Here is a 288,358-nt window from a genome sequence, read left to right on the forward strand (position 1 = left end):
TATAATTATGTTTTTTTTCTCCTCTCTCCCTTGCAGTCTAATTAATTACGAGCAGAGCTGGATGGAGCAGCACAGACATTGTGTTTCTATTTATGGCTGAAGGGAAAAAAAAGCTAGATAACCATAATGGATCCAGATAGAAATGATATGCCATGAGCATGCCTTCAAATTTCTAATATCTCTTAGTCAGGATTTCGTGTTTCCCCAGGGTGTCTCCTTGTGCCACACTGGCCATCAAGACTGAGTGATTTTTACATGTGCTAAAGGCAAAAAATATACATATATTACTGCACCAAGTCATTCTGATGCATTAACACAGCAGTAGTAGCTATAATTACAAATGTAAAATATAATCATAATTAGGTGCCTCTGATATTACTGAGTTTATGCAGAATGCTCGCTTAACATAAATATTGAAAGCATGATGCTGTGCAGCAGTAATTATTTAAAGAGTCCCGTGTGAATGAAGAGAGAACAATCCATGCTAACTAAGCAGTGCTCTCCATACACTGTAAGCTTTCCCAAATCCTACATTTTACAGTTAAGTGTTGAGTCCCAACAATGTTTTCACCCTATTGACACACAGCTAAATATGTCAGAGACCTGTTATTTATTTATTGTTTTGTTTCTACCTTTTACACTCCTGTACACTAAATACACCCATGTACTTATGTTTAGAAAGTAAAATAAGCAATATATTTTTATGTTTTAAAAACCCACCTAACCTGTAGACAATGTGGAAAGGTATCTTGACTTTATATTTGCAGGATCTACATGACTATTCCAACCCTATTAAGCTATATCTCCCTGTGATTGATAGATCTGCTGATTAATATTGATAGGTTTGGGCAGCATTAGCAAGGGTGTGGTGGATAAGAAGGCAGAGAATTTCAGGAAACAACATTGACTATAGAATGCTACGAATGCAGGTTTCCCCACCTCTTACCACTAATCTTTATATATGTACATATACATAAGACTGTCGAAAGCTAATGATTATAGATCAACAATATTAAGGTTGCTAAGTGTTGTCTATTCTTTAGCTATACATATTTGTTATTAACTAGGTGTAAAAATGACCTGTGATTTGTAATGAAAGACATTTTTTTCATACTGCAAATTTTCATGAATGAATAAGCCAGCATGTTTTTAACTGTCGCCAGTTGCTATGGTGCTGATTATTACTTGGCTGGACTACTCAACACTAATCTTTCTTGAACAGAGTAACAGCAACAGTCTAGAAAAGAAAGTGTTGTTTGAATTTTCCATTGATGGGTCTAATATTAACACCAGTATGAGGTGAGTATCTGACATCAGGAAATCTCAGACAAAAAACACATGGTTTCCCACATGCAAAGGGTTTTATTTATAATGCCCTATGAAAGTCGTGACCATTGCAACAACTAAATTCAGTGGTGCTACTTAATATAATGAGGGATAATCAGAGCAGTTTCATCCCATAACACTTACATTTAACTACCCCAAGATCAGTACTCTAGAGCTTGTCCATCCATTAATGATATTGCCATTATACTCTGTTGTCCTCTACACCAGTGATACATAACAAGATGTGTAACAAACAATAAATTATTGTCTTCACTCTTAGAATATGACAATGAGGAGTTCTGTCAATATCATCAGTAAAGCAAAAAAAGGACAAAAAATGTCAGTGTTGAAGGAACTCAGATGCAGGATGGAATTGCCCAGGAATGAATACCTAGGCAGGAACAACTTGGGTCAAACCAGAATCAGAAGCACCAAGGAAAGAGATAATCCACAAACGTAATGAAATTCAAGAATTGGGTCAGCCAGTTATCATTCCAGGTCCAATGCTAACAAGTCAAAGAATAATCCAGAACACTGATGACATTTGACATCATCCTGCCCCCATGTGTTATTTGGGGCATCTTTAAAGCTGGTCAGTTTATTAAACTCCGTTTTCTATAGTCGTTTTCTTCTCCCAAAAGGAGCTCATTAAAAAAATAAGGTCTCAAGAGGGTAACATGTAAAAATGATACCCCACTATACAGTAAGAACAAAATGTAAAAAAGGGTTTTTTTTATGAGGAAGTCTTAAAATGAGTGCTATATCTTCACAAAAATCCTTGCATGTAAAGTTAAAATACTGTGGTGTCTAGTTTTTAAAAATGTATGATTTGATGGGGAAAATCAAATTGGTTGGGTTCAATGATGTCCCAAATAGGACATAGGCACATACTCACCATATGTCAAAATTCCATTTAGAAAAATGCGCACCACTCAAATGTGACCTTTTAGCCCCCAAATAACTCAACAAACCCATGCATGGGTGATATCACTGTAACCAGGAGGTGTTGCTGAACACATATTGTTTGGCAGTGATACCTACCAGCAGCTGTTAATGCATATCTAAAGTAGAATGTGTGCGAAAATAACACACACAAAAATACTACTACAAACTTTGACAAAAGCTGGTAAAATGTGTGCATGGAAGGAGTTAAAATACCAGCATTTGAAATATCCTGGGGTGTCTAGTTTTCAAAAATATATGATTTGATGGGGGGTTTAATAAACTGACCAGCTTTAAAGATGCCCCAAATAACACATGGGGGCAGGATGATGTCCCAAATGTGGCCCTTCAGCCCCCAAACAACCTGACAAACCTATGTATGGGTGGTATACCTATTGGGTTGTTTGACAGTGACATATACCAGAAGCAGATGGAGATGTTGCTGAATACATATTGGGTTGTTGTTTGACCGTGATCTGAATTAACCCCTTAAGGACAATGGGCGGTCCCTAAACCCATTGAAAACAATGCATTTTGAGCCCGTACATGTACGGGCTTTGTCATTAAGGGGTTAAAATGTGTATGGAAACAAAAACGTTTCCAAAAACTTGGACAAAGACTGGAAGTAGAATAGGTGCATGAGAAAAGTTAATACTAGCGTTTGAAATACCCTGGGGTGTATAGTTTTCAAACATTTATGGTTTGATGAGAGTAAATGTCCAGATTTGAAAAAAAAATGTTTTGAAATAGCAATATGCTACTTGTACTTATCACTCTATTACCTGCAAAAATGTTATAAGAACATTTGGGTATTTATAAACTCAGGACAAATATTAGAATCTATTTAGCAGGTTTTTGTCATTGTCCTGTGTAGATGAGATTTCAAATAACAGTCAGAAAAAGTATTTATTTTCAAATGTTAAAAAATCTTTTTAATTATCAATGTAATTACATGAAATTGTCATATTTTACGTGCTTACAAATGGTTACCACGATCCCTTAGGCAAATGATAAATTGTAAGCACACTTCTAAACAGGTTAGCTGGCTCTGGCCTACGAAATATATGAATGATAACAGAGCAAAATGAACAAATGGCAATGGGTAGAGATAACACAAACTTTTGCTTATTAAAATATGCTTAACAATTAAACTTAAATTCCATTTTTGCACTCACTGCTTATTATTTTTTTTTTTTATGCACATTTACCGTATTCAAAAATAATCTGATATATTTATATCAAACTAAAAATAAAAACCTATATACGAAATAATATTAATAATACAAAATGTTATGTTATGTAAAGACTGGATTTGACATAAACGTATTCCTCTGTCATATTATAGCATTTTTCCCAATCAGTCAGTGGGAAATCAAAGCATCCTTCATATTTTCTCAAACCAGTATTTATATTTTGTTTCTTATCATATATTTTTTTACAATTTAGTGGTTAGCAGAATTACTGCTTTGTAATTTAAGTTACAAAGTTATGGAAAATCTATTATTTTTTTATTTGAAATTTCTAGAATTTCTAGAATAACACAAACCACTTAAACACATCAGTTTTGTGGTTTTCAGCTGACTGAGGATACCGATTGCAGTCCAACCACAGCACTATAACTACTAGCTGGCTATCCTTATTCTAGACGTATCCTCCCTTTGCAAGGTAGATTGGTCTTTAGTAATGGTCATTCTGCTTGCAGACTGTTTTTTACTTGTAGTACAATTTGGGACAAAGGCTCTTTTAACATTTTTGCGATGTTGCTGTTTAGCTGTAATTTTCTCATTTCTCATTTGGTGCACCCACACACATTATATATCGTTTTTTTCAGGGCAAGCAGGACTTTCTTTAGATGCCATTATTTTTTCATATCATCTAATTTAAAAATTATAAAATAATTTGAAAAATATTTTACTCATCTGCAAAGGCTAATGAAAAAAAACTGCTAAATAGATTCTAATATTTGCCTTGAGTTTAGAAATGCCCAAGCTGTAGGGCAATAAGTATTTAGCATATTGCCATTTCAAAAACATTTTTCCCAAATCTAGTCATCCTGGGTTCATGTCCAATTTGGGACATCTTTGAAGTCGTCAAAATAATTTACCCATATATTTTTGGAAGCTAGACACCCCAGGGTATTTCAAATGCTTGTATTTAAACTAATTCTACCACCAGCCTTTGTCACAGTTTGTGGTAGTAATGTTTTGTGTGTGGGGGGTGTTCCACACAAATTGTACCTTAGGCGTGAATTAACAGCTCCTTGTATATGTCATTGGCAAACAACACACCAATATGTGTTCAGCAACATCTCCCATGTACAGTGATACCATCCATGCATAGGTTTGTCTTCTTGTTTAGGGGCTAAAGGGCCACATTTTGGATATACGTATTTAAACGTTTCAATTTGGAATTTTGACATCTGGTCATTCTGCATCCATTTCCCTATTTGGATCATCTTTGAAGTCAGCCAGATCAATTTACCCCATCAAATAATATATTTTTGGAAACTAGACACCCCAGGGTATTGCAAAGGCTGGTATTTTCTATACACTAATTCTACCACCAGCCTTTGTCAATGTTTGTGGTGGGAATTTTGTTGTGTTTTCTTTTCACACACATTGCATTTTAGGTTTGAATTTGCAACTCTTGGTACATGTCGCTGCCAAACAACAGCCTAATGTGTGTTCAGCAACATCTCCTGAGCACAGTGATACTACCCTTGCATTCATTTCTCTGGTTTATTTGGGGGCTAAAAGGCCACATTTGGGACATGAGTCTGTCACGCCCCATCCAGGCTGCGGAGCTGCATATCTCTGGTTTCCCCTGTCTCGCTACAGTTCCTCTGTCTTGCTACAATCTATTCCTGGATTTCCTTATGCTCTGTCCTGAACTTCTGATTCTTTGATTCCAGTCCTGCTCTTTGCTTCAGCTTCTGTTTCCTTTATAAGTTGTGTCCCACCCGTTATGTTTGTCTCAGTCTGCAGTCTATAGGTATGTCTTTCTCTGATATGTGTTTAGATTCAATGTTTAGTTTGTTTATTAGTAATTCAGTAGGCAGGGTTTAGACGCTTTGAATGTTGGTCTGCCGGCCGCCCAACCCACGGGAAATTTCCTGGTATCCCGGTGGGCCAGTCCAGCCCAGGTCACAGATGCTGTTATTATTAGGAGCAGGCTCAGGCTGCCTATCTAACACAATGGCCAAATTGGGTTGCTGGCCATCAGCACTCCATACTCTCCCGGTCTGCTGCTGCAACATAAGTAAAAAAATGTAGTGTGTGTCGGCACATATCCAGCCAATGGCCAGACATTGTTAACCAACTGCTTAGGGTCCCCAATCGTCTAAGGGGCCCTTGGAGCATTAATGGAAGATTACTCTTAGAGTCCTATCACTGTAATGTAATTTTCCTTGATACCAATTAACGGCCATAACTACTGCATTTGTTAATGTATGTAATATGTAAAACTTGTATTAAAGCTGGCACCTCACTGAATCATTATTGCTTAGGGCCCCCACATATCTACAGCTGATCTAGCTCATGCAGTAAGGGTGGACGAGCCAACCCTGGGCAGCACAGATCCCTGTCTAGCTTTTTTCAAATACTGGAAGCAAATACATAAGTGCCCAACTACCAAAGGGGGGATTATTTTTTTATCCAGGTCTAGTCTGGTTTGCACTCATTTCATTTTTACATGTACAGGCAAAACCCTGGATTGCCCAACTATGCTATGTAAAATCAAGCAAGTCAATGTATTATGGGTTGAGGTGCAGGGTGACAATATCTTAGAACCCCTCTTAATTATTGAGGTTCATATTCATGTATTCATTTAAATTAAGCCATATTATTAAATAAATGAAACACATTATTACATGCTTAAGTATTAAAGAACTGAAACACAGAACAGATGTTACTTCTGTCATCTGCTTGTAAGCTGCAATCCTGATTCAGTTTTGCTGTAGAAATAATTTGCACTTCCATGCCAATGACTTGAAAAGGTCACCAACGAAATGTGTCATCTCAGAACGGAAGACCGCAGACAGCATATTGATCCCAGTAGTCAGTCTGAAAATAAAGAACGAATACCAGGTATTCACTGGGCCTCAGATAACCTCTTCACTGCCAAAAAGTATGCAAACATTATCCAGATAGTAGTATTATTTGTATTAAACCATGAGGCACCCTTCATGCCACTGGCACACTAGGCTGGTACACAGATAAATTGGTGCATGGAAAGGAATGGATCTGAAAATCGACCCTAGCCAAACATCACATGCATGTTGTAGCCTAATGGATACATGCTGATGCAGGCTATAATCCTTTATTACCCTCCTAGTGGCATATAGGGGGCCACTCTGCCTCCAGAAATGCCTTATAACCCCTAAATGCCACTCTGCCTCCAGAAATGCCTTATAAAGTGGCATATAGGGGGTTAAAAGGCATATCATGGGACAGTGTGGCATATAGGGGAGTATAAGGCATTTCTGGAGGGAGAGTGGCATATAGGGGGTAAAAATCATGGGGCACTCTGCCTTCAGAAAAGCCTTATGCCCCCATATAACACCTCCCCCCCCCGACTTACCACTGCTTCTGACTCCCTGGCGTCTAGTGGGGGCAGCGGGAGGAGGCCGGCGTTCATGAAATGATAGGGGCCGGCGTGCACGCACCGCGCCGCCCAATGACCGGGCCTCAGCTCTTCGTTGCACCCCTTTTAAGACGTGGGACGAAGTGCTGAGGAACGGCGATTGGGCGGAGCGGTGCGTGCATGCCGGCCCCTTTAATTTCATTAGGTGCTGGCGGCCGGAGGAGGCGGCCCGGCTGCCGCACTACGGCCGCTTTCAATCCCGCTCGCAGCCGCTCGGCGGCTGTTTTGAATGTTGGTCTACCAGCCGCCCGGCCCACGGACCGGCCAGCCCACCGGGAAATTTCCCGGTATCCCGGTGGGCCAGTACAGCCCTGTGCAAGAGGGTAAATGTAGAATTGGTGGAGTGTTATATAGCACTATACAAAGTAGCATTTAAATGTATATATGTTTCTAATAATTCCAAGGGAAATAAACTTAAAATGTGTTTGGCTTCCCAAAGTTGGTAAATTCTAAAGTACAGAGGCGTATTCCTTAAATTCTATGGGGAAGTTTAAAAATAAGCCAATTTAAAATAATTAGCTTTTATTAAGATTAGTGGCACTTTAAATTCTTAACAAGTGTGATGATGACTCACTTCCCATGGCTTGTTTTTTGGCATTAGGCCTTAGATCAAGACAAAACCAGTTAGTCTATCTTTGCTCAGATCAAGATTGTTTTGGGTTGCTTAGAAACGATGCAGCTGCTGTGCATGGTGCTTGCAATTCAGATGTTTTTCGTGGTAAGTTACGTCCGTTACACGTGTCAGATAAACGCTGTGACTAAAAGATTATCTCACTTTGACAAGGTGCTTTTTCTGACGTGCAAAATGTACGCTAATTTCATACAAACTAAAGGAAGTATTGCTTTTATAAGAGGATATTACAGAAAAATTCCATGTCACTTCACAGCCAGCTAATAACTGCTTGTGTAATTAAATGAGTCATTCCAAAAAAAAGGATTTCACTTCCACAACCTGTTTTTATATGGGTGTTTTCAAATGTGTATAATATATTGAAACCGTAACATCGTATTGTCTGCAGGACCCTCCATTTACTATCACTTGAATGTGAAACAAAATGGAGGTTACGGATAAAGTCTAATGCTGCTGTAGGTTTTGAAGAGTGGTCTTATCACCATAGCAACCAACAGTATAGCCTAATCAAACTTTGGACTAAATAAATTTTATATATATATATATATATATATATACAGATCAGCCATAACATTACGACCACCTGCTTGATATTGTGGAGGTCCCTATTTTGCAGCCAAAACAACTCTGATCCGTCGAGGCATGGACTCCACTAGACCTCTGAAGGTGTGCTGTGGTATCTGACACGAAGATGTTAGTAGCAGATCCTTTAAGTCCTGTAAGTTGTGAGATGGGGCCTCCATGGATGCATCCTGGTGCCATGTGACCTCTAGGTAAACAACGCACACGCACCCGGTACAAGAAAGCGTGACCAGGCCACCTTCTTCCATTGCTCCATGGTCCAGTTCTTATGCTCACATGGCCATTGTAGGAACTTTCGACAGGGGTCAGCGGGGGCTTCTAGAAAAAAAATGTGACCCAATGGATGTGGATTGAGCTGTAAAATGCCACAGCTTTAATGGCAGAAAGCATGGGAATAACACCGTTTAAAAAAAAATTGTATTAAATAATTATAATAGGTTATAAGAAGTGAAAATAAAAATAAACAGAGGTCTTATTCACAAAAAAGGCCAGGTTTTATTGAATGCTTATATAACCAATATATAAATACATTGCAAAGTCGCAATAATAACTGCAAATGAACATACTGATATTTGTTTGGTTTTTTGTATTTAAACTTAATTCTAGATTAGGAGATCTTCATAAATACTGTAGGAAGATGTATTCTCTCTCTTACCTCTAATAATTTTGTGTTCTATTGCAGATGTTCACGGTCCCTCACGGGAAATGGGAATCCAATTCCTGTTGTAAGCCTTGAATACTTGTGATGTGAAATTTTTGTTTCTTTTTGGAACAATCCTATAATCTTTATTCTGCTCATATGGGATAGAGAAAGGGAAAGAAAATAGAGCAGTACTTTTTTCATACACGGATAATTATTTTAGTTGATACATTTTTACAGTGGATAGAAACATGCATTAAAGCTCACGGTAACTGTCCGTCTTCTCCCTCTTAAGCCTGATTCGTTTGACTTCTCCAAGCAGGCTTTCTGTATTGGTTTCTTTGGTGTTTAAATACCGTACTCTCCTTTTTATTTAAAGGGGAACGTATTTTTTTTTATTACTAGTTTTAGCTCTGTTACTTTAGCCCAATCTACTGGACAAGCTCCCTGACTTCTTATCATACCGTGTGATAAACAATAAAATGGTTCAACCCAAATCATCTAGCTGGATACTCTAACTTATAAAAGACTTCTTATAAAAGACTAGGGAGAGACAGACTTCATTAGCATTGCCAAAAAATCTCAGCTCAGTGTGGTGCTTTAACAGGAAGAGTTGCCCAAAATATCATGACTAACAGCAATGGCAGCCTCCAAGTCTCCAGATAAAGGAGACTTATCCTTTTTTTTCTTACAGCTTGCGGCATATTTGGATTGTCATGAAGCTACCTAGAAATGCATACTCTGTATATTTTTGTTACTTTTTGAAAATGTACAGACAGTTATGCAGGGGTGTCCTCTGTATTCTGTTGTATTCGTATTAGTTGTTTGTTGCCTTTCCTAGCCATAGTTAAGACACTAAGCATGGTGGTACTAGCCTTAGCTGAAATCAGAAGCGCTGCCATTTTTGGGCCAATAAGTGGCTTGCACAAGTATGTTTGCGGCATTATTATTTACACAATTTCCTTGCACACTGCATCATATGTGACACAATCAGGTGCCATGTTCTCGTCTACAAAGATATACAGGTATAGTGTAGTACAGGGGTGTCCAACCTGCGGCCCTCCAGCTGCTGGATGACTATATCTCCCAACTCCTCCACCAGCCCCTTAGCTGAAAGAGCATTATGGGAGATGTAGTCCTCCAGCATCTGATATTAGAGTCAAATATTACATATGGATAACATAGTACAACAAAAGGATTAATAACATAAGAACAGAAAAAAATGTTTTGTAGGGCATTTCCTTTTTTATTTAATTCTCAAAGTTTATTGAGGATACACAAGATGAGAATGAAGACATAGGTTGTACATTTTGCATTTTGGACCTACAGCAGGCATAAGATACATTTTATAAATAAAAACTATAAAGGCCAGCAGGTTGCCAGTGGAAACATTAAAAACAATATGCATAGTTGTCTTAAACAACTGTATTCTCAGAGTTACTTTGTGTATACCCTATTCAGAGAATATAATAAAAGAACAAGAACTGTGGCTCGCAGCCAACCAACCATAGCATAATAAATCAACATAAAGGAATTAAAAGATACTGCTATAAGTGGTCACATTTCAATACCGTATGTAGAACTAAAAATCTGAATGTGTGCAATGCTAGTCATTCAAGACCATAGGAAATGTAGGGGGGTTGGAGGGTTCGCTCCTGTGGTTCTGGTTGAAAGGTTGGGTGTCTTGCTCTATACCTGGTGAGGAATCTGAGGCCTTTAGTTGGGGCATCTATGAATCCAGGGCATTCATAGAGCCCATGTTCAGCCCCCTTTCCCACAAATGACCAAGTTAGGTCTTTCAGAAATCTTTATGAACTTTATGAACCCAAGTCACAAGGGATGGGGTAGTCGGGACCTTCCATGTCAGTGGAATGGTGGCGTTTGCGACATTTAGAAAATGCATGGTGACTAATTGTCTATAGAAGGTGAGGTGACGTATGATGCAGGGGTAAATCCAGTCTGGGACCATCCAGATCCCTAATGATGGCTACAATGCAGCACACAAATGGGCCGGGAGTTCCCCTTTTAATTTAAATACATAATTACCAGTGTTTTAAAGAGGGGCACTTTAAAGGATAAACATTTTCTGCGTTCTTCCGCTAATTTATGCTGCTAGAAGCTGTTTATTGTTCACAAAATGATTATGAGCACATCTGTCAATAAGGAGACTGCATGTTTATGAGTGAATTTTTGCTCATTAATTTGCATCTCTCAAAAGGGTAAATTGCTAGGAATAATATGGACGTTGGTTTGCGCTTTTAAGTTGTGTTATTATTTTAAGGCTGGGTATTTCAGAAGTCACATTGAAGCACTAAAGGTAGAACATGGCCTGTTACCAAAACCCCTCACTGTCATTGGAAGACAGAATACTCAAACTGCCAAAAAAAGGTTAATTTAACCTTTTATAGCTCCAGGAGGGGCAATATACACTGCAATGTCTTTTTGCTGTGTTTAGCACGTCAGTTTTAGGAAACCCTCCAAATGTAATTTTAATTTACTGGTATTTGCATGTAACAACTGTAAAACTCTGCATATATTAGAGACATATTAAATAAAGATGCTTAAAAGAGAAATGGAAAGTATTCACGATAGTACCTAGCTCAGGAATGTGCATTTTTAGGTAGGATGGACAGAAGGATGGATGTGTGAATTCTTATTAGTATACTGAAATGATCTCTTAAATTGTTTTTGCCCCCAAGGGTCCCATGTGTTTTTAATTCAACTCAGAGTGTGGACCACTGAGGAATGCAAAACCTGGCTTAGAATACACAATTTTGCACTAAAGTGTGGAAGGGCTGGTTATCTGCATGCCATGAAATCTGTAATGTTATGCATAGTTATTATCCCAAATTAACTGCTGTCTAGTCAGCGATATACTTGCTTTTCGCTATATTTATGAACATCAGACACTTTAACCTTGCTTACAGATAATACCCCTAATTCTATTGCACAGCAGAATGGATTTTTTGCAAGAGGAGGTTATTTTTATACTGCAAATAACAGTACGCCAAGGTGAGAAATCATGAGCTGTCAACTAACAAGAGCAGGTCATTGTTACGGCAACTGGATGGTACAGAGCTATGGCCTATGTTGGCGCTAAGACAATGGATCCAGAGATTTTTCAGTTTAGCTTGATGTAAACATACAAACCGGCAAAGCCTTAGCTGTCAAGTCAAGGAGATAATATGACTTCAAATCTCTCAGGGATCAAGAATGGTGTAATGAGAATGTCAATGAAGTTCGTCAAACCAAGATAAATCCATACATCACCTCCTGGGGCAAGATCCTATCTCGGTCTATTTCAGCAGTGTCATATACTGAACGGCTCTATGGGGGCAGGGGCTTGAACAATGCTATAAACAGAATCTTACATAATCCCTGATGCTTTAAGTATATATTATTCATACATGCCAGAAAGAGCAAGAAAACTGAAATACTATGGGGGATTTAAAAATCCTTGAGCTTGATAAAAAGCTACATCTGATCCAAAGATCATGCATAAACTGATATTTAAAGAGGGTATGTCGTGAACTATAAACATGATTTGGCGTTTTCTGAATTTTAATAAGATATAAGCCAGTATACAAATTGCATAGTAGCGGATACCATGTAAACAGATTAAGCAGCTTAAGGCCCCCAGTGGTCTTAGAGGCCCTTTAGAGGATAAAGGGGAGAGACTTTCTTCTAAATAAATTGGTAATCATAAATACTGTGTTTCGTATTTTATGTATAATTACTCTTGATTATTTGCGTTAATATTAAAGATGGGATCCAATAAATCTTTTTGCTTGAAATATTTCTTAGGACAGTGCGTGAAGCAGGGATGGGTAAGAAAAGTTGACCAGGCCCTTGAAGGCCGGCAATCGCTAAATGACAAATACGTGGCCTTTTATACTCTTGCAGCCACATGTAAAGCCAATGGACTGGATCTGCCGCTCAAGTGGCAATAAAAGTTAGCGTGTAGCAGCAATCCTGGCCTTTTGTGCGTAATGCCAACACGGCACGGTATCCGGGGGACCTGGTATTACCTGTTGGAGCATCAGAAATGGTCAAAGGTCAAAAAATTATTCTCTCTCTACAACTGGACATGAGTAGACTGGAAACGCTTTGTGATCCTGAAACTTTGTGAGTTTATTTATATATATATATATATATATATATATAAATACATGGCCATTAATAATGTGTATTTTATATGAAAACTTCATGTAAGAAAATGTATATAATGTATATATATATTTTTAATATTATTTTTGTAAACAGGTTAAGGAAATTAATAATTCTACTTTACTCCAAAACAACAAACGGTACACATCTATAAGCAAATATTTCTATATGTATTTCTGTATGCATCCAGTGGGGGTTGAATGCACAAGAAAGCAGAAAAACACAGTGGAAGAAGAAAAAAAAAAAAAGACAAGAAAGAAAGAAAGCCTGCCCCTTTAAGAAAGCCCAGGGAGAAATGTAAAAGCTATTTGTTTGGTGTAAGCCTTGGCTGGAACCCTGCCATCAATCTCTTGCAGAATCACAGACACAGAAGGAGCCAAGCAAAGCATGATCACAAACTTGCTGCTCTCCAAAGCCCTACAGAGCACAGGAAAGCAGCTCCAGCCAGACATTTTAGACACGGCGCCGGGGAACGAGTGAGGACGGATCTCGGGATTTTTGCTGTTTGGAAGGGAGAGGGGAACCCTCTGAATGCGATCGGGGATCCGCTGGATATACTGGGGCTGCTGACACTTTCATCGCCAGGCTTCTTTTTTTCCTCCTAGCGTCCTCGGAGTGGCTGCAGGGCGTGCTGGAGACCGGGGGTGAAAAGAGCCATTATGGATCCAGAGGTAAGGAAGCGGCAGCCCTGCCATGGAGGGATTACGTTTCACTGTTGGGCGATCGCTTAGCGGTTACACATATATTTTATAATCGTGCAGCAGGATTACAACTCGGGCCCCTGCAATACCGAATGGGACAGTCTCCTTCAACTATAAAAGCCTGGCCGCTCGGAGCGGTAACCCGTCTAGATGTCAGAGGCTTTGCGCGCGCCGAAAGGGTTAAACAGCGCTTGCTGCTCTATTGATCCTAAAATAGCTAGACACTTTCCTGGGCTTTAATGACACGATTAACCACTCCTTTGCCACAGTGGCCTGTAACATTTCTTATTATTGTTCTTGTTATATTATTTGTATTCTCCTACCCATCGGATGAAGGCAGGACACATACATTATAATGATAACATTGCAGTGTTATTCCGAGACATTGTTTTTTTGTGTGTGGAATGAGTAAACAAACCCGATGATTCTTCACAGTAAAGTGAAATTCAGGGGGAGGGGAGACGATCATTGACAAGTAATTACCTCCCCTGGCCGCTTTTCATTGCCCGTCCACATTTGAATAGCTTTAAAGCTGCGTGGAGTTTGGGATGTCGCCTGATGTGGGGTTTTTTTTTTTCCCTCCCCTCCCTCTGCAGGCAGTATTTGCCGGGAAAGTCTTGGCCTTGCATTTATTTCGAACTTCTCCCCCTGGAGTGGCCTACAGGCAGAAGAAAGAAATAGCAGATTGCCTTTATTATTTTTTTTCTTTCTTCTGCTTCCTCCTCCTCCTCTCATATGACAGACATGGCCACTGCTCTGTTAGCACAAAGGGGTTAATGCTCTAAAGGGAGAGTTATGGTTTAACTCTCTCAAGTCACTATTCATTATGAGAAGCCAACACCGGCAACTTCTCCCTTGTAAACGGCTGAGCTGGCCCTGAATAATGCATAATTGAGTGGGCAAGGAGACTGAAGAAATCTCACTGATTTACCTATACATTCTACAGGGCTGCCAACCGCTTCCTGAATCAAAAGCTTCGCTATGGTTGGCCCTTTATCATCTATAGTGAAGTCAAGGATCTGACACCACAACCCTTCCTTTAGTGAATAATCCCCCGAAGTGCTAAAATTGCTTACAAAAAATAATTTTGGCAGCGCGGTGATGAGTTTGTGCTGCGGTTAAGGCCTAGTGTAGTACTGGGTCTGACTTTAATAATATCCCATGTTATTCTTTTCATTGTGTGACCTCATCTGCACAGTTAGCTTGCTGACCTCATACTTCCACCAGGTTGGGTTGCATCAAAAGATGATGATATCATGTAAATAGTCTTGGGTTTTCATAGCAGCGATTTGTATAAATGGGTTTCTTTTCCTGACAATGTCAATAGAAATGGCTTTATATAGAATGTTTAGTCAGCTGTATCTGAGTCTACAAAAACCAGTGAATAATGCATATTATCGGAAGTGTGTTGCTGTTTTAATAGTGAAAAACTATTTCTCTGAAAAAGTATATCCATAAAGCTGTATGTTTATATTGAAATTAATTTCCGTTCCATTTAAATGATCCTGATTATGTTGCTCTTCCTGTGGATTTTTTATTTTTATTTTTATTATAGATGTGACAAGCCGAGGTGTGTTGTACACCATTACGGGTGTAGTGTTTTTTGCACCAGACGTTAAAAAATAAACTTGAAATCTGTGCCAAACTAAATAAAGAAAACGTAATGCCGATTTGCAGTATAGAACATGAACCTCCCCGGTTAACAATGGCTTTTTCAATCACTCCATTTCTGCTAAACTGGTGGATCACTTATGTTCTGGATTACAACAAAGTTTTAAATGGAAAACACAATGTTATCCCTATGGAGCCTGTTTAACTGTTTCAGCACCAACTAGGCCCGAAGGAGGCAGACCTTTAATACTTTTGTTATGCATGCCATAGGTTAATATAAAAGGGTCAGCTTTCCTCACATGTTGAGTAATCTGTAGGCCCCATTCTGTTAACAGCCTCCTTCTTATTACAATTAACCCATGGTGCTTCTTTCTGCCCCAAGCAGTATGTTCAGTTATGTGGTTCGTTTGCTGGAACATTGGTCCTTTGTTAATTAAGAGGTTACATTTTTTTGGATTAGGCAAGAGGCCCTTCTCTGCATATTGTGTTTAAAGCTTGCCTAGCTGGGAATTCATCCAGAGAAGAGAGCTGATTCTTAACTATTAGACATCATCAAAAGAAACCAGAGATGGTTTCAAAATAACCTTTCTGTTAAGGATGGGAAGCGAGCGAGTTTACTGTGGAAGATTGAACATGACCTTCTACAAAGCATTCATACTTCTTATCACCCTTACACCATGCAGTGCTGAATGCATTATCAAATGGATCGTTGCTTCTAGACTATGTGGGTAATCAAGCATTTTCCTGTCCATAAAGTTTAACTCATTACGTAACTCTATACACAGTTTGCTAGTATCAGGTCTTAGAAGTGCCACCAGCTCTTGAAATTATAACCGAAAACCTGGAGCGTTGGCCCCAGGGTCCCGCATTGTACAATGACATGCTTCCCTCCAGCAGCTGCGGAGTTAAGTATTCCTTGGGCTGGTTTTGGAATGTAGATCTGGTTGCACATGTTGTGTGACGCTCAGGACTTTGCACATCAATCTTCTTGTATTGGCACTTGTGCACTTTGAGATTGTCCTCCATCCTGTGAAATATATCCCAATTCATCTCATTATGTCTGCACAGAATGTTAATTTGACTGCAGAGGAGAACCTTTGGGCCCGAGTGTGACTGTTTAGTAGATGTTATATTATTTCATTAATGGAACACATTACAATTAGACTATTAAGCGCTTTAAATGGAATGCTTAATGAGTGTTCTTCGGGGCCACCCTTCAAAAGCAAAAGACAAGACAAACAATTTTCTTTATTTATTTAAACCCCAAAACGCTCATGCACATATGCCAGCAGATGTAATACACCTTTTCCCACAATGCATTATGCCTTACCCATGGGCTTGACAGAGCTGTAGGCAAACCAGGTTTTCGGAGTAGCACTTATAATATTGCTTTGTCAGCAACAAGTTCATTGGAGAAAACCTAAAGCTCTGGTGTGGCTATGGAAAGATGTTCCCTGATTAAACATTTGTCAGTTGAACAGTTAAGTTACTCCATTTGTTGCTTCCTCATACTTCACATTGTCCTCTCACACCCCAGGGTTCAGCTTATGTGTTTTTTAGATTTGCATAACTGTGTTTACAGATCGTGGAGGAAGGTACAAGAATGAGTGATGTGACTATCCTTTGATGACCTGCGTTTATTTTGCATGCAAAGGAATGAGATTTTCAAGATTGCTTTGTGGATCTTTAAACTCATTAGGACTGGGTCGTGACTTCTACACAGACTTGTCCAGCCCTGCTTTAGGTGAAGTGGTATGGGGAGAATGGCCTGTGGATATTCTGTGCTCCCAACCATTTAGCAGAATCAGCTCACAATTCTCTATCGTTGTAGGTCACAGTTTTGCCAGGTAAAAGGTGGCTTTGTATGTATCTATTAACACATGAACTGTGCTGTATCTAGCCAAGTCTCACAACTGATCACTTCTGTTCTTTAAATGTGTGTGTGTGTGTGTGTAGATGAATAGATCTATACCAGCTTAACAAACAAACACTGTATGAGTTCTAACATGTGGGACACAGGTTGACCAGCATATACACAGTAACCTGGAAAAAGGTGGCAGGCGAATGCACGTCTCTAGATCTCAGATACTGATTGGCTTGTCATGATGAGTAATAGGATCTGGAGTTGGAGAGGGGAATTCTGTTCTGCTTGTGTCACATTGCCATAAGGTAACAGTAGTTTGTATTACCAATTGGAAAAATAGAATATTTTCTTGATCGTTGGATAGATATTTACTGGTGTTCCATCGAGGCCCCACATACAGAACATTTTGAAGGCTGTTGATTTCTAACAGAGGATACTATATGGTTTCCAAGATGGACTGTTCAGCTTGGTATATAAGAACTTCTTATAAGACCAATAAGAGTAACGTAGGAGATAGTTACACAAGCCACTGTTACAGAAATGTACTAATTAGTTAATTGGTGTATTCTTCTATTTCTTCATTATTTAACATGAGCAATCCTCACTACAGGAGCAGCAAGAGAAGATCTCTTTGTCAGCCCCATTTCTGATTGACTTTGTGCCCGCAGACCATCAGCTTTCAGCTACAGAAAATGTGTTGCATGTCAGTAGATCTACCTCCTTTTTTTAAATTTGCACGGTAATATTAATTAAAATTTTTAGACAGTTTGTCCATCTTGCACAGCTCTAGTGCATGCGTAATGAGAGTCTCATTTTGTCTTCTTTGTGGATCTGTTTAGCGTGTGATACATCTCTACGCTTCGTGCTCATGGTCCGTTTTATTTCCCATGAGTCTGAGTTTCCTCGAGTTGTGTGCATAGTAAAATAAATAGGGATATAAATTATGGTTTTAATAACAACTTGAGTGAACATTCATTTTCAATAGGTGCCTAAGATTATTATTATCATTGTTTTATGTAGCGCTGTACAATGTATGCATATTGTAGACTTTTTCCAAGCTGAGAATTGTACTGTACGCTATGTTTAAAACACAAAACAGACTGAGGCTTTACATGGTCAGTGAAAGTTTACCCGGGAGGATGAATGCTTGTGTAGTGTGTTTTAGCAATAATGTTCTTAATAGCCTCAACCTTTGCCCTACTTAGAGTTTTTTTCCCTCAGTGTTGCGCAATGTGCCTAACACCTCCATCTCCTGCAAAGTTTCGCTTTTATTATCCGTCTCAAGAGGAGGATATTAGGACAAGGGAGTGTCTCTTCACAGAATTGGAGAAGATCTGCTAAGCAGTGCTACAAAAACCATGGGAATAGGTGTAGTGACGTAATGCGTTTTTATATCACTATGGCTATTTTTGTCTAGGGGTATGCCAGAGCAAATAACTGGGGGTTTCCGGTCGAAGGTTGTTCTATGTGGCGTAATTTCAGCACCAGGTAAAATGCTTAGTTCTGTACAGAATATTATATTCCAATCGCATCTTTCACTTGGTTTTACACAATCCACTGCCCTTACCCGATTGTAGTAACAAAATGTATGTTCGTGTATAGCATGGCTATAATGGCCATGGAAATAAACAGCACATAATAAGAATTATTAAAGCAGGTTATATCTTCCAAAGTGCAATTTAGAATTTCTTATTGGGGATAAAACAAAGCCTCTCCGTTCGATATATGCACATCAGGATACAAAATGAGTACGATTTACCGGTTTTTAATCCCTTTTGTCAGTGTGTGAAATCCCAGTGTTCCCACTACAGTTCAACGAACCCAATAACAAAATATGCTTTTTAGGAACAGCTGGACATGTAAAAATGACCATCCCAGTGATTTGTTTTTTCTTGGATTTTATGTACTCGGGAGAGGATACATACATGCTTCAGTAAATCTAACTTGGGAAATCCTGCATTAAGAAATTATACATGTATATTCCTGTATTGTCTTGTCTGTGATGCAAATGACTATGCCCAGGATGTCTAGCCCTATGTTTCACAATCCTTATATACTGGCGTTAAATAAATAAATAAAAAAAATCTTGGCATAGATTCATTAAGTGTCAACATTTCTAGAGTTCTGATAACGTGTTAGCTTTATCTGAAATTAATCACTGAAGCTTTGCTCCTATATCTGCTTATGCTAATAAAATACATATCAAGTTAATTTGTGTTGAAAAGACCCACATAAACATGAAATAAGCGGCCATCTTGATTGAGCAGGCCTTGTGTGAGGACCGTGTTTACAATATTAGCTACCCTTTGCTTTATGTAAATTTCCTCTGAAATTTCATCAATTATAGGGTGTTAAAGAGATTTTGTAATGAGATGTTATGCTAGATAATAAGTGTATTATTTGCAGTCTTCATTAAACTTATGACATCATACATGTGCTCGCATTAGTCAGAATATTTTAATTTGATTTTTTTTTAAAAAAAAACATAGCTGGGAAATAGTCTAGCACATTGTAATGCTAAATATATTTATTCCTGCAGAATATTTTTTTATTTTGAGGACTGGTTCTCTTTAGCTTATTCTAAAGCTAAAGAGAACCAGCCTGGTGAGAAATTCAATTTAAAGGATCTGTATCCTGTTATTCGGAGAATCCTATGCCACGGCCATCTTGATGACTAAGACAGACTTTTTTTGTTCTGCTAGATATCTCCTTTTTGTTATTCTTGTTTGGGTGCTACGTTTAATCATTAACATCTATGACAATAGCCCACAGACTGTTCACAAGTCAGGGTCCTTGTTGATTATCATGGCCATGGGATCAGATGGTGACAGTGTCAAATTTCATGCCCTTTGAGCTCTTATCTACTAACCTGGTGTCTAAGCATTTGATTGAATGAATTTTGTATGCGAGATGTTTCTTACCATGCCTTTTAACTATTTAATTCCATGGTTTGCTGCCCTGTTCTTTTTCTAACTTGCTTTATCTTGGGAATTCTGCAAACAGTAAACATTATTATCTTTCGTTTACACAACACCAAAACTTTACAAGAAAATTTACTAAAATTCAGATACATTAAACCGATACATGAGGTAAAGAGGGTCCTGCTTGCAAGCTAACACGCTATATTACTAGAAATCATCTGAGTCTGAAAGTACCGGTATGTTTCAACACCTAGATTTTATTTCCTCTATACGTCCAACTGTTTTCTGTATATATCTACGCAGCACTGTGAAATATTTATATAATCTTTAGTTTTTTTTTTTCTTTTCATTAAAGTGATGTTTGAAGGATTATTGACATTTCACGGTTTTTTTTTTTCTTTCTCCTTTAAACCAGTGAACTATTGAAGGCTGGCTTGCTTTTTGGTTTAGAAGATTACTCCCACCGTTATTTTTTGGGCATCACAGTGTTCTACAAATTGTCTCAATAATGTGTTCATAAAACAAATTATTAATATCCTATACATCAATAAGTTGCAAAGCCATATTAAACATCTTGGGGGGGGGAATAAATCCTATGCCTCTAACCAAATGCCCTAAAACATATGGCCCTTTTTTAGCCAAATGTGTGACCTTTGCCTGCTTCAGCTGGATCTCCATGTCTGAGATTTTAGATAGTGGTCAATGAGGCTGGAGGTGACTCGTACACACCATATATCTCTGTGGAGAGATAGGAGATTAGATTCAGGAGTTTTGTAATTTATTATTCTATATGCCTTTTTTACAGTTTGAGATAAGGGAATCTTACCGTTAATAAACCCATAGAATAATGTGTACAGGTTAAAAGTGTGTGTATTTAACCAAAGAGTATAGAGAAAAATCATTTTCGCAGGTTCTTTCTGATTATTCCCTCTATTATTTTAAATAAAAATTAATTGATAGAAGACAGGAAATTAAATGGTTCTGGCTGCTGACAATCACTGCTTCCATGAGGTAAATTTTTAATCTAGATATCTCCCAAACAAGTGCACTGATTGAAAACAACAAACATCGTAGGCGGTTTTAATGAATACATTTTAGTTAAAAACTACAGTGAATGTCAGCTTTTAAGATTTATTTTGTTTTATTAAAACTTGGCTATTTTTGCATTTTTTGACAGTGGGGCTGATAATTGGCAAGTACAGCACAGAATATTTCAACTAGGCTTCGAGCGTAATTTGTGAATGGGTACTCAACTGTTCAATAAACAAAATACTGTCATTTTTTATTAAACCTAGTAACGGCTCCAGAGTCTAATGAAGACATTTCCCAATCTTCAGAAACAATAATTAGTTGCGTTGCAATTGCTAGCTCTTGCTGATTACAATAAGGCGATTGTAATATATAGTAGGCAAAAAATAGAGTACTGCAAAATCTCATATAATACACACGATTACTGTAGAACTGGGTTTTCAGGTTTATTTTCTATTTGTGTATAATATTCCCCACTTGTAAAATAAATATTTTACGTTATGTGTCGGTGCTTCCAGTGTGGATACCTTCTTTTTAAATCTACAATATTATTTAATATAGCAGAACAAGGGGTTTGCATACTTAGAAATGGGCTCTAGCAACGCTTATGTGTGCTTTGCCATCACTCTTTGATATTAGCCATACCATAGCTGCCCACACAGCTTTAATATATAGGTATCTGCATTGACGTAATCCTTCTGGATCAAATGTTTGACATTAAGAAAGAGAAAAAATAGGTTCAGATGCTGTCTCTTGACAAGGGGAACCTGCTAGTACTTTTGAAAGGCGGATGTTGCCGCTGTCACTTCTTGTCGCTGATCTGTGGATTACTGAACCAGAAATTGACGCTGGACGTAGAGGGGACTATAAAAATGATCTGACTAAAAGCATTGGAGGGTTCCCCAGCGACTCGATCAAGGATATGGAATTCTGGAGGCGGTTTCTCTTTAACCCATTTCTACCACTAGAAAGGCCCTGGGTACATTGTTTTGTCCATACAGTTAACATAACATAAATGAACTTCTAAAATTATTCAATTATAGAATTTAACATTCCGTTCTTCAAACAATTTTTGAAGGTGTCCATTTCCCCTTTAATACAAGAAACACGTTTTCCTGCACAGCGCAGATGGATGTGCGATCTGATGATATTAAGACACCTTGGAAAATGACCACTTATTTTATTTAAATAAAAGATACGCTGCTGAATGCTTGTTTTTTTAGATGCCCAACAATTTTACGTTGTATTTTTATTGTCCATTTCTTTTATCGATCCCCACTAATGCTTTAAAGCTGTGTTTTCAGGATACATATGAGATGTCACGTTGAGTTCCATCAGTACCCTGGATTGGGCCAGCAACACATATTGTAACTGTCACAGAAAAAGCTGGAAATGTGTTGGCTGCTCACTGTTAACCCCTTAATGTTGGCATTCAGGGCACTCTTTGCTAAGATGTATCTTTTTTTTTTTTTTTTTTTTTTTTTTTTTCTGGCTTCATGGCTGCATCAGAAAATAATTCTGTTTTACGTGCAAAGAGAATCTTCTAATCCCTCCTGTTCTGTTCATTTTGAAATATTAATGTTCTTGTAAAGTATGCACAAGATTCCCAAACTCCCCCCTTTTCTTTTACTCTAAGCTGCATTTGTTTGAAGAGGACTATTCAAGTGAAGGGTTTTTCTATAACATGTCCAATGCCGCATGAAAGAGCTGCTTTGAGAAATGTGCGCGCGTTAAGATCAGGTGGGTACAAGCGTTTTCCCAGCTTTTATCTGTAGCATCCTGCTATGTGCAGATGGGGAGAATCAGCGTGTTCCGACTCATGCAGCCACATATAATGCTACCTACTTGGCGAATTATCTCAGTGTGCGCGTTGGCTCTACTGCTGCTCTATCAGAAGCTCAACCTGTTTTATATGACACAGCTTGAACCAGGGAATGGAATTGCAAAGTGAACGGTACGATCCACGACAGCTGTTCAAACTGGATGAGTCAAAGCACAGCCCACGGCTTGGCTCAAGCATTTAAAGATGATTGCCAGGATCATCCAACGCATACTTAAAGGAATTGTTCACATCACTTAATATTTATAGTTATTCATTCATCTTATGTAGCATTGTGCTGTGAAGGAGGATTTTAAGTTTTGCTGTGCATGGCAACTGTTTGAATACCCTCTGGTTTGGAGAAACATGTTTGAAGAGTTAAGCTGTAGGTTTTTGTTAACCCGTTGATTTATCATGTATTACATTTGGAGTTTTAGACACAGAAAAAACAGTGCGTACAACGTCAACAAATGCAAGTATAAGGTAAGTATATGGTATTTTGTGGGTCACATGCATAGCCGATGTATAAACTAAAAGTCACACTCTGAACAGCATACCTGGGAGCTTCCCAGGGTAGACTAGACTACCTGGAGCTCTCCCTTTTCTGGGTAGGGGCTTCCTCAAAAGGTGTGGCAGTCCCCATGCAGCTTTTAGTTGGCGTGGAGTGGGCACTATCAGAGACTCAGAGAGAAAAAAAGAAAGTGATGTAGGTACCTGGGAAAGTAGGGCTTCACTCGGATAATTCCCTGGTACGGATAACAGACACAAAAAATGTCTCGATCCCTCCGCTACTTATGTCGAGGGTGTCCGACGTGTATATCTTAAGATGGTTTTCTGCAGAGCTTGGCTAGTAGTTTTGTCAGTATGGCCATTGTCCTAGAGTACAGCTCAAAGTGAAGTATTAATTTCTAAAGTTGTAGGTGGGAAGGTATGGAAGAGGGTCCTGCTCTTGCAAGCTTACAATGTTGTCGGTGGTTGAGGAGGAAGTGAAACAGCAGGAGATGAAGACTTGGATGAGAATGAGTTGGTCAAGTCAGGATGATCTGCCGAGGCTGTGGGTTGTTCATATGGCTTAGACAGCTGGCTGAGAGTGTTGTGAGGAAAGGTTGAATACTTCTCGAAAGACAGCTTTTGACATTTGCGTATGAGGAAGAAAATCTGACCGCACTCATGGTGACTAGCCAAGGTCCCAGTCAGGCATAATAGTCTGTAAACTGGGGCTTCCACTTTTAGTGGGAGCTAATGCCTTCACAAAACAGAGCAAGGCTAGGTTTTCATGATTTTTCAGTTTTTTTCACAATACACCAAAATCAATATATTATAAGCTATGGTATTTTATGCAGTGCAATCTATGGTTAATCACATCCTCCTTAAAAGCAGGGCCGGCATTGTGCCGCCTGGGGCGAAGTTTGAAATGCCTCCGCAGCTCCCCCCTGCCGACGCTCATTATCTACCCTATCCCCCCCCCTTTGTACTTCATTTACCTTCCAGCAGTCCTGGGGCGAGTCTCCCTGCTCTGCCGCGGTGCGCCCTGCTTCACTTCTGAGCACCGGAAATTACGTCATATTCCGGCACTCAGCATTACAAGCCGGCACTGAGACCGAGCTAGAGGGCTCACAGAGGAGAGAGAGGGGCGCCGAGCGGGTACTGAAAACTTGATAAGCGAAAACCACGAAAAGGCGATTGGGGCGGCAAAGTGCTGCCTCTTCAAAAGCGCCGCCTGGGGCAGTTGCCCCACTCTGCTCCAAGGCAGGGCCGGCCCTGCTCCAAAGTAAGCATTACAACATTGAAACAAGATCTTTTTATGAAATGTTCGCTGTATTGCAGCTCCCTGTGCATTTCGGCCTGTGGCCTTCCTGCCAAATACTGAGAGGTGTGCCTTACGTTCATAATAAATGTTTTCTGGTATTTAAAGTGTTGCTGACATTGATGGATTCTTAATGCTAACCTTGTTGATTGGGCTTTAAAAAATACAGGTACATCAAGTCCAACATTTCCAAGAAACTGCACTGTATCTCTATACAGGAGAATACAAACAAAACCGCAAAAATGACATTTCTGCCTCAAGGGTGCGAGTGCTCATACTGCCTGAACTTGAAAGAGTCTTTTTAACGGTGCATTACTAATATGCATACCTGGGAACTTCCCATATACGCTGGCACAGACGTCTTTTTAAAACCATGTGGCCAAGAAGAATGCAGTTTCCTATATGTATGTTATGTGTGTTTATGTGTGGTTATTTTTTTCTTCTGCTAGACACAGTATTCTTTTTTTGTTTATGACTGCAAACTCTCTGTAGTGCCATTTAATTATTTGAGACGACTCTCCTCCACCCAAGACCGATTGACTAAACCTTAATCAAAGTTCTGTTGTAGAGTCTCCCTCTGAGTATGTTTCTTTTCTAGGTGTCATAATTAACACTTCTAATAGGCGTGGAGTGTTAAATACACCCGATCAGCAATACAAACAGGGATTTAGAAGATTATGATTCTTTTGTAATATATACAATATCTGTGTTTTCTAGAAACCCAGTAATAATCCCCAACCAAAGGTGCTGTTGTGTATACATTGTATGCATGCTGCCCTATATGTATTATCATTTCCTGATGGCGAGAAATTCTCTCCTGTAACCTTAGTGGCAAGGTAGCTTATAAACAGATTAATTTGCATTATTTGTGTGTTGCGATGAACCAGTTTATAAATCAGCCTAAGGCAAGGGTTGGTATGTCTGCAAACTCGGCAGCTCTCCATATGTCACAGACGACTTAATTTAAGGTACCATGCCTTTTTGGAACAGACAATTGTTTTCCTTTTTAAAACATATTCTTCTGGTTTCTTCTGGTACTATTCATCTGAGTAACTGTGTGGTAAATGCATGGGGTGAACGAATGAATTCATTGCTCCACCGTCATATGGATTTTTTTTTTTCATGTACAGATTATTTTTTTTCTTTTATCTGGTGAGCAGAATGCATCTGGTGTACGTGGCTCATCGATGCACTACATCTCAAGAATCATACATTATAGTGACGGGAAGAGCCAATCATGACATAAGGTCAAAGTATTCCATAGTTAAATAATTAAGTATAATGGGAGAGATTTGCAGAGACATTTGGGATAAATGCTTAAAGGGACAGTGTTATTTAGAAAACACTGTAAAAACACTTTGTGAGGTTTTCTAATATTATTATTATTTATTATTAATTTATTTTTTTGTCATAGGGGAAAGTCATATACCAGTTGTGTCACAATACGTTTTTCATTTCATATAAAAATGAGCTCTGTTACTTTCTGTTTAACCCTGGGCTGGAGTTATTATCTTTCTATTACCTTACAAATCTGATTGCTGGAGTTTAAGAAACACTTCCCCCTTGGCAGGCCAGGGCAGTTTTTGGTGTTTTGCTATTTTAGTTGTAGGAGACAACCTTGGAAGCAGCTTCAGCTTGCCCTGGAATAAAGAAGTTTACCTAGACAGAGTTAAGCTACTCATAGCTACCTAGATTAAGGCAAGCTGTGCATCTCCACATGATTTAAAGGTAGAGATAAAAAGAAAAATATATCCCTACGAATATAGCTAAAACTGTAGATTTATTTATATAGACCTATGTGTGTGTTCTTTAATTTTTGTCACGTTAGCAGGGATCAGACCTTTTCACTTCCCGTTGCCCAGCTAATCTCACAGTAGATCGTCTGGTAGCGTGATGGCACTTCCAACAGTCCAATTCACCACGGCAGCAAGCAGTCTGCTCCATGGACCCATCACTGCCTAAAGGTAGATGGGTAACTTCGCCACAGAAATAATGTTACAATGATCATATGTAGATCCCACAGAGTGCCACCGCATGCATAGTTGGCATTCTAAGCCCAGTTTACCAATAATATCCCCCATTTAAGTAAAATGCATATTAGAGTCCATTTTGTGCATGACCAGGTATCCTACTGAAGCACACCCACCACTTTGGTAGCATGTTGTAAAGGGAGGGGAAAATTGAGACAAAAAGCAAATCTGCTAATAACATAATACACACACCAATTTGCATGCAGTAAAATGCATTGAACCTCCAAAATGCATTAGAAAATCGACACAAACAGTTAAAAGAACAAAAATTTTTTTTAGTTTCAGTGGCAATAAATGACTACGTTATTTTGTATCATATGCTCCTGACAAAAATTATGAATGCGACAAAGTATGACTTGATTATAGAATGGATTCTAGGAAGGGCTTGGACATCCAGTTACAAAAGTGTTAAATTCAGCAGAGGTGCTAGGACCGCACCTTTTATTGTAACTAAGATAATAGCTCTAAAATGCTGTCGAGTAGACTTCTGAAAGTGTTTCAAGTTCCTACTTAACCTGAAAATAGCATTACAATGCGGTATTCCCTGAGGGGTTCTTCAAAATAATGCTAGGCCAGTTATAAGGGAGATCTCTGATAGCCTGGTGGTAACACGCGGGGAACTGTATATTGGTAGAATCAGGCTATTCAGGTATTTTAGGACTCTTACACTAAATCTTTTCAATAGACAGCATATTTATTGACATTTTTTATGCATGTGACTTGAAGGTACAGTATTGAGTTTGGAAATGAACGTTTTAGGCTGGTTACAATTATATGTTAGGATTGTATGTCCATAAATTTGTTCCCGCGTTTAAATTAATATTTAAAAAAAACCCTGCAGTTGTGTGGAAATAGACTTTTGCACCAGTGTTATTAATGTGACATGCCATGGCTACCACAGTGCTCAGAACTAATGTTTAACTCTTTGGACATCGGTCTAGCGTGCATGCATGTGCGTGTTGGGAGTAGACAATCTGCTTGTCTGTCTGTTTTGGCATCATGAATACATGTTGCAATAAACTTAAGTCCCGTAAATCACTCTTCCGACATTCCTTAGAACATGTAGGATATACCTATGTTGGCACACGGTGTTCAAAAGCCGCCTGGCGCCCATGGATCTGCCAGGTGTTGAGAAAAACAATCAGCGATCATAAAAGATTAGTGTGAGTATATTCCTAGTCGTTTATTAACCCCTTTGTGTGTCTAGAGCAGTATCATGTACACTGCTCTTTAGATTATATTGCTTACAACCACATATTCAATTACAAGGGAATAATCTTTCCATTATTTTCAATTTGTTTGTCATATGACGTTTTACTCAACAACATTGTGTTTTCTCAGCCTGTGTTGCCAATTCTCTCTCTCTTCTTCTTTTTTTTTTTTTTTTTTTTTTTTTTTTTACTTAATATTTTTTAGCTAGGCGTTCAGGTTCATGTTTGACATGTCACTTGGTAGAACAGGAGTAGACTCATCTCAGAAACGTTCACTTAGTATCCCTGGGGTTGAGAAGAGCTTCAGCAGTGTGGATAAAGCAGGTGTCTTAAAAAGCCCATGGCAGAATGGGAAGCTAAGGCTACTGGAGCATTTCTGCATGAATTTGCCGGAACACTAAGTGTTCCCTAACTTCCCTCCTTTTCTTTTAACAAAACTATGTAGGAATTGCATAATTATAAATAAAACGCACGCCTAAGCCAAATACTGTACTTAAACAAAGAAGAGTTCTTCTTCCACAAATTTCCTAAAACAAGCTTGGAAGCTAAGTGCCCAATCTCCTGTGTGCGTGAGGAGTTGAGTTTATTGAACTTGGCCAGGGGGAAATAAGTTCAAGCAGACTGTGCTTTCCATTCCTTTCTGTTTGCTTAGGGTTTATCATAAGTATAGACGTTTCAGAGGAATTCACATTGCACAATGTATTGTTCATGCTTATGCCTGGTCAACACTAAGCATATATTGTATATGTGGTGAACACATCATCATATTTCCTCGTCTGTATTACAATAAGATAAACACTTCATCTAATTAATATTGAAATAAATAATTAAACATAACTGACGTTAAAGTGCTCCATTTGCCTTGCAAAAAGGCCAAGAAAACTTCAAACTCGTATCCAGAAATACCCATTGGAAAGTCTTTTTATCAGCTGTAACAATGAAATCATAGCGTGCAATTCGTTTCAAAATGTCTTTTTAAGATGCCTGTAGTCTGTCTTCTTTATATGGGAGACGTTAGTGGCATTTTGCATTCATGTTTGCTGGTTCATAACAAGGTCAGCAAATTTTTGTGGAGTGGGGAGAGTATGGGTTATATTATGCGTATATACACAAAGATTTCACTATATGAATACAAAATGTTTACTTAAGAGCATTCTGTTACTTTTATATGCCTTTTAGTGCGAGATTGTTACCCGTTTGTGATAGAATTTACAATTCTTATCTCATTAGTTTGCTTCATAAATACCTTTGGAACATAGTTACAGTTTTTACTGTAACAGAAGATTACATGGCAGAAAAACGGCTATATGTTTGCATATTTAAAGTTTCATACACTGTGCACGAATAGGCAAAGTAAATTATACTTTGTCAATATTTACTTGATTAACTCACGTGCTGAGTCAAGTGCAAAGCGATCAGCTGCCATTTTCCCATCTCCAAGAGCCTTTGAAAACTAGCTTTTCAAAAAGGAGATGAAACCTAGAGAAATTATGCAAAAACTTTTTTACCCTTTTAGGCAGCTGAAAATAGTAGTTGGGCTAAACTCAATACTCTTGAAGTATCTAAGTATTGTCTATGTGCATCATACTTCACAAATGTTCTTATGCGAAGCACTGCGATATGATGTCATAGTCTGATGCTCTAAACAAAAGGAGCGGTTTTTAACGCTGGTAAGGATATATACGACAACAGATTTCCTCTCTGACAACTTATGCAAGAGTATTTTCAATAAATGTTTCATGCCACAGCAGTTCCCAAGACACTCTTAGATTTTCACTGACTGATGTTGGATCATTGCCAGTCCAGACATGTTACTCCAAGCTGTTGTAAGTCCTTGAGATGGGGGTCTTCCATGGATGTTTTGCCACAAAACCTTTCTGAGTTTCGATGGTATAAAATTTTGACACATTAAATGTGAAGGCTTGCTTTTTGTATGATCTCATGACGCATAAACTGCTTTAGAATGGACTAGCGGGGAATTACCTGAAGTGACCCTGCTAAGTAGGTTTTTAACGGCTCATAATATTACTGAAGAAGGCCCGTCCGGAGGGTTATGTGCTTAATCCCCAAATACAGCAAGTGATGAAATAATGCGGCTTATCTGTGGAATTATAAACAGCCGAGTGTTTGTGCACTGTCTTACTGCCCATTGTCTAAAGACAATTAGTATCTCCCCTAGTTATTCACCCTTTTTTACTCATAAAAGCCAGTCTATTTCCTTGCTGAGTCCGCTGCTTTTAAGTTAGTTTAGAAGTGTGTATAAATATATATAATTTTTTGTTTTTTTTATCAAGAGCAAGTCAAGTTTTTGTGTACCATATATTATATTTTATATATATATATATATCTCAAGAATGCAGGCACTCTTTATAATAACTGCTAAGGAAGTTGGTGAAAATCTCCCAAATTCTGGTTGTGGGGTTCACTTTAAATGGATTCTCCTCCTTGTCAGACAGTTAGATTTCCAGGAGCTGTTCTGTGATCTCTGTGATTGAGGTTACACTGTGAAAGCTTGGTATTGTCCCTGCAGGAGAGCTATTTCTAAACATTACTGTGCAGTGAGCCATGAGAAATCTCTGTTACTGAGAGATTTAGGCCAGTTCTTGCATGCCATCAAGAGTAACAGAGCCCTTCCTTAACATCTGCACTGCAGCATAATCCGGCTAAACCCCTTCTTCTATGAAAATCCTTTATTTGCTGGCCTAGGCTGCTAATATGCAAATATGTACCATCAGCGTTTCAGAGCGATTTTAACTGTTTTATTGGTGATAGATAAGGACCTGCGTCACTACAGCTAATCATCCCGCACATGTGATCACTAGGTTTGGGTCGTTGGTGTTTATTGACGGTTTTTATTTATTTTTTTGTTTTAACCCATAATCTACAATAGAGCAAGATAACAGTGAGCACTCCAGTCATTACCAAGCCTATGGCTGCGAGTGTACCATACTTGTTGTAATACATCAGCAACTAAAGCTATGTGAAATCATTGTATGTTTATGAAATAACATTAAATGTCTACTCCCAGGGAAACCATGTGAGAATGGGAGTCTGGTAATTAGGAAATCTAACTGTGGATATAGTGATGCCATACAGAGGCCTATCTGTTTCCAGTATTTATTTTTTAGTCAAGTCAATATTATGGTGAAACTTGAGAGATATTCCCTCACTAGTGCGTATGACCTTCTTGTGTGCTTCATATCATTGTACTGGGCTTGAGCTTTATGCCATGACCTGGTGGCCAGCCATTCTTCTTCAGGATTTTCTGGTAGAGAGCAGAATTTATGGTTTCATCAATTATGGCAAGTTTCCCAGGTGCTGAAGCAGCAAAGCAGCCCAAGAACATTACACTACCATCACCACATTTGGCTGTTGGTATGATATTCTTATTGTGTAAGGCTGTATGCCAGATGGAATGGGACCCATGTCTTCCAAAAAGTTCCATTACCCCAGAAGTATGTTGAAGGTCATCAATCTGTTATTTTTACGGTAAATGTGAGATTTGCCTTTGTGTTCTTTTGGTCAGCAGTGGTTCCCACCTTGCAACTGTCCGATGAATGCCATGTTTGCATGGTCTTTTTCTTATTGTGGAATCGTAAACACTGACCTTATCAGAGGCAAGTGAGGTCTGCAGTTCTATACATGTTAGCCTGGATTCTTTTAGATGAGTCATTAAATCGCTCTTGGAGGAATTTTGGTGGGTCAGCCACTCCTGGGAATGTTCGCTACTGTTCCGAGATTTCTGTTTAATTGGTGTTTAGATTCAACAGGGCTGGCAGTAATCGTGTCGGGGCGGTTCTAGTGAAATCTCACCCATCTATCAATTAAATTTGGTTAATTGGTTGATTAAGGAACCAAGGAGGGAAATTACTTTGAGGTAGGTTGAGGATAGCTTTTTTCCTTCTGTACATGAGATCATAATTTAAAAACTGCATTTCATGTTTACTCAGATTTTCTTTGTCTAACATTAAAATGAGTTTGATGATCTGAAACACTTAAGTGCGACGAATATGTAAAAATAGAAGAAATCAGGAAGGGGCACATTTTTTTTTCACACTACTGTATCATAGTTATGGATTCAGGGAGATCAGCTGATCCTTAATTTCAGTTTTCGAAATAAAGCCCAGTAGTTAATGAGATTTATGGGATTTAGTAGAAAATCTATTTTGTTAGTTAATCCCTGTTGTGTTATACATTATGGGACATCCCTGTGTAATATTTATGGATTATCGAATGTTACTAGTATGTACAACCAACACCCGTTGTGGAATAACAAAATTGTGATGTTTATATGCAACAGTTTTTACTTTTCAGCCTGCGGTTTTTACAGGTGCCCTCAATAATAAGTGTTCTGTCTAGACAGGGCATTGTAAAGCGCTCTAAAATGTTTGTGTTACTGTTAAAGTTGAAAGATTTGGCTGTGAGGCAACTAAATAAGCAAGCAGGTGAAGTGCTAATTTAGTTGAATTAAATGTGCTATATATTGTTTTACACGTAAAACACCCCATCTACAGACCCTTTCAACTATTTTCACCGGTAGGTGTGAAAATAACAAGGACGCTCAAGACAAATGTTATGAACAGGAATATTAATAAAAACAAGAAGATTGGTGTAGCCGCATTGTATATCTGGGCATCTTGTATACATTTTGTGTTAGTTGACAAGTGGGCATATATAGGTCTATACATATGTATGGAATTTGGCTAGCATGGCTTATTAATCAGTAATGAGTTCTCTATGATTTATAGCCAGTAATTCTCCTTCTTTTGCTATCCCAGTGTATGTTCTGGCCAGGAAGAGCTGCTGGGTATTGTTCTTTGTTTTATAGATGTGACACGCTTGGAAGTTGGTCAAAATGCCAATAGGCACTACCCACGTGAGAAAAGGAATCTCTGACCGAAAGAGCCGTTTCTAAAAATGACCAATAATAACAAACATACCACAGTCATAATTTTTTTCTGGCCACGGTGGAAAGGAATGAACGTGTCTAAAAGTTTTTACTCCGACATGGGCATTGAATAACGTTTCCCTTGTCTGAAAGGCACAATTTAATTGGACTTTTCCTTCCTCTATTATTAAAAAGAACATTATGAAGCAATGTTGGGGTTGTTCTGTATAAACAGAGATCCCGATGCAACATGTCAAAAGTTGTCTAATCGCCATAGCAACCAGTGGAATGTTTCTTCTTGCTGCATTACTCCAAATGGTCGGAGACGTTTATGTAAGCTTGTTTCAGCTTTTGTGTGTCCAAAATGTTCTTGTTATGTCCTAAATACAGCGCCACATCATGCGATGGTGCTATATAAAGAATAATCATAGACTGATATGTGTGAAGCAGTAAAAATCCAGCAATAACTCATGAACCTGAAGCAGTGCGATTGTACAGCTTAGTGCTCTTGACAGGAGACCCCAGGGAGGTGGCAAAGTGTCAACGTGAACATTGTGTATCTGAGCAGTGCTCCACAGTGTCTTTTTCATTTATTGTTATGTTGCTGAAATACATATGTTTATAATGTAATAAAAAGCAGTGCATTAAATATGCTGGAATATACATTTGGTGGGCCCACCAGCTTTGGTACCATACTGTGATCGTATTATTGCAAAAAGACAATGCTTATCCCTTTAAGTTTTCCAGGGTGGCCTATAACGGATTTGCTGATCCAACAGTGGCTTATAACACCGACTTCTAGGCAAGTCGTTTATGAGTACTGCTCGCTCGATGCAAAGATCACCTCTGGAGTCCGGTGATTGCAGAATGCGGGCATGCTTTTTATTTTCAAACAATGAGATATGCGATTGTGGGTCAATCAGTCACATTTACCATTGGGTGTGTAAGTGCGGCTGGCAGGTGTAAGTAATATACAGTAAGAAAGAATGTTTTATGAGGAAGCAGCGTGTCTTCCCTCTTCCTGTGTGCGAAGAAGTAAGCTCTTGTTTGGATTCAGACACTGTCATAATGTACCAGACGCTGTCTGACTTTGGGATTTTTTTACAGCTTTTAACAGCTAATTGCTGCCTCCACACCTACCATGTCTCTGTGGATACAATCTGAACTGGCATTTACACAATGGTCCAACCTTAAACATGTAATCTGTCGTATTTATTCTTTTAAGAGAAAAACATTTAATATTTTAAAGTAAAGCATGCCTAATTATTATTACTACTGTTTTTACATTCCTCAACAGCTTTTCTTATGAATATGTGTAATGCAGATTATAATAGTTTTTCAGTTTTTCAACCTGTTTGGCCGAGGTCAATCGTGTCTATTTAAAAGACATGATTTGTTATTGGAACATTTTACACGTTTACCAACAGTGCTATACGTGGTTTGTAGGAAGTTTGTTTTTCTAATGCATATATAGGAACTTTGTAAATGTGGTGACCCTGAAGCTCTTTTTTATAGCCCATTGCAAACATTCTACTGAATTGACTTGCTAATGGTGGCACACAAATGGTGTTAATAATTATAATTACAAATAGTCATGACTGTTCTCATGATTTACGGTCTAAAAGAAGCACAACACTGGGATACGGCATCATATGTTACGTCTTTGCTCCATGTGAGAGACGACACGCATGGAGGAGTGAGGGGTGAGCAAAAGTACTGCTGGGTCTGGAGCAGGAGCCCTCTCTAAGGGCATCCCTGAAAATTGTTACTGGTCGAGGGGTAAAGGTATTCTGAAAGGGGTCACTTGTATTGAAGCAGGGATTTCAACTGTGCAATATGCGTGGGAGGAGCATCTTTTATGCTTTTATGCTTAGATGTTATTAAATCACAATTGGCGCATTAGCATTAATAGTGTAATTTAAAGAGATCGCGATCACCCTTGTTGTACGCATCTCATAGGTGTGTATTTACCCCTTTTACGTGCAAAAAAGAAAAAATCACTTGCAATAATGAAACATTGTACTTTTGAGAAGGAATCTGATACTTTGGTTAGAGTTTGGTTTGAAGTCTAGGATTTCACTTTCCAACCTTTTTATTGATGTAACTAGTAGCTGTGTGCTGGAGTGGCTGTCTGGTAGTTTGCTACTGCCATAATGTTTATGGTGTGAGTGTTTGTGTGTGTGTGTATGCAGTATCTTATACCTTGGGGTGGATTGTGCTGTGTTATCTCAATTTGTAAAGTATTATCTCAATTTGTTGTTAGGTCTCCTATTTGTAAAAGCTCCATGCATCTACCATGTTTGTAGCTGGGCTCTGTTCTAGGTAATAACAGTGGGCTAGTTCAGTATTTCCTCATAGTCTAATACCTCTCAAGTGTCCCTATTTAGGAAGGACTGTACCTCTTTTGGACTCAAATCACTTCCTCCCTCCTGATATTTATTTTTTTATGTTTACATGATATGCGTGTATCCACAGCTCTGAAGTCAATAATAATGTGTATACAAAAGGCAGAAAAGGCGTTATCAATTAAGTTGTGTAAATACATTATTCTTCTTATACACAGATTTACACAAATAATTGCCAATAGGTCAAAAAATCACACAAGTCTTGGTGATGCCTTGCCCTCTTCCCTCACCTCTTAAAACTACCGTGTTCTTTTGATATTTCATCAGTTTTTAGGCATGTCATGTCTTTTTTTGTTCTGTATGCATGTTCTTGTAACTCCCTTTATGTGTATTTTTGTTGGAAGGCACAGAGATTGTTTTGGCCGCCATAAAATTCTGAACCAGCCAAGGAAAAGTGGCCCGTCAGGGAGCCTCATTACCCAATTGGGCAAACAGCCCCTATTATGCGGCAGATGGGCCACCGCGCCCTTGGAACTGTCACCCTTGGCCTAACTGGCCTGGTAATATAACCCATTGCAGCTCCATTGAAAGTTTCCAAGAGTTACTAAGGTCACAGTGTAACTCGAAAAAGCCTGAGCAAAAACATGTTCTCAGTTTAAATTTGGGAAATTAGTTGGAAAGCTGGTACTTAGTGGTGATTGAGGAGACAAGGTTATTAAAAGTCTTAAGTAGTTTTTCAGCTCCTGAAGGCGTTTTGGAAAGCTGCCACTGTTACCATAGGAACAAAGGAATAATTAGTTAATGCCAGGGCTGGCGGAAAAACACTCATATACTCATACTTCTGGCTACAGTACAACAGCAGATAATTTACGTAATGTGTACTGCTCATGTCTGAGACGTTCCGAGTCGCTTGCATATAATTATGATTTTTGGGTAACCCTTTGCTTCACAGTAAAAAGGGTCACAACAACAGATGAGTCACTCGACAGTATTGTGTATTGGGGATTCCAGCGTAATTTGCCTAACAAGTAATTATTACTGGTTTTGTTCTTGCACTGTACGTTTTTTGCAATGTATTTAAAGCTGCTTGTTGTATGACAACATACAATATCTTGTGCTTGACTGGGGAAACACATTTCAGTCTGTTAATTGAAATCCTAGCAGTCACTGGCTGTGCCCTGCCAAGTATGTAAAGATTGTAGTCTTTATAATAAAGTAAGTAGTAGCGTGTAGTAGCATGTTGCCGTGTTCTGGTAATAACTGGACTGAGACATCATTTAGAGTGTATGATCGGTTATGCACAGGCTCGTTCACCTTCTGCCTAAGAATTAAAGGACCCTCCCTGATAACGTGGTTACCTGCTACCTGCTTCAGGGAAATCAAGTGGAGGAGGAGGAGGAAAATGACATAAAAGTCCTATAAAAAGGAACACAAGTATGAGTTTGTAAAATGCACTGGGGTCTATGCAGAATGGACTTCGCTGTGTATTAAAAAACATGTATTGTCTGGGGGGGGAGATCACGCCTTCTTCTTGAATGTGATCAATACAATATACAATGGACAAAGCAATTTTGGTGTGATACATTATTTTATTGGTCATTAAGTTATATAATACTTAATTATTTTGTCAGTTTTGAAATGCATTGTAGCGTTTTGTGGCATTGCCCCGAGGGAATGATAGGCAGATCCATATTATTTGTTGGACGGTCCGTCTTTGACTCGTTTGAAGACGGCTTCTGGTCTGAAACATCCATTGTTACTGGAATGCTTGGATCGATGTAGCAACTGGAAATATAAAAGGGAAAAGTAAGGTTTACCCTATCCTGTCGGTGAACTATTTTGATGTCCGGGGCATCTATCAACCGGTATTCCTGGGTTCTGCAATGCTAGATATGGTGTCTATGTATCAATTTTTTGAGGATTTAATTTTGTGCTTTACGCTGTGGTGATGGTGTCAAACTTTGCCTCAATATAATATAGTTTCTGAAGTTTTGGTAAAAGTACTGTACGGTAGAAATGTGTTACAAAGAAGCAGAAAGTTATTTTAGGAAACTAGAAGTGACACGTGGCCTTTTGATAATGCCAAATGCTGCTTGGTAAATCTAGGTCCTTATATCCATTAGGAATGGTTCTAGATGTTCCGTTGCAGAATAGCACTTTGCCTGTTCCCCGAAGCCCCCACCCCAGCTTCATCAAAGTGCTGTATAAATAATCCTATTACTTCTAATCTGCTTTCACTGTATTCATCAGGTTTGAATGCACATATGACTGCAGTTATCATGCAAGTGTCTCGTGCAAAGCTATAAATATATACTCTCTCCAGTATAGCATTTCTTTCCTTCGGGGAGGACTGGTAATTGGACAGCCATATGGAAAAGCTGCCTCTGTTGGAAAAAGCACTTCTCCAAGGGAACGTACAGTGTAACAGCACAGAGGCAAGGGTAGAATCCATCAATAGCTGCATACTACCCATGGGGGAAACACACTTTACTTCTATTCTTAACCTCACTCAGCCTTGCATTGTAATGCTGCATTAATAGAAAACCGCTTGGCCATTGAAAGTTTATATTTTCTTATAGACTGTGGTTTATAAACAGGCTACAGGGGTATATATATGAAATATATATGAAATTAAAAGACTATTGTATGCTCTCTTATTTTAGAATTTAGGAAGGTGCATGTCCATAGAGATCAATATAATATGTGTCAGAAAAACAATTGCATTAGCTGTACCTGCCTTGATCCCTATTTGCCCATCCTATGGGTGTTGGGTTAAACCTGAGTTATCTGGTGCTTTACAAGGTGCATCATCTTAATTATATCCATAAACATGTAGACTGTAAATGATAATAGTGTATACCTTAGATGATCTTTCTTCAGACTGCAAAGTGCGACTGCAGTGTGTGCTTTTTTTGTAAAATGCTCAAGCTAAAAGGTCCAAACTTGTAGTACCCGACGTCCTTCAGAAACATGCAGATAAAAATCTCTATCCAACAAAAATATCACCCCCCTCAGATTAATGTGGAGGAAATGTTACACTTGTTAGTTGAGTAACTCTTCCAGACCCCGGGATGTGACTGTTGGTTTGTGGTATATTGCAATATATCACACTTAAACCGCTGGGTCACTGGTTTCTGCTGCACCTCATCATGATAATGGGAGCCATAGTCAAAGTCTAATCTAACAATATTCATGTTGGGCATTCATGGTAGTGGGGATCACATTTGCAAAAAAGTTTTATCAGGTCGTAAAAGTTATTTTTCCATTGTGAAAGTCATCACACAGCAGAACCGAATCCAGTGGCCAAGTGGTGTGCTCAACACATTACAGGCATTTGAGTTTCTGTCCAGCTACGTTTATGACCATTCATGTAGTTATTTTTTGATTGATGCCCTGAACTGTGGATTTGCTTATCTCTGGCAAAGGGAATTCCCAGCTTCATATTCATGTATTGTTAGCAGTTTACGATAAGAGATGGAGCAGTGTATGGCGCAGTGTTTTGTTTTAGCGCCCGGATGAGCTTTTGACCTTGTCATTGTTTTTTAGCCATCATCTCACATGATCTTTTAATAACTATGTTGTTTTGTTATTTTTAACTGGGTATTTATGAATTTTCAACCATATTTCATGCGATAAGTCCTCCTCTTGATTCAGCCTTTGGATACTTGTTTATATCTATGATAGACAGACAGACAGATACTGGTAAAACACATTCCCAGCATGTTCAGATGCTCCTAGTGTATTTTCTCCCTGCGATGCTTGGTATGCCGCTGATATGCTTATTTTGCAAGACATGTGCTGGTTAATGGTAGGAGGGCAAGGTGAAATGAGGCACAAATTATGTGATATGAGAAATAAAACTGCTTAAGTGTCAATCTTCGCCTAATTTTGTGATTAGTTGATTAGAGTGTTCACAGCACAGCATTGCAATGGTTAATTGGGGTTCTTTATGGATTTGGAGTGTATAAGTGTGGCACTGCTGAGTTTCCGGAATACAGACACTGTTAGAAATGACATCACTGCAATTTAAAACCACTGCAGATTCCTAAGGAAGAACAGATGCAGACTTGGTCCCCCGGGTATAATTTCAAACATTTCCATGGTAATGTTTGGATGGAGTATTTCAATACGTAAGCAGTCTGGAAACTTTTTTCCTCTGCAGGCTTGTTCTGATGCCAGCTACAGTATTGATGACTGGTTTTATTATTTGCTTCCATCCAAGGATCCAGAATACCCAGAGGCAGTGGCGTATTCTGGCCTAAACCTACAGGTCCGCAGGGGCGGCAGCCTTTGTGACATCTTACCGGTGGCAGATTCGTCCTGTTTAATGGGCTGAATGGGGATATCGCACATCTCCTTGTAGACAGCCTATTAGCACTATAGGGAGCTGTGGGTATCCGGCACAGCCGCCGTAGTAGCGTGATAAGATGTGGTATCCTGTGCTTGGAGGACGTTTGGCGCCTATAGCTGTGGGAGATTTAGCTCTGGGTCGGTCCTGGGGTCCATGGCCTATGGCATGTGGGCCACAACGAGCACGCAAAGCCTTCAGTTGTGGTACGCGGCCAGGTTGCCGGTGACCGACCAGCTATTTTTTCAGATTGCGTTCAGGAGCGCAGCGCCGTCATGACTGGTGACCGGCACGCAGATGTCGCTGGTTGGAGGAGGGCTGACATCACTGCGATCAGCATGCCGATTTTTTTGGGGTGGGTGGAGCGATCTGTCATAGGTGGGTGCAAGATGTTTGTGTATACAAGTATATAAGAACTGAGAGTTATGGAAAATGCCTTTTAACTTGTATTATCCCATGAAATCATTTTATAGTGGACAGAGGGATCATCATCTATGCTTCTCATTACTGGCTGTGGCGTCAATCATAGCTGTGTTGTTAGGCTCTGTTTATTTTTGTTATGCACGGATATCATTTCAGTGCAAATGCTAATGTTATTTAATAAAATCCTTTTCGCGAATAGACCCCCTTTTCATGTTTTTTTCTGCTTGGGCAGTAAGATGGGCCAAATGGTTATTATCTGCTGACACATCTTATGTTTTTTTATGCTTAAAAAACATAATTTATATGGGTAAATTGCTGCACACTGTTGTGTGTGTGGTAATTTTGTACTGAAAAAATGTCCTTTCCATGTTTTAAAATGCAGTGTTGGCACGTTGAGGTCTGCAACTTGGTTTCATGCAGGAAATTGGGCCAGAAAACGTTCGCCATCACTGGCCTAGGGCATACACCGCAGCTCTGTGGCCCTGATAGCCTATGTGACTGAATGTTTTTTTCTAAACTGGCCACTTAAAAGGTATCTAGAAACATATATATATATATATATATATATATATTACTGGGCCACATGTAGTTTCATGCTGCATGCTTTATTTAAGAGGAAGTTGTTTGTGTGGTAAAAATCGTTTATTTTATAACAATACAATAAAATGCACATTAACCGTTGCATGTTTGACATTCATGGCCAGCATTAAAGTGCCAATAAAGTAAATTTGAAAAAGAGAAAAAAAAAACGGTCATCAAAGGTTCCTTATATGAAAAGTAAGGTTTACGCAAGTAAAATGCCGCTTGACATGCCCACCGGCTGCTTCCCTCACTGTCGGCGTGTTATAAACCCTGCCATGGGAGTTTAGTAAGATCTCTTGGGGAACACAATGTCTTAGGATTTCGGTCTTAACTCTGCAAAGGAGTGGCTGTTGAAACGGAGCTATACTGTAATTAACCCACATTATGACTTTGTAATTATGCTGTGATATTGCATAACTCGCTATAATAAAAGTTAGAACTACATCAGTGTCACAATGACAAGTCTTGTTATTGAGCTTGTTTTATGGAAACCATCCTAACCTTTCCTCGTTTGGGATTTTCACATAATTGAATAGTGTTCCCTGTGCATGTTTGTTTATTTATTTGCATAGCTTTGGCCTCTGTAGCTTGCATTTATAAAATAGTGAACGTGATTAATGCTGAAGTTGCCATTTTACTATGTATAGACTATACATTTATATACACATCTGAGAGCACTTGCGGAATTTGTGTTCACGTTGCAAAGATAAAACTGTTCCGTCCGTTGCACTTAGTCATGTTATGTTTAAAAGCGTGAAGAATGTCACCTCAAAGTGCGTTGGTGGCTTCTGGGGGTTTGGTGCAGCCGCTAGTGAATTGTTCAGTGTTGGGAATGTGGGAGGCAGCCTGTTTTTTTGTACATAAATTCCATTTGTCTGCTGGGAAACACAATAACAAGGCTGCTCTTGAGTTATTAATATGAACTTCTACTTAACTTTATTGTTTGTTTTTTTAACTTCACTGGTGATCACTTTCAGAATGTGGTGTGCATGCGTAGGAGTGGGTGCTTGGCTAACACAGGATGTGAGGCTGGTTGAGAGCTCTTCAGCACTGACAGGTCTGTGTTACATAATAATGCTCTTTAATGTACTCGTTGTACATACATAGCATACACTTTCACATATTGACAAAATAGTAGAACTTCCCCTTTAATCCCGGGTAGCCTGCAGTTTAGTAATCTTTATTATTTAGTACGTAATAAACGTTCCGTGTTAGTGGCATATTTAGTCCTACATTGCCAAGGTGAGAAGCTGCACCATCTTGGGGGTGGCAGAATTCTGTGTTTTACTCCCATGTGCCATTACGCAATGCATATGATGTCACATGTCTCGGCGGAGCTGCTTAGCACTTTCCCTTTTGGCCTGATGATACGTTAGTCTGGTTAGCAAGCTGGTTTGGGCCAACGGTCTTCGATCATGAGCCCTGCCATCAGGGGAGAAAGATTTGACCCCAGATTTGCCCACGCACGTGCAGCACATTACACCCAATAGGCTTGATGTCAGCAGGTGGGCAGCAGTCACTGATAAACTAGACGAGTGATGTTTATGAATGAAACTGCTTATTTAGGTGAATGAAACTTGCTGGTTTAGCTGCTGCCTAAAAAAAAAATATGTATGTGCCCTTTAGTAACATTGGGTCTGGTCAAGGAGTGATGTGCAGATCGGCACCTTAGGTAGTAGCTTTTTTTCCCTGTGTTTTTGCCCATTACTGCACATTTCAAATGTGCTGAAAAGCAGTACGGGTGTCATTTGAAATAACCTTTTCCATAATTATTTGTGCTGACTAGGCTGACCTTGCAGACTCAGAATATGTAACAGCATTTTTTTATGGCTTGTTATATTATACTTTTAGTCACTCTTTAGAAGTGGAAATGAAATATTCTAGCAATAGTCTTTTGTCTAGCTCTATTTCGGTTGTTATTTTGGTTAACGGGTTAGTACTAAAACTACAAATATTTGTGAGTTTGCGAATGCAGCTAAATAAGCTTCTTTCGTTCTGCGGGGTTAAGGAACGTTATAAGATTGCGTACTGGATGGGAAGCACCTAGATAACATAAAGCTTTTCTCTGGCTGTGATTACAGCAATCTTCTGCAACAATGTGTAGGATATTCTAACAATATAGTATCAAATGTACAGCCAAATCCCACGAACAATGGCTCGTAAAGTTTTATAGGCGGTGGATAGGTTTTGCATACAAAAGTTCTGTTGCCAACTAGAAGCGTAGTATTTAAAGAGATCGCTAATTCTTCTTCTCCTGACAAATAAATATTATTAAACTAAGCATCCCACCAAAGTAAAAACCAAATACAATCTTTGTAATATCAATGGGAAAAACCTGTTTCAGGTACGGTGCGGGTACGTGACTTTGGTGATGAAGGTTGGGTAATCTTTTATGATGTTGCCCCTTTTCAGTAGCTCCTGGAGGATGCAGTTTTATTTTGTTCTTGATCTCTGTACTTACTAAATAACATTTGATAACTTACATAATTAGAAGTCTTTTCTCCCCCATATCTGTCTATATCTGAATGTTTTGTGCTATAATTACACAAAAATGTCATCTCCATGAAGACCTTGGCCCTTAAAACACACAGATTTTTGATAATTGGTTCAGGCAGGCTTTGCAAGGGTGGTCGAAGAGAAGGGGAAAGCGTTTAAGAACAGGAAATTGACCAGATCATGCTGACCCTGCCACAGGCTGCGACCGATCTCGGCTTCGATGAGGTGAACTAATTACTTCTAATACTATAAACCTTTTCGAAGAAATGAATTGAAGGAAATAAGAGGGCATTGGCAGTGCACAGCTTTAAAGTGAAGCAACAATAATGCAAATATAAGGAAGAAAGGATTTTAAGAGGGCACCTTTGTGCTATTATAGGTCAAGATTGAGCACAACAATGGTGGCTTTATACTTAATTTAGAGCAGAATAAGCTTGTGAGAGAATTGTGAGAAAGAGAGATGTTTTTTTATCCTTTGGGAGACTAAACTATAAAATGTCTCTGATCTACGTACGCGGCGACCAAACAGATATTCCCAGGTTTGAAATAAAGCCCGTCTGATTAAATGCTTCATTAGGATAATACAGAAAGCGGCATTTCACCGGTGGAAAATGAAGGGTAAAACCACCAAATTTCTCCCTCCAACTCTTTCCAAAATTATTCTCAGAGCTAATCATATAATTACTGTTGACCACAGGAAATGTATTTTGGCTGTTGGGTGGCTTTTCTGCAATGAATGAATAAATCAGAATCTGTACAGTGTTCTAGGGGATACTTGTGGGAAGTGTGTGTGTGTGTGTGTATATATATATATATATATATATATATATATATATATATATATGTATATATATAATATATGTATATATATATAATATGTATATGTATATATATATATAATATGTATATCTATAATATGTATATGTATATAAAATCTTTACCCAAAGTTAGCCTTCTGAGTTACATTAATATTTCAGAGGAAAATTCTAACCCTTTGTTGTTACCAGCAGTCGCCTCCCATTGCAAATTGAACCTTAAAGGACTATTGTTACCCTTTTGTGGGGTAGTCTTTTTTTTTTTTTTTAATTTAATTGCCATACTCATTTTTTTTTTTCTTTTACTACTGAGACTGTCTTAATTTCTCGGCACTGTATCCATTCAATCATTTTCCCCTTTCTACAAAATCTCTCTACTAATTCGATGTATGTATATATATATATATATATATATATATATATCTGTTTTTTGTGGAAAATGTCTTTATTTAATATTGGTTGGATGTGACTCATGCCTGAATCAGACCAGTAACATGCAAAGTCTACTGTTACACGTCTTGTGCATGTTTGTTTAAAGTCATATAACATGTCAATCATACAAAACTAGCCTGAAGTAGAAGCAGATCTGCAAACATTTTTCTAACTGTGTCATTTTCATTCGGAGGAAATATTTTCTGAGTGAGAGAATGTCTGATCATTGTTTTGTGAGACAAAAGCAGCTGAGCCACACGGAAAAAATGATGGTTTTGAAGGTACTCTCACTTTTAGTCAAGTCAAGTAAAAAAAATAAAATAATCTTCCTCTTCTCTGAGATTTTATCCGGAGTTGGTTAACGGATCCTGTCAGAGTGGTAACATTTGTGGATTCTCATTTATGGAGGGTATCTGCAGTCTATATAGTGAGCGTCTAGGTATCCAGTATCTTAAGCATGTGTTACAGGATTTATCTGATCCACAAGGAAACAAGCTGTGGTTATTGTAAGTGTGCGTATGGTTTTGTGTACACAGCTGCAACTGCTATTTCAATGTAGGAGAAATTGTAAAACAATGGGGAGGATGTTTGGATGCAGCCGGTAGATGAAGATGTGAGAAAATAGTGGTCGGCCAACGTTGATTAATGTTGGTCCCAGTCACACACTTGAATCTTGATGTGGAATAATAAGCCTATTATATTTATAAATCACATTCTCACACCGCTTCCTCATAGATGGGTGGCATGTTTTATCTTATTTTCCAAAACGCCTGGTTATGGCAGAATAATTTTGGGGTCCTGGTTTGCCGTCCCGGGTTTCGTTTCTTGTCCGCTTCTCTTTAGGTAGCCTGGATAGTCGGTCCTGAGGTCGTACGAGCAGCAGGCTTGCAATGTGTGAATTCATTTTATTTGAGCACATGTAAAAAGTACTGACAAGCCACCAGTCTGCTGAGGACCTTGAGCATCCACCATCCTCTATTTATACACTAGAGATATGTTTTATTGTGACCCAGCTTACCGTACCATCATGTTAAACCAACTTAGAAAGAGCAACCTTTGTTCCTGCACCCGAGTGACCCGCAGCTTTCTGGTAACTGTATAGGTAATCGTTGACTGCTGAAGCCTTAACTTGTGCTTTTACTAGATTGCAAAGCCTTTAAATAATTTACAACTGGCAGAGATGCCGTTTAAACCATTAACTGTGTCATCCCCTCAACCGCACTCTGCCTTATCAAGGCGGTTTTAGAAATCACAAGATGCCGAGGTCAGGATAGCGTGTGTTTGGTTCACTTGGTGTGTGTGTAAGGAATGCAGGGGATCTGAACCTTCTTAGTACAAGATTTCTTTTTGCCTGCTTCTTAATGGGGCAGTGATGACATCTGGGTATGATGTCATACCAAGCTCCATTAATGACAACTAGAGCGGAGAGAATACTGTAAATGGGCTTTAAAAAAATACAAATCCTGTGCTGAGACACCAGATGTGAAAATTTATGGAGGTGTCAAAGTTGGTTCTGTAATTAAAGACTAGACTGCATTAAGACTGCTATGGCGTCCTTACGATATCAAGTTGTTCTGAGCACTTAAAAGTTAACCGTTGTCTGTAAAGACTTACGAGTTTTTGCTGTGGCATGCAAGTTACTGATATTCACGTGGAAAAAAGGAGAAGTGCCAGATGTTTGTAAAACCCCCCAGAAACCAGTTGTGCTACTGATCTCCCGCAGTTCATATGTACTCGTTTTTATTTAACCCCTTCAAGTCCCTGTTCAAATTCTGTTAAATTAACTCATCTGGACCCAGGCGTTCAGATAGGGTCTCTTATGTTACAGGAGGCTTTAGATCTTGTTTTACTAGTCCTACAAAACAGATGATGTGAAAGCGTGGAATGCACTCTGGGCTTCAGATGTAACTTTTTTTTCTACTTTCTTTTGCCCTCTGGTTATTTTGCAGTAGAGTAACTTAGCGTGAAATTTCTCAGATGTTGAAATAGTTATAATTAAATCCTAATAGGACAGGAGAAAAAACAAACGTCAAAGGTATAACTGAAAAACTGCCAATACAATAGGTGTCGCCTTGCGTGTGTCAGCAGCAGATAACCGAGCGGTTAAGGGGAAGTTCTCTCGCTGAACCACAGATCAGGGGCAAGTGACACTGTTTCACGGGGCAGCATCTGTGAGCGCTGGGTACATTTGTAAACCACTCGCACGCAGTGGCTCCACTATCCATCTCTGCCATGCTGCCGTGAACCAGAGAATTTGATCCCTTTGAACTATCACAAAAGTGGGGCATTGAGCTTACAGCACAGGGGAGGACTGGACTAAAGGTTGTGCAGCTAAGGTGGAGCTTCGAGAACTTCCTCATTTCAGTTCAAGGGAAAGCCTTAAACTCTAAAAGAGAGAGAGAGAGACGGAAGGGGGTGTGGAGGGGGGAGTCCAGCAAAAAGTTACATTATGGTGCTTCCACTCATGAAAACGTTCAGGGGGTAGGTACCTGTCATTTTGTGTTCATCCTGTACCTCAACCTGTGTACAATGCCATGTACTTCTGTACAGAGCTCTACATTACGCTGCACACAGCCGTGCGATTATATGCAGCTGAACAGAGATTTTGATCACGTGGATTTGCTCATTGAGCAATTGGGCCTGGGGTATTTATCAGTCGTGCTGCTTAGACCAGGCAAAAGGCTGCTGTTGACTGGCTCTGTGTTGTGGGAGTTGTTATGAAACAAATACTAACTGTCCAGATCTGGGGGCTTGTCTGTCTGTCTGTCTGCAAACATGATGTCATGGACCATGTGACACAGTGATTGCAATGCATATTCTGATGGCGTGTGTGTGTGTGTGTGTTTTACACCTCCAATACAATAGTGGCAGTTTCTGCAAACAATACTGTTACAATTTCTGGGTGTTGTTTGGTAAGTAAGAGCAGATCGAATGGCCCATCAGATCAGAATGCTTGTGTGTGTTCTTGGAAGTAAACGTTTAATGGGATTACTGGGTGAATGAACTTGGCTGTCTGTAAAAACGCTGCGAGTGCCTAATTGTTTACCACTCTGACACTCAAAGAGTTAAAGTCTTCCGACTGACTGTGGGTGTCAAAACATTACTCCTGAAGTTTCCATTTTTTTAGTATTTTGGTGGTGCAGCTGCATTGTACAGAAACTTTGCTGTCATCACTTTACTAAAACATTTGGTCCACAAGAGACTTCTGATCATAACATAATATAATGTTAAAACTGGGAAGGCTGCGTGTTCAGAGTTGATGTGGATAAAGTAGTCATGAAATGTCCCTTTGTTAAGTTACATTGTTGGCCAGTCTCCACTGCCTGGGTTTATTTTAGTACGTCTCGGTAATGATATCTTTACTATGAACATCTTGCTCTCCTGAAACATTCTGGCTCTGGAAGTCTCCATTGACCAAGGCAGGGCAGACCTCAAAGTTCAGACTAGGTTTGACCTCCTAACAGATGCAATGTGTATCACGTGTATTTCGGTTCATTATGATCTTCACAGTAATTCTTATTGGTGGCTTTTTTTTAACCCCTTAAGGACAATGGATTGTCCTTAAACCCATTAAAACAATGCATTGTTAGCCTATACATGGGGATATTTGAGTCTTTGGAGTGATTAAGTAAAAATTGACACACAACTTATGGAATTCAGCCACAGATGCTCACTCCTTTACTTTTGTGTCTTGAACCGTAAAAAAAAAATCATACAACTAACCTAGCAAAAAAAATGAATTGTGCACAAAGTTATATATGGACTCACACACGCCGAGAGGATCGAGTGCGAGTGCATACATCATTTGAACAGAATTCACCAATGTTTAATATTTAATTTGCTTTCTATGTGGTTGCACCCTGTTAGAACTGATGTTTTTGGAATGTAATAAAAAAAAAAAAAAAATCATACCTTGAGATGGGAGAACTTACGTTGTTAAGAGTTCAGGGTTTAGAATGTGTTTTTGTTTACATAAATCCGGTTTGTCTCTTTACAGGTACTCCGTGATGTGACCAGAGGCTAAATCCTCTAAAGAGCGTATGTGACCTCGCCTTACTACACAGAGTGACAGTACAAGGACACATCTGGCTGCTCTGAAGATGTCTGGTTCTACCCAGCCAGCTACTCCAAGCAGGAGGGGGGCAGATTCCAGATACCCCTCACATGCCATATCTTATTCAATGCAGATACCCCGCACACATACGGTAAGAACGGCTCAACGTCATAAAGATCATTTATTTCAAATGTGTGAAAACAATGTGTTACTTTTTTTTGACAAGAAATATTCTCCCGAGTTGGATCTTCGAAATGCATGGTAGTATCAGGAAAAATGTTCAACTCTCTTTAGTAAAAAGACCACGCTGTGTGGGTATGAACAGACATGGGTTCAAACACACTCAACGCGTTTTTACCTGCTGGTGGGGTTTTGGATTGAGCACTGGAACTACTTATCCATGCTAAAGCATTTCAAGTAGAAACAGTGTGACATGCTGGCTTGATTCACTTTTAGACATGAAGCTTTGTCAACATAAATGCTAACCTGTATTTATTAGCAACCACATTTCAATTAACACACCTAAAGGTGAATTGCCCTTTAAGACTTCTTAGGGTAAGCCCAGCCTAATTGCCTTAGGCGGGCTGGTGCAGGGGACAATTCCTGCAGGGGGTAAGGCTGTGATTTGTGTAATGGAGAAAGTGTAAGTGTGTTTGTGTTACCGTGAATGTGTGTGTTTTAGCATGATTTTGTTGTGTTGCCATCAGTGTGAGTGTGTTAGTGTGAGAATAAGTGTGTAAATATGTATGCTAGTGCAAATGTTACCGGGTGGTTGAAGCGGTAGGAGCTTATCTGCACCCCGGGCCAGAAGGTTCCAGCCCTGACTGCTTGTCTGTAGCAATGACCTTTTTATTCTGCGTATAGTTTCAAAAATTTCTGTTGCCATGTTTTACCTAATAAGACTATAAAGGCATTGCAGAGGGGAACCGTGTGAACCTTACGTTAGTAGATACCTGTTCTGTCTGCCTGTGGTATACAGAAACTAACACATAATGTACACATAGATAAGGAATCTCGTTTTGAGTGCCCTTGCTTGACAGAAACATGGAATTTGATAGAAAGCAGTACAGTCTCACTCATTTTATTGTGCAATACAATCCCTCTCTCTCTCTGTATTTATTTTACATTTGTATATTTGTCTTTTACTCTCTTTTTTGCAATTGTTTTGGAATGCCCTTATCCTGCCCATCTGTTAAGAGTTCAAGCATCTGGGTCTGTTTTTGATATTTCGGAGGCCTCTGTAAGAGTGATCTCTGTAGTAAAGGTGGATCCAGTGTCAGACAGAAGCGCGTTGGTGCCCTCCCTTTCCCGGATGGATTTCAGTACAGTGACGCTGTTGGCATATTAAATCATGGGTATGCTTTTCTGGGCAACGACAGCTGTAATTTGAGCCCTATTAGGGCCCTCTCGGTTATTCAGCCCAGCTGCAAATGTAGGAGCCACTGTGTGAGAAAGCTGCTTTTAAATGTTTCTAAATGCAATGGACAGTTTTTCCTGGATTCTTGGATATTGTCTTGCTTGCAGAGTCGGGCTGGGACACAATACACCTGCTTTTTATCTGCCCCAATTAGCTCTGAGATAAGAGGTCTCTTTGGATTATCTTCAGTTTCTTTTGTCTGTTAAAAAAGGGCTGTTTGATGTTGCGTGTACAAGATAAAAAAAATGTGTTTCCTGGGCCAGGAGATGATGATTAAACTTCAAAGCATGTTCTGTTATTTCTAGATATTCACTGAACTTTCTTTAAAGGGACCGTAATACTTATGACAGGATCACATTCCCTTGACTTGTCTGGCGTCAGTGTATTATAATAGTCGGAGAACCCATTGTGTGTGTGTGTCTCTCATACTCTCACTCTCTCTTTCTCTCTCATATATATGCTATGTGTTTATGATGAATGAAAATGATTTTATTTTTATTATTTATTGTTTTATATAGCGCCATTAAATTCTGTAGTGCTGTACAAATGAGCAAGGCATCTCTACAGTTACTCACTGGTGTCACTAGAAATCAATGCCCAGGTAAACCTGCTGATCAAGCACTCCTAGAAGGACAGAGGTGCCTAAGTCTCGCTGTTCAAGCAAGATTAGTTTTGCTCTGCTTTTGAAATGCGCTTAGCTCCAGCTTCATATAGGCCAAGAAGTACACAAATAGCCTTTTTTACCTTCAAAATTAGGGATGCTAAATCTAGATAAAGGCAGGGTCAGCCTATGCTGACACAAACCCTATGTTTGGCTTGGGAGATGAGTAATATGGAGATGTCATAAACAATCCTTTCCTTTTTTTACAATGTGTCCTCCTTCCTGGTGAACATATAAGGGGGTTAAAAGGCATTTCTTAGAACACTCTGCCTCCAGAAATGCCTTATGCCCCCCATTTAACACTCCCCCGGCCCCCCCCCAAACTTACCGGTGCTTCTGACTTCCCTGTCATGTAGCCAGGGCAGCGTGTAGATCCCACGCACTTACGCTGCAGCCGGAAGGAGGCGTGGCTAACAGCGGGGGTTGTCTGCATCCATCGCGCAGACCTTCCCCGACTGTCAGTGATCAGAGTTCCCGGCACCGGTGCGGGGAACTCTGATCTCTGACAGCCGGGGAAGGTCTGTGTGATGGACGCAGACAACCCCTGCTGCTAGCCACACCTCCTTCCTGCTGCAGCGGAAGTTGTCTACGCGAATCGCGTAGACAGCTACACGCTGCCCCAGCTACACACCGGGTAAGTACCGATAAGTGGGGCGCGGGGGGGGCAGGAGGATCCAGGTCCCCTGCAGCTGCGGGGGATCTGGATCTTAGTCGTCTCATAGTCAGACCTATTTGAGGTCTGATTATAAGACGACCCAGATTATAAGACGAAGGGGAAAAAAAATAACTGCATGTCCCGGGCGTCGGGCGCTAGACCCCGAATATAGGCCGCACCCCCACTTTAAAGACTTAAAGTGGGGGAAAAAAGTGCGGCCTATATTCGAGCCAATACGGTAATATAATATATATATAAATCTATAGATATAGATATATAGATAGATATATAGAGAGAGATATATATCTCTCTGTGGCTCGTGATCTGGCTTATCTGCATTGAACTTTAGATGAGTTTATTAAGGACACTTTGCACTCCCGAAATCATTCTAATTTGTCTGAGGCAATTTAGTCCATATTTTTGGTACTAGTTTGATGACCACAACCACAAACCAAAATACAGTGTTTATTTCTAACGTTGGACATTCCACAAGGATATATTTGTCCTAGAGGTCTCTGTGATTACCCTAATATAACATTTTTTTAAACATCATGCAAATATTTGTGTGTAAATCCTTAAGCATTTACTGCATCAAGAAGTGATCGGTTCTCAAGATAGACTACTCGAGGGGAAGTGCTGCTTGTCTCTGTCTCACTTTGTGAATATTTTGGGTTTCCTGTTGTTGGCAACCCGCAAGAGACGGTTTAGTTGAAGCCACAGACATAAAAGAGGTGATATAAATGATGGATCTGTTTTTTGTGTTTTTAAAAGTTTGTGCTCCTAAAGGGACATTTTACATACTCATACCACCCCACCAATGAAAAATGCATATTCATGTGCTTTGTAATTACTTCTAACCCTGTATGTAATAAATACTTGCCTTTTAGAAGGAGCTGAAGCACGCTGCCCACTTCATGGTCTGGTTTTGTACTACTTTTGGACAGCTTAAAAAAGTTATTTATAGTGGACCCTGGGCTATCATGCCCCTCTACAACTATTACAATGACACTGGAACATCTAACTCTATTAGCGTTTCATTGTTAGCCTTATGTCTACACCTTGCATAGAAAACAATCAGCATGGCACAAGTTACATGGCAAGCTGTTCTGCTCATTTAAAAGGCCGGCAACCTTCATAAATACTAAGTCTAAAAAAAAAATAAAAAAAAATGACTATTCCGATTGGAACTTGCGTGTGTACGCCAAAACACCAACCGGTTTCAGCAAAAGAGCCATTATCAAGACGAACAAACAAATAAACTGAACATTTTTATATACACACACACACACACCCTTCCTGAATTAAAAACCAGATGAGGTGTACCTAATACTAATTGATGGCAGGAACATGCATAAAAGCATAATAAACGTATTCAATTCAGTTTCAAGACAATATAAAAATAAATACACATCTTTTGTGCCTTTGTGAAAATGCTTATGTTACTAGAATACATAGAAAAATATATTGGTATCCAAAAATCAGACTATAGACTATAATTCTAGGCACCCATAATTAATAATTAAACACCTTAAATGCATTTTAATGGGATCTGTGACTTTAAACCATCTGTGGCTGTATAGAGATACTGCGTAAATTATTGCCAGTAATCAGACTGAATACCCACTAATATCAACTTTTTTTTACGTTTGTTACTGACACTTAACACCTTATCATAGGGCCAACAGATTATATTTTCTGTCCATGTGTATAATACATGAGTTTTTATCTGTCCTTTTACGTGGACAGAATGTGATATTATTATTATATTCATTTTACAATAATCAATAAACTTGGCTGCATAACTGATTAGGATCCAGAAGGCCGTGTGTGACTGTAAACTAAGACACGGAGTGAAGTTACCCGTAATCTGCGACGTATAAAACTGGATGAGTGTTCGTTATATGGAATAAAAAAATAAATAAAAAAAAATTCATATTTTTGTGTATGTCGGAAACTTAGCATTTTGTGCTAAATAGATTGTTACTGGAAGCGGAACGACAAGAAGAGTTGCATAACATCTTGGTTGTTCCTTAGTTCCTGTTTCCCCAGTGTGATTTATGTGCTGTACATTTTAATGCTTGGTACAGTTGTGCGTTGCCTTTCCTAGCAAGACTTCCGACACTAAGGGTTGGTTCTAACCTGAGAAGCTGTCGGAACTGCCGTATGTGGAACAATAGCGAAACTCTTCTGTATTTGCGACAGAGCTCTGCTTTCCCTGCGCTTCTCCAGTTGTATTATTATTCATGTAATTATGTTGCATGCTGGGTTGCATCTCCAGAAAGCGTCCAGGTTGTGAGAACTACTCGAAAAGCAGAGTAACGTGGATAGATGAGTACCCGGAATAATTGAAATAAGTTATAAATGTACTATTTGTGACAAACTTTACACATATAATCCCTAAAGCTATAGGATGGTAGCAAAAGGATATAAAGCAATATGGTGGGAGTTCCCCTTTGAAAACAATTGCCACTTTTCAATACAGCAGGCCTTCAAAAAGTCAAGTCAATGGTCTGAGATGAAATGGTTCACGTGGGGTTGGAATAAGCTTTGGCGTTTATGCGTATTTGGTCAGACACCCAGAGTCTGTGTGCGAGTTGAACCCTGTCCCCCTGACTTCAATATGCATTGTAAATGGCCAACCCCAACTGAGCTTCCACTCCAGGAAGGCCTGAGTTGGCCCTGTACAATGCATGGTTAAACTAGCGGATGACATACAGATTATGTGAAGATGTAGATATGCTCCTGGGTTAGTGAATAGATGTTTTTGCCTCTAATGCACTACTACATATACAGAGTATTGTTGATTGAAAAATCCTGTGCAAATGATGTGTTTGGGTTTTTTCTTTTTGCACTGTATTTGGGATCTTTCTGGTTAGTAAGAATGTAAGAGTCTTCCCTGTCGTCTGCCTCCATGGATGTAGGGATTATGGAGAGCTAGATGCTAGATTTAAAGAAGGCAGTGGAATTATGGCAACAGTGGCGGGAAGCAGGATAGAACGGCCAGTGATATTTTTGGCATACACTTTGGGTGCTTTGCCAGAAGGCAGTGTAGCGCCTAATTCCCTGCACCTGTGTGATCCTCGAGCTCATAAACCCTGAATTGGGTGTAGCGTGTTCAAATCATGGCTTCGGCTTCCTCAGCTTGTGTTTAAATAAAAACAGTGTTTTTTACTCTACAGGACCAGAGCAATTTTCATGCTCTTCTCACTTAGATTACTGATGCTGATTTTATATTGTCTTGTTTTTCAGGACAAGCAGGATTTTAATTTGTAAAATAGCCATACGTATCATCTGCAGGATAGGTTCCACTGGTAACATCAAAAACACATAATGTTCATAATATACTTTTTTTAATACTCTTTGGTTAGTGCATTAAAGCATTTGTAAATGTCCAGCGCTAGTGGCATACTAGACATTAGAGAGCCTTGTGTGATAGGCCCTGCAGCGACAGGTTTAACCCATGGCCCACGGGTATCACGGGTATATCACAGGTCCATAGCAGCAGTTTGTGACATACCTCATAAGTCATTGATTCTTGAGTTAATATCCTGTAGTGCAAAAATGCCTGCCAGTGCGACCATAAAGATATCATGGAGTCCAAGAATGACTCCTAAACTTTGGATTCAGTAGAAGAAATGTTAATGCCCCGCCATGCATGCACCCACACACGTCATAGCAGGCACACCCTTCACTTAGTCTGTTTAGCCTTTTCACATGTTATCTCCCTTTGTGTACATTATCTTGCTATTTATGATAACTGTCTAGTTAACAGCATGGTGGTTGGATGGACATTTAAGCCACATTATTGTCTTGTATAATATGCATGTAGCTGTGGGCTAACCTGCGCATTTTTGTAGATCCTCCACCTTACCTAACCAAAAACCTTAAGCTTTAAAGGTAACTGTTCCTCCAGAATTTACTTCCTAGTGATAGTAGGCCTTCCGTCTTACAAATACAAGATAAAGCAAGATTTTCCACTGAAAGCAATTGAGCTGTACTTGCTAAAAGATAAGATTTATTACCACGGCTGACATCATCGTATGGGCTCCCAATGCAAATTTGTGCTTGTATGTATAAACGGTCTGGTTCAGCATTGTCAAAACAAACCATAGGTTGCGCAATCATGCACAAAGCCCATCAACCGCATTTCTAAACGCATCACCCGTTAATGGAAAAACTGGTCTTTTTTGACGATTAGTGATGTTAAGATGAATGGCGCAGAATGAAAGATTAAAATATAAAAACACAAAAATCATAGTTTCTTGGCCTCTGATACAACACAGATTCTGAGAGTTTTATAAATAAATAAATAAAAATAAAGCATTTTAAATTCCACAAGAAAACCAACCCAACAATGATGGATGATAACATGAATATGTGAAGGGGAAACACCCTCTGCATTTTTCCTGCTTGTTATCATAATGCCCAAGGTGAGTGGAAAACTTGACACCACGACATTAATGATTACCTTAAACTCTATGACCTTACAACTGTAGCCTCTGGGTGTAAACCAGGAAGAATTTCTTGTGCATAGAAGGGGTGTGCAGACTTACTTAACCAAGTGTTTATTTAACATCTTGGTTGAAAAAAAAAATCCAGCTGTCCATCACATAGTAGCACACCATATATGATCGCAAATTATTTGATCTCGATCATAAAAACTCAGTTTGTTTTTGTAAATCCATTTTAGAATGTTTTTTTAAAATTAATTTGAGCAGTTGTTGCTTAGATAAAGTCATTTGTTATTGGTGTAAAGTGAATAAAAAAAAAGTTTGTTTTTTTGACCATTATAGAACATTCGGCACGTACCATTCTCTGATGATCTTTTCATTACTAGCCCTGTACAGCTAAAGCAGTGAAAGAGTTGTTCTCAAGAACAATGAAGATACAGAATTCATTACTAATTACTAATTCATTACTTACAGAGGTTGTGCTATCAAATTCAATATATGCCTTAAATATGAGCTGGATGGCTTTTACTTTTTTTGCAAACCGTAATATTCAGGAATATAACCTATTATAAGGATATGATTAGTTAGAGCTTATTGATCCAGTGAGATATCGGATTTGTTAATCTCTTCAATGTTTTTTTTTTTTTCCCTTTTCCTGGATTAACAACGGGGTTGAACTTGATTGACTTGAACAAAATCAATCACTGCTCTCGGAATTATGCATGTAGCTGAATTTGCTTCCCAAGACTGAGTAAAAATAACTTCCTTCAGCTGGGAGTCCAGTTTAATTACAGATCCACACCAGGATGTTTTATTTCTAGTTATTTACAGTAATATAAGCCCGTTGAAACTGTATTAGTTTGCTATTTTCGGGAGGTCCCCTTGAAATAGAGTGGTAGAGTTCCATAAACTCTAGGACAAAGTGGGCATAGATTCAACACAGAATTTTGTGATCATATAAATAGCTCAATAAACCACATTAAGCCAGTTTTAGTACAAAATGCCTAACTAGCAGTTTGTCTATTAGACAGCTGGCTTCGGCAAGAGTTTCAGGGGGCCTTATGAGACCTCATGAGCGTCTGTGCAACAAGTGCTCCCATTGACTTCAACAAGAGTGCTTTCCTGCCAATGAATGGCTGCTTTAGGCATCCAAAACCGGCTGAAATTACTAGTACTTACCGGATGTCATATTATACCATTTCTTCCAAATCATGTATGATTTTTCTACCCTGCGGCCCTGAACACTGCATAATAACGGCTGACGTTAAAATCCTCTCCAGATTCCGGACAGACTTATCGGAGTGATATAATGGAATAATATCGAGCTAAGGGGCAGTTCCTCCCGGGGAGATGTTCTGATTTTATACATTCAGTCTTCATCCTTCCAATTAATAGTTTACAGGAGGTATTGATCAGACTCCCAGGAGCCGTGTGCATATAAATGTTGGCTGTTTATCTGCCATTTGATATTTTCATTTTAATTTAAACATTTTGAAGGCACCGCTAAGGCAATATTTACTTGTGATTTATTTGATTAATGTTATTAGAACGCTTTATTTATTCCCCTGCGACAATTCTGTGCTGGAATCGTTCCCGTGCTGATATATTCAGGACACGGACGCTCACAACTTATCCTGCATTAAAATCACAAATCATCCCCACACTGCAGGGGCAAGACCTCCAGTAACCGATCCAATCCATTTCCAGTGATTAATGGGGACATCCACACTTACTGGACCACGGGGCCCAGCTGTAGCAAGACATTTCTGTCTTCATGCTTCCATTTTAACCCTCTCATCTGAAATGTATGCGTAAATAAAAAGAGAAAAGCTACCCTGTAAGAAAATGTGTCTAGTGTGTGTGTACATGAACACGCATATGTATATATTTAAATGTTTGCCAAAGGAGCTTGCACTTTCTTTCCTAATGGAATAAGGTTCACATGTATTAATTCCTCCCATTTGCTGTACATGTGAACTGTCTGGGGCAAAAATAGCAAGACTGACAATCAGGAGTTACGTACCCTTACCATTCATTGTTTACCTATTTCGACCTTCTCTGTTTATAGGGCCAACCTTGGTTCTTTAAAAATGTTGGTAATAGTACATTTAGTAATCTAAATGTTTGTGACTGAAGCAGCCCTAGGGTAGACCAAGCTTAAGGTCAATTAAAAATTTCACCTTGTTTGGCCTTTACACGTCTCGTACCCTTTTCCTCATCTACCTCATTATCCTCATTTCTTCTATAAACACCTCATAATGTTAATAGAATTCTACCGGAGACCTTGTTGGTATACGGTATCAGTAGAATCAATGCTAACAGGACTATGGGCTACTTGCTTTCCATCTGCAGCAGCATGTTAAGTGAGTTCGGCCTGTGGGTTTGCAGCAGCCGCCTCTGTGATGTTGGATTTAGTTAGTGTGTCAGACAGCGTGATTGTGGTATCTCAATGTGTTTGAAACCTGGGTTATTTAGGGTCACGGGATTAACAAAGGGCGCGTGAGACTGGGGTTTATTCAGCTCACTTCATACAATAGGGAGACTGGAAAAACATCAATGCTGCTAAATAGCACCTGACCAATTACTGCGTAGAGGTAGCTCATTAATGGTTTTATTAATCACTTCATTTCCTGAGCTGGCACTTTACTATTTGGTATTGGAATTAGGGAATTGTGGCAGTGTGTGTTTCCCAGTGTATTTAGTGTTATTAACGGGAGTTGTTTAATGTATGGTTAAGAATGTATCTACTATTCTGTTGTGTTTTGTCTACAATGGGGTTGAACCAAAGGACTGACTAGAATTAGTTTCCATATATATATATATATATGTGTGTGTGTGTGTGTGTGTGTGTATATAATATTATATATATATATATATATATATATATATATATATATATATATATATGTGTTTGTGTGTGTATATAATATATATATATTCAGACTTGGGTAATTAAGAGCTCAGAAATGGCATTAAATAACAGCAAAACGCCCACTACTTTCGATGTAAAACACACTGTTGAATGTACTTGATTAATAACTAGTGTCCCCTTCTAGAATCATTTTGCCCTAATGTCCTTGAGCCAATTTTACTGGCATGATATGGCCATTAGCCTTTTAGTGTAAAAGATGTTTGGTTGCAAGTATATACCGTGCATTGTTGCAAACGTCAGGCAATCTGAAATATGCAGAATCTGTGGCCAGCGACGTTGATGCTTACAGTAGATTGGATACCATGTCGATTTGGCACCCTCAGAAAGTGATTTTCTTTTTATTTCGAAACAAAGGCAATTTCCAGTACATTTAATTTTTGCAATGAGCATCAATAAAAGTCAGGGTAAGACTGTAAGTAACCTTGCAATATATTTGTCCCAACCTGTATTTAGTCATTTTATGTATGTGATTAGGTTACGTCAAGCTTTGGAGCAAACCAAATCTGTAGTTTTTCAAGTCTGTGTGCACATGACATCATGTAATGCCGCTGCTGCGTGTGTGAAAGTTCTCACATCTGTAATAATGAAGCTCCATGAGTGTCTGTTAAGGGTGGGTAATTTCTTGTTATAATGAGAACCACCTAGAAATAGGGTTTAATTGCCTTTAATAGTAGGGCTCTGCTGTCGGCAGTCCTGGGGTTGATGCGCAGTAACAAGATGGCTCTGTAAGCAGCAGTATGAGACAAATTTGGCTCGGCAAGTGGCATTAAAGTTAATGTTTGTGCAGCTGCTGGGTTATTGTTTCATTATGTATTCACACACCTCAGTCTGGTGACTGGCTCCACTGCCTCTCGCACGTGGTGCACAATGAATGGTTATGTGATGTTTCAATATACGACCCCACAAAACACCTGTGTGTCTAGCAGGGGAAAGGCAAGGCTGCAGGAAAAAGTCCTAGTCGCCAAAGTGACCTGATGCCTGGTGTTTGTTGAGCCTTGATGTGTGCAAAAAAGTTATTCTTCCTAATGAGTTGCGTTACCGGTTGCTAAAGGTTCTTGCTGTTTATGTGATTTGGCAGCTGCTTGTCTCTTTTGGAAGTGTTTAATGATGTTTTCTATGTAAACTCTGAGAGAGTAAACTCTGAAGAACGACCCAGTGTTTTACATTTTCATGCCAGTGTCCAGCATGAGTATGTGTACAAGAAAGCACAAAATGTGTAATGAGTAGACTTGTGCATCTGGTTCATACGAATTTACAGCATTTTGGTAAATTTGGCAATGTGTACGAAACAACAAAAATGAGGTCAGTCCCCCAGGTATTGGATGAAAACGAAGTGAAATCTCAATTTTCATCTGAAACACGTGGACCCACATTCACTCTCTAACATGCTCAGTGGGAACTTCAGTGAAAAATGGCGGCTCTTGCAGTAATGTCCTCTCCCCGATCCTCCAGTGGGGAGAGCAGATGTAATCGAAAGCACTGCCGTATTGCCGTAAGCTCAAGTTAGGGCGAAATAATGACGTCCTCTCTCACAGTTAGAGGATTGGGGAGAGGACGCCGCCTCAAGCATCGTAATTTTGGGAAAGTTCCCGTCAGGTTATGGCCGCTGAGGAATGGACTTAGATAAAAAAATTGAAGGTACTAGATTGAGGATAAGAATGTAAAGATAAAAGAAGAAAAAAATATGCAGAGAAGGTAGGGAAACATTTAGAGAGTGTGAGAGAGTGAACAAGCGTGTGAGTGAGAGTGAATGTGGGCACTGGGCAACAAATTTCTAGGAAGGAAATTCATTGCATGAAACGGAATGGGCCAAAACGAACGGAAACAATTTGTCCGAATCGTTTTCAGCCCATTTGCACGTCTAGTAACGAGTGCTCACCTGGCTGGTTACAGGGACGGAAAGGGACCCTGCTGATTGATAGATGCAGAGCACAATGTGGTCTCAAGAAGGGCGACCACCAGGCCTCGCTTTAATGATGGTTTGCAAATCCCATCACCATCTCAAATGTTGTGAGGTCTCCTATAAATAAAAAAGCCAATAACGCCACATGTTCAGACAGACGATCTTGTTTCAGGTGGTGCTGTTAGGGAGCTGGTGGGAAGGCTGACAGGGGAGCTGGTGAGAAGGGTATGGCCCTTGGAAAAGTAATCCTCTAACCAAGTATGGCATTTTAAATAAGAGTGATGTCTTATTTACACAATTTAATGTATAAACGCTTTTTTGTAGTTCTATATGCATTATTTGGGCGTTGTACACTGTGATGCACAAATGTGCAAATGTTCTAAACTCTGAGTCTGAGTCTGGGTCTGAAAGAGGGACTGTCCATCCAAAACTGGGAAACGGCATATTAAAGGGGCAGTAACTATCCCTACATCACATTCTGCTGTGGGGTGAACTCATTATTGACAAAGAAGATTATAGAGATCATAGAGTTGCACAATTCTTCATTGAGCTAGTACATTCAAAACTAAAATAAAGGTAGGAACTCAGAAAAGAGCATACTGCTTTGTCGTAAGATTTTCAAAAGCCAGTATGTCTGCGTGACTGCCTTGCCAGCCTTCTGGTAGACGGTTGCATATCTTATTGGCCCTCAGCTACATAATCATTTTTTAACTTGGTTGTTGAGGAAAAAAAAACAACCCTGACTGTGAACCCAAGTGAATAGGAGTTTACGAGTCTGTATGACATAAAGATAGATAAGAGATGGGAGAGGCTTCCTTCCAAAAAATGACTTCAGTGGCCATGTCAGATAAACCTGCAGGGATAGTGAAGATTGGCTGGGTCATGTGTCCTACGGGATGGAGTCTGTGCGCATGTGCCTCAAGGCCTGATGGAATGAATGAGCAGATGGGTACTGCTGAATGACCCTCATTCAGGAATCTAAGCCTTTAATCAGTTTGTTTTGTACTTCCCTTGCATAGAAATGGTTTTAGTACTGCGGGACCAGCTGGTTTTAGTCAAGTAGTTCCTGATTTATCTCCAGCATACCCCCCTACATACAGTGTATTTATCTTGGAATGTGCGTTTGGAAATGCAATAATTTCACGGTCAAAACATTTTATATTGTGATAGCTCAGAGTTCTTGTGCGCCAACTATTTGCCTGTTAGTGAAGGTTAACATATATTATTATTACAATTCTGTTACAGATTTAATACATTGTGTCTTGGGGTTTTAGAAGCAACATATATGAGAGTTGTAGTTTGCTTGTGGTTTAGGAGTCACAAGGCCGGTGACGCTGATCGTTTTGATCGTGTAGATGTATACGAGATAGTACTGAGAATAATGTTTTGAAGGCCACAGGTTATGTCTGATAATATTTGCAGTGTCTGCCTTTTTTTATAGTTCCACTGGTATCATTGTATCTTGATGTCAGGAGGTTCATGGACAATGTGATTTGCTTAAAGGTGAAAATAGATTCCATTTGAATTCTCGAAAGCAAGACTCTTCAACCATTTATTTAATAATTAACTTTTTTGAGCTCCGCTACAAAATCTTTTGGGTAGTGAAAGGGGAACTGTCGCCGACACCAGGCCCAGACTGGCCATCTGGCACAGCAGGCAAATGCAGCGGATTACGGGATAAAACGTATCAGGGCGTTCTTTGCCCCCCCGCTACCGCAATTGAGGAGGAATATTAATTCCTTAGAATGGGAAGTTGAGATGTCTGCATTAATGGTAAGGGAAGGTTTTAATAGAAATATTTTCTTAATTTTATATGCAAATACAGTAACAGATTAAGCTACTGTTGTATAGTACTGTAAGATTTGGGAGTAGTCTAATTTGTTTTAAGGACATATTTTAAACAACTAATGTACTGTTTTCTTATCTGGTTTGCGGTGTATACATTTACTTTTTTATCTCTGTTTATAACACTCTCCCATTGTATCTCTTGCAGGATGCAAATCTTTTAGAATATCAGCACCACTCGAGAGATTTTAACTCCCATATCGCCCATGGATCTGTCCTCATACCACCAAGGAGGAGGCCCTCTCTGCTCTCTGAATTCCAGCCAGGGATTGAAAGGTAAGAGAGAAGCGTGGACATTGGTGGATCCAGCTACAAATGCTGTATAGTAGCCTGGAGTGAATAAGATATGAATCCGCACATGGCAAAGAAAAAAAAAAATACAAATCCAGGAAGATCTTAATGACACTTTACTAATATAGTTTACCTGCCCACTGTCCCACGTTTTGCTGGCAGTGGGGACTATGAGCGGGTTGGGGATATCTGTATTGCAGCACAGACCTCAAACACAACTCCCATGTGTCCACTCCCTGATATAGCCGTGATATTCACTGGTCTTGAATATGGTGTTAGAATTCACAACCAGTGAGGTATGTTCCTCAAATAGACCTTTATCTTCGCTTGGGTCAATATGGCTATATCCGCTTTCCTTTGTGCAGAGTATTTTGTAAGTAAGAAGCAGGGCCTCTCCCTCTCAGATACCTGATTCACAATAGATCTCATGGCGCCCAGCCTTGTGGTCTATTCTTTTTTACTCTCCAGATGCCATGGTATGTGTAGTTACAAGAATGTTTTAATCTTATGCCAAATTCCTCCCTCTGGGCATCTTCTGAACATTGAGTATTGTATTTGATTTTACATTTTATCTCCATAGTAACTAAATGAAAAAGGGAAGGTTTACCTAAGAACCTTTTAACGCAGTTTGTAATCTATATTAACTAACTCTTTTTTTTCCCTTCCTTCGGATTAATGCAGTTTTAGTGTTTTTATGTTTTTAAATAGATGTTCATTTTTTTTTTAAATTACCCAATAATCTGCCACTACATCTCCTGTGGAACAGACACTAGTATGGCCAAGCATAATCTAAATTGGTTGAAAACATTGTTATCTGTTCAGTTTGTGTGTTTAACTTCACAGTATATACTCCAAAACCAAATGTATTAAATTAAAGGAAACCTAAACCAGATGGCTTACACCCGAAGAAAATTAGGGTTTATAAGGTTGCCGATAAACAGACTCCTACTTATACACTTGTCTCTTTGCTATTCAGTACAGTATCTGTTGGTCTTGTTTCACATCTTTTCAATGTATGTATGTAAACCGTATTTACATACAATCAACTAAGCAGAGGTGCAGGACCTCCAAATGTGAAAAATGTAAAACATACTTTAATACATTTGATTAAAATGAACCAAAATATATATATATTTTTTTTTAATGTGGATGATATGTAATCGCAGTTATCTAATAAGAAAACCATTTAGGTAGCCATAGCATCTAAAATCCCCGGCTATTTTGTCAACATTTTGTCCTATCGCATAATGATCTCCATGAATGCATCCCTTCTTGGCACTCCTAAAATCAGTCTGGTCAAATGTAGATAGTCTAGGCCTTTAGAAACTCCAAGCCATTGTAGTCTGTGGTCTGGGTTGGTGTTTTTTCTTCCTCTCTATGAGGAAAAGCAGCTTAGTCAACTTTCCTGCTTTGACCAGCGTCCAATCCTAAACCTATTTTGGATTTAAGGCCCAAAGTTGAGAGAATCTCACCATGTCGCCATTAATATTTATCCCTCGCCAATGAACTTACACATATCACTCTCTGGTACAAACTACTGAATTTATTTTCTCTTAAAAAGGTTGACTCCTCTTTTAGAAGCTTTGTAGTCAGCAGGACCATTTTGTTAACAGGTGTCTACTCAGGTACTTTTATTACTGTATATTACTGCAGGACAGGTACAATCTTCAACTACACGACTGTGCACTGGGCTTGCGGACTTGCGTTCAGCTTGTTAATAAAGCCCCCCAAAGTATTCAGCTACACAGGAACTGGTGACAGAGGTTAACCGTCTCAAGACCATATGCTTGGGCGGACAAGTGTAATGGGAAGAAATAAGGGGCAGTCGGCGTTTACCAGACTGGGTGCCAATATGAATTCTGACAGAATACGAGAGGAACGTGTTTTAACAAACAGCAAATTGGTCTCCTAGCTATCAGCCTGATGAACATGCGCTTTTTTTTGAAAGTGCAACATTAAAAACTCGCTTAACAGAGCAAGAAGACCGATTACACCTTTTGGACTTTTATTTTTCATAAAACTTTTCTTTCTATATTTTTTAAGCTGTTTCAATTTCTCACAGTACAATCTGTACAGCCTATTTCCTTTCCAGAAGCACAAGTTCTAGATCCCATTCCACATCACCACAGGCCTATATTTTTAAATGTTATGCTATTATAAATGAACTAATGAAAAAGTTTGTGTGAGCACTTACCATGGGAATAAGAGTGATGCCGTCGTATTGGTGTTTCAAATAATATGCTTAGGCAGTTGTTTCATTAAATAAAGCACATTTATTCCATTGCCATAACAATGATTTTGTGTAGCTATACAAACGAGTAGAGGTAGCTACATGTAAAAATGTATTAATTCGTAATATTTAAAAATTGTTCTGTATTCTGATTGAAGACCCTCTCAAAGTAACACTCATTATCTGCCCCTGTCACAATCTATTTTCTAAATCTACATTTTAGGCTGAAAACTAAGTTGATTTAACTTCCAATAAAAAGAAAGAAATGTGCTGGTAGGAGACTTTACGAGGCACTTGAAATAATTAAAACCAACTTGGTGGGACATTATTTTATTTTACATCTGCAGTTATAATATAAATGCTTAGTTTTCATCTAGCGTTGTAGGAAAAATGTATTTTGTACATTTTGTCTAAAACACACACCCTCTCTCTAAGCACCCTAAAATAGGCCAGAAATGTATTGCATGCGATTATTTTACAGTAAGTGATTTCAAGATGTATGCATTGTACCAGGAATGGGTTGAACTGCATATCGTTCCAAAGCTCACCTGGTCTTCTTTGGCAAGACTGAACATGCGATGGGTGTGAATTGCTTAACAGCCTTTAGCAATTTATACGCCAGGCGACACATCGTTATTTATCTTCCCGTCTCAATGTTCTAATTTTAACTCCGCTTTAACCTTTAGTATTCCGAGAATCATGCCATTCAATCCCAACCAAACACAAACTTTTTTTTTTTTAATATTCCCAGTTACTTAAACCCTTCTGCTTCACAAGCTGCTTTCTAAAGAAATCTTTAATGGGAACACATTAGTCGAAGTATGTCTGCTGAACATTTCCATGGTTTCCTGTCTCAAAAATAAAACTCGCTAACTTGTTCTAAACCTGCACACATTCCTGCAGACACCGATAAATTAAGCACCTTGTAATTCTAGTGGATAGCAAAAAGTGACACTTCAGTTTCATTTGTTTTTTTTTTGTAGATTTTAGTGATGTGGACAAATATCGTGGAAATGTTAGAACATTTCTAACAATTAATGTCTCTAGTATTTATAAAAAAAAAAAGGCTATACAATGAAACATGTGTTGGAAAATCTCACGTAACATTAAATGAATATTATATACAAATAAATTAATAAAAAATTTCTTTTTAAAACGAAGTGAGAAAAAGTGTCGCACTTAAAGCTCTGGTTCCTTTTGTTCTTTCCTTGGTTTATTCACATACAAAAAATTATCTATGGCAATACCCTACCCTGTCTGCTTGTGTGTCACGTGCCCATAGGGTTCCCATCAAAAATTAATAATTTCAAAGTTTAACTTCTCTAGGAAATGTTTATGCAGTCAACAATTTTAGGAATAATTTTTATATTATTACATTTAGTGATACAATCTCACATTCAGTAGACTAGGTAGAACAGCTCCTTTAAGAGAAAATGTGAGATTTTGGTATTGAAGTTCCTGGTAGCCAGGTCTACGGGAACTATTAAACACCACACCTAAGACACAGGCCTACATTGCTTAATGGGGCGTTACGCTGAGAATGATTATATCTTAATAAATTGAACATGACATCATACCACATGCTTGACAGAATGCAGGCTTCCCCTCTCCACTTTAGAAACAGAAGTGATGAGCAAATATTAGGGCGAGTAACCTGTCCTTATGAATACTTTCAACCTTTCAGATCCTGTAGACCTGTAATTTGTAGCATGCTAGTATTGTATTGATGCCACTTGGCACAGACTATATTTTTTGCATTGTTACAATGTGCAGCAGAGCAGTTTAATGGCTTGGTACGTTATGATGTCTCTCCCTCACTAATCTTTATCAAAAGAGGGAGCACTTAAGTCATATGAGAATACATCATGTGATCCAGGGCAGTTACACAACAAATGGGGGGGGGATACTTTTCTTTTCCAGAAACAGTTAATTGATAATTCTTCATCTCAGCCATCATAAATATTCCCAGCATGATAAGCTTGGTGATAAGATACTGGAAATAAAATGAAGTAAAAATCACCAGTACTGTAGTTAGTTATTATACATCTTTGAATAAATAAGATTATATGCTCACATGAGCCAGATAGAAAGTGCGTCAATCAAAATCGCTGTGTAGTTTCTCAGAATTCGTCTCCTTAGGTTCAGAATTCTCCTGCTGGTTCACATCTCTCCTGATGCGTCCATTCATGACAGAGGGGCGTTTGGCCAGAGATACCGGTATCGCTGGTGAAATTCACAGGCACCTCAGAACGAATAGGCTACAAACACATTATAATGCGGTGATATAACATAATAAAATAAAGTAATAATACATCCAGTAATGTCCTATGCGTTCCGTAGCGCCTGCTACTTCCTTAGTGACCATGCACCGTAATGACAATAATCTAAAAGACAGTCAGCTGTACGTGGCATGTCTCAAGATGTTCATCCTGAATACACGTTGCCCATTTTACGTTATATTTTGATTGTTTTCCCTTTCTAGCTTCCATCTTATAATGTAGAAATTATGACGATCTGTGAAGATTTCCAGTTCTGTACAGAATTGGTAGAGATGTCCTAGATTTAACTATGTAGCTTAAGTAGAAAACCTGTGTTGTGTGAAGCACGCTCTCTCTCTCCATCTCATAAGACATCCATCTCATATGTATTAAACTATGCCAGAAAGAAGTATTTGCAAATTAGTGTAACTTGGTGCTCAATGAGCAGAAAGTAATTCTCTGAGAATAATACCATTATATATTGCTTTATATGTAAGTTTGTTCTCTATTAAAAATGTAATAAGATTTTGCCTGATTTTATAGTAAGAGGCTGTGGATGCTGACATTTTGTTAGAACACAGTATTTTCACACATTAGTTGTTAAATCAATTAAGCATTTAAAGACATTATGAACATGTATGGTCACTCAAGCCTGAGTTTTTATTTTAATTTTTGTTGGAGGAATTTTCACTGCTCCAGCACCACACAAAGCAGATTCTTTATGGCAATGCTAATGAAGTCCATTCTTTTGTATACTCATTAGTCAGACTGTCCAGCTGGGTGACTAACAATGAGCCATTGATAAGGAGTCAGGGTGTTTGTCAAGTAGATCCGGCTACTATAACAGATCTAGAACACATGCAAATGTGAAATATGCAGCCTTCTGAAAATATTATGCAAAAACTAGAAAAAAAGGGCGCACAATATTTGTGAAAAACTTTTTTTTTTAGTCTGATACTAATAAAATATTTTTGTAAGTAATTCACCCGTTGAAGTAAAGTGCTAATGTTCTAGTATTCCTCCTCCACATGTTGATGCACAAAGAGATCATTTGAAACCGTGTTATTGCCTCATATTTGGTCATTGATAACTGCCAACTTATTTCTGTAATCTCTTTGACATTTTTAAAGAGAGTTTACTCCAAAAGACCATATAATTGATGTTTGTAGAACCACAGTTGATGGATGTAGCTCACTAGATGAAACAAAGGGGAAGGTCTTTTATTTGGAAAAGCCAGTAATGCAGACAAGGGTGTAAACAGAGAGGATTCCGGGGGATATCAGGTGTCGGGTTAAACCTTATATTTTCTGGAATGACATGAGGTGATTTTAGTGCATTTTTCCTGAAGGTCACATGAAATGTCTTCTCTTCAACTCAGTGCCTGGAATATGAATAAATCACGGGTGTTATAAGACAGACATTTCCTCCACCTTTAACATTCTTAAAATATTTTGGTCTATAATAAGAGTAAGGCTTTTGCCTAAATAAAAACTACACTGAAGAGATGGCGCTTAGATGAATATAAAAATATTTTAATAAATATATATAAAAATATATTTTTTATATATATATAAAAAAACATATACACAACACAATAGTAATACAAATAAAAATTATTACGAATGTTATCCACAAACAGAAATCGTATGTACAGAGACATGACAAGATGCATATTCAATAAATAACCATGAGACACATATAGTAATGAAGTACTCCCGATAAAAATCAAAGTTCAAAGTGGCTCCTAGTAAATAAAGGAAATACTCGCCACTGAGAGAATACTGCCTTGTCAGGGTAGCGCTGTATTTGGCGTTAGCCTGGCCAGGCCGTATTCTCTAAGCTGTCTCTTCGGTGTGTGTGTTTGCTTTTATAGGTTTTCCCTATTCCTTAGGGAGTCTCTTATTTCCAGGACTAGCTGCTTTGTTTCATATTGTTACCCATCCTTATAAGTCCCTATTCCTGCCCTGTATATGGTTGGAAACTATGATTGAAAATATTTTTTTCACATATATTAATAAAGTTTTGATGGTTTTTTTTTATTCACAAATTAAGCGCTGTGTTCTTATCACAATTTTGCCTAAATAATCTTTTCTACAAGTCCGTTACTAGAGGTTTATACTGGGTGTGACATACACGAGACCTTCCAAGTATTGCCATTATGGAAAGGTCACTGCATGTGTATCCCTCCATTTTAGAGTTGATAAGCGGAAAACATTTTATTGATATTTTTTTTATTAGTAGATTGTACAGGCACAAGGAATTTAGAAATATAACTTAATGCAGGTATTTGCTGAACACATAAATTTGTTTCCATGCTGAAAAAAGGAGCAAGTACATTATTAACAAATAATAACGTGAGCAGACGTGCTGTGATCAGCCATATTGGTCTGGTACATCTGTTTTCCCTGTGGGCAGGTGTGTTATCCGTTAACTGACCTGCATCTGTTTGTACAGATAAAGATCCCACTATGTGCTTGGCTTTGGCTTACATAGGGCAGCTAGGTTTGATTATGTTTTGCCAGGCAGTGACCTATATTAATTTAAAGGAGCATATACAAACTTTGATTGGAAAGCTGGTCTTCACAGAGAGCTTGCAGTATAATGGTTGGCATATTTTACTAGTATGTCTAACACGGCCCTTGAAATGTGTTGGCGTCTACCTTAAGATAGATAAACACCTCTGTTTTTTTCCTTTCTTTTTTTCTCAGATCCCAGGAGATGCAAAGAAGAGGGGAGCAGCATCATTACATGTCTGAAATGAGCAAGCAACAGGATATGGATATGGGAGAGTCGAAGCGGCCCAGGCTGGATCTGCTGCAAGATCAACTGATTCGACATTCACCACTGATCAATCAGAACCAACACGGATCTGGTGAAGACCACAGCAAGGTACAAATGAAGGTTTTTGCTTAGTTTGCTTTGTAAAGAGGGAACAAATTGAGACCTAAGTTTGCCAGTGCTCATAATGTTAATGGTCTATATAAATGACTAAGGGGTGAGTACAGTAATCACTCAGCGCAAGGTAAACTCAGGGATCAGTTACAGAAACCTCATGAGTCACAAATTAGGTCCCCATTAATTTTAGCAAGGACCATGCTCACTCCTGGGAATTTGTGGTGTAATACTAAACCAGTGTGGGTCCCCAACGAGTTCCCACCCTGTGAGATGCGTCTGTTCAGGCCTTTTAAGCACCATGATTGTGGATAATGGATTTTACAAGTGTTATTTGTAATCGGCTAGCATAAATTGGATTAAAAATCAAACTCGTGAAGCCACTTGACCCACTTGCCAATAGGAAACAGTAATACGTGTGTTTCCGTTATTTTGTTAGCTTGAACGTGGAAGCAGTTACCGTTTTTTTTCCCTGTTCATTTTATTGGTGCTTTCGGATGAAGTGGAGTAAAATTCCATATGGAAGTTCAAGGGTTATGTCACCCTGCGGGTTTTTTGATTTTCTTTATTATCATTCCATTCTTTTCTTGGAAATATAAAGCTGTTTCCATTTAAAAGTTGTTTTTCTTTTCCTTTGCTGTGGATGGTACGGAGATACTTGGAATGCGTTCCAGGTTCTGTTGCGGGATAAAGACTTGAGGAAATCCAGCAGCCCGTTTTCAAAAGTGTTGCACTTGGACGAGGGCCACAGAGGAGAGTACATTGGGTCTTAGCCTGTTAACCCTGTCTGCATTACAGGGGCAGTGCACTCTTAAAATGAGTGAGCATCAGACCATGGATTTCTACCTCATCCATTCTTTACAGAATTCAGATTCTGTACAGATTTCCTCACTCACATATGTGATTGATGACACTGAATTAAATGAGGTCTTGATTTAAATTTAAACTAGCTGCAATTCCTAGAAGAACATTTGTTTGTCTCCTGGAGTGGTAAGCGCAAACGTCACATAAAGATGTACTTATGTTGGAAACGGTATGGAAAATTAACAGAGACACTTTGTTTCTTTTGAAGCTGGTTCCAGAAATGTCAATATAAAATGATGGTTAGATGAGGATGAGGATGATGAATGCTTTTTAAACATACATTTTGTCAATGACTTCAGTTAAAAACATGTGACATATGTTTGGTAGCCATGAGGTGGAATCATTCCTGTTCCGATGGGACAATACAAATAACATGGTTATGCTGGAATAGGCGTTTTGTAGAATGCCATTCCCTGGAAGATCTTTATTATTCAGAATGTGTAGGTGGACAGCCCCGGAGTCAGTGGAGAAAGGGTGGAATCTGGTTTCCAATATCCAGATAAAAGCCTATGTGGTTTCACTCAAAGATACTTTTTAAATGTCATATTTCTATTAAAATAACATGAGTAAACAATGCATATTTTCTTTGGATGGAACACGTTGTTCAAGCACATCTTCATTCATCTGACCTGTAACTTGTGTGTTTCATTGTATCTGGCTGCTTCAAGGCCAGTTTCTAAGAAAATGATCAGGCGTAAAATGTCAGGGTCTTATTTGAATGAAGATAAATAGGTAATTTATAAGTTGTCGGTGTCAAGTTCACTACCTCACTTTTGTTCTTTCCATGGTATTCTCTGTTTTCTTGAACTATTTGCCAGTCTAAATATATGTTTCCAAACCTTGTCAGCCATTGGCCTGGGTTGCAGAACTGGCCCTGTACGTTCTATAATGGCACAAGGTAGTTGAGTAGTTTTAACAATTAGAAATGCCCCAGTGGACAAAAAAGGAAGATGCAGGGCTGTGGTACTGACAGGTTGCCTAAATTGGGGGATTGCCTTAAAATCACAGGATGTTGCCTAATTGTGAGGCAATTTGGGGGCTGTTGGCAGCTGTGTTTGTATAATTTGTATTTAAACACAGAATTTGATGGCAGATAAGATCCAATCAGCCCATCTAGTCTGCCCATTTTCCCTGATGTACAGATGTAGACCATAATCAGTCCTTGGGCTTGTGTTCTATTTATACCTGGGAACTTCTGGGCTCCGGCTACCCGGAGCCTTCCCTTCCAGGAAACACCCCTATTTAAAGAAAAAATGGGACGGGGAGCAGTGCTCACCCGGCAATCTCCGGGTCAAGCCTATCCCGTTGGATGTTTAACTTCACTGTACTGTATTAATCCCTATCACTTTGGCTGTAAGGCTGTTCCACATATACTCCTCCGAGTAAAGAAAAACTTCCTTGCATTACCTTCTAGTTTTAGATTATGACCTCTTGTTCGAACACCTTTTAAAATTAACTTCTCCGCTGTACTTTGTTAAATCTATCACATCTCCCCTCTCTCTCTTCTTTCCCCCAAGCCATACATATAAAGATCCACTAGTTTGTCCTGATAATTTGTGTGCTGCAAACCATTTACCATTTTAGTAGTCCTCCTCTGAGCTCTGTCCACAATATCTTTGACGTAATCACTGCACACAATGCTCTAGGTGAGGCCTCACCAGAGATCTGTAAAATGCCATAACCACCTTCCTTTTCCTGTTACTATTGCCTCTAGCTATACAAAGCAGCACCCTGCTGGCTTTTTCCAATGCTTTATTGTGTGGGGGTCAGCGTTGCATGCGAGCACAGCGAGGTTGGTTCACTGGTTCACATTTTTGCATGAAAGTAGGACTCTATAATATGGATCACACTCATCCTATTACTGTAGAAAAATGATATTAAAAAAGATTGTCATTAAGTGTCATTGAGTGATGTCATCGACACAAACATTGTATTGTTTGAACACATCTTCTGTATTGCTTTTACCCGGTGACTATTTTATCAGTGTTTAAGATGACATCTCTTGAGTTATTTATTTGTTTTCAAACACACAAGCTTAATGAATGATTGATGAATGTGCAGTATTTCGGAGAAGGCATTCCGGTTTCTCATGGTTTTACCTTTTCAAAGCATTCTCATAAGGAAGGCTTGCCAACATCTTGGGTCATTAAAGGTAAATCTCAGAACTAATTAAGTGTGAAAAGCAAATATTCTCATCCTGCTTAGTGGGGTTAAATAGGGTAAAAACACAATGGCAGCCTATTCATAGAAACATAGAATTTGCCTGCAGATAAGAACCATTTGGCCCATCTATTCCGCCCGTTTTTCCTGATGTAAGACTACAGTATTGCACTACTAGCACGGGGTCACATAACGTATAGTATTACATAACACCAGTAAGCCCTCGCCTCCACAAGTGGGCTGGCTCAATTCAAATCTGCCCAGTTTGGAGAATCTAGACTAGCCTGAGGGGCATTTGCCTCCCGGGCCAGACGGACTCTGACCCTCTGATACAGGATAGTTCTTTTACCGATAATATAATGCAATTAATAAAACACTTTAGCTGTGAAGAAATAATATAATTGTTCTTGAGAGAAGCTTGGGTTCAGCTGTGTTCTTTATCTGCCACCTCAACATTCTGTGGAACGTTTAAGAAATCTCTGTATGAGCCCTTTGTTGTGATGGGACTGTAAGCAAAAGATTGGTGTCCTGTGGTCTACTTGGAGCTTCTCCAGTATTGTCCTTTGCATGTTGCATCTCAGCAAAGATTTGTTATGGGAACACTAATCTGTTGCCGGGATTAACGTCTCAGAGTTTCCAGTGGGCTGGGCTCCCCGTTATTCATGAAACTGGCTGTGACTTGTATTGACCTTGGCGCCTAGCCCAGTTGGCTAGGAGGTGAAATGGCACCAGCCTAGTACTTAAGAGAATGTGGGTTGGGCAGCCTGCGGCTCTGCGGAGAGCTGCACCATTCTCTCAGGATGTTGTAGGAGTGGACCTTGTGTTAAACCAGCTGATCAACAAAACCTGGAAATAAAGCCTGGCAGGCGGAAATGCAGCCACATCTATATTCTGTCAACCTTTGAGTGAAGTGATTAAAAGACCTGGGAGGTTTATGAAAACAAATGGATGTTTTTATTGGCGTGTGATACGATATTCCAGAAAGTTGCCTTTTACGTCCAGAACAGCAAACTATTTGTTATAGCTGGCGATTTGAATGTTTTATTTCATCATTTCATCTAAACCTTTCACATCCTCCCCAGTAAGGGATCTGAATGTTGTCCCCCCTTAGAAATTCCTGTTTATATAGTGCATTATCCTACACTATACTGCAGTATCCTACTGACACAGTTGGCCAAAGCTGTGGACAGAAGGACTTGGTTAAATAACTTGTTTATATTACTAGTAGAAATCTGGAGTGAAATCCATGACTTCATTCACTAAAGTAGGGGTTGTGCTTTTGATTCCCTTAAACTACTATGCTTTATAAAGGACTATCTAAACTAGTCCTGGAGAAGGAGCTCACTGGGTTGGCCCAAATAAATAAGATGAAACGCAACTCTCCTAATAACACATTCTTTCATTAATAAACCACCCTTATACATAGAGATATGCTTTATTGGAAATAACATAAAAAAAAACAACTTATAGACTCGCATAAACAATACTATGAGTATTTATTTTAACCATGTCCTCTGTTTTACAGCTTCCCTTTATGATACTTTTTCTAGTCATGCTACGTTTCTTTTTATCGTGTTTGTTCAGCATGACAAACTACATTTGACAGACTAAGACAAACCGATACATTAGGTAAAGAGGGCCCTGCTAGCACGTTTACTAGAGGGTTACAGTAGATGATCAACCAAATGTTGAAGTTGGTAAAATGCCATTTTATATCTCTATACAGTAAAGTTTATTGAGACCTAGAGATTCAATGGGACACCCAACGCCTTATCTTATATCTTATGTCCTGATCATAGCATTGTTCCTTTTGGGGAATTTAGTACACTGTGAAAAATATTCTGTGCCTCTAGAAAAAGAGGGGTTTAAGAGAAGGAAAGAGGCATTTGGTTCATAAGAGGGACTACCCCTTCTAAAGAAGGACTCTTGGTAGGTATGAAATATTTCTGTATAAAAAATAATGATCAGTTCACTTTTTTCACTAATATACCATATGTTGTTCAGGATCGGTGTACTTACAGCATACAGATTTATCTTTAGAAGTCAGTAAAAGTGGCTTTTTATTCACGTCATGTTAAAATTCCAATGTTTTAAGTAGTGGTCAGCTAGTGTATTAAATACTTGGATATATTGTTGAATAAAAGGCTTGTGTTTTGTTCTTCAGAGAAAATGTGCAGAATATAATGCACGCTTCAGTAATGGAATGCTGGCAGTGGATGGTAGGGAGAGGTCACTTGGGGACACTTAACACCCTCTGCTGTGTATCACTATCTGTCACTCTCGAGTCTTTCAATTCGCCTCTGCTTTGCCGGAATGAAATAATAGGGAGGTTTTGGCTGGCTCTCCACCGCACAATAGACAGAACTGGAAACTCTTCAATGTTTTAAGGATACAGGAATAATCCTGAGACACTGTCTGTTGCTTTGGTGACCTTAACTACTCTGAAATTAAAAGGAATCTCACAGAATACATGATCTGAAAAGAGAACCTGTTCCAGGTTAAGCCTGGGCATAGAATAGAGAGATTATGAGAGGTGGATTTCACTTAGGGTTTGTAATGGAAAGATCCTTCATGCACCATTTCTTTGCCAAGAGAGAGACATGTCTGAATAGCTTATACCGCTTCAAGAATATACTCTAGAGAGTTTATCTTGTCCTGGAAAATATTCTATGCCACTGCTTCATAGTTGTTGTCTTTTTTGTTTTATTCTAACCTCAAATGAGAAATGGTTGCAATTTTATGTAATTGTTCAATATCATGTCTTTAGCTTTAAAATAATATTTTTTAGTTTTCATTTCCCTTTAAAGAAACCTGATGAGGTACAGCCAGGAGGACATCTTGAAGGCACACTCTAATGAAATGTATTCTGAACTGTTCATACGATATCCCTGCGTAACAGACAAATATTATCCTTTTTCTGATTTCTAGATGGCCTATTGAATGCCTTGTTTGACCTGAAAAGACAAAACATTGGCAAGTGAAAGTATACAGCATGATTCGTTCCCCATAAATAGCCTTCTGGGTAGATCCTCTGTGTTAAGGGGGACACGAGTGTCTATCTTAGTCGCACTTGTATCCTACTTTTGAGTGTAATCCACCTGCCTTTAAATTCTTGACGCTTGTCTGATATGCGCGCATAATTTAGGCCCCAATATTTGTCGGGGTTTTGGCTAATGAACACCCCTCTGTAAAAACTTTTTTTTACAGGTTATGCATTGTTTTTTCTTTTACTTTAGACAATTTACTAATTTCTAGGATTTTATCCAAAGCGCTTGTGTGCGGCTGGCCTTGTCTGCTATGTGGATGTGTTGGGAGGGGGGGGGTAGTGATGCGAGACCATAGACACAAAGACTGAAGTGGGAAAAACCATCAGGAAGCTCCACGTCCATTCACGACTGCTAATTCCCTCTTCTTTGCTTCCTCCTTTGACGCACAACTTCTTGGATGCTAAAGGACATCTGACCCAGTATAAACAATGGGAATAAAGCATGCTCATTGCTCAGGGGGCATTCTGCCAAAATCCCTGTACATTGTCATCTGCTACCATGCTTGGCAGAAGATGGAATCGTTTTTTATAGCTAGTAAAAAGAATTCAAATGTAGTAATTTTTGCATTCTACACGTGCCATAAAAAGACCTTATCTCTTTCTAGATGGTTCCAAATGCCTTCTGACTGCATCTTGTTAATGTGGCTTACATCAAAATAGAGCTTTGCAATTATTATTTTGAGTTTGCACTTTTGCCTTTAGTCAAAGAGATATCTTTTGTTGGGCCACTGTAGAACAAGATGTTACGCCTCATATACGCTTTTGGGATCTCAGTGGTCCCTTCCATGTTTCTGCAGCTTTGATTTATAAAGACCTTGTCTTTTGCTTGGGCCAAAATGGCTACATCCATTTTCCCAGTTCTAGTATGTGTGAAATTACGCACCTATTGGTTTATTTTAATGTATGTTGTTTTATATGCATAGCTTTTTGGCTTCCTTGCTAGGTTCCCATTGCTCCTTAGAATGCCCCTTAAAACTGGCCTGTTAGATTATGAGAGTTTATCTTCAGGTATATTTTTATTTATTTAGAGGACCTCCTCAGAATAGTAAGACTGGAGGTGCTACTTCTAGTTCTTGCCCAAAAATGAGGCTCTGGGCAACATGTTGTAAGCTTTTGGGCCCGGTGTCCCTAATGTTCTCTTCTGTATGAACGTGCGGTAATAAATCTGTGCCAGATGAGCATTTATTTCTAGGAAAACCATTGCATTTGCGTCTAATACGGTAGCAGAGCAGCTGTAAATCTTCAGGGAGCCAATTCAACGTCGGTTACTTGTTTAGCAATGGAATTTGCTTCAGGCTGTTGAATCTCTAGATAAATTTGACCTAGATCCATACAAGCGCCGGGATTCTGATAGCGTTTGTTCTCGTGTGAGCAGCTCCAGAAGGGATTAATATTCTATTTCTGACCTTTTCAAAAGAAGAGCAATGCTGCACACTGGCACCTCAAAATAGATCCAACACTTCCCAATGCGTTGCATACCTAATTCAGCAACAAGGTAGCCATGTGGAAACTGATAGCAATTTTTATAGGCAGTAATATAACTGCTCAGCCGGAAACTGAAGAGCAGTCACTCTCAGCTTATTTATAGCGAGGGCTGGATACATAAGGAATAATGTATATGTATAAATTTGAATCCCTTTTTAAAAACAATACTCAGAAATACTCAGATCACCACTAATGCTTTTTCCAGAAGACAAGAAATATTGTTAAGATGTAAAAATGTGAAGAATATTATTTTCTTGCTTTTATTACTTTTTTACTTCAAAACTAAGTTGTGTAAAGAGGAAAGATTAAACAACTTAGTGTTCACCAAACACCGAATAGTAATTTATTGCATGTGATCGCTGTCATTAATTTTCACGGTGACCACTAGACTTGTGCATTTGGATTTGCATTATAACGAAATGTGATGATTGTGTTATTTCGTACGAATGGAAACAAACTCCCAATGAAACAAACTTGCTTTTGTTGATCTAACGCTCTCATTCACTCTCCCTTACACTCTCATGCTCTCTCTCAATGTCTCACTATCTTCTTCACAAACCACTTTTTTGTCCCTGTCTGCTTTCCCGCAGCTCTGTTTCTTTTTTTTCCTTTTCTACATCTGCTTCTCCCCTAGTATCAGCTCCATTATCCAGGTACTTCCGCAAAAGGGCAGAGCCTCCGCACATATCCTCTCCCCCGATTGAAGGAATAGGAGAGGCTGTCCCCTTTTGCAGAGGTACTCCAAGAGGCCAGAATATTGCAGACGGATGCGTGGAGAAAGAGAGGTGCAGAAATGCTTGTCTGTCTCCGTAACTTGGATTGCAGAGTTGGTAAGGGGAGAATCGGCCAAAGAAAGAAGAGGCAAGAAAAGAAGCAGATCTTTGGAACAGGGACATAAAATCGGTGGGCAGAGAAGATAGGGAGACATTGACAGACCGCTTGAGATAATGCAGCGAAATGCAAATTAAAGTTTGTTGCTCTCTGCTTCATGTTTGTTTGTTTTGTTGCGGGGGTCAAGGAAGCGGTCGTTGGGGAAGGTAGGGAGACATTGAGAGTCTGCAAGAGCTTGAGCGAGAGTCAAGCCCCTAGGCGTAGTCGGCTGTGCGGCGGTGCCACGGATCTGATGTCTGGGGAGAGAAAACAACCTCGGTTATATGTCTAGATTGTTTTTTCAGATGATTTTTTTCTGAAAAACCCATCTTGTAATCGAGCAAATATGGTAATTGTACTTACGAATTATGGAATACCTTTCTTTTTTTAAGCATAATTATGGAACTTAACCATTTATTATGTGTGCTTTCACCTTCATGGGTTGGTGTGTATGCTTCATGTATGTACCACAATATTTACAAGAGCAGCTTAAAAAAAAATTGTTTACTGTTTGGTTTGGCAAACATGGAGGAATAATGGCGATTTTTGTTGTTGCGTTTTTAACATTGTCATGTGATAGGATGCGTGATTTGTGTAGTAGGTTCCATGGGTAAAGTGTCACCTAAATCTAACTATTACACAAAAAAGTGTCCCGCCACCTGACACTGAAAGGGTTAACAATAAAGTTTAAAAAAACAGAGCTCTACTTTTCTGTATAGTTAATAGTAACTCAAATATATATTTTTTTTAAGCAGTCTGTCCTGTTCCTCTGACGAAAGTGTTATTTAAGGAAAGCTCAGTGCTATTTCTTTTTTCAGCTGCTTATAAAAAGAATGATTCCTTGGGAGGAATAAAACCCTTATACAGTGAAATCTGCACCTGATTGCTGTGTTTTGAATTTAAAATGGTATATGAGCTGCAAACTCCCACAATAGCAATAACAAAAATAATATTTCCGCACGTCTCTGGTGGCCACATCAATTTAGTCTGCTGCATCCTGTATATCGTTTTTATTTTCATCTTCCAGGAGGATTCTTGAGATGTAGACGTTTCCAAACTGCTTGCCACCAGAATACATAATGGCAATTTAAGTACAGTAGTTAAGCTATCTGTGGGTAAATTTAACTGAAGAGAAATCCAATAATGGTAGATCCAGATCATATCACAGCGTTCAGCTGCCTATCGACTCTGTGGGATAATTGCATTTTCCATCCAAATCTGAATGTTGTCCCATATGGAAGCTCTGTAATGGAGCCTAGCTGTGTTCTGTAATTATGCTGCTTACGCGTTCTTGTGGAGAATGCTTAAAAAAATGAACATAATTAGAAAGTTTAGATGCAGAAAAATAAGTTCATTAATTGTACAAACACATACGTTTATGTACCTTCCTGCTTATTCTCATGTGTTATTGTATTTGATGCCATTCTATAATCTTAGACTGGAAACATCTTTTACAATTGACCAGAAACCTATTAAAGCAGAGTGGAATTATAATTGTTTGAACAGGTGCTTTTAAATGATTACCCAAAAATAGGGAATCGGTGTTATACAGGTCTATTGAGGCTTCTACCCTTTAGGGGATGTATTCACTAAAAGAAGTGTTTGCAGCTCCTTTACTTCATTATTCGTTATGAAGGTCCAAATACCAGTGAGCTTCTGCTGCAGGAAGAGCTTGGCTGGACTTGTGTAATGCATGGTAAAAATAGTGAGATTTCTTTTGACTTATGCAGTATATAGGGCCTGCTCAACCCTTCTTGCTGGAGATCTGCTAGTGTTGGCACTTTATAACGAGTAGTGAATGACAGCTCTCCCTTTAGTAAATAGACACCATAGTCTCCATTCTATTACATCTCAGACTATATAGGCTGCAACCTTTAATTCTCTGTGATATATAGTCACACCAAAGCGGCCAGCGGTCTCTCTGCCAGAGGAGAATACCATGGGTAACAAGGTAGAGTAAATGGAGAGCCGGCGCTCCGCAAAATAGTTCAACATCTCCTATTATGTCTTCTGTTCCCAGGAGTTGGGGTACCAAAATGTGTCCTTCTCAAGAAGCATAAGGCCTATGAGCCAGGGGTGCTTCTGCTATGTGAGATCATCATAAATGGAGAACTTTTATCCAGTGAATGAATCCAATATGAAATCATTGTGATCTGTATTTCAGTAGTAAAAGTGTTCCTGGTTTCTTTTCCCAGGGCGGTGAAGTGTTTGTTAGAATAGGTTTATCTCTTTCTTTACTGCTTGCACTAGGAGGGCGTAGTGTGATCTTGTCACCCCCTGATATCTGTGTTCCCGTGTAAATTAACCAACTGGAGGGCTGTCCAGACAGACCTCTTCTTCATGTTCTATGCCTAGGAAAACGGTTACCAGGTGACTGAGGTGTTAAACCTGCTCATTCCCTCTGCCGTGCAGATGGATGATAACTACGAGGCCATAATCTGTAATAAACCGAGACCGTGCAGTTGTTAGCAGGCTTATGAAAACAAATGGCAGGAGAGTGTAATTACTGAGCTGGCATTGACTTCTTTGAGAAGAGCAAACAAACATCATTACCTTATTATTCCAAAGCCTCCAGGTTCCTGACTTTCCTGTAATTATCCAGATAAAGGTAAATAAGGAGCATTAACCCTATCCTGCTTCCGATATAGTGGCTATACATGATATAATACAAAGGCAAAAAATTTTTCCTTTTGTACCATATCTTAGGTGTCCCTATCCATACAGGGAGGAAAAATGTGGCTACTGCTAAATATGATCAGTGCGCAAAACACATAAATAAAAGTGACTGTGATAACCTGGTATATAATTTCATTGCGTTTTACCGCAGTCTGTAGGAAGTCATTTTCCATCGCACTTTGTTGTTTTCTATTGTACTTTGGAGCAGGTGGCAGCTTTAGGAAGCTACAGGAAATAGGAGATTCCAAGGGACAAAAACACCCACCTGAGTCATGAAATAGCTGAAATTTACTTAAAGTAGGAGTTTTGACTTGTGGTGAAACTTGCCAATTAGAGTAATAGGATCGGCTTTGTATGTGTCTTTGTTTATATCTACACTTTATGCAATTAGGTAGCAGCTTACGTCAGGCAGCCTAAAGAGCAACTCACTGTTTTTTCCTTTCTTATTTGTGGCATATTTGTTTTGTCAGTAGGGTACATAGCAATGTGTTCTAAGATAGTTTTTGTTACTTGTACCATTGCGTGAATGTTGCTTAGTTCCTGTTTCCCAGTGAGATTTACGGGCAGTGTTTTGTTTTTTTTAGACTGTGATCATGGGAAGGTTTGCATGAAACATAGAAATACATTATAAAGTTTCTATTTATGCTGGTTCTGCAACAAATAGTGCATCGTATGACAAATGACAAACAATAGGACAAAGTGATGTAAGTGTGCCCCTTTAATTTTGAATTAATTATTCACTAACTTTGATTTCAGGTGTTATCAGCAGACCTCTGATTTTCCCCGAGCCCATTTGCAGATTTCCTGTAGCTCACTAAATTTTATTTTATAAATGTTTAATAAAATATAAGAATTTAAGAATGTGTACCTGAAAGTGAACAAAACCAAACAATGAGGCAATATTTTAGATGTTATTTTGGTGGTATCTTCCTTTTTGCTTAAGCTGCTGGTGATACATTTTGTACTGTAGTGTCATTGTCGGAGCGCAGCTGGTGTGTAGGGACAAATGTCTAGGGATGCCCGGCTCCACTGGGTACCTGCTAGATGGCTGGGTTGGATTACATGGAAGGGGAAGCACTGTTTCTTGGCCTCCTGCCACTTGGGCTAATGTTCCCCAGACTTGAGAAGCTGTTTAATAGCTTTAGTTGGGAATGGAGTTTTGGGATCTCTCATCTTAATGAAATTTTTAAACCCTGTTTGCTCCATGATTGGCATCTCTGCTGAGCAGAACTAGAAGATAAATATGTCACTGCATCTAACTGGTACATTGCTGTGTTTCTTTTGCTCTCAAGGAAGGGACAACTCCTAATGTTTGGTAAATGCACCAAGATAAAATGTATGACTCCAACCTACCAAGGGCTTGTTGTTTAGAGAAAATGGATGCAAAACTCCAACCCAGAAGAGCCACCAGCAGACCAAAACTCCTGGACATGCATTTCTGAAAACAAATTAGTTTAATCTGTTTTAATAACTTTGATTGAGCAACCTATGTTGAAGCTGGAATATATAAAAATACTGGCTTGTATATGTGCCACTCAGGGTCTGCCTTTTTCTTTTGTTCTGAGACTAAGTGACATTAGTCCTCAGTTTCAGGTATTCATTTTTGCTAGCCCTCAGGATCTCCTTCCTTCAGCAGAAATAATTCTACTGGGCACACATTCTGACAGACCCACTTGTGCCCATTAATGGGCAACTTGGGAATTTTGTGATGCTATTGCAAACCTTAAACTTATCCCACAATTTGGAGTTCATGCTGCTATAAACCATTCATCATACAAAAAAATCACTCTGAATGCAGCATGTATGAAATAATTACTAGTTATCAATAAATCTCAGAATTATGTGAGTTTATAACTTTCTTATTTAATACTATATTTGAATAGAAAGGCCAGAGCTGTAAAGAAGCAGGGACCACCAAGTGAAGAAGTTTAGCAGAGTCTTTCCAGTTGCGTTTCATTCAATAGACCTATCCCGGCCCTGCTTCAAAGATTGAGTGAAAAGCTGCTATAGCAATTAAAAGGAGACCAGCACTCCAACGCAGACAGAAAGGATTACAACATGGGAACAATGATGGAGAGAAATCTTGTTCTGTATGCACGCTATGCTACACTGCCCACCACCTTCTACCACAGAAGTCACACAGCGCAATAGTCTGTGATGGTTAAAGGGTTATGTGTGCAGCCATCTTTACCTGTGTATCTGCTTACATGTTGCCCTAAAGCTGTCTCACATAGTAAAGTCTTTCCTGATCTCAACTTTCTGTGGTGTGGTAGGAGTAGTTTCAGTTCTCAGCATTTTGTATTTCAGTAGAAGTAATTTTCATATTTTATAGTTACATTATGACGTGGAGGTTGCCTTATATATCAGTTTCCCTTCTTAGGGATTGTCAGTTACCTGTCGATGTCACTGACTGTACGAATAGTGTTCAATCAGCAAAAAAACAAGTAAAAAGCATGTTAAAACACAATGTGGTGACTAAATCTGGGGAACAGAAACCAAAATAGCGAAGAGAAGGCAACGTGATTTACGTCTTCCAACATCTAACCCACAAAAAGGATTAAAATGGGAACGTGATGTAAGTGAGAATCATTTGAAGCTGAGTCAACAAGTCGAGGGCTGCCTTTACTATTAATATGTGCAAATCATATCACTGCAGCTGCTGCGTTAGAAATATGAGAATTTTATAATAGCTGTGAGCATCCCCCCAAAAAACCTTCTCAGCCAACACATCCTACTCTTCGTAGCCCAGCTAAACCCGCACCATATTTAATCACATGGTAGTATTGTTGTTACTGGGTTACCGCTCAACATTACCAGTCAGATGTTGTAGCCCTTTTACTATTCATTAGAGGGGAGCAAAAAGGGGAATCCGCAGAGTTGTCTTGATATGTACCATTTGACTTGCGTGCAGTTTTCCAGCGAAGCCTGGGGGCCTCTTATCGACACTGTCCCGTGTGCTAAACACCAGTGTGATTTCCATTTGTCAGAGTATTCGGTGTGTTCAATGTGTTTTGCCAGCCGCGTTACTGGTTATTTAGAATGGTTTGGCCTCAGGCTGAAAGCTGCCATCCTTTCATATTGCGGTTTGATACACTTAGATAAACCTATGTAATAGTGATTACGGATTAAAATAAGCCATTTGTACGTATTAAAAGCGTATGTATTTCCTTTGGTAAGGTATTTAATGTGCTCTTCTCATGATTGGCATTATAATTCATCCCCATTATATCACCTCTCTCATGATGTTAAGTTGTTGTTTTGTTCACCCTTTGTAATAGTGGTGCGGTGGTAGGAGAGAACTACAGGAGCTTTAGTGTGCAGTCTCCCTGAACTTTTCTACTTCAGCATGCAGTCTCTCTGTGCTTTCCTGCTCCGGCGTGCAGTCTCTGTGCTTTCCTGCTCCGGCGTGCAGTCTCTCTGTGCTTTCCTGCTCCGGCATGCAGTCTCTCTGTGCTTTCCTGCTCCGGCGTCCAGTCTCTCTGTGCTTTCCTGCTCCGGCATGCAGTCTCTCTGTGCTTTCCTGCTCCGGCGTGCAGTCTCTCTGTGCTTTCCTGCTCCGGCGTGCAGTCTCTCTGTGCTTTCCTGCTCCGGCATGCAGTCTCCCTGTGCTTTCCTGCTCCGGCATGCAGTCTCCCTGTGCTTTCCTGCTCCGGCATGCAGTCTCCCTGTGCTTTCCTGCTCCGGCGTGCAGTCTCCCTGTGCTTTTCTGCTCCGGCGTGCGGTCTCCCTGTGCTTTCCTGCTCCAGCGTGCAGTCTCTCTGTGCTTTTCTGCTCTGGTGTGCAGTCTCCCTGTGCTTTCCTGCTCCGGCGTGCAGTCTCCCTGTGCTTTTCTGCCCAGGCGTGCAGTCTCCCTGTGCTTTTCTGCTCCGGCGTGCAGTCTCTCTGTGCTTTCCTGCTCCGGTGTGCAGTCTCCCTGTGCTTTCCTGCTCCGGCGTGCAGTCTCCCTGTGCTTTTCTGCCCAGGCGTGCAGTCTCCCTGTGCTTTTCTGCTCCGGCGTGCAGTCTCCCTGTGCTTTTCTGCTCCGGCGTGCAGTCTCCCTGTGCTTTTCTGCTCCGGCGTGCAGTCTCCCTGTGCTTTTCGCCCCGGCCTGCAGTCTCCCTGCACGTCAGTTTAAATGCACGTCAGTTTAACGGTAGACCGCAGGTGTACCGCAAATTACTGGTGGACTGCATGCTAAAGTGACACCGCTTTTAGTTATGTTAAAAGCTATGATGGTGCCAGGTCCCCTTTAATCCCTTGTTGGGCACCATATTTCTGTGTCAATAGACAGGTCAGGAATGTCATGATTGGTGAGGTACACAAATGATCTATGCAAATTGCTGGTATATTTTTTGAAATACTCACCACATGCTTTTTTCAGTTTCTGTAACAATGTGCAGATGGTAAAAAAAGTAAAGCCATCTCCTCATCTTCCAAATATTCAAGGGGCAGTGTAATGCCCCTGACACCTCCACTGTAGATGAACGCATAATAACTTGCTATACTATTCATTCTTCCAAATAAAAATACAGCATTTACCTGACAGAGAAGAGGCTGCCCTCCTCCTCCATTGCTTGACTATTCTTGCCACTGACTGGCCAAACATACTTCCTGCAGGGCATTTAGCGGGGGTTGTGCAAAGGGGCAAATGCATATAGGGGGATTTTGCAGGATCCCCCTATGCAATTGCAAAATGGACAACCTGCAGATTTAAAGGGACCACACAGTTATCATTCATTTAATTGCCACTTATTTTTTTTTTTTTTGGTGTGAATATTTCCAAAATGTTTCTCGTATCGTATTATAAGGTACAACTTGCATTCCACACATTGTACTTTTGATTTAGAACTAGATACAGAATGGCTATCTGTGGCCTAAGAATTAATGTTGTCCAGTGTCGGTACCTTCTAGTCCGTTTGCTCAATTGGTCCTTATGTGACTGTGGCTCCAGATTGTATCGGTGAGATCCTCAGTGTCCTGTTTCTAGATACAGTTTAATGTCCATGAAAATATACAGCATTGTGAAGACTATCCAATAGTGCCTGGACATCCATACGTTTGAGTGCTTTAGCAGTCTAAGTGGGAAGATTATTCTTTTCTCCTGTGTTTGGATGTTATTGAAACCGTGAGTTATGCGATGGTTAAAAAAAGGAAAAAATGGATGGTTGGCTAAAGCTTTTAAGCGCCAATGCAGACAAACTGAGACAGATCCTGAAAAACATCCCAGTTATTTTCTTTGTTTATTTATATTTCCCAGCTCAGACTTCCAACAAAGGCAAAGCCCAGGCCTCCTAATGCAAATATCCCTTTATTTCCTATAATATATTAGTGATAATTGCTTTGCACACATGTATGAAAGTACACAAAGAACATGACAGAGGTCTTCTTTATGTTAATATTTAATTGAATATAAAAAAAACATATCTTTATACGGTATATATGTGTTTATCATTAGGAACTATGGTAACCTGGAATATGACATCTTTATGTAGTAAATAAATATCAAGATATGTTTGTATTGTAGATTAAAGTCCCTTCTGATAAACCTTTTGTCTTCTCTACAGGACCGCTGCCTGACTGGGAAGCTGGAGCCCGTATCACCCTCCAGTCCACCCCATAAAGATGGAGAACTGGATCTTCTACCAGCCAGGCTCTCCAAGGAAGAGCTCATACAGAACATGGACCGGGTAGATCGGGAAATCACCATGGTAGAGCAGCAGATCACCAAACTGAAGAAGAAACAGGTTGGTCAGGTTTCTGTTAGTATTCATTTATTTTGTACACACAGGCACCTTTAGAAGCTGTTTGACTTAAACAAACCATAAATCGCACTCTCTGGTATCTTAAGCACATATACCTTGGTAGATATTTTATTTTATTCATTATTCTGAAGCTTTAGGCACATAAAAAGCACAACCTTTTAAAAAGCAACAACCCATCTGTGCCTGCTTTCGTTGTGACTTTTTTTTAGAGAATTAATTCTGGAAACGGTTTGGGCATTTGGCAGTTCTTGGAATGATTTTTCTAATGCTGCATTTGGTGGCGAAAACAAGTACTTTTTGGTGATACTCAAACTTATGGTCATAATGAGCTTTAAAGACATTACAATGCTTACTCAAAACATCTAGTGTTGTAGTGGTCCATTCTGGGTTTTGAGGCAACATATGGAGAAAATATCAAGGTTTTGTCTTTTACAATCTCAGTGGCCAAAATTTATGCTCAGGTTTCCCATCTCTTGCATAAATGAACATCTGTGACTTGATTGCTCAGTGTAAATATGGTTAGTGAAGTTTTTATTGTGACCCAAATCTACCACCAAAAAGCTTGGATTTATAAAGTGAACAATATCTTTTTTTTTTTTTTTTTTTTTATCCTCTTTTTGTATTTTCTTCGTATGCAATATGTATTGCTGGCCTGGCAAAGAATCCATGATAAAATCAAGCTTAATTTATAATATTACTCCCTGCTCTTGATTTATACGCTTGTTATAAAGAAAGTTCAAATTGTCAAATAAAACCTCAAATAAGCATTCAGGGGATGAAATTAACAGGACACTCCAGCTATCATATGCACTTTAATGTGTAGGGTAGCAGAGGGGATTCCTTTACATTTTTGTGATTTCCCCCATATGCATTTGCCCCTTTACAGTAGATTTTGGTACATTTGTGTCACACTAAAACCCAATTGTTGGACCACAGTGTAAGCGGGCAGCTGTAAATGTAGAGCTGCAGCTTCTAGTTCAGGTAAGTGTGTTTTTGTTTTTGAAGAATACATATTATTGCACTACGGAACTCTCAAATGCATTGTTCTTCACTGGGGCTGTCAGGGACAGTAAAATGACCATTTAACTGCATATAATTAATTATTCTTAGGGTAAGAATAACTACCAGGATTTATCACTTTGGTTCAAAAACAAACTAGTTGAACTCATAGCCTGTTATTTATAAAATATGGAGATATGGTCATTTCCAGTTTAATTTCCAGTTTCCCTACTTCTCTGCCTGCGATTGGATTTTAACACTCTCCTCCTTTCCTACATGCCCTTTGGAGTGAGTTTATCCCCTGACACAGACTGCCCGCTGAAGTAGGAGCATGTTCGGAGTTTAATCTGATTTTTAGATAATCCACTTGGTAAAAGAAATGAGGATTGCAATTCTTAAGTCTAGCTCATCAGATCAAAAACCAGTTGTTTAGGGGAATGGTTTGTGCTCTACACACAGGAAAGTGGTTACTCATCTGCCAATCTGTACTGAAAGCACCCAAAACATGAAATAAGAAACAGATCTTTCTTTCTGAGTGTGCAAACAGAGTGGTCATTGTGCTTTCCAGACCAAGTCCTTGGGAGGCCTAGCAGATAATTGAATGCATTTGTACTCTGACTTTGTGGAAAGGACAATATATTATTTATAGCTCCTAAAATGGCCAGGAAGCCCCTTTGAGGGCTGAGATGCCTTCGTGACCCAGGCAATTAACTGCTTTGCCATAACAGTATACTACTTCATAATCTTTCAACAGTTTTAAGTTATTTTATTCTTTACTTCAGATAAAAGTGTATACAAACACGCACTACCTTGTAACTACAAGGAGGAGACAACGTTATTAAAAGCGACCTGAGGTTTAATTATTTTGATGTTTTTATCCAAACCTCAGGACCCTTTTGAGTGCCAAATGACATTACTGTGTGTACAGAGTTTTCTCTCTTTTTTTTTTTTACAGCAACAGTTAGAGGAGGAAGCCGCCAAACCGTTAGAGCCTGAGAAGCCCATCTCCCCTCCGCCAATTGAATCAAAACACAGGAGTCTGGTCCAGATCATCTATGATGAGAACAGAGTAAGCTTACTTTACATGGACTTTTTGGATTCTAAAAGACATCTCATGTTGTAAAGCCATAGTACTGATACAACCCATTCTAATAAGATGACACTGTTTATTGTATTGTCTGTGCTTGTAGAATTATGTCCACCATGTCAGTGGAATTGCCAATGTAAGCCTCCATGGATGGAATTGCTCGTACAAACTGTGCAGCATGCGATTCTGTCCAAAGCCACCCCTAAATAGCGCGACCTCCACACGTTGCTTCCCTGAAGCTCGCTGGTTGAGAATGTTTAGAAAGTCATTTCCAGTTTAGAGCCCCGGCAGCGGCATTGTGAGCCTACATGGTAAGGCAGGACTAGAGACCTCGGTCTGTTATGTCTATTTGGAGACTTAACGGATTGCTGGTTTAAATAATGTTTCCTTATACAGTTTGTAAGTGATATGGAAAGTTTATGCAGACTTCTTTTTGGTTCTATTTATTCCCTTCCTTGCCTATAGAATGTATTTAACCCATTAGCTGCAGAGATATAAAGCCCAAAATGCCATAATGATCATTCTAGTGCAGCAAGATATTAATGATGATTTGGCAGAGTTTAAGGGAGTACAGCGGCTGAAGAAATACAAAACAAAAACATTTGGAACGCTGCTTCTCCTTTAAAAAAGAAAATGTCAATTATGTATGTCAATGGCGTGTTTAACTTTTTGTTAAATGATTCCACACAGCTAGCTCCACAATCCCTTGCCTCCAAAGTTTGAAGCTGTGAGTTTGTATCTTTTATTTGTATGCCGCTCGTAGTTTCTATATGTGCGCAGACACCTTTGGACATTATAAATATTTTATAAAACATATTTGTGTGTGTGTGCTGCAGAACATGAATCCATGGCCGCTAGGGATAGGATGCTTTCCGGTGTGGGTGGCCCGTCAGTAGCTGTGCTGCTTGCTAACTCTCATTAATTGTGCGGTGGGGTTCATCTGAGGACGCTACAGATTGCTTTGTGTTCTGCTCTCACTCACCGGCTCTCGAAACGCCTATTAATTGTAAGCTGGGGACCGGGAAACCAAATATTACTGAATGTCACAAGGGGAATCGATGGGCAAAGTATCTTATTGAAGAGCCATGTGCGTGTGTATGTATATATGTGTGTGTATATATATGTGTATATATATGTGTGTGTATATTAGGGCTGCAACTAACGATTATTTTAATAATCGATTAGTTGGCCGATTATTTTTTCGATTAATCGATTAATCGGATAAAAAAAATGAATGTAAATTTTTCATTTATTTAAAATAATTTACTAAACAAATGATGTTAAATACAAACAGCAGAATAAAAAAACTTTGATAATACATTTCTTGTCTTTATTTCCCAACCAGCCCCCCAATATATGCACATTTGAGCCCAGGCTTGCTACGCTGCCTCCCAGACATGCCATGCTGCCCCCCCCACATATGCCACGCTGCCTACCACAGCACTCCACGCTGCCTCCCACATATACCACACCACGCTGCCTCCCACATCTGCCACTCCACGCTGCCTACCACATATGCCACTCCACGCTGCCTCCCACATCTGCCACGCCACGCTGCCTCCCACATCTGCCACTCCACTCTACCCCCCACATGCCACTGTGCCTGATACGCCTTATACCCCCTGAAACACCACTCCATCCTCCCCAGACATGCCACCCTGCCCTCCCCACATCTGCCACTCCACGCTGCCTCCCACATCTGCCACTCCACGCTGCCTCCCACATCTGCCACTCCACGCTGCCTCCCACATCTGCCACTCCACGCTGCCTCCCACATCTGCCACTGTGCCTGATACGCCTTATATCCCCTGATACCCCACTCCATCCTCCCCAGACATGCCACCCTGCCTCCCAGACATGCCACTTCTCTACCCCCAGATATGCCACTCTACCCCCAAATATGCCTTATACACCCTGATACACCACTCCGTCCTCCCCAGACATGCCACACTGCCCTCCCCACATATGCCTTATATACTGTATATGCCTTATACCCCCAGATATGTCACTTCACTGCCCACAGGATTTAGATTCCCCTAAATTAACCCTAAACTCCCCATTAACCATAACTGCCCCTAAATTAACCCTTAACACCCCCTTAACCACAGCATCCCCTAAATTAACCCTAAAGACCCCATCAACCACAGCATCCCCTAAATTAACCCTAAACACACCATTAACCACAACTGCCTCAAATTAACCCCAAACACCCCATTAACCATAGCTGCTCCTAAATTAACCCTAAACACCCTATTAACATAACTGCCCCTAAATTAACCCTAAACACCCAATTAACCATAACTGCCCCTAAATTAACCCTAAACACCCCACTAACCATAACTGCCCCTAAATTAACCCCCACCTCCCCTAACTTTCGGTAGCCCAAATATATATATATATATCACATACATATATACACATATATATATATATATATATATATACACACACATACACATTATATATATATATATATATATATATATATATATATATATATACACACATACACATATATACACACATACACATATATACACACATACACATATATATATATACATATACTTACAGTTAGATGAGTGTCACAGCCATGTGGTTCTGGCCTGGAGAAGGAAGGGGCGGGGCCAGTTGTCACAGTGATTACAGGGAGGGGGAGTAAGTAGGAGCTGCTGCTGTGAGACGGTGAGTCAGACTAAACGGATTATATAATGAGGGGGATTTTTCAGAGCGTTTGCTCTGAAAAAACCCTCATTTTATAATCGATAATAATCGATTCAACTAATCGATAATGAAATTCGTTGCCAACGAATTTCATTATCGATTATTATCGATTTTATCGATTAGTTGTTGCAGCCCTAGTGTATATATATATATATATACACACAGTTATATAGTGCGCGTGTGTGTGATAATATGTGAGTGTTACATGCATGCAAAAGTAATTATGTGACTTGCAGTATTATATTATTAGAGTATTTGGCCTGTGTGGAACATACTGTTTACATTATTATTTAAGCACACATACTTGTGTATTTAACTTTCTTTAGAGGCCTCAATCTTTGTCATTTAGTATATTGCACTGATTTTGTTTAGCAGGCGCCGGCTGTTTACATAGCTGAGTATCTTATACCATAGGTACCAGGTTGCCTATTTCTTCGGTCGTCACTCACAAGTGGCGTGTTGCACGCATCAGTGTCTAGTTGGTTTGTAGGGAAAGATAACAGCCCTTGCAAGGTTGTCCCTAAAGGAAAATGGATTGTCCACTTGGGGAGACTCTATTGAATAGCATGCAGTCTACTCTGCCATTTTGTCCCTTTGAGTAGCGATGGGGCCTGGCACACACGCCTGGCACTCAAACACTTGAATATATTCATCTAGCTTATTGTAGGTGTTATAGAAGGACTGTCATGCCAGAGACGGCCGTCTGGTTTAACAGTGTAAGATAACACTGGTGCCCTTGTGCTGTTGGGAATAACGTTTGTAAGTCAAAACCGTTTGCCAACGAGCGTAAAGCCTAGGTCCATTTACATAATACGTACATTCTTGACTCTGATTATGGAATGCGTCTGTGAAATGTCAGGAGAGAAGGTTATTTCTTTTGGCTCATTAATTTCCAGCTCGACCCCATAACAGGGTTATAGTGATTACATCGTAATATTTTACGTCCCGTTCAAGATTTCTTTAATAATATAACATGCGAAGATGTGTGGGTTTCTGGTTCCCAGGCTGAGCAGACAAGAACATGTTAATGGAAAGTAAACTGAAATGGCCTTGCGTGTTGTCCCACGCTGAGCCCTGCATTGGTATGTTTTATTAGTCTTCTGACTAATAACTGGCGCCCTGCCGGGCCTGCTGAGATGGAATGGTACTTGTAGAATAATACAGAGCAAGTAGAACGCTGGCAGGAGGCACTGGGCACAAGGAGAAATGAGGCAAACCTTGTCTTCATACACGCTGTGCAATATCGTACCAGAGACTTTATTGGATAACTACTGTCTGTAATATAATATGCAGTTTAATACAGGGTGCTGATACCACTAGAAAAAAAAATCTTCTGATTGTATGATTGTTCTGTTATAGAATATTGGTATTTTCTGTGAAACAAAAGAAGGCATATTTAAATATGTTAACATTATTTTAAAAAAATATAACATGACAATTTTTCAGCAGGTTTATCATCTTCTTTCTTCTTCTGGAAAATTGTTAGATTGAGTCACTTTTCAGGAAAATTGCAAGAGTGTCTCGGAAATTACACCCCTAATTAAACTATATGTGCGTGCTAATGTACAACGGCACAGGGGAATAGTGTAAAAGATTTAGAGAGCCTCTGTAATTACGAAACATTTAATAATAGATTTATATAAATAATCTTAAATTATAACAAGTTCAATAGATCTTAGTGACATGTCCCTTTAATTGCTTTGTACACAGCCGGTGAGGCGGAAGTGGAATGATAAATATAATCATCCGCTACGAGGGTGTCTAACTTGGTTCGTGTAACAGGTGTTGCTTGTGACCTCTTTGGTGTAGTTTAGACTTCCACCACTTGGGGGCCTCCTAATACTGCTGTATCGCCACATTTAGTATAAAGCTCTGAAGTCGCAAAGATCCTCTCTGTCGTTTATTCCTTGGCTTATGTAGCAACAAGCACTACAAGAGGGAGCACAATGTTAAAAACTGTCATTGCTACTATTTAGTTTATTCTGGTATGGGATCGGTTCCCCAAAGACTAGATTGTAGAAAGGATGAAGTCCCCTTTGCTGCTGGCTTTCTGTTGTACAAGATTTTCATTGAATGTGCTATGTACATAAGGCTATCACTAGTGGTGTCCCATAATGCACACTATATACTGACTGTCCAACTATATGATAGAAGATATGACACCAGTGTCTTTAAGGTGGTTGGTCTTCTGGCGGTAAAACGGTTTTGCAGACTGAGGACTAAATGCACAAATAAGTAACATACTACTTTTGCTTAATTCGTGACTTTTGGGCCCTCACTAATGAACATGTTCACACATAACTGACTTGCTGCCAAAATTCTGATTAGAATTTTACATGGCGGCACATATATCAATAGCTGCTCAGATGGTGAAACCAAGCGCCTGATGTATTCGTCTGTTACAGTGCACAGATTCCGCCATCAGAAAACATTTTCTTCTTAATTGGTGTTTTTAGAGACCAGATTATCATGTTTTGCAGGTAAATTAGATAAACATTGTTTTTCTTTCTTCCTAGAAAAAAGCAGAGGCAGCTCACAGGATATTGGAGGGACTTGGACCTCATGTAGAACTGGTGAGTTATAATGAGTCTTTTGATGTATACAAAGTATAGTATATCCTACAGTAACTTTGCATAAATAAGGAAAGGAGGCCATTTCCACATAGGGAAGAGTCCAACGAGGTGATCACCTCGTTGGAGGATGAAGAAGTGCTTTTTTGCTAATCACTACTTGGTAAATGTGACCTGTGATGCCGGAGTGTTTGGTGACCTTTTGTATTAACTGTCTATTCGTTTTGTATTTCAGCCGCTGTATAACCAGCCTTCAGACACAAAGCAATACCATGACAATATTAAAATGTAAGTGTAACCATTTTCTAAATCAAGAACTAGAACATACCAAACTGCATCCTTGGTTATAGTGCCTTCACGTGGAGCATTGAATCATGAAAATCATTTTTTTTCATCTTCATTTGTGACAATTTTTTCATAAACAAGCATTGAAAAGAAAAGATACATGTTTGTTTTATTGCTGTTAAACGTCTTATCTAATCTCAACATTTATTAAAGCCCTCTTCTTTAAATTGAGTTTATTTATTGCGTTTCAGAAATCAGACCATGCGCAAGAAGCTCATTTTGTATTTTAAGAGAAGGAATCATGCACGCAAGCAGTGGGTAAGTCTGTGATGGGCACTGAACATAAGTCTTCCAACATGTTACTAATGATCTTCTGACAGATTCATTCAATTAGTGCAACCATGGATATGTAACCTCTGACTCGGTAGCTGTTGTGGATTTAAGGGTTAGAACTCCAGTCATGCTCAGCTAGTCTGTTAACTGGTTGAGCATGATGAGAGTTGGCTTAGACTAGTTCCTTGTGTTCTTCATGTCCAGACTTATTTGATTTCCCGGCTTGTCAAAGCATAAAAGGTCAAATATTTGTACTACTATTTTTAATTAATATTTTGTCCACTATTTTTTTTAATTATTATTTTTTCACTATTTGTACCAGTAACAAGTCTATTTATATAAAGCATATTTCCTACAAAGCTCGTAGTAAAATGCTGAAGGTCACATCTGGGTGTTAAAAATAAATAAATAAATAAAATAAAAAAAAGTGTATTGGCATCAGTTTTTGGTGCCTACTGCATAGAGTTTTGGTGTCAAAGGACTACTTAATGTTTCAAGGCGAGAAAGAATAGAAGCTGATCCAGCAGAAAGCAAGGTACAATTAATTAAAAGTACAGAAGCGGAATTTCTCATTTCTGGTAAACAGCTGCTTTCAGGAAAGGCAGTGGTGCGCAGTAAAAGGTGCAATTAAACCTAGGATAAACCAAGTGCTTGGGAGAGGGGTACCTTTAACTATAAAAACCCTTTGAAATATCTTCAAAAAGTGCAAATCCTTGTGAAATATCAATCTCGTTGTTCTAGCAATAACTCATATTTCATTTCAACTTGTTACGGAACATCCTCATCTTCTGTAGAAGAGTGACAGTCTGTTTCCTTAGAACACACGCTTTAGATCAATGCAACAAAACCACTACAAGGGATGCATTCAAGTCTTATATATAACTTAATAATTTACTATTTTTCATAATTATTTAATAGGCCAATCAGAACATGACCACCGTGGAAAAAAAATAAAAAAATAATAATAAAAAAATTAAATCCTGAAAAAAATGTATTTAATTTCCAATTATTCCTGCATTCTACCGAAGAGAACCCAGCGGAGTATGCTGTAGCGCTGTGGCCAACACACGTAAAATGTGTTCATATTGCTGTATTCATTTTCAAAAGAGAAGGTTCATGAAATTTATCACATTTTCAAATAGCTTATTAAAGATGTGAGTGGCGTAATTCCAGCTCGACAACTTAATAATGCAAAAAAAATCAGATAATCCGTTCAAAAAAAATTCTTGAAGCCATATTATTTGTTTTATTATTTTGGCTACATTGACAGAACATTTGTAAGGCAATCTGCATGGGAGTTCACAAGAAAAATAAACCTGTAATAATACAAGAATTCCCAGCGATTGTTAATGAAGGGGGCAGAGAGTGGCAGGAAGTGAGGGTGGGCAAATTTGGCTGAAAAATACTCGGCCTAGAACACAATAGCAAAAGGCCTTGTGTATGGAAAACATGTACTGTGTTTGGGCTGCTGCTTTCTGCATAGTCTGTGAGCGTGCTGTAAACATTTCTCAGTCAACTCTGTGTTTGGGGGGGGTGAGGCTCAAATTAAAATCCATGAACAAAAGGAAATTAATAATCATCTGTATGAATCACTCACAGCCTTCCGTAAATGTTCAGAAATCACAATAGTAAATTAAAAACTTTTTCCGACACCTATCATTTACAGTTCCTTTGGGAATGATGCTTGTGGATTACAATATATAGCCACTTAGCTTCCACGGGGTGTGCTAAATAACTCAGAAAATCACATTGAAGAAACATAAGCTAGAAGGTGTATTGACAACTTTTAACAGATTTTAACTATATCCCCTCCATCGCTTATAAGCCGAAACAAGCAATCCATACCACAGAATGGTGAGAAAGATCTTTTAGCACCCACTCCCAGCTGAGTGTGACAGGCATAAAGCTATCCTGAACCTGAGACAAGATTAAGGGCTGATTAAGGCCTGAGTCTTACATCGTGAAAAATGGTTCTTACCTGAAAAATGGGTCAAATTCTGTTTCTATGATTGGCTAAGGGGTGCGCTGATATCATGAGTACGTGTCATCCTTCGGACAACTACAGAAAATGAGGTTTATGCCTATAAACAAAGTTTCTGAAACTAACAAGGTAAGTAAAAAATAACTTTGGCTAAGTTTCTGGTTCTTTAAAAGTTTTGCTTACTCCATCAGCTTCCTGGGATGCAGTGCCAACTGCCATGGTGTATTTCAGCTTTGTTACCAAGAAGGCAAATCATTCTGGCATCTTCTGTGTGTACATTAACCCCTTATTGACAGTTGATGTGCCAGACATGTCACCGGAAAACATGCAGTTAAGGACAATTGACGTGCCTGGCATGTCATGTGGATTAAAGAGTTTAGAAAGTGATCAACAAATGCTTTCTTTGCTTAGCTTGTGTTGCTGCAGTGCCTCGATATCGAGACATTCAGCAACACCCAAAAACTTTGTAGATGGTGCCCTGCTGCTGTAAGGAGCTTAGGAACAGTGATCGCTTATTTCGCTCAGCCGTTGTTTAAGTGCAATCAATCGAGGCATTCAGCTACACTAAAATTAAAAACAAACAAACCAGGGAGCCGTGTGATTGCTCTCTGGAGCGATCACAAGTGCCAGGGTAAAAGGTTCTAAGACCCTCCTGAGACCACTGAGCTCCCCCTGTAGGCTGCTCACAGGTCAGCAATGTAGGGCAGTGGTGCCCTTAATTTAAAAAAATACAAAAAATATATTTTTTAAAAATATAAAAAATGTTAAAATAGTTAAAGAATAAATAAAAATGTAATAAAATGTAAAAAAAATAATAAAAAAAATTTCTTGCCCCAAGTAGAAAAATAAGAAAAAATAGTGTATAATGTAAGAGGGCATTTTACCCCCATAAAAAAATTACAATTTTTCCTTTTTTTTTTTAATACATTACATTTCTTGTCCTGAAAAAAATGTGTGGGCGCAGTAAATTCTCAAAAAGCACAAACACCGCAGAAATGTTAAAATGGCCATTGTCACTAAGGGTACAAACTTTTTACACCAGTCCTGTCACGAAGGGGCAAAATAAATAAAAGTATGTAACAGATTTTACTGACTTAATATAAGCAAAGACATGTATTGTAAACACTCCTAATGTGTATTACCAAAGGGAAAGTTATCTTAACTTCCAGTTCTCAGGATCTGCGTGATTATTCCTCACGACTGATATTGCTCGGTTATTGTTAAGTTGTTGGCAGACTTTGTAAAGGTGGGTGAAGAGATGGGGAGATCTGCGGAGATATTGCCTGCGGGTCTTTCACAGCTTCCATAAGGAGAACCTTTAAACTAGATCTCTGCAATCAATGACACTAATTAACAGACAAGAAGTAAAGGATATTGTTTGTTTCATTAGCTGAATTTAGTTGTGATAAAACATATAACGGTGACAGTTCCCTTTGGAAACAACACTCATTCGCCACTTCATCGTAATAATGTTGGTATTTAAGGCGAATACAGTAAGCACTTTGAAGGGATTATAAACCATCTTTTTATTGATAATGTGCTTTTATTTTTTCACACTACATGCCATATCCATTAAAGATATCATGTAGACCCCATATTTTCATGATATCTACACACAAGCCTATTTGGCATGCAATGTACCCATTTGGTTCACTTTTTTTCTACTCCTTAAAGCCACCAAGATTTATTAACGCTATAGTAACGTATTTCTGTATGGATCTTGTTAGCGTAATCAATGGGGTGCCGGTTATTTAACCTATTTACAGCGCTCTAGTAGCTTAGGGGGGAAAAAATCTTAAAATAAGTATTTTTCATCCTTCAAGCTGCTAACACCAGATTAGTACATCTGCCTGCTGAATTATTTAAGTGCGCATTAAATCACATAGTGATTGTGGTTTTAACAGCTGTAAGGACAAGGCTGCTGGTGTGGTCTGTGGTTAAAAAAAAATCCTTTTTTTTCTTCTTTTTTTTGAAAATTATGAAAATGGTCACAGACATTCTGTGTTCTGCTATGTGACTGGTTTGATTAGAGAGGGCAGTCAGTATTTTTCTGGTCACTGATTTTAATGTGTTGGTAATCATTTTTAGGAGCAAAAGCTCTGCCAACGATATGACCAGCTGATGGAAGCCTGGGAGAAAAAGGTGGAACGCATTGAAAACAATCCACGAAGACGGGCCAAGGAGAGCAAAATCCGAGAGTATTATGAGAAGCAGTTTCCAGAAATCCGCAAGCAGAGGGAGCTTCAGGAACGCATGCAGAGGTTGGTTTATGATCTGTACCATGCTGATCATTCGCACCGTACATTCTTCTGCATTAGAATGCAAAACATCCACTGAGTTTTCAAATCTTGGGTTACATTTTTTTTTTTACTTTCAAGAAAAAATCCAGACATGGATAAAGCCAGGAAGGCTTAGTCATCTGCATCTTAGACAGCGTGTTCACCACAACCGTACCTCCAAGATACCTTATGCCTTCCCACCCTAACCTAACCACCATTTAACTCTATGTGGTTTCCTTTAGATTTCCTTTTCCCAAAATGAGAAAATCCCTTTGACTTACTGGCTTGTAGTTATGTTCAGAGTACTTATGTCTAGTGGAGGTATTTTGTAAAATCTCATAGCAATGTCAATATCCTTTTTTATGTTTTATTCATTTTTTATACTATACATTTAGCCTGAGTACCCGGAAGAGAGAATCGTAGCATATTGCATACTTAGGGTGCTGTCATATATTCTTGAGTAGCAGAAAACAAGACAACACAAAGCATATAATCCATAGACTTCTTGTCTGTGTATATAATATATAGGGTAAAAAAAATTGAAAGCGGACAAAATTCTGCGGAATTTAACACTTTTAAAAAACAGAAAAATAACTTAACCCCTTAAGGACAATGGGCGGTCCCTAAACCCATTGAAAACAATGCATTTTGAGCCTGTACATGTACAGGCTTTGTCATTAAGGGGTTAAAATAATGTGTTGACTTTATGTGAAATTAGATTAAAGGCAAATAATAAATTGAAAAGGTCTGCTAATGTCTGTATGCTTAACATTCCAGAAATATAAATGGAACAGCAGCTCTACACCAGTGACAAATGGCAGGCATGAAATAGAATGCTAGAATTTATTGCTAACAATATTTTTTTTATTAACCTCATCCTTGTCGTGTCTGAGGTGTGACTTAGACAATAATGTACTTGTTGTATTGTCGGGAATCACTTTATTTATTTTTTAAATTGTGCTACAGCCGCTGAACTTAAAAGTGTTGTTATACCCAAGAAGGGTTCTGGGTAACACGAGTCCTACGAATGCCTGCAGTGGTTATGTTAAGTCGCTCATCCATATAACCTGTTAACGCATCACTGCACATTTCAATTCCATCTCTCAGCAGGGTAGGACAGAGGGGAAGCAGCCTGTCCTTATCTGCGGCACGCAGCGAGCACGAAGTGTCAGAAATTATTGACGGCCTTTCAGAGCAGGAGGTAAGGCTTCCTTCCACTGGATTTGTACGGTCTTGGTCCTCATGCAGTGTATATGCCTTTTATTCTTTATTTAATTTAATGTATCATAAGGAACACTTTCATTTTCTCTCACGACAGTTAATTGAATCATGAACCTTTCCTAATTTAAATAGCTGTGAATTATCTTTTTGACTCGTTTATTGCTAGAGATAAGGTCTCCACGTGGCACTTCTCATCTCTCCTTACTGCTCAATAAATCTCTATATAGTATCTTCACAAACACTTGATCCCAAGCTAACATAAACTCTCTTCTTAATTATATGTAATTAATATATGCTAAATGTAAGTGTCCTGTGAATTGTTCCACTTTAACTCAATGGTGGGCCCTGCGGTATAATCCAGGCTGTATTTATGAAAATAAAAATGTATTGAATATTAACATTAGTAAACAAAACCCCATTGGCAACTGCCTGGTCCTTCATCTGTAATGGCAAAGGTGGAGCATTCTGACACTGTCAACTGAACAGGTACACTTTATGGAAAGAAGTATTGGGGCACCTGACCATGACACCAACAGTGACTTTCATGAAATTGCATTCTAAATCCATAGACACTAATATGTAGATCACCCCACTTTGCAGCCATAACAGCCTCCACTCTTCTGGGAAGGCTTTCCACAAGATTTCGGAGAGTTTCTTTGTGAATTTTTGCCATTTCATGCAGTAGAGCATTATTTGTGAGGTCAGGCAGTGATGTTGCACAAGAAGACCTGGCATCTCCATTCCAGTTCACCTCAAAACCATGTTTATGGACCTTGCTTTCTGCGCTGGGGCGCAATCATGCTGGGATGGAAAAGGAACTATTGCCCCAAAGTTGGAAGCGTAGCATTGTCCAAAATGTCTTGGTATGCTGAAGCATTGTTTTCCTTTACTGGAAGTAAGGGGCCTAGCCTAAACCCTGATTTTAATAATTGAGTAGTGTGTCTCAATACTTTTGTCCATATAGTGGAGCACAAATCTTCCCAAATTGTTAACATGATTCCCCCGCAATGACCCCTGTTCTGACACAAACATATGGGGATCCATCCAGCTTATTTCAACTATCTTCAGTCTTTGGAGGGTTGCAAGTTATGATCTGGTGTCTGCAGCATGTAATTAACACCGTTTTGCGTGAGTGCTTTAATTGCTAGGGTGTTAATTCTTTATATCACAATGCAGAATCCGCTTTTCTCATGCCGTGGGTGGTCGATGCTCTACTAATGACTCTGTCATTTTCTGTAGAACTTAGAGAAGCAGATGCGTCAGCTGGCAGTCATCCCACCCATGCTGTTTGATGCAGAGCAGCAGCGAATCAAGTTTATCAATATGAATGGCCTGATGGATGACCCCATGAAGGTGTACAAGGACCGTCAGGTCATGAACATGTGGAGCGAACAGGAGAAAGACACCTTCAGAGAGAAGTAAGTTTAGAATCTTATCTGCTTCTTTGTGCATTGCAAATGGGTTTACATGCTTTTTACTTTAACGTTCACCCACTAAAATGCATGTGTCTGTCTGCAAATATAGATTTGTGCCTATGTAAAGATAACTGAATTGGTTAGAGAATATATGTAGAGGACACCATTGGAGGTATGAATAGATGAGCCAGACTTGCCTGCATCTCTGTACATGTGGGCTAAATGACCAAAATACTTGAAAGGCCAGGAGCCGCCAGTAATTGGGCTTGAGGAAACACAACCAGTTATAGAGGCAAATTTAAAGATACGGTTTACTTTCCATGACACCCCCTGTAAAAAAAGAATGCATATTAAAGTACATTAATAGCTACTGTTGAACAAAACAAATGAAGGGGTTTTCCTGAAGTAGAAGCTGCAACTCTGCAGCTTCTTTCCTTTTCTGTGGTTTGACAATCCCTCCTATTGGTTGCTTGAAGCAGCCAATTAACGTCAGGAAAACACTCCAATTAAAAGAAATTAAAACTCTTTCCGCACATCTGCATGGCGTCTGAACAGACACCACCTGCTCAGTGTTCGCTGAACTAGAGTTGGAGTTGACTGGAGGAAAGTATATGGCATGGATGGAGATCTCCTGCATCGCATAATGCCTGGGGCATGGTGAAAAAGGGCAAATGCAAAGTGCATATGATGGCTGGAGTGTCTCTTTAAACATAGCATCATGACACTAAATAATTGTACTTACAGGTGGTCAGTATTACCAAAGCATTTTACAGCGCCGTGGAATATAGGGCTCCAACTAACTATTTTCATAATTGATTAGTGGGCCGAACACAATATGCACATTTTTTGTTTATTTAAACTTAATGAAAAAACTGGATGTTTAAAAAAACGTAAAATTTACATTAATGTGTCATTGTACTCATAATGGCATTTCTCTAATTGCCCTCTTATTTTACTATGACATAATAATAATAATAAAATAAATATTTTAACACAAGACCCCAAACACAATATTTCTCAAACTAGGTTTTAATACCTAAAAAAATGTTTTACTAATAAATATTAATTCACAAGTAAATTTTTTTTTCCTATTTAATAAAAACTATGATTGAAAAAAAAAAATAATTTCTTGTTTTTTATTGCATTTAGTTGCCAACATGCCCCCCAGTTATGAACATCTGCCCCCAGGCTTGCCACTCTTCTCCCAAGATGTGCCTTATACCCATGATATGCCACTCTGCCCCCCCCAGGCTTGCCCCTCGCACTCCAGGCTCCCAGGCTCTAGTGGGGGCAGCCTGCACGATTATGGATTTTTATCAATTAGTTGTTGAAGCCCTATGATATATGATGGCGCTATATAAAACAATAAATAATAATGTACTATATCACAGAAATATACTAGTGGAAATTTAATCAGTTGATCGTACTGACTAGTTTGGGCAACATCTTAGACATGCAGATGAGTTAAAATATAAAATGCTATCCTATAGAGGGATACATGATACATCTGTAAATCTGTAATTTGCATCAAAACTGTCTGCTGTGAATGTGGATGTAAGGAGAGGCACGCAGTGTTGCATTTGCACGTTATAAAACAGAGGAGGCCAATACCCATAGGTGAAACGTACACAATACTACTGGCTAATTTATTCATCGGGTACTGTATTTTAAAATGCATATCTTACTATGAGCACTGGTCCTTCTCAAACAAAGAAGTGAATTAAATGATTTATCAGCCTTTCAGCTCCCAGCCGTTGTATGTTGTGTCGCGTGTATCCCTACCCACAAGCTCTATGGCCAACAGGCAACGGTTAAGCGCTTAAGATTGTTGCATTGCCAAAGTGCGGCTCTGGGTGAGTGGTTCACCACAAAGAAGGAAGTGATATAACAGAACATTAAATTGTAGATTCACTTCACTGGGACTTTTACAGCTTATAAAGTGAGTGACATGATCAGGGGATGTGCTAGAACATACAGCATTCCCTTCCATCCCTCATCTGCAGTTTTAGTATGTTTGGATGTGGTTACACTACAGTGGCGCTGTGTAAATTGTTTGGGTTTTTGCAGCTTTGGAGTTGTTGAGTTCTCATTTATGTTTGGTTTAGGTTGTGTTGTAAACATGGCTAGAGGGGAAGGTCCCTTTTGTTATTTGTTCATTACATGGTTTCAGGATAGTTTCTGCTCTTAGTCCACAACAACTCAACTTCTGTTTCCTCTTTTTTTCTGTAACTTTTGTCTCCTTGATCTGTAGTGAATTAATTTAGATGTTAAAATTTAGCAGATCGTGTTACCAGAAGTGAAATCACTTCTGCTACAATTTAGGAATATTAATAACTTTTTACCAGTAGAAACTTGTATCACTGAGAGATTCTAGGTCCTCTCCCCCCATTTTCACATTACTCTATAAAAGTAATGTGATATTTGAAAGCTGACATACTAGGAATTTGCAGTGAGTCACCCCACAATAACTGAAAACTGGCGTAGTAGGAATTGGTAATGAGTCACTGAAAAGTTACCTAAAAAATATTACATTAGGAATTTAGAAAGTCATAAGCAAGCCTGAAAATGATATACTATGAGTTCATACCGAGTCACAGAACCGCATTAAAATATATTATCACCTCTTAACCAACTGTTGACTATGGAGATTCCCATTCCTCAAATGAGTAACGTAATGAGGCAGTAGAAGCAGATGGGAACTGGTCGTCTACAGGAGACATCTTATTATAATCGGTCGTCATGGATTCTTCTTAGCTTAAGGTAGAGCTGTGATCACTGAAGCAGCAGCAGGAGGAGGAGGAGGATAGTATCCTTTAAATGTTCCTCTTATTAACCCTTTCTTATATCATGTATTTCCTCTCACTTGCACAGCTGCTGATGCCCTCTTATCTCGAGGTTTATTTGATGTTGATATATTGCATATTTTATGATTGTTAGTTTGTGTGTGTAGCCAAGCACAACACTTAGAACCGCAGAACCGATATGTTTGCATTCTTATGTGCTATATGATTTTTAGTGCCTCCTGTTAAGCTGTCTATTCCCTTCCACCTGTGTTGGGAAGTGTTTTTGCTCTATGTGTAGTGATAGTCCGTTACATTTCCCTGAAGCCTGCCAACATCCTTTCTCGGAGCATGACCTCCTGTTAATTCAGATGTGTCTGTGGGAGTTACATTAGAGGCGTCCTCTTGAGGAAAGTGTGTTTCAAAGAATTTTACATGTCTCACCACAGCTTACTCAGACTCATCAGAAATGTTGTGAGTCTCAGATGAATCGCTGACCCTTCCTTAAAGGTTAAGTAAAAGCTGAACAGGAGGCTTCAGAAAAAAAAAAAATCACCGAGCATTTTTAAAAGTGGCTACAAATATTTGTTTTCTCATAATCCAGACAATTTTTTAGTATTTAGTTTAGAAAATTATGATGGTTCTTTAAATACTAATATATTTAGTCAGGGAAATGGTGGTGACCATCACCAAAGTACCGGGATCTTGTTTTTAACTTATTGGTTAAACTTGCAATAATAGTGTAGCAGCTAATCGAACGGGCCAGTCGGCAGGAACAGGCCATTGATTGCAATGAATAAAAAAAACGATAATATGATTGTATGCATGTTGGGTGACTGTTTTTCCTTTAAATACAGACATCATAATAATAGGAATATGTACTTTAACATTTCTACTCTTTATTTACAGGTTCATACAACAGCCAAAGAACTTTGTGTTCATTGCATCGTTCTTGGAGAGGAAGGTATGTTGTGTGACGGTAACGATCTGTGCCTCAGAAAACATGTTTACAAAAAACTGTATATTTGTTCATAAACATTCACTCATTGTGGAGAAACCCAGTTACCCATGTTGTAAAATGGTAAGGCAAAAGTGTAATCTTCCTTAACGGTTTATCTTCCCCACACTCTACATTTCTGGCCTCACCAAGCTATGCGACAGCCCTTTCCATCACTAGACATTTGATCTGACTGCACCAAGCCTAGTTTGCCCCAAGAAGCTAGAATTGATGCTTGGTAGGACCTGATACTCAACTAAATACAGGAACACAAGATAATTCAGCGCACTTTTATTGGTAGCTATAATCCTGCTGTAAAGAATAGTCAAAACTCATTGCCATGTTTTCTGGCTGAGCCAGGGTTGTATCTAATGGTGTGCTGGCTCATCTGGGTGAAAGAGAGAAGGGGGCATTCTATTTTATTAACTGCCGGTGATGTGAAATGCTGATACAGTCACAATAGTAATGGGAACCCGGGAGGCTGTGTACTTTGAATTTGTGCCAAGCACAGCTTGGGACTCGAGAGACAGCAGGCTTCAGTGTGTGCTTTCTCCTAAGCAGCAGAAATGACTCAGTCACTACCCCTGACTTAGTAACACATCTTCATGTGCATAGCAAAGTGACAGAACAGATGTAATAGAAGGATCACTCTTAATACAGGGCTGGTTTCTCTATTACTTCTGTAGCACTCCCACAGGCAGAGCACTGAATTACCCGGTAGTGATCATGCCGATTTATTCCAGGTAGCATTTTATTATTTTTTTTAAAACAAGATATGTACATCAGATCAGCAGGCAACATAATTCTATCTGGAGAAGGCTGACCCACTGCCTGAAGCATTATCTGTTTTACTTGCAATTCCATGTGCAGCCACCAGGGTCTATAGTAAGAAGGACTTTCGGAAGACCTTATTACGGGACCAACGGGCTGGAATTGTCTCCTGGGCTGAATGTTGTCATGAATCATGCCAAAAGCACTCACTTCTTGAATGTGTGAAAAAAATGTTAAATGACTAGAATAATACATTTTGATCAAACCATCGATTGCCGCCTTCTCAAAGTTAATGGCACTGATCTTGTTTTTGATAGATCCTGCCAGAGCTTTTGTATGTACCTGAAATCTTTATGGAAACAAAGGAGTGACATGAAAGTATTAACAGAGAAAATGAGATTCCTGTTGTGAAATGCTTAATAAAGTTTTTAAAAAATGCCATACTGTGTCCCCATTTGCACCAGAACCCTGTAACAAACATGTATCATTCCCCGTACGTTACCTCTGCATATCTCTTTTAGACCGTGTCGGATTGTGTCCTTTTCTATTACCTGACAAAAAAGAACGAAAACTACAAGAACCTTGTAAGAAGGAATTACCGGCGCCGGGGTAAAAATCAGGTAAGGAACCTGTTGTCACATTGACTGCAAGCACAGCTTGATGGTCATGTGTGTCCTCGTTCTGTGACGGTTATACGTTATACACGCTGCTGGCTGTTACTTTGACCTGGTGCAAGTACCTTGGCACATTCACAACTCAAAGGGTAAAAAAACATAAACTTGTTTATTACCATTCCTTACCAGTTTCCAAATGTTACAATGTTGTTGGAAACTTTTAACTCCTTCTTTACTGAGGGTGTTTTGTGCCCAAACACCTTAGACTTTTTCAACATTTTATCAGTTTCCTTAACCACGATTCTCCTTTCTTTTCATGCACCCACGCAAATTGTATATTGTTTTTTCAAGGACAGAAAGAGCTTTCTTTTGATACCAACATTCAGTATGAATAATACTTTCAAAATTAAAATGTTTTAAAGAAAAAAAAAAACAAAACATTTTCTAATGTTACTAAAAAAAATTCCTCCCCGAAGCAGTTCAGTTGACCAAAATTCCACAAAATATATTGTGGTTTTTTCCAATGTTTTTTGGAAGTTACAGGGCAAAAAAAAATGTCGTTCCCTTTTCCAAACACATTTTATTTTTTTGCAGCCTAGGTCTTACTTGGGGCTGTTCAGCAGCCCACCATCTCAAAATACCCACACATATAAGTATATATTTTTTGGAGCGAAGACAAGCCAGGGTATTTCACTAGGAGCATTTGGATGCTTATGTTATCATTTTGGTAACCAGTCCCTGGCAAAGGAAGCCGTAATGTTATTTTTGTTTGCCAAACCTTTTATGTTTCTTAGGATTGTTTGTGCTGATTATGTGTAACTGGAGGAAAACCCACTGCAAAGTATTCAGCTGCATCTCCAGATTGCAGACATTTTTGACTGCCCCATAGTGATATAAAAGATAACTAATAAAATGCATGGTCTGCTGCAACATTCAGCATTCCTTCATCCCTCACATCCAGTCCCTCACCAAATCCTGCCGCCTCCACCTGAAAAACATCGCCCAAATCCCCCATTTCCTCACATGAAACCACCAAATTACTAATCCACTCCCTTGTGATATCCCGCCTGGATTATTGTAACTCCCTACTAACCGGTCTCCTCCTCTCCCACCTGTCACCGCTTCAATCCATCCTCAACACTGCAGCTAGATTAATTTTTCTCTGCCGCCGCTCCACTATGCCAATGACTTTATTGGCTCCCCATACCCTTCAGAATCAAATTTAAACTTCTGACCCGGACCTATAGAGCCCTCAACAACTCTGCACCCCTTTACATCTCTACCCTCCTATCCAAATACACCCCTACCCACCCCCTTTGCTCCTCTCACGACCTGCGGCTTTCTTCTACTGTTGTTACCCCTTCCCACTCCCGTATTCAGGATTTCACCCGCGCCGCATCCCTCCTGTGGAATTCCCTTCACCGTGCCGTCAGACTTTCTGCCTCATACGCAACTTTCAAAACCTCTCTGAAACCCACCTGTTCAGGGAAGCGTGCAACATTCCTTCCCAGTACTCCCAACCATCATCGTAATCAATCCATCTGAACAATCAACAGCTTCAACACATCATCACAACCAGATCAACTCATCCCCATCCAAGCAGTCCTCTCCTATTGTCTCACTTCCCCCTCAACCACTGACTAGATTGTAAACTCGCAAGAGCACCAGTTTGTTATTGTATGTGTTTATAAATTGTTGTACTGACTATAACAGCGCTGCGGAATCTGCCTGCGCTTTATAAGTAAATGTAATGTAAAATAGGCTTACCTATGTGTAACACATTTGTCTTGTAACTACTTAAAAACAAAACCAACAATATTAGGTAAATACAAAGTATACAGGGCAGGAAAATGTATTCAATTCATGTATTCTTTGTACAAGCAGAGTTACGGCTAGATGTTGACACCAGAAACATGGGTTGTATTATTATTTTAGAAAAGGGCTTTTATGCTCTGAGTTTCTTATTAGAAAGCCAGGCTTGTTTCAGGGGAACCTGACAAGGGTCTCCATCACATATATTACCACCATCGCATGCAACCAGCGAAAGAGTCGCATGTGCTTCTTGGCATGTATATCATCACTATTCATTTGTTCTCATAATCTGGAGCCCTGGACCATGGGTATGTATAGAACATCCATAAGCAACCGTGGAACCTAACAGTTCAGTGTTGTGTCAGAGCCCAAAAATCGATGGCCTGGTACCTTTTTATTTTGAATTATTAAACCTAGTCAGAGCCTGGCTGGATTGTAGAAAAAGTATAATTATATATTCACAGTGCCCGCCATGTTACATTTACTCCCCCTTCACATATATACTTGGCCTTAACTGCTGGGATTCTGCAGCTTCCAATATAACAAATAAGTCAATATACTCTTTATAATACAAATAATATTATATATATATATTTAAAAAATATTTGCATTTTCAGTAAATGGTGCAGCCAACAAACAGTGTAAAGCTTGGCAATAAAACATGAGGCAAAAAATGTATCCGATTTTTTGTGGGAAGGGTCTTGGCATCGAGCTGGTTTAATGCTATATTTATACATTTACTACGTTGTCCAGAATAAGTATTTTCTGCTTTCCAGGCTGCGGTGGAGTGGGGTGCAGGTGTAAGTGCGTGAGGGGTAAATGAAACGGGTTTTTGGTTTTTTTAGTCCGGGTAATCTGGTTTTCGCGCGTAGTCGGGTATTCGGTTTCTGTACCTCACACTCGTGATGAATCAGAGGGAGAGCTGCTGCTGCCGTGGCGGGAATGCTGTGGTTAGTGTGTGAGGCTGAGCTATACACATGGCCAGGAAGTGCGGGGCAGCTCCCCGGCTGAGGGCAGGCGGCAGTCTGTGAGCTATGGGCTTATACGAGCAGTCTGCGAGTCGGAGTTAGCTGGAGGTAAGTCTGTGGGTAGCGGGAGGGCCAGCGCTCCGTGCCCTGCTTTACCTCCCACTCCCTCCGTACATAGCATAACCCACTCGTGTACTTTCTTACCGTGAGTCCTTTCCTGTTTCTTCCCACTTACTTTTCCTTCCCCTATACCTCCTGCTTACGGTCTCAGCACCTCCTGACCCCCCCCCATCCTTCTAAGCCTCCCTATCCTTCTAAGCCCTCCTTTTCACTGTGTTTTGTCCCGAATGAGTAACCCATTGTTTGCGCGGAATGTCATCCCTTCTCTCGCGTTTAACGTATCACGGATTGCTCTGTGGCGTTAGGTGTTCCTGACTTCTCTCGCGTTTAACATATCACGGATCGCTCTGTGGCGCTTGGTGTTCCTGACCTCCCCCCGCATATGATTTTCAAGTTAGCGCTGTAGCAGGGACACTCTACCAATCAGGCTTTAAATGGACGATGCCACAAAGGTGGTGGTTTCTAATTACTTGAAGTAAACATTGCGAGTGGGATGTTCCGCAATCGAGATGTGAGCAGCGACCTTCGTGACTCGTGACGGTTTCTTAAGTAGGAAACACTAGAGCCCGCTGCGGGCCCCACCCCCTCACCCTGTCTAGACTTATGCAGTAACATTCGTATGGGGGGGCGCGCGCCTGTGTTGACTTTTTAAGCAAAGTGAAAGTAGTTAACCCTTTATGTCCCATTTAACCTTTGACAGCCAAGCACTTATAAGTAGCGTCTCTTTAACTCCTGGGCAGACTGGGGTTAAGGGGAGTGGTGTAATCGGCGGGGCGGCGGCGGCGGGATGGTGCCCAGTGTGTGTGACCCTGCCTCCCACAGCTCCTTTCCCCAGCGCTCTGTATCAGCCCAGAAAGTGGAGCAAAGGTGAGCAGATGGTTTGTGTTACACTAACGCTGTCAGAGCTCTGTGGATGGCAGCCCTCCAGGGGTGTCTGCAAACTTTAACCCTGTGTGTGACACACTCCTCTGCACCCACAGCAGCACAGCTAATCATTTGATCATATGCTTATATGTATAGTGGAGGGCTTTTTGTAGAGGATCTACACTGTAGACACATCTGTTTTTATTTGGGGCTTAATGGTAATGCTTGCTAATTTAACTGTCTGAATGCCGGAGGGTAACACGTGCGTTGTTGCTTCCCATCGTTACTATTGGGCTTTGTGAGTGTTCTGATACTTTGATGTATTTAACTTTAGGATCTGATGCGTTATAGAAGCTTGACAAATCGTGAAGTGTTGTTGTCTGAGTCAGACAGAGCTTTAGCTGAATTAGTCATCAATACTGCTGGGTATTCAAGATTTACAACAGGGGAAATAGCTTTTTATGAAGGTGACCTTGATCTATAAATGTAGCATTTTCAGGTCCCATTTTCTTTCAGACTTAAGCCATTTAACACACACACTTCAATTAATAGACGTGATATAATTTGTCAATGATGTCTCATTGTCGGTGAGTAAGACCTCCGCTGGAAACACACCCGAGTATTTTAGATGACGTTTACACTTGGCAGAGACCGGAGAACGGATTTTTAGACGCTCGTTGACCGTAAGAATGGAATACAGAGTTTTGAAACACATGGTGATCCAGCAGCAGTACTGTGATGCGTTATAAACGTTATGGAGCGTCATAGGCGAAAGTTACTGAATCCCAGCCACACAATAGTTTATTACACAGCGGCGTGTCTGCTTTGGGTGTTTTATTACCCCTGATTGGATAAGTTGTTGAAGCCAATATATATAATTCTATAATAGTGACCTGGTTGAGGCTGCAGTACCTGCACAATGTGGATCGTGGCTTGTTATACAAGGACTGAAATTGTATCATGTCCTTACTTTGGTTATACAATCGGTGCACTAAGTGTGATAGTGAAATTATTGTAAAAGCTATAAAGCCACTTTTTGGGCCTTGTTCTCTTTATGGGTTCTGCATCATACGTATCTGTGCAAATTTAAATATTTCATAGGCCCTGATAAGCCATACCCCAAGGGAGACTATGATAGCATTATATAAACTGATATAGGTGAAGTTAGTTTGAAATATAAGTGGACAGGTGACCTGAGTACAACTATAAAACTGTTTATTCCCCCATTAGTTGAGATACGCAACATTTAGGAAATTAAAAGCATATTTTACTATTGAAAGCTATGATATGGCCTTTCATGGGGCAAGTGACTTGTTTTCCTGTTAACCAACAGATACAGGACCAGGGAGCGCTTGCAACTCTGTAAATTGAACAAAAATGGCATACAAGGGCAATTCGCTAAATAAATAAAAGCTTTTGTGTCTATTAAACAGCTCAATTTACATTGAGGAAAATGTAAACAAAACATACAAGCCACAACAAGTGATTTCAAAAAATAATTAGGACGTAAAGATCCGAACCTAAAAAGTGTGAACATTAGAATAATGGAGCATACAAAACACAAATCCATTGTCCTTGTCAGTCTGGATTAATCTACAGTGCCATGAAAAAGTGTTCACATCGCACATCAGTTGCCTCAAAGTAGCCAATTACAAATAGAACAACAACACTTTCTTTGACATTTGATGTGAAAACACTGAAACCCCAAATCAATAATTTAAAAGTTGGAAAAAAAAATAGAAATCAAAGTTTGTGTGTAAGTAATATGAAATAATATGTAAGATATCTGGATGATTTTGTAGTGCATCCATACTAAGAAGCATATGTATCCCTGAAACCGTAGACAGACAGAGGGCACGTATAACTTAAAGAACATTTTGACTACAGAAATAATGGAAAAGACTCAAATACGAAGAGTGAAACAACTTCCAACCAACAGAGGGGCAACTTTAAAAAGATTGGCTTAAAGCTGTCGTGACCGGACCGGACGGTCCTTATCTGCCGTCGAATTCTATGTTTCTCTGTAACACAAACACATAACAATGCTGCATGCTCGGAAGCTAGCAGAACGAGGCGCTTGGTTCGCAGTATAAAAGTCCTCATTCAGATCCACTTTTGGACCGCTGGCTCGCGACGTCACCCCCTCTAACGCTTTTCACTCATGTCTTGCGTTCTTCAAAGCGGTGACAAGTGGTAGTATGATTCGCAGGGCGTTCCAAGCTAGTGGTGCCTGTTATTGGAGCTGAGAAATGTGCAGTGCATGCCGCCATTACTGCAAGGTGGCTCCATACCAGACACTTCATGCATATTGCATCCATGTAAGGATGAATGAAGGCGTGTAGAAGGTCTTCTAAATTGAAGACGGTTTCTAAACTTGCGTTACATATACCCCGTGGGGTAATTCACTGCACCTTTAAATCAGACGTTAATGGCTAATTTGCTGTAGATATCTTTCAAGTAAAATGCTAGTGTTGGTGCCACACGTCGGTACTAGTATCAATTCATACAACGTCTGAGACACCTTGCTTTATAAAACATGCAAAATGTAAGAACGTTATGAGTTTCCATTTAATGATTTTTCTGTCTTCCATGCAGAGCGTGTGTTCTGTATTGTACAGAGGAATGCTGTGCAACTATCCATGTAACTTGTTAAATTCTTGTTTTTTTTTGTTTTTTTTTTTTTTACTTCAGCAGCAGATGCCACGGAATAACCAAGAAGAGAAAGATGAAAAAGAGAAGGAGGCCGACAAAGAGGAATACAAGCAGGATCTGGAAAATGACAAAGATGAGCTTGGAAAGTATGTTGCTCTTTCTATGGGTTTGAGCTGCAGACTGTCATGAAAGTCACGGTATAATACGCAGATATGATTTAGACCTAAATATGTGCCAATTCATTATATGTACATCTAATGGCTTTTCTTCTCTGCCCATGTTTCTATGCAAACTCCATTAATTAATGAGTTTCAATTTAAGAGTGAAACTAATGTTTTAATGTTCTATCCGCCGCAGAATCCCCATTTCGCTCTCACCACTTTGCGAGATCTTAACAAAAATCTCATAAAGTGATCTTGAGCAAGAACACCAGAAGCGGTGCCTTATTATGCTCTTCAGGTGTTTGCTGTGTGACTTGATGGAAAGAAAATAAGTAACATATTTTGAAATGTACATCTGTTACGATTTGACTTGTTAATGAAATGCATTTAGTCTTCTGTGTTATATGATTGTTTGATTACGTTACACTGTTATTCAATCTGAGTGCTCACTAGTAGCTATGGATTTAGTAATGTACCTGTCAGTGTGGCGGTGTTATGTCAGTTCTCTATTTTTTTGGCCCATAAACATAATTGTCGAACTGTTTTTTCCTAGAGAGAAGAATGATGATACATCAGGTGAAGAAAATGATGATAAAGAAACAGTAACAGCCAAAGGTCGCAAGACTGCAAACAGCCAGGGCCGCCGGAAAGGTCGAATTACGCGCTCCATGGCCAATGAGGCAAACGAAGAATCCTCTGCTCCACAGCAGAATGCAGATTTGGGTAAGCCTTTTCCTACACTGCACAGTACATTGCAAAGCACTTAATACTATAGAAACACTGGCATATTCTTTACTTCCTCGGGGGGAAGGAGACAGGGGAATATACGCCAGTAGTCTATAAAAGCCATTGAGTACTGTTAAATGGTCCATAGTGGGACAACATTTTGCAGTGAAGCCGACGTAAGTCGGCAGCAGTGCTTGAATTCTGGTGATAAGTTGTCTGCTCGTGGCAGATTCACTTTAATGCCAAATACAGGAACGGATATGAACAAGAGGGCAGGCGACTGGAAGGTTAAATGTAGATTATATGTGATTAGGTTTTGAAGGTCTGTCACAAAAGGTATTACTTGTGATTTCCATCTTCGTGCTAATAATGGTTTTGCTGTAATGAAGATTTCCAGGGTGTTCATGATGCATCTGGCAAAATATGAAGGAGGGATGGCCATTAAATAAATGATAGCCCCATAGTTTTTCTAAAACAAAATAAAAATAAAGCACTCACCTGACGTGGAAGAGGCTGTCCTGATGTAGCAGATGCTCTCCTCCTCCATGGTCTGACATTTCCTGACACTGTTAGCTTTTTGAAGTGGCCAGTCGGTGGCAGGTACATGTTCCCATTAAAATAAATGGGAGTGCTTTGCACACGTGTGTCCAGGGATGTAAAGATGTTTTTAAACTGAAAAAATGTAAGGAGACCATGCAGCTGTCATATGCATTAAAGTGCATATGTTGGCTGGAGTGTCCCTTAAAATGACCACTCCAACCCTACTTTTCATATTAAATGCACATTGCAGTCCAATTTGTATGGACTCTGGAGCTTCAGCATCTTTTTAATGTAAGTAGTTTATTTCTGTACAGGTTGAAGAATGCAATAAAAGTACTTAATTGTTAGGGATGAATGGGAAACTGAAGTGTCCCTGTAATAGTACATTCAATATTCTCCTCTTTAACAGAAGCTTGTCTGTTTCTCACTGAATGGCGCATGTACGTAACTGAATGTGTTATGTGCCCATGAAAGACTGTGCTCGTGTTGGTGACTCATTGCACAATGCTTATGTCTGTGTGACTTAGCGGGGCTTGTCATTTTTCTTTTTTGCTTTTTCTATTTTTAGGGTATAGCCATCAACGTTTCAGTTTTTTTTAGTTTAGCAAACCAAATAATCTAAATACAATACAATATTTGTTTATTTTTCAGCTCATGGCTAAACCATTGCGGTTCATTTAAAACCCTGATGGCTGAAGTATCAACAGAAGTGGTCCTCTGTCTGGTACATCAGCTTTGTAGCTTAGTTAAGCGATACGTTTAAGCAAACCTGTCTTAATCCATTCTTTATACACAGGCACAAAGAGCGCATGGCATTTATCTAGAGGGGCCCCCCTGTTTGACCCCTTAATTAGCACTAATTTACCATCAGCACTAATTTACCATCAGCACCTAAACTAAACGTGCATCACCCTATGCTGTTTAATCCATTCAAACAGTAGAAATTCATGTCCTTCCCAGAATCTCTTGTGATGCAGAGTTGTCAATAGCTTCTGTATGTAATTGCTGCAAGTGTTTTTCTCAAGCATAACAGAGCCTTTCAGATCAGAATCCCAGATTTGATGAAGAAACAATTTGTATCCACTGTATGTACGTCAAATGTTGGTCTTCCTGATGATGCTTCAGGCGGTACTATGATTGACACTATACTGATTCCCCATATAAGCCAGTTTATCTATGCAGAAACCTACCCACCGTCTCGTGTGTGTCTGTCCTGCTTTCGTGTCTGCCCGGTACGTCACATTGCAAACCTGCAAGTAACTTTATCCATCCATACATTGAGCTGTATTTCAACAACACCCATTTTGTTATGTTATTTTTAATTTTAGCTTTGACGAAGGGTGTGTTTTCGTTGTTCAGCCCGAATACCGAACATACAAACACGGCGTTGGCAAAACGTATACAAAGACGAAGACACACAACACAAAGAATCTTCGTGTTCATCTTCGTTTACTAATCTCCCTGGTCCCTTTCCCATCTAGCCTACGTTATCTACGCAGCATTGCCATCAACCAATGGCAAAGGAGCTCCCTGCCGGCGACCAATAGAGTCGCCCGTACAGACCTTTAACTCATGGAGCGGGGAGACCAATGGTCTCCCCAGGCAGCAGCACCAGGATTCTAAAAGTCTGTACGAGCGACTCAATTGGTTTCCAGCTGGGGGCTCGTCTGCCATCAACCAATGAAGTGGAGGTGCACTAAAATCCTGGTGGCCACGAACACGAAGAATGTACACGAATATTCGCCCGAACCGAACACAGGAACCGGCGAATATTTGTGGAATACGAAGACAAACACGAAGAGTTGGCCGGCTCCCAAGTCTAATATGTAGTATTACATAACGTTTTAAGACTTCAGAGGTCCCTTTTGCATGCGCAAATAAGAAATCTAAAGAAACCAGACACTTCAAGATCAAATTAAATGTAGTTTTGTTTCTTTATTTTAATTAAATCGGCTGCTGTATATCATAATATTTAGTAGTGCAGGAAGTTAAGTCAGGGATTACTTCCTCTTTCCATCCTGTTAAAACTCAAAATAACCCTGCTTCTTGTGTCAATCGTGCCAACAAATCAATCCGCTTATTGTATCTTTGTAGTTAGTACTGTACAAACTAACAATGTATGCTGAGTTGTCTGCTGTTTCGTTGTATATAACATGTGTTGCATAGTGAGAAATCAGTGTTGCTTATGCAGTTCTGAGTTCTCGCCACATGAGGGACCATGCTACTCCCACCATCCCAAACTTTTTATTTTTGCACTAGTGTTTTTTTTCCTTTTGTAGTTTTTATTGGCTATTAGGTGTGTAAAAAAGCTGTGTTAGGCAGTACCTAATTCATAAATGTAGGGATACTGGAATCATGACAAATTTAGTTCTATAAACATAAATTGTAAGTGGTTCAAAATGGTATGCAACTGGTTGTGACAAACAAAGAAAAAGAATCCCAGCACTCCAAACAGCGTCCAATCTTTAGGATACTTTTATTTAAGAGAAAACAGAAAACAAAAAGCAACGTTTTGGCCAAACAGGGCCTTTGTCAAAGGCCCTGTATGGCCGAAACGTTGCTCTTTTTTCCCTTCTCTTAAATGAAGTATCCTAAAGATTGGAAGCCGTTTGGAGTGCTGGGATTCCTTTTCTTTGTTTGTGTGCTTTAAGAGGGTTTATGCTGTCCCTTTTTTCCCTGCTAGCACCCAGCTTCCTGGGAGTTGAGTGCAGAACCATTTTTTATGAACACTTTACCCTGTCAACCCATTAGGGTCTTAATAAGTACAGGGGCTGTGTTACCTTTAAGAAAAAAAAAAGAACCTGACCTGAAATTTTAGTGGGGGTAGGACTGCCGGAATAAAGAGGAAGTCACTTACAGGAAGAACGGTAAATTAATCAGTGAGGATAATGACTAGTAAAGAAATTCTATAGAGGCATTTCTGGTTTGGCTGGATATTTAGCTTCCTATTAGCTGGGATCTTATTCACAGATTCCTTTCAGATCATGGTAAGGGAGAATGATGAGCTTTGTGTTAGTTTTCTGGTCAGATCCACACCAATGAATTAAGACTGTTTGCATCTGTTGAAACATACAGGTATGGGCATATCTTTAAAACAATCCTGCCCTAGAAAACTTGAAAATATACTTGAAGTTAGAGCAAGCAACCAGATACAGTCTGTTGTAATAACAGCTTGAAAGGTAATGTTAGGCGAGAGGGTAAGCGTCTGTGTTACCTGCCAGGACATCCTCCGCTTATTGTTGAAGCCATTCTGTTTCCCTGGAGAGTATGCATTTGTCACATGCACTCCTCCTTTCTGCTCAAGCAGCTAAGAGGAGATTGATACGATAACACTCATTTACTGTAAAATATTAAAGCCGACATGGCCTGCTTCCAGCCAGGAGATACATAATCAAGACCTTGGTACAATGTAAGTGGGGCTATTGCTCTAATAGCTGCCATTGCCTAATAATTCATCATCATTAATTGTGATGAAAGCACTTAGACAAAATGTTCAGATGCTACCGCAATCTGAATATTAAAAGACTTTAAGTTTGCAATTTGTGTAATTGGAAGCTCTTTTTTCTGTGTCCCCACTTCAGAAGTTTTCGTTTATAAAAAAAAAAAAAAAAAAAAAAAGTCCTGTTTTCTTTATAAATAAAGTATGCTTAAGAAATAATGATTTAAATAAATCTGCATATCGTGGATCCAATTAATGAACTGCATACCTTTCCTGTGTAATTAATGATCTGAAGTTCTTCCCTGTGTTGCTAATTAAGGTAAACATATTGATCTACTCTTAACCCAGATAACACCAACTAAAGTGGTATAGCATGAAAGTCATTATCCATCATCAGTGCCAGCATGGATTTATATTAGAAACTGAAAATTTTATGAATGGTCAATGTTGGCCAAACGCTCCGAATGGTTTTTGGTATAGAACCCATGTTGCCCTAAGCCTGTTTGAAGAAGTCTTATAAAAAGATTGATAGTTGATTTTAACCAACCCATTATTAAAAATAGATCTGCTGAGTGTATGTTGAGCATGAGTGTATGTTCATCCATGTTGATGAAGTACTTATGTACAGCTCTTCAGAAACGTAGTCTTTTTTTGGGAGCATTATATTTAGTTGTTCGCATGGTCCTCTCATCATTTGGCTGGGCTTACCATGGCAGGTGGTCATGACATTAGTCCAAACGTTGCTGGAAAGCTGCCTGTTCTCGGGCCCCAGGTGTAAACTGTGGTAGAGTTAGTAAGCGAACCACACCTAAAATTGTTGCTGGTGTACCATTTTGTATTTTTGTTGTGTTCTTTAAGCACCCAGAGCTATTCATTGTCCTAGAAGGTCATGTTAGCAGCATATTCCATCAAGAATGTGAGCGTAACTCCCTGCTCTTAACCAGCTGTAACACCTGACTGGCTGGTTAGTGAGGTTGCCCTTTCAGCTTCTTTTCCATTGTATTATAAAGTAGCTCTTACTTGCTTTTTCATTATCTGATGTAAGGATTAAATGTGTCCTCTCCCTTTACAGTCGTGTGACTGTGTAGAATCTTTCTTCGTGAAAGGAAATGACTTGAGTGAGATGCCAACTGAAATACAGCTCACCGAACTGTAAAGGATGGTCCTTTGCATCACCCAATGGGCCAGGACTAATAGCTGCCATGGGCACGCAGCCGCAATCTCCTAGCTTGACAAGTCCCTGCTATATTTAATTGTCTCTGCAACTTTTTCACCCCTCTCTTGTCCTTTGTGTGAACTGCGCTCATGGTATCGTGGGCCAATACATGCTGGGCTCTGAGCGCCCGCAGCTTATACCTCTCCCTTTCATGGCCCATTAGATGTGGAACGGCAGCGGATGATTATGTCCAGAGAATTTACATCACCACCGTGTACGAATGGAACAGCATCTCACAAGTTACACTTTTATTTACTGTTGCTGTTGTCTGTTTTACATTGTGTCTTTCTCTAGCTTATTGAAGGTTATAACTCAATAAACAATAATGTACCCTGAAGAGACAGACTATCTCAGTGGTAACAGTAGTACCCTGTGGCTTTCAAGGGGTAGCACTCAGGTCTGTCACACGAGACCTTCAATTACATGGCCAGTGTGGAAAGAGATTTCACTTGGATGAATAACTTGTAGGTTTTTTTTTTTCCTTTTGCAGCTGCCATGGAGATGAATGAAAGCTCAAGGTGGACAGAAGAAGAAATGGAAACTGCCAAGAAAGGTAAACCTGAAAGTGTTATTACCCTTGTACATGAGTATGAGCTTCTTTGTGCGAGATTGTTCTTAGAATGGTGTAAACTCATGGTTATTGGTCTCTGTGTTAATGTATGTAGCGTCTTGTTTACATATCACATATTATGGATCTCTCCAGCAGTATTGAGGGAACCTGAAGACCTAGAATTTTCTTTTCACACAAATAATAGAGTGGGAACTTCTTATTACGTTATATAAATTATAATATAGATTTTCTTTTTTGTCTGATTGTTAAAGACACAGGTGGTAGCTACCTTAACGCCCAAAATGCCTCCTGCGTCATGTCCACGCAAGCACCTGTAACCTTTATAGCAGCCGCTGTGTGCCTACAGCAGTGAGTAATGATTACAAGACAATGCAGCATCATTAACTATCCCAATAAAAATCCGCCTCTTCTCAATAAATTCTATAGAAACATACCCACACAGGGTTTTTGTAAGTTATGTTTCACATATCTGTGTGTGTGCGTATACATTTATACACGTATATATATATTATGTATATGTGTGAGTAGATTCTAGATTTTAGATTTAACCACGTTCTCTGAACCAAATCTGATATTGATTGGTCTCCCTCAATGTGATGCTGGTACCCGTTGAGGTCATGCACACAAGCTGAATGTTGCTGATTGGATGTTCTCAAACCTGGCAATGTGGACAAATTATACAACACCGTTACCATGACAACCAAATGGAACATCCCTACTGTTTTTTTTTTTTTTTTTTTTTTTCCCTCGTTGTGCTGGATTTGCCACAAAAATGTGAAAGTTAAACAAAAAAAGAAAGGTTCTATGAGTTTTTACCCAAGCTATAGTGTAATGTTAAAGAATCGTGTGGTTAGATTTGAATTCTGTGGCACACTAAGCTTATTGCATTACAATTATTTTAATGCTTCTTATGTAGCATTTTATAACCCGTTTGACTCCTTAAGGTAGCTTGTCTGTGGTTTTTTCCCGCAGGGTTTCAGTTTTTCTTCTCCCCTTAGTTACTCCTTTCTATCGTTAGAAACCTATTGGTTTTGTTAACTTTTTAAGCTGGAGTAAAGAAAGGGATGGCAGGTTTGAGTCAGGAGAAGCAGCGTTGTTGACAAAGCTCTCTGCAGGTCTCCATGCTGTTGGCTCTTTAGCTCTGTGGATCATCCCACCGATATCTTAACTCAGGGCTTGACAAATTTGTTGTGAATCTCGGCGCCAGCTAAAAAAGTTAGGAGCCAGGATTTTTGTTTTAAACTAACAGTTGGTTAGGAGTGATCTGATCATCATCAGCCCACTTACTAAACTCACAGCATTTGACCTGGAAGCACCCTGGACTTTCAGCTCAGTGCTGTTTTATTTTTTTTTTATATAATTTTTTTTGATATATAGTTTTTTTTTTTTTTTTTTTTTTTTAACGCTTTCAATGCTGATGTTCCATTGGAGCACAGCATTGACTGATATTTAGTCCCCACAAGCTTGTGGGGACAAATGTTAACCCCTGCAATGCCACGAATGTGTTATACACAATTGTGGAATTGAAGGGGTTAATGCTGCACTTTCGCTCTCATGGAGCGATCAGGCAGCAGGGGGGTGTTGTGTCAGGTCCCCACACTCATGTGGAGACCAAAGAACCCTGTCCCCCTGTCCCTGAAGCTGCCTCTGGCAGCTGGGAAGCAATTGCTGGTCTATAGACCAGCCGTTGCAGGGGGAATCTCTTTGATGACTGCTGTAGGCTTCCATGCCTACAGGAGTCATCACAGGGCTTGTGGGGGCTCGTTTTTGCTGTTGCTGGCCTGCCTGGGCTTCCAGGCAGACCACTAGCAGCAGAGCCCTGTACAAAACGGGAATTAACCCCTAAAATGGCATTGAAGGGGTTAACGCTGCACTTTCGCTCTCATGGAGCAATCAGGCAGCAGGGGGATGCACTCAACCCCCTTTCCTGAAGCTGCCTGTAGCAGCTGAAACTGCTATTGCAGGTTTTCCTGCAATCGTGGTTTCAGCCTACAGGATCACTCCGTGGGAGTGATCTCAGGCTCGGGGGCGGGCTCGGAGTGGCTGACAAACTCGTAGGCGGGAGGATTTGTCGAGCCCTGTCTTAACTGGTTTACTGGTGCACTGGTTGGCCTGGAAGTAGTCAGTGTGGTATGGACCGCTCCACCAAACTTAGCAATCGTGTTAAAGATTGTTCATATTTTCTGTAGTGGTATAACTAAAAAGTATTTAGCCCAGGGCTGGTGACCCTACAAATTAGAGAATTAAACCTCTCATCATCTTCATGGCCATGTTTAACGAATAGAGCCCCCCCCCAAAAAAAAACCTTTGTTGATGGTGTGCCATTAGTTGGAGCAGAAAATGACAAATAGAAGCTTCTGTTGGAATAAATGTTCCTGCTTGGTTGGGTGCTTTGAAAATAGGACTACTTTTAAAACTGCAGCTGGATCACGTTGTAATACATAATCTCAGCTGCGCCCAACGTTTCCACTATACACCACACAGAACGCGATTAGGGAGAATTTTATTTCCTATAGTTCTTTTATGGGAGATTAAAGATAAAAACAGTCGTAAATGTTGTTGTTAATAAAGTTCTGCCCCAAATAGGTGATCCCTCAGAGTACAATTCTACAAGAATAATTATAAACAGTAGGCTTAATGGGCGATACTGGGATGACGACCTGTCCAGAACAAATTGTGGGTTTCATTAAACCTCTTAGTATTGCATTAAACCATGGTGGTTTGGGAATAATCAAAGAAAACATTTAGCCCCATCTCTAGTATAATCAAGGGGAAGGCAAACCAGGCATAATGTGCTGCTGCCGCGCCATTTTGTTTTTGATGCTCTGCATTGTGTATATGTTTTTGCAGTTTAATAGCCCCTTTCTCTATGGAGACTGCTGGCTCATTGTGACATTAAAGCACACCAGGATCTCCCGTCATAGCTGCAAGCCAGGATATTGTCAGAGGAAAATAATTAATGTGACAATAATGTTACTTCTTGTAATTGAGAATGGGTTCTTCAAAGCAGTTGAAATAGGTTTTTTATTTTGAAACATTTTGCAACCTGTTATTGGCAGACTTTTTCACAATCAAATAACGTTCTGACCGACGTGCGCGTTCAATCACCTTCAGCAGTTCTAAAATAACAATAATAACGATGGGATCAAAAAGGTGCAACTGTGCAGAGTTGGGACAGCCCAGAATTGGCTTTGAGAGTGGAGGAGATCCATCTGTAGATTTAACCATTCCGGCCTCAGACACCATTTTGATTTTGCAAACTCCTGTGATTGTCTGCAAGTTAAGCGCTTGGACAGGATGCAGTGCTTCGCTGGCTCGCACAAGTACTTTATTAAACAAATGAAGGTTTCTGCTGGCTCAGCAGCCTGGTTGCAGAATGAATTTATCTTATTCACTAGGTATGTCTTAGGAGCCTCCAGACGATTCAAGTTTTTGTTTTTTTGGCATGGCACCGATCTGCCCCTGGCCTGCCCTGACCTGTCCAGGGTTTTAGTAGAATATATATATCTCTTAACATGAGTTTGAGTTGGGGCTGAACACTGCATGTTACAGCTGGTGGTGAGGAATAGCAGATGGACTGCCAAGATCCTGTGCGCTTAACCACTTCAGTACCGATCTGATTGTACACTAAGGGAGAGTTGGTCCTCTTCATGTATTGTAAAGATTCTATAATAGGATTTTACTTAAGAACCAGTAGCCATGTTCCAGGTGATCGTGGTGTGAACATTGGCATGTTATTGATGTAAAACAATACATTTTAATATCCAGAGGAGGATCAGAATTGTATTCTGTGGTTTTTAAATAGGATAGAGTGAAATCTACTTGTTATTAAAATTAGCTGTCAGACCCACATAGTGGAGGTGTTAAAAGTTCCCGGGGAACACAATGCAACTCAGAAAAAGCTACCTTGATTGCCGCATCCTGCTTCTACAAATGGTTGCTAGTAAAGGGTCATAGTGACCAGCTTGGCTCTGTACTAAGGGGTGTCCACATTCTGTATTAACCCAATTTACAGCGATTCACATGTAATCATCATGCTCCATTTTTAGACCTGAGCTCCTGTCATTATTATGATTTTTGGCCAGTAAACATAACACTGTCCCGTGCCCCCTTACCGTTAACCCCTTAATGACAATTGCCGGTCCTGGCACGGCACGGAAAAGCATGTGCTTTACGACAATTGACGTGCCAGGACCGGCACGTCTTTAAACGGGTGCAGAAAGCGATCTACTATCGCTTTCTGCACCCAAAAAGCGTTGCTGAATGCCTCGACCTCGAGGCATTCAGCAACGCCGCGATCGGCACGAAGGGGCCATCTCTGGCCCCTCCACGGGGCGTCAACATCCGCCATACTTTGTATGGCGGCGGACGCCCGTTTTAAAAGCGTTTAGGAGGCGATCGACGATCGCCTCCTAAACTTAAATGGTGTCGCTGGAATGCCTCGATCAGGAGGCATCCAGCGACCCCAAACACTAACCTTTTGATGGGCTGTGACCGCTCCGGAGAGCGGTCACAGCCGCAGCTGCCGGCAATCTTCGCCATCAAGGAAGATGGCCGCCGTCCTGTAACAGGAACCACAAATTTTAAAAGTTCGCTAGATGGTCCAGACCATCTAGAGAACTTTGGCTCCACTTGCAGGTTGAATACAGGTACTGCATTCACCATGCAAGTCAATGGAGCCCAGCTTTCTAATCACAGTGTGATTAGTAAAAATAAATTAAAAAATAAAATAAAATTAATAATAATTAGAAAAAAATAGTAAAAAAACAGTAAAATTTAAAAATCATTTCCCACTGATGTCACTATCAGGGGAACCTCCAAGTTGAAAAAAAATGTTAAATTTTTTTTAAAAAAAAATAATAAAAAAAAAAATATATATATAAAAAATATATTTTTGTGAGCAAGTCCTAAAATTAGCATATTAGCTTAAAACAATTCTCGCATGGAAAGAGTTAAAATACTGGCATATTAAATGCCCGTGGGGTGTCTACTTTTAAAAAATGTATGATTTGATGGGGTAAATTGAATGGGCCAGGTTCAACAACGTCCCAATTAACACGGGGGGAAGGATGGCCACACATCTAATTTCCAATTAGAAAAATGCACACGTACCAAATGTGGCCTTTTAGTTCCCCCAAAAAATGTTCCCCCATGCATGTGGGGTATCACTGCACTCAGGAGATGTTGCTGAACACATTATGGGGTGTCGTGTGACAGCGGCATATACCAGGAGCTGTAAATTCATACATAAAGTAGGTGTGTGTGGGAAAAATACACACACAAAAATATTACTGCAAACTTTGAAAAAATGCTGGTGGTAAAATGTGTGCATGCAAAGAGTTAAAATACCAGCATTTAAAATACCCTGTGGTGTCTAGTTTTGAAAAATATATGGTTTTGTTGGGCACACTGAAATGGCCTGGCTCAAAGATGTACCAAATAGGGCATGGGCAGTGGATCCCAAATGCCAAAGTTCAACATTGAAAATGCGCATGCCCCAAATGTGGCCCTTTTGCCCCAAAACAGCCAGGCAAAATCATTCATGTGAGGTATCGCTGTACTCAGGAGATGTTGCTGAACACATATTGGGGTGTTTTGTGATAGTGACATATACGAGAACATTTGAATTCATACCTGAATTAAAATGTGTGTGGAAAACCAAATGCAAAAAAATGACTACCACAAAGTTTGACAAAGACTGGTGGTAGATATGGTGCATGGAAAGAGTTAAAATACCAGCATTTGAAATACCCTGGGGTGTCTAGTTTTCAAAAATATATGGGTTTATTGGGCACACTGAAATGGCCCGGCTCAAAGATGTACCAAATAGGGCATGGGCAGTGGATCCCCAAATGCCAAAGTTCAACATTGAAAAATGCGCATGCCCCAAATGTGGCCCTTTTGCCCCCAAACAGCCAGGCAAAATCATTCATGTGGGGTATCGCTGCGCTCAGGAGATGTTGCTGAACACATATTGGGGTGTTTTGTGATAGTGACATAAACGAGAACATTTTAATTCATACCTGAAGTAAAATGTGTGTGACAAAACAAATGCAAAAAAATGACTACCATAAAGTTTGACAAAGACTGGTGGTAGATATGGTGCATGGAAAGAGTTAAAATACTAGCATTTGGAATACCCTGGGCTGTCTAGTTTTCAAAAATATATGACTTGATGGGGTAAATTGCATTGGCCGGGTTCAAAGATACCCGAAATTGCACAAGGGGGGAAGAATTACCAGATTTGGAAAAAATGGCTTTGAAATAGCAAAACGCTACCTGTACTTATTGCCCCATAATGGGTAGAAAAAAGCAAAAAAACATAAAAACATTGGGTATTTCCAAACTCAGGACAAATAGTAGAATCTATTTAGCAGGTTTTTTCATTACCTTTTATAGATGAGTAAAAGATTTTTCAACTAAAAGTTAGAAACAGTCATTTTTTTCTAAATTTTTCACCATATTTTATAATTTTTTTAATAGTAAATAATATGATACAATCAAAACAATGTCATCTAAAGAAAGCCCTTCTTGTCCTGAAAAAAACAATATCTAATGTGTGTGGGTTCAGTAAACGGGAAAGAAGAAAATTACAGCTAAACACAAGCAGCGCAGAAATGTTAAAAAGGCCATTGTCACGAAGGGTACAAAAAGTAAAATCAGCCTTTGTCTCGAAGGGGTTAAACTGCCTCGCCACAGCCATACTGTGGATTTGCTCTGTAAAGTCCTAGCCGTATATGATACCCTGCCATGGACTGCATCTAATTTATCCCTTTGATATAACTGAAAAACATTATATACATACTCATTTCCTTACGAACATTTAGATATTAGACCATAGGTCAGCAAAAATGTCCCACTTGTATAATAGATCAGACTCTGTACATGATTTCAGCTTACATCACCTTGTCCTGAAACTAAATCTGGTGTAAGTGTGAGGGTTGCATGTTTAAATCCACAGTGGATAGAGTTCCCTTCCCACTTGATAAACAGAATTTGTCTCTCCCATATGCCTACCCATCAAACTGTGATACCCCAACATACATTATTTGAGTGTTTCTTATGTTTGGGATAACGCCTCATTGCTAAGTATCTGCAATCCTTAAACAGGGCTGCCTGCTTTCTAGTAGAACCCTGACCACCACAACTTGTGAAAGCCGAGTGTCTGCCTGCAGAATCGCCAAAGCCATTTATTAACCCTTAGTCCCCTTAAGGGAGGAATTGGGGTATGAGATACAAAATATGGCCATGATGCATTTAGACTCCTTGTACCTAATTTTGAATAGTTTTCTTTCTTATTGACTTTTTACAACTTGAGCTACTGAACTGTTCTGAGAATCTCCTACTCATTTTAAATGTCCGACAGTATTAAATTCAAACTATTAACACCAGTCCTTTGAATCAGCAGCTTCTGACAAGGAAGAAAAATACAAATAAAAATGGGCTGTTTAAGCGGATTAATTCAAATTAGTTTCTTCTGTTTTTATAATAATCCAGACTGCTGTTTAGTCAAATAATTTCCTTAACTATTTTGGGTCCGGTATAGAGCACTTCAGAATTCTGTTTCCATTGTTGGCATCGAAATAGTCGGTGGTTTCTTTCCCTGTAGAGATGAAACTGGCATAAAATGAAAGTGAGGGGTAGAAGGAAAAAAAAAAAGGCATCTTTCGTATACTTGAATAACCCCTTCAGCGCAAATAAGACTGAAAGCTTTGTTATATTGGATCTCATTCAGATGTTAGAGAGAGGAGGAGGAGGATGGTGGTGGGGGGAGACAAAAAGTGAGAGAGAAGGAAGGCTGGTGCCAAGATAGCCGCACCCTTTGACAACCTGGGTCCGTGCCACACTCGCTGCTATTAACGCTTAGTCTAGAGGTCACATTCAGACGAGATCAGCCCGCAGGTCAGGCAGGAGAAAGATTAGCTCTCATTTTGTGACTCCTCCACATAGCAACAGTATCAGCCTCCCAGCTGGCAGGAGCCACGCATCTGCAGTGCTGCTATCTGCGCTTGGTGGCTTTTTCTCCTCTCTCCCTCTTCCCTGATTTTGTTTGGCAGCGGCGTGTATAGAGGCTCGAATCGGAATTAAGCTCCCGCAGCCGACAGAGACAGGTAGGTTGAAGAAACAGGCAGCAAGATAGGGCGAAGTTGCTAAAAGTTAGTCTGGGGAGGTTAGATATCGTGTTGCAAAGTGCCAGGCAGCCCAGTGTAGTGGGAGACGGCAGCATCGCTTGGGAAAAAGATAAAGTAGCGGAAGGGAATTTTGTTTTTTAACTTTAAGATTACTGTAAAGATGCAATTTGATAGATATTGTTTTAGCTAAGGACTCATGGAAGGAGGAGGCAGACCCGGGAGGGAGAAGTAGATTAAAAGCCCCAGTGGACAGAACATGTGTTCCTGACCACTTCTGGCCGTCCATCAGGAGGTTTTCGATGACAGTGACCTGGTTTCACATCCTCGATGGAGAAGCCTGGCCTGGCCGCTTGCCATTATGGTGACCCACAGTTATATACAAGGGAAATCCTGAACGCCCTTACTGGTTACGCTAGTCTGTTCTGTATATTCCTGGCCGAAGGGCATGACTGTTATTATTGTTTAATGTCTTATATAGCGCCATCATATTGTGCAGCGCTGTACAATGTAAACATGACATAACTCATAACATGAGTATAACATTACAAACAGTTTGACTTACGGAAACAACCGGTGAGGAGGGCTCTGCTCAAACGAGCCAAGAATCTAGAAATACCTTGACTTTTCTAGTTGGTACTGTATCTAGATATGCTATGACTTTTCTGGTCAGTACTGTATCTAGAAATACCTTGACTTTTCTAGTCAGTACTGTATCTAGATATGCTATGACTTTTCTTGTCAGTATTGTGATTTTTTTTTTTTTTTTTTTTTTTTTTACTCTTTGCTTCAAACGATTAAACCCAACTTGAAAGTCCTAATTCTTAAGCAATGCAGAACGCAACCTACATGTAATACTATGTTTTTGCAAGTTTTTTTCTTTTCTTTTTTTTCTTCTGAGATACACGTGCTATCTTTGTTCTTTTTGTACCTTAAAGAAAACCTCTGTGTTGTCTTTTTGGTCGTGCATCCGGGAAATAATAATTAGTTTTCCTGAGTGTAGCTCTTTGCCAACTATAAACTTAGGGTATTTCTTTGTAGGTGGCCGTATCAGAGTGGGATTCATATACTCAGAGTGGGATTTATTATTAAATATAGATTCTCCTTGTAACATTAATGTCTTCAGGCTAGGATCTTTGAATAACTTTGTGTGCCAGAGCAGTTTGGCATGCATGGCAGACCAGCATTTTCAGCTACCCCCTTGACCTCCGAACATTTAATCACAAAGAGGGTATTTGATGGAATACGGTCTCTTCCATGTGTTACAAGATGCCACATTGATACAATAAACAATCCACATGTGTCAGACCTCCTACAATACATATTAAAACACTTGCATCTTCAGAAATGTAGATCGGCTTAGGCCATACAACACTCAGACATGCCCTTTTCGATATGTTGGTGAATATATGCAGTTTATAATATTAGGTTGAGATTGTACTAGGTCACTTTATTCTTCTTGATCAATGTTCTGTGCCATGGTCACACTACCTTGACTGACCGAATGTCATTAATAATAGTTAATTTTGGGGTCTGAGCTCGTCGTATTGTACTGGTGCTATCTAGACTTCTACGATTCGTTTTGGGAACTTTTGTTTTTCACATGTTGCATTCATGAGCAAACTGATGAGCTAGCTACTTTTCACTGTCAACAATGTGTTGTGTATTTCATAAGGTTCTTCATGCAACCTTTTTATTTTATGTAAATATGTCTATATAATATATGTATACCGTGTATATTAGAGTTTATAACAGAAGGTTATTTTTTTCCAAACCTTTTATTATATAATTTTAGTGTTTAGTTTATGTATTTTATATTATATGACCCCCCCCCTTGATGCTTCCTATCTATGTAATAAGGTTTGGGGCATGCTACATATAGCGTAGAGGCTTCTTGCTGCCCCCTTGGTGTAGCATCAGTAGGTATTCTTTTATAGTATGCTGGTTAGGTACATTTTAATGGCTAGTGGAAGGGTGCATTCACATATTTATCTGCACATAAACATATATTTGAAGCCAGAATTATAAAATTAGTCAAAAAATTATTCAAAATACGATGCACCTGTATAAATAAAGCTGACGTGTTTTTTGTTTTTATGTATAATTCAAATTCCTTGCTTTTTGCTGAATAAGCATTCTTCTGCGTAGATTACATTCTGCGCCGGCTGCGGCCGCTGCTATTGCACTACATTTGGGTGCTTGTGTCCGCCAGTACTTTAGGTTAGCCGCCCGAAAGCTTATTAGCTTGCCCCGACCTGTTAAAACTTTTTCGTCTGGAACCAAACTCAAAGAAGCTAAATAAACTGTGCTCTTGCTCATTCCGTTCAATGGTGGTTCAATGCATTCGGTATACGCTATTTTCCTTCAAGCTCCACGCGTCTGCGCAAAGCTTTTGCATAAACCTTGTGCCATCAGGGTTGGTGCATTTCACATCAAAGTCCATCGCAGATTGCAGCCTAATATTCTGGCAGTTCAGTGGGTTAAATGAAACGAAGAGCAGGCACCTTGTCCGGTGTGACGACAAACTCTCTGGCACAGAATGTTCTATGACTGCAGCTCCGTGAATTAATCTATTTTGCTATCTCGCTCTATGTTGTGCATCGCTAATTATTGAAGAGTACAGAATGGTAAAAAAAAAATCTCATTGCCTTGGTTTCAGATCTCGTCTTTTACGAGCTCCCAGCCTCCCCGGGTGAAATGTGAAGATGCTCTTCTTTGTGTTTAGCGTACTTGTAAATAAAGCATGTGGTTTAGCGTTGAGCGATGCCTTGGATTGATTTCAGCAGAGCCTTATGTATGCAGGGGCAGCGTGACACCGTTTGCTACAAGGAAGTCATCGTGTTCCCGCTACATAATGCCTAGAGATGGCCCTGTTAGTTGCCTTTAATCCCAAACGTTTTGCGAAAATAATGTTCTAGATATTTTGAAAGCTCTTCTAGAAGTATTATTAAACCGAGGATTCGACGTATGCAACGTGGCAGGTTATGGTCCAACTAATTCTTTTGGTAATGCCAAATTTAGTTTCCTAAACATTTAATCTGAAAAAGGAAGCTGAACTTTGGATTTCTTTAGAATTTCAAAAAAGGAAGGTTTCTCGGTCCACAGGGTATATTTCTACAAGACAGGATGGCATTAAGATCTCGTTGACATCTTTGTTCTGCGCTGTCTGTTGGTTCTGTTAGTATTTGAATCATCCTGATTTACATTTACTATTTGACATTTGAGTCGCCCGTTTAAAGTTTCAGTGCTAGTAATGTCATGGTATTTTCAGATGAATAAATTGGTACAATCACAGTGTTATATTAAAATGCCCTTTTTTCACCAAGTGTTTCCATCCAGTATCCGGTGTTTAATTTTTTAAAATTGTCTGTTAATTTTTTAAAATTGTCTGTTAAAAGGCAGAAATGGTTGTTGTGCCAGGGGTTGGATTTGATAGTCCGGAAGGTTTCAAAATATACATAGGAAAAAAATGAAGTCCATTTAGGCTGTCCAAAGAGTAGAGAGCTCATGGGACCTGTAGCGCCTGACACTCTTTGCACTGCTGTCGAGTAATCTTGGTGACCGTCGTAATCATTGGAGCAGATATTCGTATTAATGATGCAGATACACCGTTGGCTCTGTGATTTAAGCTCCTTAGCCTAATGAATTTATCTCCTAAGCTGCTGTTTCACTACCTCCGTCTGCTGTGGAATGACTGCCTATGTTCACAAGTGTGTGAAAGACTATTACAATCACTACTGCTGTAGGATATATAGAAGTGTAAGTGAGCTTTTGCCTGGGTCACTACTTCTCTGTAGCCTATGTGTCCAAGCTATGCTATAGTTAATGCTAAAATATGTCTGGAACAATATGGTTAACATGACTGATCTTCAAGTAGAGGCCTTTGCTCAATAATCTTTATAATTCTGTTTTATTATCAATGGTGCCACCCCAAGTGCTATAAGTACTTTATTTCATGTCCTGTACTCTGGATCTTAGCTATTATATGTATGTTTTATTTTTATACATATATTATATATAACTGTGAAGTAAGAATGCTTAGAAATGGGTGGTCAGACCAGATATTGATTTTTCTTCTGTCCACTTACTTTGCAATGTGTTAAATGCTAAAAAAAATAAACCAATAGCATGTCTATGTTAGAAAGGATTCTTACTTTAAAGCCTAAAACGTTGGAGATATACGGTATATATAATTTATTTTATTTATTTATTTATTTATACAACCTGAGGCCTTACTATCTTTATGCAGTAAGCCATAGGAAGAGTGCCAGAGGTTAGCCAGCCAGTCGAATATAAAATACACCTAAATTATTTGCTGAGCATTACGGCCTGTGGCCCACCATTCCTGGAGCAAGGACCATAATCGACCAGTTCCATAGTGATTATGGGTACCTAGTGGTCTGTTATATTATGTTTCTGGAGCTTTTTTCATCCAAGGGATATGCCCCACAGGAATAGAACAGTTTGTAGATAGAATACATAAACAAACCGTTTTTACTAATTCCCCAAACATTCCTTTTTAGCAATTTAGTCAGGAAGCACCATCTTATTAAATCAGAAAAGTATCCTGTTATTTGTATTGCACTCGGGCGTTTTGGTGATACGTAACCTTTTGTTCCTCTGTAGTACCGAATAAATCCCACATCATCGTTTCATTTTGTAAATGAGTGTGATCGTTTTCATTAGAAAGTCTGATGGCTTTTGCAGTGAAGCTTAGCTCATCTGGTCGAGCAGAGGGTTAATGCCACCCAGCGCCAGGTCGTATTGATGTATTTTCACGGAACTTGTCAGGCTAATGACTGATACAGCTGGTACTTGTGCGATAAAGGGTGGGAATTCACTCTTTATATCAGCAGCCTCCCTGTTCAAGGTCTGGGATTAAACAGTGACGTACTAATCCTTCATTTCTTGCTGTTTTGTCCTTTTTCAATGATTAACCACTTCTACCTCGCGTTTTTTTTCCCGTTTGCCGCAGCTCTGTTTGAATATGGGCGCAACTGGTCTGCCATTGCCAGGATGGTGGGCTCCAAGACCGTATCCCAGTGCAAGAACTTCTACTTCAACTACAAGAAGAGGCAGAACCTAGATGGCATCTTACAGCAGCACAAACTGAAGATGGTAAGAAAGGGGAGACTTTGGGTGGGTTTGGTAATATGGTGTGTGGAGCCATTGTAAAAAAATAAAAAATAAAAAAATGCTGGGATCTTGAAAATTGGTCTTTGCTATTCATTTATGAAACCAGATTACCGGCTGTGGCTTTGCAGTCCACTCATTTTTTTTCTGACATGCTAAAGCGCACAAACAAATCAGTTCAGCCTGGCACGGTCCCATGGCCACGGGGTTTGCCTCATTTGTGCTGTTGGACTTGAGCTGTTTACAACATTAGTTCAACAATGTAACAAATCTACAAATGGATTTTAAATATCGCATAGCTTGGTTTTCCGTGTATATATCTTCAGTTCCATTACAATGTTTTCATTATCATATATATATATATATATATATACTGTGTGTGTGTGTGTGTGTGTGTGTGTGTGTATATAAAATCGGTTGTAATACACATGCTTGATTTAGAAGTAAAGTTGTAGGAAAACGTTACATTCGTGTGTTTGTTATGTCGTGTGTAATATGCACCCCTCTCTGTCATACAATGCGTCCGTGTATCGGTTCTGCACGCTTCTTCTCCCTGGCCTTGGATCCCATAGCCGTGCTCTCTTGCCTCGCTGTTTCCCCCCGCAGTGTAGAGCTTTTCTGTCTTTAGGAGACTACTTCCCCCTTTCAAGTACAATTTCACTGAAAGATCTGCAAAATCTTGGCAAGCTTAAATATTGCTTGGCTGACTCATTTTGGCAACTGTTGTAGTGCATTTAACTGTTTGCGCGCCAGATAAGCGTGTATCACTATACCACGCGCAACACCAAGAGCACGCACAGTGGGATTATGCGTGAATGTGTCACAATGTGTCAAAAGAATTGCAATGGTGTAAATTTACAAAGTACTAAGCAACCAATTACTGTTGTTTGCAACATGTGTTAAATCACACTTTAAATGTAGTACATCTTATGTGCATTTTTTTTGGATGTATAAAGACTGATTTATGTATATATATCATTACAAAATTTGAATCCATTCCAGTGTTGTGGCTGTTGGAAGAATGTTCATGTTTTGTAGAACCCCTAACAATAAGCATACACCTCAAAATCATTCTGGGATTGTGTATGCATTTGTTTTAGGTGTTTTTTATTGTATTTGTTTTTCATGGTATAGCATGATTTTCATTGTAATACCAAATGACGGGGCAAAGCTCTGTATTAAAGAAATCTAGATTCCAATTAACAAGATTTCAATTATGAATTTCCACAGTGGCCCTCTTTTTGCACTGAGCCATGTTCTGTTAAAAAAAAAACCAAAATAAAACTCCACAGCCCGCTAAAGATGGTAAACAAATGCTTGTTAAAATGTTTTAGTGTGGAATATTATCTGGAAACATTTTATGTTTCTAAAGTATCCATGCGCAGTCAAAAAAAAAAAAAAAGTACCAAATGTGAATTTAATTACAAACTTGTGTTTGCTGGAGACAGAAAATGACACGGCAGATTCCCTGGGTGTCTTATATTTTAATGTTTTTCTTTCTTAGAATTGAGCATGTTTTAGTTGGGGGGTTTCTCACAACTCTGCCCCCCCTCCTATTTTTTTTTATTCTTTCCTTTGATTTGTACTTTTCCATCTCTTGAAAAATAAGCACAGAAGGGTTGTATTTCTGCCAGCAGGGTTATTAAACTAAGCACAGTAAATGCAGCGATTGCTAGAACTATGGTATACCGGATCCCGTCTGCTGGATGTCTGCGCTGTCTTCCTGAATTTAGTGCACGTGTAACACTCCCCTCTGCTTCATCTGAGCTCGGTCATACTAGGAATGCCCAGTTCTTTATACTGGCACCCTTGGTAACTATGAGCAAAGAATGCTGTGAAAAAATGTCTTGTTTATTGTAAAAAAAAAAAAAAAAAATACACAAACATACTTTGCTCTAAAAGATATCAAACAATTGCAAACAAAACACGGGTTTATCAAAATAATTGTGAAATATTTGTGTGGCACAATTTCTGACATCTTTTTAGACTATACTTTGTGCTGCCTCCCTTTGCCACCACTATATTTAATCTTTGGCATATAGCTACCTCTCTGTGCCAAACACTCTGGTGTTTATTGCCCAAAAACTCTATTTTGGTTTCACGTGCCCATAGAACCCGATTCCCTTTGCATTTCCAGCAGTGTCTCTTTTTTTTTTTTTCTTTTTCTTAAAATCCTTCCAAACAGCATGTGGTGATGTAGGTGATGTCAGATAGTTTTGGAGACCCCAATTTTTGTAGATTATTTGGCCAACCGAACCATCCTCTTCACAGTGTGCTGAGACAATATAGACACCCGTCCTCTTCCGGGCTAATTTCTAACATTTCCAGTTTACTGGAACTTCTTAATTATTACCCTGATGGTGGAAAATGGCATTTTTCGATGCGTTTGCTTTTTTCTTACAGCCACTTTCCATTTTGTGAAGCTGAACAACCTTTTGCTGCAAATCGGTTATATTCCTTGGTCGTACCCACTGGAACGGATGACTGAGGGAATTTGGCCTATGTGTTGCCTAATTTTGATACCCACGTGAAACAGGATGTCATGGTTGAACAATCTCCTGCTCCTAGTCACCCAGGTGTTCTAAAAAAAACCCTTAAAATATCATTGGGAATATACTTCAAATATAGTTTTCTCATATGAATTCATATGGGTGCCAACAATTGTGCCACACGTATATAGTTCACTTTTTTGGGTGGGATAAACCTGTGTTGTGTTTACATTTGTTTAATTATCCATGAAAGCAGGGTTTCTTGTGTATTTTTTTGAAGAAAAGATCAAAAGGTTATAGAGTAAATACACATTTCACATAATCTACCAAGGGTGCCAATATTCGTGGAGAGCGCTGCATGTCCTACACATAATTATAAGGATATACAGTGTGTACATATATATATATATATATATATATATATATATATATATATATATATATATATATATATATATATATATATATATTTTTCGGTAGTGTTACAAAGTTCAGGGTCTGCCTGACCATTAAATCTTTGTGACACTAGCAGACTGGTTGCTGTAAACATTGTTCATGTTATACAATGATGTAAGAGCTTGGCCGAAACATGACAAGGTAAAGAAGACCTTTGCTATAGTAACCATTGTGATTGACCATCATATGACTGTTCTGCTGGACCGTTTCTACAAGTCTCTCCAGATAACAAGAAGCAATTAAAGTGCTGGCCGAGGGGAAACTTTAAACTTTTTCAGAGTTACAGCTTAAAAAAAAAATAAGTGGTTTTCCGATAACTGGGAAGCTGAGAATGTCTGTTACCTTGGAGCTCTGAAATAGAATTGTGTTGTGCATCTTTTGTGCAATTTTCCAGTCCCCAAATGGAAGTATTTCAGATGCTTTTAAGGCCAGCCTGTCTGTAATGCAGCCCATCTATAAATAGCACGGATCCGGAGCAGCCATTATTACAGGCAAACGATTCCAATAAGACACTAGAAACCTGACAAATTACCAAGGCATTGTCACAATTTACTTTGAGTGTGTGAGTGTGTGTGTGTGGCTGGGTTGTCTTTGAAAGCAACATTTATTTTAAAGACTAGATTAGGATACCGGTGATATTAAGTGATCGAGTACCTAAGCTTTCCATACTGTGATTTCTCTTTAGTGTTCGTCCACCAAAGTTTCAGCTACGGAGTCGTGCTTGTTAGGTTGTTGGTGGTTAGTGGAGCTCTCCCCAAATCTCAGCAACTGTGTTTGTTTGTAGTAGGCCTTAAAATGAAGTGTGTGATGGTTTGTTTACCGTAGTGGTGGCATGCGGATGAGTGTGCAAGAAAGCTCTGGTTTCAGCTAGCTCGCCTCACGAAGAGCCAACTTTGGCAAGTTCTTCTACAGGAAAGGATGAGGTGGCCCTGTATGAGGCATAATACAATTGGTTAGGGTTCTTTCAAGAAACCTCACTGCTTGTTGCAAAAATAAGACAGATATGTACACATGTATAAGCCAGCATTTATTATTATTAGTGCTAACCTAATTTCTTTTGAAGCCAGGAAAATATGTTTATAAAATTACCTACAAAATATGTATGTAGCATATAGGAAATGTGGTTCTGTCCCACATTTTTACTATCACTATGTGACCCCATATGTAAATTATTATATACTATGGTAATTAAGTTGCATGAGATACCTTGTGGTGATGTCATAAATTGGAAAAATATTCTGTTAGCACAATGTATAGACCACTGAATATGCTCTGTACTCCCTTTGATACTGTTTAGGCAACAGAGGTCTGAAGTTACTATTTCAGGGCCCTAGAGCTAGGCTGAGCCCTGCGGGGATGTGTATGTTATGAAAATGAGTTGGAAATGGACTCCAAAACTGAGCTTATCCACTAATTTCTTTTCATATCCCAATAGGAGAAAGAACGGAACAACAGACGTAAGAAGAAAAAAGCTGCTCAGATGGAAGAGGAGGTTCCGTATCCTCGTACTGTGGAGGATGAAGAGATGGAGGCTTCTGGAATGAGCGGTAATGAAGAGGAAATGGCGGAGGAAGGAGACCGTAAGTGAAATTATTTACACTGTGTGGGTCCTGCATATGCTAACCTTACCTTTACAACCTATGCTATATATCAAAGGGGTTTTTGTCTATTATTAACCCATCCATACATCATTAATGACCACATTCCAGCCAGTTCAAACTTTTGGACGGTTTTGCAAAAGCTATATTTTCTGATTTAATCGACCCACAGAAGCAGTAAATTATTTTTTTTTCTCAGGCATCAGTCAGGGAAACTATGTTTATGTTTAACTTGGTGACACCTGTTGCTCACCTACTTAGTACCAAAAACTCTTGACATTTAAATATTTCCATGTCTGAAATTTGCCTGCAACTCCGTCACCTAACTGTCCAACTGGGTTTGTATGTATGTATAATGTGTGTATATATATTTCTTTTAGTGTGAGTTAGTCAAATTCACAGCTACACATGCTACCCTCATACGTTGGGCACTATTTAAACAGTGCTGGCCCTGACCTGAGTTAGTGTGTATATCAAAAATGCCTTATAACTGCTGATAAACACACAGAAATTTACAGATGTTTCTGTATTGTGTAAAATGTTTTCTCACTTAGGAAATAGACATATTTTTAGCTACAGTTTTTCTTTAACCTATAAGGAAACAAGAAACTGTTTTAGATAATGAGTTACCGTCCTTGAGAAGTGGGTTGATAGAAAGCTTTTTATGGCTCCTCCGGCATAAATGTATGTGGCAGGGCAGTGGTATAGTGCATAAAAAATGTTTTTTACAGTAACGCCCCAAAAAACATAACAAAAAAAAAAATGATTCCCCCCCCACCCAAAGATTGTATGATGCTGACCCTATTTCTTATAGTTTTCTTAAAACAGTTAGGAAATACTGACTTTTTTTCTGTCAGTTACCCCCCCTCTTCATGTTGTATTGTCTCAAGGGAACAATTGTATACTTATGGTTTATATAACATATATTTCCTATATCAAAGCATAGTATTCCCCAGCACTGCCTAACAAATGAGTGTGATGTTGACACAGGCTGCTTACTGCTGGTCCCATGCTGAACACGGGAGAGCGTATGAAAACTAGCACCAAATGCCTGTGATCCAGTAGCTTTTGGATATCATTTAAATGCTAATAATTCTGTGTGGTATCCAAAGCTGATATCCCTAAGTAAGTCTGATGTCTGCCTTGAGGTCAGATGTTATCAGTAGCCCATGAATCCATGTGTGGAAGATGTGATATGCGTTAGAATCTAGGACAAAGGCAACAGACACTTCAGCTGTTATGGGCTAACAGCTTTTCTCTGAACTCATGTTTTGTGTTTTTAATTCATTAGCTGCTGTTAATAACAGTTCGGACACAGAGAGTGTTCCTTCACCAAGGCAGGAGGCCAAAGAGAGCAAAGAGACCGAACCCAAGCCAACGGGAACCTCTGTTGAGGAAGCCACCCGTGAAGCGCCACCCAATCCAAGTAACACTGAGCAGTCCCAAGAGGGGACCTGTAATAATAACAAGGAGGAGGAAGAGCAGCAGCCTAAAGAGGAAACGGAGTCTAATGTGATTAAAAAGGAGATGGAAGAGGAGGGAAAGGCCTGCGAGGAGTTCCCTAAGAGGGAGGTAAAACAGGAGGAGCCGGAGGAGTGCAAAGAGAATGTGCTAGAAAAATCGGGGGAGCAACAGAAAGAGGGACCACCTAAAATGGAAAAGAAGAACAGCAAGCATGAAGGCAAGGCCAATGTCGACAGTGACTCCAGTGCTACATGCAGTGCAGATGAAGCCGAGGAGCAAGACCCTGCTGACAAAAACAGGTACTACGTCTTAAAGGAGATGCATTCTTACTCCACGGTGCACGAGTGTGTGATTTGTATAGTAGAATATGTCGCTGCAAGTTTCTGCTTGTGCTTTTTTTGTTACTAACACAGCTTTTGGCATCATTAAATCTGTGTTAATACGTAGGCCGAAATATGTGGTACATGGGAAAAGTACTTCCCTAGCCTCATGTAATCCCCATTCACTGTATGTGAACAACTCTGGGAATATGTAATGAACACATATACGCAACCCTCATATGGTCTTGGGCCCAAATAACTCGTTAGCCATACCTATATAATTCTGACCTTTGCGGCGCGTTACAACTTGAATGGGGATGTAGATACGGAATGTAAGGAAGGTAGATTCTGTTGATTTAATGAGTTTGGTGAAATTAAGTAAGCATATGCGGCGTGTAGATGACTGGTATCCATTTAAAAGTGTAGTAGTGCTGGGTTGTGTGACCTGTCTTATACAATATGTTCTTTTACTACTTCTGTGAGATCTGTAGACCCCGCCAAAGTTCACTAAAAGTATTCTCTTGTTTTTGTGGGCTTTTCACTTTGCCATGCATTATAGCAGAATTAACCACCATTAGAAGTGATCTATCTGGAATTGCAGTCCTAACTATATGTAGGACCTCTTTAAATAAAGCTTATTTTTGTGACCACAACGAATCGCAGGTCACCTGTAATTTTTGTGTCCTGAAATAGAGTTTGAGTATGTAAGAGCAGCTCTTCATTCAAGTGTCTCCTGGAAATAATTCTTCAGCATAATGGCTAGTACCTGATGTTTTGCCTAGCCCAGCTCTGTGTTAAAGCGTGTATATTTATAGCCAACCCTGTATTATAACTGTGTACTGATTACTCACAGGGGGTAAAATAGGTTTCAGGTACATTGCATTGTCTACCTGCCTGCCCTGACCTTATGTCCTAATTGTCCCTGAATAAATAGAAGGTAGATATCTTCAATTTGTTTACGTTCTTTTCATTGCTCAGTGAAATATTGTACAAAAACATCTCCTCTCTTGTCTCTGTTGCATTTGGGAATGGAGAATGAAGATGCTTTGAATGGATGGCACTGCATGTGAGTAAGCAGATGTTTGAGAGTCTCAGGAGTTCTATGACGGGTGCTGCTATAAAAAACTGGTCATAGTGACTTTGGATAATATGGGGTTCGGATTAAACTTAATAGACAAGACTATTCTGAAAAAGTGTAATGTATTGTTGCTTGCGTTCCTTAGTGGTAGTTGGACGCTTGTCTCCCAATGGAGGAGATTTCAGTGACTCGTTTGATGTTCTAGCTAGTTGTGCGTGACTTCTTGGCACATTTATATGAATTTTATACAAAACGGAGCATAAGACGACTTTTGTCTACTTTGTTTTTCCGGTTTAATCAGCCACTATATATTGCAAAATGATTGTTCTACTATGTAACCCTTTCAAAATATATATATTTTAGTTACAATGCACTCTTGTAAATGCTACGTGACTGACTACCTTAGTAAGACAAAGGTTTACCTTTAGTCTACTGATAGCGCATGCATGTGCACTCTGTGACCGGGCTCCTGGGAGTTAGCAGCTGCCGGAGTTCAGATCTGCTGTCTCTTATGTAAGACTGTAGTTCCTTTATGAAGGTTGAGCCAGCAATGTGAATGGTTCCAGGATGGATTTGCCTGATTCCCTGCGATGAAAGGTACACGATCTCACAAACTGTTTTACTACATCCTCAAGAGCCTCCAGAAGCCCGGCCTCAAGTTATTTGTTCTTCGTTGCATCAGTTTTATGCAAGGCCGGGTTAGATGATAGAGCATAGAAACACATGATGCTTTGCGAACTTCAACTGTATCATATCAAAAATCAGATAACGCAGTTGGGGGTTATGATATATAAGGTCACTTTAACTTGGACAAGTTTTACAAACCATCCTTTATCAATATTTACTGAACAATTTTGGGTTGCCCCTTTGATAGAAGTAACGCTCATCATGTCACAGATACATTGGCTTGTCAGGCCTCCAGACTGCAAAATGTCAAGCTCTTCTCCTATGTTAAAAACTAGCTTTACTATACTAGATTGTTTCCTTTATAGCTGTTATCCTTGTTTTATGCCCCTCTTTAAGAGAGTCAAGAATGTTTGCTAAAGTTTAATGCCCCTTTAAAGGAGTCTGTTAAATTTTACATCCTGCTTTGGAGCCCTGTCTCTTCAGGTCCAAGTTCAGCCCTGGAATGGTGTAGGTATATAGGCACTTAATGACATAACACGACCTATACATGTGCAATCTACGTAGTTAATACAAAGTGTAGCATAACATTGAGACAAAAACAGCAATAGTCTCATCAGTTTATAACATACTATTATTCCAGGGCATCTCTCCCAGTGGACAAGGCAGGGCAATGGTATGATAGTTCATAGATTTTTGGATGCAGCCTTCCTTCCATCCATCCATAAGATTCTAAACAAAGAGCCTGTTTTTACCCACATGAAGTCATCTGTGCAGGCCTTAGACTTGTCCTATCTAAAGTAAAGTGTCTTTGTTTCCGTGGATGACGTGGATGTAAACGTGCCTAGTATCCCTACTAACAGAGTATTGTTTTCCATGATCATTTTTCATGGTTTTACTACACACAGATAATCAGTCCCGTTGTTTTGATGTGATGCGCAATAGGTGTGTGACCCCAAAAAGCCAAATGAGTATTTATTCATATTATTGAGATTTTATTATTGGATTTCGGATAATCCAGTCCTAGGACCTCGGAAAAACATTCATAAGACAAAACGTTCATGCAAATGAGGAGGCTGTTGGAACACAAGTGCAGATTTGTGCTGGTTTGCTAGCAGACTTGTGTTGTGCGCATTCTTTTCCCACTAAAAAGTTATTGTGTTGGGAACAATACTCGCTTCAGAATCAAGTGACCAAAGGCCTGACCCTTCTCTTGTTTGTGTGCAGGTTGCTGTCCCCCAGGCCCACTCTGCTAAGTACTGGCAGCGATGCCCATATGAAGGCCTCACCACAGAAGCCATTGGACCTGAAACAGCTGAAGCAGAGAGCGGCTGCCATTCCATCCATAGTAAGTGTATTAACCCTCAGCGTCCTGCGCTCCAAAGCACCGCCTGGTTACCCCATTCATCTGCAGTATAGTGTACACCCCTCCGGCACATGTGGGGATGCAATTATTTCAACAGGTGTACGACTTGAAAGTTATTGGCTGTTTTACCACCTAAAACAAAGGTTGGTAAACCAGAAATACTTCTATTTTTTCAATTTAGAGCCACCCTGAGATGGTAAGTGTACTGTCATAAAAAGAACACACTTAAAATCAACATACAAAAGAAAATTCTCTTTCTTTTGCTTAACATAAATATTGAACATTATAGCCCAACAACAGATCATCTTGTACCTGTAGGCACCATCAAATGCCAATTAAATAGAAAATAACACCTGAGACAATTTTTACTGGTACCTAACCAATAGGGTGCCTAGTAACCCTATTGGTTAGGTACCAGTAAACATTGCCTCAGGTGTTATTTTCTATTGGCATTTGATGGTGCCTACAGGTACAAGATGATCTGTTGTCGGGCTATAATTTTTAAAGCATACAGTATATCTGACAGAATTGTACAACACTGTGCTGTTATAGTAATTGTATACTCACCACCTCCATCCTTTGATTAGAAAATATATATCAATCTAATAACACGCATCGCTACAGTGGTGGTCTTGGGTTTAGTGCTTCTCTCTACCTTCCAGAGTTAATGTGAAGTAGTGCTTGAAAGGTCACATAGATGAGTGAATCTTGTGACACCGAGCGTGCTAGGGTAGCTATTGTTTCCTCTCTGCAGCCCCATGCGTTGATTTGCATGTCAGCACAGCCACCCGACAAGGCCCTTCGTTCTACGGCTGCATGGCCTGTCAGATTCTTGACATCATTAGCGCCGCTGACCTGTTGCAAGACATCGAATAACCTGTCGCTTCCTTTATTGTTTGTCCAATCACCCTGACCACGCATTGCTACCATACTTACTGTATATCCTTACCCTTACAGCTATTCCATACCTGGCTTTGTATATACTATATATATATATACATACTGACATTAGAGATGGTAGGTTAGACATTGTTAAATTATTCAAAGATCACCAACATTATAGAAGAGTAGTAGTGTCACTTCTAACTAATGCTGCACATAATTAATGATATACACAATTATCTATTGTGTGTGTGTCTATAATCAAAACAATATAACAAATGTATCAACAATATAAAACTTTTTAGGATAAGTCTAGTGTGTTTACCCTAAGGTCTCAAAAAAAAGCTCCCCCCGACAATATTCTTTACGTTTGGGTGTTAATTATTATACATTGTTATTACACAAAATTGGATGGATTTCCAGTGTAATTATGTAATCTGTACAATCATATGTCTACAATGTGTTTATACTGAGAATATCTGAGTGTTTTTTTGTGTTCCCTTTTTTTTTTGTAAAGCAATTTTGGCAAACAGCTAGCAGGCATTTAGTTGCAAACAATCAGGCTGAACACGGAAACACATTGTGAATTGTATGCTTACATCTTGCAATTCTGTCTTCTACAGGATAGAAACTGTCTTCGTTACCCCCTAAGTCCCATTCTACTTTGCTGTGGATTTTGGTTTATGAATTAAAAAAATTAGGTTATGCGTGTGCACCAAAATCTAAAACCCACTGCTAGGTCAATACGGGTTATAAATTTAGGGACATGGTTACAGTTCCAGACAAGTAAGAATGCATCCATTTGAGATGAAAACTCCTCATAACCACCACAACACTTTTCCACATCTCCCAACCACATTTAGGATAGGATCGTTGGTGGAGAAGGTAGATGAACAGAGTCAATTCAGATAGTCTTCTAAAATGTTCGGTATTCTGAGCGGGTTATAGTAAAGTGCTTTTGCTTCCCATATATTGATGATGTTCTCTTTTTAGATTTCAGAAGGCTTCTCAGAGTCAGCTCAACCAAGTGCCACAGTGAAACCTCAAATGACTCCTCACGCTCTGGCCCTTTACCAAGAACAGATTACCAAGGTCCATGAATCAGCCCTAGAAGGGCCAGTACCCACCAAACAGCCTCAGCCACACATCCCACCAGAAAGGGAACAGCAGACAATCAGTAGCCCCAAAGCGAAGAGTAAAAGCCCTGTGACTGGGGACAAGGATGGTAAGAGCTTTATTGTATGGACATATATCATTCATGAACAGAAACCTCTGTGCCGTCCGTGTTACGGACAGAGGTCATTCCAATTCATGACAGCAGTAGAAGCAGCGGTTACAGTGTTATTATGGAGTTTATTACACAATATTATATATATCAGGGCTCGACAAATCCCAGGCGCCAGGTCGCCATGGCGACAGAGAATTTTGTCCTGGCGCCTAGGTTTTGTCAGCCTCTTACATCCAGAAAAAATTGTGGATGTAAGAGGCTGAGTCACCACACGGGGGCGCTGTTGCTGTCTGCCCAGAAGTCTGGGCAGACAGCACAGCCACTCCGAGCCCGCCCCCGAGCCTGAGATCACTCCCACGGAGTGATCCTGTAGGCTGAAAACGCGGTTGCTGGAAAAGCAGCAATCGTGTTTTCAGCTGCCACAGGCAGCCTCAGGGAAGGGGTTTGTGTGTTGATTGGGTCCCCACACAAGTCTGGGGACCTCACCCAACACCCCCCAGCTGCCTGATCGCTCCATGGGAGCGACAGCGCAGCGTTAACCCCTTCAATGCCGCGATCGCGGCATTTAGGGGTTAATTCCCGTTTTGGGGGCTTTGCTGCTGGTGGTCTGCCTGGAAGCCTACAGCAGTCATCAAAGAGACTCCCTCTGCAATGGCTGGTCCATAGACCAGCAATTGAGTCCCAGCTGCCAGAGGCAGCTTCAGGGACAGGGGAGAGGGTTCTTCGGTCTCCACATGAGTGTGGAGACCAGCCCCAACACCCCCCCCCCCCGCTGCCTGATCGCTCCCCGAGAGCGACAGCGCAGCGTTAACCCCTTCAATGCCGCGATCGCGGCATTTAGGGGTTAATTCCCGTTTTGGGGGCTTTGCTGCTGGTGGTCTGCCTGGAAGCCCAGGCAGACCAGCAACAGCAAAAAAAACGAGCCCCCACAAGCCCTTTGATGATTCCTGTAGGCATAGAAGCCTACAGCAGTCATCATAGACTCCCCCCTGCAGTGGCTGGTCTATAGACCAGCAATTGCTTCCCAGCTGCCAGATGCAGCTTCAGGGACAGGGGGAGAGGGTTCTTTGGTCTTGCCATGAGTGTGGAGACCAGCTCCAACACCCCCTGCTGCCTGATCGCTCCATGAGAGCGACAGTGCAGTGTTAACCCCTTCAATGCCACAATTGTGTATGACACATTCGTGGCATTGCAGGGGTTAACATTTGTCCCCACAAACTTGTGGGGATTAAATATCTGTCAATGCTGTGCTCCAATGGAACATCAGCATCGAAAGAGTTAAAAAAATGAAAAAAATTAATAAAAAAACAAAACAAACAGCACTGACCTGAAAGTCCAGGGTGCTTCCAGGTCAGATGCTGTGAGTTTAGTAAGTGGGCTGATGATGATCGGATTCCTCCCGACCAACTGTTAGTTTAAAAAAATCCTGGCTCCTAACTTTTTTACCTGGCGCCTAGATTCACAACAAATTTGTCAAGCCCTGATATATATTATAATATATTACACAAAGGTACTCAAAATGCTATTCGAAAACCACTATTTTAAACATAAATAATGGGGATTCAGTCACAATATATGACTGTATGCTACTAGCCTGCCACTACATCAATATACCCCAAACTTGCAGAGTCCTAATGTAATGCCAACATTGCTGTAATACAGGTCCAGTTCAAAACAGGACACCTGGCAATGCTACATAACGTCCAGTATTAACCTTCTCTGTGCAGAGAAAGGCCAATGCATAAACTTTCTCATCACCAAGTTATAAAACTTTCCCTTTGGAGAAAAGTCATTTACTAATAACTTTTTTACAGTGTATTTTCAGATCTGGGCTCCTATTTCGTTTAATTAAGCAGGAGCTGGCATACGCAATTCACCTTAATTCCCTTTCCAGGAAATAAAGAATACACTGTATATAGAACAAATAATACTAGCACAAAATGAAACATAATGCTGCTCCGTATGTAATAGGATTAAATAGCTCATCATCCAATGGTTTTATTTAGAGCTGAAACAACGAATCGATAAAATCGATAATAATCGATAACGGAAATCATCGATAACGATTTCCGTTATCGATTAATCGAGTGATCAATTCGTTGTTGGAGCACTCGGCTCCTTTTACTTACCTCCGCGAGCGTTCCCCGCTTCTGCTACACGCTCTGCAGTCTCCGCCTTCTAGCTACGTGACGGATGTGACGCGTTCCGGAGGTAAGTATTCTTCATGTCTATGTGCACGGATCGCACAGAGCCACTCGCACAGAGCGAATCGCTCTGTGCGAATGGAGCCACTCGCACAGAGCGGTTCGCTCTGTGCGAGTGGCTCCACTCGCACAGAGCGGTTCGCTCTGTGCGAGTGGCTCCATTCGCACAGAGCGGTTCGCTCTGTGCGAGTGGCTCCATTCGCACAGAGCGGTTCGCTCTGTGCGAGTGGCTCCATTCGCACAGAGCGGTTCGCTCTGTGCGAGTGGCTCCATTCGCACAGAGCGGTTCGCTCTGTGCGAGTGGCTCCATTCGCACAGAGCGGTTCGTGAGTGTGGGTGCAGGGCAGAGTGGGGGTGCAGGGCAGAGTGGGGGTGGGGGTGCAGGGCAGAGTGGGGGTGGGGGGTGCAGGGCAGGAGACTGGGTGCAGGGCAGAGTGGGGGTGGGGATGCAGGGTGTGAGTGTGGGTGCAGAGCAGAGTGGGAGACTGGGTGCAGGGCAGAGTGGGGGTGGGGATGCAGGGCAGGGTGTGAGTGTGGGTGCAGGGCAGAGTGGGTGCAGGGCAGAGTGTGAGTGTGGGGGCAGGGCAGAATGTGGGGGCAGGGCTGGGTGCAGGGCAGAGTTAGAGACTGGGTGCAGGGGCACAGTGCAAAGTGCTGGGTGCAAAGTGCCAGTGCTGGGTGCAAAGTGCCAGGGCTGGGTGCAAAGTGCTGGGTGCAAAGTGCCAGGGCTGGGTGCAAAGTGCAAAGTGCTGGTGCAAAGTGCTGAATGCTGGGTGCAAAGTGCTGGGTGCAAAGTGCCAGGGCTGGGTGCAAAGTGCTGGGTGCAAAGTGCTGGGTGCAAAGTGCCAGGGCTGGGTGCAAAGTGCTGGGTGCAAAATGCTGGGTGCAAAGTGCAAAGTGCTGGGGCAAAGTTTCTTGAACAGTAATAGTCCACCTCTTTTCAGAATGTTTGGGGTTATTTTGTTTCATAAATATTGTGTTTGGGTTCTTGTACTTTGAAAATATTGTTTTTTATTACATCATAACAAAATAAGAATGTTAATGTAAATTTTAAGTTGTTTTTTAACATCCAGTTCATTAAATTCTTTTAAATAAACGAAAAATTTGCATATTGTTTTTTTTATCCGATTAATCGATTAATCGAAAAAATAATCGGCCGATTAATCGATTATTAAAATAATCGTTAGTTGCAGCCCTAGTTTTATTTTATTTATTATGTTGTCTCAAGCCACTTAATGTAAGCATAAGATGTACTGTAAGCACTACTTTAACCTACCTGCGTAAGTGGCATGCGTGTAGCCAGATCCTCGCTGTTATGGCTCTGGCAAAGCACCCTTCATGATACGCATCAGGTTGCCTGACTAATGCCGATTCTTGGGAAGCGGGATATGTTACATATGGATGTCTGCTAAAAAGTAGATTGTTTTAAAATTTGCAGCAGGTACATTGAGCCCCACACCATAAACTTATTTGGTAACTGAACTTTAAGCCATAGAATTTGGGAAGCATGACTTAGCTACTTTAAAGTATTTTTAGGAAAACAAAAATAAACATGTTGGGGGGGGGGAGAAATAATCACACTAAGATGTTGTCAATAGTTGTGCTGGTATCTGTGACCGATGGGAAAATCAGTAGGTAATTAGACTACAGTGGGGAAATAAATGTGATTTCCTAGAAGCGGGCTGCCCCTAGGTAATAAGCGAGTTAATTGTGGTATATAGCAGCCATGTGTACCGAGATAATGTGGCCATTTTAATGGATACCCTAGATTTCTTGATGGAGTATAATGTGATGTCAGTAGGGAATCTGAAAAGAATTACCGCTCTAGCTGCAGTGTTTAATGTGCTGAGTCGTTTATACGACACACTGGGACGCGTCATTATAGGGATTTTAATTGTATAGATTAACGTTGAGCCAAGTGCATTTAAACAAGGCCAAATTGGACGTGTTACTCTGCACATCTTCCTAGCGGGCTTCCCGCTTTCAAATATGTACAGTGCTCTGATGGCATATCACAGATCACAGCAAGTGTGGAAGTGTAACCATATCATAGCGTGACAATTATCATTGTCGAGCTACAGTATACCGTCTCATTCGGGGAATCCCGGATTGTTTCAGTATGCTTTCTTTTTCCAGATCTGTTATATATTTGCGTAATGTTGTACACCCTCAGATATGATTGCTGGGTCGAGCTGAATCTTTTAGGTTTTTTGATGCTTAATTGCAGCACAAAATTACAGCAGTTCATTTCTATACAGGACTCCATTATGATAACACTTTTTTTTGCAGTTCAATTTATTTATGGCTTCTTTATTAAAATAATATTTTCTTACGGTTACCTGGTGTTTGAAGAAGTCTCGTTCTTTCACCCAAGCAAATCTGTAGTCTATACTTAGATGCATGTGCACGTATATTCAATTCTTATATGCTTTTGTGTATATTCCATTCTTGTTTCTGTCCTTCAGATAAGGCTGCGTATGTGGCGATACAGACAGAAGGCCAGCGGTTGAGTGCAGAGCAGCCATGCATCCCACACTGGCCCCCGACTACCCTGCAGTATCAAGTGCCTGCCCGAGAGTTGATAAAGCCTCCCTCCCAGCATGATCCTGGATTCCAGTATAACCCCCAAGGTGAGCAGCCTGGCACTAAAGCATTGTTATGATAGGATAGGGGGGTGTCTTACAGGTTGTGCTTTATATTCATTTATATGGATTATTTTAAAGCTTTACCCTAAACATTTAATATTCTTTTATAGAGGTGTCCAGTTTCTGCTAGTGGGTTGTTCAATTAACTTAATTGATCTTATTTTGGACCAAGCTTTATTGTTCAGTGTGACTGTTTAAGCAATAATTGCTGATTAACTGAATTTACTTGTGCATTTTTCAGTTCACCCAATGCCACTAAACTTGCATGACACTTCACGAGTCCCTCGGATTTCCAGCATATCGAATCCCCCGCCGCTCATTTCCTCCAGCAAACACACAGCTGCTATTGAGAGATCCATGGGTTCCATATCTCAGGTAATGGATGTGATCTGCTATTAACCAATTGCTCAGGGAAGGTTTAGGCCAGGCAGCTGAAAAACTTTTACTATATGGTCACGTAATCTCAAAACGTGATAGAGGGAATGTTAACAGACCCGGCTAGGCCAAACACATAATCGTTCCATCGTGTGTACAGTGTCAAAATGTAGAAACGTGAGGTTCTTAAATTTATTTGAGTTTGGTGTTTTAATTCATTTATCAAGCACTTTTCAATTGGGCTTTTTTAGCTCTACATATAGGGGTTAGGCCGCTTTTTTTTTTTTCTTGAAACATTTGTCCTCTGTATTATTTTTTTTGTAATTGAATTTCATAATAAAGTTTATCTTTTGAAAGGTGCCATTTTTAGGGTTATCTGCTACTTAACCAGTTGATATATTTTTGTGAGATTTACTTAAAAAAACCTTCTTATTGCAGGGCGTTCCGATACCTCTTCATGCCCCATATGGTTCTGAACATGCAAAGGTCCCGATGGGTTTACCATTGAGCGTGGATTCTAAAAAACTGGGTAAGCTTAATTTTCATATGCATTTTAAGTCATTCCCAGCATTTTTTTCCCCTCTAAGTTTTAATTTAAATTTGACCACAAGTGGTGACCAGAATTAAATGATTTTTTTTTATTTTGCCAGCATTTCCACTTGATGTTTATTCTGTGTTCTTATATCCTTAAGTGCTTCATAGAGTTAATTGAAGTGATACTTAAATTGCGATTCTCCTCGACAATTTAAGGTTGTCCTTGGGGTGAAAGATGTATAAACATGTGCGCTTATGTTATGTTATGTAACGTGTAGGATTTTTTGACTTTGTTCTGGTTGTAAATAGCAGTAGCAGGGAAGCTCTTGGCCTTCAAAGCATTTTAAAAATGTCCCCTGATAGAAATTGGAGAACAGGTTTAGTGATTGGCCATGTGTGTCAGTAATTGATTGAAAAATGTATTTTCTTGTTGCCCCAATGCTGATACAATATATGTTGATCTTTAGCTCTAGATTTGGATTTGTTTAGCTTTTCAGCAGTCTTTTTCACCACTCTGTGTGTTAGTGTTGCTGGAGTTATCTGTACAGAACCTCACTACGGAGTATTCTGCTCGTTCTCTGTAGGCTGCCTGCGATCAGCCTGCCAGGTATAACAAAATCAGGGCCCAGAGCCAAGCAGACAGTGTCACTGACCTTTCTCTCTGCAGGAGATGAACCCTGGTGAACCCAAGTTCCTTTTATAAACCAAAGTTCAGTAACCATGACAATACGTCTGTGAAATTCCTCCCCATGGCATCCGGTATTCCAAGTGAAATATAAAACTATTCCCAGTAACTCAGCTTTGCCTTTAGCACAGATTGTCGTCCCGAACTAAAGACATAATTTTAGCTTTACTCAAACGTTGCGGTTTGCAGCTGACCTAATACTTCACACTGATAGCTGGCGGAAAATGCATTAGCGCTCATAGGTCGTAAATAGTGATGCATATTGCATACCGTGAACATAACCCTCATGCTTACGCACCTCTCTAGGACCTCTCGCTTAATACAGCTCTCTGTGTATATTATACCTTGTCATAATGAGACTACTTATATATCATATTGTTTTCCGTAAATTTTTTATCTGTTTGTATAGATCAATATAACATTTAGGCATCGAGAGGTTTAAAAATGATGTATTGTAAAACACACTTCAGCTATACCATTTAATGATATATTCTGACACTTCATAAGTGATTCTAATACAGTATTGGACTACATATGAGCCTTATCCATGACCCAATTCATTGAATCATAAAAGAAAGGTTATAACGAAAGCGAGATGTACTGTAAATCTCCAATCGCATTCACTTTTGGGCACATTTAAGAGCACCTTGGAGTGCATGACGTGATAGCGCATGTGATTTTTTTATTTGAATGTTAAAAAAAGAAAAAAAAAATAGGATGTCCCTCTTTATGTTAGGCTGAGACTTGGCATCAATTTTATAACACGAGGAGACTTAAAATGGTAGTGATATTGTTGTAACGTCTGGCTACTAGCTTTGGAGTGCCATCTAATGATGATAAGGTGTTAGTGTTGGGGGGAGTGTTTTAGTTATCTTTTACGGGTCGTTATTCTTGTAGAATGTGACATTCTTTTTATTTCTTTGTTGTCACACCCAAAGAATAGTTTAACAGCTTTGGGTTTTCAGTGCAGTAGACTTTGTACCTAAAGTTAAAGGTGTAAGGAAAGTTTGTGCATATTGTTCTATCGCTCTGTCACCCCTAGTGACACGCCTCGGTACCATGCTTTGTGAGTATTTGTGTGGCTGGGTTAGAAGTAAAGTCTGGTGGCTCGGAGAAGTCCTAGTAGATAAGTGGCACAGGTTAAATAATTTGTATTTGGGCAATTTTTGGATGTTAAAAAAGTTTTGAAGCCAGCAGGATGTTTTCTGGTTTGAGGTTTTTATTTTTTTTATTATTAATTATACTGCTTGTGGGTATAACAAGAATGTTGTATATGCTGAAATGTCCCTCTTTTTTTCATATCTTGTATGTTGACATTTAAACGACCTTTAAAGAAATAGTAGAGAAAACAATACTAAAAAATTTTAATTTTCAAAAGACATTAGGTGGTATTGTAAGGCCCAAACAAAACTGATGGACCTTTGGTATTGTGAACTACAGAACCTTCCTTGTATCTGACTGCAAAAGTATTCTGGAAAAGCTAGAGGGCAGGTTACAGTCCGCAGTTGAGTTACTAGCTGCTGTGGGCAATAGACGTCAGAGAAAGCATTGACTGAGAATGTCAGAGAAAGTTATGACTGTATGTTGAGATTTATTTTTCTCTTACAGTGCCTTTTCTAGCTGTGAAACAGGAGCAGCTCTCTCCCAGAAGCCAACAGAGCCAACCAGAGACCCTGGTGATGCAGACTGCTCAGGAGGGATCCATATTTAGAGGTAGGATACCTTCCTTACCTTATCTTACAAAACAGCCCTGGTATGCTATATTCCCATTGAAATTAATGAGTAAGCTCATGTGTACCATACAGGAGATGCGTTTGGCCGAACACATATCCTGCAACAGATACAGTTGAGATGATGTGTTTACAAATTATTTTTTGTGTGTGTTATATAATCAATAACTTTTCAACTGAATGTTTTGCAGGTACATCTCAAGGAGGCAGTCTCACCAAGGGAATCCCAAGCAATAAAGCACCCCAAGATCCTCCAGTAATGTACAGAGGTTCTATCACCCACGTAAGACTAATTCAATGTGTCTTTTATGTTACACCACTCTGCAAGTACAGTAGTAATGGTATGAGGTCAGGCTCTACAAATCTCTAAACATTTTGAGATTACCAACAAACATCAGAGGAGGTAGTGCCTTCGGTTCGGAATTTGTTTAGGTTTCTGATGCTCTAATAGAAGAGAGATCCCTGTAGAACTTAAGCCCAATGCCTAGCTTGGCCTGGTCAAAGGAGAGGGACATGGGTCATTGATGAACAAGATCCCAAACCAGCCAAGGCACTTGTTTCACTCTGACATCAAGTCTCGTGTGTGTGTGTGTGTGTGTGTGTGTGTGTGTGTGTGTGTGTGTGTGTGTGGTCAGTCAGGTGCATATGCTGCAGGCTTTGTGTATTGCATCAGTGAGCTATAACAATAGCATCGTGAGTTCAGATCCCATAGGGCTAGCTCAAAACATATGCTGTTCTACAAACTATTGAGCTTCTTTCTATGCAATAACGATTACAAAGTTGTGTTTTTGACGTTGCATAGATCACTGTATTTCTTACAGGGCACACCCGCTGAGGTGCTCTACAAAGGGACTATAACCAAAATCATGGGAGAAGACAGTCCTGGGCGAGTAGAACGGCTGCGAGATGAGGCGCTGTCCAAAGGCCATGTCATATATGAAGGCAAGAAAGGCCATGTCCTGTCTCTTGATGGCAAGTTTGAACATTGTTTTTCTTTTGAATGGGAGGATTGCTGAAATAGAGCAGTGGCTCATATTCTGCCAGACTGGGGCCAAAGTCGGGGTTTGGCGTTTTTGTGGACACAGCAGGCCACAAATTAAGTCATTACATGTTTACTGCAAGTGAAAATTAGGCAAAGGTCAGAGCAGTCCATCAGCATTTTCCATGTGCGCCCTGGCCATTCGAGGCCTGTAAAGAAGTGCAGAATATACCTGAATGGAAGGAATTTTACTGTCATGTGAGGAAACTTGTACCCTCTCTCTATAATGTTAACTTAAACCAAATAGACTACAAGTTTTTTCAATGACAGAAAATCTATATGGGAATGTTTCATAACCTATAAAAAAACAGTATATTTAACCTTATCCTCCACATTAATCTGTACAGACAGACTGCTCAGAGATTGTTCAAGAATCATTAGAGAGAAGCTGTTTAAATCTAAAAGTTTGTTCTCTCTGGCGCATTTTACTTCAAGCTATGTCGCAACAAAACTTAGTAGCTATCGAATCCAACTAGATGCCCGTGGGCCATGAAAGTTGTGTTAATAATCATATTGCAAACAGAACCATATTGTGAACTTAAGAATGATTAACCACCACTGTCTAGCAAAAATGTTCCTCACAGATGACCTGAACATTGTATTCCTCCTCAGGCAATTCAGTGTCTCACACCTCCAAAGAGGACAGTCGAGGAGGCATCTCCTCTCATGAATCCAGTGCCGCTAAACGTACTTATGATATGATGGAAGGGCGAATTCCACGAGGTTTACGGGAGTTGCCAGCTGGTCCCATTGAGGGTAGGTCTTCCCATTCAATGAATGGGAGAGCTTTTTGGGTTAGCCTTTTCCAGTTAATATACAGGTCTGTGTTCAGTGTCTCCGCTTATTGTGGCAAAATAGCATCTTGTGGGTTTGCATTTTAGGCATATGCTTCAGAAAGTACTTTCCACCTCTGTCTACAGATCTGCCTTTTGTTGTTATGCTGCTTTCCCAGGATACAGAATATCACGCTGTATGCGTGAACTTTATGTATCCACTAAGAGCTTTGGTTTCTGGTGCACTGGGTTTCTGGTGACTCATTATGAATGCTAAAGTTATTAGTTAACCTCACCCATCCAACTGTTGGACATAGTAAGCCTCAGGTCATTGCCCTTATTGATTCAGAATATTTAATCAGGAATTCACTCCTATCTGTTACTAAATGAATCTGGTAACCATGTGCCATATTATAGTATATAATTACTCTAAGATATTGCATATTTTTACACCAGGTTTCTTAAACTTGTATTTTTTTTTTTAACTACGTTAACTGCTAAGTTGAAGTTTCAAATCTAATGTGTCGTGACAAAGAGTAATGGAAAATACATGCTATAAGGACAAGTCTCCCCTGCATCATAATGTTGTCCTGTTGAGCTATTCATTTTAGTTTTGCATAAAAAAAAGTCATAGGACCAAGACTTACCTTTTTACATATTGGGAAATACTGGGCCAGTGACCGGAGAACTAAAGCTATTTGCAGGTTCCATTTTCTGTCCTGTTCTTCTATTCTTCTTGTCTCCCATCTCTCTCTCTTCCTCCCCTTCTTTTTTCTCTCTCTCTCCCGTTCTCTCTCAAGCTGGCCTTTCTTATTAGAGCGTTATGATTCCAAATTGCAGTGTGAAGGCACATTCTAGGAATGTTTTTTCTTTCTCTGTACTCAGGTTTAATAGGACGAGCAATCCCAGGTGACAGACACAGCCCCCACAGCATGAAGGAACAGCAACAACATAATAGAGGCTCCATAACACAGGGTAATATGGCCTTTTGTGCTCTTAAAACATGTTTTTAGGACCTTCTCACATGACCCCAGATGGAACACACAACATCATTTTGACATAACATGTGTGGGCAAGAGAGAGGATTCTGAACATCAGCACTGCCAAGGGGTCCTGAGGGCAAATTTGAAACCTTTTTGCTGATGGAGTGCAACTGACTGGAGCCTGTTAATTACCTTTATGTCATTTTTTTTATTTTGTATGCTGCTGTTTTATATTGGCTCTGCTGAACTTGATCTTCTAATAGGTGCATTCATTAAAATTGTCATTAGACCGTTCACATGATGCGTTCACTGAACCAAGTGAAGATTAAGATCCAAACATTCAGCATGCCATGTATGGATTGTACTGATCTGACAATCCAGTTTTAAAGGGGAAATGTTGCCATCGCAGCTTTTATCATAATAGATTCACATATGAAATCTACCTAAGCTTCTTTGTCAACCTGCATAATTAGTTAACCTGCAACCTGTGGCAGGAGCAGCCATTATCTCATCAACGTCCTGTTGTAAAGTTCTCTCCCATAGCTTCAAACCCCCTTACAAGAACCAGTTAACAACTTTAAATACAGAGTAGAGCAAGCTTAATGTGTTTTACTATTCATGTAGATCCTGTGAAAAAGAAGTTAAGATACCTTCTCCATAGTATATGTATAAGGTGTTTTGTTATTGGGTTTATTTATTTATTTTTTTTTTTTTAACAAATCCATCATTTTATATACATAGATTTATCAAGAGTAAACGACTGTAAAACCTAGTGAAAAGTGCTCAATCCACAGTTATTTTAGCAACAGCACTCTTCTTTCTCCATCACCTCATCCTCACAGTTCTCCTTTTTGTTGCAAAACCATTACAGGCATGTTGAAGCATAACTTGATATTAGTAGAAACAAAATTGGTGTTTTACCTTTGATCTGTTTTACATTTAAAGTGTTATATTAAGCTAGTTATTTTGCAGTTACTTGCAAGGCTGGTAATTAATACTGTACTAAACCACACACACACACACACACACACACACACACACACACACACACACACACACACACACACACACACACACACACACACACACACACCAAAAAAAAAAAAACAGTTCTGGATTATCATAAAACATTTTATTTATCAAAATGCTTAATGGTGGTTCTGGAAATCTGATTACTTGCCAGTATACCTTGAAATAAAGTTCTCCATGTGGTCAAGTATTACAATCCTAGTGCACTACTTTTCCATCTGTGACGGAATAAGACTATTGGACGTGAGCTCCCATCTATTTAGCTGCAAAGTCATTGTTTATATGCAGTTGGCATCAGCAGAACAACATATATAATATGCTTGGATCTGGATCCAGTTCTATTTTGTAATCATCTCCAAAGTTGTTAAGGGTGTAAGGAGCATGCACAGACTCTGAGGTTCCAGACTGTATCTTTGCTAACTGGAAGTTTTATCATTGTGATCTGGAACTTCTGGCACAACAATTGCTTTGGGCTACCTAGCACATGGTACTCGATTGATAGACAAGGTGTGCATGGTGGAAGACGTACCCCGTAGCTGCTGCAGTACCAGAGGTTTTAGCTGGGTTCAGTCTTTGTAGGCCACAAATAAAACTAGTGCTCTATCTGATCTCCTGAAATTTAAGGCAATGCGCAAGATCCCAGTGTCCTTGTGAAAAACATTGTGCTTAGTACACAATGTTCTTCTCTAGTCTGATCACCCCAAATGGATTTAAGTTCATCCCAGGTGAGCTTTGAATATACAAACAACACAGCCACAGAATGAAGACACAGTTCTAGATGCTTTATGTTTACCTAGTAATCATCGTGGCTGTGTACCAGTGTGCAACTTCTGTTATTGGAGAGTTTAAATGTTCTAGGCATATTACCTACAATAATTTATAGTCAAGCAAAGTTGGTTTGAAGCTTCCAGAAGGGCAGTTTGAAAATGATCGTGGGTGTGCTTGAATTATAGAAGGGAACTGCAACACAGATTTACCAAAATCCCATCAATTACTTATTGTTTCCGTTATGTTGTTTTGTTTTTGGAGACTATTTAGAATCAATGTCATGATTGCTAGAAATGAATGAAGTGTTCCATGGCAGCCGGTAAGCACTACATTACCACACACCGGGATCTACTTAGTATACAGAACCAGCCAAGCTGTTCCTGAATAATGCAGATTTAAATCAGTGAGATGTCTCCAAAGTCTCTGTTCCCATTGAATTATGCATCATACAGGGTTATCTCTGCCCTTCATGCTGTAGAAGTCTGTCAGGTGATGGAGCTGAAAACAACACTTTCCTGACAAGGCTCCTTTTAGTAAATAAACTCATCTGAGGGAAGTTAAGAACGGCAAGGTTAGCATGGTATAATGGTTAGCGCTGTGGACTTTGAATCCATCTAGTTTTACTTTACTGAGCAGATGGTAGGTAAACTGAACAGCCTCGCATCAGAAGTGGTGGAGGGTAATGCATGGGGTAGGCATAAAGCCATTCAGAATCTAAGACAAGACCAAGGACTGATTAAGACCGTTATGGGCATTATGGTATGGGTGGGATAATTGTGTGCACATCACAAACCTGAAATATTGACTTGGTTACATGATGGCTGAGCTTACACTTTCTGCCATTTGTCTAAACTAAGGGTTAAATGACATCGCATCAAAAAATATATGTAGTCTTTCATGCCATCGTTTTACTTTTCATTTCTCTTCTGAACCTACAGAAGCATGTGTGAGAATGTAAATTTGTGTGTGTGTAAAACCTTATGTATACACCCATTTTTCATAGCCATTTTTAAGACTTTTATTTTGTTTTGTGTTTAGGGATTCCTCGATCCTACATGGAGGCTCAAGAGGACTACCTTAGGAGAGAAGCCAAGCAACTGAAGAAAGAAAGCACTCCACCACGTGGCCTGTCTGAAAGCTACAAAATAAGACCACATGAAGGACTTTCTGGCCCTCTAAAGATGAAGGGCCATGAAGCCATGGTGGCAACAGTAAAGGAACCAGGGAGATCTGTCCACGAGATACCCAGGGAGGAGATGAGACGTACACCTGAGATTCAGGTCACGTCTAGGCCACATAAGGAGGGTTCAATTACACAGGTAAAGTAAAAACTGTTCTGGAACACGCAAAAAAATCACAATCATGTCCTATATCTTCCTCTTAACTTCTTAGGTTGTTATCAACCTGCTCTTGAATGACAGAGGCTGATATTTTTGCATAAATGAAATTTCACGTTCTACTGTTGAATATCACTAAACCAACTGTTTTCTTTCTACCCCCTAGTAGCCATTCCCTACTGGCCATTCCCTCATCATGTGTCTCTCACCTTTATTGTGTTTCATCTGTTACGCTCCTTACTTGATTCTTTTTATTTTCTTTTTTTCCCTACCTGAAATTCCTTCATCCTCCATCCTTCCTTTTTTTTTTTTCTTCTTCCATGTGCCCCATTCCCTTTTTTCCCTAACTTGAGCTCTTCATTCTAAAGTTAAAATGACGACTATTGAAAATAAATTAGAATTTCTTATTTTGTTTTCGGAAACCAGCCTTTTTCTTTGTGTCTACACACCAAAATTTGAAATGGCCAGATAGAGATGCTTTATTTTAGTGTCTGGAGACATGGCTGGGGATTTATATGTCACTTTTGTAGACTACAGATATCGATTTATGTAAATGATTAAGAAGAAGTTTTTTTGTAAACAAGTTGAGTAAAGAAAACAACCAACAGCACAGCTTAAAAGAGTAAAAACATTTCAGAGAGTCCAGCCATACATTACAGGATCTCCGGGAAGTAAAGCAGAAAGCATTGTTTCCCTTTGGTAGGGTTATGGCTGATCTTTCGAAGCTGCTTGTTCAACTAGCAAAGCCTGCATTAATACAGGGATCTAGCGAATTAACATTTAAACTGATGTGGTTAATGATCACAGTGTACTTTTACACAGTTGGCTCAAGCGTCTGGAAGTCCTGAGGCAGTGTTTTTTGTTGTTGTAAGTCAGCGGGCACACATCCACAAGAATGCATGATACGAGCCAGTCCAGAGATCTCGAGCCTCTGCCAAATTCTTGTTAACATGCTAGAGCCTGCAAGGAAAGCTTCTCGCTATTTTTAATGGCAGCTGCCCTGATATTACTTTCTTTCTAAGAGGCATTTTCTTAATGCAGTTATTTGTAAGAAATATGTTGTAGTGATAAAAAAAGAATATTTTGATAATGGATAAATGATCCGGTACAAGATAACCTACATTTAACAAGCTGTCAGAGACTGTGCGAGCTGATTGCGTTCGGGAAGCGTTTTGCTTACCCCTGCCGCACGGACAGAGAGAGCCCAGCAACATCCAACAATGACGTAACGTACATACGTGCCTTATGAAATAGCTAATTACCGTATTACTTTAATGTAGCTTAGTGTTTGGCAAACTAAGTTCCAATGCTTTTCTTTTAAGAGGATAACTAACAGCATATTTTTAAGAGGTTAACTAATGGTCTCGTTTGATGCAGGGAACACCTTTGAAGTACGACAGTAGCTCTTCTGTCAGTGCCAAAAAGCACGACGTCCGATCTATAATCAGTAGTTCTGGTCGTCCTTACCACAGTCTTCATGCGATGGAGGTTTTGCAAGATCCCAGAACTATGGAGAGAGTGTGCTATGAGGAGGCAATGAAAAGCCGACCCAGTTCTGTCACTTCCTCCGGTGGCTCCATAACTAGAGGTGCTCCTGTGATTGTACCCGACCCTGGGAAACCAAGACAGTCTCCTCTTTCCTATGAAGACCATCAGATGGCCCACAGTGCTTCTTTCAGCAGCCATTTGAACAGAGGTTCTCCAGTGACTACAAGGGAGTCTGCACAAAGACAGCATGACGGTAGGCGTTTTTCTTGTATTCACTTGCGACATCAAAGTGACTCTGAACTTGATAGGAACTCTACAGCTAACTCAAAAATGTCTTTATTCTACTGATAGCGTCTTAAATGTACAGATATCCTTAGTGTTAGTCAGTGACCTAGGCCTATAGTGGCAGATCCGCCAGCCACTTTGCCTTATTACTGGAGCCAATCTCCCTGTCTGCTTATTGGGTTCTTTTGCGCACTACTCTTTAGTTGGTTGGGGAGATCTCGTTCATATCAAACGAAAGACGGAATGTGGCGTTAAATCCAAACAGTCCAGGATAAGTAAAAACAATGCTTTATTCCAATTGAATGCAGAAAGAATAGCAAAATGAATAGCCTTACTTGTTTGTGCTATGCAGCACTTAATCGTAATTGTGGTAGTGCCACAAGCGTTTTTTTTGTTGGATCTCATTTATAAGCAGCACGTTTATGCTGTGCAGGCCTGTCTCTGCCTCCTAGTATCCTCCGATGCATCATTGTGAGACACCATATCCCAGTACAGAGCACAGGTCTTGGTAAACTGTCCAAATGACTGCCAGGTCAAGCTACAAATACCGAACTTTATAATGACTGTATTCTCATCTAACGGACTCCAAAATCACAATGCCAATTGAGGGAACCGACCTTTGTCAACAATTTCTCTACCTGTGTAAAAGTTTGACCTTGTTTAGTGTTAGTTTGTAAATGCAATCATTAATGCAACCCTAGTGTGTTCAGGTTCCCTTATTAATTTAGTGGCATTTTTGTACTTGTTATCCTTATTAAATGTCTCTCTTTCATTCTCAGGAAGCATAACTTCTGGAAAACCGGTGACTCAAGAGAGGAAGAGTACCCCGAATCCCAGAGAAATTGCTAACTCAAAGTCCCCTCACACCACAGTCCCAGAGCACCTTCACACCATTTCGCCCTATGAACACTTACTGCGTGGCGTCAGCCCGGCTGACCTCTATAGAGGTCACATACCTTTAGCATTTGATCCTGCAGGAATTCCTAGGGGAATCCCATTGGAAGCAGGTATAGCATTATAGGGGATGAAGGGGAAAAAAGCATAATAACGTGTCTGAAATGGCGCATAAAGTCTGCAAACATGAAAACAGTTGCAAGTATTTAAATGTGTTTAACCTGAACAATTGCTGACAAACCATGTTTGCTAGAGAGCTTTTATTATTTTCCATGCTGGCACCGTTTTAATATTTATTTGGTGAATTCTGATATTATTTGGTGATTTTCTCCTGGCAGTTGCAGACTGTGAATATAGCCATCCTTGTGTCTTCCCTGCTAAAGAGCCTTGGTGTTTGTTTCCACAGCTGCATACTACCTGCCTAGGCACTTAGCCCCGAATCCTGCCTACCCCCATCTTTACCCTCCATACCTCATTCGTGGATATCCAGACGCGGCAGCCATGGAGAACCGACAGACCATCATCAATGACTACATCACATCCCAACACATGCATCACAATGCAGCTGCGGCCACGGCCATGGCACAGAGGGCGGACATGTTGCGTGGGCTACAGCAGAGGGATTCTCCGCTGGCGCTAAACTACACAGGTCCTCGAAGTATGCATTGAATGTCTGGTCCACTGTTGTGTGTCTGTGGCACTCTTCCTAAGACCACAGTTTTAAAATGATGCACTAATGTCAACGACCTGTAAAAGTTATCGGTTTCCATTTACTAATTTCTTGTTCATGTGAACATTTTGCAATCTGCTTCCAGGGATAAATGAATCTCGTAATTGAATCCTGCCCACAGTGTACTGTTAGCTGTGGTGTATGTTCTAAAATTAGTGGAGTTCATGGTTCAAAGGCCAAATGAAACCACCGTGTACCCCATATTGATGGGACTGTTGCTGCCCACCCAACTGAGAGTGCCAGAGCGATGAGCATTACAGTGGATCAGTGTGTAAAGTTTCATTAGCAACACAGAGCATGCCACCCATGTCAATAATGTATTTTTCACGTGGTGCTTTACTATATGTGTGAGGCATAATTAATTTTGATCACCTTGTGAATTCCCATTTTCTTTATGGGATAAGGAATAAACAGCGTATCATTCACGTCTTAGTACTGGCGCTGATAATATTAGCAGCCCCTAGATCCCCTAGATCTGCCAGTTCCCACGCAGAAGCATAAGATGGCTTCAATTAGTAGATATGTTTGTTTTTCATCCTGCGTATAACTGTGTGGAACTTACGTGCCCTTGAGTTATAAGTAGAATCATTCCTTTCAGGGAAACATTTTACAAATTTAATGATGAGAAAATGGCTGGTCTGGTATAGATGCGTTTTATTTGCATTTCATGACAAATGTCTGGGCAGTAACAACAGTCAGCGCTACATCATTTTTTACGTGTGCTGTATTTGCAAATTGGTGTAAAAAGTAAGTTTTACTTTACTGAGAAGGTGTTAGATCAGTGAAACATCCTCCCAGCAGAGGTAAAGGTTAATACGGTGAGGGGTTTTAACGGTGCATGACATGAGGCATATGGCTGCCCTAAAAATGCAAGACAGGACCAAGCACAGATTAATGTTTGTCTTTACAGCAGAAATTACAGGCAGGTAAGGCAGATTAATGGTTCATTTTTTGTAAATGTCCTGTTTCTGTGCCTATATCACCATTCGCTAATAACATGTGGCTACTTGCCATTTTTAAACCCTATTGATTCTATACTTTACGTGCCTTGATCCTTTTATTTTACAAGTGCTGCCCAGCACTAGGTAGAGTTTATAAACATAATGAATTTAGTTATACCTGTTTATGAATTCTACGTACTGCAGGACTACGCACTTGAAAAGTGTTCTGCAGCATGGATCGTTTCTAGACACCAGTGAACAATCTCAAAATCCAGCCAGTATTAAAAATACACAAGGTCTGTCCAAACCCAGTCCCCAGGAACCAAAGTAACTAGATTTAAATTAGAACACTCTCAAGGATGGAGAAACAAAGGACAGGGTTAAGGGAGGCGGATATAACCTTAGGTATCCTCCATTTACTCAACTCAAGTTTGATTAGAATTATTATTATTTATTGTTTTATATAGCGCCATCAAACAGCTGAGGATGGCCCTGCTCAAACGAGTTTACAGTCTAGAATGATTTTGATCAAGTGTACGTAGTTTGTTGTGTTGTTCAGACAGATGTGTCCTTTTGGTTACTAATGCCCTGCTATCCTGCTTTGTCATCCATAGGAATCATAGATCTTTCTCAAGTGCCACATTTGCCTGTCCTCATACCTCAATCCGCAGCCTCCTCTTCGGGAGCCTACATGTCCGGCACCCCTCAAACTTTTAGCAGCCGACACAGCAACTCACCACTTTCCCCAGGTATTTCAGCGACATTCAGGTCGCAATCCCATTCACCTTAAAACATAAAGTCGCATATGCTTCCAAATTTCCAATTGTAGGGAAAGGCAACTATTGCAAGATTATCGGTAAATATAAAATAGTCTTCATATGTGTAAGTTGCTAGAAACATTTACATGTGTAGAAAGGTGCCAGAGGAGGACAAGACCAAGGACTGCATAAGGAAAAAATGAGCAGACCAGACAGCTGGTCTCCTCAGTGAAAATATTGCGTTGTCGGCTATAAAGTGAGTCTGGAATGTGAACATGCTCCTCTGACGCATATAAATATATACGATATTCAAATTACTATATATAGGCCAACTGCATGTTTTTAATTTTTTCCCCAATGTCCCAGCAAACAGGGGTAGACTGAAACCTTTGCAATAAACATAGATGAACGTTTCTATTAAAGTCTGTTTTTACGTTTCTAATAAGTGTCTAGTTGGATGAAATATTCATGGCTAGCCTTTATATACTTTGTTGCCTGGATATCTTTTATAAATGTGATTTTACTATTCCAGCAACCACCACACACATGACCAAACAGACCTCATCAACCTCCGAGCGAGAACGGGAAAGAGAAAGAGAAAAATCAGTGCTGACAACTACTGTGGAGCATGCGCCTATATGGAGACCTGGTGAGGATTGTGCTGTTCACAGCCGTGTATATTAGATGGGAAACGGCTTAGGAGGTGACCTAATTAGACTTGTGTTGCATCTTCTGGGGCAGGATTGTGTATCTGTTATAATACCAGGTGATCTCTTCTGCTATAATTCTGGAGTTAAATAACCAGTGGTTAGGTTTCAGAGCCTAAATGTGTTCTTCAGGGGATAGAGAAGCCACTGAAGGTAAAATAAAAGAAAAGTGTTCCGTGTGTCCATAAGCCTTTAATACATAATATGCAGTCAATCCATATCATGTTAGCATCACGAAAACATATGTCCCGCTCAAGGCTGGATTACACGAGAAGGAGTCCTTGCGGTCTTGTTTCCTTCCTTTCTATTCTTTGGTCATTTCTTTGCAACTCACTTGGTGACCTCTTTTCCTCACTTTTGTCTATCTGCTTTCCCTTTTTTCTTTTATTTTGCTTGTCTTCTTTTTTATGTTTTTCATCTTCTTTCTAACTTCAACCCCCCAAACATATACACACACATGCAAACATCACACACACATACACTGTATATATATTTTTTGCTATAGGGTATGTGTCTGAGGAAAAATGGGTGTAGTAGTGGGGATTAGTGCAGGTTTGTACTTAAACTAGAATAAATTACTATTAAAACGCTGAAGTCCTACAGAATGGAATGACAACCAACATGCGCTGGTAAAAACAGATACAAAAGTTTTATAAAGTTACATTTTATTAATAATCTTTGTAAGCACATAGTAAACCTATATTTAATCTCTTGGCATGTTTGTAATAATTTCTGTTGTTTTAGTGGCCATTCAATTAGCAGAATATCTGCACATTCTCTATGCTGTGACATGTTTGTGTGTTTATAGGCACGGAACAGAGCAGTGGACGTTTGCCTGGACAGAGCCACAGCCACCAACACTCTCCAGCATCACCACGGGCTCACGAGAATGTCCAGCAACGCCCAAGTGTTCTTCACAACACTGGCATGAAAAACCTGATGACAAGCACAGAAAGTGCAACAACCTCTGTATTACGGTAAGAATTCCCTGGTTAATTTCCACGGCCGTGTGTAGTGCAGAGCAGACAAAAGGATCTGAGATTTTGTATTTGGTCTCTGTGTAGATCTCACACAGTTATAATATGGTATAGGAATGAATTATACTGTGAAGTATTCATTTTTAAATGTAGTAAATCTCAAGGTTAGCAGTTCAATAATTACCTCTTTCTTTGCATCTAAAGCTCATCTTCAAGTTCATCACCCATCCGATCCTCCATGCAGTTCACTACAGCTTCTCACCGCTCAGCCAGTGGACCTGAGAGCTACCAATCTGTGGATCATTCAATGGTACAGAAGGAGATAAGGGCCCGTGAGGTCAAGGTAGATCGTCCCAGGAATGAACATTTTTACAACTCCAAGCTGCAACCTGTAGCGGTCGAACAGACATCACCTATTAAGGCCATGGAGTCCAGGCCTCTTTCCACAAGTGGAGCCAGTTCCACTCACCACTATAACAACGTACAGGGGAAAAACCAACATCATCACCCCCTGGACCAGACTGCAGTGTCAGCCAGTGAGCAGCACAATAGGGACAAGACCCCAAATAAGCCCTTTTCCATGCAGGAACAGGAGCTTCGATCACTCGGTAAGACCACCATGACAGCGGCCAACTTCATAGACGCCATTATCATGCGTCAAATTTCTTGCGATAACGGGAAGCGAGAAAGAGGTGCGATAAGTATCGACTCCAGTAGTGATGGTAAGACATACGGGAGCAGGTAGTCCAAAGCTTGTGGCCTATACATACTACATACACACGCATTTATATATATATATCGCACATATTTTCTTTCAAATGCACGAGCCAGTGATTGGCTTTTTAAGCTTCAAGGGTGTTTTCTTTTAATATATATATATATATATTATTTTTTTTTTTAATTATTTGCTTAAATCATTTGTCTCCAATTTTCCATTATCCAATTACATTTTTTTTTATTTATTTTTTTGCAAGGGGAATTTTTGCTGTTTTCATTAATTTTTAATCTAATTCGTGCTTCACTGGCCTTATTGTAGATGTGATGATATTCTCTCAAGGGCTTAACTCTAGAGCAATGCGTTGCTGACCCCAATGGCATCAGATGGGTTCATCCTTATATAAACTGAATGCAGAGTATTTAAAAGAGGCATTCCAGCACAAATGTTTTAAATGCTAATTGGAGTCCATTTAGCAGAAACCTCAATGCATTTTGCTTGGTAAAGCATGCATATTTGCAGTTTCATCACTGTACATGATTTGATTTATCCCTCCCCCTGCGTGGGTTAGTATGTCATGATGTGTACAGCTATATGCTTTTTTCCATTAATTTTCACTTCAAGTAGGTTTTTAAGAGATGAAGTCGGGTATTTGGAGCAACTATTGAACGTCAGCTTGGAACTTTTGGTTTCGGTTGGCACTCATCCCTTAGGAAAGCTCACATTCACAAGAGCTGAACTTCTGTAGAGCCAAAATTCCAAATACATATTTGCACTGTGTATCGCTGTATACTTCATGCCACGCAATGGAGGAGAGCTTTACACAGTGACAAGGAAAAGAAATATGGACTCCCACATGCATTAAAATGATACAATTTTGGGACTGGAATGTCACTTTAATATTCGGTGGTGAGTGCGCTCTCAGGGTCAGTGCTGTTCACTTTTGTCTGGCAATGTGCCAGTATTATACTGCATTACAGCCACCTGTGCATGGGGTATATATGGGGTGCATCTGTGATCTAGACGTTTAAGTGAAGCATTGATGAGGGGGGGGGGGTCTGGTTAGTAATCTGTTCCTTGCAGCAGCATCTACCTATTCACTGCCAGATGGGCTGGCAATGCACTGAGTGCTTTCGCCTTCCCCCTGCCCATACCGCCATGGCAAGGAAAGACTAAAAGCCTAAACTAAACCCCCTCCATGCCTTTTCTATTAGGTTTTGTTTGTAGTACTAATATACTGCCAGTAATCCAAAACCCAGATTTAAGCGGGTACTTTACGATCCTGAAGCATGGCATCGAGGAGGTTTGGAAATATTTTTGTTAACCCATCATTGCCAAAGGATTTTAAATCATGTTGCTGTGTAATTTTTGGGCTGATTGTTTACTGAATGCATATGCACCCACAAACATAAAGCATGCAGGAGTTTTGTTAACAATTTGCCTGTGGTTAGTAACCTGTCCCTTTAAAAAGTCTAAAGTTTGTGGCTTTACTGCCCAGACACTGATACCACTTAAAGTTGTAGTCACTTAATTGTGGGAATTAGACGGTTTCAACATCACAACCCACTTAACTACGTATTATAAGAAAATGCATAGAAAAAATATCACCCTTTTTACTGTGATTCATTGGCCAGTTAATGGGGGACGATTTAGCCTTGGTCTTGCAGAAGGAGCCGTCTCTTGTTAGCCTTTCACATTGCGTTTTGATTTGTGATTAAACTGCTTAATGTCACTGAAGTTGGAGACAGAACTGGAACTGCATTGGTAGATTCTAACGTGGCTCTGTTTAATTAGAGATTGTAGTGCAACTATCACCAAAGCCTGCCTTTAATCAGTGTGACATAAAATAACATACGTTATGGTGGGTATAGGTGATGGAAAACCCTTCCACCTAAAATTACCCAGAATCCCTTGTGGTTGTGGCAGCACCCTGAGATTTCTGAGGGGAAAAACCAAGCCTTCTGGCTTGTCTGGGGTCTGTAGATGAGTGTTTAATAATACTTCTACTACTGACATAAAATAATGTATGTAGTAGCTCAGCAGCAGGCCCTCGATGAGCTGTGTCTTTTAATAACCGCACATAGAATCATCCTGTTTTCTGCACCAGATATAAAACATTGTAAATATTTCTCATATGGACAGCCATTCAGAATGTGGACATTGGGTTCATGTGTGGAAAATAAAACTGAAACACAATGGGGGGCATCATACAGTGCCCTAGTGAGTAATGTTTTTTGCAGGCGACTGATCCAATTTAAACATTTAGGCCCAATCAATGCACTTTTCCGCCTGTATGCATAATATCCATTCATTGAGTTTGTCACATATTGTTAACCAAACTCCTGTGTGTTTTTTGTTTACAAATCCGTTCTTAGCCGATGCACAGTCACTCCTCCATCACCACGGTTTTGGAGGGGTTGCAGCTGTAAGCGATTCATTCTTGTCCCGAGGAATTGTTCATCTGGAATTCTATGCAGATTTTGGCACTATTCGCTTGTGGGTTGATGGTCGCCGATGGGCTGCTTGACTTGGTGGCGTGTCCTCGCTCTGATGTTTTCTGCACAAAGCGGCAATTCTAATCATGCCAAGCAGATCCCTTCGCTGCCTGATTGAGGGTTCTGATATAGTTAGTGTGGGCTGCGGTATATGCAGATTGTCTGCGTGGAGCTGTGCAAAATGTACACTTTTCATGGCTATTTATATAATGGAGTGGTCAGGTACAGTGTTAATGTTGTTTTATACAGATATCATAGATAAGATGCGACATTCTTGCAGAATATGGTTATGTATATAGATCACTTCACAGTACTCAGCTCGTGCCGCTTTGCACCGGTGCCAGTAGTCTTTGTATTTAACCAGAGCGTGGTCACCAGGTTTTGGGAGGCCACTCATTCTGGCGTTGGTTTAGGTTGAAAGATGTCCCATGCACACTGATAATGGATTTCTGTAAGCATTAATCCGACCTATGAACGAAGTTGTCAGCCTGGCTTGAGTCTGCGAAAAAAACAGACTATTATGTAAACCCCTTTATGTTTTTGATGAACGTTCACATGTGATGTGTGTCGGAAATATGCTAAACGTGATTAAATATGCTATCCCTTCTTGTGCAGAGTTAATTGTTTTGTCTCTCCAAGCTGTTCTGATGCTTACTGTTCAAAAGTAGGATAACAAAAAAGATAGATCCGTTTTTATTTGCGGTTCCAGGGCTTGTTTTTCATAACTTGAGCTATGAAAGTGAGAACATTTTGCACAGTTCCATAACACTGATGGCAATAGGAAAGGACATCGTTAGACAAAAGAATCTAAACATCTTTGCATCCGATTAGGATTTCCCACAGGGTACAGCCCTGACAGACGTGACGCTGTTAGCCCAATGAATACACCCGGGCTGTCTCATGAGAAGGGCATCAGAGTTTCTGTGCAGGACTCAGAAGGAGCACGTGTGGAGCAAGAAACTCGACATAAGCAAGGTGATCCCAAGCTTTCAGTCTTCTAGAACGCAGATGCTTAAAATGGAACTTTGTAGAGGGGAAATTTCATCTATGTAATGTTGCTGCCGAAATTGTTGGCAAATGTGTAGATCAAACTTTTATTTCATTGCAAATGCGAGTTTAACTTCACGCACTGTTGAGTCAAACTTCCATACCTTACATCTAAGCCTCCGACCCTCTAACTTTAGAGCATGACCTTTTGCCTAATACATCTCCTTCTAGGAAATATACTTCCTTCTTGTTCTTTGTTGAAGATGTTTTTTTTTCACAATGGCATGGAGATCTTCCTGCCTCTGCACAGGAGATCAGGCTGTCTGTTGACAACCTGGATTCCTTACCGTCAGCGAAAGCAAGCATCGCTGGCTTACTGCTGACCATCGTGTGTAAAATTAAAATAAAAAATACACAATACATTGAGCACAATGATGTAATTTTGACATCACTGGCATACATAAGATGTATGAGAGTTTTCCATAACTGCAAAAAAATTAATTGGTAATAAAAGAAAAAAACACCCTATTCTATCACTACATCAAAAAAGTATTTATATCCGTACCTGTTTGAACGATGGCCTTGTCTGTGTCCAGTGGAGATGACTCGTAGCAGACTTAGGTGCAGTCTACATGAGCGCAGCATATCCATGTCCTATTTTTGATAGCAGCGCTGGATTTTATCTGTACATTTAGGAGATAGCATGTCTTCTCTGGAGTACTAACGTATCTAGAGTGAACCTCTATGTGAAACATGCTTACACAATTTACACAGTATATACGTAGGAAGTATTTTCTTTTAGGCTGCAGGGTCCCTTTTATTTCACTTAATAAAATACCCAGAATAACGATTCTGTCATTTAAGTAATTTACAAAAACTTTGCAAGAATAATTGTGGTTCTTTACAGCATCCATAAAGCATATATCAGAAGGACATATACGACAGAAATCAGAAGGTCAGCACTCACCGTGTCATGCCCCGCAGTCTTCTCTTAAAAACCAAAGAGTGGTTACCTTGGCTCAGCATATTAATGTAAGTGCCAGTTGGTTTTCCTTGTTTGAGTGCTATGATATTATGATATGACAACGGCTTTCACCTCTTACGTGGTGGTGATATCCTCAAGGCAACCGGGTGGGATGTCCCGCTGACTACTAGCATCCTTGCCAAAAGTCCATTTGTCATTGGCCAGTATAGATAGCATGACCTGATAATGTACTAATGACATAGCGTTCATAGTGTGTTAAAGAGCCAATTAGGCCAAGTCCCTTGCTGCCCTCCCATGTCTGTAATTTGTGTGCCTTAGTGGCAGTAATATTTGACAGTGTCCAGTATATAATATGAAAGTTGTATGTAATGATTCCGTTTTCATGAAATGTTACCTCAGGAGGTGATTACTCAGGATTATACTCGGCACCACCCCCAGCAACTGAACCCGCAAATCCCTGCACCGGTATATTACTCTGGAGCCGGCTGCCCCGTGTTGGACCTGCGGCAGAATGCCAGCGACAGTGTCCTTCAACAGCAAGAACAGAGCCAGGCTGCAAGAATTTCCCCTGGGAGCAACGGAGAAAAAAGGTATGGATAACATATGTGGTCCAACAGCTGGACGATCCATTGTTCGTATTTGGCTGGTTTATAGGGAGTGGGAAAAAAATAGGCATATTGGCTGCTTCCAATATATCATGTTGAAAGAACAGATGCTCAATGTACAACTACAGTTCTCTGAAAAAGTATTTGCCCCTTCCAGATTTCTTTTATTTTTGCTTATCTGTCACATTTGGTTCAGATCACTAAATAAAAAAAGAAATTTAAAAAAATAAAAAGAATGTGAGTAAACTCAAAATGCAGCTTTTATGTGATCATTTTTTTTGAAGGTAAACCATAACTTATGTCACCCATATGAAAAAGTTATTGCCCCCTAAACCTAATATCTGGTTGCACCGTCCTTGGAGGCAACAACTGCACTCAAACATTTGCGATGGCTGGCAATCAGTCTTTTTACATCGCTGTGGAAGAATTTTGGGCCACTCTTGGCACAGTTGTTTGATTTTAGCCACATTTGGGAGGGTTTTCTAGCATGAACTGGCTTTTTAAGGCCATGCCTCAGCATCTCAATCAGATTCAAGTCAGGACTTTAACTAGGCCGCTCCAAAAACTTAATTGTGTTTCTTTAGAGGTGGACTTGCTTGTGTACTTTGGATCATTGTCCTGCTGCATCACCCAACTGCGCTTGAGCTTTAGGTCACAAACTGATGGCTTAAACAAATTACAAAGACGCTCAGCAAAGGGATAACTGAGTGCACTTTTATTCCAAACGTGTGACAAACTGATAGCTGGAGACTATCCTACAGGATTTTCTGTTATAGAGTAAAGATCATGGCTCTATTAATTATGGCAAATTGCCCAGGCCCTAAAGCAGCACCAGACCATCGCACTACCAGCACCGTGTTTGACTGTTGGTATGATGTTCTTATTGTGGAGTGTTGTGTTAGCTTTACTCCAGAGGGTACAACCCATGTCTTCCAAAAAGTTCCACTTTGGACTTATCAGTCCAAGGAAGATTATCCCAAAAGTCTTGGGGGTCATAAAGATGGATTCCAGTTTTGTAAGTCTCTTTCTTATTGTGGAACTGTGAACGCTGACCTTAACTGAGACAAATGAGGCCTGCAGTTCTTTACATCTTAGTCAGGGCTCTTTTGTGACCTCCTAGATGTCAATGCTGTCTTGGAGGAATTTCGGTAGGCCAGCCAGTCCTGGGAAGGTTCACCGCTGTTCCAAATCCTCTCTGTTTGTAGATAATGGCGCTGTGGTTTGCTTTGAAACCCTTCCAGACTGAGAGATTTCTTTAGGTGGTGGCATCATGTGCTGCTTTTTGAGACCTTTTAGCCTACTTCACTGTGCAACACAGGTTTTATGTAATTGAGGTTCTCATTCAATATGGCTGGCAGTAATCGTGCCTGGGTGCGTCTAGTGAAATTTAATCCAATTATCAATTACATTTGGTTAATTGGATGATTTAGTGGCAATTATTTTTTCACCTATGGCCATGTAGTGTTGGATAGCCTTTTTCATTCTATACATGAAATAATCATTTAAAAACAACATTTTGTGTTTACTCTTTGTCTAATATGAAAATGAATTAATTGGACACCCCCTCCTCCAACCGCCCTCATCGCCTACGTCAAGCTATTCTGAGCAGTTTACGTGCTTCTCAATTACTGACACGCACAAGCAGATACTTGTTTATTAAAACCGTTTTATTTATTTATGTTTTGTGTTCAATTTATTTCATTTTTTGTACTGATAACAAATATACGCTGTCGAGGAGGGTTAGTGTACAAATTCGATTGATACTCTGTGATAAATTGCCCCAGAGTAGTAGTCAGGATTTTCCTTTTATGTTTGAGATGAGATCCTGTTACTTGACCTTTTTGTAAGGACAAGCCTGTGACCTCGATTCCTTATATGTGTGCAAATTATCATTAATAAACACATTTTAAAATAAATAACAGTTTGATTATCTGAAGCATTCAGGTGTGACAGATATGCAAAAATAGAAGAAATCAGGAAGGGGCAAATGCTTATTCTAGCCTTAAGAAGCCTTGATGCTTAGCCACGTGAGCCTAGCTCTGCGTGTTGTTTCCCAAAACCCAAGCCTACACACATAAGTATATATATATATGAGCCCACAACAGCAAGGAGGAAACAGAATGAGACCTGTGTACCGGTAGATGAATGTAAGCTTCATTGATCTTTAGATCTCCTGATCAAAACAAAGCTTCTACGTTGAGTGGATCAGAAGATGGTATCGACCCCATATCTCCACCAGAGGGCATGGGAGACCCTGAGTATACTAGGAATACCACATACCCCACTTTATATAGAGAGGGAGATCAAACAGAACCAAGGTAAAGCACTCTCCAAGCATGCCAACTTACCTATCCATCAGTAACCAGTCATGCTTTTCCAACTTTTTGGCAAGAATGTTTGTACTTGGCCAGCTCCTAACTCCATATCTAGAACACTACACAAGAGCTAAGCTAACAACCATAGAGCTCACATTCAGTGTATATGGCTGAATGGCTTTTAATGAGTAGGCTAGGGTATGGCATAGGCTATGTGGAGAAAATCACACCAGCCTTTTTTATTTTTTTTATATTAACCGGCATTTGACGCAGCAACCTTTAATTTAGCCGCATAAACACATTTCGTTTATAGACCTTTGATTTCAATTATTTCTTGCATGCAGTCTGATTGCTCATCTGCTGCAAAGTTGCTCATTTTAAAGTCAGCCCTCTTTAACTTGGTAGCTTCATGGTCTTAGACTTTCATATATCATGTTAGTAACATATGTTTGTTAGTAATAGCTGTAATATTGGAAATGGTTTGCTATCGATTAGACACACTCACTCCGGAATATGGTCATCTGCACGGTGGATTGAAATATTCTTGGGGTGGCTTAAAAAACATTGGGCATAATTTCTAGTGTCATGAGTCAGCGCCTTACAACACTGCCTACTAATATAAACAAGATGATGGTATACTAGTTCCAAAAACGTGAACATGTACCCTTCACAAGTTTTCCTGTACTGTTTTCCTCTGCATCCCTCCATTACTGTGGTCTTCATCGCTCTGTTCCATTTCTTTGTATGAAATCTGCCTTTTCACCTAACCTTTTCTTGCAAGTGAGAATTAAACAAAAACGTGCATGTTTTATGTTCTAAAGTGTACTTTTTATCTGTGCAATGTGTTGAGCTTTGATGACGTGGCTGCTTTTGATTGTGTTATAGAAGCACAACGGTTATTATTTATTTCTCTAAGCAGATTTCTGGAAATTCTGTTTCTTCGTGATTTTTTATTTTTTTGCGCCCTGAGAATCTCAATATTTTTTTCTTACAGCTTTGCTGTTTCCAGTACTTTTGTGCAGCTTAGGAAACATTCGCGTATATATATATATATATTTAGCTGGCAATACTAATGCTTTGGGCAGCGATATACGAGAGTTAAATTGATGTAGCAATAGCTGTCAACATTCTCAAATAACATTCTTTTCATTTTTGTCAAAAGTGTAGGTTTGAACATTTCTGCAGTATCCATCAGCTTTGTCATCAGCGTTTTGTATGTTTCTTTCTTTTTCCTCCTTCAGAATGGGTTCCAAGTCCCCAGGGAGCAGCTCACAGCCCCCAGCGTTCTTCAGTAAGCTGACCGAGAGCAACTCTGCTATGGTTAAGTCCAAGAAACAGGAGATCATAAAAAAGCTTAGTACAGCCAACAGGAATGAGCCAGAGTATAGTAAGAGTTTCCTTGTTTTGTTTTTTTTTCACATTCACAAGCAGTTTGGCTTTTGGGGAGGTTTGTCATACCGTCAGATTGAAGGCCGAAGTTAACGTTCCCAAATGAGTATTTATACTGGCGTTGAGAAGGTTCTGAGTAGTCGAACCTGTGGTCTTATCCACAAAGTCCGAGTCGTGTTTACCAGTTCTGCTGTCTGATAAGTGGCATTTCAAGAAAGATAAGAAACTGTTCCACAATCCGTGGGAAAACAGTTGTGTGGATGTGCATTTTTAACCGTTTCATTGAAGATGACTTTGTAATTTGCTGAAACACTTGAGCCATTAATTTTATTTTGCCTTGGCAGATATTGGGCAGCCCGGAACAGAGATATTTAATATGCCGGCCATCACTGGAGCAGGTAGCGCTTTCCCCACGTTTTTCAGTACACGTTTATGACTTGTATGCTTTTATCTACAATAGTTACAAACCTCCACATACAGTATGAAAGTGAAAAACCCTAAATCTCACAACTACCCATTATTTTGCTGACAGGCCAGAGAAAATGTACTTTTTATGAACTGAAATAGTACAGAGGTATTAATGTACTTTGTTCATCTTTCTCCCCCTCACCCCGTTCTATAACTCTGCCTAAAGTATGGGACCCTAATTATATACCATTACTTTTTAAATATTTGCTTCATTGGCTAATCACGTAAGATTCTGGTAAAGAAATCCGTGATTGGAAAAGAAGTTTGGGGTGAAATGCTAATCATTAGGCTATTAGCAGTGGTTGGTAGCAAAACCTGTCATTATGGTCCATCTGTGAAATCTACCAGTGTACACCGTCCCAGAAAGAGTCGCGCACGCATGCAGTCCAAAAGCTTAAGCGGCCCATAATGCTAGCGAACTGTGTTAATGCAGAGAAGGTAACAAGAAACACATGATGATGTCCGGTGCTGACGATTGTTCCCTTCCACCCTTTGCCTTTTCCCCCCACCCGTGTCTTACCGCATTTCGTAGGACCCATTAGCTGCCGAACTCAGTCTGTGCAAGAGAACGCCAACAGCAACATGGGACTGGAGGCAATTATTAGGAAGGCCCTAATGGGTAAATATGACGAACAGTGGGAAGACCGCTCAGCACTCAGTACCAATGCTTTTAACCCCTTGAATGCCAACACAAGCCTGTCCTCTGCTATACCCATAACAACTACTGATGGACGGAATGACGACATGCGATCCTTGCCAGGTCTGCTGCTTTTTTTGTTTTGTTTTTTCACTCTTCTTTCATTTCACACTTCTGTCTTCCTTTCTCTAATATTGATTAATTTCCTCTTTATTTCAATTGTTTTTCCTGCCTACATCTTTCCAACTGGCTTGTATCCAATAACTAGCAAACCGTATTGTGCCTGCTTCTTCTAAAACACGTCTAGTGCTGTCCTTCTGAAAATGCAACAATGTGCCTGGGTTTTGGGAACTCTTTGTTTATTATACATAATCTAACACGTTTATTAATATGTTACATATAGATGATACTTTTATAATAGGCCTCCCCATCATCTGGCAACATAACTGCCCCCTCCCCCATATCTGTTATAACAGAATTAGGCTGGTTATATAATAGCACCACCGTGTGTATCAAGTAGTGCAAGACAATGAAGACCTGGGGATTTTAACCCACTAAGAGACTTGCAACACCCATGTCTCAGGTTATCATTATTATTTATTGTTTTAAATAGCGCAGGACATAACAAGTAGTATGAAACATAACAAATTGACTTATAGAGTGAGCCAGTGAGGAGGGCCCTGCTCAGACGGGCTTACAATCTAGAGGGAAGAATATGAGCTTTGTGCACCGGGCACCATATTCCATATTGCGCAGTCTTCTGTGTACTGCTGCCTAGGTAAATACATCAGCTGCTTACATGGAATCCATAAATAGTATGTATTCCTGATGTGTGTTCCTTATTTTGACACTTAAAGTGGATATGCTTCTGAGATCAAGCAGCTTGAAATATACGCGGTGTCTATTGAAACATCCTCTTCAGTTTTATCTCACCGAGCGGGCAAAGAAAGCAATGTTCCCTGTGTGTGGTGCTGAAAAGGTAATATATGGAGATATGGGCTTTTGCAATGCTTTAGGGATGTCTATTTATTTTAGGTGGTGGAGGGAAACACAAGATCTCCAGGCCAAACAGTAGGAAAGCCAAGTCACCTGCACCAGGCCAGCCTTCTGGAGAGAGGCCTCCCTCTGCATCATCCGTGCACTCCGAGGGCGACTGCAACCGGAAAACCCCCCTAACCAACCGAGTGTGGGAAGAGAGGCCATCTTCAACAGGTAACCGTGCTGTCTAATATTTTTTCAGTGTGTTATTGCCGCAGTACACTAGTGACAGTTATCATTTGGTCATATACACAAAATGTATGACTGCAGACAAAATGATGTTAATGGAAGAGGTCCTGGTTAAAATGCATTATTTTTAATTAGTATTATTATTTGTCTTCATTTATAATTTTTATAGCTTTTGGACACTGCTCTCGGTGCAACACAACTAGCAACCCCTTAGGGTCTGGAATTGTTATAAAGGGGTTAAAGGGACCACCCTGTCATCATAAGCACCTATATGATAGCTGAGTGCCCCCTTTAGATTTTCTAAATCCCCAGATCCTTGGCATGCTCCCATGTTCATTGAACGGTATTGGAGACTCTATATTCCTTGCACTGCTACAGCATAGCTTCATAAAGATTTGATTTTGTCATTGCAACCCATTCGATATTAGAAAAGATACTTTTTGGCACAGTCTGAGGTTCTGGTTGATTTGTTCTGTTTGGTACGTATGAGCAAATGAATGACCTTGTCAGTGATTTTCACCCTTTTTTTTTTTTCTCTTCAGGGTCGACGCCATTTCCATTCAACCCACTAACGATCAGGCTCCCTACAGGTCTAGTTGCTGCTCCCCCTTCCTCATCCATTCCACAGAGTAACTCTGCCACCCCACAGAGGGCTCGGGATGAAGAGCCTAAACCGCTGCTTTGCTCTCAGTATGAGACTCTCTCTGACAGCGAGTGAATCCTTGTTTTTGCGGCCAGCCAATCAACTGACAAACTCTGGTCATTACAGGATCCCGCCTCTCTGACCGTTTGGAACAAAAGTAGCCAATGGGAGACCTGGGATCAAAAACAAACATACACCTATAGTATGAAAAGCCTTAAAGTGACTCCTTACTCTTGACTTGAGGGTCAATATGTTTTTACAGTTTCTGAGACTGCTCAGGAAGGAGTAGAAGGTCCCAGACTTCACACAAGATTGGATTTTTTTCTGTTCTATACTCAGGGGATATTTCCACCTGGTGCTTTGCTACATTGCATTGGTTTCTTAACAAAGCTGACTCGTAAGCGTAATGACGTACTTCTGTGTACAATGTATATGTATGTACATGTGTTCATATGCACTTAAAATATATACACATTCCAGTTTATTGCACACAGACCTAGCAGTGCAGAGCGGCTGCATGCACGGCTAACGCAGAACTGTTACCTATTAGGTTTTGGATCCTTCCAAAGGTCCCTTGGCCTAGATTCTCTCCCGGAAAGCGTCAGCGGTAGTGCTGATGGCACTTGACATGTTTCCCTCAGCCCTCACCTCTACTTAAGGAATGTTCCGCTGAAGGATTATTAGTGACATGTGAAATAAAGATAATACATTTTGCGCAAATGCTGCATGTTTTTTCCATGGTTGCTGGCGCATACTCACTGTATATAGCGTAGCATATGTACACTTAAATGTATGCAGGTTTCTCCAGAATTGCCTCTGGGAGGGGTTTTACGCTTTTTTGGAACTCCTTAAGGACTTGGAAAAACTCCCTTCATTGTCTGATTTCAACCTTTTTTTTTTACTGCTGGAAACCAAGTTTGCAGCACATGCTGTAAAGCGAAGTCACCATGTACACATCATTGATGTTTAGATCATACCCTTATGCTCTGCGGGGGACCATTGCCCCCCGCCCCGTGTCTTAAGAATTGTGTATGTAATTACCCAGAGAACTGATATGGCCCCAAAACGGCTGTATATTGACTTGGAAACTTGATATGATTGTATTAATGGATATTATGTGTGTGGGATGATATCTCACTAAGGATTTAACAGGGTATGTTTTTAGCACAGACATTTTATCAAACCATTGCAAAGCAGATATAAATGATATCCTTTTTAGAGCAGCTGATGAATTGTAGAAGAAAGAAAAGATTTATTCATATGTATTTATCCGGGTCCTATCTGTTTCAGAATGTATTAAATTAATATCTTAGAAAGAGAATATCATCCATTATGTGCCTACAACCAAAGGGATGCTTAACATTAAAAACAAAACACATGGTAAGATTTTGATGCAGGTTTCGCTATTAGTCTCTGAGCCTTGTCATAAGTCAGACCAGCTCAGGGGGAAATTGTACTATTGCCGTACCATAGACAGTAGTACCCGTTGTTGTTTTAAATAAATTTTTTCCCCCTAAACACATTTTAACCCGTATACAGCACCATGAAAAAGATCACTATGCTCTTTTATGAGGCCACAATGCCTGCCCCTTGCTTGCTTTCATCCATTACGGTTTCATCTGCAAACATTCAACTGTGGATAAATGGAAATAATGACATCATACGTCTGACACAGTCACCACTGTGTTTGTTATGAACACAGCCATGTTTTGTCATTTTTAAATTGCTTAATTCATGTTGCTTTACTGGGATTGCTGGGCTCGAAATGCCGTTTACGACCCACTCTGTTTACAAAGAATCACTTTGTTGCAAAAACGAACATTATAAAGTGTTTATAGGAGATTTGCTACTTTAAAGTGCTGCTAACCTATAACACTACAACAGCATCCTGTTTGTAATATTAAAAATGACATCACTGGAAGCCTAGCAAAAGTGTTGTCTGCCAACATGATGACTGCATTTTACTCTGTTTATTTTAATGTTAGAACGGGTTCATCTAGAACACTCAACGAATTACATTGTACACATCAAATGCCAATACATTTGTACACAGACCAACATTATTGTATTTAGATGGCATTTAAAGTCAGCTGATTTTGCCAAATAAAACTACTGTCTCTTGTTAATATCAATGCTGCTAGAGATGCAGGCGGTTTGTGATAGAGCAAGCCCTAAAGACAACCTGTGGTTATCGAGCTACGATAGGGCGATGCCAAGATATTTGTGTAATAAACAGGACTGGCGCTTCACTTCTGACGCTCACAACTCAATGGGCTGGTGGGAGTCCAACATTTTCTTTATGGGAACACACATTTATTTAGACTGCTCAATACCAGAAAAAAACATTGGCAATATAAAAACCCTTTTTGATCCATTCATAATAAATGTTGCATCTGTCTGGCAAAATGTTATTCTGAACAGTATTGTGTTTATCATGGGACGTGCCATATGCAGTCATTCCTAACCCACTTACCAAGGACTTTAAACCAGCCAACGTTAAGGCTATGCACAGGTACTCAAGAGGTGAGATACGGGCACGTGTCCTGCTTGAAAGAATATGAGTCACTGTCGTAAATGGTTTTCCCGATTCGTTATTAAAAAAGTCTTTTTATAAAGTTTAAGAATGGAATTGCCTGAGAAAAAATAAACAGTTCAAGGTGGGAGTGCTAAACATTTTAAAGCCCACTAAGAAAAGGCAATGTTTTGTCCTGGGATTACTCTGTTGTTTTTTTTTGCACAATTAATTGCCATTTTATGTATCAGATTTGTTGCTTATCGATTGACTGTATAATTCCTTGTATACAAGTGCCATGCATTGCTGCTGCATTAATTGTAGGCAACGATACCTCCTAGTTGGACCAATATTGGAGTTGTCGGTAAATGAAGCAATCAAAGGTCAGACCTGCCCTTACTTGCTTATATCAGAGCTTCTCATTTTTCATAAGCACTCCCATCCTTAAAGATGGAAGGACATACTTGCCTGAGCATAGGTGGAGCAGTGTGATTGCCACCCTTTATGTATAACCCCCTATTTTTTTTGCCTATTTTGTAATTTTGTTTTTGTTTTGCCTTTCACGTCATAGGTAGTATTGCATGGGAGGGGGCTTCTATTACCTAACAGTATTTGCTTTTACTGCCCTTTCTCAGCAGCGGCTTAACATGATTATCACCATTTCCTCTCATGTTAAGCAATCACGGAAAGCATCACGTCTCGAAGGTGTAAGGTGATGATCAGGGCAATAAGTACTTGCTGTCTAGGAAAAAGAAGGCCACGTAATTTGGGTAATCTCTGTATAGAGAGGGAGTCTTATTCACTTATTCAGTCATTCTGGCTTAACGACCTGTGCTTCACATGTGGGGCTCCAACTAGACTTTATCAAGAGCTGCTTACAATTAAATGAACTACTTGAAACTCCAATACATTAAATCTATTGAAAAATTTTGGGAATCAAGAATGTAAGTAAGACATATTATTCCAGACTTGGAGTGTGCCAGTCGCCCAGGGGCTATACTGAGGTAACCAGAGCTGCCGGTACCTTGCAAGCAGTTGAAGACCCATGGCTTGATCTGAGATATCCAGTAACAATGGCCTAGGTGCACGGCTAGAAGCCTCGTGAGACCACTAAACATTCAATGGTCTGGGCTGCTCAGCATTTCAAAAATCAGATTTTTACCTTCAGTACCTCTCTGTAACAAGAGCTCTCGGCATCTGTGCGGGGTCAGGAGTCACGTCTTACTGAAACAGAAGAAAGCCAAATGGGCAAGAACCCCAAGCAGGTCCCTTACCTTGCAGTGCCTGGAGCCGCTGCTCATTTTGCCCTTGTATATGATTTATTTCTTTACGCAGAAATATTGTTTAATCCACTAAAGCTAAGAAAACGAGAAGAAATAGCTATTAGAAGTAAAACTCTTGTAAAAGTAACAATTTCTGTGTTGTATTTGTGTATTTAAAACCCCGGCCCTGTTCTAGTAACATAAACCTGCATCAGATTTATATTGTGTTTTTTTATATATATATATATATAAATCTTGTAACTTGTTTGAAACGGGAAAAACATAGGAAAAAATGTAGGATTCTTAACCGTGTAAAGGGGAGGGAACTGTACAAGAGACCCTCTGTCTTTTTGTACACATAGTATGTATAGATGTTTCTGAACAGAACTGTATGATTAAGAGGACTGTAAATAAAACAGAGTTGTACATATTTAATGCTGCTTGCTGAAGGTTTGCTTTTCTTTCTTCTACTCAAGGTGACATTTTTGTTCACTTGTTATTTTAAAAACATTCCCACAGCGAGTATTGTGGGAAGCAGTGTGCAAACACTGCGGTACAGTAAAAAAGTTTGTTGCCAGCAAAACATAATCCGTGTCTTGGATTTTTTTTTTGCACATAGTATTTGTACTGAACTGGTATTTTTAAAGGGACAGTTTACTGTCCAACACAGCCTCACCAACAAGCAGTGCATATTAAAGTACTTTGTGATCTCCTTAGCTGCACTGGCATCTTTTCCCCGGTCATGTTTTTGCACCACTTTTGGCGCATGCACTTAGAGGTCTCGGCCCCTTAGAACTGGTGCTGGTGGTGAGTATTATCGCATGTGGACAATGACAAGCAGGAGATGTCTTCAGCCAAACGCATCTCCTGCAAGCCAGGGAGATGGAGAACAAGTTAAAAAGATGGCAAATGGGTAAGGGTGAGAAAAAAATGATAATTTAAAGGGTACGCTTGGCTATCACAAGTGAATATGATGGATGGCTTGTCCCTTTGTTTGTATGTGCAATGAAATGATTACCGACAGAGTCTAATACACCAAACACGAAGGCCCCAAAAAGAGAGGCTGAGTTTTAGGGCCATTGGTCCCGATGGCTACCTCATGACATCAGAAAATGTGGGAGATCACACCAAGAGGAGAGATACTAGTCACAGCCACATTGAACGGTCTGCCAAAGATTAGGAGGCTTTAGTCAGCAAAACAGAAGCGCTTCAGAAAAACATCATAGAGAATTGAATTGTAACATTGAAATGTAAAGTACTACAAGAACAATTCTTTCCATCAGAGATAAAAAGTAATTAGATGCTACCTGTTCCCTGTGGTGTGTATGTGTGTGTGTGTGTGTGTGTGTGTGTATATATATGTATGTATATATGTATGTGTACGTATATACATATATATCACACATCAGTATGATTATGCTGCAATTGGACTTTTTAACATTGTATTACCCTGTTTAACTGTAACTATACCCTCAAATATGTAAAATAATTATGTAATATAGTTTATTAAAGGATATATACATGCAATTCCTATGTCTTTTGTGAGAAATTGCCTGCTTTATCACTTGAAACCCACGCAAGAAAATATATTAAGCCTGCTATCATTGCCACATAGCTGCATAACTTTCATAGAGATGAAAAGGAAGGTTTCCAGACGCACCTTTAACGCACGCGAGTATGTCTCACCATAATGTAAAGGGGGATGAAAGTCCCTTCTGCCGTGCATTGTAGCTGCTTCTTCTACAGGGCAGTCTCTGTATTGAAATCGTTCTGTGGAGTATTTTTTAAAAACAAAAATACCTTGCGCATTACCAGTGAAAACAATCGTGCCTTTTCTCAGGATCCTTCTGATTTCAGATTTCTGGTATAAGAAAATGTATAAAAAGCATTGAGGACAGGAAGTGAGTGTAGCTGTTTTTGGATGCATGTTTTTCGCCTTCACTCAACCCCAGCGTTGGAGGGAGCACTGCTGCTACGGTTCGTACTGCGGTTTCCTCCTTTTATTTAAGAGGGTTCCTGTGAACAATTTCATACTAAACATGCGGAGGGTAAGCTAAGATCATCTCTTTTCGAAAGCATTGAGGTATTTATAAGGGATGTTGCCCTTGGCCCCACCGAGAGCAACCCACATCACTTTGCTGGGTCAAATTATGAGCTCTCTCCTTGCATTTATCTTGCGGAGAGCCTTCTCTTTGGTAATCTGGCATGGAGGGAAAATGGCTGCAGACTGCTATTTGTCGGATTTGACACTCGTCAGATTTGACATCCAAGACCACAGAATGGTGAACAACAAACATTGTCAAGCAGCCCCCACGGCCTACTGATATACCACTGATACAGTATATTTGTTTTAATAGATTGTTTCATGTGGGTTATTATGGAAATCAGTTTTAAACACATCCTCTAGATGGCCCTATTTGGCTTCTGAAGCAAATGTTTTTCTGTACAGTAATAGTGAGTTTGCAGAAGTCACTTTTAGAGATCCCTTTGCAGACATGACTGAAAAAAATGTATTCTTTCATTCTTGTTTCAGTGTTTTAAAAAAAATGTAATAACTTTCTGAAGAAACAATATAAACTGCGGTGTAAGGACATTTACTTTACCCAGACGGGAAACATTTCTTTGTAAACAAGAAAGAGCATTTCTGAGACACAAGGAGTATTTTTTTTAGCACATAAGGTTTATGTGTCATTCCCACTTGCATTGCGCCACAGATTGGCACGTGCATGGGGGTCTTGCTAGACCCCTTTCAGAGCTTCTCTGAGCCAAGGCTGGAGCTGGCCAGTGATGAGTACACGACGGGGAGAATGTCATGGGGGATTCTGCAGCATCAGGACCGTGTGACAATTTAAAGACGACTATCAGTTATTATATGTAATAAATATGCATATTAGACTTGTGCATTTGTCTCATACAAACTTTATTTTTAACAGAAAACAGACAGTTTTGTGCATTTGTTTCCTGTTATTTTTAACAGAAAATTGCCTGTTTTGTTCATTTGTATGAATCAACGATAACGAGGGCGATCTGACAAAGCTGACATAAACGAAATAGAAAAGTGCTGAAAATTTGTCATGATTCAGGGACCTCTCCTTTTGGGAAAACCCTCCGAATGGCCGGGAAGCGAAACTCGTTGCCCAAAAACGATAATGGCGAAAAAACAAAAGTGATTTTGCTCCATGTGCACGTGTCTAATGCATATCATGGCTAGAATGTCAATTTAAATGTCTGCAGCTAAGACATTTCCTGCCCAACCCTTGTGCTAGAAATCGTTTAAGTGAAAAAAGTTCCCTTTAACGATATACTTTGCCAACTTCTGCTTTGTACCAAAGCGTATTTTTATAGGCGACAATGCCTCTGTTTAACTGTTTGTCTGCTGTAAGTGATCTGAAAAATAGTGTCTTGCAGGCCCCTTTAACTCATGACGTGGAACTTGGCCTGGGGAGAACATTGGTCTCCCTGCTCCAAGAGTTAAAGGTCTGTACGAGCGATTCTATTGGTCCCCGGCAGGAGCTTCTCTGCCATTGGTTGATGACCAATAGAGTTGCACAGACTTTTAAAATCCTGGCGCTGCAACTTGGCCAGGGGAAACACAATTGGTTGATGCCAGAGGAGGCCCCTGTGACAATAGAGTCACGTGCAAACGGCACTTTAACTCCTGATGGCCTGTCTCCCCGCTCCAAGAGTTAAAGGCCTTTAACTCCTGACGGCGAACCTACAGATTTACAGATCTACGCAGCATGGCAGAGGTTACCGGGAGAGGAAATCCGTGGGTTCACCGTCAGGAGTTAAAGGGCCATAAGAAAGACTTTATTGATTGCCGGCAGGGCAATGGAGTCGCTCGCACGGCCTTTTAACTCCTGACGGAGAACCTACAGACTCCCGCTTCCGTTAACCCCTGCGTAGATAAGGTAGGCTAGATGGGGAAGGGACCAGGAAGATTAGTAAATGAAGAGGAACATGAAGATTCTTTGTGTGTCTTCGTCTTTGTATACGTTTTTCCACCACCATGTTCGTATATTCGATATTCGGGCTGAACAACGAAAACGCATCCGTGTTCATTTTCATGTTCGCCCAAATATGAACGCACAAGTCTAATTGTGACCATTGGGGTGAAATATTTTTCATTGGGGTGACTGCTTTTCAGCTGAGTGAATAAACTGCCTTCTGCTACAGCCAAATATTTCAAATTGTGACTCATGAGTCCAGAGCACCAGCTGCCATTCTTCTACATCCCAGTTCTTGTTTCCATGTCAAGGGTATAGCTTTTTGGGTATACCAGGGTCCCCCCAATGCTGAGCTGATGGCACTGCTTTCATCTGTATCCTTTGCTGACCCCTGTGTTCATGGTCTCCAACATTGTCTGTTTTTGTGCTGCTTCAAAAGAGTTTGGGCAGAACATCTGGAAACCCCTGTCTGCCTTGAAATTTCTGCCTTGGAAAGACCTTGCTGATGCAGTATAAACTACCTTGTGTCTTGTTGCTGTGCTCCGTCTTACCATGGTGTATGACTTTTGACGTGAAACTGTCTTCAGCAACATTCCTCACCAAGTTGTATTTCTCTTACACAACTGTTTCTGTTTGAACTAATGATTATGTCTTAACCTACATATAAGCACCTGTTTCTTATATTTGTTTAATCATACACCTAAGCGTATGCCTACAAAATCCCTGACTTTGTGCAAGTATAACTAGACAAATTGATGTTGTTTTGAAGGCAAAGGGGGGTCCCAACAAATTTTAATTTACATAGATTATTCTTCTATTTACTCACTTTTCATTTTGTTAAATAATAAAAAAAATAAACTATTAACATGTCTACTTTTTAACGCATTCTTAATTTTTCACACTTACCGAAAACCTTTGCACATTACTGTACGTTGTGGGTGGGGGAAACATGCACAATGTGTTTGATCACAACAGGCATAGTATAACAGCATGGGCAGGATAACCATTAAGTTATAACTACTCTCTTGATCTGTCATGTTTACTGACCACATAAAACTTCATTTTACAACAAAACTGTTAACTTAACAGAAAATGTAACAAAAGGGGTCTCTGTCTGCACCCTTATTGATATTCACAGAACTAGCACATAACCACAATTCTTTCCATCTGCTCACACACTTTGGAATGGGGTAAATTGCCCAAGGTAGGAGAGAAACTCAGTAAAGAGTGTTTTATATCCAAATACAGTAGTACTTTTAGATCACCATTGGGTAAGAATCTGTAAAATGACCAATTCTAAGAACTCTGTGGGAATTCTAGGAAAATCAGAAAAAGCTGAAGACACTCACTGGTGGAAAAAAAATTCAAACCATGTGCTGGTGAGTTGGCCCAACACGCACTTGCTTGCTAGTTCTAAAATGATCAAGGGGGTAGAGAGTTTGTCGTGGGATGTCATTTCCAAAATCTGGTATACATGCTGATTTTCTAGAAATACATAAGTGGTAAACTAGAATTAGTCCTACTAAAATGGTGTTTTGTGGCGTTTTTCTTTGGTATCACACACTGAATGGGTTACATGGGGAAGCTTTACTAAAATCTCCATACATGTTTTTTGGGTGCCCAAGTATAATGAGAATTGCAGATCATGACAACAGAATGACTGATGTTTGCTAATCCATATCCCTGTTGCATCTACAACTAAATAGAACAAAAGTAACTGGAACTGTATACCACATCAGTTTAGCATGCCAGAGTTGGCCTAAAGTGGCCTTAGTTTTCCTTACAGAGACCACATTTAGGTTGTATCTTTGCCGACAGCACACTAGGTGGCATTTTTCTGCTCCAAAATATGCAAAAAACGGAACACGAGCTCTCTTTAGAGTAAAAAAACCGTAAGCTTTATTTTTCTTCAAGCATAAAATAGTAAAGCTACTAACAAGCACATGAGTTATGGAGGCTCAGATGTGCCAACTGTCTATTTCTGCTTTGCCATTGTCTATATGTCAAGGAATTAAGGTTCAAGCAGCAAGAACCCAGGTTACAAACGTGTATGTGTTGATTACCAAACTAAGACAAAATGATTTTGCTTCCAAACCAAATACGTGTGGTAAGAAAGAGGGCAAACTTTATATGCATCACCCATTTCACCCGTAACAGGGAGCTCCTCACAAAAATAGGGGAAGGGACTTTCCTTCCAAGCTTCTGCATGGTTTTTTTCTCTCTCTCTCCATTCAGGTTGCTGCGGGCCTTTCTGCGCAGGAAGGGTTAGCCAGTGGCAGAATTCCAATGTGACCGATCCTATTTACATTTTGCAAGTCAGTAAGCAGCAGAGGGAGAGTAATAAATGGCCTGACAGATTTAGCAGCTGAGTGTGTCAGAGATTTATGGCTGTTTGCTGAGAATGAAAGAGCTGTCAGTCTGGCTTTACATGTAAAAGTTGGGCTGCTCCTTTTCACTTAGCAGAGACAGTAATCCCTTAAATATAAGCGCTTCTGATTTTAACCCTTATGCTTTAGGAACATTTAGCTGATTGGCAGTGAAAGGCATTGTATACATGACATCTAGATGGCTTTTTGCTTGTTGCAGGTTTTCCCTTGGGAATTTAACCCAGCCGGATTGTGGTACAAATAGCCCAGAACATGTTTGCCTTACTTATAACTAAAAGGCATTACAGGAAATGAGACAGAACCCAACTATGGCATTTAACAGATGCCTTGTAGCATCCTTCCTATCATTATCTATGGGCATGTCAGGGCTTGGATATGACCATACCCATGGGTAGGAATCAGGGGTGGGTGGTGAGTTGATCTTTAAGAGTAAGGAAGGAGATTAAGCCGGAGAGGCAGGGCACAGGGCAGGTACTGCCAGACAGACACATCGAGATTGCACAGAACCAATTTTCCCTCAATATTAGAAAAAACAACAAGAATTGACCACCCAGAGGAAGAAAGGAGATAGAGGAGCCACAGCAGTAGTAAGGCAGGCACTGGCAAATAGGCACATGCAGCCCCATTGTGGCTTTCCCCAATATGAAAAAAAATGGAAGAATAGATCGCCTCAGCATAACTGCTGCACTGTGGTGTGTACATAGGTGTGGGTTCATAGCAGAATTGGTGAGCTGTCCTAACACCTTACCCTGGCTAACTTGCTTATGACACAACATTCAGCGCACCCATCTCCCACACTCTCAAAATACTACTATGGCGCTATACATAACGTGAGGTAGTAATGTGTTTTTTTTGTTTGTTTTTCCGTTAGCGTATTAGTAATGGTGGTGGTGATGGTGCATATGGGGAAACCAGTGGCATAGCTGCAATACTGCTGCTTCTATAGAGTGAAAGGAACAACACATCTAACAGAGAAATTACTGGAAGATGTGTCGCTTGACTCTTCCTCCTTTCTCCTCGAAATTCAGGTCATCGCCGTTGACATTGCCAATGACCGTATACTTTTTGAGTTCAGGGCTCTGCGGGCAAGTCAAGTTCTTCCACACCACAACCAAAGGTCTTTATGGACCTTGCTTTGCGCACTGGGGCACAGTCATGCTGGAATAGAAAAGGTCCTTCCACAAACTCTTCCCACAAAGTTGAAAGCATAGGGTTGTCCAAAATGTCTTGGTATCCGCGCGGTGCCTTTTTTTGCATTTGGGATGACGACCACAGAGGGGGATGGCTGGAGGTGCCGTTGAACTTCCCCTTTATTATACTGTAAATGATAAAGCGCTAAGTACATAAATCAGGGCTAAATAATATATATATATATATATATATATATATATATATATATATATATATACCGTATTTGCTCGATTATAAGACGAGGTTTTTTCCAGAGCAAATGCTCTGAAAAATACCCCTCGTCTTATAATCAGGGTCGTCTTATAATCAGACCTCAAATAGGTCTGATTATGAGACTAAGATCCAGATCCCCCGCAGCGATGCAGAGGACCTGGATCCTCCTGTGTTAACCCCCCCCAACTTACCGGTGCTTCTGAGTCCCCGGTGCTTAGTCTGGGCTGCGTGTAGAGCTCTACGCGATACAATTGCGTAGAGCTCTACACGCTTCCCGGACTAAGCACTGGGGACCCGGATGCAGGGGACCTGGATCCTCCTGTGTTAACCCCCGACCCAACTTACCGGTGCATCTGAGTACCCGGTGCTTAGTCCGGGCTGCGTGTAGAGCTCTACGCGATATAATCGCGTAGAGCTCTACACGATACAATCGCGTAGAGCTCTACACGCTGCCCGGACTAAGCACTGGGAACTCAGAAGCACCGGTAAGTTGGAGGGGGGGGCATAACACAGGAGGATGCAGGGGACCTGCATCCTCCTGTGTTATGCCCCCCCCTCCAACTTACCGGTGCTTCTGAGTCCCCGGTGCTTAGTCCGGGCAGCGTGTAGAGCTCTACGCGATTTGCGTGGAGCTCTACATGCTGCCCGGACTAAGCACCTGGGGCTCAGATGCAGGGGACCTGGACCCTCCTGTGTTATGCGCCCCCCCCCAAACTCAGAAGCACCGGTAAGTTTGGAGGAGGGAGGGGGAGTGTTAAATGGGGGGTGTAAGGCATTTCTGGAGGCAGAGTGCTCTGTGAAATGCCTTTTAACCCCTTTAATGCCACTCTGCCTCCTGAAATGCCTTAAACCTCCCTATATGCCACTCTTCCCCATAATATGCCTTTTAACCCTCTAAGTGCCAGAGTGGCATATAGGGTTAAAAGGCATATCATGGGGCACAGTGGCATATAGGGTTAAAAGGCATATTATGGGGCACTGTGGCATTTAGAGGGTTAAAAGGCATATCATGGGGCACAGTGGCATATAGGGGGTATAAGGCACTTCTGGGGCAGATGTGCATAACTGGGGGGCAGGTTGGAAAATAGAAGGAAATAAAACCAAAATATTTTTCTCAAGCATAGCTTTTATTAAAAAAAGTGTTTAAATGAATTAACATTTACTGGTAAAACTTTTTTCCTATAGGGTCGTCTTATATTCAGGCTTTTTCTTTTTTTCCTAAATTAATATTAAGGTTTGGGGGGTCGTCTTATAATCAGGGTCGTCTTATAATCGAGCAAATACGATATATATATATATATATATATATATATATATATACTTTCATAAAAACATCCTTTGCACCAGGATTTCTTCCCAAAGCATTTTGTGTAGCTTGGGCAGAGGAGGGAAGATTATATTTCTGTGTACTGTGCTTGTCTTGTGAAACCTCAGAAAATACAGGAGTTGTTTTCTCATTGGTTAGTAAAACTCTTATTGGAACAATCTTTCAGATAAACATTTCTGTTTTCAGAGAGGATTTATTAGTGGAGTAAAATGTAAGCTTCTCTCCAACTTTCCATCCACAAGTTAAAGAGCCAGTGTGAGCGGCAAGGGCAAGACTTACTTTGTAAGCCTTCTGATGTAAATTAACTATTGATGGATAATAAATATGATATTACATGTTTAAAAGTTCTGATGCTCGTCTGTGTGTCACGTGACAATAAAGTGTGTCTAGTAGTAACAAGAAAACTATTATAAATAAGGCAAAATTATTATTTTTTAAAAAAAAGATTTGAGTGTTCAGCAGTACTAGGAATGATCCTAATGTTGTTCGTTTTACAAGCATGTTAAATTTAACAGCCCTTTAAATAAAATCATAGTAGATATATAGAGAAGTTTTAGTTAACTTATCATCTGTAAGGAGTTGGCTTTCAATATTATTATTATTACTAATAATAAACTTCAGTGAAACATGAGTGTACTCCCTGCAGTATATTACAGAATGTAAAATATATGTCAAAGTCCTGACCTTGGTATTCTAACATGTCACACTCTTCTGCAAAATAACCTGTATACACGCATGTGTACTATAGCATGTGTACTATAGCTATACGCATGTGTACTATAGCATGTGTACTATAGCTATACGCATGTGTACTATAGCATGTGTACTATAGCTATACGCATGTGTACTATAGCTGAGACATTATGATGTTTAAGTGGGGCCCTCTAGATTTAAAGATGGTCCTGCATATTGCTGAAAATCCTGCTGTTGGCCAGGATGGGTTTGAAAAGGCTACTTGCATTAGGACTGGACCTAAAAACATTTCCAGAAAACGGTGCTTCTGTCTTCCAAGGAATGTTGGGACACCCTCAAGTAATTCTAAATTTTCCAGTAAACCTAGAAGTGATAGTATTTTTAACTGATGTTTTTCATTTCCAAGTTAACCACACCAATAAAACCCAACCTAATATTTCCATTTGTGTCAGTAGAAAATAGGTATTTCTTACAAGTCTGTGGCTGCCGGTTGCTACTATTCTTCTGAATCAGCTGCAAAATTGGAGCGTAAGTACAGGGTAGGGTGCAGTAAAAATGCCATATGGATGATCTATTGTTAATTGGCTGCAAGGACAAGGGGCTTTGTTTCCATGAAATCCACATTTAGACAGATAACTAGCTGACAAAATGGTATACTTACACTACTTGAGTACATAGAGCTGGTTTATGCTAGATGCTAGAGCTCAACATAGCAGAAATTGTATTGCAGTAAATTGTCAGCATTATAGTTAAATGTGACACAGGAATATAATCTAGTGGAAAATGTTCTTTTTTTCTTTTTGTTTTATTAAAACTGCCAATGAGACCCCCACAGAAGGGGACATAGCTTCTATTTTATAGTATTTTTATTATTATTTTTAATGTAATGTGCCGTATTTGTGCATTGAGTTTCCATTAAAATTATTATAAATAGATTAAAATCTGCAATGATATAGGCAGGTAAACCTATGTGGCATAGACAGTGGCATAGAGTGCCACTGGGTGTAATGGTGGCAAAGGTCGGGGGTGCGGGCATATGGGCAGTGAACAAGTGCATCTAATTGAGTGGGCTGCAGCCGGGTACATTATGGAAAAACGTTCCTTTGGAGCACTGCTGGAATTTTTATCAAAGACATCATGTCACACAAACCCTTCCATTAACTTCTTAATTTTGACCCATGCCTTTCTGACCAACCTTTTAAAAACATTATCGGACAGTGGAGGAACAAAAAAAATGTCTACAGCTGCCTCTAGCCCTACAAAAGTAAATGTAATTTTGTTTTTAGCCGTTTGTCTTACAGATCTCTGAATTAAGATCAGGGCATTACTGCCCATTTAAGTTTTCTTAGGATGTGAAAAAAATGTGCAGTATGGTATTCCCTTTAACCTCACCATTAGAGGGCAGGTAAAAAAGAAAAGGTAAGGGTCAACTGTCCCCTCTTCGGCCCTGTTTTGGTGATTTTGGGCCATGGCCAGAAGCCTTTTACTTGCAGTTCCATAAATAGCTACCAGCTGTCTAGAATGATATGGGCTTTTAGAAACATTTTCACTCTGATTGTATTCTTTCTGTGCTCCTTGTATGCCATTAAAGTCCCCAAGGAGGTGACTTTAATGGCCAAGACCATATGCAAGTAATTACAATGTCAAATAGAGCATATAGGCTGTATAGGCTCAGAAGACCTAACACTACCCTCAGTTCAACATATTTCTAGATAGCGAGTACAATAAAGAGAGCAGTGTTTGATATTACATTTTTGAAGTCTGTAACAGAACAATATTATAGTCATATGACTTTACCCCTGGATTGAACTACACAAACAGCTTTGTTTTCCTGGAAACATTGTAGGTTTATTCATAATTTCAAGAAGTGTAGTGACAAGGACACAGAAATGCTGACATTTGTTTTGGAATACAGCTTTTTAGAAGATAGAACGGTGACCAGACTTAAAGTGACTATATATATATATATGTATATATATTTGTATAGGTGCAAGCCATTTGGCTGTAGGGGAGACTTTCAGCATTAAAAATTATCCTGTACACAATTCTCCTGCTACAGAATAAGGTCTGTGATTATTACCCAAAAGATATCTGTACTTATAAGAATAGATAAGGGGCATTAACTATTTACTAAAAAAACAGACACGCCAAAACATCCTATTGCCAGCCAGATCAAATATACATATAAAAAGCAAGGAACTTTATTCTTTACTAAACATTAAAAGAGTTTCCCACTCAAAAGGTGGATGCATACATGCTTTTAAAGTGCAGTATTAAGAAGGTAGATCATAATTAAACTGGCATATCTTACAGGAAAAAGCCTTAACCCTTAAATGCTGCTCAGTTACAAAAAAACACATGATCTGCTAAGTGTTGCTCAGAGATGTGCAAACGGCCTTTGCTCATTCGGAATGTTTTATATAACTGCTGCATTGCGATTATTCCAGACACAAGTTTTTCTGTTTGATACAGTGGCAAATAATGCTTCTTATTCTATATCACTTCTGTTCTAATTGACACGTATACCAGGCGAAGGATCAGAAGGATCAGTTGTACAGGGAACTGATGCACGTCAGGAGTGTTTAAAAACAGTTCAGCTACTGTGTAAATTGTCCATCACTTGTGAACAGATTGTAAGTTCCGTACCAGTGTGTCTTATGTTTGGGGTAACACTATCCTATAAAGAGATTAAGCAGCTGCTTAGAGCCCCAGCATAGGAAAAGAATTCCGGAGCAGAAGTGTGAACCTTCTCACCCATCGGCAGCACGAAACATGTAAAGTGTTTTTTGTTTCCCCCCTCTTGAGATTAAATGGTGCAAATTATTTCTGGCTGCAGCACCAAATGATTTCTACTGCTGCTAGACTTTCCGGCTAGGATGAGATCTGCTCACGTTTGTGGTCTGGATTTCTTTTCCTCTACATGCGCTGGCAAGAGTGGTTGGAGCCGCGCCATCTACTCCAGCGTGACCCCCTTATTATTGCTTTGACCCCCTTTTGGTATAAGGCAGATGATGTGGGGAGACAGAGTCCTCTTATATCACTATACTATATCTTGTTGAACCTAAGTATATCCCTTTGTTTATGTATAATTATCAATTGCACTTAAGGTGGGGCCCCCAAAATCTTTTCGCTTAGGGCTCTTAAGAAACAAGAGCCACCCTGCTTATGTTTTTTTTTTCCTTGTTATTGACAATGTATTCTCTTCTCATTGTAATAGCGCTACAGAATCTGTTGGCGCTCTATACACAAAGTGTAATAATAGCACTACAAAATAAAAACATCCCTGCTATACAACCATTGCAATGACTACAGTTCGGGCAAGACATTACATTGATACGCTTACATTGATTTAATTGTATCAGAGAAAACCATCACAAACCCCGCTGGGCTGAACTTGCCAGAGACAGGTCTACAGCATGTAGAAATTATAGATGCCCTGACATAAATTTCTTATACTTCTTTTATGGAGAACACCCAGCTACCAAGTATGGAAAGATAATGTCCTGAACATGCTCTACTTCTTTAAACCCATCATTTCTGAAACACGCAAGAGGATTAATAAACAGGACTGTGGCATTATATGTCAACTATATAATATATACCAAGAGAAGTTCACAGCAACCCTTTTCTGAAGCATTATTATTATTGTCTCTTTGGAAATATGCATATAAAAGTCCTGCGCAGACTAGGGTGAGTAGTCTTTAACAGAGGAAGCTTCTTAATAGTGAATCACAGAGAAGAGCAGTTATTTTAAAGTAGCTCTGCAGCGTGTGCGTTTTCCATATACATCCTCTGTAAAAAGGGGATCTGTTCACCCTATGGTACATAAAACTGCATTATAATGAGCTTGTTTCCACATTAAATATCAGATTGCATATTCTGTCGCCAAAGGAGAGATTTTCCTAAGATTTTCTTTAACACTTTCAAAAATGAAATTAAACCCAGCTGTCAGAGCCATTGGAGAACACCAATCACAGTCCGGCACACATGCTTAGATCTTTAGAACACACACCTTACTGGACTCCGCCAAAGCCACAATCCTTACACATCATCACTGTGTCTGCAAAAGTCTATACGTCTTTCAGCTAAAATACCGTGAGAACGTAACTCCGTACCATATCCTTGATTATATTGCCCATTTAATTAAGAAAGCTTATAAAAAAGTTTTTCAACTACCCCTGTAAAATTCAAGTGGTGGCCTATTATACCTAAAAACATTAGATATATTAGCGTGACCAAATTCATTGGTTTTATTTTTCAGGACACATCCACTGCCCACTTACCTTACCATCCATTGATTTTTCTGCTCCCTGGGCCTGGCAGAGAAGATCACAAGATCTCCCCAACTGGCCCATAATCCCCAATGTGCCCAAATATCCTAAATTAACATTGAATCTAGCAGTTATTGTGGCTGTAATAACAGATATTAAAATAGTCCCATCTATATAGTGGAATATTGTCATTTCTTTCACTGAGAAATGTAAGTGCTGGGTAATTAAAAATAAGCAGACATTAATACAGCTAGCCTTAAAAACCATCAAAGAATAAACCTACTACTACCAAATTAGAACTGGATAATGCATACCATATCAAAGACAGAGACAGTGATAACCATCTGCAAATAATTAAATGAGCAGAAGGTGGGACAGGACATATCACACAGTTACTATGTTAACAGCACACACATTGCCTCCAGACTCTGTTCTCGTGTCCCTTCCAATATGTATCCTGTTTCCAGTAGATTCTGAATAGCAGCACCACCTATTGCACAGATCCCTCTCCATATCAGAGAAATGCTAAGATTATATAAGGCGGAGAGTACTTTCGCACCATAGAGAGAAACCTCACCACTTACCATGCTATTCTAACAAATGATGTGCAATGTAAAGTGCAAAATGTATTGCAGAATTGTCCATATGCTTTATGCATCAACGGAGGAACTAGAGATTTCTCTGAGTGGAATGAAAGCTCCCCTTATAGCCCCTCAGCACACCTCCCCCTCTATGTGAGAGTTGACCACCCGACCTGCTTCATTTCAGTACATTCTTAACCCATTAAGTTCACTAGACATTTCAGGCATTTGTTGACAGTTCCCACCTTGACTCTGACATTATCTGTTCCAGCCTCTTTTACTGCAATAGATATTATTTTTAACGTGGAGCCCTGGCTTTGTAACTGACAGCAGAACTTGTAGAATCTTCTGGAATATTATATACAAGAGAATGTGAAAAACATAATCTGAACATTGTACTAAACAGAATCTTGTTAACATTATCCACTTATATACGAGTCCATTAAAATACAAATTTACTTATGTTCATTTTACAAGTCACAAAGGTTCTGAGGGGGTTAGTATCACAGTTATTTGGCAACGTTATGAGTTGCAGTTCCCATGTCAATGAGGCCAAGTGCATTGCATTACTGTACATTTTGAAGGATCTGAATGGAATTAAAGATTATCTGTGTATATGATACAGGGACTTGTCTCTTCGCACAGCTCCAGCTGCACGCTGGATGCAAACCATTTCTTGGTTCCACCACAGTTGTAGTTGAGTGTTGTTCTGTAAATGTTCTTGGCATGTTTCGGAAAGATGATGGTCGTGCTTTGGAACCTCAGCGGCTTGTTGCGAGGCTCAAAAAATAGCTGGGATTTGTAATTCCTCCATGTGCAGTTTGGCGTGGAAATGATCGTCTCACTGTAGGAGGTGACAGAGGGAATTGGAGCACAGAAGACGTGGTCTCTGTAATGTTTCTCAGAATCATACTTAATCTCAGAGTTGCATCTGCAAAAATAATTTGGAGCTCATGAGTTTCTGAATTTGGGTATGTATCCTAGTTACACTACGATCACCCTAAGATAATATCACAAGGTTATATCCAGTCGCGTGGCTGAACACACCAAGGTCCAAATTTACTTGTGTTGACAGCAAGAAGTCATCTGATATGCATGCGAGCTGTGGCATTAACAACCAGTATTGTGACAATGCTGTTGGAGTTGCAAGCTTTAGATGTCCCAATCACTGTCCATGGTACTGACACTATTCATCAGATGTTTACGATTTACATTATCATCACTCCAATATCTTTTCTCCCATTCCACATAAATCTACACCTATTTGGTACAGCAATTATAAAATTACAAAACAAAGCAAGAATTCAGTGAATGCCCAGTGAATGCCGTTCAAAAAACTCCTATCTAAGGAATAAATATTGGGGATTCCGTAACACTATATGGCCATATATTGCTTAGCCCACCACCACTTCAAAGCACCCCAGGCTTTTATATGACCATATAGTGTGACGGAATACCCAATAGTTATGCCTTAGGTAGGTGTTTTTTTGAATGGTATTTACTTGGAATGTACTGAATTCTTGCTTTGTTTTATGTACTTATTGGACATTATTATTCTAGCAGCAACCTGGGGATTTTTATGTATTTTATGCTTTTTAGGTTGTGTTCTCTTCTATTTTTGTATATTAATTTTAAAATTAGCCTGATGCTTGATGACCTGTATGCAGCACATAAAAATAAACACGTGTCTTGGATAATAACGCATCTACAGTTCCCAGGCAATTCCATGCTTCGTAGTGTGCACTCTTACTGCAGAAAAGGTCAGCATGTGAGTTACTATTTGTAAGTCTTTGCATCTGTACATGTGCCTTCTGAGTGTTGGAATATGGTATGCAGGGGAAGGGCACAGAACCTGCAACAATGTCAGCTACAGGTCACACATGACTGGGATATTGGCCAGTATGGTAGCACTTAAGAAATACTATTCTAGAGGCTTCACTCAGTATTAAACTAAACTCAAGTCAAATTCTAGGGGATTTTTTGTGCATTCTGTATGTTACATGTGTTGGGCTGCCAGTACTTCATGTTAAGCAGTAAAGACTGTTAAGGCTGGTATATTGTGCATACCTGGGAACTTCCCTCTTTAGGCTAACAGGAGCGCTCTCTCTTTGTGACGGGGCAAGGGTAGCTATGCATAAAGGCAGGGTCAGCCATAGACAGTCTTTAGCAGGTTGGGAATGGGACTGGCCAAACACTGGAGAAAGAAAGAAACTAACGCAGTGATGGCAATGTTTGGTCATGTATGTGAACTGCATCTCTTAATTACCTGATTTCTTGGACTGGCTTTGGATTCACTTCAATGCTTTCACCAAAAATCACCGGATGCATCCTGGGCCGTGTGTCTGTATTGCAGCTGTTCAGGAGGAGGTATGGAATCTGCAGGATGCAAAAGGTGCACGGTTAAGAATGTCTGGTTGATCTAAGCAGTTATTCAGGCCTTTGGCAACTACCCATACAATACAAGTGCCTTACAGTGATAAAGCAGTGTCAGCTACATGAAACAACAGCTCTTTACAGTCTGTCCTTTTATACAGACTGTAATCTTATTAAACGGCAGCTCCAGTTGGATGACTGGCTTGCTGTTAAGGCCCTGATGTCATTTGGGCACTCATTGTATTCTTTTGCTAAACTGGCTAAACAAGAAAAATAAATCATGTGATTCTTGGAACAAAGGAATATGGAATTATCAAGCTAAAATCTGATAAACAGAAATGGGTTCCATAAGGGGCAAAGTTGAATTGGCCTGCACCCAAAGTCCTTGATTTTATGTTCCTGCTGCCACGTTGGTGCATTTTATTATAATTCTGGTCAGCCATTCATTGGGATTTGACGACTATTTGCCAGAAACGTTCTCAGAAGTTATTTGTAGGCATGTCTACTCCTCAGGAGCATTTCTTTACTTTGTTGATGCTAGGTTCATTAAAGGAGTGGCATTGGGGTATTGAGAGGGACAAATGGATCTTGTCTCGCACAGGAACATATTATTTTATTTATTACATGCCCACAAACATAAAAGTAAAGTGGAAAAATGTTCTTGGGTTTTTGCTTTTTTATTGCTTATGCTACAAAATAAGAAATAAGATCAGTTTATGCTGAACGTCCATTTTCACAGCTGGCACAGACACGTATAGCCTATTCAGTGGCAGAGCAGTAAGCAGCACATTACCTGTCCCTATGCACAGAAGGGCCAGTAATGGGAAAAAAAATATTGTTTTTGAAACAATGTAAAGCAGTGTTTGCTTCACTGAAGCCTTTTGTTGACCTAAATAAGTGGTGTTTTCATTAAAAACAAGTTTCTTTGAGTGAATTATTGTTCACCTTTGGGTATTCTGTGCACAGGTATGGAGGGCTCCCTCCCAATAATTTCACGACTAGCCGATAAGATTGAACCTTACAGGTAACGTTTTGGCACAACAGCACACTTGCCTGCTAAACAGACTAATGTACCAATAAATAAAAGAAGGTCAGAGCTAAGCAGCTCTACAGAATGTTCAAACAGAAACATTATGCAATGCAGGATGGGGAAACAGTGTTTAATTAAATATTGAAATGTAACCTGAATGTTCATTTAAAAAGAATCACAAATAAAACAGTAAACTATTATAAAACATGTGTGGATGTAACCCAGTAAGGGTGATGGAGGGGGACCATGAGTAGAGTTCTTAGAGTAAGAGGTAATAATTAATATATAATAATAGAAACCTTGATTCATTTGACAGCAGATAAGAACCATCTAGTCCTGATTTAAAGGCCTTTATCAGTCCTTGGTCTAATCTTAGATTGAGGATTTAGTAGCCCTGCTGTGAACACTCACTCAATATTCTTCTCCAGAACTGTACACAATACTCTATGTGAGGTATAACCAGCGATCTGTAAAGTGGCAGACCCCTCTCACTTGTTTTGCTACTAACGCTTCTAACTATACAACACTACATCGCCTGCTTACCTAATATCACATTTTACATTTCAGTAAACAAAATAAACTTGTTTAATATATAAACAAAAAAGAAGGCAATGCCGAGCACTCTGTTTACCAAGGTTTCACTACAACACCACATTTATTCATGTCATGTCACAGATGCACAAACGCTTTGGGGGTTCTGACCCTTCTTCAATGCTCCATCCTGCATACACTCAGCCGAGCATGTAGTCAGAAGGGAGCTTTGTTTTCATTCATTCTGAATACATACAAAAATACAACTAAATTACTTAAATGTAACGTCAAATACGGTACATTTTAAAGGACTCAAGGCAAGCAATTGCATCTTCTCTTAATGGCACTGTAATAACTACATGATCCGTGAACTCCTTGTGCTCAATCATGGCTCAACCATTCGTACCCTTGTGCTAGATCTCCCTGTGCCAGCATCCTGACGTTTCTTTCAGGGAATTGTTGGTTGGATGTCATAACCTGCAGAATCAAACTCTATTTAAGACAAGCAAAATCAAGTGTTTCCTTGCCTTAATCTTGGAAGTCAGAGGTTAATGGAAAACTCGCACCACAAGTTGAATATTGCTCGTATGAAAAGTGCTTTTGGGGGTTTAACTGTGATTTGCCTATTCATAGTAAGGGTTGTCACTTTTTTCAGAACCCTTTCATGCCTCGAAGTACAACATATTAAAGTAATTTACCAACCAGAAGAGGGGGATTAGAGGGAAATCGCCATCAGTTATTTTCATGCCGCATACAGTTTTTTGTGGTTTGAGTTTACACAGAATGGCACCCATATGGCAGGGATTTTGGGGCCATATGTAAATAAACTAGACCCACTGAAAACATTTTCACTGCATATTACACAGAAATTTTAAGAGACCTATGGAGAGGTGTCCAAATGTACCTGCATTTTTAAAATACATCTGTCACAGACTCTACCACAAAAAAAGATTGGAACCAGCAAACCATAAGATGCAACAAAATACACCATAAAACCAAATTGGTGCCTGTGTTAGAATATATCAATTCTACCCAAATGTGTTTTAAAAAAAAAAACCCAAAAATACTTATGAATCCTATACTAGGTGTTATGATCATTTATATTAACAATACTCCACCAGTCACATAAAGATGTTATCCTACCATATTTGTTTCATTGCTGGAAATCCAACATGCAATACAGAATTTAGTCTCTTACGGTGAAAGAAACATCAGCCTTTTGCGATTCATGTAAATTAAAACAGAGGCATAGGAAGCTTCTGGGATAGAAAAAAAAAACATAAAGCATTTTCTAGTAATGCATGTAAATACTGTGTGGCCCTAGGCCTGATGGAGGGCAAGATCTTTACCCCCCCCTTTCTCAATCTGCTATCACCTCCCCATGGACCCATCTTGAGGGGGAAGGGACTGAAGATCAGCGATCGCTGCTAGTCCACATGGAGCTCAGACTACCATACCAAGACTGTAAGGACTTGCTAGGGACTCATGTTTCAATGTATTGTGCTGGTCACAAGCTAGGACAAAACCTTTCTATGGGATATGCCTGAGAATTTCTCCAGCTGGAAGGGACGTGCTGGCCCTTCAGATCTGTTGGAGAATAAGCCAAAAATGGGGGCACCCTGTCCTTTGGTTAACACACGGCGTAGACAGGTTTGCAAGCTTTTATGATATAAGGGTCTAAAGGCCAACGGTACACATGCCTGACCACTAATGAATGAAAAATGCACTCAGGTTATGTGTTCCGTTACTGCCAGGACTCATACTGTTTCTAAAACTCAGTACTTTTCCCTTCCTAGCTCTAAAGGTTCATTTGGCAACCAAAATAATGATCCAAAAAATGGAACTGCGGTTAATGCCTTGTTTTCATTGAACTAACATTTAGTTCATGGCATGATCTCTCAGGGTATCTGCCTCTCTTTATAAACTCCAAAGCCAGACATTCAGGGCATAATTAATTAGGAGAAGAATTCTGAAAAGAATGTGGAGGGGATGGCAAAGGAGGAGAGATAAATGTCATTGTTAAAGAAGTACATTGTACATGTGGACTGAAAAAGAAAACAAGAACAAAGGAAAACAGTTGGCTATGCTGAATATAATAGAAATATACATATTTGGTTACAATGTATACCTGTCGCTTTAAAATAAATTATAACATATATACTGTTAGTCAAAACAAAAAATGAAATAAAAAAATATTTTGTTATTACCAATTATCACTTATTAATGTAAAGTCCAAAGGGACTTATTTCCCATACTTGGGAACTTTTCAAATAAGTTGGCCCTGAGACTCTTCAAATATTAACCCTTTAATAGCTCACGGCCAAGATACTATGCAGTGGCTCGCCAGATGTATTAACCAAATGGCTCTAATCCTGGAACCCTTGTTTAAATAATAACCTGTCATTAATTAAAGATACACTACATTCAAGCAGGGATCAGCCATAAAATACTGATAGCAAAAGCATCAATTGTAAGTTTTTTATATGATCACAGCAGCGTAGAATAGAGAAGAGACAAATCCAGGCTTTATGACCCTGACAATCTGCTCCTGAGATCCTGAGGTTTGGGCCAAAATCCTGAGACTCAGGGTGAAACCGTGAGAGTTCCCAGGTACGCTTATGGCCATCCAATAGAAAATGCTAACATAGTATACATCTTTAGATTACATCAGATCAATTTGCAACTGTATTATTGCATCAACACTGTTAAACTCCATTTTAATTATACATTTTCTTATTCTTTACGGTTGGAAAAATGCCTCAAGCACTGACACTTCCCGCGTCTGCAAAGATCACAAATTACAACCAGGCCTACATGTTTTAGCATTTCTGAATAGACCAGAATCCACTTCCTAATATGGCCTCTAGCCTATCCTGAAAAACATCTTTATGAATGAATGCATTGTTTTACATCTACCTTGGCATGTACCGCAGGAAAAGCGGCTTGCGGTGTTTCTAAAACTGAGATATAAAGTACAGAAACATTTGAATAAGTGAACCGCAAAAAAAGTTAACATTATTATCGTTTGATAGACAGAACTCAAGAATTGTATTTTAATAGCCAGAAATATCTTCAATGTCACTCATCTTTTTGTATTTCAATGAAATGACTCTTAATGATACCATATTAGTAGGTATTTATACCTCCCTGCAGCATTCTGAATATATTGTGTAGAACTGTAACATTTATTAAGTTTAAACAGAGCTTTGTCCTATTTTAGTATGATTGAAGAATGTACATTATATATTATACACAGGTGTTATTTGTATGAATAAAAAGGATATTATAACATCAAATGACTGCATTCATTCAACTTTACTCTAATAATGTTATGTTTCATAAAAGCAACAGATTCATAAATAATGTTAACAATATAAAGATTCTTTATATATTCCATATATTTATGTACGTGATGTTTAATGGGGGGGGGGGGCTATGCATTTCATGATATTCGATTATTTTAGTTCATGATGTACCTTGCCCAGTATAGAGAAAACACCGTTAACACAAACATTTGTGTGGTAAAGTGTTCAGCTTTTCAGCCAAAAGAAACTACTTGAATGTAAAAACCCCAGTCTATATTTGCATATTGTTATTTTCACTCTAAAAGCAGCATGGCTTCCGCCATAGAATACGGCCAGTTTTTTATCCCTTTGGAGGGCAAGAAAACCGTCAGTCACAGCCAAGAAAGCCAGTTCCTTGGCACTACAATTCAACTTTCCAACCAGAATGGAATTAAATCACTCATACCGGGTCTCAGATTTCTCCTGAAATCAGCAAAGCACCTAAAGAGATTTTGCATTAACTTAGTCTTGGCCTCTCGCCTTTGAAAGATCAAATTTGCAAAAGAAAAACAGTGTTGGGGAGAGGCTTCATTAAGCGCAAATTAATATTTGATGTTTTTTAGCTCCAGGTCTGTCAGCTATAACTGATTTAATATGTCAATAGAAGGAGCGTGTAGTAAGGCCTGAGATGGAAATATTTCAGAACGGCGTGTTGTACCTGGTAATCTCTTCCCCCATGTGCTGCGCTCTCTCTAAGGGACAACCAGTTCACCAAGAGTTCAGTAGAGCTGCCGGCGTGAAAGGCCAATGACTTCAGTCCAACTTCTCTTTTAGATATATTCAGCAGATGCAAACAAGCGGGGTCCATCTGCCAATAGTGCCCCTGCTATGAAGCCTGTCATAGGACATCTCCAGTCAATATGACGAGCCGTCTGCTAAAGGACCTGCTATAAGGGTAAGAAAGTGACTAAGCCTCCTTTGCAGACAAAAAAGGCCAAAACATCTGCTGCCAAAACTACCCCAAAATTTGCACAGACCAAAAATGATGGCCAAGTCGACTCCAAATGGCACATCTCTGCTGTAGCATTTGAACAATATCTTCTGAAAGGCTGATGAAAGAACTCTAATACGCCGATAGAGTCAGTGACCCAGGTTACTGAAAATGAATAGCTAAGGATGTGCGTATTACCTGCCACTTGCCCAGATTTTAAACTTGCATTGGTCCTAGTTTTCTGTCCTAGTAAATAATTGTATCAGCGTATAACGTCTTATGATTTCAGGTTAATATTAGTATTATATTATGTGTATATTATTTTCTAGAACCTAAAACTATAACACAGACTGGAATAATCATAAATGATGTTATATTTGTTTCAATAACAACATCACTACGTGTCTAGAGCAGCCTGGTGTTAAAGAAAGCACAATTCAGTTTATACTGCCTGAAGCAACAATGTCCAGCTCGCCCATCCAAACCAGATTTGCAAGTAAGGCCAGTTTGTTGCTGAGGGGTCCTTTGGAATCTGGGTTTGGGGAAGCTGTCACTGTATAAAGGAGCTTGGCTCTTCATAGTTGAGGTTGATGAAGTTACCATCACTGGTGTGACACCGGGGGTGGTACCGTGTGGGGGTGCTGCAGCTGGTAGTGTGGTATTATAGTTTTGAGTAAAGGTTAACAGAATTTCAAGAATATATCAACACATCAGAAGAAGATTAATGGTTAATATTAATAAACACTGTGGACATTCCTATCCAAATGGAGAAATTGCGTCTTTGGTGAAAAGGGTGGCAAGAGTTACAAGTAGGGATGCATCGAGTAAAGAAGAGCACAGATTTATTACAGTCCTCGTGTCATGTCAAATAGCAGTACATATATATATATATATATATATATATACCATATATGTAATAATCATGATACTACTCCACACATATGGATATATGACTACTGCCTGATCTCAATTTCATCCTCGATCCATTACTAGAAAGACACATTGTCGTCCCATAAGACTTTTCAAATAACAGAGTTCTTTTGAATAAGCCAGCATCATTTGTTAAATTCCCTAATGGCACTGTTCTCTCACATACATTAACCCTTCACAGCAGGAAAAACAGGCATACTAGATGAGCGGAATGGTTCTTTTCTGCTGTTAAATTCTGTGTTTCTATGTTTAGCTTACTGCTCCTACAATGACAGCTGAACTTGAAAGGATGTTGGAACTTCATCTTCTAAGGAAGGAAACAATTGTTACTACGGCTTTAAAATCCATAATGACCGCCAGGGCATTGACGTCTTAGAATGAGCTTTCAGTAATTGCAATCAATTTCGGGCCAATTCAGGTGGAATTCCTTTGATCTCCAGAACCAGCTCATGATCCCTACAGCCCAGAAGAGCAAAACGGTGGGGTTACTTGGCTGGACGGTGTCCTAAAATGGGATAGTCCCACTTAAATCGGTGCAGTTGGGAGGTATGCCATCAATTACATATGTTGTAAAAGTACTTGGCCCTCAAAACGTTAAAGGAACTACAATTCATAATTCATAGGTATATCCGACGACTACAGTATGGCTCATTCTCAGATCATGTCCATTGAGGTTATGCAGACGTAATAACCATACATCCCACTACTTTCACTTTTAATTTTCTACCCCCCAAAATCACAGCTTTCCATTTATTTAACACTGGCCTATTTAAGATCCGTTTAGGGAACTTTGTATTTACCAATTCTGCAATTTTTGCTAACTGCAGAATTGGTTCCTTGTATTTTAAATACACAAAACAGCCACTCCTAAAAAAACCTTTTGGGGAAATCTTTTCAAAGAGATCCTATTTGCAGGCATTCTTATTTTTCATTTCAAATATGATAAACTCATTATATACAACCACTGACATGGTCCTGGACATAAACAGACCAAGCCATTATTTCAGACAGCGCAACATAATTAATATTTAACAGGATAGAGGAGTAGCTGGGTGGTGGTGGTTAAATATTTTCCAAAGAAAACGGTCCCGTATCTCAGATCACGCTACTGTAAACATACATGTACTTGGCCTGTCATGCAGTAGCCAAATGTAATATACCCACATTCATTTTAACAAGGACATAATTCACATGCTGGCAGTCAGTTCTTAAACTGTGTTCATGTAAAATAAAATAGACCAAAAAGTAAACATCTTTAAAAGAACTATATTAAAAGGCAAATGCCTGCAGAAATCTGATATTCCGACCATTCTGCACTGAGAAAAGCGGCATACGGTACTCTGATTATCCCATAAAGAGAAAGTCCCATGCGCTCACTTCATTAAAATCTTCCCAGCATGAAAATGTCGGTTTTAAGTAACACAGGAATCAAACAGGTTTCCATCGCCAGGGATGTTTCCCCTATATATACTATATATATTATATATATTAGTGTTGACATTTTTTCCCAGGACCCAGTACAGTAATGCTATGTACATCCACGTCCTTAATAATGTGCTTACATTAGAGGGTGGGTAACTTTTGGCCCACAGGGCAGTCCTAGCCGATTGACCCAGTAATATAGAGTGCCTAGAACACATCTGGGATACAATAATCCAATGCTTTTTTCATAGAACACTTTACTACATAAACCGGGAGGTATTTGACAGCTTTAGTTACTTATAAGCACTGGTATCATGAAATAGAATAATTTATAAACTGGGTTAGTAACTTAGTATTGATGCCCTTGTTCAATCATTGGATGGGACAAAGTAAAAAACATTGGTGGGCACGACTGTACAACCCATGTTTGTAAAGTGATACATGGAATGTCCCTGCTGTTTGTTCCACATTAAGCACCACACACATAATGTCATGATATTTTATTTAACCAACCAAAAAACAAAAAATGATGGCTTAACAACTTTTTTTCCTTGATTCTTCTTTCCCCAGACCAATTAAGATACATTCTTGAACTCGTTCCGCAAACATTAATGCCCTATTATTAACCTTCTTCTTCTCATATTAAAGTTAAAATCCTTTTTTGGGGGGGCACTCACAATTTATACTGCATTACTTTCTTATCTGTTACACAGTAACCCCAGTTCTGTACCAAATGGGTTAAATAAAATCTTTGGTAACAGAGAACAAGCTGTTCAAATACAAGCAAGCATTTTAGTTCAATACCCATAAAATGCATCATTCGGTTAGAACTACATTTGAATAGTGCCACTAAGAGAGGTGCAATTGGTCTTATTTACCTTGGAGTATTATGCGAGTAGCAGCCTTACACAGCTCATTTATTCAAACATGTCTAAGTGAGTGATGTTTAAACAATGACGCTTAGGTTGGATTGGAAAATAATGCCTCTAATATCAAATTAATCTTTCTCATCTACTGTGCGTGCATTGTGCTGTGACAGCCCCGCTTTGCATGTACACCTGGGTGAATGGCAGCTAGAACCTTAAAGTAATCATTAACTCTCTTAAGTATTTTGCAGCCACAGAGCTCATCAATTCATTCAATGTAAACGTAATAAATGTATAAAACGTATTTGGCATCTACTATATTTGACTATATTCAAGCCTGCCCTTGAGCAAGGGTGACCACATTTTATTTCTGCCATTCAGGCACACAGTATGAAGTGGATGAGATTACACACACAGGCATGAGCAGTTTCAGATAATTAACCTCTCTATTACCAGACATGAGCAGATTCAGAGTATTAACCCCTCTATTACAACACATTACACACACACACAGTCACACAACCAGACAAACACAGTCACATACATACACATACATGGTGCTGGCTGCAGCTTACACTGAGCTTAGCGTGGAGGAAGGACTCAGCCTATCAGGAGAGGCTTCTGAACTCTTAGCCAATCAGTAGAGTTGAGAAGTCTCTCCTGATTTGGTGAGACCTCCTTCACTCAGCATTCCAGGACAATGAATTGTCCTGAATTGAGGTTGAATGGGATCGGGCGATCTGGAACATGTGGTTACCCTACCTTGGGCATGTACTGCTTTGACTTTTCCAATAGGCCCACAATAAGGAGGGCTCCACAATGGGCTTCATACACATGTCCCCAATTCCCATACAAGTACAAATTCAAAAGAATTTGGAATCTGGCCAATTTGTATTGAGCTGGAGGCAGGATCTATCAAATCATACAAGGATATATCTCAGTTTCCAAGGTTTCCATAGTACTAGCCAGACAATCTGGACCAGCGCAGTCTAAACTAATACTAGAGGTTGGCAGATCTCTCCTTACCATGGTACTACAACAGTCTGTCTGTCAACAGTCAGTATGTGCTAAATATTAACAAGCTGTAGAATGTTAGTAAGTTAGAACAAACCTTGGGTAAAATATTAGTAGACTGAACTCTAGAGACATTCTGAATCTGAATTCTTTGCAACTTTGCCATCGTTAAGAACCAATGGCTCTAACTCATCTTCAGTCATAAAAAGGTGACTATAGAAAAAAACCATATTTACATATTTTTTTATTTAATAATATTTACAAATATGAAGTTGCACTGGGGGTCTGAGCTTACTTGAAAACCTTTTAATTCTTTGATATCAATATAGTAGTGATGCTAACCACCCCATCACGAGTTCTAACACAAGTCTTAAAGTATTACAAAACTAAAAAATGTAAAATAAAATATTTTAATAGCGCACATACTTTTTATGTTTTGCTAGAGATGTATTTCTGGTGGTATGCCAAAATCAATACACACTCATTATAGATTAGGGCTATAAACACAGTCTTCTACTTATACTTTGTTATTAACAACATTATGCTGTAATAGAATTGAGGCCAAAAAATGTACATATTCCAGTTATTCTGGTAATATAGCCAATACAAACAGGTCCTAAATGACACCTGGTATTTTACACATCCGGGTTTTGGCAATGTGCGGTTTTAATGCTCGTACTATTGAGCAATAACAAATAGTTAAGGATCAGCTCAAAACAATTACAGTTCCAGAAGTACGAAAGTACTCACAGTATTTCTTTATGCGGACTACTGAATGCTGTAGTGATGACAATCCTTATCTATTGTTATAAAAAAGAAAGGACCGTTTTCTAAGAAAGTATATTCTGGAGAATCAACGCACTCTATTCATTATTCTCAAGCTGGTTGACAGTCAGCATACTCAATGTTATCTTTACATTAGAAAAATAGAGGAGACTGATGGAAGTCCAAAGCATTAGGAGCATCCATAGCTTAAGTGAGCTAATCATTTACATTATTTTAAATCCTGTGTTGACCATTTATTTGATTTTTTACACTAGATCACATATTTGTCGCCATGAACTACCGGTAATACTTTCCCAGGCTATAATTTTGCTATCATGCAAGTTATCTCTTCCTGTGAAATACCCTCCTACTCGGATCTGTGTTAAATGGCGACAAAGTATTTCAGGTCTGTTAGGTTAAACAAGCTTAAAAAGACCAGATGTACCTCTCATACAAAAATATGTAACGCAAAGACTGACACCGGAATATATCATATTGCATTTTTACACTGAGGCTGTAAACAAGGAATTGGCTCCACGAGGTCTGGGTCCCAGACACCTGTCATATTTAAACTATCTCGTTTTAAGAGAGATTGACATTGAAAGATGATCCTTTATCCGAGGAATTCCATGCATATATTCCGTCTGTCAAAGTAGATAAATGTATGTAATATCTATGGATTACATTTATATAGCAATTTTCTTTTATATCCTGCAGCTTCTGGGTTTGTTTGTTTTTTTGCTCGGCAGGGACAGTTGGATAATGTAAGTAGTGAAGAAAAAATTGCCATTTATCCATTGGTCCAACAAAGGAGATTATTGCTGGACATTTTGTACAATATAAAACTAGTTAACTTTAGAGTCATGTACTTTTTAATCTTTTTTTTTAATTATTTATTTGCTACACAAGGTATATATTGATACATACTATATGGACAAAAATATTGGGACACACCAACAGAGACTTCTAGACGTTAATATGTAGTTGGTCCCCCCTTTGCAGCTATAAGGCTTTCGACGAGATTTTGGAGCGTTTCTGTGGGAATGTTTTCCCATTCATCCAGTAGAGCATTTGTGAGGTCGGGCACTGATGTTGGACAAGGAGGTATGGCTCGCAATCTCGGTTTCAGTTAATCCCAAAGGTGTTCGATGGGGTTGAGGTCAGGGCTGTGTGCAGGGCAGTTCAGTTCTTCTACACCAAACCAAGTTCCAACTACTTTCCATGTGACTTTCCCTTCAATCATGAGCAATAAATGTTACTTTGTAAGTCGTAACACAGACATTACAATTATCTCTAATAAAGATGCAGTGCTTTCACCACACGCAGGTTTCTCCAACACAGAATGACTGCTCCAAAATGCTTTCTAAAATTAAACTGCCTAGCACGTGCAAAACACTGCAACACTGCTTTAACAAGAAGTAGAAGAAAAATATATCAGTGTTAAATATCATCTCTGTGTTTCCCATCATGATCACATACTTCTCATATTTTCACCTTCCTGCTCCTTCCTGTTTTTTCATTATTCTTGATGACAGCCCAGAGATGAAGCCAAAAGGAAAAGATATACAGCCTCCTTTTAGCAGAGGGTTATGTTACAGACACTTTAGATTGTTTAATACCCTTTACCTTTAAAGATGGATCACAGATTTATAGGTTAAGCAGACCAAACAAGAAATATGTTGCTAGAGATAAAAGGAGAAATAGTAGAAGTTCTGCCTGACCATTTTGGAAATGGGTTCTAAAATTATACATTGCATAGTTTGACTAATCTTTAAGAAAAACAATTCATTATTTTGCTTTATTGTGTTAATGGCAATATATTGGTTCAGCGAGACTTTCTATATAAAGCCTTAAGCATGTTTATGTCTGCTTAAAGTAACACTGCCACTTAAAATGTTAACCTTGAACATTTAAAGGGTGTCCAAATGTGTTGAGTTTACCCAACAGAGACGTTACAATGATGCACAACGTAAACGGGGAAGTGAGCTCCACGCCGGATCCCTCCACTAATTCTCAGAAGGGGCAGTAAAGGAAACAACAAGTACGTTTTATTGTTACCTATAAGCATACCTCAAAGCTTCCCATATGGCAGCCAGAAGGGAGCCCGAGGTGGAGTAGATTTATATGGGGCCATGAATAGCCATATATATTTAGAAAGAGGAGCATGAAAGTGCAGGGACCAGGTGGGGAGTGGGTAGAGTTATTATCACCTCCAGATAAAAGCATTGACCCTAAGGCTTTTTAATCACTTATGAAATCAAGAGTTCTGAGGCAACATTATTATTGCGATATATATTGATGCAGCATACACAATACTAATGAGCATGATTTTCTTTATAATTTGTTATTTTGTTTTAAAAATGTAGATTAGGACAGTAAGTGGTACCAGCTGATCGGTTGCCAGCCCTGCTTATATGGGAATTGTTTCTCTGGAAACTGACACGGGGAGAGTTTAATGAAGCAAATTGCTATCCAACATAATCTTGAGAAACCCACACCTCTTCCAGTTCTCTGCTTGCCATGTTTACAAAGAGTCTTAAGAAAAAGGAATTTGAATATATTTTCAGGTGTCTGGGTTTTTCTTCTAACAAAATTGTCAATCACTGTAACATATTTAACATAAGCTCATCTTTTCAACAAAAGAAACAGGTGAAGCTTCTGTCTGTTCAAGCATTAAACTCACAAACACAGCATTAAAGAAAACCATTAACCATATTTGTTATTTTCCCTACACAAGACAACTGGGAACCACTGAGCCATATAAAACCTACCCTTGACTGCGGGGGACCAAATAATAATTTGTTATTTAGAATTATTTATTTTTAAAACCCAACCATTTTTGTCTTGATTTAGTGACATTATATTTCAGTTAGGTCTCCCACCTCTCACTAGGTGCCTTGACCTGGCAGTTGAGCTTGTGATCTTTGGCTAAAATACAGTACTATGTACCTCGTGTTTGCTTAACGTATATATTTTTACAGGTTTGGATTTGTGCTGGTAATGTGTTCTTCCCTCTAATGTACAGTAGTATTTCTACACTTTAATCAAAAACTTCTCACGCACCTCAAACCAAATACCTATCTCCTTTTCATGTGGGACGCCAACAACATCTGCAGTACTTCATGGAATTAAAAAGGAATGGCCTGCCTTCAAGTTTAGGATAATTAACTGTTTAGCTCTAAAGGAGTCAAATAGTATGACTGGTGAAGACAGTTCCTAGACTATTAAGTCAATAACAATTATATTTACAATGACACTATGTTGAACAAATATCAGTTAAATGTCGGATTATAGTCCAATAATATTGTTATGTAAAGTTAAAAAAATAAAAACCAGAATATGTAGAATAGAATATCCCCGAGCCAAGTGTGGTAAAACCTACCAGGACAAACTTTTTGTTGTCCAAATAAGATAAGGCTGGACTCAGACCTTTGCAGTAAAAAGTGCCATCTTTATTGTCTTCATATATGAAGCAAACAAACACATAGTAACCGGACAGTGTTTCATCCCAAATGGACTTAATCATGGCACAACAATACGTTTTCCTAAACTTATTGCCTTAGAAGACCTTGCTTAAGATTCCAAAAAGTGACATTTATGGCCCTCAGCTGAAGGTTGGTCACCATATATATATATATCACGCATTTTATATAATTCATATAGCATTAACATATATAACATTCTAGCAAAACAGATCACTTGAGTAACAAGTCCAAAGACTGTGCAATCTTCCTGCTGGAGCATGAATCGCCAAACTTGTTATCTTAAAATCTTCAAAGTCAACACATTCTTGTCAATGATCTACGCGTTACAGTACATAATTTATTCTCTAAAATTGAATTCCTATTTCAATTACTCACGCTGATGTGGTCTGTGTAAAAAAGTATACAAGACAACCATCTAGTATTTAGATATAATATAACCCCTGTCATATCAGGTTCATATTTTTTTCTCCGTGCATAAACTACTGCCTTGCTCAAATATAGAAATGATGGAATTGTATACGTAAAAATAATTAAAGGTGGAACTTCCAGGAATGCACTCAAGAGATGTGAAACAATCTCTAATTATCAGGAATGGTTCCCAGAGACAACATGATCTGCCCGAAATACCAGTTTGATTCACTTTGGTGGAAGACATACAACATAAATGCTACCTCTTTCACTACGGTAGGAAATGGAAAAAAAACTCTTTGTCATATCATCCCTGCCAATTGTTTTAGATTTTTATGACCTTGCTAGAAGGAAGAAACTCGTATTGGTGTTATGGGTTAGGGATTGCTCTGGTCTCTTAGATATCTCATCCAAAGGCATTCAGGTGCCTTGTACTCTTCTTCACAAAATATCAAAAAACATTTTATCATTTTTTCGTGTACACAAGGTTGAATTTACTTTGTGTTTAGAGTGGTGAAGTAGCTGACACAAATACACACAGATAGCAATGATATTTTACAGGACACTAAGCAAAAGCAAGGACCTAGACATCAGCACCCTTACTCCAAGCAACTGCAAAAGCTGCCTGTAAGCTGAACCACTTCCGTCCCCACAAAATCAAACAAACGTTAAAATGTAGAACAGCTGAACAGCCACACATTTTATATTAGTTTCACAGTCCATGCCTGCTTGTCATATTTTTAAGCTATTATGGGTTTTAAATAGGGATGCCAAGAGGTGTTGTGTATATTGTATACAGTTTAAAATTCCAGTCGGCCCTGTAAATAAAGACAGAATTTCCCTAACTGAATAGAATGTACATGATAGAAAGGTTCTATAAATGTTGAAAAAATACAGCATGCAAAAGAAAAATCAAAGGTACTCCATTCACCAAACTCCTTAAACAAAATAATGTTGGCCATTAGAGGACATTTTCCACCTCAATTATATCACATGTTATTATCATAAACGAAGAGATTATGGATTTGGATAATGGAGTGGACTTCACTTTAGTTCCTTTTGAGATAATGTAACAATGGTTCCTCGGTGAACTAACCAGTTTTCTGGAACATTTGCATTATCAATCTATGCTACAATGAAAGCCTGTGTTCTGCTCTCCACCTCAAGCTAATGAACATGCACTAATAGGATGTGAACATCATGCAATACAAGCTGCTGAGCTTTCTGATGTTTAGACAAGTTGACACAAGATAAACTCTGCAAGCGTGACCAGGTATGGCAAAGTTAGAAAGCATAGGACTGGATACATACCACTTTACCCTCGTTTCCTTCCTTCCTGAAGGCATCTGCTGGATGGTTTATCAGTGCACTGCTGCCCTCACCCCTTGTTTCGACAATGCCAGGAGGGGAAATTGAGTAGAAAGGAGGACTGGGACTTGGTGGGAGGCCTGAATCTGGACTGTCTAGCAAGCCTTCCCGATTTTTCTCCTTTAAGCTGTCTTCCATCCCTTGCAAATGTAGATGACCTACCATGTCTGGCAGAACCTTGGCCAATGTTCAGTAAAACCTGATCTGATATCTGTTTGTTGTTTCTCAGGAGTGATTCACAGATACCACACAAATCCCGCACAAATCTAAGTGATGTCTACTGTGCAAATCCAGATCACCCACTGCTCAGGCCCTGCAACACAGAATAAAATTATCATTAATGAGATACAGCAATAACACCAAAGTGACCACTAACGGGATTTTGCATTTCTTTGCTTTCAAATTGTAAGGACATAATGTCACGTCTTTTGAGAAGGATTGGAGGGCAACGTTATTGTAAATAAACTCTGACATCTCTGAGTTAAAAAATAACTCAGTTAGGATAGTGTTTCAATCCAAAATGAACATGTCTCCAGCACATCAGAAGCCTTTAACCTAAAACGGGGGCATAAGGAATTATGCATAATTATACTGCATGCATATTCCACCTATAGAGGGTATCCATGCATTCTCCATGCACATTACTTGTTCGTCCTTATCTACATGTAAAGTGTTAGTCAGGCCAATTGGTGAAAAAAAAATATGGAATTCCTCCAACTAAGAAATAGTCAATCAAATAATATTGTTAATCTCTAGGTATGATGGGCATGCATCATCTATATGCTAAATTGACTAAAGAATAGAGTAAAAAAAATCACACATCTCATGAAACAGGAATCTGTGTGTTCTACAGAAACAGCCTTCTGTTATTACAGTATGTATAGGTTTTCTCAAAATAAATCTGTCTCCTAAAGGTTCAACATAAGATACCAGAATAATAAATGCCAAATATGTTAATATTTTAACATATGATGTTTTTAAGACATTTGTAATAAATGACCATCTACATCTGAGATCATGATGTATGGCCGCATGCACGTGACTTTTCTTATTGGCTGTTCATTTACCAGTTTAAACATGAGTTAAAATTACAGAATATTTTACAAACTGTCACAATATAAGAGGTTAACACTAAATGTGGACATTTTTCATGCTGTTTTGGTTAGTTTTAAGTTGTATATATTTTTTTTAATAAAATTTACTCTAATCCCCTGTTAAAAAATGTATATATTACTGGATTTCAGAACAAAATATCAAAAGGCTACATGTGGGATTATTGCTCTGGTTCCACTGATCCCTCACCCGCAGATTTTTGACGGTAAATATTTTGATAAGTCCTGCAATACTTAGTAAATATTTTACCTGATCATATGCCTCATTAGGTTGTGTATACATATACTCTATTAAAACCGAAACACTGTATTTACTGTGCAAAAGGCTATATGAATCTCTTCACCTTTTATCCTAAAATATTGATGTGTAATATTACATCTGCCCGTTATATAGCTGGGGCTTTATTAATATATATTGGTTTTAATTTAACAATAGCTACTTGATTGGGTGCATACACTATAAAACTTATATTAAAGCGTACATTAAAATATATTTTTGGCATCTCTTATAGACAGGTGCAAAATATTGAAGCTCGGTGCTAAAAAAAATGGGAAGGGGCTTAAATATGGAGAATCTATGTGTCCCTGGTGATGTAGATTTAATTGCAAGCTCTTGGGAATCATACATATTTAGGGCTGCAACTAACGATTATTTTAATAATCGATTAATCGGCCGATTATTTTTTCGATTAATCGATTAATCGGATAAAAAAAAACAATATGCAAATTTTTCGTTTATTTAAAAGAATTTAATGAACTGGATGTTAAAAAACAACTTAAAATTTACATTAACATTCTTATTTTGTTATGATGTAATAAAAAACAATATTTTCAAAGTACAAGAACCCAAACACAATATTTATGAAACAAAATAACCCCAAACATTCTGAAAAGAGGTGGACTATTACTGTTCAAGAAACTTTGCCCCAGCACTTTGCACTTTGCACCCAGCACTTTGCACCCAGCACTTTGCACCCAGCCCTGGCACTTTGCACCCAGCACTTTGCACCCAGCACTTTGCCCCAGCCCTGGCACTTTGCATCCAGCACTTTGCACCCAGCATTCAGCACTTTGCACCAGCACTTTGCACTTTGCACCCAGCCCTGGCACTTTGCACCCAGCACTTTGCACCCAGCCCTGGCACTTTGCACCCAGCACTGGCACTTTGCACCCAGCACTTTGCACTGTGCCCCTGCACCCAGTCTCTAACTCTGCCCTGCACCCAGCCCTGCCCCCACATTCTGCCCTGCCCCCACACTCACACTCTGCCCTGCACCCACTCTGCCCTGCACCCACACTCACACCCTGCCCTGCATCCCCACCCCCACTCTGCCCTGCACCCAGTCTCCCACTCTGCTCTGCACCCACACTCACACCCTGCATCCCCACCCCCACTCTGCCCTGCACCCAGTCTCCTGCCCTGCACCCCCCACCCCCACTCTGCCCTGCACCCCCCACCCCCACTCTGCCCTGCACCCCCACCCCCACTCTGCCCTGCACCCCCACCCCCACTCTGCCCTGCACCCACACTCACGAACCGCTCTGTGCGAATGGAGCCACTCGCACAGAGCGAACCGCTCTGTGCGAATGGAGCCACTCGCACAGAGCGAACCGCTCTGTGCGAATGGAGCCACTCGCACAGAGCGAACCGCTCTGTGCGAGTGGAGCCACTCGCACAGAGCGAACCGCTCTGTGCGAGTGGAGCCACTCGCACAGAGCGAACCGCTCTGTGCGAGTGGCTCCATTCGCACAGAGCGATTCGCTCTGTGCGAGTGGCTCTGTGCGATCCGTGCACATAGACATGAAGAATACTTACCTCCGGAACGCGTCACATCCGTCACGTAGCTAAAAGAAGGCGGAGACTGCAGAGCGTGTAGCAGAAGCGGGGAACGCTCGCGGAGGTAAGTAAAAGGAGCCGAGTGCTCCAACAACGAATTGATCACTCGATTAATCGATAACGGAAATCGTTATCGATGATTTCCGTTATCGATTATTATCGATTTTATCGATTCGTTGTTTCAGCTCTATACATATTTTCAGTCTATTTATTACGAAAGGGCACTTAAGTAACTGAGAACATATACATATGTATTATAGTTTATAATCAGTAGTTTATTTTATTTTAGTTGTTTTGGGTTTAAATCTCCAGTTTCAGGGTTTTTTCTTTGGGGAGGTAAGAATAATTAATTTTGCCCTCTCACTGTTGCCCCTGTAGGGTTAAAGAGGCAGGGAGCATATATATATATATATATATATATATATAGTATTAGAGACATAATGCCCAGTATGCATAGGTAGAGTAAACAGGATTCCCGAATGGGATCAATGACCGCTATTCTACTGCCCAACACAGCAGCCCTCACATGAGCCTGCACAGTTTAACCCTCTCCGTGAAGAAGGTGCCGGGAAATACCATTATAGAATGGACTTTAGGTAAACTGGGACTTTCTCTGGTGAAGGAACTAACCTCTTCCTGCCACATTTACAAATGTGGGACCCTCTAGCAGGAAATGGGTTAAATCAATACAGAACATTCCTGTATAGCAGCTGCAGCGTACTACTAAGTGCCACGTTGCAAAGGGTTAATGGTACATATTAAGGGGGGGACTCTGAAAATTATCGCAAAAAAACGTAAAGCAGGTCAAACCATTGCTAATCAGGAGATAGGGTATTTAACCGTCTCTTAATCAAGGGGTTAACTAGCGTAACCAAACTTTCAGCCTTTTATAAAGCGGAGTTCCAGATGGGGAAATAAGTACAATGGTAATCCCTGTAAATTCCACAGAGACCCCAACTGGACTCCCACCAGGCAACCGACCCCCCTCTGCCCATAGTCTACCCTCCCATTAGCAGCGGTATGAGGAGAGTTAAATGCCAGTGGCACGCAAGGTAGCGATGCGGTGGGCGAAGACTGCGAGCCAGTCAACCCGCCTTTACAACACGCCACATGCCGCCTGCGTGCGGGAACACACCGCTCACACGGCTCGTATGCAGAGGGGACCGAGTGCAGGAAGCAGCGCCAGGTACTTACAGGTAAATCGTCCTTCCAGGAGGGGAAGTCGGCAGCCTCGCTGGGATGTGAGCTGGAAGCTAATGGTTGCTGTGCTCCCCGGAGCTGGTTCCCACAGATCTGGAGGGAGTCCAGCCCATCCAGCACACAGGGCTGCTTATTATTATTTTTTTCTCATTCAAAGCAGCAGAGGGAGGGACAGGGGTGGGGAGCCCAGCTGATGTGCAAATGTCAAACTGAGCTGGAGCACGGGGGCTGTCACCGAGCAGAGGAGGTTCCCCCCTTCCCTGTCCCCACCTATACATACCATACATTTACTCCTCTGTGGGCTCCTGTGTGTCGCAACACTCAAGGCACATGCACAGTGCAGGAGCTTGGTACCATCAACCACACAACCAACCAAACAAACAAACTATTATTAGCTTTTATTTATACAGCGCCAAGAATTTCCACAGCGCTTCTTACAGTCCATACGTTCAAAGGGTTTGACAAAACTAGAACTGATCGCTAAGACAAACCGACACATCCCGTAAAGAGGGCTCTGCCTGTAATCTTACGCTATTTGTGAATATACTGTATATGTATGTGGTCAGCAGTTTCATTTTCTCTAACTACCCTTCCTGGCATCGCCTGTCCTTTGCGGAAAGTCGGTTGGACAAGCGTCTTCTGGACTTCTGTGATTCGGGATCACTGCCCCAAACCTTTTTTGTTTTATTTGGATTTCCACATATAGGGTTTAGGAGCTAGAAGACCCTTTCCATAATTTCTATGCAGTCCTGCTTGGTTTGTGTTGGACAGGATAAAACACAATGATCATGTTATTGGACAGATGCTCAACCACCTGTGGGGACCTCCACTGACACAAGGAGATTGATGGTCCTGGCATGAGCTGGCGCTTTCTACTGAGGTCTCCTACAGGACTACTAGTAGGATTGGCTCCAAAAAGATTCATTTTCAAAGGCAGAGCCGTGAGCAGGAATCCGGATATATCTGGGAATCTCCCAGGAATACTCAGGACATCTCTTCCGCTTTAATGCTTGGAATCAATAATTCTAAAATCTAATTTATTATTAATAATTTTATTTATTATCTAAATGATGCCTTTATTTTATCGTAATTCTTATCATTTTATTTTCCCAGGATGTCTTAACAGATCTACCTTTTTATATTCATCAGCAACAACATATCAGTACCTGCTTTAGTGTCACAGGGCAATTAAGTATTCCCATAAAAATACAAAAGAGACAAAACTGGCGTTACTGAATTATTTCTAATAATCTAGTAATAGTAATAGCGTTACACCAGGGTTGACGGAACAGCACCTTTAAAATTAGAGCTACCCCCTTGTTCCAGGTAATATTATGGACTGTCTACCTGGGAGAAACATCACTATAGTGTGTGTGACAGCTTGTACTGTTGTTGCGAAGCCTCTGTTGTTAGAGATAACTAAAAGGAATACAAGCATGAAAGGGCTGAGCTGCATTTATAAGATAACACAATATGCAGATGTATATCCTAACACCCAGGCTACAAGTGTACACAGAGATAGCAGTCTGCCATGTGTGTACATATATATATATATATATATATATATATATATATTTGTGTAACATGGCTGCAGTTAAAACATTTGAGAATCTAATTCCATTTTCTAATCTAACACTTCAACCAGCGATATTTCTGTAATGAACCATCTTGAATGTGTTCGTTTCGGGCGAATATTCGTGTACATACTTTGTGTTCATTTTTTGTCATTTTTTTAATAGAAGGGGTTAATACAGGGTTAACGCACTACGCAGCAGCTTTGGCGTCAGGATTTTAAAAGTCTGTAGGAGCGACTCTATTGGTCGCCGGCAGGGGCCTCCTCTACCATCAACCAATGAAGTGCATCTGCAAGTGAGTCTATTGGTCGCCTGCAGGGGCCTCCTCTGGCATCAACCAATGCCAATGCATCCTTCGTGTTCGTTTTTATGTTCGTCCAAATAAGAATGCGCAAGTCTTCCTAGTGATGGTTTTTGTCTCATTCCTACTTTTATAGAGAGCAGTTACTTGTTATGTAACACAAAATCAGGCATTGATAGGTTGTTGCCATAGAATGTGAAAAGGCTTCTTCATTATTTTTCACGTGTTGTTTTTATGTGCTTACAACTTGACAGGAAATAATAAAATGACAGATAAGCTAAACATACTAGGGAGAGAGCACCATTAATGTTTTGCCTCAGCGGAACAACGTGTTTAAATGTGTATGCCCAAAAAAGTTCCATGCTCTTGTATATATCAAGAATTATATCATGTCTGGTTTTCAGTTTGTTTTTAATAAATAAAAAACAACACTTGTCTTAAATTTAATTGATAAAATTACATTTGTTTTATTTAAAATTCCCAATGTTATTGCATTGATATACTAATTATGGAGTCGAACATCGAGCTAAAAATAGTTTATGGGTCACAATTAGCATCTCGAGGGATGTGTACTTTTGATTGATTCATTGACACAAGTAATTGATTCATACCTGTGCATATTTGTGCACCTATGTTGGGGATAAAGACAACTTTAGGGTGCTTGCCTATTATAGAACTCCGTGCTGCCCTTCTTATTGCTGATCACTGGGATATGACATCATATATTACATCATATTCCAGTGCTCTGTCTTTTAAGGATGTGCAGCACATGGAGAAGGTAAACTATGGATGCTATGGCATAGTGTTAATGGGCCGTCTGGACAGATCACTGATCTCCATTTTAACTGTTCCCCATTGAGCAGTGGCATTGTGTTGTTGCATGATTGGCCCCCTGTTATGAGGCGGAAGGGCTGTTGTCCCACTGGACCTGTTACCCTATACAGTGTCCCACTGTTCCTATATGGTTTGATCAGAGATTTTGCTAGCAAGTGTTGTCCTAAGCCTATTGTGATAAACTACTGATAAACTACATCTGGACAGTTAGGAATATAGGAAAATAAAGAGTCAACATTGTATACAAGCTGAATAAAATAAAATGTATGTTTATAGAGAACTTAGAAGGGCCATATATAGGGTTTGGAACTTGTATAAAGTCCAAGTATAGTAAGGTTGTTATAGATATAATGAAGCCAGCATGGCTTTATGCTCCAGACCTAGAAACACACACGATTGTGATAATATGATGCCTCTTCTCGCTTATAAGAAGCTATACTAGTTAAGTGCTTTTTTTGCTACTATTTATTGTTCTTCTTTGATTCTTATACTGATACAATTAAACACAATCTTCTTTAATATTGTACCTTGATTGACTTCATAGGGCCCATACCTAGACCTTGTTTACATATATATATATATATATATATATATATGTATGTATATGTATATGTGTGTGTGTGTGTGTGTGTTTTCAGCAGTTCCACCGTCTTTGTGAGCTTCTGATAATCAAAAAAGAAAAAATAATAATAATGGAGAGAAATAAAGGTGTTGTACAGTACACAGTCAGAAGTTATACATGTGCAGAACAAGGTATATGCAATCTTTCTAGACTAACACCATGTACTAATAACTGGAGAAAAAGAAAAGCACTCAACTGGAACATGTCTGATCGCTGCACAAGTTCCCCATTCACCAACCGCTCTCGCTCCCAGAATTCTCCCAAGCTGAGACCCCGTGAATTCAGTGGGAACTTGGCTCAGGAACTGTTTAGACATAATGAGATTTTAGTTTTACTATTTAGTTGAAAAATAGCGTTTGCAAAAAAAGCAGGCACAGGGACTCCACTATGAATGTTTCATTATACTGATAATTCTTCTGAAATTCCCCCTTTTCCCCGTGCCTACCAAATAGAATGATCAAAGCAGCTAAAGTTTATTTTCTGCTGGCTGCCTTTTTCAGGCCAGGCATCAGCTTTCATGGCTATTCCATGGGTTTAACCACAAGAGAGCTTAAAGAGGAAGAAGGACAGAGAACGAGTCAGTGTTCTTTTTTTCACATTAGACAATTTCGTCTTTTATAGTGTCACAAACAGTAATACTAATCAGCAATTAAAAAATCTATCTCTCCTACAATTAGTTAAACGCCATGCTTTGCAAAAACAGATTATGATGACCTCAGATACCAGTTTCCATCCTATAAAGAGATGCACTGCCGATCTTTAGGGGTAGTAAATAAGACTAGTGCCCATGGTGGCCGTTGTTATGTGAAGGTTGTGTCCACCCATTGCAGAGTCCTGTGAAACAGTTTACAGATTTATAAATAAGTGATAACGATCTAATCGGAACAGAGGCATCAGAATTAAAAAGAAAAACATATGACAATTATAAGCAGTGAGCTGTGCCTGATCCCAAGCCCTTAAACTCACAGCCAGTGTTTATTCACTAAGCTGTGAGTCACTATGCACTTTGAAGGGCCAACTTCCAACAAGATGGACTGAGCTGGCCCTTTATAATGGCACCTTTTCTAAGATATTTGCATTTACATTTTCTTTGTGGTCCTGGAGTACAACACTTGACTTTTATGTAAATGTCTTTAGTAACATAAAGAGGGCTTCTTGTTAATGATCTGTCTTCACACACAAACACATTCTCTGCAGAAAGTGGCAGAAGTGATTTGTGTGCAGGGCACAGAGGACATGTCTGATTTACAAATGTCAAAAAGTCAGCAACCCACACACACTGCCCCAGATGAATGAAGTAGCTCTGACCCATTCCTTTTAAAAAGCAAACCAGAGGGAGAATGACAAGTTGGATTATGTGGGATCTTTCATTTCCTCCACACTGCAACTGATCCACAAATGCCAGCGAAGGCTAAAAGGGCACATTTTCCATATGCCTTAGTCAACTGCCGAACTTAACACACCAATTTTTCAGCTTATCAGAGTGAACAATGCGTTACACATCTCTGCAGCATTCAGATGGATACTACTCCAGCCATCATATGCACATTCATATGCTGCATGACTGCTTTTAGAATTAGAGATGCCTGTAGAGATCCCCCAAATCTTTTGCCTGCCACCCCCCAGCTATTTTCTGTGCCAAACCAATCTCCATGCATGTACTGCCATTGAACTCCAGCTCGGTGAATGCTCCAGAAGCATCTTCATGCAGCCATCTGATAGCCTACCCTACAGTTCAAACGTCTTAAGAAAAGTGAACTGCATTGGAAACATGTGAGAAATGTGTTCTATGGTATGTCATTATACAATATGTCAACTATACAAAAATTCTCTATATAGAGAAATAGTGAACAAAAATGAGTGTGAGTCTGCCCCCCCCCCTAATCTTTCATCTGAAACAAACTGGCAGGAAACCGAAATGGTTGTCAGAAAACAAATAGGGCAAAATTAACTGGAAATTTGGTCCCATTTGCACATTAATATGTATCTTAAAGGTGTAAAGGCCATCTATGGTTTCAGTTCTTTAATGCAATATCATCAAATGTTATAGGGAGAACCCTCTTCTGAACAACCTCATCTTTATATATGAATAGCTTTAAAGAGTTCAGAATAAAGAAGCTGCATACATTTTATTACATAGGTATATTAGGTCTCTGGAGAATGTCAAATTTATTTAATGTGGTATGACAGCGCAATAAATCTAATGTACCACAGGTTTGTATGTGATTATTGAGAAGAACAGCTGCACCCGGTCCCCAACCTAAACATTAACTCTTTCATTAAGAGAGAAGTCATTTCATATATACTCTGATAAGAACTGTTTCCTATATATTATACAGATTATTAGACTAAAAACACCTACTTACACTATTTAATAATCTTTTTTTTTTTTTTTTTTTTTAATTTTAAATTGAAAAGGTTTTTATTCAGATCCATGTAATAAAATAAGATACAGAAATGTAGGTGGACATTGTAACAAGTAATAATCTTTTTTTTATATACCAAACTATACTGATGGTTACAAGGCTGTATTGCAGTATAATATAGATAAAAGAACCATAATGGTTATTATTTTATTATCTTTTATTTATTAAGTAACAACCAATTATACAGCGCATTTTTTGGTACCTCTATACAATGTTCCTTGCAGGAATGATGGGCTTATGAGGGTCCCGCTTGTGAGCTTACAATGATGAAAACGATCTAGAGATGGCTGGATATATAATGAACTCCTTATACAGTATATACAATTGTAAACCCATCCTCATTCCACTCATAGAAAATCCCTAAATAAAACATTCCTATAGATGAATGATGATGATCACAAAAAAGTCTTTGCTTATGTTAAAACATCCTATGCTCATATAAATAAATATTCGTATGAAATTATCTATGGAAGGCAATACAGTGTTTTATTTATGCCAATAATGTCATTAAATAAGAAAGGGAAAGAATAATGCAAATGACAGTTAAATCAATTTAGCATAAAAAGCACATCTTGTGTTAACACTTTGAACACACTATATGGACGATCTTTAAAAGCACACTCCAGAGGAACCCCATAAACAAACAATGCATATAGAAGTGTATTTTTGTGTATTACCCTGTATCTTTAGAAATGTCTATATTATATTATACAAGTTTCATTCTGCACGTTACATTGTGCATGTGTCTCCTTGCTGCATTGGAATGAAGTTATTTACATTACTATACATTAAATATGATTATTATACCTCACATTAAAAGTAGACCAAGCAATGCTTTTTCACTTTAGCCACTTAAGAATGCTATATATAGCCTGACTCCACCAATTTCATATGGTTTTAGTTATATATATATATATATATATCTATATATTAAATACAGAGGGGCTTTAAAATGGGAAACCTTACAAGAATAAGCTCGATACAAAACAAAAGCCTGGAGCCTACCGCAATGATCTAATACAGCTAAAACAAATGGCCTGGAGTTAATAAGGAAAAAACTACCGTAAAACACATTTTATCTCATCGATGATTGGAAAAATCATGTTTTCTGAATGGACTGACATAGATAAATATACAATGAAAGAACTACATTGAGTCAACACATTAATGCTTTATTTGATTTATGGGGACATGTTATGTGGAAAAACACAAATTAAATAAAATAAACATAACCCATTGGGCACAAATGAACATAGGTCTAAACAGCGTTGGTGTAATGGTGGGAACTAGCATAGACCGTCCTCTGCTCCAGAGATTACCCATTCACGCCTTATGCACATAGGCATTTGTGGTTTTTAGACATATTCTCATATTTGGACACAATTTCTCTATTACAGCGTTGCTTTGTAAAAACACTAATGAAGCTGAGTCAGAGTAGATTTTTTTATCCAGAATGGGCAAATGGCCAGCTAGCTGTTGCTGTTACAGTAAATGTGGGTTATTTACAGGACAAAAATCTCTACAAATTGGTAAAAAGTGTTGCGAATGAGGCTCCTGATTGTGATTACATGCCTCCTGCTATTTCTAAGCAAATATGCAGCCCTGACCCAACCCCCTCTCCCTTGAAAAACACACATGGACGCATGGATAGTGGAGTAGGGCAAGGCTATTGCTATTTATCAATGTTCTTTTCCACCCAACAAGCATGTGGAAATTAACATCACATACCACCAATTGCTGGCTGCCGCAAACCCCAAGGGCACCTTTGGGCACCATGCAGTTATGGAATAACAGAGATTTTGTGATGAGCCTATTTAACCTGTGAATTTTGAGGGTTCATAAATATTACTCCCAGTTGCCTTCCATTATTATTTGTTTTTCCCATATGTATTTGCGCCCCCAACACTTGAAGATTTGAGCCCATAGTATTGCTCCTCTGCATGATGCCCAGTAAATTAATGCTCCATAATCCAGAAAATAGGTGGAAACCGTTTGAACCCTAACTTCACAAATCCTATTTTACGGAAGCCTGCCCCAACTTGCTGTCATGGAATGATGGACTTATGAGCTTACAATGATGAAAAGAGTAAAGAGTGTTGAGCAAAATGGGAAATGCCCACACTCAACTAAATGAGGCCTTTCTGATAAAATGACATCAAACCAAAAATACAGGCCATGCTCATGGAAAACAAAGAAACCACCCTTGCTCTAGCCAGCTTAAATGGCATGACGAAGCTGCCCCTGAGGCCCCAAATGACAAAACGGCACTCGCTTCATCAGTTTTTGGGATCCATTGATCTGCTAGCCATACTGAACTTTAGTTATTTTTCATCTCATGCTCCCAAGCCCCCAGGGGTAAGAGATAATTGAGCTGACGTGGTGAGGTCCTCCTGTTCTATGGTAGTTGGCACTGATACACAAGCACTCCTTGGAGTGTTCCTGGGACCAGTCTTTTGAACTATCTTGCCCTTTTATTCTTCAAGGGGATTAGGGTCATGGCCTAGTGTGGAATTCTGGGGCAAAGAGGTACAAACTGTGGTAAATTCCTGCTTATAATCACAGTAATATAAGGGGTAGCCACCATCATCAGATTAAGTAGAATCTCTTCACTTCACGGAGTGCTTTACCGTCAACTATTATTATGATTATAAATGTTTTAGAAGTCTGTGGTAAACTCTTGGCCCCCTAATAAGCAGTTTCTTTTTGTATACACAAATATAAAGCCTTTATTTCAGAACAAAGCATTCTCCTGTAGAGAGTAAATATATCCATCATAACCCCTGCAGAAAAAAAGGAGCACTTCTTTCATTTGTATTCATATATTGAGGTAATTATGTAAGTATAACTATGTTGGAAATTTGTGGAAATGGTTCAATTAGCAATACATAGTGAAAAGTTTATGGCCCTCATTGCAAGCCGAGAAATAGAAATCAATGTATGTTAATCACATTAAAACACAAATTGTTCCTCCCTAACCTGAATCTGGACAAGGCATAATAGTTTTTATTTAATTCTGTGTATGAAGACCTCATGTGTATGTAGTTACTATCTGCACCCTGTCTCTAAATGTCTTACTAACTATCTATACCCTGTCCAATATATCAAGAGGGCCGAATAAAAACTGACTGGATCTCAATTAACCCAACGCACATTTCATATTTGTAGAGCAATACGATGAATGAGGTGAATACACATTTTGTCCATTTGGATAAAAGCTTTTTAGCGTTGAAGCTGATCTCAAGAATATTTTTACTTAAAGTTATTATAATCTTTCAAACTAATATTGTTGTTGCTATCTTCAACTAGTTACCTTTTTGTGTAAGTTTGTAATTTGAATTTTGAATTTGGGGGTTATTTCCTCAATATTAACACTGATTACTGGGTGGTCTTGCAAGGATCATGATATCTCCTACAGTTTAGAGAAATTGCTCAAAAATGATTGTCCCGGCCTGGGACACATAGAAAGAAACAATGTGGCTTCTCATTTAGGAGGTCCCTGCAGTAACTTAGCTTACTACTCTCCATCATGATTATGGGTTTTCCAAGTCTGAGTGAAGTAGAGGGCTGAATGATAATGTCATCTTCATGTGCTTTTAAGGGCGAAGGGACCTGGCAAATTATTACTGCCCTGGAGATCCCAAGGAAAGCCTTAAGTATAACCCCCCCCCGACAAGATCTAAATTTTTCAGTGGAACCAAGTCAGGCGTCATTCAAACACGCTACACAAGTAAATGGAGTTCTAGGACATGTTTTACAGTCCACAAACAAGACATTCTAGAAAATCTGGCTAGACAGAATTTTATTACTGATAATGTCATAGCAGAAGTGGTTTAACAAGACAGTATCCACAAGGCAAGTTCTGGAACATAGCCCTAGGAGCCAGAACTAATTGAAAGTTATAAATCTCTTTAATGTGTCAATAGAGGAGGGATTGCCACCTTAATATTCAGTTAGGGCAGATAATATGATATAAAAAGCAGGCTCTCAGCCACGATGCTTAATGTTTGTTTATATCTCATTAACACAACCTCTCTAAATGTGGAAATAAGAAAACAAAAACATTGCATCATGCAACAGAGCTTGTAGCAAGCTCATTAAAAAGCTCATTAAACGGGTATATAGACTTGGATGACAGGGACCTGGGGATGATTTACCACTGGAAAACTAGGGGATTTCTGATACATACAGAGCATTCAGCAGAAGACGTACCCAGCAGCATTTATAAACATGCGACTGACATGTAAAATGCGGTTCTTTATATTACAGCCAAGTCATTGGGCTTGATTTAATGCTAGAAATAAATCTATCATAAGTAATTGAATGGCAATCCTTTCATCGACTGCAGAAACAAATAACATACGGTATATTGGCATATATCCATAATCAGATCATTTTTTTTTTAAATATCCAATTTCTGCAATCCATATGAGGACTGCTATTTAGTTAATTGTGGTAGATATCGCCCCAATTGAATCTGTCCATTGTTTCTTGGTACATTTACCAATGTAAAACATTTACAAATCAACTGATCAGACTTTTTGTCATTGTGTTTGTGAGTGTGTGTGTGTATGTGTATGTATGTATGTGTGTGTGTATATATATATATATATATATATATATATATACACACACACACATACACTGGCCACTTTATTAATTACGCCTTGCTAGTACCTGGTTCGAGCCTCTTTTGCCTTCAGAACTGCCTTCGTTCTTCGTGGCATACTTTCTACAAAGTACTGGATTTTGGTCCATATGGACATGATGGCATCAGACAGTTGCTGCATCTCCGTGATGCAAATCTCCTGTTCCACCACATCCCAAAAGTGCTCTATTATCCTGGTGGAAGCAGCCATCAGAAGATGGGTTCACTGTGGTCATAAAGGGATGGACATGGTCCGCAACAATACCCAGGTAGGCTGTTGTGTTTAAACAATGCTCAATTGGTATTAAGGGGTCCAAAGTGTGCCAAGAAAATGTCCCCTACACCATTACACCACCAGCCTGAATCATTGATACAAGACAGGATGGATCCATGATTGCCATCTGAATGGAATCCAGACTCATCAGACCAGGAAACATTCTTCCAGTTTTCCATTGTCCAATTTTGGTGAGCCGGTGCGAATTGTAGCCTCCTGTTCTTAGCTGACAGGAGTGGCACCCGGTTTGGTCTTTTGCTGCTGCAGCCATCTGCTTAAAGGTTTGAGATGTTGTGCGTTCAGAGATGGTATTCTGCATACCTTGGTTATTTGAGTTACTGTTACCTTTCTGTCATCTAGAACCATTCTGCCCATTCTCCCCCAGCCTCTGACATCAACAAGGCATTTTCATCCACACAACTGCCGCTCACTGGATATTTTCTCTTTCTCAGACCATTCTCTGTAAACCCTAGAGATGGCTATGGAATCCCTAGAGATGGTTCAGTAGACTAGCCGTTTCTGAAATACTCAGACCAGCCCGTCTGGCACCCACAACCATGCCATGTTCAAAGTGACTTAAATCCCCTAATTCTAATTCTTCCCCATTCTGATGCCTGGTTTGAACTTCAGCAAGTTGTCTTGATCACGTCTACATGCCTAAATGTATTGAGTTGCTGCCATGTGATTGGATGATTAGTTATTTGTGTTAACAAGCAATTGAACAGGTGTACCTAATAAAGTAGCCAGTGAGTGTATATACAAGGTAACATTAAACAGTCGTGGACAATCTTGTGGAGCTTTAGCGGCTAAACCATACTGTAGCCCCAGAGTCTCCTTTTGGGGCTATGGCCAGTTTAAAAAGATGTCCCTCTAAGCAGCCCCAAATAAAGGAAGCACAAGGTATGTCTGTACACTGACCTCTCCCAGGGAGGCAGGAACAGAGTGAGTTCATGTAATGTGAGGTCACTTGACCCTGCAGTTCTAAGTGAGGCTGCAAAGGCAGGGAGGGAGTAAGGGAAGGAGGAAGAAGGTAAGCGGGAAACGTGTATGTGTTTGTGAGCATGTATGTATGCGAGCATGGATGTGTAAATGAAAGAGATAATGAGATGGGACAAAAAGGAAAGATAAAGAGAAAGAAGAGATAAAGAGAAAGAAGAGAGATTATGACAGATGGGGAGAAAGGAGAGAGATGAGAGATGAGGAGAGATAGTGAAATAGGTGCTGAAATGGAAGAGATGAGATAAGTAAAAAAAAAAGGAGATATGGGAAAGGTAGGGAGAAAAGGGAGAGAGAAAGATGAGGAGAGGTAAAGAGAAGGGGAGATATACAGAAAGAGGGAGAAATGGGAAAAAGTTGAGGAAAAGAGAGAAAGAGAAAGGAGAGAGGGAAAGGTGGGAAGAGAAAGGGAGATAAAAAGAAAGGGAAGAAATAAACAGAAAGGAGAGAGATAATGAGAAGGGGAGTCAGAGATAAAGAGCAAAAAAAGACCTGAGATAAAGTAAAACAGAAGAGAGATCCGGAGAAAGGGGAGGACCAAAGATGAGGAGAGTGATCAATAGAAAGGGGCTTGATAAAGAGGGTAACGAGAAAGGGGAAGGATAATGAGAGAGAGGTGAGATCATGAAATTATGAGAAAAAGAGAGTTTATTCATATTTTGAAAGTGTTTGTATGTTAGCGCAAGCAAGTTTGTGCATGCAACAACAAGATATTTTGTGTAAGGGCAAGTGTGAATGTATCTGTTTATGTCCAGGCATTTGTATGGGCAGAGTATATTTGTGTATTTTCACAGTCTAAAGGGTATAGAATGAATAAAGCCAGGACCTAGAGCCAGACCTAGAGGATCCTTGACTGAGTGGAGACCACCGTGGGTGCAATCTGGGTTACAATAGGATGTGCAGTGTGTGCCGGGACCACTCTCAAAGCGGACTCCACTGCTATCAAATCTCTTATGGACTTTAGCCCATTTTGGAGACCTAGCAAAGGCCCTTCACTGTGTGACTGCATGTATCCAGCACAGCAAATGTTGGCAAAGAACTGTGTACTATCGAGAAGCTTGGGATTTCTCTCTCAAATATGGGATTAGGGGGAAAGGGCTTCACATGCCAAAATATTAATGGGGTTTAGGTATTTTGAGGACACCATGGCACTGTGTGTGTTAAAATACAAGTTAAAGACATGTAATAAAACAAAGGAATTTTAAATAAAGTACCCATACTATAATACATCTGTTCACAACAATGCACACTGTGTAGAACATAACATTCTTGTACATAAAACTATGCCACAAATATTATACATACGATGAGCAGCAACAATTGCAGATGAAGGTCCATATGGATTAATGCCACATTAATTAATAATTCATAAATGTATCCTTGAGATTGTAGAGAGGCACACCAACATCAATAAAACAGGAAAGCAAATTGTGGTGCAGCACCCCAGGGGTCATCACTTATAAAAATATCAAAAATAGAAATATGGATGTGCACACACTAAGATATGCAAAAATATGTTATTTATTCAGTACAAAAATAAAGTAGAGTTGAAGTAGAAACAGGCTAGAATATTTGAAAATAAAGCATTAGGGCCAGGCCCAGAAATGCCAGGTAGGTTGACAGCACCAGACACCATTGCTGGTCTACCACTGACTAGGGGCATATAGTTTACTAATGCTATAGATTATCTTGTCCAGAGAGTCTATTAATACCTAAACCAAAGTATTCTACTATTCTTGCAAATGATTTATTGAAAAAATATGAAAGACATTTCTAGCAAGCGTTATTTTGGTGGTTATTAGCAGATTTCTGGGTAACGACAAGAACAAAAGCCAAGGTGGTTTTATGAGAGCTTAATCATGTCAAACTAGTTTGTGTGTTTTTTAATGTAGCAATTAGAAAAGTAGGCCATGGTATAGAACTGTTGCATCTATTTTTCTATATGTTTTTTATGTAATCTCATACAGAAAGCCAGTACGGTTGAGGGGGAGTTAGAACCAGGAAGAAAGCAGGTAGACCCTGACTATCTGACTATAGAGAACAAAAGGCAGCTATTGTTAGAAGCTAATGCCAGTGGTAAATATAGTGAAATAACTATGTATTTTCGAAAATGAAGGCTATAGACAGGACTGGTACATTTGTTTCATTATATTATTATTTTATTTTATTAAAAAGTAATCTAAAATATCAACATTTTACCGTAATTACCCAATGATTTCCCTTGCAAAAAAAGTTTCAGGAGCGAACTGTCTCATAATAAATATGCATTGTCTAAAGGATATAAGCAACCTTTGAGACTAAACTTGGATTTTAAAAAAGTATGAAACTTTTGAGGACTGTATAGCTATTGCTATTTAAAAAAAATGCTGAAGAGAAATCTGTGTTCACTGTGGCTGCCTGGGATAGCATCTTTTGGAAAACCGACTAAAAATGGTTGGGGATCAGATGATATCCAGATCTCACAAAGCAGGCACTGTCTCTCAGAATTCTTTACATAAAGCTCACAAACACAGTTTGCACAGCTGCTGTATGCATTTTAACTGACCTGTGCTGACAGCTAGCTCTGGGCATACAGTCTGAACCTTTCCAGATGTACAATGCAGTAGGATTTGCTCAGACCCCAGAGTTTTGTTTTAATCAACAGGTAGCTTTTAAATCGTCGAGAAGTCGAGAAAGGTAGAGGTACATTTTAGTGGTTACATTTACTCGCGGATGGGAGTCACACGTACTCTCAAGACATCGGAGAATGTCTCCTCTTCACATATAATGGAAATAAATAGATGGTTCCAGTCGTGGTATGATTCAGATAAGGCCATTGTCCAAAGCTAAAGTCACATAGAGAAATATCTTATCCTAAAGTAATGTGTGACCTAAATGAGGATCATGTAGCATTTTTTTCTGTTTTACTGTTTCATAAAAATTTGCTATGATGCAGAACTAATCAAAATATTTTTCCATGGATGTTAATACTGTTAGTAAAGGAAAACACAAAAGTGTAGGTAAAACGATGTTAACCCCATATTGCCAGTTTGGTTCATGGGGTTAACAACGATTACAACATAACATGATTTCAGCAACTGATTCCACGAATTGGAAACAAAGGGTGGATTTAAAAGGCAGCAAGGCAGATGCACAAGTCACGCACCTGAGGAAGTGACTGGAGCGAAACGCGTTGTGCGGTTTGACATCAACAGGAGGGGACAAACAGTATACCCAGAAATTCATTATACACCACACATGAAATCGTAACTGTAGCGGTGTTTAGCACAATACCGAGCAAAGGGTAACGGGACATCTTAAACACTTTTTAAGCCGGAACATTTTATTTGTTTACTAAAGATATTTATAAACTTTGAATCTCCTTGTATCTGTCTTGCTATCTCTTGGAGAGAGCCGTTTCTACTCACTTCAACGAGATCATTCTTTTCGGAGGGGACATTCAAAGCCTGCATTAGAGAAAGACGAATCATTAAAGGGCCAGTGAGTGCCCTAAAAAGTGTAAGGGTCTCTTCTATATTTCTAATACAAACAACATTGGATTTTGACATACTACACAATATTTTTTTTCTATTTTTTGCAAGATCTTCAGAAGACATATAGTTAGTTCTGGGAAGTACGGTGTACGGTATATTCATTTATTATATTTCCAGCGCTGTCACTATTTTCTCTACATGTTCAGTTAGTAAAGGGTTTATTCTGTGGTATAAACATGGAAGAGATTAGAGCTGTAGACAACAAAATATTACAGGTATATTATTGATTCTTAGCAAGGGGATCTGTGTATGGCTAGATTAGCTAAATTGAGCCCTATTGCTTTGATCTGCTTAGAATCATTTTCTTAACTGAAAATAGCATTTTGTTGTGAGGAAATTCTAAATGATGTTTACTGAATACGTACACACACAGTTGAGCAGTTAGCGCACGTTACTATATGCCCTAGAAGTTGAATCACTGATTAGTGAGTAATAATTTAACACTTCTTTTTTCCCCAAATCCAGAAATTAGGTTCTGTTCGTGTTAACTATAGCATTTTGAAAAAATAAAAATAAAATAATATTGCAGTTACACAAATCATTTATTTTATCCCTTTAATAACCATAATCCGGTGTGTTACTGTATCATGGATTGGCATCTACTATTCTGTCAACCATAGACACTAAGTGTCTTTCTATTCATGTTTATGTATTTCACCCCGACTCTTTGCCATTATACCAGAAGAGAGGGTCTCTATGAAAAGCTCATGTGGCTCTAAAAAAATCCATGTAGAAACATAAAGCGTAAGACTTTAAGGAATGTAAAGATTAGTGTAAGTGATCTGTCAATGTTACTAAACATAGGAAGAAAAACTACATCAGTGTTAGCATGTTTTAATTTATATGAAGCATTTAGTACTAATGAAATTCCCATACAATAGCAAATCTGAAATGTAAGAGGAGATATTAAAACATGTCCAAGGCAGATTAAGAATTGGGCAAATGCAACGCTCTAGGCACACGTAAGAAGGCCCAAGGGTGTTGCTTAAATCATAAAAGCTAACGTCAACAAAACTTTAACCCCATCAGTCCCAGGGGTTTTTGGCACCTTAAGTCCCAGAGATATATTGCCATTTTCTAGCATATAAATTCCCCACAAAAATTACACATCTTTTTCGTATAGAAACATTTTCAAAGAATTTCTTCTACACTTGGTGCCCCTGTTGAACAATAATCAAATTTATGTTCGGCAACATCCCCTGATTACAAAACATACCCCACCTACATCTTCTAGAGGGCCACATTCATCCCTTACATAGTACCTTATAGGGTAGTATTTGTAATAATTATGGGTTTGGGGGAAGTGAACATGGGTGGGGGGTTATATTTTTTACATATTGAGCTAGGGCAGTAATAATAAAGCTGTTCTAGCTTCATGGTGAAAATGCTGATGGATACAATAAAAATAAAAAACTAAAGGAAGAAAAATCCTTAATTAACAAATTCAGAGCAGAGTTGCCTCTATATTGTTGAACAATATTTCTTTAATTACAGTTTAAAATAAGTAACCCTTAGCTGAATTGGTACATCTGAAGAAGAGACTCTGAGGTGCCAACATCTTCTGTGAAAGTTAACCCATAAAAGGCACAATGCTATTGCCATTATTTCTTACTGTTATTGCATTACTGATGACTTTCCATTGTGAATGTATGTGTGTGTGTGTGTATGTATGTATGTATGTATGTATGTATATATGTATATATATATGTATATATGTATATATGTATATATATATGTATATATGTATATATATATATATATATATATGACTCTCACATGTTGGTCATATGATACAACAAAAAACAAACTGCATGAAGAGTTGGAATACTGAAAGAATATTACAAACATGTGACCCACCTCATCTAACCCAACTTGTAGCTTGCTTTCTCTGCAATACAATGTCTTACTGGTTTTGGAAACAGTGACTGTTTGTAAAATAGAAGGAAATGGCCATTATCTGTAATATTTTATGACATATTTTATGAATATTTTATCTGTGGGGTTACTTGATGAAAGCAGAGAAAAGAACAGGTAATAGCATCTATGTATAGTTAGATTAAAAACATTCAGTGGTCACAAAATATCCCACAGCTTATTGTAAAGAATAAGGAAAAAGTTGGCTTTCGACCAACATGTTGCTCACAAGTTTGAAATACATTCTTAATACCGCCGAAGAAAACACAATCTCCTTGGCCATTAGATTGTTTTGTTCAAGTTACCAGGATGAATAAGGCTTTATTTCGAAAGTTAAGAAAAAAATGGCTTCCTATTGATATGTGAAAAAGATTGACGGGAATGAACCTACAGCGCTTAGTTTATGTGTGAATAGCAGCTGAATGGGGCAGGCAGCTGCAGAATGGATTTCTTTATGTTATACTGCCAAGGCTTCATCAACCATGACATCCAGGACCACCTTCCTGGAAGGTAAAGCGTAATCTAGCCAGACTCTTCACATTACTCCCAGTCCCAATCTCCCAGGAGCAGAGGTTGGTGAGAGAACAAGTCATGTAGCAGTTGTATATATATAAACAGATGTAGATACAGAGTGAAAAGCACTCAGACCTTCACAAGAATATCAATTTTGATTTGTGGAAAGAATGTGGATTGAACTTCAGACAAAATAGTATTTTTCTATTTCATTTTTTTTATACCCCAGCAGCCGTTTGGTGGAATGTTGCAGACCTTTACAATGTACTTCTTGTTGAAGGAAGGGATTATATATAGATATCAAAAATGTTCCCACTGGATCTAGTAACATTCTGTGAAAATATGGTTTGCTTTACAATAATACGTTATGTTTATCATGAAGTTGTTGGTCAAAAAATCATACCTATCTCAAGATAAACAGTGTAGAGCATTCAAAATTTCTTATAATAATGATGTTTGACTACAAGTAACCATTTCGGAACCCTAGAGGCTAAGTTTTATGAAGGCCCAAGATCAGCACTTTATTTAGGCAGTGTTTCCTCCTATGCATACCAAGCAATGCTTCAAATTGCTAAATGCCATTAAGGGGCTGTGTGGCTACAAAACTGCCCATTGACTTTGTAACATATCTATAGTAACTTATCTTTAGTAGGGCATTTATAATAAGAAGAATGTATTTTATTAACACAATTTAACACAATTTAAATGTTTATATACAACTTGTGGGGCTGTATAATATTGTAATGGGCTTCTACCAACCAAATATTCTGCTCCTACGTAAGTTTTGCATTGGAAAGTAAAATAGAGTCTATCATGCTCTCATATTTTAGGACTCGGACCCAGGCCCGCAGATATATTCTTTCCCAGCCTCTCCACAGAAGATACTTTGCATGGACAGACCTCTGCTCCTAGTTAATCATGCATGTATGACCAAATCCAAAATTTGTCTAATATACAAAGCAGTATGTAATCTGTGTCTGTTACAGCAAAATGCTGTACACAATTTGTATCTTTTTATGGTTTCTGCAGGTATTCTGTAATACACATTCTAATGCCATCATACCCACCAAACATTCTGCCCCTAGAAAAGTTTTGCACTGGAAAGTAAAAGAGAGACCGGTAACGTTGGGTCTCTATGGGGGACTGTCCTGCCTCAAAATGTCACTTGGGAGATGTGTGTACACTTTGGAAATGTGCTAGAAACACATACCTACAAACACATACAGAGTTTTGAATACCTGTATAATGGAAACTATATTGTTGAGTATTTGTCAATGTACAGCTGAAGTATCAGTTTATATTTATCTAAAAAAAAAGTTATTTTCCAGTCGATATGAGTTTGGCATCACAGAGGAATGAGTTGCATGAGGTCTGGAAAGAAACCTCTATATTAGAGACTGCAAAGGGACCCCCGGAAGTAGATTAAAAGGAATTTCTCCTTATAAGGCAAAGGTAATTCATTACTGGATTTTATAATCATCCATAAGCAGGGGTGGCTTAAGAATTGGGTAAAGAGGTCCCTGGTGGCAACAAGCCCCTTTTACAATGCCTGTTATTCCGGATGATGTGGGGCCCACTTTGTCCGCGGGCTTCCTCTCCTGCAGTGGTGGTATTTTTTGCAGAGACACAAACAGCTTCTGTAGCTGGTGTATAATTGGTGATGGCAGAGGGAGCTTCTTACTTCCTGTCATGTGATAGGAGTGGGCAGTAAAATGAGCTTCTTGGCAGGGCTCAGAGTTACTGTTTCATAAGCAGAGATACTCTGTGCAGATAAGCTTGGATCCTTGCATATGGAAGTCAGCATGTATGTGTGTGTGTGTATGTATTAATATAAGGGTTTATCTATATGAATGTATGTGAATGCATGCATTGTGCCTCTGGGTATATCCGCGTAACAGCAATGCCCTTACATCCCTGACAATGGCATATGTAAACGATTTGTTTTGATATTGCGTTGTCTGGCAGAAGTTTGATTATGTTTAAATATACAATTAACCATTGTCACTTTCATACTCATATAACCATAGATTTTTTAAGTGGCAGATCCATTTCTCCCTTTCTGCTGCTAATGCCTCTGGCTATACAACCCAGCGCCCTTGCTTGATTTTTCAGGCACTTTATTGCACTGCTTGCTTTCTTATAAGTCCTCAGAAATAACTGCTCCCAAGTCCCTCTTCTGTTGTCACTGGCAGAACAGTGCACCCAATGGTATGTTCTGCCTTGGGAATTTTACATCCCAAGTGCATTATCCTACATTTATTAACATTAAACTGCAGCTGCCACACTTTCACCATTCTTCTAACAAAATGTTCATCAACATAGTATTTAGCTCAGCGATAAGAAATATCTTAATTTACTATGGACAACTATTCACATCATATAGGTCTTTCATGCCCTTATGTGTCAGGACCCAGACCCAGGCCCGCAGATATATTCTTTCCTTTTCTCTCCACAGAAGATACTTTGTATGGGCGTACCACTGCTCCTAGTTAATCATGCATGTATGACCAAGTGCACAATTTGCCTCTTTTGTCTGTTTTGTTTGTCTTTCATACAATGCTATAGCCAATATGCATCTTTCATGTTTTCTGTATTATGTAATACACATTGTGCTAATCATGACATTGCTTCAGAGTATTTAAACTCTGTCCAGCCAGTATCTCATCGCCCGTTCAATGAACTACCTTGCTGTACTCTGGGTGCGTTCCTCGTCCATTTTGCATAAAATTTCAGGTCCTGGCAGCCGTGGGGAAAAGGGGCTGTCAGGAAACAGGTTTAGCTGGTACCTGTACTTTCCCCCTCTACTGTGGGTCCATAATTGACAACATTCATTACAATACGTTACAAATTAATATTGAACAGCAGTTAGAATGCCAGTAGTTGTCCCTTTTTTATGCAAGGCTGGATAAGGGCAATGAGAGTTGTGGTCCACAATATTTGAAGCATCAGAGAATGGTTGTATCTGTTTTATGTAAGGACAGGGTTTGCTTGGGTATCATATGAGTTATTGTGCAGCTGCTTGAATACCACATTTTTTTTGTTGATTTCCTCTAGAAGAGAGGTCTTCTGAGGTCTTAAAACCTCTTGTAAAGCGACTTCAAGGAGAAAAAGAAACTTTTCATGTTCATCCAATAAAATGTACAACAACTGCAAAAGAATCAGATTTCTCCTAAAGCCATTAAGTCTTGTGCTGCTTTGCTCTACACTTATTGAATGTGGTATAATGTTACAAAACCAGGTGTCAAAGCGGCAGCTTATATTGTGTTGATGTACTAGAGCGGTCAGTGCCTTAAAAAAAGTAAAATCAACATGCTATAAAAAACTACCACAAAATCTATTCTTTCAGAACTTTTTTTACAAAGATGTTTATTATCTTATGTAAGATCCTAAGAATGTGTTTTCAGCAAATAAAAAGGGATGCGTTCCAGGTTAATCTCAGGATGTTTTTAATTGCGTTGTTTTGATGGAATAGTTCTCTAGAGGAGGTACAGTTTAATAATTGTTAGGAGAAAACAAAAACCTAACAATGAAAGGGCTCTACTGCACTTCCTTGGTAAAGGTGGTAAAAAGGTCCAGATCCATATCTTGTAGGGGCAAGCAATCCATAGCAATCCTGGTTTACATCTAATCCAGTAAAGAGGTGAGCACAAGTGGATTAGCACAGAGCAGCAGTTCCTATGTATACATATATATAGACTATGGCCTCTTGTTCTAACATTTTTCATAAATCTTCTGTTCTTTGTTAAATCCCTCAAGATATTTAAATGCTTTGATACCTCCTCTTTTTCCCTCCAACCTATAAATATTAGACTTGTGCATTCGATTTGTACGAATTGCAATTTTACCAAATTTTGGCAAATTCGGCTACTTGTACAAAGCCAGTAAAACAAGGCTACACACCCTACGAAGTGGATGCAAACGAAGGAAAAAGCTCAGAATTTTCACCCGAAAGCCGTGGGCCCTTTCACTCACACTCTCAGTCAGCTTGGAGGATTGGGGGAGAGGCCGTCACCAGAAGCTCCACCAGGTTATGTCTACTGAGATGCGGTCGAAGATAGAATAGAGAAGATGAAAGAGAGGATATAAAAAAGAAAAGATTATATTTAGAGCGTGAGGGAATGAACAAGAATGGGAGTGTGAGTGTAGAAGAGTGAGTGTGAGCACCAGGCAACTTGTGCCCCCCAACTGGTTGCCAGAAACAGGAAAAAAATGTTTTTCACTAATTTGCACAGGTCTAATACATATTGTATGCATACTCTATTGCTCTGTTTGTTTCCAGCATTGTTTTTGTCATATATTTAGGTAACATTAGAAATTTAGAATGCTTGTCCATGGACAGGACTAATGACATATCAGGCATTTGCTCTGTTTGCCATATGGCAAATCCAGGCCTGCATGTGATAAAAAGAAGAATATTCTATAGAGCACAGCATTTAGGTTGATGGCTGGAGTGCCGAGGTTGTTGCAGAAAGACTGGATATGCGAAAGGATTAGCTAACATTTCAGTGTCAGAAATGGAGATGTTGCCAATAAGATTTTCAAGGCAACTGGATATAAGGCACTTGTGGATGATACCACCGAAGTAATAGGTCTCAGTGCTACGGCTAAGTCACAAAGAAGTAACAATCTGTAGAAGTATTGCCACAGATGACCAGTTTGAGGTTTGGAATCCAGGGATCATATGACACAGCTCAAACCAAGATCAAAAGCATGTGATCAAAAGCCCACACAAGAATTCTTAGTTTTTAAATGTAAAGGCTACAGAGTTACTAAGCATTGGAACCATGCAGAACAGATTTAAATTGTGTGCTTATGGAGGGAACAGGTGCAAGAGATGATAATAGCTGTCAACGGTAAACCTCCCAACTAGCAGTAGTCAGGAAAAGAACAAGGAAAAAAATATTCAGGAACATTTTCCAAAATACTGTGTAAGGAAGGATGACATTAGAGAACCTAGCACATAGTCTACACCCCAAAAACCACCAATACAATATGAAGCCATGGTATGATAACACAGTGTATCAAAGTTATTTTTAGCAGGGCACAACGGGCACATGACTCCTGGAAAGTTGCATTATAGGCTGTTGGTACTTTTGAATAGCATTTGTAATAAGATAACTTGGTAGGCACAGTTCATTATATTGTGTATTGTGTATATATAGCCTAGTTGTGCTCTTGCTCATACTATGCATTGTCCAAAGTGTGAATACAACAGTGTATTAACCAAACCAGGACTACAGTATCGAATATGCAGACTATTTAGGTTCTATTAAGACATCCAGGTCCTTTATCTTGCACTTGGCTTTGTACCAGTGCTAGTTTGCTCATTGTCCCATCTGAGCTCTTCTTCTGAAAGGGATTTGCATCAGATATCAGTAATAAAGGTCCCCTATCCCCTTAAATCATAGATTGTTGTGTATTTGGTAGCACAGGGGTGCCCATCATCATGCATGTATATTGGAATTATGTGCTTCCTGCATCATTTTTACTGAATCCACATATCCGTCATCCTATTGCTTAGGTTTGTTGTTTCTGATTAAGGACGTTTGGAATGTGACCAGATGGAATGAAGAGGGGGGTTAATTGGCTCCTTCTTTGACCTCTGTTCCAGTCAATCCCTAATTTAGACCTTGTCTCCTGCAAACTCTTGTTTGTGTTCAGTACAGAGATCCAATGCAGACACACAACTTCCTGAACATTTGAAGAGGTGTACTTCTTTTCTCAAACCTGACCAGCCCTTCCTGATGGCAAAATAACAATAACCAGCTGTTCAAATCTTTTAGTTTTATATTAGGACTTCTCTTGACTGTCATTTACTTTCAGGATATCCTCCATACAGTATTAACAGGATATTTTATTTGGAAATTCACAACAAATCAAAGTGTTATTCTGTTAAAAGAAAGGCTAGAATCACAATTTCTCACCTTCTCATTCTTAAATGTCCTGTGAGATGGGACGTTTCACAAGAAAAAAAAAACCCAGGACTTCCTTCGAAGGATGTGAAACTACTTTTTCTATCGCTTACTCGCTATGTTTTGATTTATTTAAGAAATCCAATTTTATATTGCTGTTATAGCTTTCTGTATTCATCTTTGCTAAAACAATGCTCAACCCCTTCTTGAATTATTACTTGGTCAAAATGTTAAAAAACATTAAAAAACAGCCCCAAACCATTATCTCTCCCTTACCAAGCTTTACAGTAGGCACTATGCATTCTGGTAGGTAGCGTTCTCCTCGCATCTACCTAACCTAGATTTACAGATAGTGAAAGATGATTTATCACTTCAGAAAACACTCCAATAGCAGTGTGCTTTACACCACTCCGGCTGATGCTTGGTATTGCGCATAGTGATCTTCAGTTTGCGTATAGCTGCTCACCCTTGGGAACCCATTTCATGAAGCTCCCGATGCACAGTGTCTGTGCTGAGGTTGCTTTCAAAGGCAGTTTGAGTGTAGTAAGTGAGGCTAGAGAGGACAGGCGATTTTAATGGCCTACACAGCAGCCCCACTCTGTGAGTGTGCGTCTACCGATTTGTGGTTGAGCTGAGTGGACCGGGGCAGATCTAACAGGGGAGAAATTTTCATGAACTGAGTTGTGGTAAAGGCTGTATCCTATGACAGTGCCACGTTTAAAGTCAATGAGCTCTTCAGTACGACCCATTCTACTGCCAATAGCTGTTTGTGGAGATGGCTGCCTATGAGCTTGATTTTATATACCTGTTAGTAATTTGTGGCTGAAACACCTACACTCAATAATTACGAGGGATGTCCACTTACTTGTGGTTATATAGTATATGACTGACCGCTTCTTCAAGTGGTTCTACTTGTGGTACTCATTTCTTTTTCTCAATTTTCATAATTTTTATTTATTATTATTTTTATAACCAAAGCAAAGAGTCATCCAGTCTCAATTTTATTTTATTTTTTATTTTAACTGCAACAAGTGACTATAGAAGGAGCTTCTTACAAGCAGATCGTGTCACAGCAAGTAGGGCACTAGCTCTACCATCAGTGATGGCGCTAATGGAGCCTGTGTCTTTGCAAGTAACTCTGCTGGAAGAGCAATGCCCCGTACGCCACGTGGGTCCACATCTGCATCTCTACATCACCCAGTCCAAGTACTGTATTCATGTTGTGCAATGCAGGCAAATACTGCACTGCAGGAAGTGAGGGCCTCTTGGAGCAACTTGTTAATCTACCCAAGGCAGAAAGTTGTGCTGAGTGGTAACAAGGAGGTGGAGGGAGAGTGTATGTGTATATGTATGTATATATGAGTAAGTGTATATTGTTAAAGTGTGTGTATATGTATGTACAGGCAAATAAAATAGACAAAACCAGGGTAGTAGTCTTATTATAAATCACACATTTTCTTGTTTGAATGTTTTCCTTTAATTGCATTTAATTATCATTTTTTGTATAAGAAATAAATTATTTTGATTAAATACGCTAAAGAGGCAGCCAATTCATTTACGTGTTATTCATATCATGCAGTGTTGCAGTTGGATGTGATTTGTCTATTATTGTTCTTGCATTAGTTTGGAATATTTGTCATTGGCTGAGGTATGTTTTGTCACCTCATAGGTGATTCTGCCCTGATGATATCATAATACCCTCCGGTATATATATTCTGTAGAAATTACTACAGAAGTAGACAGCTTTTTAGTGCCTAGCTCTAGGAATGAAGCTCTTTCTTTTTCTTATTATTTTGGCTCTTTTCACTGTATCTAAGTGCTTTGAACATGGATGTGAGTTTATCTGTTATTACTTTACGGAAGATATAGGGCATAGTTTGTTACCATTACAATTTATGGATGCTTATAGTTTTATCGGCCCATTCTATTATCAACTTTTCTTACGTCTTTAAAAACGGATTGATGTCTATAACATCAATAGTTTTAACAATGAATATATTTAACTGTACGTTTATCCTAGATTATTCATATTCTATTAATACCAATAAAATAAAATCTTACTTTATTCCGTGAAGAAATTTTTTTTTGTAATGTGTCACATTAAAGCAAAACCTCCTATTTCTCAAATGTCCTTTTACTTTTATTTCAGTCTGTGGAGACAGACCCCTAGTGGAGGATTTCCGTGGCTCCCGCGGGGAAAAAATGCAGAGCCTGGTAACTGGCCATGGATAGCGAGTATCCAAGATGACGACAAGCATATTCACTTGTGGAGGTGCCGTCCTGAATAATCAGTGGGTTCCTACAGCTGCCCATTGTCTCAAGAATTGCGGCAAGTAAGTAACTTATTTGTTTTATGGAAGAAAATGGAGAGTTGGAACAGTCTAGGAATCAGGGGGCCTGTGAACCGGGGACAGGGTCATGGGTGGCCAAGGCTCATTGATGTACGTGGAGGGGCGAAGGCTGGCCTGTGAGGTCAAATCCAACAGATGAGCTACTGTAGCTCAAATTGCTGAAAATGTTCATGCTGGTTCTGATAGAAAGGTGTCAGAACACACAGTGCATCCCAGTTTGTTGCATATGGGGCTGAGTAGCTGCAGACCAGTCAGGGTGTCCATGCTGACCCCTGTGCTCTGCCAAAAGCTCCTACAACGGGCACGTGAGCATAAGAACAATAAGAGCACGGAACAATGGAAGAAGGTGGACCGGTGTGATGAATGACATTTTTTTTTCTACATCACGTGGATGGCTGGGTTTGTGTGCGTCATTTACCTGGAGAACACATGGCACCAGGATGCTTCCATGGAGGCCCCTCCTCACAACTTACAATACTTAAAGGATCTGCTGCTAACATTTCAGCACACCTTTGGAGGTCTAGTGGAGTCCATGCCTCGACTGGTGGTCTTTATGGTCTGGCTGATCGGCATATATCAAGTTCAACCTCCTAATGGACTGTAAAAATTGCAGGAGCAGGACCTCCTTCTCTTTGTCAACTAGTATGTCTTATGTGTGTTAATATAACTTTTATTTAACTTTGTATGATGTCAGTTTTTATGTTATTGTTTTAGTATTCTCTCCTACTGTGAGATTGGTATTGAATCTGTTGGTGCTCTATAAATTTAACGTAATTGTACTTGACTGCACCGCTTATGAATCTCATTGCCGAGAAAAAAAATATGTTCAATATTTCTTTATCTGAAGTCTCAGCTGTTTACCTGATGTTGGGAACTGGCATTGCGTGTACTTCTATAAAATAAATTCTACTAAAATATAACATTTCCTCTACTTTTCTAGTCTAAAGAAACACAGGCTTTCTAGTTTTAACATTCAAGCTCATCTCTTCGCTTTTATGTAATGTCTTTTTGAGGAATGTTGCCCAAAACTACCCTGCATCATCACTATATTAACCTATAGTGAGGCTACATTATCGTCTCTTCTTGTCAGTACCCATTCTTGTACATAATAAAAACGTTCTGTCCCTTATAGTCTTTGATTGACGTTGCATGTATGTCCAATTTGACATGGTGGGGCTGTAGTTTGCAAAAAGTAGATGCATACAGACAATAAACATATATTTACATTTGAGCAATTAGTAATTGGTAATTGACATGTGCTTTTCTATAGATGTCTAGGCTTTAGACCCCTACTGATGTTAGAGAATTGCAAAGGTGATCAATAAAATGGGCTTTTGCTTCACGCAGTATCTCATGAGCACAATTATAACATATACCTATTATTGCCTATGTAGACAACTGTAAATTATTTTTAGTAAAAATGTAAAGGCCTGTGTATCTATGTTTTCATGTATCCGTCAACAGGATCTCATCCTATTTAATACGATATCATATGATATTGCACACCTCCTTATCCCTGGGGATATGATGGAGCGCAAATTACAGAAACCAAATATTCAGCGTTTGGTTGAGATTGAGATGTTGCTGAGATAATAGGGAATGTACTATTAGGGAATGTACACTATCTGGCTATATATATATATATATATATATATATATATATATATATATATATATATATCCATAATGTTAAACCTACAGCACATTATGGCCCCCTCAGAGTGTAACATGGACCTGAACCAAGAAATACAAGAAAGGTAAGCAGGAAATAGCTTGTGTGGCCGCCAGGGCTTTCTAGATGTTTTAACCTCAAATTAAATGGTTACCAGAAGGACAACTACAGTGCATGCTGTTTCATCTTGGTAAAAGTTCACACTAACAAAACCTAAATTTTACTAAATGGGAGGAAACCCACATACCATATGTACATACATGCATAGGACATTACATATGACCTCTAATCAGAAATCTGTCTTAATAATTTTAGAGACAGTCCTGTTACCTAGAAGGCTGAATTCTAGTTCTTGTATACGTAAAGTTACTCTATGCTTGCTGCTTTGTTCCAACATTAGACTAATTACATTGTTTGCTATGCTTTGTTCCCTAAATACGCAAAGATAACCATCAGTGTGCCGCACAAAGGTTGGGTAGAGGCAAGGCTACTTTATTCAGCGGGCAAAGTGGGCATTTGCCCAGGGCCCACTAACCTTCGGGTTTGGGGCTAGGGTGACCACATGTCCCGGATTAAAAAATTTAAGAAATTTAAATTTCCGGGTCTCGGGCAGCCTCAATCCGGGACAATGCCTTGTCCTGGAATGAGGAGTCTGAGTGAAGGAGGTCTCAGCCAATCAGGAGATACTTCTCAACTCTCTTGATTGCCTGAGAGTTCAGAAGCCTCTCCTGATAGGCTGAGTTCCTCCTTCACACCAACTCAGAGTAAGCTGCAGCCAGCACCAGGTATGTTTGACTATATGTGTGACTGTGTTTGTCAGTTTGTGGTCACCCAATGTGGCCACCCTATTTGAGGCCCCCTCTGTGCTTTTAATCACCCGCAGCGGCACCTATACAGCACCTATCCCCTCCCCTACACTACCTATCCCCCCCACTACAACACCTGCCTCCCCCAGTGGGGGAGCAGTGGCTGTAGTGGAGGAATAGAGGCTAGTAGTGGGGGGGAACAGGGCTAGTGGGCCCTCCACTACAAGCCCCCTGTCCACCCACAGTGGGGGGGTGGCTGTAGTGGGGGGAAAAGAGGCTAGTAGTGGGGGGAACAGGGCTAGTGGGTCCCCCACTACAAGCCCCTGTCTCCCTCCCCCACTACAAGCCCCTGTTTGTCCCCCACCTACAGCACCTGCCCCCACTACAGGACAGGAGGGGGCCCCCACTATTATATTATTTGCCCAGGGCCCACCAGAGCCTTGAATCTGCCCTGGGTAGAGGCAGCAAAGTATACAGAGCAAAGTATACAGTGGCAACAGCATTGTATGCCACATGTCTTGTATACTATGCACCTTATGGGGTATAATTCTCTTTGGGAAGCGTTGAAGAAAACTTGGTTGCATTTCACTTTTCAAAAACAAAACAGCTCCTACTCTGCTTCAAATTCCAAAATACAAGCCAACAATAAATGAAACACTGGGCAAATAAAGGCTTATGCAAAAAGAAAGTGCATTTATTTCCAGCACATGTAGGGCACCTGCAAGTGCCCAAAATAAATGCACTTTTTTAAAAAAATAAGAATTTAGTTAACCAGGATTTTATTGTTGACATGGAGTCATGCCTTGGTTTTCTTTTTATCTCTGTTCACTTCACTCCTATAAAACTCCAATAGACCTGGAGGCTACTAATACAGGGAGGCATGTGCTAGTTGGGTGAGTTTCCCTGCTCTAACACCACATTGAGCTGTTCATGGCAATGCTAATTAAGTCCCGTTTATCTATTGGAATCCTTTTTGCCATAGGCTTTCATTAGCCAATGTGTCAGGCTGGGTGAATAAGACCAAGCCATGCTATTGTTTGCCATAATGCAGCTTGATGAGGAGTCAGAGTTGCTGTCTAGTAGACTGTGAGTTGTAATCAATGTGTAGCTTTCTAAGAATATTATGTAAAAAAAATATAATTGTTTTAAAACAGAAAGCAAAAAGCATCACAATATGGGTTCAATGGAATAGAGTTGTTTTAAGATAGAAAATGTATTTTGAAAACTTATTTTGTTAAATGATTGTTATAATAAAATAGAAATTTCCCACTAAATGTATTCTAAAGCAATTGCTTAAAATGTTACACAAATTACAAACAGGGCTTGATATGTTATTTTGAATTGGATGTCTGTTGTTCCTTGTGTATACAAACCCCTGTGTTCACTCAATAAGAGCATATCTTTTGCATTGAAATCCAATGCACATGTTTTGCCTGAGGGGATTAAGAAAAAGTATGCTTTTATCCACTACGCAGGATCATGATTCTGCTTTATTTGCATTTGTCTTTCCCTAAAGGCTGGGTGCTTTAGTTGGACCAGACAGATGTAGAATGACAACGTCTGGATCAAAGTCAGCTGCTGCGCCCCTGAAATATATATTGTAATTAAGGTGACCACATTTTTTTCTGCCATTCAGGGACACACTATAAAGCAGATCACACACATGTATATCTATCTATCTATCTATCTATCTATCTATCTATCTATCTATCTATCTATCTATCTATCTATTCATACACTGATTCACATATGCATGCTGTCACATAGACATTAAATACATTTTATATTATATATCAATATATATCTCACTTACACACTGATTTACATATACTATTATATATTAATTATTAAGAAGCCTTGGAAACCATGTTGATTTCTGATTTAATAATATTTTATACATACAATCATTACAGACATGAGTAGATATAGCATGTTAACCCCTCTATTACCAGGCATGAGCAGATTCAGAGGAGTATCTCCTTTATTACCAGACAATACACACACAGTCTGACAGACAAACACAGCCACATACACAAACACAGTCACACAAACAAACACTGTGACAAACTGACAAACACAACTTGAAAAAGACCTCATTGTGACGTCGAAACGTTGTTTTTTTCTTCCTTTAATAAATCTGCCTGACGCTGGAACCCTTGAGTGCCTGGAGCCTTTATTCATCTTTTTAAACTGACAAACACAGTCACATACACAGAGTCAAACACACATACCTGGTGCTGCCTGCGGTTTACACTGAGTTGGTGTGAAGGAGGGACTCAGCCTATCAGGAGAGGCTTCTCAACTCTTCTGATTGCCTGAGAGTTCAGAAGTCTCTCCTGGTTGGCTGAGACCTCTTTCACTCAGACTCCTCATTGAGGCTGCGGGACTGTCCTGGGCAATCCGGGTCATGTGGTCACCATAAGTATGTAATTCCTTTCTTCCAAAATGAATGAGAAAGTGCTGCCCTACAATATGAGTGATATATAATTAACTGAATTATATATATATATATATATATATATATATATATATACTCACAGAAAGTAAACATACAGTAACGCAAGACCGCACATTGTATTAGCTGGTCAGCAACATATGAAATACGCATGGGTCCCTAAATATACTGCTGATATGGGAACCCAATGTTTCTACCTATCAGTTTCATATCCCATGTATCTGTATTTATAGGCTTCTGGAACCTGCAAACACAATCATAATACCCTTAGCATTAAGTCCTTCTTAGTGTAAAAGCAAATGCATAGTTAATTCTGCTAAAATTATGACGAACACCAGTTGCTATAATGCCTATTTCACGCTTCATGCAGATTCACTTCTTCTAGATATTGGAAATCAGATCAAACAGATAGTGAAGGCTATGATATGCTTTACCGAATTCCTCTGTTTCACAAAACAATGTTTTCTTTCAACTTTTTGGAGAAAAAACTTTTCTCCTGTTTTGATTCATATAAAAAATGATTATTTTTATTTTTAATGGATAGAGGTTGACAGATATTATAATTGGGCTAGACTGTCTGTTTACGTTAATTATTGTAGATTTTCTTTATGACCCAGACGGGTTAAGTTTGAGATTTCAAAAGAATTTGGAGCTGCTGTTACTACTGCGATGAAAGATTTTTTCCAGAAACTTTAGAAACAGGGTACCTTAACCTGAAATAAAAAAAAATACTTGATAAGTATTATATTAATATAAACCAACTTCTTTCGTCGTCTTTTCATTTTTAGCTAGCTAGAAGTTATGCAAATATACTCCACTTTTTGGATATTCTTTATTATTGGTTACATTTAACATAGTACTAACAGAGTTAATCTCTCGCCAGTCACAAAAATATTCTCTATGAAAAAATATTCTATCGAACTGCAGCTGTATGTTAGATGACCAGAGCAACTCCACAAAAGCATTATTTTCATTTTAGTTGGTCTAGTACCATATGCATGTCTCAGTTCAGACATTTTGAATTCTGTGCCATAATGGTAAAAAGTAACATCACAACAACATTTTATGACAGATGTAGCTTCGACTCACGGGCCAGGCTCAGCTCAGTTGCTCAATTAAATAAAACACCAACACACAAGATGGGTTTGAAAAGGCCACAGCCGTTTTATTGAACAGTCATTGTCCTGTAAAACCTGAAATAATAAACATAAATGCGTTAACAGAGACAATGACGTCACCAAAACCAACCTAGCCTGCCAAGTTATCCAGGTACCATACCACACACCAATTTTGGGAAGGGACATACCAGGATGCCCCAACCCGGACCTGAGGTTCCGAGCACTACTCCTTGCAAGGAACCTCCCACCGGTTATGACCACCAATGATCATACCACCACATTAACCCCTTGGATACCTGGCAAGCTGCCGCCCACGACTGTGACTAATGCAGCAACACCACTCCACAAACGCAACCACATAAGGGGAGGGAGGATGGGCCAAACAATACCAGGTAAGGTTAAACAAAATGGATCCTTACTCCTGTGATCACCAAACTTAAATATCCTCCTACCTAAACTCCTCCCCTAAAATCCACAATTCCAGCCTTAGCCTAGCGCTGCTCAGCACTCTGTCAGGGCCCACTCTAGTCCATTCTGGCCCCCGTGGGCTTCATTCTGCTCAGGACCTGTAGATAATGCATACAGTGTATGTCAGGAAAGCTAAATACACATTAGGAAAAACGGAAATTTGTAGAGGAAACATTTTTTTACTACCTCTTTACAGACATTTTGGAAGCAAGGGATCTCCAAAACAGGTCCCTTGGTCTGTAGTCTGTCCCAGATTTGCTTTTACAAAACTATTTCAACACAATTTAATAACAACTTTCACAGACATGTTTCGGCCTTTTCACACCCAACAAAGCTGACAACTCCCAGTACCAAGTACAGCAGACAATAGACTTGGGGGGAGTACATTGTTTTTACCCATACTGGTCAAAGGGAAAGACCCGAACTAAGAAATAATCATTAAAATTTGGTAACAAAACAGACTAACCAACAAATAATTAAAACGGAAGGTTCTCCTCTGCTGACAACTGCGCTCCCACTCCCATTACCCACTTCAATCCCACCTCTGTGTGACAGTCTTCACCAGCATAGCCCATTCATGACATTTAAGAGCCCTGGGACAGTAGCAAGAGGTGCAGTTGTCGTATGTATATATTATGTTTCATCAATTTGTATTCTGGATTAGAGAGTACAAAAACATGGGTTACAATAAATCAATTCACATAAGTCTGACATGCAGTGGTTGGTTAAAGCAGTGTAGCCAGGATATAAAGTGTTAACATGATCGATGTAACATAGTCACTGTGAGTTTTGAATCCACAGTTTTCCACTGCATAGGATCTTAGTTAATTGACCCTCCAGTTATGTGATCTTTTGGGCTTTCATATCTGGGTATATCACAGTCTCATAATGCTGTCCCATTTGTACCCCAGTCCCAACTAGGACAATCCAACATTTTACTAGTACTTTACCCCAAGTAAGGTTTTCCCCATTCCATCTCTGAGTCCTTATGTATAGATTAAATACCCAGAAAATTCAATTATACCCAATTTATGTCAGATAATGACCAGTAGTCGAACCTTGGCTTGATGGGGCCAGTATGCTGATAGACTGGCACTCTGGCTCTTAGCTAGACTTCACTGCCGCCAAAAAGAAGTCATATAATAAAACAGGTTTTATCTCAGATTGGTCATTTGCTTGTTTTCACTCTCTAAAACTGCTTCTTGAAAAAATCTTATCACGTTGGTTGTTAATTTTGTATTAATATGTTGTATTGACTTAATTGGTCTGCTAATCCTGTTATTAACCCCTTAATGACAAAGCCCGTACATGTACGGGCTCAAAATGCTTTGTTTTCAAAGGGTTTAGGGACCGCCCATTGTCCTTAAGGGGTTAAACCTCAATCTGTGTACTTGCATACACACTTTGAGGTGACTACATTAAACAAATAGCTTGCAGGAGAGATGAGAGAACATTTCAGCTCTCCGACGTCTGCAAAATAGTCTGACGTTTCCCCACATGAGGTAAAACGAAGGTGAGACAACGTTAAGAAAATCATCTCACTGCAAAATTCTGGAATCCCGTACTTACTAAGATAGAATGTAGATAAAATGTAGCCTTATAGTGAGGAATTATTACACCACCACGCTTCTGCATACCAAATTATGCTAAAATATCAAACATTATTTTTAACACTAAATCAGTTGTGGGAAAATGATTGTTAATTATATATAATTTAATTAATTATCTTACGAAATATCATTTTTATAAGGAATATTGTTAATGTAAATTACTTTGGGTCAAAGGGGCATAACATGTCATGTGAAATGCTGTGAAAACTGCAGTGCAGTGGTACTTTAACACTGGTCAGATGATTTCATGTATTACCATTTTAAAAATCCTTCAAAACATCTAAAAAGAAAAATGAGCACTAGGGGTTAAAGATTTTCAAATCCAAAGTTTGTAATTATTGATATGATATTATAATCTCGATATTGATATGAAGTCTTCGTGATCATACAACCTGCTGTTCCACCTATGGTACAGTGTATCCCGCTTCCGAATCTTGTTTGATAAAGGCCATAAACTAAGCTAGAACAATGTTTTTTTTCACTTTTTAAGAAATAAAATTGCTCATGGTGATTCCTCCTCCAGATCTTACACGCCCCAGCTACTACCTGTATTAACATGCTCATCGCTCCAGAAATAAAGTTACCATCGCATATTTTGAAATACTTAGATTATAATTTGCTGTGCTTTGCATGCCTCACGACTTAAGGAAAAGTCTCATGTGCAATTAAATCATTATCCACTTAATTTCAGCACACTGCTTGAAAGAAAGAAACTTTTTTAAGGAGTGAATAAAAACAGTCAGATTTTGTTAATTACACCTCTTGTTTAATCTGCAAAGAGTGATCATGCCAGAAAATTATTAACATAGCTATAAAAGCCTTATTAACTTGTCTGTCGGGTGATTACCATAAAAAATGTTTTCCAAAAGAAATAATTACAAATGAGGAATGCAAACAATCTTGTTATTAACAGATGAGTTAATTTAAGCAAAGTCGAGATCATTTTACGGTAAATAAGGGCAGTTAGAAAACTAGAAATAAATTAGATTTAAATTGCTTCACAGTAGTAAACTAAGGCTCTTTAATATGTGAGCTGTAAACTAAGTGCAAGTTATTGGAACATTTTTTCCTGTTTCCAAAATTTGTGTAATATAACCTTATGTATAGCAATACGAAAACACCCATGGATTTCATACAGGCTCCAATCTACCTTATGACATATAATCAAGAACTTGAGTGTACAGGTTGTAATATTACATTAAATGCTATATAAACATACCATATTGGAAACCTTTCATTACACTGAATGGATGGCAGTCATACAAATTGTTACATATACAATTCAGTTTGCAAAATGATTCTCTAATTTATATGAATTATGGATTTATAGTGGTTAGCCTTTTACCTTGGTGTAATAAACGTGCCTATCATATAACCATAGGTCTCTCAAATAAATATTATATAGGAAGTCACTATCATTTTTGGAGTTTCCAAGGGGTGGCAAACACGACAATAGGGTAGAGTGCTATAACATAACTCACTAGATTCCAATCAACAATAACAATGATATTAGTAAGTTAATATCAAGTTAAACCTATGTTGTTTGGGACATGAAAAGTAGCCATAGCAGACTAGATACCATATAGGCAGGCAGAGAGTAGAGAGTAGGTTGTGGAATAAAATATAGTATATAAGAATTACACTTTGTTTCACAGAAATGCTGCTTAACAATTCATCTTCTGTAAATTATTGTTTTATTAGAATAAAACTAAAACAAAAAACACAAAAGCTTCATATAATATGTCAAATTGAACATTTATACAATTATAATTATTTAAAATTGTAATATGTCAATAGAGGCGTTTTTAACATTCAAATAATAATTACTTATTTAATTAAACTATCCGTTTAAACAAAGCCCACCTTATATATATATATATATATATTTATTTTTTAGATTCAAGTTTAGCGGCTCTTCTTAAAAATAAAAATAAATAAACTGCAATTAATATCTTAAATGGAACAAGTATTTGTTGAAAGAAAGCCCATCTTCTTTATTTTTCTATGCAATTTGCTGGGGTTTTTTTAGATGAACATTTGGGTCCCATGTACACCTTTGTTGAAAACATCAAGTAGAGATTTGTATTGGTTTTTTTTGCTGAGTACTCGTAAATGAGTGCTAAAACACCGTAGGCCTGTCTGGCACTGGAAAGACTACAAATGTTTTCCAGTTGTGCAGCATGGCAGGACATGCTCTGTTCCTTTTATCAGTATGATTAATCTTAATGGTATACCTCTGCAACTGTTAGCTTACTGAGATGAATTTTTCACAGATGCATCAGCCACAGCATAAAATAAAGAACAAGTCAACTCCAAGAGTAAAATGGGACGCCTTAAGGGTTGTAGCACTATTCAGTACGATTTGTCACTCACTTTCTGACACCTAAAGATTGGACTTTAAAGGAAGATATGTCTCTGATCTAACACTTTTTTTTACAATCACATTGTGCTTATAAAAGTAAGTATGCCTCCAGAATAAACTATAGTAAGATTCTAAGGTGACCCGTCATTTAAAACAAGCAGCACACGTGTTCTTTTTTTCCCTTATTTTTTCCTTTATTCTACTCTACACATTATATATATATATATATATATATATATGTAATTGATCTAACTGATATTCCAATTAATATAAGACACAAATACCAAAACTTGAACTTCACGCATTTATCGCTTCTAAGCAAAATCAAACCCAAAATCATTCTTTGTGGTATGTATGTATGAGATGTCAAAATTCCTGGTATATGAGCCCATTTGGATACGCCTTTCATCACCACATTATACATGTTAGTGGGTCACTAAATCTGTGTCAGGACGTTTAAAGTATGATGTTGAAATCAATCTCAGTGGTAGAGCCAATAGGAATAACCACAAAACCAATCGCTTCAGTTTATTCCGTTCAGCACCAATTCTTGTATTGGCATGTCATCACCAGAGCTTTTAATGAGTTCCACAAGTAGGAAGTGATGAGTGAGGACCATTTAGGATGTGGCAGAGCGGTAGAAGTCCTTGGTGTTGAAAGAAAATGTCCATGGACTTGGCAAAACATGGGGATCATAAAAAATACAACATGCATGGAGCTGCAGGTGAATCCTGGACGTGAAGGAACACTGGGGTTATTTCATAGTTTAGTCACTTTGAAAGAGGAAGATAAAGAAATGAGGCAGAGGCAAGAAAGCAGTAGGTCATGTAGGCAGTGGTACAATTTAAGGGGAACTGTCATTTTAAGCACTTATTAAACATAAATAAATCAGATTGTCAGAATTATGCTTGTATTTTTTTTAGACCTGAAACAACGAATCGATAAAATCGATAATAATCGATAACGGGAATCGTTGTCGACGATTTCCGTTATCGATTAATCGAGTGATCGATTCGTCGTTGGAGCGCTCGGCTCCTTTCACTTACCTCCGCCGGCGTTCCCCCGTTTCTGCTGCAGAGCTCTGTAGTGTCCGTCTGCGGAGGTACGTATGGAGAGAGAGAGAGAGAGAGAGAGAGAGAGAGAGAGAGAGAGAGAGAGAGAGAGAGAGAGAGAGAGAGAGAGAGAGAGAGAGAGAGAGAGAGAGAGAGAGAGAGAGAGAGAGAGAGAGAGAGAGAGAGAGAGAGAGAGAGAGAGAGAGAGAGAGAGAGAGAGAGAGAGAGAGAGAGAGAGAGAGAGAGAGAAAAGATATGATATGATATGATTGCCGGGTGGGAAACTGATGGGGCAGAGTGTGGGTGGGTGCAGGGCATTTTATTAAATATTTTTTTATCCGATTAATCGATTAATCGAAAAAATAATCGGCCGATTAATCGATTATTAAAATAATCGTTAGTTGCAGCCCTAATTTTTTTGGTATAGTTGAGGAAATTAATACATTTACTGTCAAACAGCTGAGATATTTGGCAAAATGTAATCCATCTAGCATGCCTAATCAGTTCCCTGTCCTGAAGTGTTCTCCTTTCACCCCAACCTCCAATCTATCGGAAACAATCAACAATCACTAACTTTAGGAAAGAGATAACACAATGGAGATACATAATCATGCAGATGCCCAGATAAGAAAGCTATGATACCTCCACTATACACATACACATATGTTTTGTTTTAATTTAACCTGTAAATACCCGTACATGAGCTAATTTGGTGTAAGATGTCATGCAATGTATGTGTTTTTTATTTCTGGAATACGTAGAGGAAGTTAACCTTTACATTTAATACTGGATAACTAATAGATCTGTTATTTCTATTTTTGAGACTGCAATTAATTTGGGTACAACACATTGAGTTTTTATACAGTAAATGAAAAAGAAGAAAACAATAACAATACTAACAAAAGTAAAATTAACCATGTGGCTATAGCATTATATTACGGTAATTCATATTGATAACAGAACAAATGTCATTATGGGTAAAGCAACAAAATCATGTATACACAAATTATTGTGGAATCATAGAAAATAGAAGGGGGGAATGTCCAATGACAGATATGTATAGGAGAGGTGATGACCAAAGGTCCCATTAGTAATATAAACATTTATTCGTCAAGCAACTTGGTCACACTTTTATGATGCAAAGTCTAGTTCTTTAACTGTCTCTGTGTGATCATATTGTATATACTGTTTAGTCACTCATATGACTTTTACAGCCTTTTTTGCATGTTACTCATTAGGTGGGAATACGCCAGATTTGATTCATGCATGAGGTATGTGCAAGGCTTCGTTAGTCATTCCCTACCAGTAAAGTCTCATACTATTTTTGCAATCAACTTGAAAGATTCCATTGGTCGCCATGGTGATTACACCACGTGCACAGAAATCCGCTTTTTATTACAACCAGGGGCGTAACTAGAGACCACAGGGCCGTGGTGTGAAAATTGGCCCGGGGCCCCCCACTTCACAGCTGGCCTGTGCCATCATTGCCCCCAAACAACTTGTCTGTGCCTTTTATGGCCCATTGCCCCCTCTTCCAACATACACTCTGGCACATGTATGTAAACATTAACTTACACAAATTACAGACACTTACTCATACTAACTTAAACACACAGACATACACATTCATTCTAACACACACTCCACCTCACCCACTTACACATCCATGCTCACACACAAACAAGTAGACACACATACATACATACATGGTCACATATGCATATACAAACCCATACATACATCTTGCCCGCCCCCGGTTACCTCTCACCACTCCTGCAGCTTTCTCTCCGGCTGCTTGTGAACAGTTTACGAGCAGCCTCGGTTTCACCGTGGGGTCACGTGATGTAACGTAACTTTGATACGTTCCTTTCTCCCAGTGCCAGTTCAAAATCGTTTAGAAAGGGCCCTTCTGAACTAGACTTGTGCGGTCCAGGTCAGAAGGGCCCTTTCTAAACTATTTTTAAGCAGCGAGAGGTGACAGGAACAAGGGCTCACACATTCCTCCTAGAGGCCCATGTAGTTACACCAGTGATTTCAATCCATTGGAGCAGTTGTAGTTCTAATGATTTCCACTTTGTTTGTATAAACAAAGTTGATTACTAATGACTAACTTTGTTTTAAAAACTAATACTTATTTGTTCTTGAAATATATCTGCTACATTTACTGTAAAGTGATATTTTCATAGAATTCAGTCCTTCAATTTCAAATAATTTTCTCTTGTTTTATTATTCTTATAAATATTAAAAAATGCCTCTCTCTTGAAGCATCCTATTTAATATCACATTTAAAATTGAGACTTTCTAATTATATTCTCGCATCAAGAACATCGGTATTCAATCTAAACAATGTGAGTGCCAAACAAAACCTTTAGCTTTTCATATAATAGCTTGTTTGTGCAGCAGCAAAATGGTTTACTTAGGACAACGCTTTATCTATTAACCATCTGTAACCTGTATCCCTCACTATATTCTGAAATTACTATAACCATAAGCTTTAGTTCTGTGGAGTAGGGTTGCCACATCAGCCATGTTTTCCAGGACACTTTTCACAATATTGATAAACGACACATAGACATATGTTGACAATATTGCCTATATAAATTGTGCAATGTTTGTATAGGGGATACTGCTCATTACCTTTCATCAAAATTAGTATATTACTAGTGGATGGGATGAAAATTCTTCCATATCAAAAATCTATTTGTAAACAACATTTGGAGCATAAACTGTTTAACTTGAGGGTACCAAGCAATGCTGAGTGAACGTATGAAGAATTTTCGCCTTAACTGCCTTTTCAACTGTAGCTCTAGAAAAACATGACATGCAATTGTCCGTGACTAGATCTCTGTCTGTGTGGAGGGAAGTCGCTCAAGCCGTCAATCACTCTCTCTGGGACACAGTGATGGGGGAGTCCCACACCCCTTCCTTTTTTCCACCTCACATTAGCCCCAACTCTTTCTTGGCTCCACCTTACATTAGTCACCTAGTTAGTCTGTCTTATAATAGAGATGCTAAATTATAGTATGTAGAATTTATATTAGTATTGCATGCTGAAAAAGTTTTGATTCCCGTGTGGCTCATGGTTCCCCCATAATGTTAAATATTTTGGACTCACTATTGACAAACAGAAGTAAAAAACATGTTCTGGGGAAAACACTTCAATTGGGGTGGGGAACTGTAGCTCCTCCGGCTGGTCAGACATTCTTCAAACAGGGTTGGTCCAAGCCAGAAGCACAGTGAAACACTAAAGCTAAATTACTTGGCTTTTTGTTAATATTTTTATAACCAAAGACAAAGGAAATAGAAATTCATATTGATGAATGTAAGGCTAGGTTTTAACAGCTATAAGCCATCACAAACCATTTTGTTGACATTACATATGGTTAAACTTGGGAGCAGGACACTCTTTACCTAACAGTTTGCCTTAGACTGTCAGTTCTAGACTTGTGCATTCTGATTCGTATGAAGCCACAAAAAGGAGGCCAGACCCCTCATGAAGTGGGTGAAAAGGAAGCAAAACGCTCTGAAATTCCATCCAAAAATGATCAGGCCTTTTCACTTACACTGTCTCACACTGTCATTCTTGTTCACTCTCTTCCACGGTTTCTAAATGTTTCCCTACCTTCTCTGGTGACCACTTCCACATATTCATGGTCTTCAGCTTCTCTCTTCTACCTTCTGTCTTACATCTTCTCTCCTTTATCTTTTATCTTCTTTCTCCGCCCATACATCAGCAGACATAACCTGGCGCCAAAGGCAAACTTCCGACAAAGGTGTAGAAGTTGACCTTAGGGCAAAATGGTGGTTTCTGTTGACGTCCTCTCCCACGATCCTCCAATCGGGGAGATAATGTCACCAAAAGCACTGTGATTTTGCACTACAATGAACTTCACTTACACAATCAGACATTTTCATTCTAACATACATTCATACATACTTCCTCCCTTACCTTCCAACTCACTAGCTCAATCACTCCCTTCCTCTTGCAACCCCTTACATCAAACACAGCTTTCTCTCTGATGCTTGCACACTATGTTGGCTCCTCATCAGTCTGGTTGCAGCTTGCTGTCCAGGGGTTAATAGGGAGGAGGTTTAATTGCACCTCCCCCAACACATTAATAAGGTTTTGGTAGCAGTATAAACTGCTTTGTGTGCCCACTATGTAGGAGGTGAGAGTAGGTTCTCACCCTATTGAGAGTGTGCCTTGACGTGGCGGGTGAGCTTAATTATGCTTTGGCCAATTCATATAACCAAAACCTCTCATTTATATTATGTCTATATATTCGTTGCCAACTTTATTAGGGTAAGAAGCGCAGACAGTTTTTGTTTCTTGTATACATTGTGCAGCCAATACACTGTTTCTTGCAGCATGCTTACACCTGTTTGGTAGGCCTCGTATTACATATTTGTATTATTTGAGCCTGAGACTAGCTTAGCGCACCGACATTTTTTCTTTTCCCTGTTTGCACATATTTGAGGTTGTTGGCTCCTCATCAGTCTGGTTGCAGCTTGCTGTCCAGGGGTTAATAGGGAGGAGGTTTAATTGCACCTCCCCCAACACATTAATAAGGTTTTGGTAGCAGTATAAACTGCTTTGTGTGCCCACTATGTAGGAGGTGAGAGTAGGTTCTCACCCTATTGAGAGTGTGCCTTGACGTGGCGGGTGAGCTTAATTAAGCTTTGGCCAATTCATATAACCAAAACCTCTCATTTATATTATGTTTATATATTCGTTGCCAACTTTATTAGGGTAAGAAGCGCAGACAGTTTTTGTTTCTTGTACACTATGTGAGTAGCCTAGGTTTTACCGCAGGGTCATATCTGCCAGTCAGCACAACACCGCTTCATCGGCGGCTGTAACCACAGTGACACATATAGTTAGATGGCTGGACCCAGAGGAGGCAGTTTACCTGGAAATATCATAGTATCCTGGTAGCCCAGTATGGCCCTTTGGAGGACCCGTAGCTACCCCCTCCTCCTCTCTCTGCCCAGCGAAAAGACTATGTGCCTCTGAAATTGAGTGTGCATGTGTGACACCACTTTCTGCTCTTTTTTATTTTTACCCATTTGACCTCCTGGTGACCTTTTTTCCTGCTGCACTTTGTTGGTGTAGCTTCATTTGTTGGTCCAGTTTATTCCTTCTACACTCCACGGCTTGTTCTTGAATGTTAAATTTTGTTGTATTTGTGTGAGGAAAAAAATGAAATGACGGATCTTCTATAGTTTGTTTGCTTATCATAGCAGAGTGTGTAATCTTCCTATACACAAGGTAATCCTTTAATGCATGCAGGTAAAATAATAAAGAGATAACTGTTGATAATACAATGTATGAAAAATGTTCTAGTATTGACTATTATGTATTTGAACAGGTGTGGCTGATATTGATGGAGCTCGCAGTTCAAGTGTTACATTTTAAGCAATCTCCCCATGAATCGATAATAAATCACGGAAGGGGTCTCTCAATTGACACATGCATAGAACAAAGATGTCTTAAAATCATACCAGGTATGACCTTTCTATGATATTTTCAAGGAAATGCCAATCTGAATGCAGACAAATACAGCAGAGGTTTAATAAATGTTTTTTCTAGTATTTTATTTCATGAACATTTTAGGAGGGATCTCATAAGTCCTGCTGTGACTTTGGAAATCAGCATTTCTTATGGTATTACCTAAGCTGACTTGTGGAAATGACTGATTTGAGAGGATCTGCCAAAACTAGCTATTCCCTATATTAGATGCAGGTGTAATAACATTTCCAAACAAGTCAAGGAATCTCTGAATATGCATGATTTATTGAGAAGTTTTTGAAAGTTAATTCTGAACAATGTGATTATGTGGCAGGGCTGCAAATAAAAGCTGATTTAAGCTAGTGATGATTTAATGGATCTAAGTGATCTGTAAGTTTAATAACAAACAAATGATCCATACATATGTGCTGTCGTAGTATGGAAAATGGAGTTAGTTGAGCTGCATCTGAACAGGAGAGGGCAGGCACCTTTTGGCCTGGGGGCAAAGCAAAACCAAGTGCTGTCTGATCCAGCATGTGGAAGTCACATCAGATCCATTTCCTGCATGCTGGGAGAGAGGCACTGGCAAGCAGTTTGAGGAGAAAAATGGCTCAGGCAAGCTAGGGATAAAGATGGCACGGACAAGCTGTTTGGGGGCTAAGATGGCACAAACAGGATATTTGAGGGCCAAGGTGGTACAGACACACTGCTTAGGGGCTAAAATAGCACAGATGTGATGTTTGGGGCTAAGATGGCACACACAAGCTGCTTAGGGGCTAAATGTAACAGAGAAGCTGTTTGTGGACAATGTTGCTTGTGAATTCGGGCCCTATGGTTTCTAGTTACATCCCTGGGGATGTGGTTAGAGGTGTGGCTAGGGAGTATGGTTTTTACTATTTATAAAATTGTCATGACTAATTAAAAAACTATTTATATAAGTGTCAGGTAGTTAGAAATGGATAAATGTGCGTTGTTTACACAACTTAATATAAGTATAGCTCCTGGTTTATTACTTATTGTGCCTTTTAGTACTGTAGAACACTGTGATACACCCATATCCAGTAAACATTCTGAGCTCTGAGAAAAGAAGGACATCAGGGAAAGAACCAGGGACAGAGAGGGTCTTGGCTCCCAGGTACTGTCTCTCCTCAAGAGGGACACTCGCCTGGTATGTGAAAATGCTTCCCTTCTCCTATAAAAGGTAAAGAATATGGAAGGCGACTGTTACACAATTTTCATAATTTTGGCTCTGTACGCCACCACAATGGATTTGAAATGAAGTATTCAAAATTTGATTGAAGTGCAGTTTTATTTTCAGCAAGTGAAATGCAAATTCAGTTGGGTTGAGGTTAAGTGACTGACTCAACCCTTGAGGAAAATTACACTTCTTTGCCTTGAAAAGCTCTTAGGTTGCATTCACAGTATGTTTTAAGTAATTTTCATCTCTACTGTGAAGCGCTGTCTTATCAGTTTTGCAGCATTTGGCCATATCTGAGCTGATCGTATAGCCCTATACACGTATTCATCCTGCTGCTTTTGTCAGCAGTCATATCATCACTAAACACCAGTAATCCAGTTCCATTGGCAGTCATACATGCCTATTCTATAACACTGCCCCATCATGTTTCACTGATGATGTGATGTGCTTTGGACCAAGAGCCATCTCTTTCCTTCTTGATACCCTTCTCCACCTATCAGTCTGGTATAAGCTTATCTTAGTTTCAACTGTTAAAGAATATTGTTCCAGAACTGGGCAGGCATTTTTATATTTTTTCTAGCAAAGTGTAATCTAGAATTCCATTCCATTCAGGGCCCCCATCAGAAGTTTTGGGTCCCCTTACAAAACAAATAGTCTAGACCCCCTCCCCAGGGGTCCCCTCCTTTGGGGACAAAGACATCATCTACCAGTTTGAGCTATGGTGACCACATTTTATTTCTGCCGTTCAAGGACACAGTATGAAGCAGTTGAGATCACACATACAGGTGTATATTTATATACACTATACGGACAAAAGTAAAGGGGACACTTGACCATTACCCCAACAGGGACTTTGATGAATACATAGATATTAATATGAAATTGGCACCCTCAATAACAGCTTCCACACTGTTTCTGTGTTTCTTGTGAGGTCAGGCACTTATTTTGAACAAGAAGACCTGGCCCACAACCTCTGTTCTAGTTCATCCCAAAGTTGTTCGATGGGGTTGACGTTGGGGCTTTGTGCGGGCCAGTCAAGTTCTTCCACACCAATCCCATACAACCATGTCTTTATGGACCTTGGTTTTTGCACCACTATATGGACAAAATGATTAAATATTGAAATCAGGGTTTGGGCTATACCCCTTACTTCTAGTGAAGGAAAATCTGAATGCTTCATGATACCAAGAGAGTTTGGGCAATGCTATGTTTCTAAATTTGTAGGAACAGTTTGGGGAAAGCCCTTTTCTATTCCAGCATGACTGTGCCCCAGTGCACAAAGCAAGTACCACAAAGACCATAAAGACACGGTTGGATGAGTTGGTTGTGGAAGAACGTTTATATGTGTATCAGGGTGTCTGTATCTCTGTTTATCCATTTATGTGTATGTGGACTGTGAGTTTGATGGGGTGTGCTACTGTACATCGTTCAGTCTGCCTTTAGACCTACATCATTGACATATACTATGTTAGAGCGTATCTTGATTGTTTGGGCTGATCCTGATGTCAGAGCTGGGCTGAGACACTTGAGGCGCTTAAGTGCTCCTTCCAATCAGCCCACCAGAAAACAGATATTTGTCCTGTGTCTAATTGTCAAGCCTGCCAGATAACATATATAATGTCACTGTTGAGGTTACCCTGAATAAGTTATGAGAATTGTCTACTTTACTACCTTAAATACAGAATTGTGGCAAAAAGAGAAAGCTACTAATAAAAATTTAAAAAAGCTCCTACTTAGGTGACCTATTAAATACTATTAAATTTGTGATTATTTCACCTACTATGATAAACAATGCTACAACTCACACAGAGCATCATTGTTCTCTCTCTGTAATCATTGGAGATGTTCTGTTCTCTCGGCCCCAAATATAAATATTCTTCACAGACAAACAAATAGAACATGCATTAGTGATACAATGACTCATTAGAACGTTTCTGTTTGCTTTGGTTGTCCCACATAACATCAGTAATCCATTTGCAACTAAATGAACATTCAGGAAAACCAATTGTTTGCTCGCAAGACAAGTTTCTCGGTGTTACTGCTTCTTAGTGTGTAACTCAGAGGAGGGAGATTACTATTAACATTATATGTGGAATTCGGCTAATGTTTACATTTTACAACACTGTTCCTCTCCAACTGCCCAACCTGACCAGAACATTAATTGCAATAAATGAGGTATCACCAAAAATAACAAATCCAACCCTCATGCATATCAGATGGAACAAAAATTGTTTAAAGGGCCATCTCATCATAAGTAAGAAAGAAATCAAAAGAAAATGCATTGGTCTGTGTAGAAAAATCTCAGTGTCAGTTCTTGGATATTTATTTATTTTACATAATTAATTGTCACCCCAAGATATGTACTACTTGGACAACCGATGGTGAGTATTAGAAAATGTCCTTTTTAATCAGTTAGACATTGGAGACAGGATATGCTTGGTGTACTTCAACACCAAAATATCCACCCCAAACCAATGCCTCCCTGCCTTGCCATGCTTCCCATGTTCCCACAAAACTGTCTATGGCTTGAAAAAGATCCTGTAGTTGGATCGAAACATTGCCACGTGGTGTTATATCAAGTTTGGGGCAGGCTCTTTCCTGTTCTAGCATGACTGTGGTTTTTTGCACAAAGCAAAACCCATAAAGCCAAGAAGAGTTTGGTGTGGAGGAACTCAAGTGGCCTGTACAGAGCCCTGGCCGTAACTCTTTCTCATCCAACATCATTGTCTGACCTCACAAATGCTGTGTTGGCTCAAATTCCCAGACATCCGCAAAATCTTGTGGAAAGCCCTCCCAGAATACTAGAGGCTATATAAAGGGGTACCACTCCATAGTAATGTTTTGAATTGGGATGTCTAACATGTTGATATAGGTGTGATGCTCAGGTGTCCACATTGTTTGTATAATAGATAGCTTCTAATCTAAATGGTCTAGTCATCCAGTGCTCCAAAGTCAAACTAATGTGTAGCAAACTCCAGCATTCAGACTTTAATGCAAGATGTTAAAGATTATATACGTTAATGCTTTGTACTTTGTTTTCTTATTTAACCAGCTATTTTAGAAATCGGTGATGTCAATCCTGTGGTTTTCCACTTGAAAGCAGGTCTGTAATGGATCTATTTTGCAAGTTTGCACAGTAACAGTAGAGGGACAGAATGTAAATATATGAACACACCTTGCTCAAGTGTTTGAGTGTGTGACATACAGATGGGTGCTGAGTTAACCTCTAACAATATAAAAAGACAAAAAGGAGACTGTTGAATACATTGTGCTACAGAAATGGCACAGCAAGTATGTACATTCTAGTTGATTCTTATATGTTTGTGCATATGAGCATATCAAAAGATTAGCTGTCACAATCGTAACTGCCAGCTTTAGAGTTCAAAACATATTAATCCAATTGATTTCTCTATTGCACAATGCCGCAATTATATAAATAATGATAATAAGAACATATTCACGGGTGTGCCTATGGTTAGTGGTGTATGGGTGCAGTATTTCTACTGTGCCCTCCCCCTTAACCAAAACACATACACCTAATCACATGCAAAAACCATACAGTAACATGCATTGATACGCTAACACCAGGCACTCTCAAATGCTAACACCATATTACTAACACACAAGCAAACACCATACATACATACACATACACATGCATACTCTACTCCCATACAGAAACATACACTGACGCTAATGACATATGCTCACACAAACATGCTTGCATCATACAGTAACATACACATACACACAGACTCTCTAACACCATACACTAACACACACTTACACATACACACCATCATGCTCTTCCTTGACTATTATCCACGTAGCTCACACAGCTCTCTCCCCCTGCCTACACTACTATGTTCAGGGGTGTAACAGTCAAGGTCACAGGTGTACTCGTCCGCCCCTTTGAATCTGTTAGGTGCTCTCTCTCCTGCATGCTGTGGCCGACTGATCCAGTGTGCATGACGTGCCATCACATCCACTTCCTGCACGCTAGATCAGACTGCACACAGCACGGAGGAAGAGGCACACTGCTCCTGACACTAAATGGTGTGGGTAGGGGCACAGGCAGGCTGTTTGGGGGCAAATATGGCATAGGCAGGCTGTTTAGGGAAAGTGACAAGCCGTTTACAAACAAATATGACACAGACAAGCTGTTTGGAGAAGAGAAATGGAGCAGACAAGCTGTTTGGTGATATTTGCTACCCTACTTCCACTGAGCACATTTTGGGGTATTTTACTTATAGTTCAACACAAAAGTGCCTAGATTAAGCACTTGACTTACTTTGTGTCTGAATCATTTCAGAGTTGCTATGATAAGACCCCTACTCTATGCAGCCTTGTTTTGATGGCTTTAAGTTGTATCCCATCCCAATATGTTCTGATGTGCTGAGTTAATGGGCCATGAGAATGGTGAACTAATCATATACTAACATATGAGATAGACCCCAACCTTTATTCTTTCCTCTGAAAGTTTAATCATTTAAGAATTATGGTATTTAAGAGATACTTTTAAGAAGTTTTTTTTTAGTTTGACCAAATAATGATTTCTGCACAGGGTTCATGCATTCAACTGTAGTGGGAATGGCGTTTATTAATGTTGCCTTTAGTTATATAAAGTTAAATAAAAATTGTTTGCCCTCTGAATGTCTCTTTAGTAGTGTGGGATGCCATCCTTGTTGTAACGCCATGGACTCCTTTTACCACTCTAGGAAGTGTTTATGGTGTTTTGGAAAATGGCTGGTTAAGAAAATGAGCAAAGGTGTGAAAATACAGTTACAATTAGCAATAAAATTAATATTTCACTTAGCGGCTGATAAACTACATAATTCAGTGTGCATTGACACAAAACGCAATAGTAATTATATATTATTATTGATACACAATTCCTAACATACAGCACGAACACATTCAGCCTATTTGCTGATCACTGTAAAAAGTAGATGGTCTTTTCATGCACAATCATTTGTTCACTAATAATTAATAATTATGTTTTCACATTTCCTTTTGACACCAGGTTTAAGGGATCCAATGAATGGCAAAAGGTGGGGGAGTTATCCATTTATCCATATACACTTTCAACAAGCCTCAGATATATTTGTGCCTAAAAGTGTCTAGAGTTTAAATCTGTTCCCTTTCTATCTAAAACATAATAAAACAATATTTGCACAAAACAGGCATATATTACATGTTCCCGGGACCATTGGTTGCTATAGGGGTACGGCCACTTTTCAAACTTTGTACCAGAATCACATCTATACATAACCCCCACTTGTGAATTTTCAGACATAATTCATTAAATTATTATGACTCTGCTGCAGGTGTGTGTTTGTGTGCAGGTGAATTAACCCACCTTGCATATGTTCATATACGTGTAATATTTCAAGCGAAAAAAAAATACATTTAAATGATTTTTTGGCCACAAAACTGATATTTCTTCAAATACCAGGCCTAAAACCGCTGCCAATTTGTCTAGCCGTCTATGTTTTTCTTCAATATTTAGTTTGGTAAGGAGGGGCTCGAGTATCCCTATACACGCTCTAGTATCAAATGCCCTACATCTTTTCGTACCATACAGTATAATGACACTCTTGTCCTATTCAGTCTCTGCTGCTTATATCGGATCGCTAGAAATACTATATACAAACGGCTTAAAGACAAATAGAAGGTTCTGTAAAATGCACGCATTATAAAAGCGCATTTCAGAGAAGCAGATGTGCTAAAGTGGCTCACAGCGGGAAGGACTCATTTACTGTAGCAGACACAGCATGCAAAGGAGGAAAATATTAATACATTTAAATCTTAAAACTTATTTCCACATGATTTCCTAAAGTTCATTGGTAGTTTCATGTGAATTTCCAGAAGTCCATTCTAGCCCTTACAGTGTTAACGAAAAGTTTGTAGACACAACATATAAAAAATTTTATGACAAATATCTCACTTCCCAGCATGGATAGTCTAGTCATTTTTTGGTCATCTGAGTTATTAGCCAAAGTATTAAGTGAAAATCCAAGCAGGATATAGGAAATCTCTAGGGTTATGCGTTCTTTGCCGTGCTGTATCGCAATTCTATTTATAAGGGTAATATGAGATCTAGTGGTATAGCGTATATTAAAAGAGATTTATAAAATTCACAAGCAGGAGAACAATTTCACTATGTTAAGAAGTAAATGTAATAAAAAAAACAGCTAGGCAGTGTTTTAATAGCCCATCAAATTATACATCTCCTAGTCAATCCAACTGTTTGCACGAAGGCTGGTAAAACAAAAATGTAAACACACTCAATAGCCTAAAAACAATAGAATACAGTTAAATAGATACTAGTATAATGATAGCATCACTCTGCTTTTTGGCATACAGAAAGTCTCTCATCACAATGTCAATAACTAATGGCGTCGTAGCCATCTGCTGGCTACTAGATATGATGTTATAAGATTGGCAGACATGCATGCATCAATAAGAATAAAAGAAGAAGAGGATGGTTTAAGGCCCTAAAAAAGGATTCCAGGAAAGGCAATTCTAGTTCAAATGTCATTTAGATATACACCATTAAAATCAATATACATATGTTCATGTTTGTTTCATGGATCTGTTACTGCAAGCGAGTATGTCAATCTCATTGGGCTATCTCCTTTCACTGGTGGCCCCATAGTTTGATGAGATTCCCTAAGTACCTGTTAAAGTGACTCATGTTATATCATAAGTGTACTGTAGTCTGTAATATATTTCTTAAATATATTTTTGATGGATGTTTATGTTCCTGAAATTAACTTTAGAAATAGATGGAAAATAATAATAATAAACATACTTTATTTGTTATTTTATTTTTTGCAGATATGCTTGAATGGATATTTTGTAAATAGTTATGTTTAAATTTAATATATTAAATATATTATTATATTATATGATTTTTCATGCAATCTTGTAAATAGCTGGGGTAAGAAATGAATATAAGGAAAACTTTATTTTTTGATTAACCTTTCCATGGATGTGCAGTGGACTAGGAATACAGGATCTTGGGAAGATAATGTACACAGTAAGCCTGCTACAGGGCATTTACCATTATCGATTGTTTTGGACTTTTAAAAATAAATTTAAATTTCAGAACCCAACTGCAGATTTACATGCACTACGGCTGTCAGTTTCTTGAAATGTGAAAAGGAAGCGCTGTTGTATATAAAGGTACAGATTTTATAAGCAATGGTTCTCCACAGTTAAACATTGAAACGCCATGTACATCCAGTGCTTAAATATAAATGTTTACTCAGCTCTGTAAATGTCTTGTGGCCTCATCTGACTTCTGCTATTTGTAAAGCTTTGGTGACAAATTAATGGGATTATTTAACAACATAAAACAAATAGTATTGGAGCCTTGCGCTTGTTGGCAGAGTATAAATACTCCAGAAATGGTCTGTATAAGCTGAATTGCTAGAAATAGCTGAATTGTTTACACTTTCCCAAACCTCTTCTGACAAAACTACTTTTTCATGCATTATTTAGGTACAACATTTTATTTATTATACAGGAACCCAGAAACCTACTTAGTCTGCAGAAAATGTAAGCTGAATATTTCCATTTCTCATCATCGCTATGTACTACAAGGTTGTTTAAGGTCTGCATACTGCATTTAACCAGAGCAATAAAAAGGAGGTACACAGGACTCTTTATCAAGTCTACTGAGTAGAAAACATTGTATTTCATAGCAGCTGAGAAACATCTGGTTCAACCAATATGTTTATTTCAGTAAATGCTTTAAAACCACTGAAAATATTGGATCCTTTGTATAATCCATGGGTAGCTCTAGGTCTTTTGAATATATACCATGGGTTATGTAAAAAAGTGATTGCAGTGCAAAGTTTTAATAGTCATTGTTGGAAGAAATAGAATGGACTATTCACCAGAATGCTGCATGTTGATAAAACTACTCTCCAAATGGTAATTTCTTTATACATAATTCCTATCGAGTTTCATATCTAGTCCTAGGTCTGTCTTATGGCAGAAACAGAACCAAAATCACAATTCCACTTTATAAAGATATATTCTGGTCTGCATATCCTCTCACCTCATCATCTGTCCATTTCAGATCATTATCCCATGCTCTTCACTGCCTTATGAAATTATATCATCATTTATATTTTCATCACCCTATTATATCATACATTATTGTATGTTTCCAATACAGTTTCTCTCAGACAAGCTGGCTTTTTTTCCCAAGTCAACCCTTGAAATCACCATTTCTCTTAACCAACTTTAGACTTTTCAGCATAAGATTGAACATAATTGCTGTAGAGTTTAAAGAACATCCCAGTGGACTGGGTATTGGGTGAAACTACTTGATCAACAAGGTCTAATTTACTTCCTGGGCACCTGGGGCAGATCCTGTATGTGGCACCCCCCCACACACACACACACTTTAAAACTGCATAGCTTCTGTCGTTATATACTGGCGCAGACACTGAAGGTGGTACAGCATTACTGTTATTATATACTGAGGCAGACATTGACGGAGGTACAGCATAACACCTATCACTATAAACTGAGGCAGACATTGACCGTTGTACAGCATAACACCTACCACTATATACTGAGGCAAACAATGATGTTGGTACAGCATAACACCTATCACTATATACTGAGGCAGACATTGACGGTGGTACAGCGTAATCCCTATCACTATACATTGAGCCAGACATTGACAATAGTGCAGCATAACTCCTATCACTATATACTAAGCCAAACATTGATGTGGTGTAGGCCTACCACTTCATTGTCTGGCTTAGTAGTAGGGATGTACCGAAACAAATTCTGGACTGAAACCGAAAATGCAGCATTTACCTGGCCGAAACCGAATATGACCCCCCCACCATAAAAAAAAAATTTAACACTTTTATTTAAAGTAAGTAACACACCAAAATAGGAAAAAAAATTAAATAACAATATAAATATATATATATATATATGATTGTTAACAGCAATCACACTCCTATCATGTCCAGGTTCTAGCATGTATTGGTTGCATGGGCATGATAGGAGTGTGATTGCTGTCAGCAATCATATATATATATTTATATTGTTATTATTATTGTTCACATGTGAACTCAGCACTAGAGGCATAGAATCAGACATACAAATCCTGTGTTTGCAAGTATACAATAATAATGTATGGAAACATAGCATTGCAGGTATAGATCAACTGGAAATCACATAAAAACTCAGCAATAAAGGTAAAAAAACTACAGGCATAGATGATAGGTTGCACAACAGCCCGGCCTGTACCATCTTTGTCCTATAACCACCTTGCCTGTGTCATCTTGGTCCCCAAGGCTCAAACATCCTGCTTGTGCCATCTTTGCCTTCCCACAAATCAATTATACATCTATCATACACACAAACACTTTTACAGTCACTCACTAATTCACACTTTCATTCACATAATTCACACAATCATTTATTCTCTCACTCATTCACATACATTTTCCCCATATTCATTTATTCTCTCGCTTATTCTCACTGTTCATTAGTGCATTCTCACAAACTCATTAATTATCTCCCTCATTCAGACAATTCATCCACACATTCACTCATTCTCGCAATGCATCCACACATTCATTTATTCTCTCACTCATTCTCACAGTTTATTTATTCCAATATACGTATTACCTTCTTTCTCACTATCTACCTTTCCCCCTTTTCTACTACCTTCTCACCATCTACCCCCTCTCTCTTGCTTCTCATTATCTACCCCATCTCCCTTGCTTCTCACTATCTACCCCCTCTCCCTCGCTTCTCATTATCTACCCCCTCCCCCTCCCTTTTCATTATCTACCCCCTCTCCCTCCCTTCTCACTATCTACCCATTCTCACTCCCTTCTGCCCTATCTACCCTCTTCTCACTCCCTTCTGCCCTATCTACCCCTTCTCACTCCCTTCTGCCCTATCTATTCCCTTCTGCCCTATCTACCCCCTTCTCACTCCCTTCTGCCCTATCTACCCCTTCTCACTCCTTTCTGCCCCGTCTACCCCCTTCTCACTCCCTTCTGCCCTTTGTACCCCCTTCTGCCCTATCTACCCCTTCTCACTCCCTTCTGCCCTATCTACCCTTTCTCACCCCCATCTCCCTATCTACCCTCTCCTAACTATCTACCCTCTCCCCCTTTGAAGTTCACTTACCTTTCAGGAGTCCGGCAGTGGGAGTGTGCGAGGCCTCTGTCTCCCAGCTCTGCCGCTGTATGGAACAGTATCGAGTGGTGGGAGTTATGATGTACTTTAGAGCATAATTATATAATGAAAAAGACATTGGAAATGGTACAGCATAATACCCATCACTTTCCCACACATACCAATCCACACATACCAATCCACACATACTAATCCACTCTCACTGAATGCTTTCCTACCTCCTCTGTCACTTTTCTCCTTACAGCAGTCAGCTCCTTTTCCTCCTCTTCGCTCTTCTTCTTCTTCTGTCTCCTTCCGGTTCAGAGGGCACGGACGGCGGTGACGCGGCTTAAGTGGGATCTGAAAACAAACCCCGGCGCACAGCAGCATTTGCCGCGCGCATCGCAAGGGAGTGGTATTGGAGGTCTTTAACAGACCTCCGGCTCCCTTGAGTGATTTTAATTCGGTTAAAGGGAGATCCTTGATCTCCCCAATCGAGCCTGCTCCTCCAGCGGCGGACATTACTGTCCGTCTCTGGAGGGGTGCGCAGTGCTGGCAAGCCGGCACCCCCCCCAATGAGTGGCACCCGGTGCGGAACACCCCGTCCCCCGCTACGTACGCTACTGCTGGAAATACAATATGATATAAGTGTAATTCAGTTACACGTATTAGTATCCATGTTCAAATTGACAGGAGATTATTAATAAATATTTGAATTAAACAATAATATAATCCTTGCCTATTTTGTTCAGATGAAAATTAGGGGGCATTTTTAATTCTGGAATAAAATTTGTTGACTGGTGCCCACATTCACTCTAACTCTTTCTCACTCCCTAACACTCATATTCTCATTCACTCTCTCTTTCTTATACTCTCTAAATGTTTCCTTACCTTCTCTGCCAGCCACTTCCGCTTCTGCTGACCACATCCGCATCTCCTTGTTCTTCATCTTCTCTCTTCTACCTTTTGTCTTTCATATTCTCTCCTTTTTCTTCTATCTTTGTCATCATCTCTACGGACATAACCTGGGGCAAACTTCCACCAAAATGGGGGCTCTTCCGGTGACATTCCTCCCCCCTGATCCTCCAAATGTGGAAGTGGAAGTTTCGGATGAAATATCAAACTGCCACATTATGTCTTGAATCATTTCCCAGAGGTGAACCTAGCAACACTGACCCCTGGGTGCAGCATATGGTAGGATGTCCCTCGATGGGTTTATCACCCCTCTTATCATGTTCATTTTGTGTGTATATATCTGTAACCCTTCAGGTTGTGTCGACAATAGCACAGAACTGGGCAAGGTGCACTCTGTGCACACTCTTTAGGTAAATCAATTTTTATTGTTTTCAGGATAAGAGAATCAATGGGAAAGAGATGGGGAGGACAAAATAAAAGATAAGGGCGAATAAGGGGAGTCAACAAACAAGGGAAAATAAATGGAAGAATAACATTTCCACTGAACAAGCAGTCGACAAGTTACAGCAAAACAGAACAACATATTTTATCCGTGATTGATCCTTATCAGGACCTAGTAAGGCATGGCAGCGCCGTGGAGCATTGAGAGCCAATGTAGCATAAATATTGAAAACAAAAAAGGGGGAGGGGGGAAGCGAAGAAAAATGGGGGAGGGGAAAAGGAAAAGAAGGAGAGGGGAAGAAAGGAAGAAAGAGGGATACCCAGAAGAGAGAAGAGGGAAACCAAGGGGAGGAGGAGATGGTGGAGGCAAGAGAAAAGAGTGGGGGGGCTGGCCCAGGAACCCTACCCTTCAGGTGCGGAGTAGCTCTTTAAGGTTTAAGGATGACAAAAAGGCAATCCAGCATGACCAAACCACTGTATACTTATCCATCCTATCAGAGGATAAGTGAAGCCGCTCCTCCATCTCCCTTGTGTGCAGACTCTTTAATGTGTCCCTGTCATTTACAGACCTAAGCACTAAATCTTCGCTATGGGCAGAGTAGTCCATGAACAATGAGTGTACACCCACTGCCTTGTCTACATACAACAGATAATTTCTGCTCATTTTTAAATTTATTTAAATATTGATGGAATATACAAAGTAAGGGATCAATAATACAAACTTTATGTAAGGTAAACCTGTGTTTTTTGCAGCCCCTCTTCTTTCTCATTAAAGTCCATCTTCCCTATGTTATACTAAAACACTGTAGTGTTAAGCACATAGACTGATTCTGGTGGAAACTTATCACCATAGCAAGCAATGGAATAGTCCACAATAAAAGTTTATATGTATATATATATATATATATATATATATATATATATATATATATATATATATAAAGTATATTTTTCATACCATGCGCCATAATCACTTTTAATAAATAATTATCTATGTACTAGAATTATATCATTGATGTTATATGCTACTAATTAAGCTACCGTTCCCAGGGATGAGACTAGGGTGGAGCCTGTGTGCAATATTGCTTTGGCACCCCTCCCCGTAACTTAACCATACATACATACTAACAGGCAAACTCACTATGGCATCTACTCTCTCTAACACCATTGGGCTTCCCTGCCTCGCATCACTAACTCTCGGCTCAACCCTGAAAATGTAATATGTAATATATACTGACATACACCCACACACACACCATACACACACACTGACACCAAATATTAAAACACATGCTAACATTATGCACTAACATACACACATGCTAACACAATACATTCACAAGCACGTTACTACCATACAGTAACACACATTCACACTATACACAACACACGCTTACATCTACATACAAACATTCACTCTAACACCATACACACATTTTTACATACATGCATATACACACACTCTAACATCATGCACCAAATCCCTCCCTGTCCTTACTTCCAACTTCCTTTTATCGCTCTCAGAGACCACCCTTACTGCAGCTTCTGTGCTGCCACTGCCTTACGTTACATGACCCTGCTGGGTGCCTCAGTTACTGGTTGCATGCATGCAAGGCTTTATTCAAAGCTTGATTCAGCGGGCAAAGTGGGCATTTGCCCAGGGACAATGCCTTGTCCCGGAATGAGGAGTCTGACTGAAGGAGGTCTCAGCCAATCAGGAGAGACTTCTCAACTCTCATGATTGCCTGAGAGTTCAGAAGCATCTCCTGATAGGCTGAGTTGCTCCTTCACACCAACTCAGAGTAAGCTGCAGCCAGCACCAGGTATGTTTGACTATGTGTGTGAATCTGTTTGTCAGTTTGTCACAGTGTTTGTTTGTGTGACTGTGTTTGTCTGTGTGACTGTGTTTGCTTGTCACTGTGTTAGTCTGTTTGTGTGACTGTGTGTGTGATGTCTGGTAATAGAGGAGTTCATTCTCTAAATCTACTCATGCCTGGTATTAGAGGCGTTAACATTAAACATTACACATGATGGTGTGCATCAATATATAAATGTTTTTATTTATTTTTTAAATACATTTTGTTTTGAATTTTATAATCAACTAATTTTCCCTTAGCCCCTTTTCCCCCACTATATCCTTTATCCCCCCCATACAGCACCTATCCCCTCCACTACACTACCTGTGGGGGGACAGGTGCTGTAGTGGGGGGAATAGAGGCTAGTAGTGTGGGGGGGGAAACAGGGCTAGTGGGCCCTCCACGACAAGCCCCCTGCCCCCCCACTACAATCCCCTGTCTATCCCCCCACTACAAGCCCTGTCCCCCCACCTACAGCCCCTGTACTCCCCACTACAGCACCTGCCCCCCCACTACAGGACTATTATATTGTTTGCCCAGGGCCCACCAGAGCCTTGAATCGGCCCTGCATGCATCTGTAGTACCCTTCTGGATCAACAGCAAGGCTGAACTTGATGGGTTTGTGTCTTTTTTCAACCTAAATTGCTGTTACAATGTTACATGCTGAAAATGCACAAACTTACCAAACAACATTAACTGAGTAAGGAAAAGATACATCTATCTCTTGAGTGTAAAAATTCTCCTACCTTCAAAAGCAAATCACACCCACCTACAACAAAACAAACATTTATACTTGTTTCTGCATGCTTTCTCTGGTTCTGCCATTAACTTTTTTTTTTTCAACAAAATTTTGTGGTTGACACAAAAACTGTGACAGGTAACCTGTTGGAACCAGTCTGTTTCCTCGTATAAGGATTCTCAGTGTGCGGTCATAATGCATCCTGGGAATATCACCCGTAACAAAACACAGGATGTCAGAAGAAGAGAGAATGCCCTAGATTGTTTTTGTAGCACAGAGTACTGAATGCATCTTTTTCAGGCATTGATTAATGCTTCTGTAACTTCCAACAGTGTGTGTCTTTTTCTCCCCTCTTGTCTGTAAATATTGATATTCATGCATCCAGGGGAAGTTTCATTTGAAATAATGATCCTTTCTGAAGTCTGAGGGACAATTAGCAATAATCTATTGAGTGCAATACATTGGAGGATCTCTCAATTGGTGACAAAATCCAGTGTCACATGCAGACCCACCAATAAACAAATGATATCAAAGTACTTTGTAAGTACTTTAATATTCACTCTTTAATCTGTATGTATGCGTGCATTTGTGGGGGGACTCGGGGGAAGGTAATGCTGGTGTGCTATTTATAGTCACATATGTTATATCATTGGCCAAAAAAGGGAGATGATTCTTTGGGAGAGATCCTTGATGGATGAAATGTTTGAATTGTACACCCTTTAGAGTAATATTATTTGGGAGTCATTCTCCAAAAAACTTCTATATATTAAAGGAAACTTTTGCTGTCATAACTTATAGTAAATAAAATGTGGTAATAAAAAATACCTATACCTATTGCTTTTTGCTTAACATCCAATTAGATATTTAGTTTAAAATGCAGCATGTAAAAATTTTGATTCATTCAGATTTTTTTCAGAACACACATGTGGCATAAAAGTAAGTCTTGGGAGGTCCTTTAGATATAAACTCCAAAAACTTGTATATGTAGATATGTAAAAGATTTTGCATTATTTTATGGGATTAAACCTTCATTGAAAATACTAAAATTACAGGCTAATGAGTTTATTTCATGTTTTATTCACGTGTAAAAGCACATTTAAAGTACCATTATTTTTTTTTCTTTTTAAAATATGATTAAGAAAACCGTGCTTATACTTATTTTAAAAGTAAGGATTATGTGTCTTCAAAGATTGAGAATAAAACCCCTTTATCGTTCTGTTCGGTACCTCCTGTACATTGGTTATTCATGGGCTACTTCAATCTTACTTTCATTGCCTCTGCGTGATCTGGAGCGTAAGAGGTGGACATTTCTATATGGTGCATTCACGCACTTGCCTAGGGAGCCTTAATCGGGGGTTGCCAGACTGCGGTTCATTCTTCATGAGGGACAGGTCTGAAATGGTGGTAGTCTCTGTGCCACCTTACAAGGGGCAATTGGTCTGCTGTACTGTAGCTCTCAATGGTCTGGTTTGGGAGATCTGAGTTTGCCCTTGTAACCAGCACATTCCTTCTGTAGTAAAACCTAGGGTTCAGCACATGGATTATCATATCCTGGCGCTCCGCACAGCGAAGATGCCTGTGTCTTTCTCTTCTTCTGTAATATCTCTCCTTTTTAGTTTAGTTCATAATATTTGCTGGGTATGAGCGTACCTCGGTGCTCTACAGCCCTAAAATTCACAATGTTTATAAAAAAGGCAAAGCAGAACATTTAAAAAACATGCACTGTCTCTCCTGCTTCCTGATTGTAAATTATACTATTTGCAATGGACCATAAATGTATTTTTATTTAACCATTTATACTGTATAGTTGATAAATGACTATTGAGTGCAATTTAGAGGAAATTAATTAAATTGTATTCATTGTGTAGGAACAATGACATGCTCTCGCGCAGCTATAGCACATGTATAACAGTAGGAAAATATACTGCTAGGAGACAGGAGTATATTGATTGATACCAACATGTTACCATGCTGACTGCTGCCTGTTATTTACATTAATAAGGTTTATCTCTGACACCTGTTGAATGTTTTGGTAGTATCTAGTGGCTATTATTCTAATAAGTACACTGCATATCACTTGGATATTTACTGTGTCATTTATGGTTATTCAAATAGTATTTCTATGTGCGTGATTCACTGAAGTCAGTCCTCCTCCAGAATGGGATTGAGGTGGCAATTATGTTTACTGTAAACGTCACAGATAGGCTATGTTAAACCAGCTTAGCCCTTACTGGAGGGAAAGGTCCTCGGGCCTTTTATAATGCATGGTTAAGATGGTCAGCTACCCTGAGATAGAATAGAGATTGACTGGCCATAAATTAGCGATTACCTTCAAAACATTCAAACCAGATGAGAAAAGCAATCTTGATATCAAAATACAGTAAGATATCCTCTCAGTCTGGCCTTGAAAGAATAATGGTTATTCTACCATAGTGTTAATTTACCGCGCCAAAGTTCTTTTCTCTCAACAAAAATTGGTTCCATTCACAATCTTTTTTTATTCTCTAATTAGCCAAGGCATGCATATGTCTCTCTCTATATAAAATAGCTTTGACACAGTGGCAATTGTCAGTGACGCCAGGCAGCTCTTAAAGTAGGGTCCAGTCATAGTCCGCAAAGAGCACCCCTGGTTTTCCCCCATTTCTTCCTCCATATCTTCCAATGGTAAGTGGGGAGAGCAACTATACACGGCAGTAAATATATATATCATGAGATGTGTCTGTGAAAAAATAGCTGGAGGGTCGGGAAAGGGTCAAATGCGTATGTGATGGCTGGGGGGCCTTTAACAAAAGTAAGAAATATGTTTTATGGGAAATTAGTTGTTTCTAGGAGACGTTAGCAGTGGGAGCTCTAGAACAGATTACATACAGGTTGCATAAGAGAATCTTAAACTAATGTATATTATTGTAGGAAGATTAATAACAAATAGCATACTGCACATTGCAAAGCATACTTAGGATATAACATCTAGCATCTATCAAGAGCTAGATACCACAATGAATGAAATCTAATTTATGCTACTACCTTGATGACAAAGAATATTCATTTTACCCCATCATACCGTATCCAACATAACTATCTGGTTTTAGAAAGTATCCATTGAGGAGGGCTGTTGAGGGGGTAGGAGTAGCCATATGGATGCCCTTATTTAAAGATCTGGTTCTATAACCAGACCCTTTTTACCTTGTTTAATGTTTTTTGGTCTTCACATTAAAACACTGATATAGAAATCCTAGTTCTCGCCCTGTGAAGCTTTCTGTTTCTTTGGTGAACATTTCGGACAGGACTGGATAAAGACCATGAGGTTTCTTTTTCAGCTGTGTTTTGTGCTACTTTTAACATTGGGTTTTCATTTATACTTTCTGGATGATGACACCTTAATGATTTACTTTATCAGATTGCAGTACTGACTATCAAAGATGGAGACGGTTTTCTCATTGGACACCCTAGGCATGCACCAAGAACGAGAGTTATTTTTTGTTTACACCACTTGGTAAAGCTGCAATGTCAAGTTGAACTGGGTTGTGTGAAAACATTGAAAATTATAAATGTGCTAAATACCTCACTAATAATCTAAATAAGTATGTGTGTTTTCACTGAGAACTGAACATCAAAGAAAGTATTTATGCAAGAGACATTGGAAAAAGGTCAGGGTTTTGCTGTTTGATATTAATTTGTTAAAAACATTCAAGAGCCAAGAACAACAGCAAGTTAATACGAAACCTAATGTTCATTTACATTCTGCAGGAAGTGACAAATATATGTATACTATCGGAGCATTCTAGCACTCTGGACATTGTTTACTGAAGATGTACCCTGTGCATAGCTGCCAGTTAAATCTCATTTCATGTGACACGAAGGAAACAGACTGTTCTTTCATATTCAAATATTCAGACAATGAGCATGCAAGCGGGATAATATTGGCAAAATGGCAACAGAGCTTAGTCATGAAGATTAGAACGAGAACCCAGCTTTGCCTTTAATGCTTTGGATAGGACAAAACAAAAACAAGAAGTATGTTTCCGTAGTAATATTTTCGTACTTGACACAAAAATCGTGTGTGTGGGTAAACTCTTAAAGCTGAACCTAAAGTAAAGGAGTGGGATTTAACCACATTACAATATTTAATTTATTATTAAGAGCTAAGAGATTCATTCCCAGAGGAGAACCTCTTCACATCCTCAGACCCCAAAATATCTCATTAAAGTTTTAATGAGACTTGTTGGAGTCTGAGGATGTGAGACAGTTTAGGCTTTACAGATATTTCAGTCGAGGTTTGTTTGCTCCTTTATAGTTATATGAAGGAAACATACTTCTAGTGCCACGGGTTTCCCTCCAGTTGAGTGACAAATTTACTATAAACAGTGATGTATTTATGGGCATACCTGGGAACTTTTGGGCTCCGGTTACACGGTGCCTACGCTTGCGGGAAGTGGACAGGACTACCCGCTGACATTGTCTGCATTCCCACTGATGTCAGTGGGCAGTCCTGCCGTCATGATTCGCGGTTCCGCCATTATAATGAGACACCCCCACAACTTAAGGGAGGAAAAGGGGCGGGCAGTGGGGGCGTGTCTTTACCTGGAGGAACCGGAGGATTCGGATTTCTGCCACATCAATGGGCCAGTTTAAAGGAAAATCTCTTATCTCAGCCCATTGAGAGCTTCTTGATACAAATGAGGACAGTCAACAAATCATAGAATTTTATGTGAGATAAGAACCATTCCACCCACCTACTATACTCGTTTTTCTTACTGTGAAAAGCTAAACGTTATCGGGTCCTTGGTCTTGTCTTGTATTCAGGATAGCCTCATGCATGTTTAAATCCCTACTACAACTTAAATTAACCTATAGTACTTCTGCTAGAAGGCTGCTGCACTTATCCACAACATTATTGGTGAAGTAAAAAATCTTTACATTATATTAGCTTCTTACTCTCTTGTCTTGTCCTAACATTTCTCTTCCTTTGAAATATACTTCTACCTTGTTTAATCCCTTAATGTGTTTCTAGCACATGCACTCTCCCTTCACTCCTGCAAACTATTCACTAGTTATTCCCTTTCTATGAACTCTAGAACAAATATTAGGTTGAATAATCACTAGTGAAGTTATTCCTTCCCCAAACCTGCCAACCTAGGCCAACTTTCACAAGTAATTGACTATCAATATACTTTACCAGATTTTAAACAGATGGTGTCCGGGGTGAGGTGAGGGTCATTTATACAGCTAACTGCCAGGACAGCCTGACAAGAGTCTAACAAGGGTCCAAATGTGTATTACAGTTGGCTATTTGTGCACTGATTAAAAACAATAATCCTAGCAAATTGTGTATAAACACAAACTATTACATACACTCACTGAACTTTGTCACATTATTTGACACATAATTCTATCCTACTTACAAAAAGCCAGAGCAAGATTTGTCCCTTTGATGTATTTTATATTGAGAATAGCCAAACACATTAAATCTCCAAATATTTCTAGTTCCATTGTGCTCTACAACACATGCTATTTCCAGGAATTAAACATCTTTTCCATTAAATACAAACCACCACCAACTTAAGCTGCCATCACCCAGTTTAATAAGGCACCTAGAGGAAAGCTGCTCAGATTCCCAAAAGATATAGAGCAGTGACACAAACATAGCGTTGGTAACACACTGGAAAAAATGGATATTGCCATATTAGCTCATAAGAAATACATTGTTTGGCCTACATAGACAAATAAGTTTTTGGGACTTCAGAGAATTCTCCTTCACATGGAATGGGAATCAGAAAAAGAAGGATTGTGAAGAGAGTACTACAGGTATTTTTACCATAGTAGACCTGCCTATGCCTATTGTCTTTACTAACTGTGGATGCACATCTCCTTAATGTACATTCATGGTCTATCCCTATTACAGCTACATAAATGGTAATGATTAGTTAAGCCACATAAAACTTTACATATATACACCAAGACCCCCCCCAAGAAAAAAAGGAATTTATGACACATTGCATAATATTTTGTTCCAAACCACTCCTACAGCGCCCACATCATCTACCTGTCACTATGTTGAGTATTACATTATTTTAGAAGATTAGTCCTATGTGCCCAGCAAGGCCTGCCGGACATCACTCATCATAATGTTCTGGTGTCTGGCAGTTTTGCTGGCAAGAACATAACAAGCACAATTAGCTATTTGATTAGCAGTTTCACCTGACTTACGCACGGAACCCAAGGGATTCCTATACTGTTATAGGCTGCAAACAATAAGGGGGCATTATAAAAATGTGCTCCTAGCAAAGTGTCACATACTTTGACTCAGAGTAACAGGAGTTGGGATTTGTTTTGAATTAATTTTATCCTGCACCAGAATTCACATAGAACCTCTAAAAGCATCTAAGTTCCGCATAGCACCTCTGCTCAGCAGAATCCATATCAATCATGAAAGCTCCAGTTCAGCTATTAAACGTTGTTTCCTCCAATATAAAAACCCCTGACTGATGAGCTAAACAACTGTGCAGAAAAGCTGACTTTTTTCGTTATAGAGTGTAACATGGAAAAAAATGGAAACAGCAATTAGATGTTGAAGTAGCATATTTGATGAAGATTCTGCCTCTACAATCTACTACGAGTGAGCGTCATGAATCTAAATGGCGGAATCATCATGGCAGCCCAAATAACAACAATTATCTCAGTCACCTGAACCACAAGTCCTGTCCTCCTGGATCACAGGCATACAATTACCTATTGCTTATGCACTATTCCTAAAAAAAATAAAAAATGAAAACCATACAAATGATTCTTAACATATTAAGAACAGCTGAGTGATAAATGATTCAGGGAATGTTTAAAAGTAATTTGGCTAAACCTTTACATTTTAGCTTCAGTGTGACATGCTGAGCTCATGATGCTCATAATGAGTGTGTGATCAAAAAAATGCTTAAAACTTCAACTTGTGGGAATTTCACCAGATCGAAACCATGTAAATGTGAATTGCATTGGACTTAATCAGGTCAAAGCTTGCAAGGGATGTTGGCAGGTTTCCACTATATAGTTACATAGTTACATAGTACATAAGGTTGAAAAAAAGTCATAAGTCCATCAAGTTCAACCCTTCTACCTAACCTTCCTACTCTTGATCCAAAAGAAGGCAAAAAAAACCCTAATTAAGCTACTTCGAATTCTGCCATCAGGGGGAACAATTCCTTCTTGACTCCAAGAGGCAATCGGATTTCTCCTTGGATCAAGAAGCTCTAGAATCTTAATGTTATTCTATTTATAGCCCTGTATGTCATGCCTTTCTAAAAATATCCAGACCCCTTATGAAGGCATCTAATGTATTTGATAACACTACCTCCCTAGGCAGTGAATTCCATACCTTTATTGTCCTTACTGTAAAGAAACCCTTCATTTGTCACCTATGTATTAGGCAAAGGTGTTGTCAAACTGGACAGCGAATATGATCTCAGGGTTAATTTCAGGCCAACTACACCATTTCAAAAATATACTCCTAGATCATCAATGCCATAGACAGAGTTGTAAATGTAATTTATTGCACATTATTAAATAGTACCGTATTTGCTCGATTATAAGACAAGGTTTTTTTCAGAGCAAATGCTCTGAAAAATACCCCTCGTCTTCTAATCGGGGTCGTCTTATAATCAGACCTCAAATAGAGGTCTGACTATGAGACTAAGATCCAGATCCCCCGCACCGCTCCAGGGGACCTGGATCCTTCTGTCTCCCCCATTTAACACTCCCCCACACACACTTATCGGTGCTTCCAATTTCCTGCTGAATATCGGGGCAGCGGGTTGACGTCCACGCGATCCGCGTAGACAACTTCCGCTGCAGCCGGATGGAGGTGTGGCTAGCAGCGGGGGTTGTCTGCGTCCATCGCGCAGACCTTCCCCGACTGTCAGAGATCAGAGTTCCCCGCACCGCTTTATGGATTATTTACATTGCTCACTGTACATGCTATTCTGCTAGGACATATATCATCTCATTTGTCACACCATATGACTCAATGTCAGACAGGTCAGCATTTAAATCTAAACTATCCCTGAACATTTAAGCACTGTTACTATTAGTAGTAACTGACCCTGTCACATGGAATGTCATATGAATTCATTAACATCAACAGATGGTTTTATAGGTCAACAGTCTTATAGTTGATAGAGGATGATTTCACCTTTAAACATTATTTATATGTAAAAGTAAGTTTTGCACAATCTTCATCCGGAATATCGGAGAGTGAGAATTTGACAGTGTCATGGACACGGCAGGTGCCCATACTGTCAGTGAGAGAAAGTAGGTAACAGGAAGTGTTCGGACATACAAAACATGCATTAAACTATTACACACACTATCTGACCTGCAAATTACACAGTTATTAGTTTTAACAGCAATGCAATGTTTGCTGTGACTTTGATATGTAAACTGTATTTATTGGTTTAGTTCTCACATGGCACACAGAGCAGATGTTCCAAGCAGAGCAGTAATTAGGGCTCCAGGGACAGGGCAGGAGGTTTTGTCCTGCACTGATATCACATCCATTTCTGTAAGCAGGAAGAGGCACAGGAGAATTGGTTCTGGCGACTGACGTGCTTCCCTCACCTAGCAGCATCAATGGAAGTACGGCCCTGGTTACAGGCCTTATTTGGGGTACTTAGGCTGTTGGGAGACACAAACGGACATCGTTTATCGTGTTCCATGGCACAACCAGGCCCACCTCTAATAGTTTAAACTTTAGGGGTGGTGGGATGTCTTCCACAAATCTAGATAATTATGAGCAACCGAGTAGCATTTAATTTTATGGTAAATAGTAGCATTTATCACAATGACCTAAATATGTCTTACCTTTTCCCAAATCTAGATCATGAAGTGCTAGAATATTTCCAGAGATGCATTCTAAAAGTCAATTTAGCAAACAGGAGACAAAGTGTTGACAAAGAGGGGACAAAGCGTGTTGTTTGTGCCTAGCTTTCAAAGCTCACAGACAGTTAGGTTGTTTGTGTTGATCTCCAAACTAGAGGTCACACAGCTTGACAATGAGGAACTGTTGAGACATCCACACAACGATTACGCCATCTGTTTACATTTTAATCATAGTCTGAGTATTCAACACACACAATATATTTTATAAATATATTTATTTCATTTTTTTAATAAGTTTACTGAGTCTACTACATTCTTTTTTTCATGGAAAGAACCATTTGGTCCATATAGTATACCCATTTTTCCTTTTGTGAAGAATCAAACTTTGTAAAGAGTCAAACTCATATCATTCCTGGTCCTGGTTTTGGTCTTGGTAATTCGTTGGCCTCTACCACTAATTCTAGGAGGCTGTTCCCTTTACACTATATGACCAACCCCCTCCTAGTTATTGAGTTTAGGTGTTTCAGTCACAACCATTGCTAACGGGTGTATAACATCAAGCACATAGGCATCTCCATAGACATTGGCAGTAGTTTGGGTTGTGCTGTAGAGCTCAGTGGCACTGTCATATGAAGACACCTTTGCCACAAGTCAGTTTGTAAAATTTCTGTCCTATTAGATTTGTCCTGGTCCATTGTAAATCCTATTATTGTGAAGCGGAAGGGTCTGGGAGTAACAACAGGTAAGTCACAAAGCAGTTGACCACCTACGCTCACAAAGCAGGGCTGCCAAGTGCTGAAGAGCATTGCATCTAAAAATCGCCTGTCCTCTGTAGCATCACATTCGCCTCTGGAAATAACATCAGCGCGGGCTCTGTGCTTTCGGTGTGCCAGATGGCCTGTATAGGTGTAACGGTCAGATACCCAAATATTTGTGGTCATATCTACCACCATATCAACAATGAAAATATACCCATTTTTATAATATACAACTTCCATGGGCATATTAGATTTTCTGGATTACAACTACTGCAACCCTTAGCCAGAATGAGGTGCTTAAATGGTATAATGCTTGTGCAAACCTGTACTGTACTTATACTAGTAATGAATTATATTTGCCTGCACAGTGATATGTTGTGTACCCTCATACAAGTTCTTATGCAATCTACATGTATGTGCAAATATATATATATTTAACTTTCATTACTTTTATGATTTGGTTTGTGAAATAACAGGGAAGTCATCTAGTTTCTCCTCTCTCTCTTGTTTTTGCATTTGTACCATTATATCAAGTGATGAATGGCTTGCTTTAAAGTAATCATTTAGGCACAGCAGTTTTATTGTTTTCAAGAGGAGCTCTCAAACAGCATCAGATCTACAAATATTATATATAGTAAGGTGTGAGCAGGCCCGGACTGGCCATCGGGCACGCCGGGCCACGGCAGGGCCGCATTGACTTAGGGGCTGATGGAGCTGCAGCTCCAGGCCCCTACCCTACCTACGGCCGCAGTAACGCAGGGCATAAGGGGCACCTGCCCCTTAAGCCTGCCGCAACTGCGACCGGGTCCGCCACTCTAAGGGGCCGGGAAGTCCCCACCAAGGCCGGCCTTACGGGTCTACGGCCGCACAGGGTTTAAATTAAAACATCGGGGTTTTTTTTTAACTTTATTTAACATGGAGGATGTTAAATAAAGTTGAAAAAAAAACCCCGATGTTTTAATTTAAACCCTGTGCGGCCGCAGACCCCTAAGGCCGGCCCTGGTGGGGGCTTCCCGGCCCCTTAGGGCAGGGCGCCACACTCCAGGGGGCGACGGCGGGGGGGCGGTCCGCACCGGGTGCCGCTCATCAGGGGGTGCCAACTTGCAGCACCCGGCACCCCTCCACAGACGGACAGTAATATCCGCCGCTGGAGGAGCAGGCTCGCAAGGGAGCGGTATCGGAGGTCTTTAACAGACCTCCGGTTCCCTTGAGTGATTTTAAGCCGGGTTCAACCAGGCTTAAAATCACTCAAGGGAGCCGGGGGTCTGTTAAAGACCTCCGATACCGCTCCCTTGTGATCCGCGCGGTAACAGCTGCTGTGCGCCGGGGTTTGTTGTCAGATCCCGGCGCACAGCACTGAAGCCGCGCCCACCGCTGTCCGTGCCCTCTGACCCGGAAGAAGACAGAAGTGGATATATGTGTGGATTGGTATATATGTGTGGATTGGTATATATGTGTGGATTGGATTGGTATATATGTGTGGATTGGTATATGTGTGTGGATTGGTATATGTGTGTGGATTGGTATATATGTGTGGATTGGTATATATGTGTGGA

The 288,358-nt window shown here is 39.5% G+C and overlaps 2 protein-coding genes across 11 annotated transcripts; one reads left to right on the forward strand and one right to left on the reverse strand.

Annotated features, from left to right (window-relative positions):
* Window positions 1-13,520: 13,520 nt before the first annotated feature.
* On the forward strand, window positions 13,521-178,642 carry NCOR2 (nuclear receptor corepressor 2). 10 transcript variants are annotated; one of them, XM_053471899.1, is made up of 47 exons: window positions 13,521-13,600; window positions 48,249-48,456; window positions 62,318-62,445; window positions 69,657-69,837; window positions 86,485-86,664; window positions 88,637-88,750; window positions 94,009-94,065; window positions 94,298-94,350; window positions 94,599-94,665; window positions 98,750-98,922; window positions 100,048-100,141; window positions 101,401-101,579; window positions 105,266-105,320; window positions 106,646-106,744; window positions 113,194-113,300; window positions 113,869-114,038; window positions 119,727-119,789; window positions 132,912-133,054; window positions 137,450-137,594; window positions 138,904-139,375; window positions 142,326-142,446; window positions 144,340-144,571; window positions 149,244-149,408; window positions 149,665-149,798; window positions 150,237-150,327; window positions 152,626-152,730; window positions 152,939-153,030; window positions 153,569-153,719; window positions 154,399-154,542; window positions 155,445-155,534; window positions 158,378-158,658; window positions 160,054-160,417; window positions 161,229-161,456; window positions 161,750-162,001; window positions 163,629-163,763; window positions 164,305-164,421; window positions 165,288-165,456; window positions 165,661-166,178; window positions 169,498-169,641; window positions 170,561-170,685; window positions 171,038-171,228; window positions 173,412-173,561; window positions 174,800-174,945; window positions 175,292-175,345; window positions 175,948-176,175; window positions 177,088-177,264; window positions 177,822-178,642. In XM_053471899.1, the coding sequence occupies exons 2-47, from the start codon at window positions 48,352-48,354 to the stop codon at window positions 177,995-177,997; spliced, it is 7,365 nt and encodes a 2,454-aa protein (XP_053327874.1). In that variant the 5' UTR covers window positions 13,521-13,600; window positions 48,249-48,351; the 3' UTR covers window positions 177,998-178,642. The 10 variants fall into 10 exon arrangements, with proteins under 10 accessions (XP_053327874.1, XP_053327926.1, XP_053327910.1 ...); XM_053471951.1 differs by having other exon boundaries at window positions 175,948-176,034; XM_053471935.1 differs by having other exon boundaries at window positions 174,800-174,849.
* A 17,944-nt stretch (window positions 178,643-196,586) lies between these two features.
* Window positions 196,587-219,077, reverse strand: RFLNA (refilin A). Its single transcript, XM_053472103.1, has 4 exons — window positions 218,917-219,077; window positions 214,717-215,086; window positions 198,573-198,682; window positions 196,587-197,237 (listed from the first exon to the last, which is right to left on the reverse strand). The coding sequence occupies exons 2-4, from the start codon at window positions 214,936-214,938 to the stop codon at window positions 196,904-196,906; spliced, it is 666 nt and encodes a 221-aa protein (XP_053328078.1). The 5' UTR covers window positions 214,939-215,086; window positions 218,917-219,077; the 3' UTR covers window positions 196,587-196,903.
* Between the last annotated feature and the right edge of the window lie 69,281 nt (window positions 219,078-288,358).

Source organism: Spea bombifrons, chromosome 1, assembly GCF_027358695.1.
Source record: "Spea bombifrons isolate aSpeBom1 chromosome 1, aSpeBom1.2.pri, whole genome shotgun sequence".
In the NCBI taxonomy this organism is placed as follows: Eukaryota; Metazoa; Chordata; class Amphibia; order Anura; family Pelobatidae; genus Spea; species Spea bombifrons.

What these genes read in the sequence shown, in the direction of transcription:
- NCOR2 (XM_053471899.1), top strand. Translation starts at nt 48,352, where the DNA reads ATGTCTGGTTCTACCCAGCCAGCTACTCCAAGCAGGAGGGGGGCAGAT. An exon ending in CCAAACTGAAGAAGAAACAG is followed by an intron (nt 86,665 to 88,636) that starts GTTGGTCAGGTT and finishes TTTTTTTTACAG; the next exon opens with CAACAGTTAGAGGAGGAAGC. An exon ending in AATGGCGGAGGAAGGAGACC is followed by an intron (nt 137,595 to 138,903) that starts GTAAGTGAAATT and finishes TTAATTCATTAG; the next exon opens with CTGCTGTTAATAACAGTTCG.
- RFLNA (XM_053472103.1), bottom strand. Translation starts at nt 214,938, where the DNA reads ATGGTAGGTCATCTACATTTGCAAGGGATGGAAGACAGCTTAAAGGAG. An exon ending in AAGGAAACGAGGGTAAAGTG is followed by an intron (nt 198,683 to 214,716) that starts GTATGTATCCAG and finishes TGCATCCTGCAG; the next exon opens with ATTCCATACCTCCTCCTGAA. An exon ending in AAGCCAGTCCAAGAAATCAG is followed by an intron (nt 197,238 to 198,572) that starts GTAATTAAGAGA and finishes TTATTTTTGCAG; the next exon opens with ATGCAACTCTGAGATTAAGT.